The 288,358-nt window shown below is 37.6% G+C and overlaps 4 protein-coding genes across 5 annotated transcripts; 3 read left to right on the top strand and 1 right to left on the bottom strand.

The window, feature by feature from the left end:
* The first annotated feature begins 40,853 nt into the window (after window positions 1-40,853).
* On the top strand, window positions 40,854-54,248 carry pskh1 (protein serine kinase H1). The gene is made up of 4 exons (XM_028449682.1): window positions 40,854-41,178; window positions 42,783-43,525; window positions 45,925-46,854; window positions 52,505-54,248. The coding sequence occupies exons 2-4, from the start codon at window positions 43,457-43,459 to the stop codon at window positions 52,820-52,822; spliced, it is 1,317 nt and encodes a 438-aa protein (XP_028305483.1). The 5' UTR covers window positions 40,854-41,178; window positions 42,783-43,456; the 3' UTR covers window positions 52,823-54,248.
* Window positions 54,249-61,535: 7,287 nt separating this feature from the next.
* mbtps1 (membrane-bound transcription factor peptidase, site 1) lies at window positions 61,536-104,539 on the top strand. The gene is made up of 23 exons (XM_028450638.1): window positions 61,536-61,744; window positions 68,750-69,293; window positions 73,268-73,534; window positions 74,892-75,107; window positions 80,019-80,129; window positions 80,332-80,441; window positions 80,521-80,637; window positions 81,873-81,940; window positions 82,610-82,712; window positions 84,482-84,633; window positions 86,487-86,648; window positions 88,987-89,131; window positions 91,930-92,118; window positions 92,917-93,089; window positions 93,171-93,286; window positions 93,463-93,619; window positions 94,490-94,614; window positions 94,733-94,810; window positions 95,594-95,734; window positions 95,815-95,946; window positions 99,226-99,352; window positions 100,545-100,675; window positions 103,619-104,539. The coding sequence occupies exons 2-23, from the start codon at window positions 69,092-69,094 to the stop codon at window positions 103,828-103,830; spliced, it is 3,234 nt and encodes a 1,077-aa protein (XP_028306439.1). The 5' UTR covers window positions 61,536-61,744; window positions 68,750-69,091; the 3' UTR covers window positions 103,831-104,539.
* A 10,404-nt stretch (window positions 104,540-114,943) lies between these two features.
* Window positions 114,944-130,976, top strand: slc38a8a (solute carrier family 38 member 8a). The gene is made up of 10 exons (XM_028448837.1): window positions 114,944-115,291; window positions 119,211-119,409; window positions 122,050-122,206; window positions 123,116-123,220; window positions 124,355-124,412; window positions 125,600-125,714; window positions 126,180-126,327; window positions 128,129-128,331; window positions 129,557-129,608; window positions 130,426-130,976. Exons 1-10 carry the CDS (start codon window positions 115,094-115,096, stop codon window positions 130,526-130,528), a joined length of 1,338 nt encoding a protein of 445 aa, XP_028304638.1. The 5' UTR covers window positions 114,944-115,093; the 3' UTR covers window positions 130,529-130,976.
* A 5,428-nt stretch (window positions 130,977-136,404) lies between these two features.
* necab2 (N-terminal EF-hand calcium binding protein 2) lies at window positions 136,405-286,024 on the bottom strand. Of its 2 annotated transcripts, XM_028448835.1 has the most exons (13): window positions 285,439-286,023; window positions 279,212-279,236; window positions 230,105-230,213; window positions 224,982-225,007; window positions 224,712-224,809; window positions 200,767-200,903; window positions 199,240-199,364; window positions 191,102-191,181; window positions 177,420-177,476; window positions 151,768-151,880; window positions 142,713-142,790; window positions 140,793-140,884; window positions 136,405-138,107 (listed from the first exon to the last, which is right to left on the bottom strand). In XM_028448835.1, the coding sequence occupies exons 1-13, from the start codon at window positions 285,763-285,765 to the stop codon at window positions 138,079-138,081; spliced, it is 1,296 nt and encodes a 431-aa protein (XP_028304636.1). In that variant the 5' UTR covers window positions 285,766-286,023; the 3' UTR covers window positions 136,405-138,078. The 2 variants fall into 2 exon arrangements, with proteins under 2 accessions (XP_028304636.1, XP_028304637.1); XM_028448836.1 differs by lacking the exon at window positions 177,420-177,476 and having other exon boundaries at window positions 285,439-286,024.
* Between the last annotated feature and the right edge of the window lie 2,334 nt (window positions 286,025-288,358).

The raw sequence follows: 288,358 nt of genomic DNA, 5'->3' as shown, positions 1-288,358 counted from the left end.
TTGAAAAAAGTCACTTACTTTCTTCCTTCTCTGGTCAAGAAACACAAGAATTCACTGCAAGAATAAATTAAATACTCTTCTTAAAGAAACTTTTTCTACTTTGGTGACATGTTTTCATTCTTCTACAGAGTTCCCAATCCCACAATGCAATGCCTGAAACCTTTCCAAAGTTTTCAGTCACATGACTTTTGTCAGCAAACCGATTGTTTATGATAGAGATCAAAACAACCTTTCGAGTGGCAATTTCTACCATCTATGAGGCCTACATTGTGGCTGCGTCCGAATATTCCCTCCTATCTCCTTTCCTATCCACTGTTCCTTTACCCCCGGAAGTGTTTAAGTGCTGGCCATGATAAAGAGCGTCCAAGTTCTCTTTAAGCTCAGAAAATGAGGCTCAATGATTCCTTTACAACCTCCTTTAGCCTAGGAAACACTGATGCAACCTTTACCAAAGGAGACAAGATCATTTTGACCCACAATTCCTTGCGGCGACAACGTTTAAAGGGAAAAGCACACCCAAACGCAGACAAGTAGCGTATCATGTAAGTTCAATATAATAATATGGTTTGAACAACTTTAAATAATCTAAATCTTATTATATGTAAGACATTATCAGATTATAACTGACATAAAACAGACACTATGTGGTTCCAGAAAAAGAGACATTTTTAGCCACATTACGTTTTATTCAACATAATTCATATTAGTGAGTGGAAGGTGAGTGTGAGCAATTATTCTCAATGTAATGTTCCACTTTTGTTCCTCATAGCCTGGTAGCCTCTCTTTCTTTGATTTACATTCAAACCATATGATCTTTGAGATTATTTCAGCGGAAAGTGTTATAAATGTACTTTTTGTTCATTTTCAGAAATTTGTAGTTTTTTCGCCACAACAGACGTCACTAACCTTCGCAGCCGTCAGATTATTACGTCACCTAGTGAAAGTGCGTCTGATTGTCAAAACAAACATGATGTTCGTTTCCTAACTCCTCTCCTATCTCCTGAATAGGAAAGGAGATAGGTGAGAACATTCGGACGCAGCCTATGTCTTTATCTGTTGAAAAATGTCCGTTGCCAGCAGCTTTAATAGTTCACTGTCAATGTTTGTTCCTTCTGTTTCCTTCATATTAAAAAAATCATCTGTTTGTATAAAATTGTATATGTTACTTGTGTTATTACTAAGCTGAGCTGTGCTGAGGGGAAACATTATTCTAAATCCATCTATTGAGCCTATTAATACAGCACTGTATGTTAGCTGTATGTTGTACACGCTAGGAGCCAATTCACCATCACTGCAAGTGTGTGGAAAAAAAGGTCAAACAAAATGTTTGCAAATATTTCACAAGAAAACAACACTGCCCACTATGATGATTGCTGACTGGTAAAAATACACAGGTTGTTTGCTTTATTTTCAATGTTCGTCTTGAATAAACTTTTCTAAACTGTAATTTTGCTTTGGAGAACCAGAAAACATTCCATGTATTCATTTAGCCTTTGTTATATATGCAGTTAATCATAGAAGAGAGGGGTTGCATGTGTTAGAGTGTCATTGTTTGTTAAGAGAATGTGTACCTGAATTAAAGACCAGTGATGATGAATACGAGCTATTGATCCATTGTTGTCAGAACCAGGTTTGTCTGTGCTGTGTTTCCATCATTCTAAAATCTAAACTGATAAAAGCAGAAAACGAACTGGTCAATGTTGATCATTCAGTGAAGCATACATTTTCAGAAATATTTATAAATCCTATTCAATCTCTATATTTGGTAAAGTATAAGATAGAGCCTCTTTGAGAAACATGGGCAATAGTTAAAAACTTGAACTGTGATGTTCTCGGCTCCAGAGCGTAAACAACACTACTTTATATACTTTATGTCTTTAAAACTGTCAGAAGAAGAAGAACTACCTGTTAACTGCAATAATGATGTTTGCAAAATGACATGTTATTATTGGGTACTTTGCATTCAATAATTTTCTAAGATGAGACACAATAAATTCAGAAACAAATCCACCTTTTATTGTCATTCTGTTATTTGCACATAGTAATAATCTGGGGACTGAACACACTAATTTACACACAACTATTATGTGCTTTAGTAAAAGTGTAGAAGTAGCGAGTCCTTAAATAAATAATGACAGCGACAGGGTTCCTCAATCATGCTGCGTTCGATTGCACTCGGGGCGTCAACTTCGACCTCTGAGGTAAATACGTGTCATTCAGTGACCTCTTAAAACATGACTGGCCACAGTGAGCTGATGTTTGGTCTTGTACTTTTCGAGGAGCTTTTTAAGGGTAAGAGAGAGAGAGAAACTTCATATACTGTAAGTACGACTTGAACGCACCATCGAGGTGAATCCTGCATGCGTCATTGAACCATAGACTGTAGAAAAAATGCATTGATCTATAGGGGCATCACTACTTATGCAGAGAGACGTTCAAATGAACAGAGTGGGAATGGAAATACTGAAGAGTGTCAAAGAATTTAGCATCTTGATATTAAAACGTTGATACTCTTTTGAACAAAGGTTAATTGTTTCGAATACATCACAGCGTAGTGCTTAGAGGCCTTCATTTTTGAGTCAGTGTACCATTGAGATATAATGAAATTTCAGCAGTCGAGACAACAAGCTCCCCGTTTCACTGATTGATAGGTTGTCTTTTTCTCCATCTATTTCTTGAGCAAGGTGATTCCATATATTGATGAGCTAAGGTTAGAGATATGACCCTGTAGGATGACCTTTCTCTGTCCATGTTTGAATTGTCCATGTTTGGGGTGTCTCAGTTAGTTGGGGCAATTAGAATCACCATTTCAAACTTGCTCTGGAAGGTAAAAAATACGAGTTATTCTACACTTTTGAAAACAAAAATGCCTGATTAAATGACACAAAAGTAAAAGTTGAGCAAAAATGACTATTTGCATCTAACGTAGTGCGCTGCCATTCTACTAAAACGTCATTCCGACCCTTGTGCTCGGGTGCTCGGAATTTGAGTAGGATCCAAGCAGCCCGTGTCGGGGTCTCGAGCTCAAGGGTAGTTTTATTTCACTTTTCTGTTTCGTTCTGTCGAATTTATCTGGGTTTCGAGTGCAATCAAATGCAGCATCACTTCACCTTGTAGTCAGAGATGAAAAACATCTCAGGTAGTCACATCCCTGATTTAGGCCAATAAATACTAGTGATAGAGACAAACCTCGGAAGAAACATAATTTCCTTTCTCAGCTTTATTTACTCAATACAAGGTTATGGAGCGACAGGGTAAGGCCAAGCAAATTTGGCAAAACTATGTGAGGGGACGCATTGATCAATAAGCCTTTGAAGCAGGGCTGTCCAAGCATGGTCCTAGAGGGCTGCAATTCTGGAGGTTTTAGATCTGTCCTCGGTGATCAACCCACCTGCTGTTGTTAATCTGTAATCAGCTCCTCACCCTTGAAGACCTCTGCTGACCTGGGATCTGGTGCCACGTGATTTGCGCCCTCATCAGTGGTAGATCGGCCATGTCTTTAGATAATTATGAGAATTATTCTTCAGATGACTCTTCTTTGTATTTTTCTCCTGCCTCTCACTGTCCAACTTCACCTCACTCTTTGTTCACAGTGAGACTAGGCTGTGTTTGAAATCGCATACTAACGTACTACTCACATTAAGTCTGACATCAAAATTAGTATGTAGTGTGTTCACTGAGATATTTAGCCTCAGTGTGCTTTCGGTTTTAGCCATTGTAGGTTTGAAATGCATCTTGGGAAACTTGGAAGTATACTTTAGTGGAAACAGTCATCTTCCTAATCATACTTAGTATACAGTTGACAGTATATACACATTGAGTTTATAGTGTATAGTACAGTGTGCCATGTCAGTTGGACTTATACTTAAAGGGGGGACAGGTTTGGATATTTTGTCCGTCTCCTTTTGATCAGTGCTGTTGACTGTATTTGCACGTGTACAGTTATTTTAATCAACTTGTTGGTTAATTTCATATTCATGCAACACTTTATTGTTATTGGTTAATTTGCTGTTCTCAGCTGCTTTCCAGACTCATAGTAAAGGTGGCCATACCAGCCTGTCATTGCCCGATCTCGTTAGCTCTCAGAAGCTAAGCAGGTCTGAGCCTGGTTAGTAGTTGGATGGGAGATCACTGAGAATTCCACAGTGGGGGACAGTCGCTCCAGTGGCATCTGTCATTGGCACTTTACCCACATTGCCTAGTATGAATGTAGTGTGTGGTGGTCGGAAGGGCCAATAGCACTACAATAGTAGCTTACCACCAATAATGCTTTAATTCTGTAAAGCGCATTGAGTGTATGTGATAAAGCACTATATAAAATAAATCCAATGCATTATTATCATTACTGTATGTATGGTTCTATGATGTATGATTCATGTAGGTGTGTGAATAAAAAAAAACATTGGAAATGCTTTAAAGAGGCTTCAGCTGCTTGTAGGCATCAAACAGCATGGACGTCCAAACATCTGGGATCATGGGCAAGGATGGGCTTTTCAAGGGATGAAAGCTGGAATCTCCACAACAAAAGCCGTGCATTGTGCATAATTCTCTTTAGGTGATACTGACATCACTTCCTCTGCTTTCTCACTCTTTAGGATTTAGTTTCAGTAAGTTATTTTCCTAGCGTTGCTGCTTTTACAGGTGACTACTCTAATCATGTCCTTATGTTTATTTTATGATGGAACAATCAAGATTTTGTATTTTTAAAATGATTTTGTAATTCTCTAATATCTTAAACATAGACATGTTTTCAGGTCCTGCACGCTTAAGAGCCAAAAAACAATGTTTGTGAGCTCTGAGGTACAATTGTTTCCTCCCCGTATCTGTTTGAATTAGTCCTTCCTTGTGTTTGGCACCCCCTGTCCTGTATGTGAGTAAATGCACAGTGCATGTGTTTATCTCTATTCCTCTGCACTTATTCCCCTAATGACCTTGCTTTGCTAAAAAAAACAAAAACCTTTTCTTTTTATTTATCAGAGCATAATAAGTTTTGATTAAGACTATAATTTTCGTATTTTCATATTTAGTTTTTGGGCTAATCTACGCCTACAAACAATAAAGCTGCAGTATGTACCTTTTTTATGGGCCATTTGGTTAAAGATCCATAATAACCTTTCAGTATTTTGTAATTTAAAGTGTTCTGAGAGGACACTGGACCTCTGCTCCTTCTCTTGGCTCTATATTCAAGCTTCAGAAACAAGGAGCTGGATGATCTTTCTCAGCCAATCAAAGATCTTTTTACAAACCTAGTGGTCCATAAACTGTTTTGGGTCATTACTTATTGGCGGCTCAACAAAAGTTGAAGCACTTTCACGTCCTGTAGATTGAAGGTGCAATAGTGGCTTGTTCCAACAGTAAAAGTGACTATCACAGCGTTAGGCACAACTTATTTACATCTTACATGGCAATGCACGCTAAAAAAAAACTGACTTGCAAGTTCACAAAGATACTGGTGAACAACAGGGAAACACGATGTAAGTCATGTTTGAAACAGGAAAGGGAGGGGGAAGTGTGGTTGTTTCCATACCAGTCTCACAAATTCTACAACATACTGCTTTAAAGCTGATATCCGGAGTTTCTGAGAAATCTATGTTATGTATAATTCTTTTGAAATGCGAAAAAATACCTAACTAGACTTTTACTATGGTCTACTGCCGGTGGTCATTTATATACATTAATGTATATAAGTCCCTCCTTCGTCCTATAGACCCTGATACAAATGGAAACAATTGTCGAGTGCGCCCAGCCAATAGGCTTCGACTTTGTGTTTTTGAGACTGTCCATCAAAGTGAATGTGGAACTGTGCAAGGAAACAAGGCAGCGCTTCACAACAGCAAACAGGTAAATATGATTTTGGCTCTTATCTGACCCTTAGACCTATATCAATGCGACCCGATGTGACCTTGTTCTGTTCCGCGATGCATGTGCAGAAAAGTAGAGGCGTGGCTTAGGTAGATTGCAGAGGCAGGGGGAGGAAGTGGAGCTGTTGAGGGCGGGACATCGAGATGTTTCTCAGAAACTCTGGATAGCAGCTTGTGTTTTAAGTCAGAAACCAAACCCTGACACTTGTGATAGTTCCAGTGAGATGAATTTAGTCTTCTTTTCTAACAGTATGCTAAGATGAAGTTTTGTTGATTCAGACAAGGTTTTTCAGGAAATAAAAAAAAAAAAATCCTGAAAAACCTTGTCTGAATAAACGAAACCTCAACTTAACATATTGAGACTTGTGGCTGCTATAGGCACTCAGTTTTCTTATTACTTTACAATATCATAACTTACTAAATGCACCAGTTGTAGGTGAATAGTTTACTGTTGTTTGCAAAGATCTTTTTACTGTGGACCTGTTCTGCATAGACACACACACCAAAATGTGCCATACATTGAACAAAACACTGCATTAGGAAGACATTAGTTACTCAAGCGCACTGCTTAAGTAACTAATGTACACACTGCTGATGCTTGTCCATACATTTATTTCTCTGAGGTATTTAAATTAGATGTAACTTTCCTTAAGCTTTGTTTCACAATTTTTATCTCCCGAGTTTGTTTTGATCAGGATTAGACACACTTGTTTACTTCAGTCACACTTTTTCCAATTTGTGCGTGTTTGTGGCTGATTATTCATTTATATCTGTTTTGTTTGTAATACTATTTTTTAGAGGTAGAATACAGAGGTATATCTCATATTCATATCCCATTTTTTTTTTTGCCACAGACAGAAAGTTTCGACAAAATCAGTTTGAAAAGAAAGAAATTAGGTTAAATCCCAGTGAGTGGCTAACAATAATTAGAGTGCTTAAAACACAAGAGGCAAAATCTGACCATGACGATATGATCATCATTTGACGGTGCTTCAGAGTGTTTCAAAGAAATATTTTTGTGTTGCTCTGAATTCCAGGAAGGTTATTTTTACTCATCATGTTCCATTAGGTGAAATTCGACACAGGTTTCTACACACAGTCTCCACCACAGGGATAGTTTTACCTTCTATGCCTCCTGTAGTAGAAATGCATATTGTCTGCAAGGTGTTCAGTTCCTGTGATGACCTCTTAATACTATTAGCACTAAAAAAAAAACAAGATGATGTATGACTTGAAAAAATGTATCCATAATTTTTAATGAAAAAATGATGTCACAATTGCGTATTTTCTCATCATACTTATGTCCCATTTCCAGTTCCTCTCCTCCTATTTATCACGTATTTTGCAGTTATTGCAAACCATTGTGTTTTATGAGTCTCATTGTGTTATTTTGTGACTTTACTGTTGTGCGTTGTCTTTTGTCCTCCATGTATTACCTACATACTAGGTTCCCAAAGTGGGGTATGGGTAAATTGTCATGGGGGTATGTGAATGAAAATTAAAAACACTGACAACATTGGAAGCTAGATTATAAATAAAGCAGCTAATGCTAGGTTAATGCTAATACTAGGCTAATGTTATTGCTAGGTTAAAGCTAATCCTAGGTTGATGCTACTGCTACCCAGATAGCACGCATACGTCTTGCCGATGTCGGCCTCAGATCGTGCGTCGGCATACTACTCCTAATGCATCATTTTGTGTGTTTTTCTCCCCAAATTGGTGATACCACTTATAAAATACATTGATGATCATGAACTGTGTCTCTCTTCATGTCGCTCTCCATAATACGTCTCGCCAATGCAATTTTATTCCTTATGCCGACGTCAGCGAGACGTATGTGTGCTTTCAGGATAGGTTATTGCTATTGCTAGGTTAATGCTAATGCTAGGCTAATGCTATTGCTAGGCTAATAATAATGTTATGTTAAAGCTAAGGCTAGGTTGATGCTACTGCTAGGTTATTGCTATTGCTAGGTTAATGGTAATGCTCGGCTAATGCTATTGCTAGGCTTATGTTAATGCTAGGTTAAAGCAAATGCTGGGTTGATGCTATTGCTAGGTTATTGCTAATGCTAGGCTAATGTTATCGCTAGGTTATTGTTAATGCTAGGTTAAAGCTAATACTAGGCCAATGTTAATTCTAGGCTAATGCTGGATAATGCTAATTACTGTTAATGCTATCTAATGCTAATGCTATTGCTAGGCTAATAATAATGTTAGGTTAAAGCTAAGGCTAGGTTGATGCTATTACTAGGTTATTGCTATTGCTGGGTTAATGCTAATGCTCAGCTAATGCTATTGCTAGGCTTATGTTAATGCCAGGTTAAAGCTAATGCTGGATTGATGCTATTGCTAGGTTATTTTCCAGAACAAGTTCTGATGAACGACAGGCATGTACCACGTTCCTGAGAATTCAGTGAAATGACTCGTAATCTTGAATTGCCTTTGAAACTATATATGACAATGTTCCGCTAATTTTAGAAATTACCGGAAAAGGGGGTGGGCCCCCGTCCCCACCCTTTCAAAAAGGTCTCCGAGAGGCTCTTGACATCCGCTCATAGAATATGTCAAATTACAGCCTGATTCAATGAGGATTAAAGAAGTCATTTGAAAAATGGGGCCCCCATGGCACGTATGGACTAATGGGCCCCATTCATAGATTGGCATGGTATTGGTTTCACCAACTGTCGCAATATTTGACACACAAATAAATGAGAAAATAACTTTAATGGAAATTGCCGAAAAAGTGGGGTAGGCCCCTCGAGCCCCTAATCAAATTGTGCAAGGCATAATTGTAATTTACATTGAATTACTTTTGAAACTATATATCACACGACTATGTTAATACATTTCAAAAAGGTCTCCAAGAGAGTCTCTTGACGTCTGCTCATAGGATATCCATGTCAAATTACTGCCTGATTCACGTACGAGGGTAATGCGCCAATGATTCGGTACCGCCAACCGTCGCAAATAAATGAGAAATGAACTTTTTTTTTCTTTTGAGGTCCCCCTGGGCCCCAAATCAAAAATCAGGCTCTGACCGTCAATGCATACACATCCATAGATTATACCTACCAAATTTCAGCCCGATCAGTTCACTAATAACAGAGGAGTAGTGATTTTAACTAGTGTACACAACACCAACAAGAACAAGATCAAAGTCAGCTGCGTTTTGAGTATGGCAGCCCGGCCTAAAAATACAAGGCCATATTTATCAAAAATCCTTTAATGGATAATGTTTATTAGATGTTCAGCAAAAGCATGCAAATTCAAACATGGGAAACGTAAAACATCTTCACCCTAACTCTGCTTCGCCACACTTGCACACTGCCTGAATATGAGCATGAGAGAGAGTCTCGTGTGAAAGCCATGTATGTTATGCTGGAGCTGCTCCCAGTTATTTGGATGCCTTTTTCCCTCTTCCACAATGAATATTTCATCACTCCCGGATGTCTCAGTAAACAGTGAAGCAGCAGCAGTTTATGAAGTTAAGAGAATGTCCTTCTGCTCCTGGGGTTCACATAGTAGGAGCCAAAGCATATTTAAACACACACTGCAATGTTTAAGGGCAGTAACACACCAATACGCACAAATGAGTCTGCCTCAAAGGTCATTTTATAACCTACTGTCTCCAAGCTGCAAACCTTTAGCTCCCTTCGCCTCAGCTGGAGAAAACATCTCCCATAAGTCTGCACTCCAAAATAATATGATAGGAGAATGTAATTGCACTTTTGTTTTTCATTTGTGGGTAAAATGCATCACATGTTCATGACAAATGTGATTTTCATTATATAAAGAAAGCTTATGTAATGGTCAAACAAGGAAAGATGGCGTGCACTTAAAGCTGCTGGGACATTACCTGTTCACTGAAGCACATGAGCTTTAAGTAGATGAGATAGCTAGTTAGGATGAGCAACAAAAAAAAAAAAAAAATTATTACAGCACAGCAATTTCAGTTAATCATTGCAACTTTCTTGAATATTCAACCTGTTACTAATGATTTCATTTGGAGCCAAACAAAGAGTGATTCTACTAGTTTCTCCTCTCCACTATATCTAACTTTACTGATCATTATTAACATCTATGTTTATTTATTTGTTTGTTTGTGTGTCTGTTAATAGGATCACATCAAAGGTATTTAACGGATTCTGACAAAAATATGAACCAAAGTTTGCGCCATGGAAGATTCCATTAAATTTTGGAGGGGGTCCAGATCATTATTCTGATTCTGGTCTGATCAAAAAATAAAAAAAATCTATATCTCAGTTCATAATTGACCATTGATCATTTTGAAGGTTGACCCAGTCACGTTGGGTCGTTCCTCAACTACTTGATGGAGTTTTATCCAGATCTGATCTGGATTGCACATTTCATCACGATTTTCTTAAATTGTGGGGTACCCCATACATTTGGAGCTACTGTATTGTTATTAATGGGGATATAAATCTTGTCCAAGTGTTCAAAGTGTGAATGATCATGGTACCATAAACAGGATCACTGATCCAGATCACTGCCAGTGATTTGTAGAAAACCAGCAGCTGTATTTCTTGCAGGCAGGATGCCATATTTATATTTATTTACATGTGGAAATCTCCAACTTCAGACCTAACATTGTCTAAGAATATTTGACCTGACATCAAACCATAATTCCAGCACAACAATAAAAGAAAAATATTAGTGCAATAAAATGCTTAAAAGCATTAATAGTAGGGATGACTTCGAAACTTTAGACTATGGCAGCATTCAACCAAATTGATGTTTTTCCTGTTGGTGGGTTTGTTTCTATTACTCGGTCTTTGGGGTTTATTGATGAATTATTGGTTTGATCTACTGGCTCTGAATTTACAGGATCACTGGTTTGTGTTCCACATGGACTTGTTTGATAGTTCTACCCAGAAACCCAAAACTGCGGGGGGCCCAAAAACACCAAAATCTGCGCACCAACATTTAAAATAGATAAATAAAACACCATTCAACATTTAAACATGATCCTACTACACCAAACAGCATATAGTATGATCGTATGAAGGCATACAACTTTTCTGAGCGGGTGGGTACACAACCTCCTCGGCAGTAACAGTTATAATATTAACAAACTTGCTAAACATCTTAACGACGATGTTAGTCAAGGATACCTGAGGTTTGTTTGTCACATACATATATACTACTACTGAATAGTACTTTATGACATGCAGTGAAATAGCATTAGGGTGTTCAACTTTATGTGCACAGTGTGCAGCAGGGGTGAAAGAAAGAAGGTAAATAATTGTAAATGAGCATTTAACGGCAACCTAATGCTATATAAACACAGCCACAAAAACGAAGTTAGCTCGCTAACATACCTCTGATGAAGTGGTCGCTACAGACACGGACATCAGCAGACTCTGCTCCTCCCCACCGCAGATGTAGGTTTAAAATCCATTTTTTTACAGTGTTGTTCTGTGAGCTTTTTACATTTCTCACCTTTGTGAACGACAATTTTCGGTACTGTATAAAATCTCTTTTTCTTTTCTCGATTAGAACAATTGGAGCAGACATAAACTACACATAACATGGGCATTTTGATTATTTCAGATGGCAGATTCTCAAGCTTCACTTCCTGCCCTCCATCTGAATTTAGCGCTCTCGCTTTGTTGCGATGCAGCAATGTGAGTGACATCACGTGAATCAACAGAGCAGGCCATAGACATACACACATTCTATTGGCTGATCCTAACAACAGCTCGAGGGTTCGTTCAATAGCACAAATGTAAAACAATTACACCACAGTATATTATATCTATGGAGCAGACTCCTGTCCGCTGTCAGTGAATGGACATATGCAATGTCAGATATCTTTGATTAACAAAAAGCTCCCCCTGTAGTGAGAAGAGTGTGTGTGTGTGGGGGGGGGCACAGTAGGTCAGCTGGAGGGGCACTGCCCGGGAATGCCCCCCCATGATGCCGACACTAGTTCTACCTTAAGTCTTTACGTCCTGTGTTGTATTCATTTCTCTGATCAATCTGTCCTTGTTAGTTTCTGTTCTGTTAGTTTGATTCCTTTTTTTTGTCTCGTTTTGTGGCTCTGAGGTTGTGCATGCTTCAAATAGTCCCAGTTTTATCATCCTAAGTGTGTATTGGATGAGGTTGCCTATCCTCCCTCTTGTTACCCACTTAGGTGTTCCTCATTCCCCAATGGCCAAACTTCCACGTTATCACAGACGATGAATACAGTCTTTTGTGTATATTTCTAGTTTTACATCAACAATAAAGTGTATTCTATATTACTGTGATAGTCATCTGCTTTTCTCAATACTTTTTAGTTAGTGTAGTTTTTAGGAATTCTGGACTTTTAGGACTTCAGAGCAAGACTAAGTTTTTTTTTGTTTTTAATCCTTGACCAAATGACAACTTTCAGAAATGTAAAAGACTTGAAAACTGTTACCTCCTGCTTCTTATTGTTGTGTGTCTCACATTGACTGAATGACAAAGTAAGAACTTTATGTGAAGAATGGCAAAATTGAAAAAAATCAGGCTGGCCTTGAATCAGTTTCCTTGTCAAAAAGTCCAATGGAGACTGATTTGTTCACAAAATAATTAGTGCCAGTTTTTTGTATGCCTTGTATAAAAAACCTTGAAGTTTGTGATTTATTCTTTCATTCGTCCTCCGTATCTGCTTTTGTCCTTACACAATGGTGGTGAGGCTTTAGACTGACTTTAGAATATCAGGAATATGAAAAAAAAAAAACGAGAATAATTCTTAATTTAAAAAAAGAAAAAGATCACTAATAGGGATAGGGTAACGATTCACTCAACCCCGATACGATTTGATTCACGATACTGGGTTCACGATCCGATTCTCTCACGATTTATTTTACAAAATGGGACTGTAGACAAATGATGACTGAAAAGTATTCCTTTATTTTTTTTTGGAAAAAAACTAGAAAATACTGTACTATTTTCATTTTATTTTTAATTGTCAAAAGAATCCCTTGATAAACTATTCAAAAAATGCAATTTAACTAAAAATATATCTTGAATGAAATAAATAAAGGAATAATACAAATGAAGAAGAAGCCTATTAATTTAAATTCTGGTCTATAGTAAACAATGCAAAACTGCATAATAGTTCTTTTTCTTTTTAAAAGTGCAACTGAAAATGTATTTTGTGCCTTAACAATTGGACTTTAAAAAAAAAAACAGTCATTGCTCTGTATTTACTTCAGATATTTGTTTGGACCAGCAGAGGGCGCTGGTAACCCAGTGGTCGGTTGGCATGCAGATATTCTTGCAATGAAGAAGAGATGCTACACGCTAGCACACAGAGCTAATTGAAAAACCTGACTTTTACAGATATTCACGTAATATTACCAATTCTTTCGGTGCTAAAGGGGTAAGGAATCATTTATGAACATGTTTAATAGTAGTAGACGGCCAGAAAGAAAGTAGGAGATTCCGCCCGCCGCCTATGCTTCTCTATTTGTCCTTCAAGAGAAGAATATATAGATAGCACCCTCTGCTGTTTAAAAAAAAAGTACAGCGATTCAATTTTCAGGGTATCAATATGAACCTTGATACCTATGAATCGATTTTTAACTGCCTTACAATTAATCGTTACATCCCTACAAATCCATCACAACATAATATTCTGCTATAATGCAACAATACATTGTAGCAAATCCACGGCCTGTAGACACTCAGTGACCTGGCAGAGTCCAACCTTGTTCATAAATTATATTACAGAGAAGAATTGTCTGTGATTGGAAAGGCAAAGTAAGGCACATTTATTTGTAGAGCACATTTCATACACAAGGTACTTCAATTTGGCTTAAATTATTGAAGATACACACCAGCAGACCCTCATGACCCTAAACAGGAACAGTCGGGTCAGACCATGACCGATGAATTTTTCAAATAGAAGAACAAATCTTTAAATATAGAACATAATACACATGGGTTCTATTTAATGACTAAGTCCAGTTGCTTTCTTTAACAGGGGAATTTTCCATTTGCACGCATCATTTGAAGTTGCTGCTGCAGCAATGGCAGATGTGGTCAAAGAGGACCAGGGTGCCAAGCTGCCCTCATCAATGCCGGGTAGCTTTTATTTACGTTGTTGTACAACTGTTTAAAGTGTTAATATGTGATTGTGTTTGCAGCTCTGTGTGTGGACGCTTCACATGTATAACACCGGACTTCTCGGTGCAAAGTGGACTCACCGCAGCTGCTGTAAACAGGAAGTTACGTGTCTCGCACTTCTTCAACCCTATGTGTTTTTATTGTATTTTTACAAAATCTACAGTCTGTATGAAGTGACGAAACAATAAAACAATGAACACGTACTGTATATGATCTTTGAGTCGCTTCCACTGGGAATTGATCCTGCGTCAATGATAAAAACTAAATTCATGCATCGGCTGCATTAACCACTCGGCCACTGATCAGCTGTCAACTCATTGTTTTAATCTCTAATAGCGTACATACTGGAGGTCGCAGGGGAAACGCTTTCCATGTGACCTCGTTTACCTGAATTTACACACAGAGAAGCTATCTCCATGATTTTTTTCTTCACAAGTGACTCTAAGAGACGTATTTAAACAATCTGTAGAGCCAAACTTCAAACTATGACTTGATTTTGGTTTAACTGGCGACCTACTTCCGGCAGTCAACAACAAAACAAAACAAACATACCACAGGTTACATCTGGTCACAGGTAGTGTATAGACAAGAATAAAACACAAGCCTTTTTACTGTCACTGTAGTGTGAATAACACGTATATCTGACTAAACATGATTATGAGATGTGATTTCATTTGTTTGTACATCGACTTGAATGTGTCGGTGGTAAAAGTTAAGCAAATGAAATGACATAAACATCATGCAGAAGATGTCTTACACATAGAGATTTATACTGCACACTTTCATTGACCTATTATGTGTCCCACGAAGGTCCAACACCTCATAAATTCAGCTATCAGATCACAGGTTTAATCACAGGAACATGTATGCGTTGTATTTAGCAAAACACACGCTATGAGCTCATATTAACTTACAACCGAATAATTGTAAAGCCACACAAATATAGTGATGTTGTGAGAAGAGTTTCATAGTTTCATATATACTGTGTGTGTATATATATATATATGTATATATATATATATATATATATGTATATATATATATATATATATATATATATATATATATATATATATATATATATATATATATATATATATATTCATTACCTGAACGAAGCATTATTTTGTGTCAATGTCAACTGATGACATTCAAGTTTTCCCACATTTTACCATTTAAAAAATAAAAAATAAATTATCGAGGGGTATACTGACACAAAAAAGGCTCAGTCGCCCACACCAAAAATATTAAAGCCAATATTTTCATTGATTAAGAAGCCTAACAATGAAACCAATAGATAGGAATAAAATTAAATGATAGATATTTGTTTTTTAATGTATTTTACAGCTGATATAGAACCCTTGCTGACAGGAAGCTAATATAGCAGGAAGGCTAACTTTTATTAGGTTATTTATTTCAGACTCAGTAATTGTGATTAATTGTAATTGAAATTTAGTAATTAGGAACATAATTGTACTTCAATTGTAATTGGAAAAAAATGCTGGTCACTGTAATCGTAATTGAATTGTAATTGAACAAGTGAAAACGTAATTGGAACTGAAAAATGTAATTGGCCCCAAGCCTGGTTGACACTGATGTCAGAATCTTTGGAGAGATACTGTAGCACAGAGGCTTCAAAGCAGGAGATCTAGTGTTTTGTGATTTCAGCAAATATACTTTGACAGAAAATCATCCCGAAGTAATTCAAGTTAACAAATCAAAAGTTAAAGAAATCTGTCTTGGGAAATATGTCTTATTGTTCTGAATGAGAAATTAATATGAAAGTGAAAAAATCTTCCTTTTTAATACCTTCTCTAAAATACTTGCTTCAAAAACATAATTGAAACTGAAATATAAGTTAAAGTCAATGTTAGGTGGAGAGAAGGATAAAAAGTATAGTCTTAACAGATATGTAATGTGGACCTAAAATATAATTGTAACTGTGAACACTATGAGAGGAGAAGTACAGGAAGTGGGTAAAGGTTATACTGATGAATAAGAAAGAGCAGATAGAAAGAAGAATGGTGGAGGTAAAGAAGTAAATGAAAGGGCATCAGATGAAAGCTTTGTGTTTGCGGTGAGGAGAAAACCATCTTTCTCCCTTGCTCTCTCTGTATATGTTTGACCTTGAGCAGTTACTTGAAATACTTAACATTAAACGCATTATCATTTGGTAATGTAATATGTATATACTGTGACGTGCAGTCAGGGTCGGCAAGGTAGACAGTGCCTAGGGTGAATTGATATTCTGATGATTTGTTTTAATTAAAATATAATTATAAATTATTTATTTTTCCATTTCCAATAGCCTACAGTACCTATAAGTTTGAAAGTGTCCGTATTTTGTGTGTTTCATAGCCCAAATTACTAAACAGGGCTATTTCCTGGAACGGCTGCCGTCTCGGTCGTAGTCAGTTCCCCAAGATGACAACCATTTACGTAAAAAGGCAGCGTAGAGAGCTGCCTTTGGACGTATCCGTGCTAAATGCTATACGTAAGTTCACAGTGCATTAGTGAATTGATCCCATGTGACCGCTGCTGCTACGTTCTCTCTCGCCCTAGCTAGTGGGTGGAATAACACTACAGTCAGGATGACAGCGCTAGAGACGATAGAGAAACTTTTTTTTGAGGAAAAACGACAGCTTTTAAAAGATGGGAGACCAACACCTGAGCTACCAGACCTTCAGTAAAGGTAAGGTCAGAAAATGTTTCATACTTTTCACAATGAATGGTGGTTGTATCATTTTCTGAAATTGTCATTGGTGGTCTCGATTTGCAACGTGCCTACCCAAACCTAGTGGTCACGGCACGTCACTGTGTATATAGCACCTGATGCTTCACATCAGGGGTCTCAATGTCATTTTAGTTCTGAGGACAAATTTGATTGTTATTATTACAGGAGGTAAAACAAGCATTAAAGTGTCCTAGTTTACACTTCTACATATAACTGATATGTAACATTTATATGGCACTGACAATATCCAAGCAACATGTATTATTATGGATGGTGCTGTTAGGGTTAGTGCTGTTTATTGTAGGTGTTAAGGTGCTGTTAAAATGTTTCCACTTTATGGTTGTGGTACCGCATCAAAAGAACAGGTCGGCACTCTCACACACACTCATGCGCATCAGCCGTGCTCCAAAATAACGGATGCACACACTTGGGGTATGTGGAAGCCGTTGACAAAGTTTCAGCTCAAACAGACACCGCTTCGAAGAGTTATTTGCAACAAAAACTGCACACGCACACACACAGAACTTTCTTGCTTTAGGGTTAGAGATTAGAAATGACAGCCATCAGGTAACATATGCAAGGGGATACTGTGAACTCTGGCAAATACTGTGGAGTTTCACTGAATTTGTGTATTTAGAGGGGCTGAGAATTAGATGGTCAATTATGAATTCATAGTATTGTAATGGTTTAGTTAACATGCTATATAATAGGGAAATATACCATTACATTAGACTGTGGCCAACAGTCCCATTCAGGTAACTATGCTATTCTGCAACACTTGTAAAGGCTTTTACAAAACTATGATGTGAATATAAGACAATATATCCATGCACACAAGTCATACTAACACAACTGACTATACTAACCACATTTGCAGGTACAAATTCCGGGAATTGAAGAAAGATAATTACAAACAACTTCTGCAGAGTATTGTTGATTTTGCGTTCAGTATACTGATTATCTTTCAGTTTCAGTTCATTTGTTTGTTTCAGTCTAACAAATAAATATTCAAACATAAATCACATTTTAAAAACATATAACAAAACAGAAACAGGCAGAAGCAAAACACAAATTTCTTCTGCTTTACATAACTATCAAAAATATATTGTGACATTTTCTTGTTGAAATTAAAATGTGTGTCACTCATTTTTGTTTCTTTATCAACATTATTCCACAAATGAACCCCTAGAACAGACAGACATCTTTGTTTTACTTCTGATCTTCTGTGACTGGTGATTGTAGGAGACTGATCCTAATAGTCGTATTTAGATCAACATAAGGAGCTTGTGTTTGTATTTTAACATTGGCTTTAATAAATGAGTGTGTCATCAACATGGAAACATTCTGTTGAACGTTTATTTCTGTGTGTGCGCGCGTGTGTGTGTGTTTCCCTGCACTTAGAACAGTGACAGTAACCACTGCCCCAGCTGTGGCCTAACCTTTTCTCTGATTGACTCTAATCAATTGAACTCAGTCCCATTTATGCGACTGCTGTGAACTAGAATGGTTCTACATCTCACTTGCTGCATGTTTCAGTCAAGCATTTAGCCTCTTCTGGCTGAGAGTTATCATTTCAATCACTACATAGAAGCAGTACCACTTCCGCTGTGGAGAAAAGTGGACGGCTTCAAATCAGTCGTCTGCAGAGGTGTAAAGAGTACTTGATATGTGATTACAGAATCTCTCATGGTCAGTTTTGGTCAAACTGCCCTAAGCAGGCTAGATACTATTGTACTGATGACATTTGCCAAGGTCTCTTCTCAGAGACTTGTCACTGTTATGCTTAGTGCTATCAGCAGCATACAAAACTCTGAGAGCACAGAGCAACTACAGATTCATTGGACACACACAGAAACCTTTGTATTGTAGACTGGTTTGCCCCCCCAAAAAAAACCCTTTGACCAAATAAACCCTGTGTATGCATTTGACCTGTGACCCTTCAACTTGACTCCCTCTCATTTCATTCAAAATCGCCACAACAGTACTGATATAGTATATCCTACTCAAGTAGAAGTACTGTTACTTGATTGAAATTGTACTCAATTCCAAGTACAAGCAAGTCATACATAAAGTAGCAAAAAGTAGCTCAATTAAATAGTACTCATAGTAAAAGTTACTAATTACTTTCAACCCCCATGTTTACTTTTGGTAATAAATCTGGCCACGATTCCCTTGCATACAGTAAACATCACTTGCATACAGTAAATATCATGCTTAAACTGAAAAAGGAAGAGACAAAATCTTGCACAATTGGAAGTTTTTTTTTTTTCCACAAAGACATCTGTATAAAAAAAAAAAAAAAATTGTCATAATGTACAATTCTTTTTAAAATAAAATAACGCCAATGAATTCATTTCAAACAGCAGACATTCAATGCTGTTTTGGTGTGGTGCATCACATTTAATCTGATTGGTCGGCTGTGACATGATGCATTTGATTGTTATTTGGTCATTTAATTTTTTGTAGTTTCATAATGTCGGATGTCATTTTAAAACAAAAAAAATTATAATTTACTCAGTAACGGTTGGATGGATACATGTAATGAATTACTAGAAGTAAAGAAGTAAAATAATTGATTTAGAAATATACTCAAAAAAGTACAAGTACCCATAAAAGCAACTCAGTTACAGTAATGTGAGTACTTGTAATTAGTTACTTTCACCTGTGGTCATATGATATGTTAGTCTGAGGGTAGAAATGTTTTTATTATTCTGTCTTTATGATCCTGTAAAGCACAGGGACAAAGAGATTCCTTCATGTACTTTTGTTTTCTTCATTTCTCAATCTTTAAAACCAACTGCATGAAACAATATGCTAATAATGTGAAAATATTATCATTAGGTATCAAACGACTTCCATTAGCTTTAAATCACACAATCCATCAGAAAGTAATTGCAGTGTTTATTACAGGGATTGTCATTAACTTTCTTCTATGACAAAGTGCTGTTTAAATGCTACAGTAAAATAAATTGCAGGTTAGGGTTAAGGTTATGGCTGGCTTTTGAGATACTTAAACACTTATTAAACAGTCATTCTAATGCAATCATTTACTTTTAAACTGTGACCAATTTACAAATATTTTCACATCTTAAGAAATTAAACTCTATTTATATTATTCTCATTTATTTTATCAAGATACAGCTATGAGCTTTTCAGCATCAATTAATTGTGTCGTGAACTTTGAACTGTTTTCTCACTAGGCTGTGTGTAAAACACAACATTTCTTTCTCAGAAAGAAACAAAGAAACCTTCACTCATAACTGTTTATCATTCATTCATGTCAACAGACAGCAGATAATTCTACTTGAGTGAAACAAACAAAACAAACCATTTTGTTGTCCCCACATTCAAATTAAGATGGTAAAATACAATGCTCAAATACATTTCCCAGCTCTTAAATAGTTCGTTTTAAATAAATTCCTTAAAAGTATTGAAAAAAAACAACTCTCCAGATAAAGACAGGAAAGATGGTTAAAATAATAAATGTTACAATATTTAATAAATAATTGTTTTGTATCAGTTTTCTTTCAATCCATTGGAAGTTGTTTAAATTACATTCTTATGTGCATTGCAACAACTTTAATTTAAAACATAATCCTACACACTTCTTTCCATCTTCTTTATTGGCTTATAGAGCATAAAGATATTTAGACCCAGTTCATCACAGTCTTTTACAATCTCCTATAAGGAGTCATACTGTACGTTACATTCCTGCTTTGGGACCGTCGAGGGAAACCAGAGTCAAAGTGCATTCTCAGCCAGAACAAGCAAACGCTGCATTTTCAAATCCATATATCAAAGTGCAAGCCCGAGACACCTTAACAGCCAACTAACCAACGAACAAACATCCTCATCGCAAAAAAGGAAAAAAAAAAAAAAAAACCAAAAAATCTTCTGGTTGAAAATAATTTGTTACGATAAAGAAACATTAAAGATTAATGAAACCAGTCTGAATGCCAGAGTAATTCATTACAAAATCCTTGATGAGTGTTAAATATAGCAGATAACAGCCTCTGTATACAATGTAATATGAGCAAATGTCTTCACGCTGTAGCAAAGTGTGGATTTGCTCTGCTCTTAATACGACATCCACTGAGCTCCCTAACCCGGGTCCACATCTCACACTGGGGGCCACTCGATCTCTGATCAATACTCTGCCATTCCCATTTACACACACACACACACACACACACACAGTCCCAGCTGCTTTAAGCTGTAATTATGTTGGTCCAGAAGCTTGTCTAAAATCTGTTCTCCTATCTCAAAACATTTCTTCTATTTCTTGTATCTTTGTCACATTCACAACACTTATAAATACAAGACAAAAGTAATGGTTTATTCTCCTTCTTTTTTATTTACAGCAATACAATTTCTGATTAGTGTTTATCAGGTGTTGATATTTAGTGTAATACGTAGACCTATTCTATACTGCATGTGTTTATACTCAATTCTAGTGTTTTAGTACTCAAGACCGGTCTTGGTCTCGAGACCACATTGTAAAGGTCTTGGTCTTGTCTTGGTCTCAGACTTCCCAGACTTGGGATTTTCTGTCAAGACCGGTCAAGACCAGCACTAATTCCTGCTATTTTTAAACTTGTTTTAATGTGATAACAAGGAGAAGAACTGGATAAAACAATAATTATCCTTAATTCATGCGTTAATCCACCCCGTATAATGACCGTATGAGACCTCACCGTGCACGTTTGGCTCACAAAATGCTGCAGTCTCTGTTTTAAAAAAATGCAACCAAGCTCTTTTTTGAATCATAATTTCTCATGGCATAAAATTCTGATGTAGCTGGCTATGATTTACAGTCCGCATAAACAGGACTGAATCATAACATAACCTAACCGCTAGAGCGGATATGACTCGTCTGTGAACGGTCGCATTTACAGACCTTGGAGTCGCTGTTAGCTTACCAATAAACAGGAAGAGATTCGTCACCTTTATAATAAGTATTGACTAGGCCACTGGGAGTGAGGCCCAAGGCCAAGACAGGCTGACTTGATAATAATGTATCATGTTTTTTCTGCAGTCAGTGCCTTCTCCTCTTCCTTCTCTCTCTTCTCTGTTTCAGGTGTGGTGAAGCTGATGATGGCAGTTCCTGATCTGTGGTTCACGGCTCATCTAGTCTGAGACACTCTGATGTTCTATCTCTCCATCCTGTTCTGTTGGTCCTTCTGTCCACTAACCCCAACCAGTCAAAGCAGATGGTTGCCTCCTCTGAACCTGGTTCTGCTGGAGATGTCTTCTTGTTAAAAAGGAGTTGTTTCTTCCCACTGTCACTAAATGCTTGTTCATGTGGATCTTGTTGGGTTTTTTCTTTCTTATTATGAATTTTATATTTTGACAAGTACATTGAGATGACTTTGTTGTAATTTTCTCTATACAAATAAAGTTGAATTGAATTGAATTGAACTGTTTTGAGACATGTTTATCTTTAGCTACCACACCTGTTTCATCTTTATGTGAGCTTGATTTTTTAGTTGTTTTTTATATTTTGGTACAGAACTTGTTCAGGCTGGGCATTTGATGTCATTTTTACAGTTGAACTGTTACAGAATAGTTGGTGTTGAAGGTCAAAAAGAACCATTTCCCATTGGCTCACTGATTGTTCTTCCTTCTTCGAAATCTTTTAAGCTGCTTTATGTGACGCCTGCAAAAACTGTGACTAGCCATATTATTTCTTGGCAGAAATACTTTTAAACACGTGCTGTACATTCACCTGACAAAAAAACAACAACATTGTTTTCAGATATTTAGAATAATTGTGAATTTATCAATAGCAGTAGTAGTTTTATTACATACAGTATGAGTTTATTTATTTTTCCCAAGAATTCAGCTACACAATTTTTTTTGTGTAGAAAAGTACATAGTTGGCAAGTGTCTGCATGAAAATACTCCTTATTTTATATGTTTACCCAGTTTAATGAAAAGTATGGAAAGTGAGTGAATGAAGAAGTTCCTGTGTTTCACTTTACATGTGTGTACAGGTGAGTGTGAGGTGGATGTCAGTAATTTACCTATGTAGCCACGGCTGGAATTCCTGGTTGAGGTGGGATTGGTCCCTGGTAGTCCCAGTGGAAATCACAAGAGGCAGGTATAGGCAAACAACACCACTGAGAAACACTGATGAATTATCCATAGAAAAAGGATAGGGACATTCAGGAGAAGAGGTGTCAAAAAGAAGGAGTGTACAATACAGCAAGGAGAGGAGTTAAGGGGAAGAGGAAAATGAGATGGGAATATCACCTAATAGGGAGGAATGAGGATGGGATACAATGAGGGACAAGTCCTCAGTGTGTTTCGTGACAAACAGTCAAGTGGGGGGGGGAAGTGTTTTCTCTCTTGGAAAATTCAGTATTTATCTGCTACTGTCCTTTCCTGTTCCTAGCAGAAACATTTTTGAGTTTTTTTAATTCTAATTTATTAAATTTAGTCACCAAATTCATACTTTAATTTGAGCTTTAACTGGTACCACAAAGAATGTTCACTCAATAAAAATAACTCACGGCACTTCTTGCGCATTTAGCCTGTGTTATGTCAATGCTATAGCCAACATCCTGGTTCTAAAAACACCATGTTTATGAGCCATATTAATCAAAACATCATATTTTTTATATTTAAGAAGTAACTAAACACCAAAACCAAACCAAAACCCTGCTGAAAACAAATATATTTGGGTATGAAGAAGTGTTGTTGACTGACATCAAAATCTTGACATTTTAATCAAAGTATTTCAATTTGGCATATTTTGTTGTAAAAAAAGTGTGTTTGCTATCTATGGGTTGAAATCTGCTATTACAATAGAATGTTGCTTTTGTGGTTTGTGACGTTTTGGTGGCTTCTTACATTACTGTTGGCCCTGCCACTCATATGAAAATAATGTATTGACGTGACTCAAGCCGTTATCAAAGGTTAATCTGCCTTTAATGGAAGTCGTTACTACCCGACTACTGTAGGCCGTAGTCGACGGCAAAATAAACAATTAAGACACAAACAGAAGGTTCTCCTCATTCTCAGCTTGGCTTAAGCAGATCTTTTTGGGACGAGAGCTGCTTCCAAAGATGAACTCCAACCATTGTTGACTATTTGTTTCATCCAAAGGAAGGCTGTTTTCTTCACATTCAAAAATATTTTTTTTCGCTGAAGGCATTATTAAAAACTAAAGGCAGGTAGCTACTACAATGAGCAGAGTAAACCGATCGACACGCAGTTATCTCTCTGCTGTTTGCTGTGACTGCAGCTGTTTTGAAGGAGCTGGTCTTCTTCTTGCTTCTCTCGACGAGGTCAGTCGCACTCTCTGTTTCTCCCTCCCTTCCGTCTTATCTCTCTCCCAGCTGCTGCTTTGTCAGGTCTTGTGAAACTAACAAGAGCCTCTCTCTGCAACTCATCCAAAACCGGAATAATGGAATTAATTAGTTGGTCTCTCAGTGCTATCGATCAGATTTTTTCGACGCAAAGAACCAGGGGTGGTGACCCCGCATGTCCAAGCGGGACGTTTGCGGCTGGATACACACTTGACCCTTGGAACAAGTGGCGAGTTGTGTGTCTGTCCATCCTTTCCGTGGAAGACGTGGAGGACATCTACATGATTGGAATAATGATAGTAGGCATGCTGCTGATCGGAGCTTGGTGGCTTCCTAATCTATCGAAAAGTCCGTACTACGCTGGCGACTGTTTTGGAAAAGCTGCCAGTGATTTCTGAAGGATGTAGCAGGGCTCTGAACACTCAGACTCATGTGTTGATCGATATCAAAAGCAAACAAGAGCTGCTTTTGGATCGTCTACGCGTTATGGATAACAACTGGGAGAAGTTCGAGACCCGGCTTGGAAGTGGAAACTAGGCCACTCATTGGATTACAGCAGAGAGACCCAGGACAGAAGGCTATTGGAAATTAACATAGCCTGTATCAAATCACATTGCTTATCTCCCTTTCGGCTCCCCAGCCAGCCAAGGCTAAAGCCAAGGTTGTCTCAACTCTTATCACCAGGAAGTTTCTGCAGACGGCGGCTCTTACCCCCCACTCCCTCCCCCCGCTCCTTCCCTACATTCCTCCTGGAACTGTTGATGCTGAACTTTTCCACACGTCATCTGGTTGTCAGTAACGCAGCTACAGGTCTTCAACTTCAAATGCCTCGTCGGCCATCTTTCCCCACCTCCCAACCGCAGCTGCATGGAGGCGTGGTTGCAGCGCCGACTGGCAGCACGCCCATGTCCCCAAACGGCTGGACTCCTGTTGTTCTTCCCACCTGACCCCCTCCCCCAGCCAACCTCCCACCCAACCCTTCCTACATGCCTTGTCTCGAGTTGTTTGACTGTGTCATGCTTACATTTATGTTTGCAGAGGCGGTTTTTTTTCCTGGTTTCACACTGCTTTCTCTGTTTAGGGAAATCAGTTTCAAACTGGCAGTTTTTTTTCCCCTCACCCCTCCTCTCCTCCTGTTATTGATCCCTTTTTTCACCTAAATATGTGGGCGCCGCAAATGGCTGCTCCGGTGTGTTGATGTGTCTCCTTTCACTGCAACTACCTAGTCAAATTCCTCGTAATGTTCTAAACTGTACCTGGTCAATAAAGATTCTGATTCTGATTCTGATTCTGAAGAGGGTGAGGGGTGCGAGTTCAATTTTTATTTTATTTTATTTTTTTAATGCGTACATTAATGAGTACAGACAACATAAGCCATGGGTTTCTTACAAAAGTATTTTGGCGGGTGCTGTGGGCTGAACTAAGGAAGAGAACATAGGAGGAGGAGGGGCCTCGTCCCCAAGGCGGAGCCTCGTCCCCTCGAGCAAAACAGCAGGAAAATGGCTGCTAACAGAAGATTGAAAGATTACTCAAAAGTATGTGAATCAATTTGAGAAACACTCTAGGTATGTTTTTCAGGAGGGAATGACACACTAACATGATATAAAGCTTAAAAAAGTGATTTTTACATGATACCCCCCCTTTAAGGGGAAGTCTTTTTGTTGCAATATGAAATGAAATGATCTCAATGTATGGTGAAAGGTAACAGCTAAATTTCATCACACGTATTTCTATAACTGTGAAGACGTCGTTCTTGTGCCCTGTAATTCTCAAAACATAATTATTATAATTATTGGTATTTTCATTTTTATTTATTCATTTATTTTTTGTGCCATTGAAAAAACTATCATTGTATTAATTGGGCCAATTATGAGTTGCAGCCTCTCTGATCAATTTCCTTATTGATCCAAAACTAAAAGATCCAATAAGGAGGAAAAGAAGCTTTACATTATTGCAGTCATCATGTGACTTCTTTATACTGCAGGAAAAAAACTGTATTGTAAAGTAATGTCAATTTTATTAAAAATATCATGTGCATTTAAATTGTATGTGTTGTGTATTCACATTCTATCATTGCATTTTTACATCACATGATCATCAATCCCTATGATGTAGGTAGATTTTAACATGTAAAATCAGTTGTAAGGGACTGTGCACCTTGTTTGTGTGTCTAATATGGATTTCACGTCACTCCAAACAGTCATTAAATGGACATTATGTGAAGTTATGCAATGTAATTAAACCTCATCGTTGACCTGCGAGTCAGAATCATTTCAAGTGTGTTTGACCAAGTAATGGACGTTAATGGCTCTCTGGGAATTTCTCAATGACCTGGAGTCCTTGGTTCATTTTTGAACCATTACAATTATTACATTTGAAAGTAGCAAACAATCTGTTATCACATAATACTTCAGGGATCTGTAATGACTTTGTTATGATTCTGTTACCCACATAGTTCCTTCTTAATATACTCAGCTTTAAACTTTCATACGTTGACCAAATTACAGAGAAGATTGTTGTTTCATGATAGCTTTGTCCATCATGAACTAGTAAATTTGTTCGAATGCAGATTGATGACTTCACGCAGCAGAAAGAAGGGCACTTTTAAATGAGAAATATGCAAATTAGAAATATTGTTGTCTGACTAAATGAATAGAAGAGAATGATTTGAGACCATGTGTTTTAGTGACATAAGGTTTTAGCATTGTATTCAACAAATCAACATAAGCTTGCAATTTAGTAAATAGTATGTGTTTATTACTGCGATATGTTTTAATGTCTGGACAGCTCTTTTGCAAATTGTTGCAATCTGTCATGGTCATTCCTGTCTTGTTGGATGAGTGCTAACTTCTCCTCCTTATAGCACAGATTTCAGTCTTCCTGGTGTGTATTTAAGTGAAGTCCAGAGTGACTTAGGTCCTATAGGTACTGTTGAGGTGGATACAAAATAGTAAACAAACCATATTACCTTGGTAACAGTATTTTCCTTTGATTATTACTCTCTTGAATTCTTTGCTCCATTGATTTGCTCTTACCATTAGAGAACAGCTGGTTTCTCCTATGAGCGACTTATTTACAGCAGCTCTTCCTACAACACAGCCAATGCGACATTCGCTAGAATCCATCTGTTGAGAGTGAAGTTGCCAGAACCTGTGCCCCGCTTTGCACTTTCATGTGTAGGAAATATTGTAATAAAAAACAAATAAAAAGGGAAGCATTTTGGATTTACACTTTGGACACATTATCCCCTGAAGGACTTTGCTTTTTTTTCTGTCTCTCACGTTTAATAGTATGTTTAAAAAAAACATTTTCAATATTTTCAACTCTCTGAGAGAGGTATTTATGTTAAGAAACACATTGTGGTATATATTTAGATTTTTCTGAAATTCTCTGGCTTTGTTTGACATGGGTTTCCTTCCTTTTGTTTATTTGTCATGGTCGTGTGTGTGACTAAATGAATATCGTTATTGTTGCTTTGGGATTTAAAATTCATACTTTATTTCATTTCTTATTTTTTTGTAATCTTGCGGTTTTTATATGTATTACATTAATTTAATGGTATGAATTATATATCATGTTTTGCAATGTGTTTATTGTTGTCACATGACCACACAGGTGTTTTAGATCATGTTACCCATTGTTTGTGCTCTGTCTGAAGAAGGACGTGAGCCCGAAATGTTACACTTTTCATTAAGCTTGTGTGTGGACTGGCTTTCCTTACTTTAAGAAATATTGTAAATCACTAACAATATCCCAAATTACTTGAATTTGTAGCCTATTATCTCAAAATTTGCGATGTAATGCCAGATTTATGTGTGATCATTTGCGAGAATTTTCAGGGTTTTAGAGAAAAAAAAGATTCAACATTACTGCAAATAAGGAATTAATAACACCGTAAGCCCCATTGTATTTTGGAGTTTTGTTGATTGTGGGAATCTGGAGGGAGTGAGATACAGTATCTACAACTTTTATGGTAATTGACATAGAGTGATGTTTTTGCTGTAATTTTTACTTTGAACAAAATCTTCCTGCGGGGCTGGACCGGATACTCTGGTGGGCTGAATTTGGCCTGCAAGCCTTGAATTTGACACGTGTTATAACTAGTTTTATATTGCTTTAAATTGAGTTAAATTATCTTGGACACGTCCGTACAACACAAACACGCACACGCACACACTCTCACTCACTTTTCAGTCGTCGACTCTAATGCGTCTGCTTTCCTTTTAGATGCAACAATGATTAAGTTGTGTTGTCTTGTCAGGCCTCTTTCCAAGGCTCCCTAAATCCATCAGAAAAGAATGATTTTTGCATACTGATGCGGTACACGGATTGCGTGGGACCTCAGCTGCTGTTTGCCGGCTCCATTCCAAGGCTTTCCTCACCAAAGAGCTAAGAGTGTTACTGATTAAAGCAGATCAAGAAATGTTTAGATGCGATGGGAAATATGCATATTTGCTTCCCTATTAGGAAATAATTAAGAAGATGGGACTCAACTCCAATCATGTCTGTTAAAGGGGATGCTAAATTAAAGGAGCGTATATGAAGATTATAGACAAGAGGAATCATGATTAGAAACAAACACTTAATTTTATTGAATAGTTATCATCGCTCTCTCAATATAACGTTTTTTATGCCTATACTAGAAATATATACAGTATGACCTGAAATAAGGGGACCACTATATACTGCATGACAGAAATGTAACTTCATCCAAAAGCAAATGCTTAAAAAATAAAACAACTGACATGGCTATAATACACATAAAACAGTTATAATGTAGATAATGTTTCATTGTCTAAAAACCTGCTACTGTATATGTGAAAATAAACAATATCCAGACCTTTACTGTGGAATCAAAGGCAATAATTTGTTGCTGACAGGTCAGAGTTTTTTCTTGCTAGATAAAACGGTGCATCCATTGTTTTCTTGTTTAACATTCCAAAAAAGTACGTCCAGGTGACCAATATGCCATTAAAGGTGTGAAGCAAATATTCATCCCAGTCTCTTTTTCTACTTCAGTCCTTTACTGATTATGTTGCTCCGTATTTTTGACCGTTTCCTGCACGTTTGTTCATTCTGCTGATGATCCATTTTGGTTCCTTGGTTTTGGGAATTTGGGTATGACTGTTTTATACAGTTTTGTCCATTTGGCTTCAAAAACTTTAAGATATAGCCAATGGTGCTGCACTGGAGTAATTTGGAATTGGGAATAATTCATTCCAACTTTTTCTAAATGTAGAAGTTACCCAGCTTGCAGATGTACACATTTTATCCAAATCATGTTTTATTTATTCTGGGTATTTTCCCTGTTGTCTTTATTCTATCTATTCCTTCAACGTGACCTCACAGGGAAACGTGACACTGTCATTAAAAAGGAACGTTCCTATTTACGTGCGTGCCAACACGGAGGTCATAAATCCCATTGACACACATCAGTTTTCAGCGTTTGCACACAAACTCGGGCCGCGCACCATAAAAAGATTTTGTGTCCCTCAGCAGGACAACATTTTGTGCTAAGCAGTATGAAAAAGAAAGTTGTTCCCATGAACAAAAGTCATTTTCGTGACACGGCTGGAAAATCTGGGAAATGTATGAATGTAAGATTGTGTGTTTTATTATTCTAGTCAAGCATGCCAACAGGAGGTGACTCATGTAGACCCATGTACTGTAGATATCTGAAATATCAGAAGTGAAAATATTTCCCTTATCTATACCCATCTTTTTTTGTTTTTAATATATATGTATATTTTATATTATGTATGTGTATTGCTATCCAGCCTGCTTTCCCAAAATTGCTCAATCCTTTGCTCCCTGTATTGATTGCACAACGGCTTGTTTGGGATTTGTAATGTTTTCCCGATAAAGGTCAGTGTTGTCTTGCAGCAGGTAGGCTGCGTGCTGACTGGTCTCCATCCAACATTAGATTTACATTCATGAATTAGATTATTCATCCCTTACGCCATCCTGCATCTCCTGTGGGATCAAATCCTATCACATCTCAGCAAATCCAAAGTTATCTATTCAGCAAAAGCAGGAGTAACAGCCGAAATGATGAACTTTTAACCTTTTTTAACCTAACTTTCCTTTTACACTGCACCGCAGTCCATCCATCCATCCATCCATCCATCCATCCATCCATCCATTGTTGTTAATTACAGATGTTCAAAAGGAACATTGCAAGAAGAAATTAGGCTAAACAGGAAGGAAATAGAAATATTGATAAAACACGTTTCAATCACCGTGATGACATTCTTAAGTTTTGAAGTTACATGTTCTTTTTCATAGCGTTTGTGTATTCCTACTTTTTTCTTCTTTGGTCCATCTGGGATTTATTTGTTGTATTTTGGGGTGAATAAATATGATCCTGATGGTATTTTCAAGTGAAATGATCTCTCTGGTTGAATTTCCTGTCAATAACACACATTTTTGATCCAAACTAAAGACGTGAGACTTTGTGCTTTTTATCATAATTAGGCACCATCGTGAGAATTTGCCCATCAGCTTTGTTTAAGGCAGCTTTAAAGTGTAATAAATGCACCTGAGCCAAAAGCAACCCTGCAACACATCTGTGCCAGGGGCTCCTAAAGCGTGTCTGATCAATCTCTGTCTTCCAATGGATCCATTTGTGCCTGCCTTTCTACTTCTGTCTTTAAAGTGGAATGCTAATAAATCAACATTGACCTGCAACTCTTTGCCTCTGGACTCCTTACTGTAAGTACTTAATTATCAGAATTGTTGTGACTGCCCTCTGTTAAAGGGGATGTATCAGGAATCTAGCTCACTTTATTGTAAAGATGTCTAAATCATCTCTTGTGACATGGTTTTTTAAAACAACCCTGAAAAAGGTGCAAGTGGGTCAGATAATGGATGGATGGTTTTTGACTTTGAATATTAATCAAGCTAAACTTGACAACATTTGGTCTTATGTCTGCTCATCTTTGCTGAGTCACATTGAGTATGTCTGATTCTGCTAGAAAAGGCCTTCATATTTGCCATTTTTTTTCTCAAGTAGGCTTAATCATAAAAATCATTTCAACAATCCTATAAAACACCAATTTTTGAAAGACTGTTTGAATATTTATAACCAGAATCTAAAACCTGAAAAACATTGAAAAAACAAAGTTGATGACCAAAAAACAACAACAGCATCTGCTCAGTCTAGTTTTAAATACCTCTGAGCAATGGTGGCCGATGGTGGATGCAAACAGGAAATCCTTCCCAGAACAGCATAAAGTAACTGCTGCTGTAACACAACTCTAGCCCAGGGGTCCGCAACCTTTAGACACTCAAAGAACTTTACAGAATTAAGGCATTATTCTTTCACTCCACACTTAGTGGTGGTAAGCTACTAATGTAGCCACAGCTGCCAATAATAGCTATAGGGAGCCATTACAAAAGAGTCAAAGAGCCAAATGACGATCCAGAGCCGCAGGTTGTAGACCCCCTCTCTAGCCAAAGGAGCCACTTTATCTAATCTCACCTAGTTTAAAATCTGAGATTATAATCCTAACCCTAACCCAATCTAATAAACAAATAAAACATGTCCATTCACTTTGAAAACAAAACTAAACATATATAAAAAAAATTTTTTTCCAGCAAAAATTCATTTGCCGACAGTGCGCATGTGCATATATGCACACATACAATCTCAGTACGATGCGAACTCAGTACATGACACCGGCATGTTGGCAGTTAAATACAACTTTCTACACACAAAGAAAATCTCTTCTTTCTTCCACAATTGTATTTTTGTTCGTGTAGTTATGTTACAAGAGATTTAAAACTTAATGTTAGCCACAGCCAGGTGCAAGAAGAGTTGATGGTCTGTAGAAGTTGCAGGAGATGGAGTAGGAAGGTGGCAGTTATTGTACAATGTGATTTATTTTTAGGTTGACAAACTGTTATATCATAATTTTATTTGGTGTCATTGTTATTAATCATTAATACCATCTGTAAGAAAATAACAAATCTTTGTATCTGTAATATTTCTTTGAGCTATAGGGAGCCATTGCTAAAGAGTCTGAGAGCCACATGAGGCTCCAGAGCCGCAGGTTGTCGGCCCCCCACTCTAGCCAAAGGAGCCACTTTGTCTAATCTCACCTAGATTAAAATCCTTCCGGAGCCAAAAAAATTACCTTCTCAATGAAGACAATAGTGTGTAAAATTCTATACAGTTAAGATTATATCAAATAATGTTACGTAAACAACACGTCGGACAACACAAGCGTGTTGCTAAATTCTTGCAACATGTGATCATGCATATAAAGCCGGCATGTTGGCAGTTTAATAAAACTTTCCACCCACAAATAAAATTTCCTTTTTCTTCCAGAATTGTTTTTTTTTTGTTCGTGTAGTTATCTTACAAGAGATTTAAAACTTAATGTTAGCCACAGCCAGGTGCAAAAAGAGTTGATAATCTGTAGATGTTGCAGGAGGTGGAGTTTGAAGGTGGAAGTTATTTACTTTAAAAAGATAAATAACCTCAGACTGGGATCACAAGTGAGACTACGACGCTCAACATCTCAATCTTCTTATGCTTGTAAAACACGGGAAAAATCAACACTTAATCATCAAAACTCCTTCAAATATAATTGAAAAAGATACTATGTGTATTACATATGAACCCAGTGGATTCATAGGTCATTTATATTCTACACAGCAGTGTTTACATCTCACAGGTGAATCTATAGACCAGGGATAACCAAGCTTTCAGAAACTATGAGCTACTTGAAAGGTAATGAATCATCCAAATGGCTGCCAGTTTGATAAACAATACTTCAATATGAAATGTTCACGATTGCACTTAAATTACAGTACGATAATGAAGGAAGATTAACAAAAATTAAAAAGGTAGGAAATGTTTGAGTTTCAAAATGTTCCAATTGTTTCATTTTCATGAAATTTCATTGGAAATCATCATGTTCCTATTTTACTACAGGCACTAACAGCTTTTAACTTATCGTAAAACATGTAACATGTTTGTACAAACGTAATTTTTTACAAAAATCCAATTTGCATTTAAAAACAAACAACAACACCTAAACTGAATCCTGAATATTGAAATCTGCTATCACCATTCAGTCCACCGTTCTATTTCATCTTTCTTTGGTTAAACTATAATTCAAGTTATATTCAGCACAAAAAAATTCACTTGAAGTTTTTCAAAGTCTCTGACGGCTTTACATCTACAGATAGATCCATCTCAGATTATAATTGGGGTATTTTCCAAGTGTTGAAAAACAGATTTTCTATGAACAGTAAAAAAAAAAAAAAACTGTAAAATAAATAAAGCAGGTGTTACAGTCCGTACGGTACAACCCAATGGGAGCAAATAAAAATAAAAAACCTACGTGATACCTGCTGCAGTGTCTGTGTTCCTCCTTCCGGACAAGGATGGAAAAACACACAATCCCTGTAATCTGCACAGAATATTCCCCAGGAAACAAATATCTTAGCTGCCTATGATACTCCTACAAGGTGTAAGATGTACTTTATGATATTTTTATCTCTCGGGTTGTCAGTGTGGGGCTTATTCAATATTCCTTCGGGGAGTAATGTACCTGTGGTGATCAATAGTGGGTTGACCTGTTTGTAATGATGCTACAAATAAATAATGGGGGTGATGTGAGAGGGAGAGGGCACAAAAATAGTTATTTGTTGAACAAGTAGGCGTGTTCCAGTAGCCGGGCTGTAAATGCTCACTGTAAACCTAAAACCTTATTATTAGTCATCCTCTGCAGTAGCATTATGGAAAACACCAGAGGTGTATAGACTACTGTTATATTCTACTCAAGTAGAAGTACTGTTACTTGATTTAAATTCTACTCAAGTACGAGTACAAGTAAGTCATACATAAAATACTTCAGTACAAGAAAAAAGTAGCTCAATTAAATAATCCTTAAAGTAAAAGTTACTATAGTTACTTTCACCCCCCATGTTTATTTTTGTTAATAAATCTTACCATGGTTCCCTTGCATACAGTAAACATCTCATGTATAAACTAAATATTGTGCAACTGGAACTATAATATTCTCAAATATTATTATTATTATTATTATTATTATTATTATTATTATTATTATTATTATTATTATTATTATTAATAATAATAATAATAATAATAATAATAATAATAATTAACACATTTTATCCTTGGGGTAAATCTGACCCCATATTTGCCTCCAGAAAATGATGACAAAAATAAATAAATAAATCATCATGTTAATTTATGCTATCAAATTGTATCCATCAAATTAAGAAAAGTCACGAAATATGAAGCAAAAGAAACCTAGTTTTTTTAATAATAAACATTGAATGGGGTAAAATTGACCCCAAGGATAATAGGAGGGTTCTTTTTTTTTTTTCCACAAAAGCATCTGTATAAAATAACATGTACATTTCTTTTAAAAAATAATAATAATAACACCAATAACAGATGCTTTGTCATCATGGGTTACATAGTGAATGTAGAATCTTCTGGTGACGCTCTGAGAAAATAACCAACATTCAATGCTGTTTTGACGCTGAATCTGATTGGTCAACTATAATGTGATGTTGTCTGGTCATTTCATTTTTTTGTAGTTTCACAATGTCCGTTGATCATTTTAAAACAGAAAATAATAATTTACTCTTTCAGTTTTGGTTGTCAAATTGGAACTAATTACTTCTTTTAAAACATACTTAAGTATAAGTAAAATTACTGATTTAGAAATATACTAAAAAAAAAAGTACAAGTACCTATAAAAGCAACTCAGTTACAGTAACGTTAGTACTTATAATCTGTTACTTTAACCATCAAGTGGATATTCATGGAGACAGAAACTCAGTTTGAGTCAATTGAGCTTTTAATAGAGAGCCTCCTCTTCCTCTTTGTGGATTAATAACACAGCAGTCAGCAAATCTAGATTTAATGGATGATAGTGACCTTTGTGGGTGGGAGGGAAAGAGAGTGAACAACGGGACAGCGGGAGGCAGAAATTGAGAGATAGTAGTGTGGAGGAGAGAATAAGAGGAGGCGAGAGAGTCTTAATGCAGAGGGATTCACACAAGTGTCAATATGAGCTCAGACAAAGCATCCTAATCACACTGCGACAAAGCAGCGATCAATCACCTCCATGACCACGTAGCTGAGAGGTGGCGATCCAGGGAAGGCCTCTGACCTCAGTCACACTGCAGATAAAGCAGGAAGAACCTGGACGGCCCCTTCTAATGATAAATGGTTGAGATATTATGGGCCGAACAAACATATACGAGTTTATGAAAAGAGGAAAATATCTTCTTTTGGGGAAAACCTTGATTGGGCGAAGGCTTAGACATTGCAGCACATATTTTGTGTTAACAACAGGATTAAATAAAAATCATATTAAAATCCTACACAATATTTATCCAACCAATTTGTATTTCTCCAAATTTAATTAATGCCGTTTTTGCAATAACGGATCAGAATCCCTCAGACATTTATTTTATTATGGTATTCCCTCAATTGGTTTCCGGGCTCAAATGGAAAATAAGTTAAAATGCAAGATTAATATTGTTCAGTTCCAATTGTAAATGCATCATTATGTACTTCTCATAAACCAGTTCATGGTAAACCTGTTCATTTTACATGTTAAATTCTACATTCACAAATGTAAATTCAACAAACTTCGCCCCTCTATGTAAGCTTTCTGTGTGAATTTAAAGACTATATCAAGACTTTACACCTTATTCATACAAAAAAAAGCATCAAAACCGTGACAATATACAATAATATTTTTGAAGTGGGATGATGACTGATTTACTCCTATTGTATAATATACTGTAATACTAGAAAAGCACTCAGAGAGCGCAGACCTCTGCCAAGCAGCTGAAGCTCAGCTAACACGCTCCGTTCATGGTAACATGGTAAACTCAGGATTACCATGACTACCTCTCCACATTTGAGCTGTGTTACCATGACTACCTGTCAACATTGAGCTGTTGACTCTGAGGCAACATATGACATCAACAAGAAGTTCCACAGTGTGGATGGGATGGGAAAATGAATAGGATAATATATATATATATATATATATATATATATATATATATATATATATATATATATATATATATTTATATATAATTTTGGTAGCTAGAACATCACCAAAATTTAATCACCTGTTCCTTGTCCAATTTATCAATGTTCCTGAATATTTCATTTAAATTTGTTATTAACTTTTTGTGTTATCTTGCTAACGGACAGACAGACGGACAAACGAAGGGTAAAACATAACCTTACCGCTCTGCGTAAAAGCGCTTCGCGTGAAGCTCGTGCTTGGCAGAAATAATAATATAATATAATTGATTCTTGCCTGCTTGTCCCCATTCTGTATCTTTGTATAATGTACACTTCTGACTTGTCAATTTGTCTTGTCTTTTCTTTCTCTTTTCGTCTTTCACTTTAGATTACTCCTCCCTGCTGCTCCATCCCCCCCCCCCCCCCCCTCTCTCTCTCTCTCTCTCTCTCTCTCTCTCTCTCTCTCTCTACCCCCTTTTTCATATATTTCTAGCTTGTATCACCATCTGTCATTCCTACTCTTCCTTTGTCGTCCCTCCATTGCCATCCCACTTGTTTTCATTCTCTCAATCTAATTTGGGGGGGGGGGGGGGGTGCGTTTCACTCACATCCCAAGATACATTTTAACCATTTTCCTCTCTAGTTTTCTGAAACACTAACCTTCCTTTCACTGAATCTTTACCTTTACCACAGCACAGAGACATGGACACGTCCTGCTGAATGATGTTAAGCATCTGTTTAAGAATGACCTCTGACCTCTACTTTCATAAAAGTCTGCAACATCATCCACGGTCAGTCACAAGACAAGGGCGTGTAGAGCCATTCTCTATCTGCTTACACAGGAAACAAAGAGTCAAAGCAGTTCAATGCTGCGCTGTGGAGTTAAGTAAGAAAGTCAGAATTTACTTTGTGTAACAAAACACACAGTGGCTTTTCTGTTTTTAAGTGACTTCAATGCAAATAGTGACACCAAGTGGAAATGTTGTGTATATACATGGGCAGCTACATGAGACATAGTGCTTCTTGCTCTATTGATAAGACATGCTAAGATAAGATAAGCTAAGTTAAGTAAGTTTAGTTCATTCAGGATGAGATAGGATAACATAAGTATGGGGTGCCGATTGTAAAGTTGTTCATGTTAAAATAAACAGCAACTTCTTCCAACATTTAGCAACAAACCACATTTTAAAATGTGTATGTGAATTTTGACCAGATTAACAGGAATTTTTGTCAAATTTGTCTCGTAAAAATATGTCAATGTTAAATCTAATTCTAAATGTTAAACATTAAATCTAAATCTAGATGTTAAACTTCAATCTTAAATGTTACTTCTAAATCTAAATGTTAAATGATTAAATTAATCTAAATGTTAAAGGATTAATCTAGATCTAGATGTTAAATTTAAATCTTAAATGTTAAATCTAAATCTAAATGGCATATGTTGAATCCAAATGTCACGGATGAAACTAAATATTTAGCAAATATGCAAATTCACCGTTTATAATTAGCATTCAACATTTAGATTTAGATTCAACATATAGCATCTAGATTTAGATTTAACATTTATATTTAAATGTAACATTTAGATTTAACATTTAGAATTAGATTTAACATTGACATTTATACGAGAAAAAAAGCACAAATTTCAAAAATATTGGTGTAAATCTGGTCAAATTTTAAAAAAATGTGGCAAAACGTTGATATTTCTTTTAGCATGTGCGACTTTGCAATACAATACAATAAGATCAGATAAGAAAGTATAAGATAAGATAAGATAAGATCTGTTGTGACCGCAAACCAGAAATTAGAAATGCAGAAACAACTAATAAAAATGCGTTTAAAAAAAAACAAAAAAACAAAAAAAAAAACAATAATTACAAATGAGCGAAAATAATTAGACACATCTATAAACATTCATATAAATACTTAAGTACACACATACATATTATTGTTATGAATTCTTATTGTAATGATTGGACATTTATCATTTTTGGTTAAACATTCAACACTGTCAATATAACCCTAATGATATGTAGATGTTTTGTGAAAGAAACAAAGAAGGAAAATCAACAGCAGGTATTTTTATAGTGTTTATACCTCCAGTATAAGGGTTTATAAATAAGGGTTTATATTAGCTGCCCAAGGACAGCTGTCTGTCTGTCTGTCTGTCTGTCTGTCTGTCTGTCTGTATCCAGGAAGTGACGTTAAAGGCTTAACGGGGTCGACACAAGCTGAGGGAGGTCGTCCTTTACTTCTCCTAAAGAAGAAAAAAAAAAAGGAAAAACAAGTTGGGTGGAAGAGGAAACATGTGTTCAGTTAGACACCGACAGATAGAGGCATACAGGAAACAGAAAGACTAGGACTTCAAAATAAGAAACATTCGTTTTACTTCAACAGTGATTATGTATTATTATTCTCCTCTTTGTGAACTATGGGTTAGTTGCTTAAATGGGAATTAAATTACAGAATTAATTACACAAAAATCTGATTCAGTTTTCCACCATTTTTCTCATAAACTGCAACATCTGTAATTATGTTATTGTTGCTGCAGATCTGGGCCTCGTTGTGCCAGATAGCAATAGTGTTTTATTCCATGTTGTCTTTTTTTTTTTTTTAGTTTCCCATGTGGTTGTTGTACAATCTGTTGTTGATTTGCTTTTGTATGATTCCTGCAGGTTAGGTCTTATTGCCTATTGTTTGCACTTTTTTTTAGTAATTTCATGCTCTTTAATGGTGAATACGTGGGTATTTAGCTTTAACTAATATGTTCTCCAGCATACAAACAAAGACAATTATGTAGTAAAGTTCCAAGCCTGTTAAATATAATCACTGGCTGTCATAAATGCAAACATTTAGGAAGACAATATCAAACCACTTTTTTAAAAAAAAAAACTACTTTTAAAATATAGAATTAATGTTAAATTGCTTGAATATACTCATAAACCTTATGTTGGACAAAACTGATGTAAAATGTATACTTGATATACACTTGTTTTACAGTTTCCTTGTCATTTCAGAAAATGTATGTATGATTTATCTCATTTAGAAAGATAAGCTTTCTTTCCCTAAATAAATGAAAGAAAAATTACTAACATTTGTTAAAGATAAATAGATGTTAAACTGCTTGGATATACTCATAAGTCTTAAGTCAGACAAAACTAAAGTATATTATATACTCGATATATACTTGCTTTACAGTTACCTTGTCATTTCAGAAAATGTATGTATAATGTAATTCATTTAAAAAATATATTTATGCTTTCTTTTCCTAAATAAATTTAAGTAAAATTATTAATATTATTTTGTACTTAAAATTATTGCTGGCAGCGGCTATCCGTACGGTTGCCGTATCAATATATCGACTAACCCTAACCCTAACCCTAATTGGCCAGTTTAGGTCACGTGATAGATCAGGGTTACCTGACCCTAACCCTAACCCTAAGACTAAACCTTAACGTAAACCCAACCTTAGCCCGAAAAGTTTGTTGCAATATTGGGTTATACTGGCAACATCTAAAGTCCAAACCAACCAAAAAAGAATTAAAAATATTTACTTTCTTATTTCCGCCTTTTGCTTCTCATCTTTTTTATAAAGTAAATAATTTTCTTATGCTGGGCTGTCTAGTTAATAAAAGGACTATGTGGTTAAATAACTAAAGTAAAAATGATTAAAAGTAAGTCTTTAGTTAAAGATAAAGAAAAGTTCCAGGTGATGTCATAAGTTGAAAATTATTATAGTTGGTTTAAAGTGATTGATATTAATACTTAACACTTAGTGAAATGTGTGTTTACAGTTTAATTAATAAATTAACAATGAATAAATAAATAAATACATTAAATAAATAAATAAATAAATAAATAAATAAATAAATAAATAAATAAATGCAATGCAATTTGAGAAAATGTAATTGAGAATTCAAATATTTCATAGATCAAGTAAATTTCAAATTAAGGATTTATAATAGCTATTTATAAATTAAGTACATTTTAGGTTTGATTTTTAGTTGTGTATTGCTTTATTAGGTGAGTATAATTTGAGCATACTGTTTAATATTACAAAAACATTTACTTTAAATCAGGAAAATGGATCAAGTTAACTAAAAATAACAGTGCTGGTAGACTTAGATTCTTTAATTTAATTGCAAATATCACATCCTAGCATGAGAAAATTGTTTATGCTTTGATTCTAACTTTCCCTCTTCTTCCTTTGTCCAGGTTAACAACCTGCTTAAACCTGCTTAAACCTGCTTAACCAAGGAATAGTTAATATAAACTCAACCAAGCACAGAGTTGTTCTCAGCGTCCTCTGTCTTCATCTCTGGCCCTTCAAGTTGGGCAGTGGTGTTACAAACACATACAAACTTGACATTTGGGGGATCAATAAAGTTTTATCTTAATTTAACCCTAATCCTAATCCTAATCCTAATCCTAATCCTAACCCTAATCCTAATCCTAACCCTAATCCTAATCCTAACCCTAATCCTAATCCTAATCCTAACCCCTAATTCTAACCTTAACTCTAATCCTAAAACGCTACATACAAATAGCACTGCGGGTTGTCCGTACAGCAACCGTACAAATGTACACTTTCATTAAAGTTTGACATCAGAAATTAGGACCAAAACTATTGTCTGAAAATGAATCTGGATGACATCGAAAAATATAATAAAAATAATTATATATATATGTTCCTCCCATTCATTTTACGTTAGCGGCAGCCGATTTTATTTTGAAGGTAACAGCCGGATGCCACTTGTTCCCTCAGGTGACTTGTTTCTTCCTCGGTGGTGAGAACTGAGAAGTTTGTCCAGCTCGAATTCACCGCTTGGAAAAATAACCCCCCTAAAAAAAGATAACTTATCATGTTTTTGTTTCATTCTGCTAACACGGGTTAAAACATCTACACACCAAAGTCACCATAAACAACGGATTGTGACACTAAACGTCATTTTACCGGCAGAACTAGTCGTGTGGAGGTGGACTTGTTTGTCCTCGGGGGTGAAGTTGGGAAAGTACGAGGTGAAAATGGAGAGCTCAGCTGAGTGAGAGTGGCCTGAGGAGGCTGGCTTTGGCTTTAGCATTAGCTTTAGCTTTAGCTGGGACTGACACCAAGCTGGAGGTGAGATTTAAAGTGTCATCCAACTGTGACTTTGTTTTGTTCAAGCTTCTTTTAAAGTTTCCCATTGTTGTCGCTAAAAACGTCCATTCTGTATTGTTCTGTCTATCCTACACAGGCATTATTAGCATGGCCAACACTGTGTACAGCTTCTTTTAACTTGTGTCTTACGTGTTGTCACTTTATTTAACATTTAAACTACTGAGGTGTGACTTTTTAAATCGTCTGTTTTAGTTGTGTGTCAGTGTGTACAGCCTCTCTGTGTTTATTGTCCATTTCTTTGATCACTTTATGCTTGAAAAAGTCTGTGACATCCATTAAGCAATAGAGGTGGGACGGTACACAAAGTTAACGACATTCGATATTGGCGATATTGGGGATGTGGGACGATATTTTTGGAAAGGAAAAAAAGACAATGAAAAGCCTTTTTTTCTTTCTTTTTTTTTTTTTGTTTTTAACAAATAATAATGCCTTTATTTGACTTTAACTCAGGGCTTACTTACATATAATCTGGGTAGAACATTTTCAACTGAAATAGATATAAAATATAATAAATAAACAAGATAATTCCTCTCTAGACTTTGCATAACAACTTAAAAAAAAAAAAAAAAAAACCTTAAACGAGAACATTTATGGATATGGACATTAGGGCTGGGCGATATGGTTCAAAACTCATATCTCGATATATTTTTCTCAAAATGGCGATATACGATATAAATCCTGATAATTTTAATTCAAATGAAGTCTTACCAGAAAGAATATTCAGGGTTAAAATTGCTGATACAAAATGCCACACAAACACATTAATTAACAAACAGCTGCACGATATGTACCACTTTAAAGTTTTTGTGCTGTTCTAAGAAGAAGAGAAAACAGCGACTCCTAAAACAAGTATTTTGATACAAAATAAGTTTTATATATATATATATAATTTATACATTGATATTAGGGGTGTCCCAATCCGATAATGATATCGGATATTGGTCCGATATCAGCCAGAAAACGAATATAGAATTTTATCCGACTGCATCTAAAATTTCCAATATATATTGTATTATATTTATTCAATTGTAAAATACTGTAGATATTATGTTAAAGGTTAAAATGTATGTCACTAATTAGTTAATAAATGGGTCAGTTTTTCTTATACCTACTGTTACTGACTATTGTTTTCTGTTTGAGTAACATCACTTGATCAAGTCTTTTCTGACATTTCACACAAAATAAGTAATAAAAGTATGTATGATTCGTGCTGATATCGGATCGGTATCAGCCAATACCCAAGGCTGCAATATCGGTATCGGAAGTGAAAAAGTTGAATCAGGTTATCTCTATACATCGATATAGGCGACATTGAAATAGAAAACTCAATATTGTGATAAATCTTGCATCTTCGATTAAATATATCATGACGTTTTAAAATCGTGAATCGTGATAACCCCACCTGTCCCACCTTTATAAACCAACCGTTCAACCCTTCGTGCTGCCTGTGTCTGCTCAGTGAGTGCATCACGTCAACATGTAAATAACCTGCTCCTCTACTGTCTGCCTTCAATATATAGTCAGACTTGGATCCATATTTTATTTCATTGTTTTACATTTCACAGATTTCTTCAGCTGTTTCCAAATCTGCAAGTCTCCAGGAAAGGGGGAGGGGCATTGCAGTATCTGTGGCAAGACCGCTGCTATCGTTGCAGCTTTCCCCAATGGATCCAAGTGTTCTCCATGATCTTGTTTTGTAGGAAAGTTCTGCAGGAGTCCCGGGCATAAGTTTGTATTTTCCATACTTAAAGTTGGATGCTCTAGGCGAGGCCTTCCCCTCCCCCTCCTTGATCATTTATTGCAAACATCCATTATGACTGGACTTCTGCTTCTTCCGTTGTTTCATATGGGCCCGCCCTAAGCTCCAAGGGGCTGTAGGTAGCCCCTGCTAGCTGACTCAGCAGCCGGGCCAATGTGAGACCCTCTGATAGAAGCTGTTTAAAGAACATTACCAAAACAAATAAACAGCCAGTGCTTGCAGAAGAAGTCTGGCTCGCTCATAATGTATTCATGAACTTTTGGGATCCTATTAAACCAAATTCAATTGTATTCATGAACCCGGCTGTGCAGATACCAGCTCAGTGCTACTGGAGTGGATGTAATCAGCTTTATTCATGAACCACTGGCTTTGTGTGAGAAAGGATACAGCTTTGAATGGGCTGTAGCAGCGATGAGGCAGGGAACCTGGGGGCCTGCGTGGCTGGCTGGGCAGCAGCCCAACGTCATGTGATGTGATGTGATGGGGTGCAGGAACAGTAAGGTCCTCCCTGAGCCTCCAGGGGACGTTCAGTTGGATCTGGTTAAAAAGGTCAGTGAATAACAACAAACATCACAGTATTCTATGTAAATGAACCAGGGTTGGGGTCAATTATAATTGTAATTGCGTAATTGGTATTTAATTACAATTATGATGTAATTATAAATGAAATTGTAATTGGAAAAAACATTTTGCTATTGTAATCGAGTTCAGATAATTGACTTTGTAATTGTAATTGACATGAACACTTTATAGAAACTGTCTTACAATGTAATTAAACACAAAACTGGGAAACCATGTTACAGTTCTAGGGCTTACACACGTAAAGTTAACAATGATTCAAATATGTTTCATATCAAATTTACCTGTCAGTTCTTTTGAGGACAGTTTCAACGAGGGATGTCCCGATACAACTTTTTCACCTCAGATACAATACCGATGTTACAGCCTTGAGTATTGGCCGTTACCGATATTGATCCAATACAATATCAGCACGAATCGCACTTTTATTACTCATTTTGTATTGTAGAATGTTAGAAAAGGCTAGATAATTAAAAAAAAAAAAAAAAACAGATCAATTTATTATAAACCAATGGATTACATATAATTAACTTTTTAGAATAAGAATATTCTATGAAATAAGATAAGATATTGTAAAAAATAAATCCAAAAAAACAATATATATTTAATTGGAGATTTTGGATGCAGACCGATAAAATCCAATATTTGTTTTTTTCCTGATATCGGACCAATATCAATATAGGATCGGGACACCACTTATTTCAACATTTAAAAGAAAATATAAATCTTGGCATATACAGACATAAAAAAGGCTCACATCAAAAGTATTAATACCAATATTTTCATTGATTAGGAATCATAACAAGGAAACCAAGAGATGAGAAACAAATGATAAACAATATATATTTTTTAGTGTATTTTACAGTTGATTTAAATATGGGTCAAACTGACCGGTTATCATAAGAGATGCTAACAGTTAACACAAGAGGAAGGTTACGCTATTTATTAAAGGCTCAGTAATTGTGGTTGCGATTAATTGAGAAGGTAATTGTAATTGATTTCAGGCTGGGAAATAGTTGGTTTAATTGTAATTAGAAAGAAGGCAGGTCAACGTAATTGAGTTGTAATCTGACATGGATAACTGAAGATTTACTGTAATTGAAAAATGTAATTGACCCCAACCCTGAAATAAACCACCTTCATGACTCTATGCTTCATCGCCAAAGTTATTCTACTGTAACAATTATACAATTTCAAAAGCACATCAATGCATTATTAACATGTCAATATATCAGTTAAAGGTATAAGTTTCCAAGTGAATACATGCACTTCATTAATTCAAGAACAAATTAATAATAATATACATTTAATTTATAATGCATTTTTCATTTGTAAAAATGTTAAAGTCAAAGTGTTGCATTAGTGCTTCATGTTTAACCCAAGCTGCTTAATAACTTTCACCAATTAGTAACAAATACTGTAGAGAGACAGATATGGGATTAAGAATAGTAAATGCAGAAGATAATGTTTATTTTTATTTAGTTGAGATTGTGGCTTTAATTTTTAAGTTTAATCTGTTGCTACAGACGTTTTTTATTATATTTGGTCTCAATTAAAAAGTGATGCACAATTTGTGATGGTGATTTGTGATTGTAATGGATATGAAAAAGAAGCTTTTAATGTGTTATTGATCTCAATTATGTTATTATTGATGTCTCGATTTAAATGTGAAGAAATGAACAACCTGAATTTTCAATTCTTTTCCAATTTTAAATGTTATAATGCAAATAGTTACTAAGACACATTTTTAAGAACAATTGCCTTGGAAAGAACAATGCAAGTAAAATTATCATTAATTTGTGGCTTATCAATTAAAAAATGTCTCTAAATAAACGGTGGATGAACCTTAAATTTTGAAAACTTCCTGTTAATTCCCATTACATGGAAAGTTCCCAACTTTGAAAATTCCTAGAATTTTGCAACCTTTAAGAATGTCATGTTTTTAAATTGTATTATTTTGAATGTTTGCTAATATTTATGTTTAGATGTTAAATTACTCCCAATTTCCAGTTATTCCGATAAATAAATCTTATTAAAAGTTTAGATTTGTGAATATTCCTAAAATTCCTGAGCTTTAGTTCCCATGGAAATTTAGCAGTAGTTCTCTGCCCTTTGTAATCCTAAATAAGAGCTGAAGGGACACAACAGTCCTTTTTGCAGCTTGTATATTTATCTTTATATGTATAGTAGACTGTATGTTTTTATGTTGCCAAAGTAGATAATTTAGTCAACAAATGATTGAATCCAAACTTGTTCAGGGACTTATTCAGAAACAACTTTGCACAGATAGTCCTAGATTAAACAAAATGCATTGTTTGCTTTAGTCTCAGGTTTACCATGATTAACAGTGTTTCTGTTATTTTTCTTAGGTTGATCCTCCCCCGCCACTTCAGACAGATATCTATAAGCACTTCATTCGAGGAGATGGCACTGCAAGCAAGTCGGGTATGGCTGGGAGAGGGACAGGAACTGGAGGCAAGGCGGATTTTCCCTCCCCTTGTCAAGCCCAGGCACAGGCAGCCACACCCACAGCTTCAGCCCAGCCACCTAAAGACCCGTCCGAGCTGTCCGACCCTCAGCGGAAGAAGGTAGCAAAATATCGAGCCAAATTTGACCCACGCGTCACTGCCAAATACGACATCAAAGCTCTGATCGGGCGTGGAAGTTTTAGTCGGGTGGTCCGTGTGGAGCACAAAAGCACACGGCAGCCTTATGCCATAAAGATGATCGAGACCCGTTACAGGGAGGGGAGAGAGGTGTGTGAATCTGAGCTGTGCGTCCTACGTCGTGTTCGCCACACCAACATAATCCAACTGATGGAGGTGTTTGAGACGGCAGAGCGTGTCTACATGGTGATGGAGCTGGCTACCGGGGGAGAGCTCTTCGACCGGATCATCGCTCGTGGATCCTTTACCGAGCGGGACGCCACACGGGTGCTGCAGATGGTCCTGGATGGAGTCAAATATCTCCACACTTTAGGGATCACGCACCGAGACCTGAAGCCCGAGAACCTGCTCTACTATCACCCCGGGGCCGACTCCAAGATCATCATCACCGACTTTGGTTTAGCCAACAGCAGGAAAAAGGGCGACGAGTGTCTGATGAAGACTACCTGCGGCACATCGGAGTACATCGCTCCAGAGATTCTGGTCAGGAAGCCCTACACGAATGCTGTGGACATGTGGGCGCTGGGGGTGATTTCATACATCCTGCTCAGTGGAACCATGCCCTTTGAAGACGACAACCGCATGAGGCTCTACCGTCAGATCCTCAAGGGAAAGTACAGCTTCTCAGGAGAGGTAAGGACTCCTATCTGTCAAACCTGAAAAAAACACTCTTTATCCTGCATAAGGGCAAGTCAACAGATTACCAAGGTGTTAAGCTAATTTCATGTGAATAATTTGGATGTGAAATGACAGATAACAATCCTTTCTTAACTCGCTGACTACCATTGATGTCTAAAGACGTCTTTTGGTTTAGTAACGTTGACTGCCAATGACGTCTATAGACGTCAGTTGTGTTTTTTGGCTGGGGTTGCTAAGAGACAGTGTGACAAAGCTCTTCCATGAATATCGAGCTTTTACAATGATGTAGTGACCAAATGGTGGCAACAGCGCACCTTTGGATAAGAGATCACCCCTGATGGACAGAGCTCAGAGGAAGAGGAAAAGAGTTAATAAGACAGAAAATGGCTGGACGACAGTTGATGCTGAAGTTCTCAGCAGCCCACACTCGACCAGAGCATGTGTAGAACTAAGTGGACTATTGAGTGTGTCGCGATGGTGAGATTAAACGATAAAAAAAACGGGCAAGCGGTGACACTCGGCGTGTCCGGGAGAGGGAGGAAGTTGCGTGTGTGGAGAATGATGCGGGAGAGACTTGGATAAAGGCCATAATACAGTAAGAAAACCATACAACTCTGACCTAGGTAGCAAAATAATAATAATTTTGTCATCAAAAGCCCGGTCTCAGTGTTGTTTCTGTAGTTTTATAGAAGGAAACCAATGTTGGTGTCCCTAAAGCAAAAAAAAAATTACTACTGTAGAAGCAGTACCTCTTGTTTTTATTTGATTTATTGAGGTTATTTTTTGGGGACTTCTATTTTACAATATTTTTATGTTTAATTTTAAAATGTGTGTAACCTGTTAGTTATTAATAAGTGAGTCAATTTTCTTCATACCTACTGTTTTTAATGATTGTTCTCTGTTTGGTTAATATCACTTGATCAAGCCTTTTCCAATCAATATCGGTAGCGGCAAAAACTCAAGGCCACAGCACCGGTATCGTATCGGAAGTGAAAAAGTTGTATTGAGACACCCCTATTTGTTCATGCTTGTCCACATATAGCAACTTAACTACTAATTAATATCTAAGTGCAGTTGTCCTCGGGGTATTGGCTAAGATTTAAAGTCGTCAAATGTTAACTTACAGTTAATAAATGAAACATCCAGGAAGCCAGTGTTTAGGTCAAATATGAAAAAAACTGTTGAGCAGATTTGAGTAGTTCAATAAACAGCACATTAGGAAGCACTGATCATTAGAGGCAGCAAGTTTGTTGAGGATGCTGAGGTTTATTGCCATCAGTTGACCTAAGGCTGGGTTTTTATTGGCAATTTAAAAATTAGCTTTCATCGCTGTATGCCTCAAGTTTTGACTGGCGGCAGCAGCATATATGATGTACTGTTGGTGAGATCTACTAGTGACAGTTGCACCAGAAGTCACTTGATTCCTGGACAGAGGAGTCTTAAGCACTCTTCATTTATGCAATAGGTTATTAGATTCACACCAACCAGTTACAGCACTGTCAGCAGTGTTAACCCTGAAATCTACCTGTGCATTACAGCTTGGTTTCTGGTATAGAGGTGCAACATAGCTTGGTTCTGCTAAGATGCATTCATTGCCTGTACACATGCTGAATTGGTATCTAGTCGCCACAATAACTCTGTTACACATGTAAGTGAGGACCACATTACAGCAAGACAATGGGACTGATTGGATGTTTAAGCTGTACAGAATTGTAACTTTTTCACTTTTTTTATTTTTATTTTATTTTTTTTAAATTTTTTGAATGCAGCTTCTTATGATTTTAAAAAATGGGTTTTAACAATCAAGACACTGAAAATTAAGGGTGGGGGGAAAAAAATGATTTGACGATTTATTGCAAAAATTTTTTGGGGCCGGTTTTAAAAATCGATTCTCCTTCCCAGAATTGATATGTTTTTTAATTGTATTTTTTTTACATTTTTGTGGGTGACCACTAGGTGGTGGTAATACACCAACAAGTTAGTGCAAACTTGCAGCAGTGTGTGATTCCCCTTTGGCAGACAAGCCAACAACCGTGATTAAACCTGCATGTGTGCGATTTAAATCAAAAGTATGGACATAGTTTTGATCGATTCCATGGCAAACAGATTTAGACATGACCAAAGCTGTATTAAACTCTGCTCCCGATGAGTAGCGTATTGTGTAATATAACGGACATTACTGCTCATCTTGTTCGTCACCATCTGGACATAAATCTAGAGCAAGATAAGACACCCGGCAGCAGACCAACGGACTCTGGATGGGATAATGAATAAACTTATCCAGGTAATGAAGCCAGTCAAGGTATCTACGTGCATTATGTCAGATGAGACGGATCCAACCCACACGCACGCCAAAAGATTAACCATCAGCATTTCTAATATTTACCAGTTTTAGACGGGACAAAATGTGTTACATTTAATTATATTTTTAGCGTGCCATTCACTGCTTTTGCTGCTGCAGCTCGTTAAAATGAAACTGTGACAGACCTTAGACCTGTGTCCAGACTTCTGCTCACACTGATGTCCAACTATTTTAACACTGTGTACAACATAAAGCCACAAGTTTGATCACACTACAGAGTAAATAACAAGTGAAACATTGATAACATTGACTATTATGGTTATGATGATGATTGATGTGCGCTGATAATTTCTGAATGTAGAAATATAAGTTAAAAAAATCAGGTTTTCCACACAAACAATCGTTAATCTATCGTTAGTATGAGGGGAAAAAGAGATATTTTAACTGTGGCTCAGACAGAAAAATGAGGCAGCCTAACTACCAGCATGTTTAGCAGCTCCTGTTCCTACACAAAAACCTAGACATTCCAAAGCACTAGCTTGATGAACATTAAAAGTTTCAGTTGACTAACTTCAAAAGGTTCTGTACAAGTTTGTTGTTTTGGACAAATTTACCTCCTTTCTGATGGAGGTTTTATTTTGTTGTTTTTTTCAGTCTAAATATTAATAAAGAAGTGAATGACTGAATGTGATGTGATGTGCATTGTTATTAGAACTGTGACATATTTCTCGAAGTTTAGGAATCAACTTATGTATTTGGATAGGGAAAAAATTGTGATAATCGACACTGTAAAATCGCAATACTTGTAAAAATCAGAGTCGCAATTTAAATCAAATCGGCACCCAACAATAGGGATTAAAATCAAATCGGCACACAAGCGCATCCTCCCAGCCCTACTGAAAATACAATCCCATTTTATTACTAGGAATAATAATAATAATGATAATAGTAATAATAATCAGGTTGTAATCAATAAGGCAAATACAATAGATTTTAGACAGGCATGGGTGGGGAACCTTTTCAGCTTGTACCAGCTTGGCTTGGCCCCAGGGCGATTTGTTAAGTTTGTTGTTGTTTTTTTCATGTGCCACTACAAGAGAAATGTACATTTCCAGCAGCTTGACAAAGTTTACAGAAAAATATTAAAATAATAATAATGATGAAGTAGTCAAATCAAAATTATTAATGCTCAATACTACTGTGTTCGAACATATGCTTTTTATTGCCCTCAGCACATAATGTTCATAGTTACTTATTGTGTTTCTGGGAAATACATCTTAGTCCAGTCATTTAATCAGATTTTAAAATGTGAGTCTGGGTGCGCCCCCGAATTTTTTAGGAGAAACATGGCATTCTTGAGTTTGGGAATGATTGCTCGCAGAATTTTTTATTTATTTTTTTGCCAAGTCTTTCTTTATTTTAAATAAAAGTACAATGTATTTGTGTTTATTGACAAAATAATCCAAAAAAAGCACCAGATATGAGTTTAGTGTTGTTTATTGGGACTGTTGGAGTTTCAAAATAGCTTCAATCAAATGTGGAAGTGATCGATTTTTTCCACTCTCACTCCTTTTTCCTTTTTTTTATATATTAACCAAAGACATATACATATGAACAAATCAGTATTTTGAAGCCCATTTGACCAGACTTGGATGCATTTTCACTGGATCATGAGTATTTACAGATGTGATCAATATTGCTGCAGTAAGTGAAGTCATCCCATGCCAGCCATTGTTATAGGTCTGTGTATGCTTCCATGTTGAATGGACACGTATTATTAATAGTTCTGTATGTAGCTTGTATAATTATAGCCAACACTGGTAGCTTACTAGCTTACCTGCTCTTGAAGAACAAGGGATGAGGTTTATTTTCTGCTGAGAGACTGAAAACACATCTGTTTGCCATGCAGGACACCATGTACAAACTGTTTGATCTGTGTGTGTGTAAGGAAGGAAGGAGTTGTGTAGCGTTAATGCTATAAATTCTTGTCTTAGTGGGTGGTAGAGCTCGACTTAGTACCAGTCACTTGCCCTAAATAGAGGCCATGTCTGTCTGCAGCGCTTCTTTCTTAAGAGAATGCTGGTTTTGTTTCAACATCTTGTTGGAAACGTTGGAATTGGCCTAAGGTGATGTGTTAAAAACTTAAAGCAAAGATTAATTAGATTTTCCAAACACATTTGTTACTGATTCAGGCTGCATCAAAGGATCAAAGCCTGGGCAAAAGAAACAAAGTTCTTCTTCAGAACTCTGAGCGCTGTCTTTGCTGATACAAACAAGTCCACAGCTTTAAGCATCTGCTGCCATCTAGTGTGCACTTAGTGATACGACTACTGTATATTGTGCAATAGATGTAAACAAAGCCATTCATTAGTAATTGATCAACTTAGCCTTTTTCTTTAGAAGTGATAAATCCCCCCCTGCATTATTTATATAATAATAATTCCTTTTATTTATAACCACCTTTCAAAAACTCAGACTCTTTACAGTTGAAGCAATTGCACACAGCTCACAAAAGAAACTAAGAACAAGAAAGGTAAATACATAACAATCATAAGTTTAAATCTTGTTTAAAAAGATGAGTTTTGATATGTGATTTGAAAGTTGGAGGGTCGGTACAGTGTTGAATGTGTTCCAGGGGGAGGGGAGGGGGCAGCTACTGTATGGAGAAGGCTCTGTACTGTATATATCTATATATAATAATTTACATTGGGCCATATCATTTCAATTCATTTTTCTTTTGGCATTCATAAAAGTCCAGTTTAAAGCATTGTTTTGTGCTGAATTGAAGTTGCTACTGGAAGTGGGAAAAAATATAGATTTACGATATATGACAATTGTCCCCATAATCATATTTATTTATTGATTCCATTATTTCTTATTGTTATTATAGTTTTTTTGAGTAGTACACTTTCATATGCAGTATATAGTGCTCGGATATGTGCATCATTCCCAGGTAGAGTCCAAATTCCGCCCACTGGAGACCCAGGTAGTGCACCAGGGGTCACCTGTGTGGAAGTGAGGGGACTGCCCTTGCTTCGATACTGCTGCTGAGCTGCTTCCATCGGTTTTTAAAAGTGCTCGGATCGACCGAAATCGGCATCAGCGGAAAACCCTGGTCACCTCCTTGAGTCCAAATATGTGTAATATTAATAATATAAACACTATTAAAACATTAAAGATCTTTGGAATAAAATTACAAATGCTGTTTTGTTGGAAATATCAACAGAGTGAATCAGCTTGTTGATGTTTTTATACCCCTCAACCTTATTTTAAATATTTGTCATCTGATTATAGAATTCCATGGTTTCTCTTTTAATATAAACTTGTGTTTCTTTTCCACAGCCTTGGCCGAGTGTGTCCAACCTGGCGAAAGACTTTGTGGAGCGTAATTTGACGGTGGACCCTAGTGAGCGTCTGACGGCCGGCCAAGCCCTCAAACACCCGTGGATCATCAGCATGGCGGCCTCCTCCTCCATGAAGAACCTGCAGCGCTGTATTTCTCAGAACCTCCTCAAGCGCGCTTCCTCGCGCTGCCACAGCACCAAGTCGGCTCAGTCCACACATTCCAGCCGCTCGACAAAATCCAACAAAGCTCGACGTGTGCGAGAAAAGGAACTGCGGGAGCTGAACCGGCGCTACCAGCAGCAGTACAACGGCTAACATAAGAAATGGTGAAACAACGTAACGCTCCTGAAGGGAAAAACCTCATGTTTGAGCCTACCTTTCACAATCATTTTTACATTTCTGGCTGTGTTGCAGATTCAAAGACCTGAAAGTTTCATATTATTGCTTGAAAAACAGAGAGACACTTTGACTCCAGGCAAGAGTAAAGTTGAGGTTGAAGCGAGACTGGTGAACAGAAAACTGAACCACAAAGACGGCGTGATGTGCCGATGGGAACCAAGTACTGAGCTGCAACAGTTACATCATCTCTCCTTCCATTCTTTCACAGTGTTTTTAGTGAAATGCCCTCTTCTAGTCTGTGTTTTTTTTCTTCTCATCCTTGTGTTATTTTGATCCCTGTGTCTTTACTATTTATTTATTATTGTGATGTGATTCCAAGTTTTCACTCAAACGGTCGCTGGATAATGACCTTCTACAAGGATCTGTTGAACAGAGTTCTGGATGCTGACATTTCTGTGTAGAACTTTGATCCTCTAGGTCAGGGCTGTCAAACTAATTTTACCTCAGGGGCCACACACAATGCCATTATTCAATTTATTTACTTTATATAGCGCAAATTACAACAAAGTACTCTCAATAAAATATAAAGTTCATAGTAAGAAAGAAAGAACCCAACAATTATGGGCCGGACCCCTAAAATGATGGTCCATTAATATATAGTAGGGCTGGGCGATATATCGTGATTCAAGATGTATCGAGTTTTCCTTTGTTTTTACAACACCTAAAATCATACATTTTTAATAGAATAACAGCAGTTTCAACTGTAATCTGCAAGCAGTTATGAAAGGGGGCCAAGCCTCGGCCCCCCAGGTTTTGCAGAGCTCATGGAAGTACGTCACAAAGGATGATGGGCTTGGGGCGAGTGTCAGGACACGGGACAACGTGCCATTTGCAGTGAACAGGTGGACATAAGGTTTATGAAGATGTTATTTAGAATGTGAAAGTTACAGGCCAAAATGTGTTTGCACCCATTATGGCGCCACCTAGTGGCACACTTTTTGGTATGGGTGGTCTGTGTGCTCTTCTATAGTTACCCTGTAAATTTCACAGCCCTCAACATAATACTTCAGCTGAAATAAATGTTTTTTGTTTTTGTTGTAATAAGCCACACCCACTTTGATCAATCGAGACTAACTTTGAGATACGGCCCCAGGAGCGACCCAAGGGCATATCCACCAAATTTGGTAAAACCCGGTCGTGCCATTTAAGAGATATAAATTTCCTATATTTGCAGCGCCCCCTAGAGACGTACATATTCACATTTTGCTTGCACCCCCGCAGTCACATGCCAACCAAAGATCTCAGATTTGGTGTTGTTAGCATTTATTTTGACTGAGATATGCAACAGTTTGCGTTTTTATAGCTAGCTAGAAAATTTTATTTGTTAATTTGTGCAATTTTGTGACCGAAGAAAATTATTTTATCAACTTTAGATCAAGTCCAACTGAAGACTCTACGTGCCAAGTTTCACGCTGATTGGACAAAACCCCAAAGAGGAGTTTCGATTATAGGTGGAAATGGGCGTGGCCCAGCCGCGGTGATTCAGTGCTATTCAGGGAATCTGTGGTAAAAATAGGTCTTGCCATTTAAGAGATACACATTTCCCATTCTTGCAGTGCCCCCTAAATATTTGCGGGCTTGGCCCCCTAATTACAGAAGTAGTTTAGTAACATTAAAAAAAACCGTTTTTCACTAAAAGAAATGCAGCTGGACAGAATATATAGGGATCAAGTCATGGACCCACATTTATTTCGTGTCATAAAAATGTTGTAAAAAGCTTGATCAAGTGATAGATATGAGAGAACAATAGATATGTGAAAAACTGTTTATGATCACAATCTTAGGGTATTCTATCATTGAAGGAAATAAATCCATTAGAAGACCCTGAAAATTAACCTCAGTTACTCCAATGATAATAAATGCTACTCTTACACTGCGCCCCTGGTGGTCAAATATATACATTCCAAATATTTTATGACTTTCTCATATTTGGTCAATTTATCCGGCGGGCCCGTTTTTGCCCACGGGCCGCATGTTTGACACCCCTGTTCTAGAGGTTGGGGACCCAAAAGTCTCGCATTCTCACTTCTGATTGCTGTGAATCTGATCGTGTACTAATTCTTTAAACCTCATTTTAGAATATTGTTACACACTGCATCATAATCGCACTATTGACGACCAAAATGAGGGCGACTTTTTAAAGTGTACGTCCTCCACTTGCCATTGTTGCTATTAGTTTTCAGGAAGTTGAAATCACTCTTTCATTAGTTGTGTTTGAGAATATAAGTATAAAATATAATCTGGCCTGTTGTGTAGCAGTCTGTCGCCCTTTAGTTTGCTGTAGTTTACAGCAGTAAAAGCACAGATACAGAATTTGCTGAAAGTTTACAGAAGGATGGATTCAAACTTGCACAATAGATGTTTTTTTTTCCGAACTGGCAGTATTAATTATGTCACTCTTCTTCAAACAGGATACTTAAACATTGACAACTTTTTTTGACTTTTATGTTTCAACTCAATACTACAGTAAATATCAGTTCCCCCTTTGTTTAACTCTGCGTCCTACATTACATGCACTGATTAAATAGCTTTGGCTAAATGTGCTGCAAATTCTATTAGATGAGCTTTAAAACAAAAATGAAAAAAAAATATCCATACTGAAGCAAAAATCCATTAAATACTTCAAACAATTGTTATAATTTACATTCCATTCACATTTCTACAATTATCGTAATAACATTGATAGTTTGTCTACACTTTACTGACTGATCGAGGGTTCATGCTTGCACTGTAAAATACTTCAATACATTTGAAATGCAAAGTAAACTTCACTAATAATGAAAGGACTGTGAGACTTACTAACCCTCTTTACTGTAGGAAAAGCTTAAACTTATGATTTTTTTTGTAATTACATAATTTACACATGGTCTCTTTTCTATGAAATTTTTTTTTTTTTGATACTTTAGCTACAAACTTTGAGTTTTCTTTTTCCAGTATCATTTCTATACAGGGTCCTCAACTGTCATGAAATTCCTGGAAAAGTTATGGAATTTGAAAAACTGATTTTTCTCATCTTGAAGAGTCATGGAATATTTTAACTGTTTTTGGAAATATAGCCTCTTTTATTTTAATGTTTAAATATGTGAAACTCCCAAAGATGTTAAGCGTTATCTCAAAGTGAAAGTGCTGCATAATTGAGTGGGAACAGCAAGATTTTTCAAATTCACTAGACTCCACCTCATTTATAAAGCTGTGCGTAAGTAAGATCAGTTCAGCTGGCATACGCTAAAAACCAATAAATGCATACGCAACAAAAAAAAAAAAAAAAAAAGATCTTCGTGCTTCAGAACTAAGTCGTGGAAATTTGGTAAAATGTTTTGGAAAAGTTTTGAAAAATCATGTGGGAACCCAGCCTGTAAGTGCAATGCCATCCAGAAAATGTATTATTTATCATATAAATGAACAAAAAGTATTTTCTTGTGCACTTTCAAATGTAGTGTATATTACAATGCAAAAAATATATATAAATTACAAAAAAAAAAATGTCTGCCATAAGTATTAGTAAAGCTCCCCAAACTAAAGGAAAAGTTGACAGTCGTCACTGACAATCTTTACCTCTTTCTCCATGTTTTCTGTGTTGTTTGCAATGCTTGCATATGTCTCACTTTTCAAGTTTGGTTTTAAATCAAATGTTCATTTTTCTTGCACAAGTTACAACACATAGACACAGAGACATGATTATCTTGAAATATTCAAGAACAGAATAATTCACTTTGTTTTTATCTTTAAATAGCAAACACTACACTTTGAATATGATGAGGTACGGCTGCTTAAGACGACAGTATTATAAAGAGCAATGATTAGAAAGTGATGAACATATGACCTGTTGTGGATTACTCTTTGGAGTAATGATAGTTTTTTTTTTTTTATGTATCCAAGAGTTGTCGACACTTAAATGAATTCACATTATGTATCCAATGTGTGTGTTGACCCTTAAATGTCTGTCATGTTCTCTACTGATGTGTGTTATTAGACTCATAGAAGAGAGTCAAGAGTAGGAATGGACTCTGGTTTGTGAACAAAGGATTGTGTCATAGCTGATAAATAGTGCATCACATGATTGTTGTCATTGACAACGATGGCCTTTCAACTTTATACAAGAATGATCTTTTTCCTTCAGGCGTAGGCAGGGTTGGGGTCCATTATAATGGTAATCGCATAATTGATCATCATTTTAATTGCAATTTCAAAATTCTGTTGCTGTCATACTCATAATTAAATTGTAATGGAGTTTAGATAATTGACTTTGTAATTGTAATTACCTTGAAAATTTGAAGAAAAAAAATCAATTAAAGTCAATTAAAATTTAAGGCAAAACTGGGGAACCATGTTGCAGTTCTGTAAACAGTTCTACACATACTGTATGTAGCTAACAGTTATTACAATATGTTTCATATCAAGCTTTATTGAAACCCAGGCATATGCTGACACAAAAAAAGGCTCAGACGCCCACATCAAAAATATTAAAACCTATATTTTCATTGATTAGGAAGCCTAATAATGTAAAATAGGTGGTAGATATTAGTGCTGAATGAATTTGGAAAATAATCTAATTGCGATTTTTTTTTTTCCTCAATATTGCGATTGCGATTTAATATGCGATTGTTTTTTCAAGGGCCTCTTGTCATGTATTTTTCGATGAACACAAGCAATAAATCAATCTGTTTCATAATAAACAATTTCAGATTTATTTAAACTTTAAATAAATATGAAATATACATTTTAAAGCACAGATTACAACAATAAAGCAAACAAATCTGTGTCTTTACCTCTTCAACATATATTCAAAAAGATGAGACAGGACAAGAAAAAAAAATTTTCAGCTTTTGCGATTAGAAATTCATATTTTATGATATTGCGATAATATTGCAAATGCAATTAATCGTCCAGCTCTAGTAAATAATTGTTTTTATTGTATTTTACAGCTGATTTAGGACCCGTTATCATTAGAGATGCTAGCAGAAAGCTAACACAAGAGGAAGGTTAACTTTTATTAGGTTATTTATTTTAGGCTCAGCAATTGTGATTCATTGTAATTGAACTCTAGTAATTGATAATGTAATTGTAATCGACATTAAGGATAAAAAATACTGGTCATTGTAATTGTGGTTTAATTGTAATTGAACATGGATAATCCAAACATCCATTTTCTGACCTGCTTGTTCCTGTTTTTCAGGGTCGAACGGATTATTTAAAATGTAATTGCAACTGTAAAATGTAATTGACCCCAACCCTGGGCGTAGGCGTGCCACTGAGTCCTGGCCTGAGCTTCTCTGTTCTTCCATGATTTAGAGAACAAGCTGTTTAGAGTTTAATTTGAGATGTTTTATGTCCTATGAAGAAAAAGATGCTACAGTTTTCATTAAAAAGGCACAGTGCAGGACACACTTCTTTACCAAAACTCTCAGTTTGCACGTTTCCCATTTCTGATTCCAGTCATTCCCACATGTTATAACATGATTGTGAGACAAATATTCATATATTTGAACAAAAAAAAAAAAAAAGTGTTAATACGTCTTTCTATTTTTATTTTATTTTATTTTTTGTACTGGAATCCATCTCGAGCCATGTTTGACCTCCTCCTCCTGTTTTCACCTCCTTTACTTTCTTAAAAATACTGTCTTATGTACTGTTAATTACTCTTCAATGTTTTTTTTTTTTTTTTTTTGTCCATTCTTGTCCTGCTGCTGTTTCTGTGAAAAAACTTTTGTCAATACGATCAAAAATGAATCTTACATTCCGACCGGTGTCAGAGTGATCATATCTGTACTGATTTTGATCCGAAATGCAGAATGCAAAGTACATTGTTTGAAGTTTTATTTTTATTTTTTAAAGTTGCTGTTGTATCTGTTTTGGTGACGAATGTCAAAAAATAAGGAAAAACAGCTTGTTTTACAGTTTTGAAGAAGAAAAAAAAAACCCTCCACTGTCACAAATGATTGATTTGGATCCAGGGAACATCCTGACACAAGACTCGTTGTTTAGAGCCTCGTGGTTTATTTTTGCAGAATATCAGATGTCCGTTCCAGTTTCTTAGCTTCTGTTTACATTTATACATTTGATTTTCATATCCGTGTCTTAAATGAAGTAGCCAAGTTAACATTGATCCTTGAAAACACTTGTCGATCTTGTGTTATTGTGTATTAAATTGAATGATACCACTTTGATTCATCGTACATTAACTTCTCTTGTGTTTGTTTTTATTTCAGTTACATGTGCCAATAAAGCACTCAAACCTGACTCGCTGATTGAATTCAATTCTGACTATAACTTGTGTTCTCTTCATCTGTTGTAAGGCCAAATTATGTATGTTTACGTACATTAGAGAATATTTGGTGTAGCAGGTTTTTTGTGGCATTTGTCTCAGTTTCTATAAAAAAAAAAAAAATCTTGTTTAAAATATTTCCTATACAAAGCAGTTGATTTTTTTTTTTTTTCATCTGAAAAAGGAAATGACAAAAAATGTATGTTATTAAAAGCTCAGAGATGAAGCTAAAAGGTTTTTGTGATTCCAGGAAAAAATGCTAATTTTAATAAAATGTAACAACGGTATTTAGAGTAATCCTTATAGCCAAGAAAAGAAATGTACTATTACAGCAGAACAAGCGGTTTCTGATGGTCAGTGTCAGCACCCAGAGTTGGTCATTTATAATTGTAATTGATAATTAATGACAGTTATGATGTAATTGTATTTGAAAAAATCTGTTTCTGTTGTAATCATATTTTAGTTATAATTGAGTTCAGATAATTGATTTATATATTGACTTGTAATTGTCATGGAAATTCTATAAAAACTGTCAGTGCCAAGGCATAAAAAGTGGAAAAGGTTTGGATTTATTTATTTATTTTTTTTCTGAGATAAGGCATTAAATTGGAAAAATATTGGAATATATGTGTTTTTAGATTAGTCTATCATAAGACCCTAAAAACTAGTTAAGACATTATGAGATGAGATTTTTTTTTTTTTTTTTTTAGATAAGGCTATCATAAAACCCTAAAAACTTTTTATGGCATTATTTATTTCAGGCTCAGTAATTATGATTACTTGTAATTGAAATTTAGTAATTGAGACATTCCGTAATAATAATTGAGTCACCTGCAGGTGGATCACAGACTTCCTGTCTGACAGGAAGCAGCACGTGAAGCTGGGAAAAACCATCTCTGCTCCCCGGACCATCAGCACTGGATCTCCTCAGGGCTGTGTTCTTTCTCCTCTGCTCTTCTCCCTGTACACCAACAGCTGCACCTCCTCTCACCAGTCGGTCAAACTCCTGAAGTTCGCAGACGACACGACCATCATCGGTCTCATCGCTGATGGAGACGAGTCCGACTACAGGTGGGAGACAGACCGGCTGGTGTCCTGGTGCAGCCAGAACAACCTGGAGCTCAATGCTTTAAAGACAGTGGAGATGATAGCAGACTTCAGGAAGAACCCAGCCCCCCTCACCCCCCTCACCCTGGGAGACTCTACAGTGAGCTCTGTAGAGTACTTCTGCTTCCTGGGGACCATCATCACTCAGGACCTCAAGTGGGAGCTGAACATCAGCTCCCTTATCAAAAAAGCTCAGCAGAGGATGTACTTTCTGCGGCAGCTGAAGAAGTTCAGTCTGCCAACAAAGATGATGGTGAACTTCTACAGCTCCATCATCCAGTCCATCCTCTGCTCCTCCATCACCATTTGGTACGCTGCAGCTACGGCCAAGGACAAGGCCAGACTGCAGCGTATCATCCACTCTGCAGAGAAGGTCATCGGCTGCAATCTGCCCTCCCTCCAGGACCTGTACGCCTCCAGGATTTTGAGGCGTGCAGGAAAGATTGTGGCCGACCCCTCCCACCCCGGTCATAAACTGTTTCAATCTCTCCCTTCTGGTAGGAGGTTTCGGTCCATCAGGACCAGAACCTCCAGACACAAAAACAGCTTCTTTCCCTCTGCCACCATCCACATGAACACACCCCAAGTCACCCACTGAACCCCCCCCACCCGATCACCACCTCCACCAGCTTGATACCTGCTGCACTGTATATATATATTTATATTTATCCTATTTACCCTTTATTCTCTATCTATCCTTTATTTATCCCTCATCCTTTATATTTATCATTATTATTATTATTATTGTTGCTGGGTTGTTCTTTGTTGTGTTGTTTTTATTTCTTTTATTTCTTTTTGTTGCTTGTTTTGTGCACCAACCACCAAGTCAAATTCCTTGTACTGTCCTCAAAACTGTACATGGCAAATAAAACATTTCTGATTCTGATTCTGATTCTGATTCTAATTTAACATATTTAAAATGTATTATATTCATGTGTACATCATTCTGTCACACTTGCTTTGGAAATGTAAATTGTTTCTTATGCAAATAAAGCTGTTTTGAATTGAATTGAATTGTAGTTGAACCTGACAGAAAACAGCACCCACTGGTGGTAGAAACGCACTACTACATAGAAAGCAGTGGAAAAGCAGTTTCGACAGGCCCGATGGGTTGCCAAATGTTACAAATATTGTGGTAATATTTTTTTTTACATAAAAAGAAAATATTATTTTCAAAAGGCGATTACTTCTGATAACTTACAGGCATAATAGTTTTTTGTCGTCTAAAAGCTGTACAAGAGCTTTTTTTAAACTCACAGAGAAGGCGGAATGACTACACCATCTGGCGCCCCGTCTTAGCCAGACGTCAGAGGTCTGCGGCTGTAGCCTCCACTGAGTTAGCAGAGTTAGCTTTTGTTTAGAGGAGCATCAAAACAGCCCCCGGAGAGCCTTGAGCACAGGATAACACGGACGGTACATTACACAGCTAATGGCTAGGCTCAAAGTCCGGGACCAGGCTTAGCTCGGTGAGTATATTTAATGCACAGAATGCTAGCAAACGCTTTTAAAATGCTACTGAAGCTAGCAGGCTAAAGGTGTACATGTGATTTACATCTGGGGAATTACAATTTCTATTAGTTTGTTGACAAAAACAACTGTATAAGTCAATACTGAGCTTCAAAGATAGTTTTCTGCTTATAAAGGTATTTTACTACATGTGTAGCTCAGACTTGTGTTTGTTATTCAACGACCTGCATTGCTTTGCTGTGTTTATCCAGATATACAGTGTGTGAATCTGATCTATTTTGTTTTGGTCGGTTGATATAACTCTCACTGAGATACAATTTTATATTTAACAATCAGGACTTCCTAGGTATAATTAGCTTTTTTTCCTAATCAAATATTTACTCAACAAATAAAAAAAATAAAAAAAGAAAGAAAAAATGCGTGTATCAGATGCCAAGGCATGGAAAAGACAAAAACAACCGGTCAGGAATACTAGAGGAAGTCAGTGGTCCCAAACTGCCTCTTTCCCCTCTTTTTTGCGTAAACATCTACTTATTTTCACTTATTACCTGTTGTAAATCAAAAATCCATGTTTGTATTTCAACAAATTGTCTATTAAAAGGTAATTGACAGTCGTTACAAACTGAAAAATGTATATTTACCACACACACACACACACACACACAAAGGAAACAACAAAAGAAACGTACTAATAAGTGATACACCCCCTTACTGGATGTAATCCACACTTTTCGGAATCACTGTTTTTATAAACTTTTGTTCAGGCTTCTTGTTTGTTAAATCATACCACTATATTTTTTCACTTAAAAATTGGCTGTATGTTTAAAAAAAAAAAAAAAAAAAAAATCACAATTTTTATTAGGTAACCTTAAAAAATGGTTTGATCTTAACTCTCTATCCCATCTGACTTGCAGTTTGATACAGGGTGCACGTTAAAGAAAGGAAGTGTCAATATACGCATCAATAGCCCCAAGACTATGGGTACGTTTTCCGGATCTTGTAAGCGTAATGTCCGTGTCGAAGGCGCCTGACTGAAAAACTCTTCTTCGCGCTGCCGTGGGTTTGAAACCTGCTTTTGTCATATATTTTTTCATTTTAACATATTTAACATGGCAAATTCCACCTTTTAAAAATACATATACGAAAAAAAGAAACATTTTAGGGTTTTCTTGGGATAGGGATAGGGTTACTGTTATGGATAGGGTTAGGGTGAGGGCTAAAATAAAAGGGTTCGCGGGGTAGCTAAAAATAAATATTAGCTAAAATAAAACTGACGGAACTTTAGGTCACGTGGTGCACCTATCACGTCACCTAAACTGGCCAATGAGGGGGATTCCGTTTCAATAGACTGGCAGTTTATGGATACGTTTCCGTAGCAATAGTAGAGTCAATATCAGGATTTTTTTTTTTGCAAATTGTTAAGGCAGATGCTTACAGACTATGTGCCTTCTAAGGTTGCAAAGGCCCAGGACAACTCTCAATTTCTGGTTAATTCCAATAAATCATTTACATGAAAAGTTTATATTTTGGGATATTCCCAAGCTTTAAGGTAGATCATAATGCAGCTTTGTCTGGGTCAAGGAACAATGAATCCAAACTCTGTATATAAATAAAACTAAGATACCAACTGAAGTGTGATAAATGGTAAATGGACTTGCTTTATCCGGTACTTTTATCACTACTTAGGTTGTCCCAAATCACTTGATGCTTAATTAGCCACATTTACTCATTCATGCAAGAACAGAAACAGACCTGCCCTAGATGGTGCTAATCTTCCATTAGAAGCTACTTAGGTTTCAGTGACTTGCTCAAGGTAAAATGACATCAAATCATGCGTCCTGTTTGCGTTTTAAACTCTAGATTTTACTCTTCAGTAAAACCCAGTCATGGCACAATATAATTGTGCAGTTTAAATGATAATGTCCAGTAGAGGAAGTTGATCCAACTGAGCTTTAACTGTTTTATTCTTTTTTAAAAACTCAGATTTTCACCAGAACTCTCACTTTGATAAAACAGCTTCAGGGTTCATTTCTGTTGTGATTTGAGGGTGGGAGTCTTCTCTAGGTTCTAATTCTTTGTCTTTTTGCTTTCATGCCAATTCTTGTGGTTGGGTGTTGTGTTGACACAAGTGATCCCAGCCTTTTTACAACCCAGCCCTAACAAGGCTGGTCTATTTTTACTGCCCTGGGTTTGAAACAAGCAGTCATTTTGAGCTGCATTGTTTCCTACAGATCCTGTCTGGGCCTGAACTAGTGATTGATCCCCTCTTCTATGACTAGATCAAGATAGTAATCATACGCCTACACCTCAATCACTGTCGCATAGTCACATGTGAAGTGGTTATCTAATCTATCATTATGACTAAATCGAGGTGTTGGGTTCTAGCTTGTGACCACACACACAGACAAACATTCTGATTGTGAATGAGTGTTTAGATCTGATTAATCCAAGTGTCTTCCATACATAGGTGATATTTAATAGTTTGATAACAATTTTATGTGCTTGGGGCTTCTGTTAAACACATGTATCAGTTGTGACTCAGAGTGAAAAGTGTATTTGTTGAACCTTGGTGTTTTTACAATCTAAACAAACGTTTTTGTCTGTGGTACTCCACATCAGTCAGACTCCTGGGATAGTGTTTATGAATTCTCTTCAAGCTACAATATTCTCTACTTTTGAACTGTAGGTATCAACACAAAGAACTCAACAATCAAACTATAATCAAGTCTTCATTATGTTGGCGTCGGCATCATTTAGGTGCTATTAAGATTATGTTTTTTTTTTTTTACCCATTGCATTATGAACCAAACCTTAATCACTCCTGTCAGTTTGCATGTGTGAGGTGTCTTAACTCAATGACAAAGGAGAAGGATAGGCTATAGCTGTACACACAATGGTCAGAGAATGAGTGGAGTTACAATGGGATTGAATCTTGACGGTAGAGCCAAACACATATGGGTTTTTGGGGCGGATGCAGATACCAGTATTGAGGTTTTTAAAGAGATCCTTCACTGTACAAATGTGGCATTAGAAGATCTATGCCTAACAAAATGCATTATTTTGCACCATATTTGTTTTATTAACTTTTAAAACTGGGACTACTTTACCCTGTGCGCCGCCATGTTGAAATTACATCATTGGTGACATAAATCGCCCCTTTCAGTCTATTGAGTTCTACAGTGGGTGAAGCATTCAGGATCATTTAGCAGCGTTTTCAGTCAAAATGACAACTTGTGCGGCTTTGCATTGCTCTAAAAATCAGTAAAAGTTAAATCGAATATGGTGCAAAATAATGCGTTTTGTTAGGCATCGATCTTCTAATGAGGAAAATTTCAAAGGTTAGTGTGGAGTTACAGAGTCTCAACAACTCTGTCTCCACCCATTCCTCTGCACACACCCAACACAGCATAACGTGGATGGCTGTTCATCATAGGAATGGGATCCACACAAGGTTCCTGCTGCTTAACAGAAGGTTTTCCTTGCCGCCATGATGAATTCATGTTGGGTGTGGGATACATATGTATGTGCATATACGTATATATATGCATATGTGTGTATCCATAAAATGAAGAGTCCGTCCTTAAGACTGCTCTACTGTAAAGTGTCTTGAGATACCATTGGTTATGATTTGGCGCTATACAAATAAAAGATTGATTGATTGATTGATTGATTGAGGCCACATTTGTAAAAACAGTGGAGGAGCTAAAAACACTGATCTACACAGGATACAGGGTTCTCACCAGGAATTTTTAACAGCGTATGGGGATTGCGTCGCGAGCACCATTGGCGTGGAAAATTTTGAAATTTATAACTCTCTGAGGGCGAAATTTAGTGAAGTAAAGCTAAAGTTTTTTTTTGTTGTTGTTTTATCTTTGTTCCAGCCTTACTTTAAAGCCAAAAGTTATTTGTTGAATTGGTGAACGGTCATGATGAATAGAGTTAGAGATACTCATGCTTATAGGTCCTCCACTAATAAATACTCACAGACACTGTATAGACAAGAAATAACATTTTATTCAAAAGACTGATTCCAAGTGCCGCTTTTCAAATTTAATTATGTGGAACTCGCAGTAAAAACACGCAACCCTCAGGTAAAGACGAGCGCATCTGAGCAAATCACCTGTATTGAATAGATTGTGCGGCTGATGTATGCGTTTCTGGGTTACGCAGATTAAAAATAGAGTTAAAACCACACGTGCACGCTTGGAAGTCCCACTTGTGTCCAAGTGTGCAACAATTATTACAACGGTACCGATTAAAAAAGGAAAAAACAAAATAAAATCCCCCCAACGTTGGTGAAAACACACTGTAGGCACGACATTGCACTGTAGGGGATCAAAACACACCATCGGGGGGCCCCTATGCTCAACAGCGCTGGCGAGTACCCTGGAATATATACTGGACAGAAAAATAAATTCTTATGATATCTAGGGGTGTCCTGATCCAATATTGATATCGGTCCGATATCAGCCATAAAACGAATATTGGATTTTATTGGACTGCATCTAAAATCTCCGATATAAGCGCTCCGATAAGTTTTTGTTGTTTTTGTCTCCGCCCTCAGTTGTTCCCACCATATACTGACAGTAAAAAATAACTGAAGTGAACTTGAATTGGTGACTATTGTTCTCTGTTTAAGTAACATCACTTGATCAAGCCTTTTCTAACATTCCACACTACAAAATAAGGAATAAAAGTATGTGTGATTTGTGCTGATATCGGATCGATGTTGGTATCAGTCAATATTCAAGCATGCGATATCGGTATCGTATCTGAAGTGAAAAAGTTGTATCGATGCATTTCTAATGATATCCAAAATATGAGTCAAGATAAAGAAGCAGGAGTGTAAAACCACTGATCAATAAAAAAGGTACACTTTATTTCCAGAATACAATAATATATTTAAAAATGATGACAAACAGTACGCATGGATAAACGTGCCAAAAAGGCAAATCTAACTGTAAATGATGAACTAGTGCACCTATCCCAATTATAATATGTAACTAATGACATCAGACAGTTAAAAAACACATCATAATATGTAACTGATCATGATATCGTTGAATAATCATCAGTGGTAGCAGCTACAGTATATTCGGTCCGATTAATCGGTGTCGGGCGCTGGCGCACGATCATTGAAATATTTTCTCAAAATGAACATGTCATGTTAAACAAAGAAATGAAATAAATGGTTCATTGTTGTGCGCATACTAGGGATGTAACGATTAATCGTAAGGCAGTTAAAAATCGATTCATAGGTACCACGGTTCACATCGATGCTCTGAAAATTGAATCGCAGTACTTTTTTTAAACAGCAGAGGGCGCTATATATTAATCCTTCCAGAAGCGGACGTGACGGGCGGAATCTGCTACTATTTTCTTTCTGGCCGCCATTTACTGTTAAACATGCTAATAAATGATTCATTACCCCTTTAGCACCGAAAGAATATCTGTAATATTACGTGAATATCTGTAAAAGTCAGGTTTTTCTATTAACTCTGTCTGCTAGCATAGCTTCTCTTCTTCACTGGTGGAATAACTGCATGCCAACCGACCACTGGGTTACTAGCGCCCTCTGCTGGTCTAAACAAATATCTGACGTAAATACAGTAAAATGACTGTTTTTTTAAAGTCCAATTGTTAAGGCACAAAATACATTTTCAGTTGCACTTTTAAAAAGAAAAAGAACTATTATGCAGTTTTGAGTTGTTTGCTATAGAACCAGAATTTAAATTAATAGGTTTCTTCTTCATTTGTATTATTCCTTTATTTATTTCATTCAAGATTTATTTTTAGTTAAATTGCATCATTTTGAATAGTTTATCAAAGGATTCTTTTGACAATGAAAAATAAAAGGAAAATAGTATAGTATTTTCCCCAAAAAAATAAAGGAATATTTTTCAGTCATTTGTCTACAGTCCCATTTTGTAAAATAAATCGTGAGAAAATCGTATCGTGAACCCAGCATCGTGAATCGAATCGTATCGGGAGTTGAGTGAATCGTTACATCCCTAGCGCATACACACACTCACACACACAGTTCAGTTAGGTTTTGTGAGGAATTTTCTGCATGTATGTAATGTGTGCTACTGTGAAGCAAAAGAAGGGTGGGATTTGTTGTAGCATTGAGGCTTTGTGGTTTCAGACTCGCAGCTTACAGCGTGTCTAACTGTCATATGTCAATACACTACTGTGATTGCTGCTCCTGTGAAGCTCAGTGTCACCCTGAGGTGCGACACGGTAGCAGCTTTGTGTGTTAATGCACACGGTTTGTTCAGGAACACAGCTGTTCACTAACGCTCCACAGACCCGAGTGGCTGGTAGAGAAAGAGAAGCTAATGGCGCATTGTGGGTTTTGTTCTATTCAACAACACCTCCCTTCCTTTCTTTGGCACCTCATAGGAAACCCTTTTTATGTAACATGATGGCACAAAAACAACAGTGTAAGCTAGACTGGGCTGCCTTTCCTTTCTCTTTATGTAATCTGTATTTATATATTGTATTGTGTTGTTATTGGATGTGAGTAGCATTGGTGAAATATATTCTTAAAATTGTTTATTTGTGATGACCTCAAAAGAGCTTAAATTAAACACATAGGGAACATCATTCATACCAGCACCGTGTTTTGCGTATCAAGCCGTCACAATAAAAATATTAACATAAGCATTCATGTTTTCACTATGTGGTTTTTGATCAGCCTGCCTTGAGCACTGTTGTGGAGAATTGCATTGTCTTACCTTTAAGTATTTTGAATGTATTTTCATAGGGTGTTTTTTTTCTGTCTGAATAAAACTGAATGAAGTTAATACCTCTTTTGGATTTCTGCTTAGACTCACCCATTTCTGCAGCTACAGAATTGTATTAGTCCATATCTCAAGGTCTGTAATTGAGTTTGAAGTGGTGACAGTTTTAAAATTGCCCCAGTGCTGCTCAAACTCATTTTTTTTTCGCCTCTATTAATCCAAGATGCACTAATTGGTTTTTTTGTTGTGTTTTCTTTACAGATTTAATAAAAAACATTCTCAGAACAACAGACTTCTCACAAACCTCATCACTGACCTCCTCAAGAATCCTTCAACTTTCATCCGTGTTCGCCTTATTGCTTCCTTCCTATTGTCAGAATGGCTAATTTGGTTCTTCTGTGGCAGCACCGCTGAACTGCCAACCTGGGCTACCATCATGGAGAGGAAACGCAGAAAGAAATGCATCTAGCTGCTCAGGCCATTTGCATTATCGGCGCCTCTTCCAGGCTGTGGACCTGAAATGCTCCGTTCCAACCCTTGACCACAAAGCCTTACTTTTTTCTGAATGGTTTCAAAACTGTTTGCATGAGTTCATGACCCAAAATGCATCTGTATTTTGTGTGGACGTCCATGCTTTTGGGGTTCTTAGCCGGCTCCTGGCCCGCCGTGGGAATGGAGCCAAAGAACATGGTCCAATTAGATCCAGGCCACGCCCCCAAAGCAGAGCTCCTCTCCTCATCGCCTGACTCCAATTGTTCACAATTGACCCTCAAGTTGGAGTTTTCAACTGAGGTGGTGGAACATGGTAAGAACACCAAAAAAAGTGCAAATGACATGAATGCTAGGAACATGAATTTTAAATTTTTGATCGGAAACCAAAAAATGGGTCCGAGATGAATATTTAGTGAGGATGCATTTCTGTTTTTTCTTCCGTCGTCGCTAACTCCTCCTACACATTTGACAATGAAGCTATCAAAAAATGTAGAAAGTTCCAGAGATTTATGTTTATTCTTTTATAATTTGTAACTTTTAAATTTTTTTTGTTTATTACATTTTTTCTTTCCCATTCATTTCTATTGGAGCCCTTCATCCACAGCCATTCTTCAGCCTATTTTGACCATTCAACGTTTAGCATGTTCAACTAGTGCAGGGGTCTGCAACCCATTGGTCTGGAGTCTCTTGTGCCTCTCTTGCAGTGGCTCCCTATAGCTTTAACAATATTGAAATAAAGAATTGTTTTTTTTTTTTCTTACAGAGGGTATTAATGATTATTGACATTGACACCAAATAAAATCGAGATATAACAATTTGTCAACCTAAAAATAAATCACATTGTGCAATAACACTGCCACCTTCCTACTTCACCTCCTGCAACATCTACAGACCACCAACTTTCCTTGCACCTGTTGTTAACCTTAAGTTTTAAATCCCAAATAAGATGACTAAACCAACTAAAAGACTATTCTGAAAGAAATTAATTAATTGTGTGGGGGATAGATTAATATGGCTAAATATGCATGCTTGATATGTAGCAAGAAATTAGCAATTACCATGTTTTGACCGACATGATCTTGTATTATAAAATTCAAGTTATTTCTTGTAGCCCTTCAAATACATCAACTAAAAAAAAATCTTCTTTACATAACATTATTTGATATAATTGTATCTGTATATAATTCTATACACTGTATTGTCTTCATTGAGAAGGCTTTTTTGGCTCTGGAGGGGCTTTAATCTCGGTGAGATGAGGCAAAATGGCTCCTTGCAGAGTAAAGGTGGCAGATAATAGTGTCGTCAACCCATTTCAACTTTTTAAAACTTTTTAACCCATTTCAACCTTTTTCAACCTTATTGCTTATGTTCAGTTAATGCTAGGTTAATGCTAATGCTTGGCTAATTCCATTGCTAGGTTAATGCTAATGCTTGGCTAATTCCATTGCTAGGTTAATGCTAAGGCTTGGCTAATTCCATTGCTAGTTTAATGCTAATGTTAGGGTAATGCCAACGTTAAACTAATGTTAATGCTATGCTAATGCTAATGCAGTGTGTCGCGGGCCAGCACCTGCATCCCTACTTGCATTTTCTTCAGGAAATGCAAATATTCTAGTTTTAATCGGATTTATTTATGAAACTACAAGAAGAGAACAATTTTTAAATTTTTTTGTCATTGTCATTTGTCTCTCTCAAGCATTCCCATCTGCTAGTCAGTCTACTTTTAACTCCAAACATGCCCTAAGGTGAAAGGCTTGGTTTACACTGGACAGGAAGCCAGGCTGTGAGAGAGCCAACATAGAGACAAACAACCATTCACACATTCACTTCGACAGGCAGTTTCTGAAAATCCAATCAGCCTAAAATGTGTGTTTTTGGATTGTAGGAGGAATCCAGAGAAAACCCACACAATCAGAGGGAGAACATGCAAACAGACACAATCCCAGAGAAAGAAGCTGGAAAAGATTTTCACCCTCAACTTGGGTTGTTAGGTTGATGAAACAAAAGTAATTGTAGCAATCTGACGAGAGAGATTGTTTACTATTGGGAGATGGGTTTGTTTATTTTTTGCACAGATACAAAGAATATATATATATTTTTTTGTGGTTAATATTAATATCCTTGATACATTTTAGAGAACTAAATGTGTTAATTTTGAGACAGAAATGATAAAATCAATTTTAATTTTTTTTTTTTTTAATTGACTACCTTCACTAGACATCAATCAATCAATCTTTTATTTGTATAGCGCCAAATCATAACCAATGGTATCTCAAGACACTTTACAGTAGAGCAGTCTTACGGACGGACTCTTCATTTTATGGATACACACATATGCATATATACGTATATACACATACATATGTATCCCACACCCAACATGAATTCATCATGGCGGCAAGGAAAACCTTCTGTTAAGCAGCAGGAACCTTGTGTGGACCCCATTCCTATGATGAACATCCATCCACGTTATGCTGCATCTAAGTTTCTAGCTGTCATAACCTTTGCTGTCACCTGTAACTGTCTACAAGCAGTGGCTTATTATCCCTGTCACAAAGTGTGGAAGGGGGATATAGGTTTTAGCTCCGTGCGTTCGTCCATCCGAGTTAAAGGGGACAGCTTTTCTCAGAAACTGTTTTAGATAAGATAACCAAATTCGGTCTGTGGCTTCAAGGTATCAATACCTTGATGGAGTTAAAAAATGAGAAGTGCACAATTATGTTTTCCGTAGTTATTGCCCTTGTTTCGTTTTTCTTTGAATGTATTCCAAAGAGGCAGCTTTTCTTACAAATCGTTTAAAATCGTAATTTTATATTCTGATATGATTATTATTTCTTATGTATAAATCTATATTTTTAGGACATTTAGGAAAAGATTGTGTGTTATAATGACAACCAATCTGGTGGGGGATATTGATGACTGTCTTCTTGTGATGAATGTTTTCATAGATTTACTTGACGATTGCAAGGAATTCATGCTTTATTAAGTAACAGGGACAGTGCAACTGTTTTTACTCTCTACTATTTGCAATTAATCCATGAATCAACTCTGTGTGCCAAACCACGGGGGATTATGTGTCTGGATCATGGATCAACTGCCATTTGTTACGTCATTAATCCTATATAAAGAAAAAGGGACTGTTTTTTATAATGTAAGGCCTGCACAGCTCATGACTTCTGTTGCCTTAACATTTCCAAATTTTCCAGTCTTGAAAAGTCACGGAATAATTTAACTGTTTTGAAAATATAGCCTATTTTATTTTATTGTTTAAAATACATTAAACCCCAAAGATGTTAACCGTTATGGATAAAAGTGTCTGCTAATTGAAACTGTACTCTTATAATCTTATAATTAAACATGGTAGCACTTAGTTGTTGTTTAATGTTACATTCAATAGCTGACGCGTCGTTATCTAAAAACATATTGCAAAATGGGCGTCAAAAATATTTTGGAAAAGTTTTGAAAAATTATTGTGAAAAAAGTGTGGGAACCCTGGTTTTATCATGAGAATAAATGTTTGATATTGGTTACACAAAAAACAATAATGTACTTTATTACCATATCACTGGGATGTCTTCTTTTACACAAACACCCCATTTAAATTCACCCTTTACAATGAATTTGTTGTCTGTTGACCAATCTTTGAGTTATCACAGCTACAGCCCCTCTAGAATGGTTTTCCTCATGTGAAAAGGGAGTTGTCTAAAGTGGCTTGATTTGCTAAACCATTGAGAACTACTTTCACTGTAAAAGCTCGTCCTAAAAGCACGTCCAATATCCATAATCCCACCCTCCTAAAATAGCCATCGAACAATGCAGTCCGACAAGTACTTTAGATGTGAGAGAATATGCCAAACCCAGACTTGTTTGTCAGATAGTCTGACTGGAACATTATATTTGCCACTTTAATAAACATTCTCCTCTTTTCCAGAGGGGTGACAAGCTTTATATTATTTCATCATAGATATTGTACTTTTACTTCATGATGTAATTCTCACTCACTGACACACTCTGCTCGCTGCTGATGATTGTGGGTTGTCATTTCATGGCTTAGTTTGTTTTGGATGTTGTTTAACAACCTCACCACATATTAATCAACCACTATCTTCTACAAAGCTGTTTGTATGTTTGATCCAGTAATATTTTTCCTTAAGGTTGTGACACTGGGAGGCACTGCTGGGGTTCATGAGACATGACTATACTTATATTTACTGTACATAAACATCCTGTATTTATTTGTGCATCCACCGTCTTGGTTATAATCCTCTCCACCCTTTGTGTCCTCAGAGTACATCGTGACGTTTACAGGATATTTCTCAGCCAAAGCTCGAAGTCTTTACATAAGCAGCGCTTTGCGAAGTGCCAGAGACAACGACACATTGGTGTGGCACATAGTCCCCAGGGAAAACCCCGCCTCGGACTTTCCCAGTGACTTTGAGCTGGTTCACATCCGTCTAGCATCACCCAGCAGCATACTGACGTTGGAGGATCACCCTTACATCAAGAGAGTGACGCCGCAACGCAAAGTTTTTCGTTCACTCAAATACATTCCCTGTAAGTGTAGCGGGTGGGGGTGGGGGGGCTTTGGGAGAATTCACAGAAAAGCCTGTGTTTATTCAACATCGGAGAGGTGAGTCAGTGTTAGAGGATCACACCTTGTGTCCAGGATTGGATGAAAGACCCGAGTGTGTTCTCAGCCTGTGTACACACCCACATTGTACCCTGTTTGTGTGCAACAAATCTTATTTTTGTTAAAGTTTTTATTCATACATATTGTCATTATCAGGAAACAAATACTTTCCTTAAAGTGAAGTTTTTCATTCTCATACTAGAACGAGCAAAACACAGATTTTATTTACTTTATTTATTTTTTGGTTTATTTAACAGTGACAGTGTACATTAATATCAATAAAGATTTAGCCAGAAGGCTATATATTCTGCACTGATAACTTTGAGCCACACATTGGATATAAGTATTTAAATAAATAATAATTATTTATTTTTTCATATATATTGCACACATTTGTTTCTTGTAGTTATTGTGATTTTAAATTGTTTTTTTTTTTAGTTTTTCCTCTTTTTACTTGCACTTTGTCATTTATCCAGTATTTCTCAATCCATAGCACCATTAAAAAAAGGAAAATATATAATAAAGGAAAACAGACATAAAGCAAAAGAATCTTGCACACGGACATGTATAAACGTTTGCCCACACAGGGACTAAACACTCCCCCTTACTCTCTCTCATACCCACACAAACTCACACACACACACACACATTGATATTTAAGTATTTAATGTGTTTAAATGTCATTGTATAAGTCTGCCGCTATAACAGCCATTTAATTTGCATGAAGGAGGTGAAATGCCAAATGACATTGAGACTTTCTACTTGAACCTAATCCTAACATACTGGTTCATATTGGTTAAGCTACCTGGTGTGTCTGAGGAATTCAGTGCATATAATGCTAAGTAAGCTGTGCTATCTTTGGCTTAATAGTGAACACAATGGACTGAAGGATTACTTTGAATTTATTCATGGTATTGAGTAAATCCATTGCCTAGTGATGAGATTGGTTAGATCAGAGTCGAGAGAGTTCACATGATGTATTCTTTAAATGTGTAGAAGAATCCCATAAACATTGTTGTGTGTTTGCTAATCACCACATTATCACTTGTTCAGTCTAAGGAATTAATTCCGTGCAAAGAGGGTTTTAAATTAGGGAGGAGATCTGCTTGACCTCGAAGGTTATATGAGGAGAAAATATGGAGAACAGATGGAAAAACAAGATTTTATTACCCAATACATTGTTGTTATAAGGAGGAAAACAAATGGCAGTTATCATTCAGCAGCCCTACAGGAGGAACAGAAGCACACTAACAGTTTAATCTGCTGTGGTTGTCTCTGCAGCAGCAGAACCAGCATCACCTTGTAACACCACCCACGGCTCTCAGAAATGGCAGTCATGGCAGTCGTCCCGTCCCTTCAGACGGACCAGTCTGTCTCTGGGCTCAGGCTTCTGGCACGCTACAGGTCGGCACTCCAGCAGACGTTTGCTGCGAGCTATTCCCCGACACGTCGCTCAGATCCTCCAGGCAGATGTGCTTTGGCAGATGGGACACACTGGTGAGAAAGTGATCCATGTCATATGTGCTTTAAAGATTCATCAACCTTAAGTCCTAATAATCAACGTAATATACAATTACTTAGGTATATTGTGCGCATGGCCATGAATCTGACGACATTTCCATGTCACAGCACAATATATCCCGCTACTAAACAATACGATATACATCGCAATATATCGCAAATTCAATTACAAATTTCACCTTTACAAGTACAAAATGGTTTAAATACATTTGATTACATTTTTTCTAAACTTGCGAGAACAGATAAATGGTAACTAACTGTAATTCAAGTACCAATATCAAAAACAAGTGCTATGTTTATTAAACTGTCAAATTAAATTGACTTGTGCTTCTAAAACAGATTCTGATTCTGTTAAATTCTTTATAAAAAGAAAAGAAGTAACCACATGCATCTATATACAGTAAGTGCTCATATATGTTTTATGAAAATAAAGTGCAACAACTTCCAAGCTAAAATGCATTGAGGAGTGAGGTAGTTTAACAAGGTCTGATGTGCTTCACTGCCACCTAGTGACTGGGCGTTTATGTGCAATACATGTTAGCGCAATACTTGAAATGATTAAGGACATGATTAAGGACATGAGACAGGATTTCACGTCCTTAGGAGAGGAACTATCTACGAAGATGGAGATGAAGATGGAGAACATGACGAATGCCTTGGAGAAATCATTGAAAATACTGGAGAATGATGTCAAGGTACTGAAAGAAGAAAATGCAAAGAACGTTGAAAAGATAAAAACGCTGGATGCGAGGGTTGAAGATTTGGAAAGAAAAGAAAGAGAAAAGGATGTCATCATCACGGGCCTAAAGATAAGGCCAAGGAGCTACGCCAGTGCAACAAGACAAACAGAGGATCCGACCATCGAAGACGAAAAATCGATTGAAGAACAGGTGATTGATTACCTGGACTCGAAAGGTATTGAAGTGAACCCAGACAACATCAACTACTGCCAGCTGCTGCCAAAACGCAAAGACACCAGAGATGTGAAAATTACATTCACCAACGTGAAATATAAAGCTGAAATAATGAAACAAGGAAGAAAACTGGCGGGAACGATGGTGTTTATGAACGAGAACCTGACGAAGCAGAATGCAAGTATCGCATGGAAAGCACGCCAACTGAAGAAAGGAGGGAAAATTGTGAAAACTTGGACCAGAGGCTGCAGGATTTACATTACACCCCTAGGAGGAGAAAATGGAAAACCCGTTCTACTCCAAAGGATGGAAGACCTGGAAAAATACGAATGAGGTACCTAAAAGCCAAGAACACTGATAAAAATCATGGATATGGACAGAACCACTAAAAATCATCCACAACATCATCAACATCAACAACGGGAGATTAATCAAGTAGACGAAGTGGACCCAAATAACTTTTCACATTGGAAACAATACACGAACTGCCATTACTACACAGAGAATGACTTCAAAGTGGAAAATAAGAAGGAAAAAGGTCTGTCACTTGTTCACTGTAATTGTCGCAGTATGTATGCAAATTTTGAAGACATTAAGGATTACATCTCTACTTTGTATAGGTTTGATATAATAGCACTATCAGAAACTTGGATGACAGAAAAAAAAGGCATGGATTTTATGATAAAAGGATATAAATTTGTCTATAAGAACAGATTATATAAGCCAGGAGGAGGGGTAGCACTATTCATAAAAGAAAATATTGAGATGGAGATTATAGAGTCTTTGAGTTTAACTGTGGAAGAAGTAATGGAATGTATAACAGTGAAAATTACAAGTCCAGAGGGACGTAAGATAATAATCTGTTGTTTATATCGTGCACCTGACTGTAAAATAGACATATTTAATGAGAAATTAACTAAAATGATAGAAGAAATTAAAAATAAGAGATTACTGGTATGTGGAGACTTCAATATAAACATTTTAAATCCTTTAAAAAATACACACATTGAAGACTTCACCAATTGCATGTACACAAATGGATTAAAACCTCTCATAACGCAACCAACCAGAATTAATAAACACAGCTCAACACTGATAGATAACATCTTCACAAACATACAAAACACAGATGTAAAGAGTGGTATATTAATAAATGACATTTCAGATCATTTACCAATATTTATGATACTAAACACAAAAGAGAAGAAGAACCGTGAAAATCATAACACACAGACATACAGGAGACTGGAAGGAGAAAAACAACTAGAAAACTTTAAACAACAGATAAAAAGAGAGACGTGGGAGAGTGTCTTCAAGGAAGAAGACGTGAACGTAGCATATGACACATTTACAGACACAATAACGACAATATACGATAAATGCTGCCCTTTGAAACACATAACAACCAAAAGTAAAATAAACAATGTACCATGGATTAATAAAAAAATAGCCAACGTATGCAAAAAGAAAAACATATTATATAAAAAATATATAACAGAAAAAACATTAAAAGCAGAACTACGTTACAAAAAATACAGAAACAAAGTTAATAATTTACTAAGAGAAAAAAAAAGAGAATATTATGAAAAACAATTAAAAGAGAATAAAAACAAAAACAAAAAATTGTGGGAAATAATAAACAATATAACCATGCGCAAATGCAAAGAAAAAAATGCAGACCATTTTATAATAAACAATGTAAAAGAATACAATAAAAACATAATAGCACAAGAACTCAACAGTTTTTTCATAAATACTGGAAAAAACACAGAGAAAGGAATAAATAAACACCCAACACTTAAATGGAACCATTATGACAATGAGAAGAAAGACATTGATAAGTACCTTGTACTTGAAGAAGTAACAGAAGCAGAGGTGGACAGAATAATCACTACCTGTACCTCAAAAAAATCCAGAGACGTTAATAATCTAACTATGAGTCTAATAAAAACCATAACAGCTGAAATAACCCCGCCATTAACACATATAAGTAATCTCTCATTCAAGAATGGTGTTTTCCCAGAAAAGATGAAAATTGCAAAAATCAAACCGATTTACAAGGGTGGAGAAAAATGGAATTTTACTAATTATCGACCTATATCAATATTACCACAATTATCAAAAATTCTGGAAAAACTGTTCATGAACAGACTCGACAAATTTATAGAAGACAATAATATACTACATGAAGGACAATATAGGTTTAGAAAAGGACGTTCAACAGCAATGGCTATAATTGACATCACGGAGAATATAAGAGAAGCATTAGAAAAAAAACTATTTGTATTCGGAATTTTTCTGGACCTAAAAAAAGCCTTTGACACAATTAATCACGATATTCTTGAACAAAAACTTCAAAATTACGGAATAAAGTACAACGCCTTAAAATGGATTAAAGGCTATATGACAAATAGGAAACAATATGTTGACTTTGAAGAACACATATCAAAATGCCAAACTATACAATGTGGTGTTCCACAGGGTTCAATTTTAGGGCCAAAACTGTTCATTCTATACATAAACGACATTTTCAAAGTCTCAAATTGCTTCAAACTAACGTTGTTTGCAGATGACACAACCATTCTATGCACAGGCAAAGACATTAACACTCTAATAGAGTCAACAAATGAGGAACTATTAAAAATTCAAACTTGGTTAGATGTAAACAAATTAGCCCTAAACGTCAGTAAAACAAAATTCATTAATTTCGAAAAGAGAAATAAAATGGTAGATATAAGACTGAAACTAAACATGGAAATAATAGAACAAGTAAAAGAATATAGGGCACTAGGAGTGTGGATGGACGACAAGCTGACCTGGAAAAAACATATACAAATAGTTAAAAACAAAGTTGCCAAAAGCAGTTACATCCTATGGAAGCTTCAACAAATCCTACATACCAAATCACTTAAAACAATCTATTCTTCACTCATAGCATCGCACTTAAACTACTGCTCCGAAATATGGGGTAATAACTACAAAACGTATCTTGAACCACTATTTAAACAACAAAAAAAAGCTATAAGAATTTTACATAAAGTACCATACAACACACACACAAACGATTTATTTGAGAAGTCAAAATACCTAAAACTGCAAGAAATAATACACTACAACACACAAATACACGCATTTAGGGCTGCATCAAAAAAACTACCACATCGAATACAAAAACGTTTCACATACAATCAAAATCCCTATGAATTCAGACATAATAATGTGTTTAGACCAAATAGGGTCATATCAAACATTGGCAAACATAGTACTGTGCATAGAGCCATGAACCTCTGGAACAGCCTTGACGAAGAGACACAACAGTCAGATAATCTGAAACAATTTAAGGACAAAACGAGGAGTACATTTTTACACACATACAGATCTCAAGTCAACTCTTCATTGAACGCTACAGCCCGAGGAAATACGGAAGAAAAAGACTGTGAGGAGGAGTAACAACAGGAACAATGACTGCAGACGAGAACACATCACAAAAAAAAAAAAAGGGAAGAAACGAGGTTGGATGTAAAATTATCTGTGTTCAAATTAGGGGACGGATCTGGATAAGCATAATGCTTTTTTCCGTCGCCCTTTCCGGCATGAAAAAGGACAAAAAAAAGGACAAAACAAAAAAACAATGATGTGATTTTGCTCTGAATGTCAAATGAATTTCTGTGAATGCGACCATGTCGGAAATGAACTGAATAAATAAATAAAAATAAAAAAACTTTTTTTAAAATTGAAAAAACATGATTAAAAAAAAATTGATTTGAACATTTTCTGGATCGATAGGGTAATTGTGTGGTGAAATATTGCGATATATCGCCTTATCAATTTTTAGAGTTACACAGGAGCCATCACTAAATACAGACTGGAGCACATTGACAGATGCAACACATTTTCTGACTTGTTTTTTGTCATTGTTGCGATTTGTTTTAATGAAATTCCTCAATGAAACAATAAATTTGTCTGTGTGCAGGTTCCGGCGTGAAGGTGGCTGTGTTCGATACGGGCCTGAGTGAGAAGCACCCACATTTTAAGAATGTAAAGGAGAGAACCAACTGGACCAATGAGAAGACACTGGATGATGGTAAGGAAGAAGAACAGGCTCATCCTGGGATTAATTTCATTGTTGGTAGAAAAGCTAATTTTATTCTATGAATTATCCATTATTAGTTGTTCTATAGAATTCTAATACCAGTAACGAATCAACCCACACTTGAGACTCCCATGTGAGTGTGAGAGAGGAAAAGGAAGGGTGATAATCACTGACTGCTTATCCTGTTTTTCAGGGCTGGGCCATGGTACCTTTGTTGCAGGAGTAATAGCAAGTATGAGGGAGTGTCAGGGCTTCGCTCCTGACTCAGAGCTGCATATCTTTAGAGTATTCACAAATAACCAGGTACTTAATTCCCTCTCAGTAAAACAATGGGTATCTGAGTCCAAATACATGTTTATTTAGTCTGTTGTTGTCTTAACAGGTGTCGTACACGTCATGGTTCTTGGATGCTTTTAATTATGCCATCCTCAAGAAAATCGATGTTCTTAACCTCAGCATCGGGGGGCCCGACTTCATGGACCATCCTTTTGTTGATAAGGTGATACACCCATATTTAGGAGTACTTATAAATGTTACAAATGCCACATAAGGTCACAGGTGTCTACTTATTATTATCCCCCACCACAAAGTGTGAAGGGGGATATAGGTTTGAGCTCAGTCCATTTGTGCATCTGTCCGTCCAAGTTAAAGGGGACAGCTTTTCTCAGAAACCGTTTAAGATACAATAACCAAATTCCATGTGTGGCTTCAGGGTACCAATACCTTGATGGAGTTTGAAAATGAGAAGTGCGCAATTATTTTTTTAGGAGTTACTGCCAGTGTTCAGTTTTTTGGACTCTGTTTGACGGATCTTCAAAGGGGACAGCTTTTCTTAGAAACCGTTAAGATCATTACTAATTCTATATTCTAATGTAATAATATTTTATTATGTATACATCTAAGTTCTTAGATTTAGGACATTTAGGAAAAGGTTGTGAGTTATAATGACAACCAATCTGGCGGGGGATGTTGATCACGTCTTTTCGTTACTGTTGTCCTAATGAACTTATTTTACTTGTGTTGGCCATAACACACATGTACACTGATCATTCTGCTGATCTGTGTAGCACAGGGTTAAAGGCTCCTGGTTTCAAAAACAAAGAATATAATAATTTCTTAACAGACACACAAATGCACACATGTATACACAAATACATACACACTCATACATGATATCACTATTTTTCAATTGAGACACTTGAGTTTGTTTATTACAAACATTTTTAGGCTCAGACGGGGAACCAGACTACAAGGAAAGGACACAGTGAGGAGAACATGCAAATTAAAAATGTATTTCAATCAACTGCCAAGAGATTTTGGATGATTTTTATTAAAGAAAATAGAATACGGTGAAATACATGTGCGTGGCAATGTTTAAATCCTGCTTTTTTAAGTATTTGATCCTCTAAGATGTGCATTAAAACAACATGTCACCGACACACAATGATGGATTGATGGGAAACAAAAGACTAGCTTTTGTTTTTGTATTGTATTCAGGCCAAGAGGCCTTTACTTTGTCATTGGGTGGGACTTTGTGTCTTTCACCACCGCCTTAAAGACTATTAGACTCAATTTAAACTGTACCGTTGTCTCTTCATGGGTTTAGGGCGTATTTTTTCTGACATAAAACTTGTTGTAATTAGCTATACTTAGTCACCTATTGGGAGGAATTATCATTTTCATCACAATGGGTCAACCTCATTTTTTTGTATCCATCTTATGCTTCACTGACAGGTGTGGGAGCTGACCGCCAACAAAGTGATCATGGTTTCTGCCATCGGCAATGATGGCCCTCTCTATGGGTACGCCAATACTTCCAGGTTTAAACTGACAAAGAGGAACTTTTGCATGAATGTCATAATTTATTAGAATTAATATTATTATAGAATTATTTAAACTGTAAAACAAAGGGAGATTTTATTTTCCTTACATATGTATCTTTTTACAATATAATATTGTTAAAAAAACGACCTAATTTGTGTTACGGTCTCTTATAAATTACAAAACATTTTGGATTGATGTTTTTTTTAAGTTTATGTGTTTTATTCAGTTGGTACACTTTTATTATTCAAATGATCTGCCATCAGAGCAGGTTTAATCATTCAGTAAAAGACAAAAAAAAAAACAGATGTTTGTTTTAAAAAGTTGTTCTCATTTTTCTCCTTTACAGTGGATTTTTACAGAACATTGAAACTTCTGCCAATAGTAAAGATAACTTCATACATCAATATATTGTGAAATAATCAAATTAAATGACAGAAAACTAAGAAAAGATCAAGCTATGCTCACAGCACTATTGCAAACTTCTATCCAATCTGTTACTGTTCGTTCCTTTCTGCTCTTATGTGGATAACATCATAAATAAAACTGCTCACACAGACTATAACTGTCAACATTATTCAAAAGTGTGGCCATGTTAATAGATTTTAATCAAGTAAGCTGAAATAAATCCATTTTTTTTTCTCCTTTAGCACCCTGAACAACCCGGCAGATCAGATGGATGTAATCGGAGTAGGCGGGATTGACTTTGAGGACAACATTGCCAGGTTTTCCTCTAGAGGAATGACCACCTGGGTGAGTTAGTACAGCAACACACACACACACAGACTGAGATTATGCACGCATCAGAAATCTAGTCCCAGGATCTGTCCTCTGCTCTTGGAGCAGTCGACCATAATGTGAGCCTCCTATCTCTCTTCCACATCCCTTTTTTATTAGTTGCGGAGGACTGCCCTGGGATCTGATTTGGACTTGATTTTCTAATATAGTCAGTTTCTCTGGCTCCTCTAGCACTGTTATTCAGCCATGACGGAGCACTCACTCACCTATCCCTCCTCAAAAACACTTTAAATCAGCTTTTTAAAATTCTGCTCAGCTTTTCCCAACTGCCTTTTCCTTAATTTTTTGACTTTTTTCCCTCCACCATTTTTTTTTCAACATATCTTCATGCGTTGCAGCAGAGTCCGAGTGGCTATAAATTGGTGATGTGTCCATAATTTGACTTTATTCTAGTTGCAGCTACATTGTCATGTCATGTATAACCATGACTCCTGTTTGCCTTTTAATGTGTAAGCAGCATCTCATTTTATGTCTGTGACGTTGGCGTATTCCAAATTGAAAGGAGCAGGGGAAATCAGTTGTTGAATTTATGCATCACTGGTTGCATTATCAATTAAATACCCACAGGTAATTCTGAGTGCTAGCTCATCGTTTATTCGATCTTCTGTTCATGCAGCACATGGAAAAAATAGAACATTTGGAGTGTCAGTAAATGTTGGGGGTCTGTAACATTGTACACGTGCCCACAGGGCTGTGTGAATCCTGTCCTACAAGGATAGAAGGGAACGAGGAGCGGTTAATAGCTCTGTTTGGAAAACCACGTTAGCAAAAATAAAACAGAGATCCTAACGTCAGCGTAATCCTCTAACACAGGGGTGTCAAACTCATTTTAGTTCAAGAACAAATTACGGACCAGTTCCATCACAAGTGGGCTGTTGGTTTTAGGCTGGAAAACAAATTTCAACAATAATTTGCCCATGTTTGCACTTCCAGTTATAAATTGGACATAAAGTATGGAATGCAAGAACAATGTCCTTTGATTCATTTATTTTTTGACCAATTTTTTATTTAATTTGGTGAGATTTTGTGGAATAATTTGAAAGAAATTGCAAGTTTTTGGAATAATTTAGAGTTCTTTCAACATCAATTTAGAACTGAATGATTTTGAATAATTGAAATATTTACACAATGTTTCATGTCATTTTCACTTTTTCCAACGGGCCGAATCAGATGATCTGAAGAGCCGGATTTGGCCCCCGGGCCTTGAGTTTGACTCGTGTTCTAACACAATTAGCACAGCCAATGTTTTTACCACTTGACACTGTTAAATTACTAGTTAACCACACAGCACTGACTGTACACAGGAGTTTAGGTGTAGATCATGTTTTGTTAAACAGATTTCATATGAACTAAGGAGACGGCTTGTTTATTGTTATACATTAAACAAGCTGTCTTGTTTATCACAATTAATATTTATTTTTCATGGTATCGAGAACTAAGTTATAAGGTAAGAGGAATATGTGTTTCCTGGGTGAATGACTTTAAATAATTCAAGATTAAGAATAGAGCAGAGATTAGTCTGCACTTTGTATTGATGGTGTGTCTTTGTCACAAACATCATAATCATAATAGAATCAAGTCTGAAGAGCAGTGACCACCCAAATAAGTTCATGATATAAAAAAAAAAGTGTTGCCTAGCAATCTGCCTTCATCCAGCAGTTTTTTCCTGGCTTTTCAAATTATTTTTGAGCATCCCTATTATTATGTATCTTCTCTGTGCTCAGGAGCTGCCAGGGGGTTACGGCCGAGTGAAGCCTGATATCGTGACCTACGGTTCTGGCGTTCGAGGCTCAGGAATGAAGGAGGGATGCCGTTCTCTGTCTGGCACTAGTGTGGCTTCTCCCGTGGTGGCTGGTGCTGTCACACTCTTGGCCAGGTTAGTAAAGAAAAGAGATTCACCAAGACAAATTCCTCGTGTGTATTCAATACATTACTTGGTCAATAAAGTTGATTCTGATTCTGAGATGGATATTAATCTCATTGTTTCTTTGTTTTTCCACTTCATCCATCTAACCCTTTAACTGTGTCAGGGAATAAATGATGGGTCCAGGAGACTTGAACACTTTGTACACTGTGTGTACTATACATATTAAACATTTTTATTAGTTTGGTGCTCAGGGGAGCACCTACAGCTGTTGCTTGACCCTCACTTTTGAAAAATGTTTTTGCTTTAATTAAACTGAAAATTATTACAAAAAGCACAACTAATTTTCTGTTCTTTAAAGCTTCATGAAATATGAAGCTTTCTAATGAAATGACTGAAGACAAAAAGTAGAAATATCTGAAAACCAAATGAAATGACAGCTTTTTGCACTTACAACAGTTACTATTTTGAAGCACTGAACAAATTGTTAACTTACAGAATGTCATAATCATTATATTCCTTCTGCCTGTATACTTCTTGTTAAAGAAAAACAGTGGGTGTGCATGTACAAGGCCGACTTCAGTCTCCTTGGTTCAGTCTGTGATTAGCTGTTTCAATGGCTTGCATTACTTTCTGAAGCTTTCTGGCATTACTTTGGAGGTGGAAATGCCAAAGTAATGTTTGATGGAGCTTTTTTGACATTTTCATGACTTTCTAAAAACTGTAAAATAGAGTACTTTATTAATAAAGTGTAAAATACTAAATGTCACACATGTATGGGCTGTTCTCGTATGTCTGTGCAGGTTTGGTATGAAACATTTAAATGGCTCAGTCTTCACTCTTGAACTGTCCATGACATCAAAATCTGTTTTTACTTCGTTTTCTTTCACTCATTTCCCTCACCTCCACCGTGAAGTCTCTGTCTGAAGAACTTGCTCGTCTCTCCCTCCAGTTTGGTGCACAGTGCTGCTTTTTGTCTGTAGCCCCTCCTCTCTCCACTCCTCATTAGACACAACCAGAAGGAGCCACACATTATGACCAATCAGGTGTGGCTGGAAAACTAAAACAAATTGGCTCCCAATCAGAAGACAAACCCTGAGTTTAGTCATTTTTCTCCCCAAATCCTTTTTTTCTATCCCAAATAACAGGTACAACATTTGAACTGGTGTGTATTGTTTATTTTGGGAGCACCTACACATCAGTTATGTCAACTTCTGGTTATAGACCCATTTTCATGTATTTCACTCATAAAAGTTACATACATAAAGTCAATTGATTGGTTGTTTCTTTGCTGTCAGGGTTAAATATTCTGGTAACAGAGGAATATTACAAACACTGTTAGATGCCTAGAAGGATAATATGGATATGGCATATCATATTTTCTCCAGTCATTCAAACATGTTACCTTTATACTTGAAGAGAAAATGGACACTGTGTAAGGTTTTTATGGAGAAGTGCACAGCTATCTTAAACTCTCCTCTTGTTGCACACTGAGCTATTGTTTGGGGTTATGCCATGTTGCATAATACTGAAGTATGATGTGGTTTTATCTACCTAAGGTCGTGTAATCCTACACATGCACGCAGTGAGTGTGTCCCAGAGGAAAATAGTGCATCCGCCTAGTTTTCGGTGTTGTTCTCACTCTCTTGTTGCAATGCTGTAGCTGAGCCAATTTCAGAGCTCATATTGCTGGGTTAAACAGCATAACGCCCTTACTGACTACAGGCGTCTTGCCTCAATCCCAGGAGAACACCAACTTACACACATACCCACCCGAATGTCCCAACAGGTTTCTGTGAATTAGACACTGCAGAAAGGTTGAAGCAGTTACAAAAAACACTCTGTCCTTTTTTTTCTTCTTCCAGTACTGTGTTAAACCGTGAGTTGGTGAACCCAGCCTCGATGAAGCAGGCTCTGATTGCCTCGGCCCGCAGGCTGCCTGGAGTCAACATGTTTGAGCAGGGACATGGAAAGCTAGACCTGATCAGAGCATACCAGATCCTGAACAGCTACAGACCTCAGGCCAGGTAACCCAGTGTAGATGAGTGACCTGTACTGGAACTCTCAATGATTGTACTGAACTACTCATGGAACGGCAGACACACATGTAGGCAAAATGAGAAATGTCCTAATAGTAGTTTTTTGTTTTTGTTTTTGGTCTGTTTTTTTTGTTTCTTATTTATTTTTTCTCCTATTATGTGACAGTCATCTGGGTTTACCACCAATTGAAGGCTCTGTCATGCATTGTTATATACAGCAGGTGCACATGAAATATTCTACAGTAGACGGCAGTGGGCATCATAAAGCTGCCGTGTGTAAATCGAATGTGTACCATTAAAGGGATCCTCCGCTGTTTTTACAAATGTGGCCTAAAACCTTTGAAATGTACTTATTAGAAGATCTATACACCTTTTCCCGTGACATCAGCACTTGACTTAGCCATGCGCGCCGCCATTTTAAGAGTGGTAAACATTTGCCTAGCAACCGCTATTTACCGCTGATTTTGCAGTCTGGCTGATTTGCGTAGTATTTGGCTGTCATAACCACGCCTGGCTGAAGGAAAAGATAGCCTTTTACAGAATACCGACAGAAAAAGCCCGGAAACGGAAATTATGGATCCCCAAGCACTGAGGCGAACAAACGTAGGTGGAACTACATGGAGCCCAAAATCAAAGTGGTTGTATGTTTGCAGTAGACATTTTGTTAATGGTAGGTTGTGTATTTTGGGGATCTAATTTCTTCCTGACTGATTTTATGACATTGATTATGAATTAGCCTACATTTAAATTGTAATTTATTCAGTTATGACTGAAATTTTTATGGCTATTTGTCTAACTTGAAGACAAGCAACATGAAGTTAACAGTAAATATGCGATGTGTTGACTTGTATATGAACTGTAAGTATAGTGAATAAACAAATGTGCTTCATATACACATTTATGTTTTAATTTCGGCTGTATTATTATTAATATTATTATTATTATTATTATTATTAGCGGTGCTAGCCTAGCATAGCCACATCGCATAATGAGCCAATTATCATGATGACACAGGCCTATATAGACACAAAAACACATACATAAGCTCACCTTAAAGAAAATATATGCATCCAAGCTTTTGTAAGTCCTCACCTTCTCCATTGTGTAGACGCCAGGGCTGTTAATGAGCTACTCGTAAATTCCATGTCATCGGAGGTCTGGCCATGTTTTCGGGTCGTTTTTTCATGAACCTTGAGGCGCGTCGTATGGACATGATTCCAAATCAACCATATGTAACTTCCCTTCACATCGGTGCTTGGCCTTTGGCTCTAATCTGCTGAAATATTCGTACAACATTGAGTAAAACCTTTGTGTTGTCCACGATAAATAGTGTAAATAGCAGTTTTCAGGCAAATGTAAACCCCTCTCAAGATGGCAAAGGCCGTTGCTAAGGCAAATGTCAGATGTCGGATGATGATGTCACCGCGAAAAGATGTATCCCTAACAAAATGCATAATTTTGCACCATATTCATCACATATCACATCACACGGCCCCATTTGCCTGTAAACATCCCATTGTTTCCTATTGGAGTAAAGCATTCAGCCTGCTTTTTAGATAATTTAGTAGCTTTTTCAATCAAAATGCCAATTTGTGCTGCTTTCGGTTGCTCTAAGTAGTCAGGAAAAGTTAAAGATATTGATGTAACTCTCTTTTGTTTACCAAAAAAGAATAAAAACAGTTGTGACCGGAGAAAATCTGTGATAACTCACTAACTTCAGCCACCAGAGCATCAGCCGTGCACTGTGTAAGGGGGAGTTAAGGCTCCTTAGGAGAGCTCTTGTTCTCTGCTTCATTGTCTACTACGAAACTGCAGAGTTGGAACTGTCACTTCCGTGCAGTCACAGATTTGTTTTTATCCTCTATTGGTGAACAAAATAAGGTTTACATTGGCATCTTTAACTCTTCAAGATTATTAGAGCAACCAAAAGTAGTACACTGGCATTTTGACCGAAAAAGCTGCTAAATAATTGAAAAATCAGACTGAATACTTCACTCTAATAGGAAAAGGCAAATGAGTGTGTGTAACATCATCAATCACGTGATTTAAAAATGGTGGAACACAGTCTCTAATATGGTAAAGTAGTCCCATTTTAAAAAGTTAATAGAACAAATATGGGGCAAAATAAGGTGTTTTGTTAGGCATAGATCTTCTAATAAGGACATTTCAAAGGTTTTAGGCCACATTTGTAAAAACAGTGGAGGATCCCTTTTAACCTTTTTGTATACATAACAGGCAGACTGAGAGTAGTATTTAGATATGTTGGCTCTGTTTTAGTTGCTCTACTTGTTTTGTTTTAGCCTAACTTCTTATTGTTTCCTAACAGTTTATCTCCAAGCTACATTGATCTGACAGAGTGTCCCTACATGTGGCCTTACTGCTCCCAGCCTATCTATTATGGAGGAATGCCCACCATCGTCAACGTGACCATCCTAAACGGAATGGGTGTCACCGGTCGCATTGTTGACAAGGTGAACTATCAAAATAAAACCAGTCAGGATTTGTGTTTTTTGTAATTAGGTAGTTAATTCATTATATTCTGGAGAATTCATGGATGAGTTTGCTGAACTGCTGTCAGTTGTATGCACTGAATACAACTTTTTAATAATAACAGGTGACTTAAATATTCATGTAGACAATAACATGGACAATACTGCCAAAGAACTGTATGCTTTAATGGATACTTTTGGTCTTACACAACATGTGACTGGTCCGACACACACTCAAGGTCACACTTTGGATCTGGTTATCTCTAAAGGTGTTGATATCTCTGCTGTTGATGTAAGAGACTTAGCTCTATCTGATCATTTCTGTGTCTTTTTTGACCTAGAGACTGTAACATCTGTTCCCCCTAGTTATGTGTGTTTAAAGAAAAGGTACATAAATGAGAACACAAGTGCACAGTTTATGGAAGCCATAGCAATGACACCAACATTGAGTGCTGAGACAGTTGATGATCTTCTGGATGAGTATAATAGAAACGTCTGTAATGTCATAGATGTGGTGGCTCCAATCAAAACTAAGAGAAAACCAAACACACAGAAAACACCTTGGAGGAGGACTGAGATAATGCAGAATTTGAAATCTGACTGTAGAAGAGCTGAGCGTAAATGGAGATCAACAAAACTCCAAATTCATCTAGAACTGTACAAAATAAGTCTGCGAAAATTCAATGATGGCTTGTTCAAAGCAAGGCAGCAATACTTTTCTGAAATTATTGCCAAAAATGTCAACAACTCTCGCACGTTGTTTTCTGTAATTGAAAAGCTCACAACCCCCCCAGATCAGATAGCCCCTGAATTACTGTCAGCTGGAAAATGCAATGAATTTGCTGTATATTTCAATGAAAAAATACAATCAATAAGGTCAAACATCAGAACAAACCAGCAAAATCACAAAAAGCTTGAACAGCTTCAACCACTGAGGGATGAGTCAACTACAATGTTAGAGTTTATTACAGTGAACCCAAAAACAATAGAGGAGACTGTTCAGCAGCTGAATCCATCAACGTGTTGCCTTGACACAATACCCTCAAACTTCTTTAAAACTGTTGTAAAGTCAATTGTCGCTGATTTGTGTCAGATAATTAACTGCTCATTCCAATCAGGCACCGTACCAAAATCCCTGAAAGTAGCTGCTGTGAAACCGCTGTTAAAAAAGAGAACACTGGATGCCTCTATACTGGCTAACTATAGACCAATCAGCAACCTTCCATTCATGGCCAAGATCATTGAGAAGGTGGTCTTCAACCAACTGAGTCAATTCTTAACATTCAACAAAATATTTGATAAATTTCAGTCAGGTTTTCGTTCTCATCACAGCACTGAAACTGCTCTTATCAAAGTGATCAATGACATAAGGTTGAACACTGATTCAGGAAAAGTATCTGTTCTCATTCTATTGGATCTAAGTGCTGCATTTGACACTGTAGATCATACAATTTTGTTGCACAGATTGCAAACATGGGTTGGACTAAATGGAAAAGTAATGCAATGGTTTAAGTCATACTTGGAGGAGCGAAGCTATTTTGTAAGCATTGGAAACTTTGAATCTGACAGATTACCAATGTCCTGTGGGGTTCCTCAGGGATCTGTTCTTGGACCCCTTCTGTTTAACCTTTACATGCTTCCTTTAGGACAAATTTTACAGAACTGTAAGGTTGATTATCAGAGCTATGCAGATGACACACAACTATATCTATCACTGAACCCAGATGACCATGGTCCCATTGAGGTGTTGTGTGACTGTTTAGAAAAAGTAAACTGCTGGATGAGTGAAAACTTCCTTCAACTAAACCATGACAAGACGGAGGTGATTGTCTTTGGTAACAAGGAAAAGAGGACTGCTGTCAGCAATTATCTTGAGTCTCGATCTTTAAAAGCTAAAGACCAAGTCAAAAACCTTGGTGTTCTGATTGACTCAGATCTTACATTCTGCAGTCAGATCAAATCTATCACAAAAACAGCCTTCTACCACCTAAAGAACATCTCCAGAGTGAAAGGTTTAATGGCTCAGAAAGACCAGGAGAAACTGGTCCATGCTTTTATCTCCAGCAGACTGGACTATTGTAATGGTCTTCTGACAGGAATCCCCCAAAAGAGCATCAAACAGCTACAGCTGGTTCAGAACGCTGCAGCTCGGGTCTTAACCAGAACAAAGAGGTCAGAGCACATTACTCCAGTTTTAAAGTCTTTACACTGGCTCCCAGTCAGCCTCAGAATAGACTTTAAAGTTCTGCTGCTGGTGTATAAATCTGTGAATGGGTTTGGTCCAGAATACATCAGTGACATGTTAGTCAGGTATGAACCCAGCAGGTCTCTCAGATCTATGGACACAGATCAGATAGTGGAGCCCAGAGTTCACAGTAAACATGGTGATGCTGCTTTTAGTTGTTATGCTGCAAAGAAGTGGAACAAACTGCCAGCGGAGCTGAAGTCAGTATCTAATGTGAACATTTTTAAATCAAAGTTAAAGGCACTTTTTTTCTCTACTGCATATGATTGAGAGAGAGATTTTTTGTCATGTTGTTGATGTAATGATGATTTTACTGATGATTTTAATTGATTTTACTGATGATTTTAAATGTTCTTATTGATTTAAATGTTCTTATTGATTGTAAACAATTGAATGTTTTATCATGTAAAGCACATTGAGTTGCCTTGAGTATGAAATGCGCTATATAAATAAATTTGCCTTGCCTTGCCATTATAGTTAAAGGACAAGCAAAGTCAGTATGACTAAACTGACTACACATGTGACTCCTCTGCAGCCCATCTGGCAGCCTTACCTTCCCCAGAATGGAGACCACATCGACGTGGCCGTGTCCTACTCTCCTGTGCTGTGGCCCTGGGCCGGTTACTTGGCTGTGTCCATCTCTGTGGCCAAGAAAGCAGCATCATGGGAAGGGATCGCTCAAGGTCACGTGATGGTTACAGTGGCATCACCTGCAGAGAACGACGTAAGTCAGTGGAGCCGAGCTTTCTTTGTTTAGTGATTTCCTACAGCTTTATCAGATCAGCAAAAGTAAGATCACAAACAATGTGTGCTTTCTTCCACTAATAAGTTTGTTTGCTACAAAATGGCGAAAATGCCTAAAAGCTTTGTTTTCAGTGTGATGTGAAGTTTTTATTAAGTATAAAAAGTTTATTTTCCATTCTGTGTTGATAAAACCCCTTGGTTATTTAATTTTCTTTTTGAATGACTCTGCAACGGGATTTCTTGGTTTGAGAAAAGGAATGGGTGCTTAGTTTTAACATTTCATTTTCAGTTTATTTGTTTGTTTTCAGTCTAACAAAAAATATTCAAAAATAAATCACAATTTAAAAACATATAACAAGACTGAAACAGGCAGAAGCATAAATGCTTTTAGGCCCAACATATAATAACATTCAAGTTACCTTTTCTTATTTTCTGGTTTCCTCTATCAAGAAAAGCGATAAAAAGGTGATCACTTGAATTATTTATTAGTACATAGAAACGTACTTTTTGTCTTTATTTTTAAATACATTGTCTTTACTCTGTTTTACAGCTGATAAAGGGATTGAATGTTTTTTTTTACAATCGATCAAAGCCTGCTTAAACACTATTATTACTGTTTCTACACTTATTATAATCACCTTTCTAGGTATTAGGTGCAGATACCGAGAAAATGCACCTTTACTATACTTAGCACAGACATTTGTTTCTGAGTGGCTCAAAGTATTTTCCATAAGACAACCTTTCCTCAAACGTGACATGTCTGTTTCTTTCTTTGTAGTCGGAAGTGGGAGGAGAGCTGACCTCAACTGTCAAGCTTCCCATTAAGGTGAAGATTGTACCGACCCCACCACGAAGTAAGAGGGTGCTTTGGGACCAGTATCACAACTTACGTTACCCACCTGGCTACTTTCCCAGAGACAACCTGCGAATGAAAAATGACCCACTAGACTGGTGGGTGAACATTTTTTTGACGTCTTTTGAAGTCTCTCATTTCAGGAATTTTAATATTTTGGATTTCCCTTCCTTTTGCAGGAATGGCGACCATATTCACACTAACTTCAGAGACATGTACCAGCACTTAAGAAGCATGGGCTACTTTGTGGAAGTCCTGGGGGCTCCCATCACATGCTTTGATGCCAGCCAGTATGGTACGAACAGAGAGGCAGACGTCACACAGCAACACATAATGAAAGCCACTTCTTGAAAACGAGTGGTGTGGCTGCTGCAGGCTATTGATGAAGCCTGTTCCTGCAGAGCGCTGCTTGGTTATGACTTGGTAGAAAATAAGCAAGTAATGAACGGTTTGCCTTCACATTCCCCATAGGTACACTGTTGATGGTGGATAGCGAGGAGGAATATTTCCCTGAAGAGATCACCAAGCTGAGGAGAGATATTGACAACGGCCTGTCGCTCATTATCTTCAGTGATTGGTACAACACGTCGGTCATGAGAAAGGTCAAGTTCTATGATGAAAACACCAGGTACTCACAAAGCTCCCCTGCTGCACACAATACCACTGATGGCTTTTATAGGACAGAAAACGTATCATGTTTTACCCTTTAATCAAGAAAAAAAACTTATCATTATGACCACGGTTTAAAGTTAAAGTAGAACGTGTTCTCTTCCCTTTTCTTTTTTTTGGCTTAAAACATTTTCTGTTTTTTGTGTCAGATTTCTTTATAGTTTATGCTGCTGCTGTGATACCCTGACAATTGCTTGTGTATACTTGTGTTTTTCTGTTTTATTTACATATTATAAAAGGGCTTAACAGGAGACTTGGGTACAGCATTTCATTCTGTACATGTTCACATGAGCGCGAAGTACACAGACATTTAGCTTCAACTGCTAATGAATCCTGACTTTAAATATTTGGAACAATTATTTTCTCCGTTTGATGTATTATTACGTTATCACATACTGTTACAGCAGTTAATAAGCAGCTGTTGATGTTTTTTTTACTCAATTTTTTTTTTGTAATTCAAAACCTTTAGTTGATTTATTTCAAGTTTTAAATTTGTCAAATTTTTTTACTGTGAGTGTTTGAGTGATAGGAAAGGATCTCAAATATATTATAGGAAGACAAACTGTTCAGAACACGCTCTGCATCTTTGATCTGTACTATACAACCTCTCTGGTTCACAGCTTTCTGTGTAGACTACAGATAATCATCACTGTTCACTGCTCCGTTCATAAGCAGTTCCAGCTATCGCACAGAATGTAAATCTGTCTTCCATTTTAATATAGTCTCAAAGACTCTACTCTGTCACTTTTGGTTTTTTTAGGCAACACAAAAAATCTTGGAAGCACTGGAGAGGTTTTCAAATTAGCTATTTTTTTTATGTGCTCTGCAGGCAGTGGTGGATGCCCGACACAGGGGGTGCTAACGTACCAGCTCTGAACGACCTGATCTCAGTGTGGGGGATGGCTTTTAGTGATGGGCTCTATGAGGGAGAGTTCACCCTGGCAGATCATGACAGTAAGGCTTCTAAGCATGCTACATTACATCTTTTTCCATTAGTCAGTGCTGATCCCTGATGGGCCATTTACTGAATTTTAAGGACATAATGGTTTTTTTTTTTCACATTTTCTCTCAGTGTATTACGCCTCAGGCTGCAGTATTGCCCGTTTCCCAGAGGAAGGAATAGTGATCGCCAAGAACCTGAAGGACCAAGGTACCAGCAGCTCTCCTCATGCACCCACTGTATAGCACATAGCTAACAGGCTGCTTCCTAATTACTCTGCCATTAGTTTAGTTCCAACGCATCTGTTCTGAATATGTTGAAGGGACTTTAATGTCACGTGTTGCCCTGTGTTTGTCTCTGGCTGGAGTTCAGGGTTCTCGCCAGCGCTGTTGAGCGTAGGCCGTAGGGCCCCCCGACGTTGTAATTTTGTTCCCCTACAGAGTAATGGCGCCTCCTACGCTTCGTTTTCAGCAACGTATGGGGGATTATCTGTTGTTTTTCCCTTTTTTAATCAGTACCGTTGTAATAATTGTTGCACACTTGCACACCAAAGGGACTTCCAGGTGTGCACGGGTTGTTTGAACTCTTTTCTTTAAGCACTTTGTGTCTATGATAAAGCGCTATATAAATCCAATGCTTTTTTTTCTGTCAATCTGCATAACCGAGAAACATATACATTTGTCACACTTTCTCTTTACTACAGGCGATAATGCTCCTATCTTTACCTGAGAACCCCTGCCCCCAATGCTGCCTAACTACATTCATCATCACCCTTCACAAATTCAACTAATCACTTTTAGATTTAAAGGCTGGAACAAAGATAAAAAAAAAAAAACAACAAAAAAATTCAACTTTAGCTTTACTTCACTTAATTTGGCCCTCAGAGAATTATACATTTCAAAATTTTGCACATCACGTGATCCCCCTATGTTGTGAAAACTTCCTGGTGAGAACCCTGGGGTTTCTCATTGGGGTTTCGATTTGTTTTCCCAGGTTTGGAAGTTTTAAAGCAGGAGACCGCTGTGGTGGAGGGGGTTCCTGTCCTGGGCTTGTATCAAACACCGTCTGACGGTGGGGGTCGTATCGCTCTGTACGGAGACTCCAACTGTATAGACGACAGCCACAGACAGAAAGGTAACACGTCAGGCTCAGAACACTCAGCTGTTCCTTCTGATTTACTTATGTGTCATTTTTTTGTCTATTTTTCCCCCCAGACTGTTTTTGGCTTTTAGACGCTCTTCTTCAGTATACCTCCTACAGTATGACTCCTCCAAGCCTCAGCCACTCCCACAGCAGAGTGGCCCCTCCCACAGGTGCTGAGCGTCCGATGCCGCAGAGACTGGAAGGTGAGAAACAACTCATTCGCATTTCATCGAAATTAACATTTAAAAAAAACTCAAACTTGGCTACAACTTAGTTTCATGCATTTTTTTGTCCCCATCCTGAATCTTTTGGGCAAGTGTATTTTATTACACATAAAAAATTTGACTAAAACACACACAAAAAAACAGAAAATCCTCAAAATACATGCATACAGTGAAGGAAGATTTTATTTAAGTACTGTGACATAATTTGTACAAGTAGAAAACTGAGCTCTGCAAATATTGTGGATTTTAATTGTTTCATGGTTTTTTTTCTTTATTGAGCAAATTTGATGCTCTAAAGGGCCTTGAGTTTGACACATGTGGCGTGAGTGAAGGTACGCTCTCCATGTAATACGTCTACATTGCTGTGTGCACTTTAGGAAATGATGTGGCAGACTTCTCCTTGTAACGTTATCAGCTCTGTGAGCCTTGATTCATGATTCTGTTTAATCGATGATTGATCGTTACAGAATATGGAAAGACTGCAGCGGGAAGACATTCTGCACAGTGGCAGCCTTTTATAAGTCATGTCAAGGAGTGTGTCTGTTCAATTTAGAGAAGTGTCAGTTCTTCTATTGGAAGGCAGCAGAAAGGATTTGAAGGAGTACCAAACTGATGTTGGATGTTATACAGGGTTTAGAAGGCTGGAACCATATGTTTTATATTCCTTTTTCTTTCAACTACAGTGGGGAAAAAAAGTGTTTAGTCAGCACCAATTGTGCAAGTTCTCCCACTTAAAAAGATGAGAGAGGCCTGTAATTTTCATCATAGCTATACCTCAACTATGAGAGACAAAATGAGAAAAGAAAATCCAGAAAATCACATTGTAGGATTTTTAATGAATTTATTTGCAAATTATGGTGGAAAATTAGAATTTGGTCAATAACAAAAGTTAATCTCAATACTTTGTAATGTACCCTTTGTTGGCAATGACAGAGGTTAAATGTTTTCTCTAAGTCTTCACAAGGTTTTCACACACTGTTGCTGGTATTTTGGCCATTCCTCCATGCAGATCTCCTCTAGAGCAGTGATGTTTTGGGGCTGTCGCTGGGCAACACAGACTTTCAACTCCCTCCAAAGATTTTCTATGGGGTGGAGATATGGAGACTGGCTAGGCCACTCCAGGGCCTTGAAATGCTTCTTAAGCCACTCCTTCGTTACCCGGGTGGTGTGTTTGGGATCCTTGTCGTGCTGAAAGACCCAGCCACGTTTCATATTCAATGCCCTTGCTGATGGAAGGAGGTTTTCACTCAAAATCTCACAATACATGGCCCTATTCATTCTTTTCTTTACAAAAATCAGTCATCCTGGTCCCTTAGCAGAGAAACAGCCCCAAAGCATGATGTTTCCACCCCCATGCTTTACAGTAGGTATGGTGTTCTTTCTCCAGGTGCTCTCCAAGAATAGAAAAAAAGGATTGACATATGACACACTTAAATAAAATATTGGAAAAATAAATATACTGTAAAAGTATAATACTAAAATTATGCTACTCGGCACCCTATACAGGGTCCCTATGGTCATGACATTTCTGGAAAAGTTACGGATTTGAAAAAACTATTTTTCATTCTTGAAAAGTCAAGTTTTGGAAATATAGCCTATTTTTTTAAAAATGTTTAAAATCCAACAATCGCTATTACTATGGAACGATAGCAAGTTCCTTAACCCAAACACCTTGCGTTGTACATCGCTTTTAATAAATGATGCTCTGCAAAAACTTGCATTCCCTGTGCCACATGTTTTTCTACTAACAGTGGCACACTGTTAGTAGACTAGTGTACACTAGTACACTGGAAAGGCCCGCTCATTTTTGCTCTCTAATGGTCTTGAATAGATCTTAGTGGTTCAGAACTATATCATGGAAATTTGGTAAAATATTTTGGAAAAGTTTTGAAAAATCATTGTGGAAAAAAGTGTAGGAACCCTGACTATATACATTACCATAACCCGCAATATAAAAATATAAAATGACCTTTTGGCCAAATGAATAAATATGGCACAGATAGTGGATTACACTATTACACATTTTTGGCACTCAATTAACAAAGATGTCCACATTTGGTAAATGAATTACGTACATTTAAAAAAAACAAAACAATAACGATAGGGTCAAGGATAATCCACAAAAGTCAATAATAACAATAGCAATGATAGTAATAGTGGGAATATTAGCAACAGTAATGTTAAAAAAATAGTCAAGCAGAGCAATAGGTATTAGACACCGATTAAATTAAATAGAAGAAAATTAGAATGTATGCATATATATGTATATAAACACCCACATACCCATAGATATATGTATGTATACACGTATAAATAAACAAAATTTACAAAATAAATTAAAAGTAAAGAAAATACACAGAAAAATATTTTAAACACACAGCATGCTGATATTTAAAATCAAAATAAGGAGACAAAATTAACATTATATAATAATAAAAAAAAAACCTAAATAAACTAAATCAAAATTTTATTTTTAAAAATAAATAAGCAAATTTTGCAATTAAGTATTTGTTTATATAAATAAAGAAAATGGGATTATAGTTTGTTATAATCAAACCTAACCATCAGAGTGTGGACAGGCTATAGGCTGTTATTCACACTTTAAGGTAAAACTAAAAGCTTAAAGGATTCTGTGCTGGCTGTTAATTCAAAAATAAAAATGTAGAACCTTTTTAAGTTGGAAGAATTAAAAGGATCCATTACGTGTTTCCCAATCCATGGTTACATGATGCCAGTTTTAGAAAATGTAATAACAGTCAAAGCGTTATGGCATTAATCTAAATATTTCCTATGACCTCTTCTTCTGTTTCTCTTTTTTAATGTTGCTAAATGGGCAGGTTCAATCCTTGCAATGTAGGATTATCTACCACTTAGAATTTAACTTTTTAGTATTTATGTATTTTACAGTAGATTGAAGCTTCTTGGCCAGTTATATTTTACCTCAGAGATGATTTGAAAGAAATGTGCCTTGATTCTTTCCATTTTTTTAAATCACTTTCAAAGACAAACTATTATGTTTGTCTCTAATGTGTATTTTTGCTTTGTCCTCTTGTAATGACAAGTCTCCTATAAGATATGTGGTGTGGAATTTGCTGTATCTGAAGCATGTCAACAGGTTTTTGGAGCTCTAATGGTACCTAAAGGGGAAGATGAACTTATAATTCAGAAAACAGAGTTTCATGTTACACTGTTTAATGTATTACTTCCCTATGAGAGCTGTTGTGGTGAATAATAAGTATTCCTGGTTTGTTTCTCCAGGTAACCATCTTTATCGCTACTCTAAGGTTCTAGAGGCTCACCTGGGAGACCCTAAACCACGCCCCCTACCAGCGTGTCCCCACCTCTCTTGGGCAAAGCCACAGCCTGTCAATGAGACAGCGCCCAGGTAGTGTCCTCATTGGTTTAAAGGGGTGGGCAACAGCGGGGGCCACACAAATGTGTTTGTTTGATCAAATATCCACATTATCAACATTCATGTCAGCATTTAGAATAATGACCAATATGAGTATTAACACAGGAAAGAACAATGGGATTTTATAGTCATTTTGTGTGTTTGTTGTTGTCTTGCTTGTTATGGTTGCATTTTGTGAATTTTTCCTGTAAAATGTATGTTTTTTGGTATTTTATTGTGTACTTTTGTGTTTTTTGGAGTTATTTGGAGTAATTTTGTGTATTACTGTTGTCATTTTGTTCATTTTTGTAGTAGTTTGTGTGTTTTTGAAGTATTTTCTGTGTTTTTCTTGAAATGTTGTCATTTTTTGTATTTTTTAATGTATTCTTGCTTTTGTTTAGTGTATTTTTCTGTCTGTAATTTTTGTCCATATAAAATAAGAACGAGCTGCCAGTTGCCCATTTCTAGTTTAAACTGTAGCATTGCAAAGTGTTCAAATGTCATTTATTTCCCAGGAAATATCAGTGATTGGTTCACGTCAGGCCTGCTGTTACTTTTATTCCCTACATGATTTATATTTTATTAAGTGGCTTTGTTTTTTTTTTAATGTTTGTTGAATTAATCTCTCAAACAACACATGGTTGACCCACAATAAACTACCTTTTGGGAAGAATCCTAAAGCTTGTTTCGCAGTTATTATCCTAAAGAATTTAGGTTAAATGGGCTTTCTTATGAGCCGTATTAAATGACTAAAGTTGGTGAGAGTAACAGTGGACCATTGACGAATGCCAATGTGAAGCAATGGCAGGTGCTTTGTAAACAACACTTGACCACACGTTTGTTTTTTTTTTTCTGTCCCTTGGATGATGAAGTTTTAGTATTTTGGGTTTTATTGATGCAGATAAATTCAGACATGAAGTGTTTCTCAGAAATAATCTCAGTACATTCGCACACAGCGCTGTTGCAAACATTTTCATCATTTTCCTCCGTCAGTAGAGGAAGTGCGGTGTGACCTAGATGGAGTGCAGCGTGACACTGTGACACTTTGAAGCCGTTGTTTCTGCTCTTTGTTTTTCATCGTTGTCGACTTCTCGGTCTTGTTTCTTTTTATGACCCGTCACCTGTAAAGCAGTAGAAAATCACTGACTGAAACAAACTAAGCCTCCAGTGTCTCTTATGCTTTCAGTAACCTGTGGAAGCACCAGAAGCTTCTCTCTGTGGATCTGGACAAGGTGGCTCTGCCCAACGTGAGGCCGTACCGTCCCCAGGTCAGGCCTCTGTCTCCTGGGGAGAGCAGTGCCTGGGACATCCCTGGAGGTAACCCCCCCCTAAATCATTTATTATTACATATAATTTTATTTGATTTGCCGTAATTTCCGGGCTACAAAGCGCACTGTTACATTGGCCGCATTACAATATTTTAGCAATTTTCTAAGAAAAATCCACACAAATGCCGCAGCCTAACTTAGGCCGCACTCTATTGGCTGATGTGGGTGCCCTTCAGACAACTCGGCCAATCAGAACGGGCAGGTAGGCAGGCTGCTGTACTCAAGTTAGGTTTCACGGACATTTCCATGTTTCAACTGATAAGTTTCCTTTATTACATGAAGTCTCCTCATCACTGCCCCACGTCTACATATCAGTCCATTTACAGCTTTTTGTGGTCACTTTTTACTGGAACCAGACTGATACACCACTTCATCTGCTCTTCTTACCGTGAAGTACCGCGGAGCGATCACAGCGAGTCGGACTCTGAGTCAGAATAAGGACGTGATCGTTTCTGAACAAATCCAACGTGGTGATTTGGCAACTTCATGATCTCTGCTTTTACTTCATTCTCTCTCTCTCTCTCTCTCTCTCTCTCTCTCTCTCTCTCTCTCTCTCTGACAACATTTCTCCGTGTCGTTGCTATAATGAGGCAGTGTGCATCATGACAAAATGACTGATCAGAATGATTCAGTGCGAGCAACGATTTAATGTTAACAATTTCATTGTTCCACCTGGTCTAATGTGACAAAAAAGTCCACAATTTAGCCACGTCATTGTTTAAGTCGCAGGGTTCAGAGCGTGAGAAAAAAAGTATAAAAGTTATAGTCCGGAAATTACGGTAGATATTTTTGAACGTGTTGAAACAAAAACAATACACATCACATAAAAGGAATGTCACAAACAAGTTAATTTCCAAAACAAGTCAAAAACACAAAGAAGATTTAAAAAAAACAAAACATTTATGGGACTCTACATCCCACAATGCAATGTGCAAAAAATGTCAACAAATGGAATGTTTACAGTGAATATGAAAACAAACTTTCTAGTGGCAATTTCAACCTTTGTCCTTATTTTTTGGAATATCTGATGTTCGATTCATTAGTCTATGAGGCCTACACTAGGACACGTGTCAAACTCAAGGCCCTGGGGCCAAATCCGGTCCTTCAGAGCATCCAGTTTGGCCCTCAGGAGAAGGTGAAAATGACAGAGAAAACATGAATCATTGTGTAAATCACCAAATAATTCAGGTGTAAATTGTTGTTGAAAGAACTCTAAATTCTTCCAAAATCCTGCAATTTTTCTCAAAAACTTCCACAAAATCTTTCCAAATTAAATAAATAAAAATGGTCAAAAAATGAATAAATTTAGATACATAAAGACATTTAAGTATCTTATTGCTAAGATATTGTTGATGCCTTAAAAACTCTGTCTGATTTATAACTGGAAATGCAAACTTGGGCACATTAATGTTGAAATAGTTTGTTTTATTGCCTAAAGCCTGCGGACCATTTGACCTCAAACTCTCTATTTGGCCCCTGAGCTACATGAGTTTGACATCTCTGCACTAGAATTTGATCAAAGTAAAAGTTATCGGGGTAGCAGCTTTAAAGGAACGACGATAAAACAAGCAGGAAAAAAAGGTTTTTTGTTTATCTTTTGCTTTGTGTGTTTAAACTTGGACATGACTGTAACCAAATGATTCCATTTTTTTTTCATCATTTTGCTTGTTTGGTTGTGTGCTCATGGGGTAAGGCATCAATCAATATACTACAGTCACTATGTATAGACATTTTTTTTGGCTTTTTTTTTTTTCTTTTCTGTGTAAAGCCTTGTTTTAATGACTGAACAAAGATCAAACTACCTAATTAAATATTATCCTTAATAAATATAAAAGAAAGTGTCTATTTGTACGGTTGCCATACGGACAACTCCCGGTGCTGTTGGTACGGTTACAGAAGTACAAGTACATAGCGTCTTAGGGTTAGGGTTAGTTTATAATCCAATATCGCAACAATTTTTCAGGTTAGGTTTAGACTTGGTCTGTACAGAACCAATAAAGTGCTTCATACATTGGTGTATCAAACAGCCTGGATCAGGGTTGGGGAAAATGAGAAACACACGTATATATATATACACACACACACCAGGGTTGGGGTTAGTTATTATTGTAATTGTGTAATTGATAATTACAATTATAATTATGGCATAATTATAATTATATCTTTAAAAATCTGTTGCTGTCGTAATTGTAATTACATTTTTAATTAAGTTTAGATAATTAACTTTGTCATTGTAATTGCCATGAAACTCAAGAAAAATTGTCTATTATAATTTAACGCTGTAACATGTTACAGTTTTATGCATATGTAGTTAACAATTATTAAAATATGTTCTGTATCGAGCTTTTCCACATTTTACCATTTAAAAAAAAAAAAAAAAAAGTCAATAAAAATCGAGGGGTATACTGACGCAAAAAAGACTCAGACGCCCACACCATAAATATTAAAACCTATATTTGAATTTATTAGGAAGCCTAACAAGGTAATCAATAGATAGGAGTGAAATTAGATGATAGATATTTGTTTTTAGTGTATTTTACAGCTGATTTAGGAGCCGTTATCTAATTTCCCTAATTTGAATTTACCTGTTCAGCTAATACAAGAGGAAGGTTAACTTTTATTAGGTTATTTATTTCATTCTCAGTAATTATGATTCATTGTAACTGAAAATTAGTATTATAGAACATAACTGTAATTCACCTTCTGAGGATAACACATCATTGTAATGGGAAGAAATGTGTAATTGAAAATGTAATTGTAACTGACAAATGAAATTGACCCCAACCCTGGTCTGCATTTTAAAAAAAACAGTCAAATCAGGTTCTACATGCAACTCACTGGATTGGCAATTATTGTAAGGGAGGAACTTTGTTTAAAGATTATGGTGATTGATTTTGTCAAGCTCATTGAGATGTTCCATCTTCCATTTTAGGGATCATGCCTGGTCGCTACAACCAAGAAGTGGGTCAAACCATCCCAGTGTTTGCCTTCCTGGGGGCCATGGTGGTCCTCTCATTCTTTGTAGTCCAGCTCACAAAAGCCAGGAGCAAACCCAAGAGGAGGAAACCCCGCATCAAGCGTCCCACGTACCTCCAACAGCAGCAGCAGCAGCAAACCACGACAATGAAAAATCCCACGGTTTGACCCCATTTTTGAACTGCTCCAGTCCTGCTGGGATTTACCTCCCAAAGCTGCTGACGCGACAGCTTGTGTCAGAGCTTTTTAACTCACGTGGACCGCTAATGAACTGCTGAGTCAGGCGTCACGTATGTATGAATATGTTATGGGCGTCACTCGGACGGGCACTCACACCATTTCTGTGCCTCCGGTCTGCCCCAAGCCATGGTGGGTGTCGTTGTGTGTTTGTGGACCAATGAACAGTATTAGACTTTTTTTTACACACACAATGAATGAACCCATCATTTGTCCTTCTCAGATAGACTTGGTGTCCACAGTCATCTTTTGCTTCTTTCTTCTTTTATGACCAAACGGTTTTGTTATGAATGTTATGACTTTCTATTTATTGAATTTGTTTCGGACCCTAACCAAACGCTCTGAGGTACAAGCAGTTACACATTTACACACACACACACAAACTCACACTTTTCTGACAAAACTCTGTAAAATGAACAACCCACACACTCATGCATATATTTCCAGCACGGGAACAGAAGGTAATGGAGTCGTGTATTTGTAAATCCCGCCCCTCACTGTTAAAACTCTCTTGTCTCCGCCTGGTTTTTTATTTTTGATATGATGAATAAACTCTGTTGTCCTTCATGATCCTACACAGTAGCATTGACAGACTTGATCAAATGTTTCTCATCAATTAAAAAGCATTTTGAAAGTGAAATGATTGGTGCATTCTAGTCCTCTGTGTGATTAGAAAGACTTGATTCTGTAGTTTCCTTTTTTAATTCAGCATTTCTCTGAAACTCCCTAACTCAATAAAAAACCAGACCGCTTACTTTGATATAATTGATGGCTTACACTACCCATAATTCCATTGATCACTAGGTAATGTGGGCTCACAGGAAAATATTCTGACCACCTGGTGAAACAAAAAAATGTTTAATGACATATTCACACCATCTGTGAACTTCAGAACTTTTTTAGATCTTCCCTCAACACGTTTGAATGATTCTGAATGAACATCTGATTCTGGTGTGTTAGAGATTTGTTGCATCTAGGGTTGGGCAATACGTCACAAAACTCATCACTCAATATTTTTGCTCAAAATGGCGATATACAATATAAAACATGATAATTTGAATTCAAATGAAGTCTTACCAGACAATTCGGAGTTAAATTTGCTGATGCAAAATGCCACACAGGCCCATTTATTAACAAACAGATGCACAATGTGTGCCACTTTTGGCTTTTTCTCCTCTAAGAGACAGCATGTGTGAGTGAGGTCTGTGCTTTTCATGCTGTTTTGAGAAGTAGAGAAAGCAGCGACTCCTAAAACAAGTATTTTGATACAAAATAAGTTATCAAAATATAAATATTGATATAGGCGACATTGTAATTTTCTATATCGCCAAAATAGAAAACTTAATATATCTTGAATCTCGATATATCACCCAGCCCTAGTTGCATCCAATATTTTCACCAGCGTTTGTTTGTTAGCAGGATTACGTTGTAAATATTTCATGGATTTTGACCAAAAACTTTGGAGAGGATCTGGATCAATATACTGATTCTGGATCAGTTTCAAAGATAAAAAAAAAATCTCTTAATTGGTGATGTTTAAAAAAAAAAGAAAATCACATATTGGTTTATAATTGACCAATCTTTGGTTCCTCAATTATCCCACTCAGTTTCACTCAGATCAGATTTGGATTGTCAATTTCATTCCAATTTCTTTTTGAGGGTGCCCATACATTTGGGCCGGCTGTACCATTAATAATGGGGATAGAAATGTCTTCCAAGCCTTTAAAGTGTGAATGATGATGGTACCATGATCAGGATCACTGATCCAGATAACTGCCAATATCTGGGAAAGAGGAGATTTGGCACTTGGTGAAGGTTTGCACTCTCTGAGGGCTCTTTATTTACCTCAGTGGGTTTATTGAGTTCAGATTTACTAAGCCGATTAAAAACAACTAGAGCAACAACAATGGAAAACGTTTAAAACAATCACCACATCAGATCCAGTAAAAAACAGTCATGCAAATCCTAAGAGAAAGTAAGTGTTCCATCAATACTAGGACCATAATCCATGAGCACGTGGGTTTGCTTTTAGGCTCTACTAATAGTTATTTACTGACAGTCTGTGTATGCAAGCCTTGCAGAGAACTCGCAACCATTCACAGTTGTATCCTGACTTGGAGCCTACAATGGCCTGCTGCTCTCATCAAGATAAGACGGTTAAAAAGGCACAGTGGTTGTTGGTCATTTTTTACATTTCAAAACGTTTGTCAAGCCTAGAATTATAGCTGCCGTCCAGGCGACAATTCCTATCACCTTTTTAACACGGATAAACGCATGGGCCCTCATCAATCAACCATTAGTACGTTCAGAACTGAGCGTACGACATGCATTCGACCAAACTAACGCAAGCTTAGGTATTTTTTGATAGCGACATGATCATACGCTATGATCAGATCTTACGTCAGGTCTGACCTCGCGTACGCAAACCTGAGGGTGTGGATTTATGGTGCAGAACAGCAAAATCGGACGGAATCTGAAAATAACGTATTAAACAAGCCTCAACTGCCATTTCAGCATAAGCAGACACATTCAGAACAGTTCAAAACATATTCTTGAAACAAAATAAAATGAGAAATGAGTGTGAAAACCCCCACGTTATCACTGATACCTGCACTTTTTTTGGTTTTCGCACTCGTCAGCCTGACTCGCCCACTTTTTCTTGACCAAAATGTAAAGAATTGTCTTGATCAAGTAGCAAAGATTTACACTTTTAGGCTGTGGGTGAGAACATTGTCATTTAAACCATCGTTAGACATTGGTTAAGTTAGTATTGAAAATGTAATTCAAACCTCGGCCTGAGTCTGTTCCAATACAGAAACGTTGTTCACTTCCTCCGTTATTCTTTTCCATAGAACGTTTATGAGCTCCTTAAATTCCAGTTTTCACATCTTTGGGTTTCTTCACCTCAGATGTGAGGATGCTGATTTTCACCTCCCAAACGTTTATTTAATTCCCTGCCATTGTTTGTTTGACCTCAGTGGGCGGGGCCTCAGAGCCAGGAATATTTGAGGGCGTAACATGATAATGACAATCGAATGCAGCCACCGCATTTATCAACAGCCGATCATTTTAGGCTTGGATTGGTCACATGCAAATGTTTCATGTTTTGGTCCTGTCGTCAATGTTCACTCAGATTTGCACCCGTTTTCATGCAAGGTTGATAAATGGCGGCCATGGTGTAGGCCTCATAGATCAATAAATCAAAGGCATTTGATTATAACAGGAGAATTTAAACAAATGTAGAAGGTTGAAATTGCTGCAAACAAGATTTTTATAATTTTTTTACTTCATCACAAACATGGCTTTTGTTGATAAATAGTCATTTGACTTGAACTTCGAAAAAGTTCATGGCATTGCATTGGATTGGTAATCCCGTAAAAGTTATATTTCTGATATTTAAAAAGTGTTTTTATTTCATTCTTACCATGATTTCTTAATGAGTTTCATTTCAAGGCACAGAACATAGTGACCTTGTTCTGGTTTGTTCATGGTGTTTTCCGTGATTTGGCTATTTTTGTGGAAGCCACAAATTCAACAACCGTCATGATTTTGGAGCAACTTTCAATCTGTGAAAACACCAGAATTGTCATGCAAACATATTTTTGCATGAAATACATGTAAGGCTTTAACACTTTTAGGAATTGTCACTGGCAGCTCTTGTGTTTGAAGAAGATGTTTAAAACCTGCCAATGTAAGCCATTCAGAGTAAAACTGTAAAGTTAAACTGGTGACATTTCACTCTGCAGGTTACCAGGACACATTTTGTCTTTGGCCGTCGGTTGAGAAGAAGTAATTGCATTCCTGTCTGAGGAGTAATTCAACTTTGAATAGACTAATTCCATCCTACTCATGGGTTTAGTATTGGCTGTGGGCTGAATTCACTGATGCACGTTGATTTCATCAGAGGTGATGTGCGCCGGTGTGTTCGAGGGTCTGAGCTTTGGCTCTTTATCCAAGTCTAGTGGGTCAGATCAGCCTGTGAATCTGTCACCTGTCCACATGGATGACGCGCACGTCGTGGAGTTTTACTAATCTCCTTCGGATCCTTGGGAAACTGGGGAAATGACCCCAGAACAAGCTCGCTGTGGTAACAAGATTTGGGAAAGCTGGTGTTGAGTGGAGGTCACATGCCCTTGTTCCCTGCACTGTTCCCAGATGCCAAGACTTCCTAGTGGACCAATCAGGTGGCCAGTTCATTTCCTGGACGGGCAGTTGAAAGAGACTTTGTGGCGGCTTTGGGTTGAACTCTCAACTCTCAGAATGGCTGATCGGGGCCTCCCTCATCTTGTTTCCATGTGGTACAGCTCAGTCTGACACTCCTGCTTCCCGCCATCAGCTCACGTCTGCTTCTGTCTCTTTACACAGCAGTAATTAAAGTAAGAGTAATAATGATAAAACATTGGATTTTATATACAGTAATGCTTTTTCATAGACACTCAAAGAGCTTTACATTGATGTGCATTATTTTTTGACTTGACACAGTGGTGGTAAGCTACTATTGTAGCCACAGCTGCTCTGGGGCAGACTGACAGAAGCAAGGCTGCAACAATGTATCATCACTCCCTGTGACCACCATTAACACTCACTCACACACTACATTCATAATAGGCAATGTGAGTAAAGTGCCTTGCCCAAGGACACAACGACAATGACTTGGCTAGAGCAGGATTCAAACCCCCAACCCTTTGGTTATTGGACGACCCACTCTACTACAACTTTTACAATATGCAACCGTGGCTCAGTGGTAGAGTGGGTCGTCCATAAACCGAAGGGTTGGGGGTTTGAATCCCGCTCTATCCAAGTCATTGTCGTTGTGTCTTTGGGCAAGGCACTTTACCCACATTGCCTCATATGAATGGGTATGAACTGCACATGAGTGATGGTGGTGGTCAGAGGGGCCGTAGGCGTGAAATGGCAGCCACGCTTCTGTCAGTCTGCCCCAGGGCAACTGTGGCTACAACAGTAGCTTACCACCACTGGTATGACTGATGTGAGTGACTGGTGTGAATGAATAATGGTTTCTGTATGAGCTTTGGGTCTCCGAGATAAAAAGTGCTATATAAATCTAAACCATTATTATTATTAATTCATGTAACAATAGGTCAAACAGTAATCTGAACTTGACAAGGTTTGAAAGTTGAGTCTAAATTTGTTGTTTTCAAAGTTTAACTTCACTAATCTGACACTGGATTTTCCTGAGCCCCTAAAGTCACATGCATTTTCTCCTTTATAAAATATTATTTTTTATAAAGGATTTAAACATCAGCAGAAAACAACTGCCATTTAACTCTTTTTATGTATTTACGCTTGCACTAATACGTTTACGTGCGCACATAAACTTTAATGTAAGCAAGTAAAGATTTTTTATAGTGATGCACCAAAATTCCTCAAGAAATTGTGCACGGTGTGATCAAAGCACATAGAGATGTAAACATTTAATTTTTATTTTATATTGTGCATTGTTAGAATGTCAGTGCTAAAAAAATATCTTTTCATATTTTAAATTGATTTGTTCTTTGAAGCATTACATTCATTTATACAATTGCATTTTTTATTTTTTTTATTTTAGTGAAGTTAGTACAAATTTATACCCATAAATGCAATGGAAATAATTTCTATAATTAATTTATGTTTCTGCAAAAATTTTGATTTTTGTGCATCCCTAGTTTTTTTTTTTTTTTTTAGATACTTTATATTCAAGAAACTCCATATATTCTTACACCTTAGATATCATTCAAAAGATTAGGTTGTCCTCTATAAAATCTATCTGGAATGAGTTTACTAGCTTAAAGGAGTGAAAATATATACAGACGAAAAAATAACAACCACTACAGTAAACAGAAATTAATAAGCTCGTGCTCAGGAGGACATGCCTTTGATTACACCTACTGGTAATTCATTCTCATTTGAAAAATTGGCAATATCAAATGCTGGAATTAAACATGCTAACAACATGGGAAGGTCAGCATGGTGGTACAACCAGCAATTTTTCCTTACTCTGCTTACAGAGACATGGCAGTGGCACCTTCGTACAGTACGTAGAAATTGCATGTTCTCCTTATGCACGCTTGGGCTTTCCGTGGCACACTGATTTCCTCCCACTGTCCCAAACCTAACGATTAAAGTTAATTATTGTCATTGGATTGCCCATAGCAGTAAAAAAAAAAAAAAAAAAAAAACATGTTTGACTTCAGCTGTGTGTAATTGTTGGCCTCAGTAACAAGAAATATATTGTCGTCATAATTTAAATGTTGCAAGTCTAACTGGAAAGTAAGGGGAAAAAAACATCAGCAAATGCAAGAAAATGAGGCTTATGCCAAATTACAATTACTCAATACAAGTGGGGCTGTTGAATCGTAATAAAGGAGATATGTGTGAAATGTTGCCCAAAGAAAGAAAGGCTTATTTAGCTTGGTTAAGGTCGCATTAAAGAAGAAGTGAAAACCATGCTTGATGTAACTTTTACTGCCTTTAAATAAAGGCCAGTGCAGCAAATGTGTGTCTGATGTCGTTTGTTGCACATTATTTCAATGTGTTTCTACTTTCTAACGGCTCTCCTGCAGATTGGTCAGCAAACCCAGGCTCAATAAGATTTCCATTTATGCAACGTTGATGGATTCGCTCATAATCCAAATGAGTTTGTGACATTGACCTGCTTTTGCTTTTCATAAATTGCAAACTAAATGTGCGTGCAAAATAACAGCAACCTACTTCCATCCCGTTGCCCTTTATCTCATCTGTTTTTTTAAAAGCTGTCTTTAACCTGTGCATCCTTTTACTCTTCAACTTTCTGTCAGATAAATGGATTTAAGAAGCTTTGTCATTTGCATCCTCGGAATTAAAATGTCAGAAACCTAATTTCATTAAAAAAAAAACTCATGTTTAGATGCTTTTAGAGAGGAAAGGTCACCATTTCTGGCTTTGGAACCACTGCATCAATTCTGTGCATGCTGGTGTCATGTCTGCTAAAGACAACAAGAGCGTTCCATACCATTATATTTACTTTTCCATTCAAGGCTGGCCAAGCATTAAGGAATGAGGAAGCTTTTAGGAGAGATTATTGATAAACAAGTTCTGATGAACTATGGCCGGGCTACGTCTCCGCGCCAAGTAGCACATTCCACGTTCACAGAATTCAGTCAAATGACTAGGTTGCAGCGAGTAAAACAAATCAAATTGTGTGATGTAAAATTGCAATCTACGTTGAATTGCCGTTGAAACGATATATCATACAACTATGTTCAGAAAAATTTAGAAATTACCGGAAAAGGGGGGGTGGGCCGCCCCCTTTCAAAAAGGTCTCCGAGATGCTCTTGAGATCCGCTCATAGGATATCCATGTCAAATTACAGCCCAATTCAACAAGCATTAACAGAGGATTCATATATTGGTATGCGTCAATGATTCAGTACCACCAACCGTCGTAATATTTGACTCACAAATAAATGAGAAATCGACTTTTGTTTTTTTTTTCTTTTGGGGCCCGAAATTAAAAATCGGGCTCTGAGAGTCGATGCATACATATCCATAAATTATACCTACTGATTTTTTTCCAAAACGTGATGTGTCATCAGATTGGTTCCTGGGGTGGACTGGCCTTCTGGCATACTGGGCATTGTGGGCCTGTCTGGTCCACTTCATGTTCTTTGGGGGGGGGGGGGTAACAGGTGGCCAAAAATGGTCCAAAAGTGGCCAAAACATGGCAAGAAAAGAGTGAAAAGTGAATAAAATGGGCCAAAAGCAGTCAAGAGTGGCCAAAAAATGGGGAATTAAAGAGCAACCAGGTGGTATGTAATGGCAAAGGGTAACGTCAATGGGCAAAATGTGGAACACAAAGAGGCAAAATGTTAGAAAAAATGAAACAAGTGGTATTTATTGGGCAAAAGTGAGCTTATTTGGATGAAAAGTGGCCAAAAAAATTAAAGAAAGGACAAAATTTGGACATTAGTGTAAAAGAGAATTTGCAAAAATGGACAAAAAATTGGAAAAAAAAGGATATTTATTAGCAAACGGTAGCTAAAGTTTGAAAAAAGGGCCAAAAATGGCACAAATTAAGTTGCAAAATGGCCAAAGGAAATAGGTAAAAAGGGGTTAAAGTTTTCTGGGGGAATAATAATACAAATTAATACATAAAGAGCCACATGTTGAGAATCACTGGCTTAATCCCAGTTTCTATATGGTGCCACTGATAATGTAGTGGGCTGGTCTGGACAGAAAATGCCAGGAATTAATTTTGGTCCCAGTCCATTCCTGGTTTCATCCCACATCTCCTAATTTCATGTGTGTGGCTCTTTCTCACTTCCTGCCTTGCTAATGCTAACCTTTCTGGGACTTTCCTTTAATATAGTGGCCTTAACAGCAGAGACACAAATCCTTCTGGGTCCACTCCTTTTCTAACCCCGCCCCCAACTCTGAAGTGCTTTTCATACCTCTTCCTCACTGAAGAACATCATTAGATCTGACAGCAAGTTGGGGGACCCGTTCACACCCCCGACCATACACAAGGTTTCTCTTTGGCTCCAACTTTCGCTCTCAGTTAACAAAAGCCCGATCAGACGGAGACATTTCACTGACGCTACAAACATGTTACGATGCTTGACTGTGTTCATACAATGTGTTCACGCACAATCTCAGCTCCTCTCAAGAGATTTGATGAGGTGATTAAATCAGACATTTGTTGAATTTAAAATGTTAACTGAAGGATGTCCACGTACAAAATAGGTAAATATCTTTACAAACCCTTTTTAATTTTTAATAACTGATTTACATCCATTTAAAATCTATTTACACATACAATCTAATTATTTTAGTTTTTTAATTTATTGTGTGGTTATTTGAGGCAGATTTTTGTATTTTAGCTTTATTATGAATATCTAAATAGAAAGGTTTTAACTAAATAGAACAGTCACCCATAAAACAGAGTAATTAATATGTAAAGTAACTGAAATAATGATAGAAGATAACACTTCCATGGTTACCTTGATTATTTTGTTTAATGAAATTTACTGTCCATGTCAGAGGAAGACTGATTTTACTGTCGTTAGTCAAATAATACTAGAGCAAATGACCTAGTCACTGTTTGTTACAATGCTAATATATTAGCTTTTACTTCAGAATGCAGGGATTTATCCATTGCTCACCATTCAGACGTGAAGATTCAGTCTGAGAAACAAAATCATTGTTAAGGTATTGGTGATTTCAATGTAATTGTTGCTGATTTTAAATGTTTTTGCTTCAGATTTTAATGTTCTTTTTGCACTTTTTGATCATTTAAAGCACATTGAGTGGCCTTGTGTATAAAATGCGCCATACAAATAAATTTGCCTTGCCTTTAAAAAGAAGTTCTGATGAACGTCTCTGCGCTGAATAGCACATACCATGTTCCCGACAATTCAGTGAAATGACTCGGTTCCACCGAGTTAAAAAAAAAGGTCTCCGAGAGGCTCTTGACATCGCCTCATAGAATTTCCATGTCAAATTACAGCCCAATTCAAAGAGCATTAACAGAGGAGTAGTCATTTGAAAAATGGGGCCCCCGGGGGCCCCCGTCGCACATATGGAATAAGCGGCACCATTCATATATTACTATGTGTCAATGATTTGGTACCACCAACTGTCGCAATATTTGACTCACAAATAAATGAGAAAATGACTTTAATAGAAATTGCCGAAAAAAGGGGGTGGGTCCCTCGGGCCCCGAATTGAATTGTGCAAACCATAATCGTAATCTACGTTGAATTACCATTAAAACGATATATCACATGACAATGTTGCCATAAATTTGGAAATTACCGGAAATGCCGAGCGTCTCATATTCATTCATAGAGTATTCATACCAAACTGTATTCCAATCTAACAAGAACTAACGAAGGAGTAGTCATTTGAAAAATGGGGACCCCGAGGGCCTAACTAGAGTACACATCGACAAGAACAAAGTGAGTGGCGTTTTGAGTCCGGTAGCCCGGCTTAAAAATGACGGTTAATCTACCATCAGGAACCAGTTCAATACCTATTGAGTATAGGTTTGAAATTATTATTATTTTTTTAAAACTATTCAAATTTAAATTAAAACAAGAGCGCTCAGAGAGCGAAATCCTTTTTTGCATATGAGGTATGATAATTCATACTTTAAAGGTTTGGAAGAAACTTCTCTTGCCATTAATAAATATACAGTAGGTGAGAAACCAACCCATGACTGAGTCAAATTTCATAAAGATTGGTCAGTTAAGAACCAAGATGTGATTAGAGATTAAAAAAATAAATCAGTATTGTATCCATAGTTTCAGAAGGTCTATCTATGCCAGGGGTCACCCACATGGTGCCCACGGGCAGCCGGTAGCCCGAACGGACCATAAGAGGTGCCCTCAGGTCTCTTCTATCAATAGCACTATTAACCAATGAGCTTTATCTAAAATCTGATTTACTTGCCAGGCTTGAAACTCACAGAGATAAATACAGATGACAGATGTCGTCAGAGCTTTAATAGTGTACAACATGCTGCACTTGATATGTTTTTGTATAAAATTAAACATCTTTAAATGTTTATTTTCACTGAGACAAATTGGTTCAAGTGTTGCAGATGAAATTTTGTCAATGAAGCTGCAGATTGTATTGTGATAAAATGTGTGTTAGAAAAAAAAAAATGCAAAGTGGATTTTTCTGAAATCTAAAAATCGTTACATTTTACAAATTTTACAATTAGTCGAAAACAGTTGTTAGTTAGTGGCTAGTTCATAGGAACATAAAGATTTTCCATGAAATGTAATAAAAAAAATAAACAATGGCATTAATTTAAAAAAAAAGTGTTGCATGTAGAAACATTTCTTACCTTCTTATAAAGCCACGCCCCCTTGTAATAATATCAAGGTGCACGTGTGTTGATTGACAGCCTTGTTATTCAATCTAATCTCCGATTATAAACTGCTGGCGACATCAGAGATTATTATCTGATAATCGATTACAAAGTGGTTCAGGATATTTTTACAATGTTATAACGTAGGGTTTTAAACAGAAAGATCGTTACTTTACTTTTAGATACGCTTTAAATTGAGTAGTTTCCCGCCCTCGGACCCACCCACCTCTCAGTCCCTCCCTCTGCGGCTCACCTTGCCCTGCGGGCGGTAGCAGCAGCTTCTGCTGGACCGTTACTGGTTACTGGGCGTAAGTGTGTGTGAGAGCAAGACACCGGTCGAAGCATGGAGGAGTTGGCCAGAGAGAGCATCAGTATGCTGGCCTCAGCCTCGGCCAAGCCGGCGCTGGACGCTGGGCCTCGGCTCGGCTCCATGGGGGCCATTTTCATCATGCTGAAGTCCGCACTGGGCGCCGGGCTCCTCAACTTTCCCTGGGCCTTCGAGAGAGCCGGGGGCGTCCGCAGCGCAGTCACCGTGGAGCTGGTAGGCATTTAAACGATATTTATTTATTTGTGTATTAAAGGAGAAGTGGCTTCAGCTGAGATTTACACTTTTTACTGGTGTTCCTGGAGTTGAAAATGTAGTTTTATATATATGTGGCCAGAGGTGAGTTGTGATATTCAATGAGAGCTTGGTTCAATTAAGCTGATTGTGATTAGTTTCACCTGATAAAGGCCATGTCAGAGCTGACCTCCATTATCTCTAACTCATCACTTTTACGTCTTAGTTTTCCTTCTCTGACACTCAATTTACTGCAAATCTGAAGAATTCCAGACTGTTTTTTTTTTTTTTTTTTTTTGTTATATAAAAAACACTGCCTTCTATGATGGAGTGTTCATTTTGATTTAAAAAAAAAAAAAAAAAAATCAAATATTTGAATATGAGGATTGAAATTGTTTTTATAAATCTGTAAAGTTTTAAATGGTTGGCCATGGCTATTGATATAGAAACGTATGAATAGACATGAATTATATTCTTACGCTGCGCCCCTCATTGGCCAGTTTAGGTGACGTAATGGGTGCACTACTTGACTTAAAGTTCCGTCAGTTTTATTTTAGCTCATTATTCATTTTTTTTTTTTTTTTTTTTATTTAAAATGTTTATTTTTTTCCTATATTTATTTTTAAAGGTGGAATTTGCTGTGTTAAATATACTTTAACTATAGTCCTGGGGGCTATGGATACGTTTCCGTATCAATAGACACTTCCTAGATCCACTGCTTCTCTCTGATTCTTTTTTAAAACATTGTTTTCCAACCTTGGGTACATGCATCCCTATAGGACTACTTGAGCATGTTGTAGGGGGTACTTGGAAATATCTGATGGTTTTTTTTTTTTTTTTTTTAAACTTTAGAGCACCTACTGACATCAACTGTCATCAATGGAAAATAAAATAATGGCGCCTTATTTTTCTTAATATCATGACTGTTATCAAACTATTACACATTATCCTAATATATAATATGTTTGAATGCACACTAGGGCAAAATTCATTACTTGGTTTTACAAGTGGCATTTCTAAAGATACTCACTGGAAAAGGCAAAAAATAAAAAAATTAAGAGTTCAGAAGCCAACGTGTAAATAACACAGGGGGTACTGTTCATTTGAAGAGAGGCTGAGGTTACCTAAACACATCAGAAAAGGTTGGGACAATTTTTTTCTTTTTGCTCTGTAACATTGTAATCTGTATTTAACACATCTCCTGTGTATCTCTTTTCACTGACTTTATACAGAGCTCTTTGTTTATTAGTGATGTCTGAAATCACAGGTGTCCATTCAGGTGTCCAATAATTATATTAGGGCCTCTTGCTTGCTGTCCTGGCTTAAATATGGCAGAAATAGTGTATTTTTGACACTGTGATGGGCAAGGATGGGGTACAGCGAGATAAAGCTCTGAAAAAGGCCACAGCTAGGAAAGAGGATTCATCTTCGTTTCAAAAATACTGAGTCAGAGCTGTTTTGTATTTCTCTGAGAGCTTCCTCAAATGTATTGGTCATAAAAGAAAATGCTGCGTTTGCCCGCCTATTTCTGGTTACATTAATATGATCAGTGCCACCTGGATGGTTCATAAGACTATATTATGGGCTGATAAAGTCCGGTTCCTCTGCAATTTTCAGGACTGAAGCATCATCTGTACTTTTTAGCTGGGCCAGTAATGAACTGGAGAGATGGAGAAAATCATTCATTCTAATAATATAATTCAGGTGATTATAAGTAGGCTTTACACGATCAGGATTTTTGGGCCGATCAGTGAGTTAGAAAAAAAATTGTTTTAAATTTTTTTTTAAAAATTTTTATTAGGTACGACCTGATGCAGATCACGGAAAATCAAATGGTACCATGTTTTGGGACCTAAACACAGTCTTGTGACTAAGGATGTCCCGATGCAACTTTTTCGTTTTCGATATATTGATAATTAGGGATATAACGATTGATTGTAAGAGAGTTAAAAATCGATTCATAGGTACCACGGTCTACTTTGATGCACTGAAAATTGAATTGCAGTACTTTTTTTTTTTTTTTTTTTTTTTTTTTTTTAAATATATATATATATATATTTATCCTCTTGTCCAGAAGTGGAGGCGGCGGGCGGAATCTTCTACTACTTTCTTTCTGGCCGCCTCCTACTCTTAAACATGTTCAGAAATGATTCCTTACCCCTTTAGCACTGAAAGAATATCTGTAATATGTGAATATCTGTAAAAGTCATGTTTTTCTATTAGCTCTGTCTGCTAGCGCATAGCACCTCTTCTTCACTGCAAGAATATCTGCATGCCAACCAACCACTGGGTTACCACCGCCCTCTGCTGGTTCAAACAAATATTCAACATAAATACAGTGCAATTAATGTGGCGATCTGATATAGCCGTTCAGATCACTGTAAAGCCTAATTGCAAACTCTTTGAAATGGTTAATGTTCAGACCTGGGTCAGAATGAGTGCAGATTAAAGGTGAGCACAAACTACTTAAGTTGGATATTATTTTGGGCCTCGTTTCCAAATATGCAAGACTAAACAAGGTTTTTTTTTTTTTTTTTTTTTTTTTTTTTTTTGGGGGGGGGGGGAAACCACCATGTTTCTGAAAGCCACAGTTCAAAGGTTTAACATAAGTTCAGATTCAAAATCCTCTAAAATGAAATCTAAAGTTCTTTTGCTTAAGTAAAGTTTAATTTTACAATGTAAAATAAGATCAACCCCTAATAATATGTAGTTTTGTTCATAGTATGTTTCCCACATTTCCAAATGCTCCAGGAAATTTGTCTCTCGATAAATTTTTGCAACCTATCCCTACTCTCAAAGGTGCCATCTCTATTGCGAATAATCAGATTACCTTAGTTTATCCTCAGGCCACTGATAAAATTCAAGTCTGCTGAGAAGAAGATTCTGGGGAAGTTGTATCAGAGGAGCTTTGGTCACACATTTTATTGTTGGTGCATAAATCCCAGTACAAATATATATAACAATATATTACACCAATCAAGTTTTGGTTAAAATGTGCTCAAACGTTTTACCTTCATGCGACAGATGCCAACATCCAAATGCAAATTTAATACATACTTTTTGGCTCTGTCTACAACTGTCAAATTACTGGACTAAAGTTTTGAAATCGTGCCAGTTGTAGTTGGTAAAACAGTTTATCTAAATCCACTTACTGCCTTATTGGGTATTACACCTTCTCAAATACCTCTCTCAGCTCCTCAGAAATCATCACTGGCTTTCATGACTCTTCTGGCACGTCGGGCTATACTAACACCATATTTTTGTTTTGTTGTTTTTTTTTATATATAGATCGTTAATAGATTATTTTGTGACAAATGCAGTGTTTTTGTTTTTCTTTTTTTTAATGTGTATCTTGGTATAATTTTTTTGAATATTGGGTTTTTGTATTTATGTGCCTTCAAAATTTAAAATAAAGTTGGGAAAATAAAAGGATTTTTAAATAAACAAGGCTTTGAGGCAGAGAAAGTTAATAGCAAGGCAAATTTATTTGTATAGCGAAGTTCATACACAAGGCAACTCGATGTGCTTTGCATGATAAAACATTCAACAGCTTAAAATCATCAGTAAACTCAATTAACATAATCAAACACATTACATCAACAACATGAGAAAAAATCTCCCTCTCAATCATACACAGCAAAGAAAAAAGTGCCTTTAACTTTGATTTAAAAATGTTCACATTAGATGCTGACTTCAGCTCTGCTGGCAGTTTGTTCCACTTCTTTGCAGCATCACCATGTTTACTGTGGTGATGCTTGTTTGTATTTGAGGAATCGTTGCAGCCCTATTTGTTTTATACTGGATTAACTTTTTTGTTCTGCCACCAGTATACAAGTGTTGTGATAATAATATATAGAAACAAGAGATTAATGAAATGTAAATCTGTTACTGACTTCCTCAGATCTCCCTGGTGTTCCTAATCAGCGGGCTGATTATTCTGGGTTACTCCTCCTCCATCAGTGGGCAGTGCACCTACCAAGCAGTTGTAAAGGAAGTGTGTGGGCCGGCTATTGGTCAGCTTTGTGAGATCTGCTTTGTTTTTAACCTCTTCATGATCTCTGTGGCCTTCCTGGTCATAGTGGATGATCAGCTTGAAAAATGTAAGTTTTCATATTTAAAGGATCTTTTTGGTTACGCAATCTGTTTTGGGCTGGAACACAACGTTGTATTGGTGCATGTTTCTGTATAGAAACTGTTGAAATATGGGATGTGTTTTACAGCCTGCATCATTGGTACCAGAGTCTGGTCCTTGAGTCCCTATCCAGCATGTTTTGGATGCTTCCGTTGTTACTATGGGATCCAACTTCTTGACTTCTGATACAATACTAATATTGCAGCAGAAATCATACTTACTTTAATACTTATTTTTTAGTGTGGAATATTAGAAAAGGCTCCAAGCGATATGACTCAATAGTCAGCAACACTAGGTATGTGAAAAACTGACCCATGTATTATTAACCAGTGGGTTACATGAATACAATTTTTACCCTTTAACATAGGAATATTCTACAATTGAATTAAATAAAAAAAACAACAAATTAGAAGACCCTGAAAAATAACATTAATTAAAAACAAAAATATATATTTGTAAAACAGTCACTAGTTTAATCTTAACGTAATATTCAACCATCGAATAGAATAAAGACAAATACCCTCACAAATCAATAAAAACAATTCATAGTTTTAAAGTGCAAAATAGTAATTGAAGTTCACTGTAGTAATTTTTAACTCTCAGTATTAACTTCCATCAGCTCTTGGATGGAAGTACTGGAGCGGAGTCTGGAATGGACTGTTTGTGTCAGATTTTGGATGCAGATTTGTTAAATTCAATCTGCCTGATTTCTGATGTCAATATCGGATTGAGACACCTCTAGTGGTTACCGGTGTGGTTGTAAAAGTAAACTCATAATTAAGGTTTCTGTAGAGCTGCATGATTATATTCAGGTGTGCAGAATAGGGGCTCTTGAGGACAGCACCTCTGTCCTACTTTCTACAATAATCACTAAATCCTTGGTCATAAATAAAAAGTTGAGATAGCGGAAAGAATCGATTCTTCCAGAGTTAAAACTGGATTTATACTTATGACATGCTGAGGAGTTCAGACACGTGCAAGGAACTCAACACCAGAAACTAGGGATGTAACGATTCGATTCACGATACTGGGTTCACAATACGATTCTCACGATTTATTTTACAAAATGGGACTGTAGACAAATGATGATTGAAAAATATTCCTATATTTTTTTGGGGGAAAAAAAATACTGTACTATTTTCCTTTTATTTTTCATTGTCAAAAGAATCCCTTGATAAACTATTCAAAACAATGCAATTTAACTAAAAATAAATCTTGAATGATGAATAATATAAATGAAGAAGCCTATCAATTTAAATTCTGGTTCTATAGTAAACAATGCAAAACTGCATAAGTTATTTTTCTTTTTAAAAGTGCAACTGAAAATGTGTTTTGTGCCTTAACAATTGGACTTTTAAAATAAAAAAAAAAAAAAGTCATTGCCCTGTATTTACGTCAGATTTGTTTGGACCAGCAGAGGGCGCTGGTAACCCAGTGGTCGGTTGGCATGCAGATATTCTGTGCAGTGAAGAAGAGATGCTATGCTAGTAGACAGAGCTAATAGAAAAACGTGACTTTTAGATATTCACGTAATATTACAGATTCTTTTAGAGCTAAAGGGGTAACGAATCATTTATGAACATGTTTAAGAGTAGAAGGCGGCCAGAAAGAAAATAGTAGCAGATTGCCGCCTCAGCATTTGGACAAGAGAAGGATAAATAGATGGTGCCCTCTGCTGTTTAAAAAAAGTACTGCGATTCAATTTTCAGAAAATCGATATCAACTGTGATACCTATGAATCAATTTTTAACTGCCTTACGATTAATCGTTACATCCCTACCAGAGACTCAAGTTGTAAAGCTTCAGGAATTAGCATTTGATGCTCAGTGGTTGCTCCACTGTAGATGCTAACCAGGCATGGTCAGCTAAGGACTGGTTTATGCGTCGCAAAATGTCCGTACATCCAGATTACATACAAAGTCGATGCGTCCCAGATGTGAAATCTTTCCTGTGCTGTGGTGCGGTCCGAGCGTTGGCCGTGCGAGCGCGCTCCCGATTTTACGCATATCTGCACATTCGCAGGGGTTGAAAATATTCACCTTCTGCGACTGTTTGGCACGATGAAAGCCAATCAGTCTTTGTTGAAGATGACGTCAGGTCGTGAACACAAACACAGCCTTTATAACGGGACCGGCCTAGGAAGGATTTGGCGTGGAGGTGGTAGTAGTAAATAAAAGTTCTCTCTGTAGTTTTCATCTTTGAAAGATTTTTCTTAAAGGTTTTTGTATTTTTGTTTTCATCTTGTGTTTTTTGAGTGATTTTGATTATTTGCTTATGTGTATTTTTGTGCTTTTACTATGGGGGTCGCCAGTTGCACGTCTCCACTAGAAATGAGAAAAAAATTGCCCTAACCCTTTGTAATTGATGTGGAGTTTTTCCCCAATAATGTTTACTGTGAAGTTGGTTTTAAATTTAATTTCAAATGATAATAAAAAGCTGTGGATTTAATTTGACTAAAGCTGTAGGAACCCTGTAATTTCTTTGTTTTAAGCAATCTAATCACTGTATTCAGATAACTTTACATTTTTTTTAGCTTCCTTTTTTGCACGTATACAATAACCCATGTGTAATAACTGAGTGTTTTGTTTTCCTGTCATGTGGGCACCAGTGTGTGACTCTTTGTACGAGCTGGTAACGGGTTTGCCTCAGTCGGAGATGCCGTACCACTTCTACACGGACCAGCGCTTTGCCCTCCTGCTGCTTTGTATCGTCTTAATCCTGCCGCTGTCAATCTCCAAAGAAATCAGCATTCAGAAATACATCAGGTCAGCAGTCACAAACACAGTATGTTTATTTTAAGAAAGGATCCTGGATTTTCCTACACAGATGCAGGAAACACTGAGCAGATTGTTTTATTTACTGACCTCTGCAGTGTTGTATTTTGACTAATGACCTTTTGTTTTAGCTCACTAAGGAAGCTAAAAAAAATTCCATTCACTCTCCATTTGATACCTATCACAAGTGTAGTCGGTGTTCTTTACACTATGTATACCCTAAACTGAAAGACTACATTCAATCTGCCATCAGTTTAAATGGTGCCTTCCAGGAATGGAGATGTTTTCTCCATAATAAATGTTTGGTTATTTAAAGGCTTTAAAATAAACTACATGGTTAAATGTGGATTGGATTGGGATAGTCTAAGTGATAGGCCACTGACTGGTCTGGGATGTACAGACCCTTTCCAAAAAATTAGAATATCATGGAAAAGTTATTTAATTTCCATAATTCCATTCAAAAAAGTTAAACTTTCATAGATTGTAGATTCAAAGTATTTATTTGTTTATTTTTTTACATAATTTGAGCTTCCAGCTCAAAAAACCACAAAAACAGGATTTCAAAAAATTAGAATACTGTAAAGAAATCACCATTTACTTTTCAGTTTTTGCAGAAAAAAGAGTAGAAGGACTGGACTGGCCAACAATAATAACATTGGAGCTAAAAATGAGAAATCTTTTTATAAACTGTATTATAAACCTTTTTTGACAGCCCATACTAATCTGTTTTATTGAGTAGTGTTTCACTTCTGTTCAAAGACAATTAGTTGATGTGAAAAAGAATCTGCTTGTAGCTGCTATGCTGACTCTACAGACCTCTGCTGCCTCCGTCTTGTGTTTTTCTCACTTTGACTGAAACATCCCTCTCTGATTTAAGTGGCTTTGTCTCCATCCTCTCAGTGTTCTGGGCACTTTGGCAGCTACCTACCTGACAGTGGCCATCATCATTAAATATCACACCATGCCATCCGTCCTGGTTCGCAACAGCCCTCTTTATGCTAGTGGGTATGTACATATTTATAGGTCTGTGTGTGAGTAGTAGACACATTTCAACTTTAAATGCCGCCATTGGAACAAAAAGCTATTTGTAATTCTGTCTTTTAGTGAGAGGTGTCCACATGGAGTCCTGTAGGGTTTAGTTTACTTCCTGCTTTAACTCTGTGGAGCTGCAGGATGATTGCCACATTGGATACATTTTTATTAAACGAGAAGACATTTAAAACTGGACCAGGTTTGGAAACACCTGCTAAAGCTAAAAAAAAACTAAGTTGCAAGTAATGCTTCTAGGCTGCAAAAGTTGAGGAGTGGTCATTACGATTTCAGTTATTGTATTAATTAACAAATGGCATAATTTATACAGCCTATCCAATGAGCCATAAACCACTCATTCAACAGGAGAAAAGCAGTGTTTATAGCCCACATATCAACAGGGCACCACACTGGAGTGATTAGCAGCTTGAGAGCTTCTCCACAGGGAAGTTATTTAGCTCTTTCATCTTGAGGGTGATTATAACTCACTCAAAAAACACTTGACATGCTTAAAAACATGTTCAGCAGTTTAGCAATTCTTGTTTCCTGCTGAAACAAATGTCACAAAAAACCTGTTTTGACAGCTGCAAAAAAGCCTTTTTTAAAATACATTTTATTTGTACAAATGGGGAGTTGTTATCCCAATATCACAATCTGCTGTGTCACAATCAATACACATTTGTTATGCAAAAATATTAGTTTCTTAAACAAAGCCTTTGAAACCATATAAACTGGATGAATTCCCTGATCAAAAATTACAATGCCAATCTTTTTTATAATTTGCTTTGATTCAGAGAAATCAAATCTATTCAACCTTCTTTTAAAAGCTTTTTAATAACCTAATTTTAGCATTTGGATTTTTTTTTTTTTAAAGAACAGTTTTAACCCAAGCTGGTCAGTTAAGAGTTTGCTCTCTTCTTGAATTTTAATCGATTGAAGGTTACTTGCACTGAAACTCGATCTACTCTCTGGTTCTTCCCACTGTTGAGCTTCTTTAATTGACAGATAAACTCTGTGCTTAAGTGATGACCCGTGTCCTGAGACGGCCTGGTATTTTCTTCTTGTATTGCCAACACCACAAAGTGACTCTGTCTTCTCCGTTGTATGCAGAATCGGCTCATGGGCCTCCATGTTCAGCGTCATCCCAACCATCTGCTTTGGTTTCCAAGTGAGTGCCATGATTTAGAAATCTATCCGTGTGGAAGTGTTTGTGACCTGATTGATGCGTGTTTGCAGCAACGTGGTCGTGTAAGTCTGCAGGCTGTCAGTAGAGGGTGGATTCATGCATGTATGTATGTATGTACCTTGTGGTTCTGAAAGGAGAAGCTTTGTCTCTCACAACCAGTATGTGTGTATACATTAAACTGCTTCCGAGTTGATGTTACATAACGTTTGATATCTCGACATATTTTGAGAGTAGAGTTGTTTCTACTCTGTAAATAGATATGTTGCATGTTTTATGTAGATGTCATTATCGTTTTGAAACTTGTACTAAAAACTGGAATTGTATTATATGCTTACTGCAAATGTCAAACATGAAACATGTTTATTGGATAAAATGTTAGTCTTAATAACTTGAAGAAAATGTGATGTTTTTTAAATTACAGAAAAATGAACAGTCCTCTCCACTTTAGATTTTTTCCAATCAGCAGAAAAATAATAAACATGACTGGTTGTTTAAGGTGATGTTTTGAGCAATGGCAAATGATAGAATCTTCAGCGCTTTGGAGTGAGTGTGTTTTACTGTAGTGTAAAGGTCATGAAGCTGGCTCCTACTGTGCTCTATGAAAGCCCCATAGAGGGAGCTTTTCATATTTAATAGGTGGGTAGAGCACAGAGGGGGAAAAAAAAAAGATCACCCTGTCAATGTTTGGCAGGTTAGATAGATGTGTAACTTTCCACGTTGCCAAGGTAACTCCTGTTGGCTGAGAGAGATCAAACGATAAAAAGAACGGAGAGTGCTAAAGGATTCATGAATCAGACAATGGCAAGTGTGTGCTCCCTCACTCAGAGTGATTGCCGTATGAAACGTTTCATAAAGGGTTTTGATGAGAATCTGGGAGAAGGGCAGGCATAGGAATGTCAGATTTAAAACCAGGTGATGGGAGAAGTTTTTTGTATCCACAAAAAGATCACTGCCCACTTTAATTTCCCTCATCAGATCTCAGAGGACTGAGTTAATGCTACGTTGGGATTATAAGGCTCCTCTTGGGAAACCAGAGGAATAAGAACAATCGATTGATGGAGGGGGGAGTCCCCGATTCAGCCTCTGTTATCCGTCTAAGGGATCTATGGATTATCCAACAAAAAGTGTCAGCAGAGTCCTTCAGACTGAGCTTCTTCTGCTTGTTTCAGTGTCATGAAGCGTCTGTCACCATCTACAGCAGCATGGAGAACCAGCGACTCTCCCACTGGGTCTTCATCTCTGTGGTCTCCATGTTTTTCTGCCTTATCATTTACTCCCTCACAGGTGAGACGACACATAATCCAGATTGTCATTTAAAAATTATTCAGATATTAGATAACACTTATTAAGTATTGTCGTTTGGCTGGAATTTTCTGATTATTTACTAAAATGACAAATTATACTCTCCTAGCGTCCAATGACAGCTGGAGATACAACCATGTAAAGGAGCAAACGGGTCAGAAAATGCATGGATACTCAAATTGTTATTAAGACTTTAGGAATCTGTAAAGAAAATGTTGTGTTCTAAGCCTCACATGCGTATTTATACCTTAAACAAACGGGTTTAGTTTATTTACAAGAAATATTTGAGTACTTTCAAGCATAAAACCAGATTAATCAAACCAAAATGTTTTCGTAGTTTTTCTGATCCTCTTGCTGCATTTCTTGTTCTTTCAGTCTGTCATCGTTTCTCGAAAGAAGCTGCGTATTTGTCTGTGAAAGGTGGGAATTATTTCTTTTTTTACCCAGGGGTCTACGGTTACCTGACGTTTGGAAAGGATGTGAAGGCTGACATTTTGATGTCTTACACTGGTGATGACATTCTGATGCTCATCGCTAGACTGCTCTTCGGCATCTCCATCATCACCATCTATCCTATCATCCTGTTGCTGGGGAGGTCAGTTCAGATAGTTTCAAGACCCTGGAAAAACTCTTTTTACTTCTAAAGATGTTTTAAACGGAAACCTCTGCTTTAAGAAGCTAACTGAGCTCCAAAAAAACAAACATCATTAACTCATTCAATGCCAGCCATTTTCAGTTTTTGAGCATTTTGACTGATTTTAAAGACCCACAGAATATTTTCTACTATGGCTATCTGAAATCTGACACCATCTTCACGATTCTGAAAGATTGAAGCCTCTACTTTCATAAAAAAAATAATTTGTTGCTGGCTTTGTTTCATTCTTTTTTAATCAGCCGTTGAATAGAGCAAGTTTTACACAAATCTTCAGTTTCAGAGCAAATAGTGATAATAAAAGATATTCATCTTATTATTACAGTAGTGTATAACTATATATAGGGACCAGTGTTGCACTTAACATGTACCACATTGATATGTGATGGCTGTCTCACTGGTTAAAATATTGTGCAAAAAACTACTTTAATATTTTTTTTTCCAAATAAGTGCACATATTTTGTTTATTGGTAATACATTGCATACATTTTCTTATAAGACTAGTACAGCTACTTAAAACTAATTTCTACTATAGAGATCTTAAATATTTGTGTAAAAAGAATAGATCATTCCTATGGCAGTAAATAGTTTAATTGATGTGACAATTATGATAAGATCCTAAGAAATGTTCTCCTTTTGTAAGGGATTCCTGGATCCCAAAAAATTGGTAACCCCTGCTTTAGAGTGATGACAGTTTTTGAAAGACAAGGTGGTGCAATGTGTTTTCTGATGTTAGCCACGGAAGCCATGAAACGTTTGGTTTTTGATGGTGTGCTCCCATTGCAACAGCAGGTAGCCTGATGGGTAAGTCAGGCAGACTGTTTGGGTCTCCGTTTTAGATGAAAGTAAGTATACTGTAACTTAGCACAGACTGAAAAAATAAATAAATAATGAAGGATATGTTCACCTTTGTGATGTTACTGATGTTTAAACTTTAGTTTCAGTTTGTTTCAATCTAACAAAAAATATCCAAACATAAATCACAATTTAAAATATAACAAGACTAAAAAAGGCAGAAGCAAAATGCTTATGCTCAACATAAATCATAACATTCAAGTTACCTTTCTCAATAATACACACAAAAGAAATGCAAGTATTCAACAAGTACATTTGAGTTGCCTTTTTTCAAATATATATATACTTTGCTTTATATACCATGTCACGGCAAATTTGCGGTTGACCTCATTTGGAGACACGATTTGCGCTCTGGTTGAATGATTAAGTCCAGTCAAAGCATGATGGATTTTCTAAAAAAGGATTTATTATAAACTAAATGAAAAAGAGTACAAATAAGCTTCCATTCTGTAGGAAGGGCAAGCAACTAACTGGGAAAGTCCCACAGTTTAAAGTTTATACAGATAAAAAAATGTCCCACCCTGATGAGAGGAAAAGGAAGGGGTCAGATGCTCCCAACAGTGGAGACGGAGCGTGCGCGCGCGCCCGTCATTAGATGTAGCTTATCTGTGTGTGAATGTGATAGAATGTGAGTTTTTGGTATGAGGCCTTCAGCAGAGACTGTTTGTTGCTGGCACTGTGGATACACTCTGTACTGCAGATAATCTAATCTAACATGACTCAGCAAAGGAGCAACATCTCTGTTCAAAAGCACAATGATATAATGCATTCATTGTGTATAGACACATGACAAATTGTACACACGAACACACATTTGATGATATGATGATTAATATAATAATTGCCATAACTACATTTAACAAAGAACACAACAATATGTGTGTGATAGATCAGTGATTCAGGAGCCCCTGCTGTGCTGGCGGCGTCGAAGCGTTGGCTTGGTGACGGTGGAGTACGAGAGCCGCAGCCGTTATTTGCTGACAGTCCTGTGGATCGCTGTGACGTTGCTCATCGCTGTGTTTGTGCCAGACATCAGCAAGGTCATCGGTGTCATCGGCGGGATCAGTGCTTTCTTCATCTTTATATTCCCAGGTACAGTGGATATGAAAAGTCTACACACCCCTGTTCAAATGCAGGTTTTTGTGATGTAAAAAAATGACAGACAAATAATTTTACAACTTTTCTACCTTTAATGTGACCTATAACCTGTACAATACAATTTTAAAACAACTGAAACCTTTAAAGGGGGAAAAAAAAAATGCACACCCTTAAACTAATACGTTGTTGCAGCACCTTTGGCTTTTATTACAGCACTCTGTCTTTTTGAGTCAGAGTATTAGTGTGGCACATCATGATGAGGCAATATTTTTCCACTCTTCTTTACAAAACCGCTCCAAATCTGACAGATTGTGAAGGCATCTCCTGTGCACTGCCCTCTTCAGATCACCCCACAGATGTTCAATCGGATTCAGGTCTGGACTCTGGCTGGGCCACTCCAAAACCTCAATCTTATTCTGGTGAAGCCATTCTTTTGTTGATTCGGCTGTGTGCTTAAGATCATGGTTGTGTTTTGTGCCAACGCTGCCTGGTATTTGGAACTGTTCATAATTCCCTCCACCCTGACTGGAGGGAATTCAGTTCCAGCTTCAGTTCCAGCTGAAGAAAAACAGCCCCAAAGCATGATACTGCCACCACCATGCTTCACTGTAGGTATGGTGTTCTTTTGGTGATGAGCAGTGTTGTTTTTTTCACCAAATATGCCTTTTGGAATTATGGCCAAAAATTTCAACCTTGGTTTCATTGGACCATAACACATGCATTTGGGAGACTTCAAATGTGTTTTTGCAAAATGAAGTTGGGCTTGGACATTTTTCTTTGTAAGATAAGGCTTCAGTCTTGCCACCCTACCCCATAGCCCAGACAGATGAAGAAGATGGGAGGTTGACACATGTATTACACAGCCAGAAATGCCTGAAACTCCTTCAATGTGGCTGTCAGCCTCTTGGCAGCCTCCCTGACCAGTTTTTTAACCAGTTATAAGAAAACCTCATTCTTTCAGTTTTTTTTTTTTTTTAATTTTTGCTTCAACTCCTTGAAAGGTTTCAGTTTGTTTTTTCAATTGCATTGTACAGGTTATAGGTCACATTGAAGGTGGAAAAAGTTGTGACATTATTTATCTTGGTGTCATTTTTTTTACATCACAAAAACCAGGCATTTAAACAGGTGTGTAGACCTTTTATATCCACTGTAATTCTCTAAGTGATGTCACTGTGCAGAGTTGCTCACATCCCACTGAAGCTTGTATTTGTCTGGACAGGACTCTGCCTGATGTTTGCTATGCAGTCTGAGCCAGTATCCTGTAAGACCAGGTGAGGGCAAATCTAATTTAAATGCTAATAATGTCAACACACAGCGGGAAGAGGGTACATGGAAACTATCTAAGTGATTACTAAACTCTGTGCCAGCTTTTGTTTCTCATTGGATCAAATGCTTGGTTCATGTGGTGGTAACACTACTTTTGATTTTTTAGTAAAACCATGACCTATGAGAACTTCCCCTAAAACATCTGTAAGCAAAAACCCAGATGTGCTGGTCATTTTTAATGGCCTAGATTGGACATCATTAACATGTCCGTCTACATTTCATGAATCAAAGGTTAATCTTTAACATTTTATTTATTCTCTGCTGTGGTCAGTATGGACTGCAATGCTGCATTAAAGTAACAGTCTTGCGTTAGCACCATGATAAACAGATGCATGAATACATTTAAATCCATTTGCAAGTGTAATCAACAAATTAATAATTTTCCTGATGCTCATTTTACAATCCTTATCCTCTGAACATCAGTTGGCATTTAGTTTGCTATAAAACAGATGCCAGAAACAACTGGTCGCCAGCATTAGCATTGTGTTTTGTATGTATGTATTTCCTGTTTTGACTCTTACTATAGTGGCTAAAACACAAAAATAACCCAATTCATATTAAAAGAGAAATGTTTTTCAACAAGATTTACACAACCCAAAAGGTTCTCATGAATGTTAAATCTTTATCTTAGTCAACAGTAATCTCTGCAGCTGTCAGCTGAGCTGTTCACCCCCACTGGTTCCCTGTACTCCTCCATCTGGAGGTATACTGGATCTCAGCAGATGTTATCAGCGCTTTGGCTTTTTACGGTTTTTCCTCCAGAGTCTTCCTCACAGGTTGGGGGATGGTGACCCTGATCTGCGGTGCTTTTATCTTCGGCCAGAGCACCACCATCGCAGTGATGCAGCTCCTCGGGAGGATCTGACCCAGATGCACGTAGCCCACGTCTTCATCAAAACACACGACGAGCTGTGAACTCTGACGTGTTCTTTTCTGAGAATGAGCTTGGACTTGTTTCCTTTGGGCAGTAAATGTGAGGGGTCTCTGTAAACACACAGCTCGTGGCCCTCCAAAAGAATAGACCCACTGACCCTTCCTTATTTTTCAAGGAACATTTAATTTGCTCTGAAGCAGTGAAATGTCGGGCGCTGCTGTGGGAAATTCTCAGGTACTTTTTTTTAGTTTGTTGTTCTTCAGCCTTCATGTTGAATGCATTACATTATATTACAGGCTGTTGGTACGATAAGGAGTTTTAAACTCAAATACAATAATGGTGGGACTGACGGGAACAGTTTTAGGACTCAATTAATAATGTAATGTTAAAAAAAACACAAATGTTTGGATGTTAAGTTTACAAAGAAGTATTCATTGAAAATAAAGTTGCCACAAATGGTTGTGCTAAAGGGTTATTAAATGTGACTGAGCATTTCAGTGTGTGTACATGTGTATTTTGTATGTTGAAATGTACTCTGGAATGTTGAACTTGTAATGATGGTAAAGAAAAAAACTAAATAAATTGTTTTAGTGTTTGAATTCCAGTCACTTTGATCTTTTCTGCAATATTTTTCACTGAGTTTGTTTCAGTGAAAAATAAAGAAAAGTAGAAACAAAAGCTAAGAGTGAAACTTAAAGGCATGCTTCGGCCTTATGAATGAATGTTACCTTTTTCCACGTTGACTTTCAGCCTAGAGCACAAAAAGAATGTTATTGAGGATGGCCTCCCTGAGGTGGTTACATGGCTGAGCAGCTCCATCAAAGAAAACCTCTGGTCTCTTGAAGTTGGATTGTTTTCTTCACTAGGTTTTGTTTTTGCCAGGAAAGCAATACCAGTATGTGGCAAAATGCATCCATTGGGTGTGCAGTTGTTTCAGAACTTGGGCTTAAAACCTCAGTTACTGTGAGAAATTTTAGCATGAGGTGTTTAGACAATGTCTTGCTCCTTACTTTGTCCCAAAATGAATTTATGCCTGTACAGTAACGCATGGATAATCTTTAATTATCGCGCTGACGTTCTTAAGATGACAAGAATGCATTTGTTGTCTGGAGCTCTAAAGTTGTGACTTAAACATGTCCATTGTCCTAGTCCAATCAAATGGTTTGTAAATGGATTACTTGTGTATTAAACCAAAGTCTCTTCAGTCAAAGCAATGAAACCTCGATTTGGTTCCACAGGAGTTTGGATCGTGCTTCAATCCAACCTCACACTTCTTTTTTTTTTTCATAATTAAATGGCAATGCATTCTTTCCTGAATATACTTTAAATACATTTAGCATTTGAGGATACAAAAGTTAATATTTAAAACGTTCCTTCTGGGCAGTGCTGCTGTGAATGTTGTTATAGGTACAATGTTTTCTTTCAAATGAAGGAACAAAAAGTTTACTCAGTTTCTTTATAGGGTCTTTTAAAAAAAAAAACTAAAATACATTTAACCTGAAGTCATGTACTCTACTCCTGCACATTTAAAAACAGGTCATATAAAGTAGCCTTAGACTGAAGTTTGTCTACATGATGGCAAAGGGCGTTAATATCTTTGATGCAAACAATGTAGCTCCTGCCATATTTGCACTTTTTTTGATCGTTTCTCAGTCACCACTAAAGGGTAGTCTAACTGAGGTCAATTGATAATTTGTGGCAATGCACGGAGGCCCCTGACTGCTGCTCTATTTACGTTCTAGTTTCCAATGCTCATGTTTTTTTAATTTTTTATTGAGATACCTTCTATGACAATTTGTGTACCTCACTTTGGGAACCTAAGGTATACAGGATTTGAACTTATCTGTGTATTGTAAATGCAGAAAGCAGTGGTTAAACTTGAAGGTTTTTTCTTTTACAATTCCCTACTCTCACTGGAAGCAGCATCCATGACCATGAAAAGTAAGCAGTGGCCTCAAGAACAGTGAGTTCATAGTGATGCCTCTGGTTGTTGTTTGACTTGTTTATTTTCTTTCATTTTGTCACCTATCTAAGGGTGATTTGTAGAGATTGTAACTCTCTGCATTTGACATTTGAGAGTTTAGAGAACTTGGAGCCATAATTTCAAAGTACAAATGACACCAACACACACTGTTCAATTTTATTGTTTTATTGAATTGCATCACTCTACATCATCTAGAATTTCAACGAGATATTCTTTAAAGAACAAATAGTACTTGCATCCCTGCAATAAGTCTCTACACTTAAGAGAAAGCAGTTTTACTGAAACATACATTAAGAATTAATATCTCAATAAACATTGCCATAAGTGTTCATTCTTGTATGCTTTTTCTAATATATATTTTTCATATAATAGATTTTATTCTCTTCATATAGGACTAGAAAAGAAAGAAGGTAAGAAATGCACAAATCCCATTAAAGGCATGACCTAATAATACTACAGCAAAGAAGTTACTGGACATTCAGTAGACATGCACTCAGTTGAAGGATTCAAGAGAAACAGCCATAGATGGGAAGAGTTATGACTTTGGCTGGTTTTGGCTACTTCCTGATTGGCTTATTACATCACTTCATGAAATGAACTTGTGGACAAAATTCCTGCCTGATCGGGTTTTGACCACTTAATCCTGGGAATTTAAGTGCATTTCAAAGCCATAACTCTTCTTTCTCTCTGTGATAAAATCACAGGCCCCAGAGTTTGAGGGACGTTCAGGAATGTATCAACAGCAAACAGTGTTTAATTTTCTCACAGTTTATCCACAAGCAGCCGCGTTTACAGAACCAAACTGATGCAGGTTCCGTGCAGAAAGGAACTCTGAATGCAGCAGATGGGAAAGTACTGAGCTGAGTTCGAACGCTGTGATTTATCTCGATTACGACACAAAAGCATCATCTAAGTCACTTAGAAATGCTTTCTATTGAGAAGGTGGTTTACTGTGAAAGCGCTTTCACAGGATGGGTTAACATTCTTTTACCAAATTGCCATTAGGTTGTAAGAAGGCTGTCGTGTCATTTTCAGCTTATGTTTCTTGCTATTTTCTATTTATAATCTTCAACTTCAGATTTAAAAGCTGTATGCAAAACATGACTGCAATGCAATTACGACAGCCAAGGTAAATGTATCAGTTACGCTCCCTTTGTGAGTCCAAGTATTGGTGCAGAATGAGACAAATTGTAAATAAGCAAGTCATATGTAATCTGAACCATGTAAACAACATTCTTGCTTCTTTTAAAATATAAAATAATCTCAAGGGAGTTTACAAATCCAAAATCTCTTTTCAGATCTTATTTTTGCAGATAGATACCGTACATTCCTCTGTTATTGATGACTCAGATTTTTTTCTAGCCGAGTATTTTTGATAACCAAATTTAATTTTAAATAAAATTTCACTTAAACCTGAAATTTCAATCTGTGTGTAATACATGTTGCAGTGTTCCTCCATCAGCTCAGTGCGTCCCACTGCTCTAAAAACAAGGTAACCTTCCTGGATTGAAACCCACCCACCACCACCACAACATCATTACTGACACATCACAGCTGTTCTGTCATCCACTGATAGAAGTAGAGAAAAACAGTGATGGCACCATGAAAAGTAGTCTTATCTAAGGAGTGAATCATCAATGTGTTTTCAAACAGGTAATATACAACTAAACATGTATTTATCCCTAAATACTATCATCGCACCACCTCTAATAGTGTATATTAAAGTCACAACATTTACTCCTTTTTACATTGTGCTTTCTGATTGTTTACCTGTTGTGGGTTTACAGTGTGGGTGGAGTAGATTTAACTGGTGGGAATAAGTTACTTTAAACCAATGTTTGGCCAAAAGTTAAACTGCAGATAAAGTCAAAAACTGTCTTTCTGAATCTAAGAAAAAGGAAACTTAATTTTACAATTAACATGTGCACATTCTGAGTTCAATTGTAAATAAATCAACTTGGTGACGGTCAGATGAGCAGCTATGCTTCTGTCAGATGGTCCCCACGATAGATGTGACTACAGATTTAGTTTACCCCCACTAGTATAACGGTGGTATAAATGACTCAGTCATGGTGTCTTTAAAGCGCTCCCAGTGTTACATGTAATGTTCTATAAATCTAAGCCTCTATATTTAACTGAAAGTGTCTATTTGTACAGTTGCCGTACAGACAACCCCTGGTGCTACTGGTATGGTTACCGAAGTACACGTACGTAGCGTCTTAGGGTTAGGGTATAACCCAATATTGCAACAATTTTTAGGGTAAGGTTTAGTCTTAGTCACACAACCTAAACTGGCCAATGATTGACCTATAAAGTGACCTAAACTGGCCAAATACGGGTGCTGCGTATGGATAGAATGTCAGTATATTGATACGTCAACCGTACGGATAGCCACTGCCTATTTAATATTAGCCAGTGGAACATGGTAACAGTGTATGTGTACTCAGTGTTATTTTAAAATGTTTTATATTTTAAACTCTGGTAGCATCCCTCACACTGGGATAAAGCACCCTAGAGGAGTGATGAGGACTGAAAAGCTTAGTGTTAAACTCCCAAACAGTTTAACACTGGTTTGGGAGTTTAAAATAGTAACTTTAAATGTTGACCGCCTGCACATCTTCATGTGGTTTTTGACTCTGTAATGCGTAAGCAGTGAAAAATCTCAGATATATCATTATCACTCTATGGTAGTTGTAATTATTGTGGACTTTCTGCTTTTTCATGGACAATACATTTTATAACAAACTATTGTGCAGATTAGGCAGGGTTTCACTTTCAAAGCTTCACTTTTTTGCAACTTTGTTGTTGTACCCTATTTGATTTGGATAGTGGTTGTCTGCATGTAAATGCAACAGAAAGTAGTGGTAAAATCTGAGTTAAGTTAGTTAACAAATGATTGTTGTGTAAATCTTTCAAGTGTCAATGATTGTGACTGAGTGTATGCTTAAGGCTTTGTTTTCAGTTCTATCCAGATTAAGTGTATGTGTTTTGAATGAAGGAAGGAAACAGTCTGTTCAAATATGCAGTGCTCATCAAAGTGGCAGCTTTGATGGACGAACATGTCACCATTGCACGAAAGATGTCAATAAATACAAATCAGAACATTTTTTTTTTTTTTCATATGTACACTCTTCACCAGACGCACACAGCTAATGTAAGCTACCTATCACCATTCCATACTATAGTGATACACAAAAAGAAGGCAACAATCCAACCCGGGTTAGCTGCAGTGAGACCACTATGGTGTCTTTTTTTTCCCCATCAACCAGCACTCCAATATTCTTTGTTCATCTGAAGCTTAAGTGTTGCTCAAAAACACAAGAGAATCCAAAGTATGCATTCTTTGGACTCAAAGGTAATCCTATGGGCCTGGTCATCTCACCACCTTGATATGTTGCATGCAATTAGGTTTGATCTCAAGCCTCACAAAGATTTGGGTTTTGTTGCACCGTAAACATTTTATAGACATTACTCTCACAGCAGCCATTGTTTTAAAAAAAAAAAACATATGAGGGTGGGTGGGTGGGGTAAAGGGGACATAAAGAAGCATACGATATAGAAAAATAAATATATAATAAATGTTGAGAGTGAATGTGGTTATCTAGAACATCACAGAAAATCTTGAAAGCAAAAGAAACATTTCTACCTTTTGGCTATTGACGCAGCTTTAGCAAGAAAAGATACTATTGACCACAAAACTGTGTAATCATGGCTACCATAGTAAACAAGGCCTAAGTGTATGTTTGTCTAGCCTTTAAAAATCTACATCTAAAATTAATAAATAAACGATTTACAAAGTGCCATAAAATAAAATTGAATTCTTAATCGTGAGTTATTCATATATTTTTTTTTTTATTATTTAAAGTTAAGTAAGTACACCCCAAACCAACTTTTTTCTGCTGAATATATGTGTATTTGGGTATTAAGTAGTGTTGTTGATTAATCCTAGTCCCACGCTTCACATTTTAGTAAAAGTATTTGAATTTTGCGTATTTAGCTGTAAAATGTCAAGTATACTGTCCACTAGGAGTTGAACACTGGCTATTACAACTGAGTTTTGCTATTGGTTGAACGGTAAGCTCTTGAAACTTTAACTGTTGGCCCCGCCTCTCCTATAAATAAGTGTGCGGGGACAGAGGTGAGGGGGCGTTTACTGAAAGGCGTGTCTTACTTCTACAGCAGTAACGCCCATAATCAAGGCTTTTTTAAAAAAAATTCCCTCCTAGTGGCAGCTCAGCAGAAGGCAGGGGTGTACTTACCCTTTAATGATTTTTACTTGCTCACGTACAAGTTCTGTCAGTTCGATGACAGGTATATGCAAGCAATAAATGTAAATATTGTGTTATACCAAAATCTGAGACCCATCAGATTCTGTGACCACATGGAACATTATTTTACCATGTAAATGCATACATGCTTATGAAAATTAAAAAAATTGTAAAAAGTAATCTCACTTTATGGCTTCCGTGTTATTGCCAATTTCATTGTCTATACATAAGACATAGGGAAATTGGGGACATTACTGCATGTCAGATTTATATGTTCTTGATTACATTGTTTTAAATTTCATGTCCCTAAGCAATCAGAAATGAGTTCTCTATAGTAATATTTAAAAAAAAAAAAAAAAAATCCAAAATTCGGACTGGCTTTAGTAATCATCTGAAGTTAAATTTGTAACATTTTAGGTCATTAGGTGCTCATAAGGTGTCTTTAGGTGACTCATGGCCATACTTATGTAACTAAGGCTCTAATATTAATATTTTCAAGTTAGGACGTTATGAAATAAGTTTGACTTCTGTTTAAAAGGTGATTGCTTGTCTTGGTATTCACAACAAAGCAATACACTTCATTTTTGCTAGCTTTAGCATGCTTATCTAGCCAGTGCTAGCAAACCCCTAAAACCTTAAACTCCACATCTTATACTCAATTGTAACGTTACGGGCAAATGCTACAGCCTCAAGTTCAACTGAACAGAGATCACTAAGCTAGCTTGTTAGCTGTCAGAATCTTACTTTTCTGTTTTCCTGAGATCGCAAGGTAATCTGACCGCTAGTTAGAACAGGTTTGTTTTGTTAGAATGGCTGGTGTGAGAGTCATGTGGTCGAATCTCCCTGCTTTATTAGATATTAGGTAAACTGCTGTGCAGATAAGCATCTAGCGAAAAGAAAAGTCTAAAAATGCTGCATTTCCCAAACAAACAACCCAGATGATAACTGCTACATGAATAACTCAACCTTGGGCTCATTGCTACATGACTAACTCCACCCAACATGGCTCAAAGCTACCAAAAACATGAAGATAATCTTGAACCAGCAATCACATTATGGAGGAGATGCAAATTTGTCTTTGAATCTCACGCTGTAAATTGCACTGTGAACTCATTTTCACCAGTAACACTATTCATTTTCACTATGTAAACATGTACTTCCAAAAACAGTAGAGGGTAAGAGGGGAGGAGAAGGTGAGAGCAGGTGATGGGGGAAGGAAAGCAAGGTTTAGAGGAAGGAAAATGAAAGAAGTGTCCAGGAGTCTTGGCGTGTGTCGAATGTCTTCCCGCTCAGTCTCTGCTCACACTGCACCAGGCGGCTGCAACAAAAGGGACGACAAGTCAGTAAGAGGTTTAAATGAGCCTCAAAGGAAAATGAAGGGCTGAAGACTTTTACAGAGATATGGTTTAAAAAGATTGAGTAGAGATGAGGAGAAAGTTGGCACATGGAAGACAGTGTGACAGCAAGGGGAAGCTGAGGTGGATAACCACCTCAAATCACTGCTTATCAGATCTTTTTAAATGATGCAGTTTCCAGTGGAAAGTCTTCTTCAGTTTTTGGTAACAAGTTAGAACTCTAGCTGATTATTCAGCAGGTCAAATTGACCTTTTTCACACTTCCGCATTTTAAACCGGAAGTGGTGTGCATCAACTTCCTGTGGCTATAGCTTTAGCATTAGACAGTGCCAAAAATGCTCATTCTCGGCGTGGTTGCTCTTGTTCTGTTCCTGGTTTTTCTTGTGGGGCAAGAAAACAGCCGTACCTGTCTAAACACGCTTTTCCTACAGACCAAGACCAAAGGAGGTGGTGGATCTAAGCAGTTAGGAGGGATGAGGGTCCAGAATCTGTATTCTACACTACACCGGCACTTCACTCAAGATGATTTTGTCAGCGGATCCAGTCACCATCAGATGCCTTAACAATGGAGTTGTTCCATTTCTTTGTTACAATGTTTGTACTTCATATGTTGTAGATAACAGTTAGTTCACGAAGCTACTTCTTTTCTTATCTTCCTAGCTGTGGATATATTCTTCATGGAAGAACTTATACCCCTTATCAAGTTTATTTGTTTGGGTATTCTCCGCTGTGATTGCCTTCGCATCAACGAACAAAAAAGCTGGCACGTTGAGCAACGCTGTTGAAAAAATAAGAGCCATTTTCCCTTAGACCTGCAATAACAGGAAGTTACTCGGCACCAGGAGGTGCTACTTCCGGTTGTTGTGAAAAAAGTCTATTAACCACTCATGGCTTGGTCAAGAATTTTCCAAGAGACTGCACTTCATTTTTTACACGCACACTTCATTTGTGATAGAATTAGTGTTGTTTCTATACTCTTTTTTTTTTTGTTGGTCCAGATGCCAATACCAATACCCAGTTGAATAGCATTGGCCCATACGGATAGGTGCCGATACCGCAGTGTTTAAAAAAGATATGACCTGTTTTTCTTCCAATGTTTTTCATCAAATGTTTAATCAGGTTTGTGGTATTGAAACTGCCCATTTTACTTCAGTCCAGAAACAGTACACGTGGCTGTTACACTTGCTGGAGTTTCTATATTGAAATATTTCTAAATTTTCTCTCGTGTGTAGGGACGTTTATTTGTTTGTTTGTTTTTCCGCAACAGGAAAACGTGGCCACGTGATTGGCTCAGAGCGGCAGCTAAGGGGCCAATAGCGATAGCTTGCCTCGGCATGCACTTAACACGTAACCATACGTGTTTCTGTGATCAGGAGTCAGGGAGAGAGAAAAACACAAGGAGCTGTGTTTGAAGAAGAGTTTGATGCTGTAAATTGCATTGGGATGTTAATAATTAGTACTTAGCGATACCGATGCCAGCCTTTTAGTGCCGAATCGGGGCCCTCCCAATACTAGTATCGGTATCGGCACAGCATTAGTTAGAATATTCATTCAGTTGTTTAAATGGGGCAGTAAGTGTATTTTTAGTCATACGGGTAAAAGGTTGTGAGTTCAAGCCCTAAGTGGGCCCTCTGTTGGTTTGTCACGACTTTTAATCATTCTTGTTAATAATAAAGCTGCTGGACACAAACATTTTTCATTAGATAAATCCATAGATCCATATGCAAAAGTTTGTTTTCATCTCCACCGTAAACACTGTTGTCATTATCGTGCATTCCATTGTGGGATGTGGAGTCCCATAATAGGATGAATAGAAGTGTTTTTATTTCATTCTTTACGTGATTTCTTGTTTCTTCGCCAGACAAGGGTGACAATAATCAGCTTGACGCCATTTTTGTTCTAGTGGGTTCCTCGTATTCCCCGTGATATTGGAATTAAATAACTGTATGTATCCATCTCTGCGACTCCCCATCCCACAATGTGAATGTCAAACATTGGATCTGAAAACAAACTTTTGAGCAACAATTTCATCGTTTTACATCTATTTTAGAGCAAATGATCTTAATAATACTCTTTAGTTGAACATCGGCGCCTTTCAGGTCACCCAAGGTCACTTAATAGTACATAATAAAACCCCAACAGCATAGTATAAAACCACAATAAAATTTAGGCTAAAATAGTATAAAAACAACAGTAAAAGTGAAGCTATAACACAGAGATAGAGCAGGGGGGTCCGGTGGAATTTCAAACAAGTGGGTTTTGAGTCCAGCTTTGAATTGTGAGAATGAGTTAATGTTCCTGAGATCCAGGATGGTGGTAAGGCGGGCTGGTGGAGTGTTCCTGTGGACATTTTAATATCTTCTTTAGTCCTCACAACACCTCACCCTTCCTGACCAGATAACTTTGTTCTTCAGATGGCAATACATACAAGTGCAGAACACCTGTTACCCACTGACACACATCACGCCCACGACCTGAACGATGAGGGAAGCACAACAACCCTGAAAACAGCTGTTTTTCCATCCGTAATCAAACACTGCCTCTAAAACCAAAGCATTGCAGTAAAGAATCAGAGACAAATGTGGACAATTGTGGCTTCAAGGTGCTGCTAATGAATGAAATAGAAGTCTCTATATGCTGTTACTGACCTGGCACAGCTACAGAAGACACGGCCTCCGGCTGGCACAGAGTATCTACCTTCACATGCTGAAAAGCTTTGTTGGGAGCAGACTGGAGATGCCTGAAACAGAGAGGAGAGGGTGAGAAATGCACACATATATACGTATATATATATATGTATATATATATATATATATATATACATAAAACCACACCAGGGTTAAGGTGAATTATAATTGCAATCTCATAGTTGATCATTAATTAGAATTATGTAATCTACCTATAAAAGCAAGGACGGTCTGTGTGCGTGCATGCGTGCGTGTGGAGCAAATATCTCCCCGACGCGGTGCAGGTTCAACCTGAAATTTGGTCAACAGGTTCCAAATACCCCAAGTGTGTGTATCTGTTATTTTGGAGTAATTTGGTCATTTCAAAATGTTTATTTTAATTTTATTTCACTTCTGGACGGCACCGAAATGAAACCTATTCAACTTTTGACCTCAGGGTGTGAGGGGGCGCTAGCGAACCATCTATATCTATTTCACCGCACAGCTCCTCACGCGAGCAAGAGTCACGTGTGTGGCCACTCCTCCTCCACTTCCTCCTGTGCCATGCTATCGTTAGCTTCTCAAACACGGGAGCTCTCTGAATAGATCATTTGAAACCGTCAGCAACTGGTGAGTCTTTTGCAGACACATTTCCCATTGTTTAAACTATAAAACTGTTGCTCAATAACGCGCTGTTTCACTAGAGTCGGTTTTGACCTCGACCCCTTCAATACTCCATCTGGAAAACTGCAGATTCTCTGTGGTGCCGTGCATGGAAGCTAAGCTCTGACCACTCGGTTCGAAGGTACAAAACGATTTTTGTTTTTTTTAAAAAGACAGCCGAATTGTACATAATACTTTAATTTACTTACTCACTCATGTAGTTTGGAGTTTTACGTTCTGTTTTGCGCAGTTTTGTTGTTTTTCTGATTGGCGCTACAATGTCTATGGAGTTTGGCTATCAGCGTCTCAAACATTTCACGGAGCGCATACACACGGTATTTATTTATTTATAATAAAAATATACTAAATGAGTAAAATAAAACAAAAAACTAAACATTATTTATAAAAAGGTACACACAATTACAACAGAAATGCATAAAAATACAGAAAATTAAATATTTATACAAAAAATACACAAAATGACAAAAGAATCACACTACAATGGCAACAAAAAAACTAATTACACAAAAACACAACAGAAAGATACACAAATACACATAATGACTCCAAAAAACATACATTACAGAAAAATACACCAAACAAAAAAAATATAACAGTGAGTTAAAAAAAAAAACACATTTATCATGTTCATATACATTACAGAAAAATACAATGCGGGTGCACGGAGGAGATGGATGTACACACACACACACACACACACACACACACACACTCGCACACACGCGCATTGATAAACATCTGTGGTACATCTACATGAAGCACACATGGTCTCTCACTGCTTAGCACAAGCCTTTACTGTATGAGCTGAAATATTAATGGAAGTGAGATGCTGTGAGCGAGCAGTGGAGCAGAAACTCAGATCATCAGCAGCAGCTACCTCAGCATCTTCTCCTCAGGACCAGCACCATCACTAAATCATGACCAAATAAATTCCAGCGCTTTAGCAACTCTGCTGCAAGAGAATGGCTGAATGATGCTAATCAGAAACATGAATATTCACTGTATTTGGTAAAAATCAATATGAATTAATCCTGTTAAAGTGGATCAGCACTTAAACAGACTTTTTGTGACATGTGGCACATCTCTGAATAGGAGCTTTATGCTTTGGGTCAATAGTTTTATAATGATGTTTCCAGCTCAAAGTGAAGTTAGAGCTTTTAATTCAGGCTGGAATGAGTAAAATGTTTAAGATGGTGCTGAGTCAGCACCACAACTCACCTCTTCCACTCTTCTTCTCCATCCCAAAACTCATAGACCACGAAGGATAAACCATCTGGCAGACGTACCGCAGTCACACTGTAGCAGAAGAAGAGGATGTAAAAGAGCAGAAGAAGAAGAAAAGAGATGCACTTATTTCACCACTTCAGGTAATTACAAAACAACACTCAGCAAATGACAAAACAAAAAAAAGACCTAATTACTTAACCTTTGATTTACAGCATCCGTGTGAAACAAAACATTTTACATCACCAGTTCAGTATGAGCTCACCAGTTTCACCTGCACAGCCCAAACTCCACAGAAAGTGTGCACATCATTCATTATTTCATAGTAATTATGTTCCATTATTCTTGCATTGAGTAAACCTTTGAAGACAGGAAAAAATTCAATACTGCCTCTGAGCAAAGCCTTATTTTTCCTTGTTTTCCATATCGCTAATTTTGCAGCACAGCAATGCAGTTTAACAGTGTTTAGGTGTTTTTCTTTTTTACCTTATATTTTGGCCCAAAGATGAACAAACCAAGAGAGAAAGATTCTCCAAGGCCCTCAAACCACTCCTTGAGTAAAACAAACAGTGATGCCAACCGGGGACATTGGGCAAACAGGTGCTCTGAAGTTTCAGATTGGAAACAAAAAAGACAACCCTCCCCCAGCTCGGGATCAAGGTGCGCTCTATACCTGTTTGTAGGTATCACCCCATGTACAATCCTCCACTGGAGGTCTGCCATCCTTTTCTCTATTGGAGACTTGTATAGGCCCCGCCAGCTGCCTTTAGGGGAAGAGCCTGGGTCAAAAAACCCAGTCCACTTCGACTCGCCAAGCTCTGCTAAAGGTCCTATGTTTATCACCTTGACGCAATGTGGAAAGAATACACTGTTTCCCATCGCCTCCAAGCTGTTCATACAGCAACCTCCCACTTTCCTTAGCAACAGGCCAGTCGTGTTGTAGCAACTTGGACCCAAGTCGTACAACAGTCTTTGAGCAGTCTTGAATCGGAAAGAAGCAACTTTGGATTGTAGATCCACCAAATTTTAACATACCTCTGCCAGCGGCAGGTTAAGAACAGAGGAGTGAATCCAGTGCCTGCCAGACCAGAAAAAGTTAACAATGTCTCTTTGTATTTCCTCAAGCAAGCCTTTTGGTGGTGTCAGGGCAATAAGCCTGCGCCATAGAGTCAAAGCAACCAGAGCTCTCAACCTATATGACAACTGGGGCATCAACCATTTCCATTTAGATAACCGAGCATACACCTTGTCCCTTACTCAATCCCAATTCTTTTTTTCAAAACCTTCAGTGCCAAGAAAAACTCCAAGCACTTTCAACCCTTATTTGCCCCATTGGAGACGACCAGGTAACATGGGCACCACTTGATACTCCCATTGCCCCACAAGCAAAGCGTCACTTTTGTCCCAGTTTACTTTTGCAGATGAGGCCCTCTCGTACATACAGAGGGTCTCCTACAGGCATTCAACATCACTTTGACTCTTAACAAAAATATTTACGTCATCTGCATAGGCCAAATTTGAAGGCAGAACAAAAGAAGCATTAATCGTAGCAGAGATGAAGGGAGCAGAAAGTTTATCTCTTAATTTGCATAAAAAGGGTTCAATGGCCAGGCTAAAAAGTTGCCCTGAAATGGGACAGCCCTGCCTTTTACCAAGACAGGCCAACTTAAGCCTGTTCCTACTTTAACCATAAAAACTGCATAAAGGGTAGACAATACGGGAAGGATGACAGATAAATAAAGAGGATAGGAAATGCTCAAGCATGATTTAAAAAGGAAAAAGGAGAAGAAGGAAAAACCAGTAGTCTTGTGACAGTGCTGTGCCTTATTGATGGAAATGCACTTACCCATGAAACGAGGCAAGTGAAATTACAGCCATAAAGGACAGACAGGAAGAGCCTGTGACCAGGTCAGGGTAAATGTCAGCTGTTATTGAGGTGTTTTATTAGGGGCTCGGTGCAGTAATAAACAAAGGTTTCACCTTATTGCCTGTAAAGGAGCATTAATGTGCCGAGGTTTGTTTGAAAAAAATGAGGTCCTGGAAATAACCTGCAGAGGCTATTTGTTCACACGTCTAATGATGTCATGGGTGGATCTGTAACCCAGATATGTTGGGATAGCACTTCCATTGTTGAAGGTCAAAATACAAGCAAGACCATCATGAGTAGATAAAACTTTGCTCAATCAATTTTTTTAGTGCAAAATTACCAATTTTAATGTGTTTTTCTGTACCGCACAAAGATCAGCATTTAGAAACTGTTGATCTACTATGACTTTAAAGCACAACCATCACTAACACAAAAAAAGTAATGGTCTTCAATAGAGAAAATATCCAGGACATTAAAAAAACTTCATTTCTTTACAAAAGTCCCGTAAGAGTAGCCAGGTTATGAGTTCTCGGACATCACAGTCACATAGTTATTATTACTGTATTATTAGTTAGGGGAACTGGACTCTCTCATTCACAAGGATGCCTATTGCAACACTAGCAATGTCTAACAATTGTCTAATATCAGTGGTAAACAAAAGATGTTTCTTAGATGAGAGACCATCAAGTATTGATTAGAAATTTTAAAACAAACACTCTTTACCATCAAATCAGCAGATCACCTGATCTGACCACACAACATAAACCTTAGCATTAACAACAGCAGCAGAAGATCAAAACAAGGAATTGGGCATTTAGAGGTTAGAAAAATATTGCCTTTGACCAAAGACTCTTAAATTTGGCTGTCAGTCAAGTAAATTGCATTGCCAGAGCAGGTTGGTGGTGTAATGGTGCAGTAGTTCTTTTTAATGGCTCATTAGTATCAACTCAGCACTATATTGTCTTAAAGAGCATCGTGTACACATCTTCTGAATGCTACTTGCAGCAGTTTAAATCATCTCAATGTGGCTTCTTGAACATGACAAAGATATTCCTCCAATAAACTAAATCTGAGATGAACAATGGGTGCATCTAAGATTATTGTCTTAATACATCTAAAGTAGGAAAATGGATGGAAAAAACAGAATATATTTTCTGAAACAAAAAGGATCTTTATTTTAAATTGGGCCGCAACATGATACAGAAATGCCTCACAAGCATGTTTTGGAACAACATCAGGCATTTACACGTTATTTTCATAAACAAGTGGGTTCAGATTATTTTGACCGTTCAAATCAAATGAGGCGCTGGTACAAAGACAGGTATTGCCTGTTGGTGTGTTAGTTGAACTGGTGATGAGTTCACCTGGTGACACGTCACAGCAGAAGAATCTACAGTCACGTGAGGTTGATTCACAGGTTGATGATAATTAAAGGTTTCACAAATAATGTTTTAGGATGATCCTAACTTTGTAAATCATCAGAAGCATATAAAATATAAAATTAAAGGTATTGTGGAGGAAATTATTTTGGCTTCTGGATACTATTAGTCCTCCTAATTGTCAATCATTCTGACGTAAGGCCGTCGTATGTGCTCGTCCCCAGCGACCTAGTCGCTCAAAGTTGAAAAAATTGAATTTTTTAAGCGACTTCAAGTGACAACTCCCCCGTCCTTTACTGTCTGTAGAGCCGAGGCAGCAGCCCCTCCCACCCACTACAGTGAGAAGGCTGCAGACCTCCGCTGCAGCCAGGACCTCTTGAATTAAAGCAGTTAACACACACACACACACACCCCAACACTGGAGTGATTAAGTGATGCAGTGAACAAAAAGCACCATTGTGTTCAAGCGACTCATCACGGGTGATTGAAGGGACTGCAGTCGCTACAGTTGCGTTTGGAGTGAACGCACCTTTACAAGTGTTTATGTGTCTCGTGAGCTACGGTTTCAGTCATTTATTGAAGCTCGCCTGTGCACGCCTGTGCACGCCTGTGCACGAGGAAAACTGGGCTTGTGCACGCTCTCTCGCACTCCTTTAATTGGCGTTCCCTCTTGGAAGTAGGTAGGGTGTTGCGCATGTGCATTGGAGAGGGCATTTAATTTGTAAACTTTGGGAAAATCCCCCTCTATACCTTTAATAACAGTAGTTTACTAAACATATTTAGCATTTTTGGTTCAATTTCAGGAAGTTTAATAACCAGTAAAGTGTTCTAAACAGGGAAAGATGATGAAATGGAAACCAAATGGAAAAATGTAACCTGAAATGGAAATGGGTTAACCCTGAAATAGGATTCGGGAAATTTAGACACGAGAAATGATTCATGTGTAAATTAATTTTTTTATTCAAGCACAATTAATCTTTCCATTAGATTGATTTTTATTTTATTTATCTCACTCTGTTTTACCTGGTTAATGAGTGATAATAAATAAATAATTTACCCCACAATTGACCTCCATAACGCTGACCGCTTGTACATGTACCGTCCTACATAGTGGTGATAGTAGGGGCAGTTAAAGTCAGGGACACCACGTTTATTACATGTGAGCTTTGCAGGAAGATAGAATAACCTTTAAATGATTGTAACCACCATTAACCCTGAATAAACCAACCAGATGTTATAGAGCAAACAACAGTAAAAGAGTGAACCGTACAGATGTAAAACTGAGCAGCAATAGGAGGAATGTGGCACTGCATCAACCAACTGTCAATTATTCATGTCAAATTATGAACAAGGACTATGCTGCCACTGCAATTATGATTACGTCGCACAGATATTAACAAGTGGAAGTTCATGCCAGAAACAAAGAGTGGCAGACTGATTGGTAGACTCAAAAAACGCAGGGTGTACCCCCGCCTAGCGCCCAATGAGAACCGAAGATTGGCACCGGCAGACCCCCGCGACCCTGAACAGGAATAAGTGGGTCTGAAAATGAATTAATGAATGAATACTGGGCACTTTTATAGATGCATGTGGTTCCTTTTCAGAATTTCACAACTTAAAACGATCAGAATCTGTTGTAGAAGCAAAAGTTAAACTTTTTTGAAAAATGTAATCAGACATTAGACCAATAGTGATACTTTAATTACAGTTAGTTATCATTTACTTGTTCTCGCAAGTCTAAAAACAATGTACTTCACATAATTGTATACTTGTAAAGGTGAAATTTGTAATTATTAATATCATGATATATCACGATGTATATTGTATTTTGTTTAGTATCGAGACATATAGCATCGTGACACGCAAATCGTGACTGGTATTGTCAGATTCATGGCAATGTACACCACTATTAGATAAGCCTTGAGGTGACAGTGTTAAATCTGATTATTTACTTTGCACAATACCAGTAATTAAAGGCACTTATCCATCCATCAAGCTATGAATTAAAACACACTTATTATTTTCACACAGAAGCAAAAAATACTGAACAATGAAAACATCTTCTACACCACTGTCAATGAGATGTTGGTGAACAATAGATGCATTAGAGTAGAACAAAAAGCCACAGAATTAAACATTAACTAAGAGACAAACATTAAAAGAAGAAAAAAAAAAAAACTAGGAAACTTTGAAGTACCCAAAGCAGAATAAAATACTGAGTAAACAGCTTTTATACAGCAATGGAAGAGCAAAAGAAAATAAAAACTGTATTAAACCGTCTGGTAGATAAAGTATGTCTAAGAAAGCTGGGCAATTACAGGAAATAGGTACAAAAACAGAAAAAGGAGCAGATTTCTTAAAAAATAAAAATGAAACAAAGGTTGCAAGGTGCTGAATATAAACAATCTAAGCTTTTCTGTCATTATTTCACACATGGATTATAATATTAAAACTGCTATTTCAATAGGCGACTTCAGTCTTGCTTCAATATTTGTTAAAGGTGCAGTCTGCAACTCTTATAAGAGTGACTTTTTGTCATATTTGCTAAAACAGTCACTATGTAAGGACAGCTTTACATCAAACTAGTAGTTTGTGTGAAACTACTGCTCCTGCAGCCTTTGGCAGATTGCCAGAATGCACCGTGACTGAGCAAAAAGAACCAATCAGAGCCAGGATTGTGTTTGATGGACTCTCTGACAGCTGTTGCTCACAGGCCCCGCCCCTTTCCAGGGGCTGTAGCGCCTTCTTTTTTTACAGTGTATGGTCTGGAGTAGTAGAAGATGGAATTAGCAACTTTTCTGCTTGCAAAGTAATTACTGCTGCTTGATTTACGTTATGTTTGATTTGTAGTTGTTACACTAGAACTCTGTAGTGCATGTGTTGTTCGTGTGTGCGCAGCAGCCTCCGTGTGAGCTGCTGTAAGTGACACTGTGTTGTTGCTGCTTCTACTGAGGTTTGTGCACATTGAGAGAGAGAAGCGCTGCAGTAATATGCTTTTAACATAGCATGTTATATTACTGTGATGTTGATGTTGGGCTAACGTTAGCTTGTTAGCGCATCTGAGGGAGGGACTTTTGAAAGTTTGGAGGCAGGGCAAGAGAGCAGCGGGGAGGGAGGGGGAGAGAGGGATCTGAGAGTTGCGGACTGCACCTTTAATGATTCAGTTGAAACTGACTGTTCCTAAAGGTTTATACAGACATAAGAAAGCCAAAGAAGAACAAAGGGACACCTTATAATGTCAACACTTTCAAACCAATGACCTTGAATGAGATGAATCATTTTATTCATCATTAGACCTGAAAGATTACCATTAGCATTCAAAAGGGAATATTCTATAGCTTATTTAGAGATCATGTCCAGTTTGTGCAGGTTCAGAGTCAGATGAACCTGTACATATCATTTAATGACACTGCAGATGAGCATTCGCCTAAGTGATGTGGATTTAATTTTAGTGTTATTATGTTGTTCAAATCTGAATTGTTTGCTGCACTTTTCACACTATTCCTCAGCAGTAGAGGAAGGTAGTCTTTAATTGTTCCTCCAGGTACGATAGAGGTGGAGTTTCTTTCTCTCTATCGAAGCTTATTGTTTTTATTGTTTTCTATAACCACTAACCTTCTGTGTGGTGGCCACAAATCCATTAAGTGATTACAAGTGTATTATCTATATTCAGAACTGTTGTTGTGAAAGGTCAGAGCAGTTTCATTCTTTGTATTTCATGTAATGCATATTTCTGCTACAGAAAGCAGTAACTATAATCAGGGTGCAGTGAAAAAAAGTAGGAAACAATAATCACTTTACTACAATAAAAGCCAGGACAACAACTTTGTTGTATTTTGTCCTCTATCAATAATGAATTCAAATTTAATACAAAATGAAATTCAAAAGTATTACACTTTGTAAACCATTGCAGATTTTAGTCTTTATTGTATACCTGGCTTTATTCTTGGATGTAAAATGTTAAAAATACATTTGCAGACTTGGTTTTAAATTAGTGCACTGTTGCCAACATTTCAGGTTTGTCTTGTGTAGCACAATGTTACTTTGGTTCTACAAAGATCGATAACTCTACACAGATGCAATGACTTCCTGAGGCCTAAACGTCTAAGTTAAATTAAAACGTGGTGACAGAAGTTACAAAAGGAGGATCGATATCACCCAGCACTGCAGGCGCATTTAAGGGCTTTCATTCTTATGTTTTCCTTTAAAGCAAGAGGTTATTGCGATTATAAAACAGCAAAGCAAGGGAAATTTAAGCCTGGGAATTGAATCTGAGTACAACCCTGGTTTCTTACAGGTCAGGTAGTGAAGTGAGTCTTTTTAAACACCAGTCTATTTACAATTGTGCAAGAACAGGATGTCACTGGTAAAAGGAATAGGTAAAGAAGAATAGATTAGAAAGTCAGTGAAGGAGTGTTGGATGAACTGCTCGATAGAGTGACAAAGAACCAGAGAGGTGGGCAATTCAATAAAATCAAGAACAAACGGGTGATTAAAAGAACAATAACCATTGATAAGGTGGCTAACTGAACAGACCATTCAACAAATATCTCAACAAGAGCCCTCAGACAGTGCAGACCTCTGCTGAGTGACAAATATCCTCTTTTCCAGATATTGACAGTTACAGTATCTAGAACAGAGATCTTCACATCATAATTATTCACATTTTAAAGGCTTGGAATACATTTATATCTCCATTAATAACAATACAGCAGGTTCACTGTGCATTTCAATTCCAATTTGGATCAAACTCTCAGGGGTAATTGAGGAACAAACCTGACATAACTGAGTCCAACTGCATTAAGATTGGCCAATTACAAACCAAGATTTATAGATTTTTGAAACTGATCTAGAATCAGTATGTTGATCTGGAAGCCCTAAAATTTTATGGAATTTTCCATCTATCTTTTGTTGGAACTTAGTCAAAATCCGTTAAGTACTCTTGATACAGTATAATCTGGCTAACAGACAAACAATTACAAAATGAATGAACAGCGGTGATGATGTAAACTACAATAGTAGCTTACCACCACTAAGTGTGGGGTGAAAGAATAATGCCTTAATCCTGTAAAGCACTTTGAGTGTCTATGAAAAAGAGCTACAGTATATAAAATCCAATCCATTTTTAAACCCGATATAGCTGAGGCAAATTTTATTTCGACCAAAATTTACATTTTTGAAAATGTTGCCAATTATGAGAGATAATGATTTTTCGATTTTTGAAATTGAATCAGAATCAGTATGTTGGTGTGATGTGGATCCCCTCTTAAATTTAATGGAATCTTCTATGGCACAAGGTCTATCAAAAGACTGACTTTGTCCAGTTCACTGACTGACTGCCAAACTTCAAAAATTCTAATCTACATGTGAGGGATTACTAACTCTGCTGCCAGTGCCACATGCCTCTTCAGATATTAAACCCCCCAAGCCTTTAAGTGTGAGCACGAATATCAGCTATTGCATATGTAACCAGCAAGAATGAAACTCCAATATAATGTGCCCAGAATATACAGCAGCGCGGTGTTTATCTGTGATCCAAACCACACTGGGAGACAAAGATGTGTTTTTTGTTCACACTGTGGGGATAATGAGGAAATACCCCCTCAAAGCAGAGCTTACCCTGTAATTTCAGTTCACAAACAACTAGTCTGTGAAATTGCAGAGACAAGCTGAGACCGTAGGAAGGAGAGGTTGAGGTGGTTGTTAACAATGTGTGAAAGCAGCTGTGTGTGTTAGAAAATAGTATATAAAGTGATGAAGGTGGAGGTGGTGCAGACTGTGCAGATAGAGAGAAGTAGCTTACTGGAAGCAGTCTCTCTGAGCAGAGACATTCTTCAGGTACTGCTTCAGAGCCTCGCAGAAGTCGCCGAGCTTCTTCTGGGTGACGACCATCTCCTGACGAATCAGCAACAAGGACTGCAAAGAACAGAAAGGTCAGCAAGGTGTGGTTGCAACTTACAGTTCACGTGTTGTGCTCAACATTGACTTTTTTAATGGACTTTCTGTGTTTCTTTTGTAGTGGCAGCTTTTGCACAGAGCACTTCCTCCTACACAGCACAGCAGCGCGTATACAGTAACTCGGACTGCAGCACAGCAACACAACTACTACTCCTGGTGAATGTGGATGCGGCACAATTATAGCATGCAAAATTGCGAGGGACAACATGTCACCCAGTGGACTCTTGTTTTAGAGCCACGGTATTTGATGTGAAATTGAATTCATTTGTGCACATTTGGAGGAATATGAAAACAGCCTCAGATATAAGAAGCTGTATATTAGGGGAAGTCCTTGATCCCTCATTGAGCTTAATTGTGATGCATGTCCTGTGGCTTCAAGCATTGTCTGCTGCAGCTAAACTGCAGCAGAAGGACAAAACGCAGTATTCAACTACTTCTCCAGTAATAAACAGCCAAAAAGATGAGGATTCATAATCACACAGACAGCCTACATATATACATTAGGATGGGGGCCTGCTGGCAATACTGCAGTGTCTGTATGTGTGTGTGTGTCTGCAGGCGAGTGCAGGAATAACTGATCTTTCCTGTTGAAAATTAAATTAAATTTTCTTCCATCCCAGTGGGCTCTTAACAGAGGTGTGTGATAAATCTGCGAATCTTGATTCTTGCGCAGGGGATTACAATAATGTGACCAAACATGACTATTGAAAATGACCTATTTTTAACCCCTGTGTTGATGGAATGCGATTAGCTGCAGCTGTCCTTACTGTATCTCACCAGAGCCCCATTAAAAATGTATTCAATTCGACCCACATAACTCCTGCAGCGCCTACTGTTTGCATTTGTATGCATACAGCACACGTGCATGGAAAGATGCCGACTTCCACATGGGACATTACACATATACACGCACGCACATTCATACAACCCCCAAATGAATCCACACACGGGGCAAAACAAGCACACACATACGCAGCGTTTTCATTCAGTCATAGTTCAGCTGTCAGAATCCCAATGTAATGAGTGTATAATAGAATAATTTTCAGTGGATAATCTTGATACACAGATTGAATGGGGGAATGATAAAAAAAAAAAAAAAATGTTTAAGATTTAGTTTAAGGAACATTGCGTGACTGTTACGGAATTGAATTGAATTAAAACCAGCGTTCTATAATGTTCAATTAAAGAAAGGGTGATTTGTTTTTGAGACGTTTGACAGGAGGAGTTTTTCAGGACAATACTTCATTCTTATTAGTATGTGCATGCATATGAAAAACAACTGGAACAAGAACACAAACCTCCACCAAGCACCAAATATCCTCTTTGCCAGATATTGGCAGTTATCTGGATCACTAACCCTGATCATGGTACCATGATCATTCACACTTTAAAGGCCTGGAAGAAATATATATATAGGGCCATTAATAATTCTACAGTAGGTCAAAATGTATGGGTAGCCAAATTTTGTTTTGCTTAATCTGGATCTGATCTGGATGAAACTCAATGAGGTAATGAAGTTTATAAAGGTTGGTCAATCGTGATCCGAGATATGAATTCTTCAAATTTCGCCAATTATAATTTTTTTAAAAACTGGTCCAAAATCAGTGTATTTATCTGGATTCCCTCCAAAATTCTATGGAATCTTCAAGGGCATAAGGTCCATCTTTGATTAAAAAAATTATCAAAATTCATTACAAACAAATAAAAAAACACCAGTGAAAATATGACCTCTTTGATGGAAGATATAACTTTGCCGTTCTATGAATGAAACTAAGAGAGCGACTAGACAGCTCAACGATCAGAACGACTATTTTAGAGTTGTGTAAGAGTCTATTATAGTATGTCACTGTGTATTAACCCAGTGTTTGATAGAATCACAGCTGATAATGGCTGTGGTCCAGTATTTTTATTGATTTTATTTTTATTTAAATATAAAAACATTTGTTTTCTTAATTTCTACCTTCACATCAACAACTGATTTTCATTCAACAACTTAAATTGCGCTGCTTCTTTTCATATTCCATACCAAACAGTCTGTGCTGCTCCACATTCTGTCTTCTTTAGAAGGAAAACATTAGATCCTTTTTCACTCTGCATAGTAAAACTGAGCTAAGTTGTTTTCATAATTTCCGACTTCTCAGTGTAATAAAAACCAAATTAAGCTATTTAAGCCTAATAACATCACATGTTTTAAATGAGCACATTGTAGCTACAGCTCATGTAGAGATCGTATTTGTACAGCTTTGAATCACATCTGCATCTACTTGTGTGTTGGCATCACTTTGATTGTCTGTTGTATTGGCAAGTAATGGCTCTTTAGTTCTTGACATCACTGTTTATGGCTGGCTATTAACTATAACTACAGCCAGGAGACAACAGCACGGCTGCATCATTGAGTTGTATGAATGAGCACCTGGCTTGTTCACCAAGTCAGCGTGTGTGTGTGTGATTTATAAGGCAATGATGATTGCATGGGCATGAAGCACAAGCACGTTCACCAAAACACACACTAAACCTCCTACCCACTCAATTAGAAACGGTGCATTGGCCAGCACTGAGCCTCTGTTAATTGACTCACCAACCAAATCACTACCATTACATCTGGTCCCCTGTGACACTGTGGCCCTGCACATGTGATAAATCTAGGCCTGAAACCATTCATCGGGTTACTCGATTAACTCGATTCCAAAAATTCCTCGAGGCAAAAATTGTGCCTCGAAGCATCGTTACATTCCTATGACGCGCACTATATGCGCAGGCACTGCACATCACTAGCGCATCATCAATGTGCGACAAACATTCTGCAATTAGTTGGCGCCATGGCGGACAGTAAGCGACAGATAACGTCTAAAGTCTAGGATCATTACATCCTCAAAAATGAAGAAAACACCTGGCAAACCACAGCAGTACGACTTCAATGATGCAGTATCTGAACCAAAAGCATTCACATGCTGTTTCAACAGCTGAAACAAGGTAATGTAGTGTTGTAATAAATAAATTAAATAAATGAAAATGAACGCGGAAGTTTTCCAGCCTCGATATATTGACATATGCATGTGTATTTGGCTGCGTGGCTGTTGGCTGCAGAGGTTAGCGTTAGCAACGGATATAAAACAGCAGATAACTCAGTCAGTTCTAATAATTTCTCAGTGAACCTGTAGCGTAATTACTCTAAAATAGTACACGACCGCCAGTCAATCTTAGATTTAGGTAAATTAAACAGGTATAGTCCGGTAGATGCAGCAGCTTATAGCTTCAGATTGCTACAGTGGCTACACCCAGCGGCCTGTGTAGCTGCGGAGCCTCGTACCAGTGGTGTCCGCCAGCGGAGGAGACGTAAGCGGTGTGATCGGAAGCACGCACGGCACGCGTGTACACACAAACCAGGGTAGACGGTCTTTAAATCCTTGAAAAAGTAAGGTATTAAATTTGATGTAGCCAGATTTAAGGCCTTAAAGCTTTACATTTGAGAAAAAGGGCATTAAATTCGAGAAATTGTAACATTAAATATTGTGGTACGCCTCAGTGCCTGTGCTCTGAAGTGTTGTGGATTTTAAACACTCTGATCATTACTGGGACAATTCTAATAATGTCATCAGCACAATATTCTGATAATAGAAATACTTTATTAAGCCTGAGGTAAATTAATTTTCTCATGTGCTAAAAACATAATTCCAGTGTTTGTCAAATACACACAGGTTTCTAGGTTACCATAGCAAATAGGCTCACCCCAGAAATGATATATTATTTGTTAGTAGTTAGTTAGTTAACTTAACTGTGTTGTTATTTAATTGTTGGCACTAACACTTATTAACACTACATGGTTAAATTGCAATAAATGGGCTTAGTTTTGGAGCCAAATGTTTTTTAGAAATAAAAGCCAAACCCCTAAATGCTCTTATAGATGACCCTGTCTCCACATGACTGTTCTTCCATGTTCATGTCTGTGTTCAGCCATCTTCAGACACGGGGGGTCTCCCCGTTCTATGGAACCTTTATTTAGGGAGTCACGGGCTGAAAAGGTTGAGAACCACTGGCCTAAGGGACAGACACACACATACAGTGATTCGCTACAAATACTCCGCTAACTTTTATTTATAACAGTAAAATGTTAAGTCAGTTGTTGGGACTATCAAGTCAGGTTATGTTTTATTTTTTACCTCTGCTAAAGAGGTCATATTTACCGCCGTTTATTATTCATTTAATTATTTGTCTGTTAGCAGGACGATGTCAAAAGTAACAGATTGTGACAAAGTTTTATCCAAAGACAGACCTTACGCCATGGAAGATCGATCCAAAATCAAATACATAATATATAATTACTGCGTGAATAGCCTAAACAAATATATTGATCAAGCTTTTCTTTATTAACACTTATATAGCCTTGTGAATGTTAATATAAACATTTATTAAGGCCTTAATAAAGAAGCTCATTACGATACCGTATAATTACTGCTTATTACAAGCAGCTTCAGTGTATTAATAACATTAAATAATATGTTAATGAATCTTTTTTATTTACAGTTATATAGCCTTATTGATGGTGAAAAGAACATTTAATAAGGTCCTAATAAGAGGCCTTTTAACTTGTATTTACTGCTTACTAAGGCTTATAACAAGCACCACAATACAACGTCTTACCAAAAATCTCTAGCTTGGTTTCCATTACAGATTTGCGCAAAATAAAAGCGATATTTCTAAATGTCGACAAAGTATAACTGCGCTTTGATCGTGTTTCCAATGAAGGTTGTTTTGGGGCGGAGCCTCGTAACTACCGTGAAATCTCATCTTGCGAGACAAAGAGCAGTGGTCATGTGACGATGTACGTCACGATCTGTGACGTGTGTTTGCGAAAAAAGCCTTTTTTTACGACACATTTCAATATTGAAACGACTGAAATTCCTTCTCATGAAAGCGTAAAAACGTTTTAGCAATATTTATTTTCGAAATTCAGGTGTTTCCATTACCAGTTTTTATTGCGCTATTTAGATTTTGCACATTTCCAAGGGTAATGGAAACACAGCTTCTGTCTGTCTGTTTGTCTGTCTGTCTGTCTGTCTGTCTGTCTGTCTGTCTGTGTGTCTGTGTATTCCTCAAGTATCTCTGCGAATCAGGCTCAGATTGACATGAGACTTTCAACATGGTTGCTGCTTGGTTCAAAGGTGTGCAACGTCAGATTTGTTTGCACTGCAATGATACCGTTCATAAATTATTTTAGAACTGATGACATCATCACTGTGGATCGAGCCTTCGCTGGCTTTGATCAGGCAGCACAATTTGACCGGGGGCGGCCTTTCCCGCAGCGGCCCGGGGCTGGGGCCCCGTCCATCCATCCGTGTGTTTGTGTGTGTAATTCAGAATTAAATTTGCATTAGGAATTAAGCGTTTGCAAAATCAGTTTAAAGAGGATTTAACTTTTATTCTGAATTAAAGAGGAATTAAAGCTCCCATGTAAACCGTCCATGAAAAAGCTACTTAACCTCCCACTTTTCTATAGCAGGACATACTTCCTATGGGCACTGCACTAGTAGATATAAAACATAGATACAGATTTCTAATTTTCATTTTGAAGCACTTTGACTAATTCAGACTTCATCTCCTGTCATTTCACAACCTCGTAGATGACCATTGGATAGTTTTACCCTGTAATCATTCACTAGTGCCACATAATTAGCTCTGCTGACAAAAACAAAGGGAAATACTATGCAAATGTTTAATGCAAGAAAATAATGTTTCAATGCCTTTCACTGTAACATGTTTTAGAATTTACCATCCCCGGTGGCAGGTTTTGGTCTGTGTGAGAGAGTGTGTGTCCTCTCATCACTCAGTTGCAGTTCTTCCTTTTGCCTCTCCCTCCTGCTGTGGTGCCACTCCTTGCTGTTTTTTTGTCTGTATTTGCCCTTCACCAGCTCTCTGTAAGTCCATCTTCACAGTCATAATCAGGTGTACCTAGTGAACCGAGGAGGACCTATTTTTGTATTTGTCCGTGGAATAATCTTGTTTTTTTGCCATGTCATAGACTCTGCAGAAAGCCAAGCACCTAACCTTGTATCTTTTTCCATTAAAATGAGCTTCTGTGAGTTCTGTATCTGAGACATCAGCTCAGCCAAACACACGTTTTATATATATAGTATATGAAAATGAAATTGAACTAAGATTGACACTTTGGACATCAAACAGCAAAGACATGCAGCGCGTACTGTGCTTGGCAAGTAAACATTAAGTATGTGACTGTCTGTCACGATGAGGGGTGGGTGGGAAAATCAAAGCAGTAATAAATGTGTTTTCTGTCAAAGTGCGTATTGGGTTACCATGGGAATTGGAAAGTAGCATTACACAGGTCGAGGTCGAACCAATCCGCCCACACACTCAACGCTCGTCTTTGTCCTCAGGCTTTGTTGCCCCAGTTTATGTATGGCAGATTTTACTGGTTTATCTTTTCAGCTTCACCTCCTACAGACTCCAAACACACTCTTCTCCCAACATCAACATTCTAGATTTAGTCTGAATTTTCCTCCCCCTTCTACATCCTGTTGTCCTTGAGTCTTGTTCTGAGCTCAAGGAATATCTCTTTTATTTAAATGAGGAAGGAGGAAGAAACAGACTTCTTCGTTAGTCTAGAACTCATTTGCATGTCTCCTTGGGCTGCAGTAATAGATGGAATAGATGGAGGAACATGTGAGGCTCACACTGACTGACCTGCTGGCGGCAGGAGCAAAAGAATAAATACCACACAGAGAGCAGTAAGACTTGGCATCATATTTAAAGGTCCCATGTCCATTTGTTCTAACATAGTATTTGAGGTTTATTTTCCCAAACTTGCCTGTTTTCCAGAGTTTTAGCCTCTGAAACATCACTTTCTGAGCAATTATGCACAAACGGGCTGATTTGCGGCCTACTAATGCATATTCATGAGTGGGCGTGTCTATAGACGGGACACTGACTTCGGCCCGCCCTCCTCCCACCCACTCCGTAGCCGGGCTGATGCTCAATGCGCACATTCGTGGGCGTGTCTGTTTAGAGAGCTTCCTGGAGGCGAGGCTTCTCCAGCTCAGTACCGCGTCAAATTCGTCATCAAAGTGGGAATGTGTCATCAAAGCGAGGTGTTTGGGCTCACCCTGCAGTAAGAAATGAGCAAATCACCCTCTAACGATTGAGGGAAACAATGAATAAAACACTTTGGGCATGTGTATGAAGCCCTAATAGCACTTTTATGATGTTCAAAGCACAGAAATGTCCATTTAGCTTAACAATGGCCCTTTAAGCGTGTTACACACATCATTCAACCCTCTACTTAAAAATGTGACTTACTCACACACCAAGGAGTTCTGGTCATGAATATTGAACAGGTTTAATATTTATGACTGTCGATCCCTAACCCGTTTAAGAGACGATTATCGGGGCAAATTCACTCCCAACATGCCTCAGACCAAAGGATAAGTTGAAACCTATGTACTGTATTTATTAATCAAACAATATGTTGACATATCTTAATTTTTAAAAAATAAAAGGAAAGAAAGGCTTTTCAACTTACTTCATCATGTGTACTTCCGGTTCCTTCAAAATAAAACACCATGTCTTGTTTTAAGGCCTGAGGCCGTCGAGTCTGATAACTTTTATTTTGAAGCCTGAGGCCGTGGAGGTTTTGCTGAGTCATGACTCCGTTTGGGCTGATAAATGACAGAGGTTTTGCTGAAACCTGAGGATGCCCTAAAATGTACACCGTACAAGAGATATAACTCACACCTTACATGACATACTTCCAAAAGACCTTTTCACATTTTTATTTCCTCTGCTTTCAATTAATTTCCTGCTTTTGATATATGTATATATATAGTCTTTGTTCCTGGGCTTTGATTTTAAACTGGTTCAAGTTTCATCATATTGTTCTCCCTGATTATGAATGGGTTTCCTCTATTCCAATTATGGTCATGTATTAATTTACATCCAAAGCAAAAGTCACTTCAAGTAATTTAGTTTAAATAATAATACAGTTTGACAGATTTACTGTACTCTTCTGCTTCCCTAGCTCTCTCTATTGTTTACTGGTGCTCCCAATAACCCAACTGGTCCAGTCTTTCTCTATTGTCGGTCAGAGAGCCGTCGTTAGCCTGATATTGTGATTCATGTTTATCGAGCGGCTCACTCATGTGAAAGAAGACTATGCTGACTAACTATTCCAGAGAAAAGCTGACACTGTACTGTGTGCACACCAGCATTTAAAGACTTCAATACTTGAGGCTTATGATGTCTTAGTCTGCTATTATTGTTTGTTTATCCCCCTAACCTTGAATTACAGTTTTCACAGTATTTTCATCTTTATTTCCTGTTTGCTTGGCGACCACACCATATATCCTTGTACTTATTCGTTTACTCAGTAGTAGTGGGTAATAATCAAATATAGGGTATAATGTTTTAGAGCTGCAGGATTATGACCAAAATGATTATCATTCACAATTATTTATCATGTTAGGGGAAAGAAAATCTGTTTTTATTACAATACTTTTAAACAAACAATAATTGTACCGTTTACTGTCCAAAATGAAGCTTTAAATGAGAATTATACTAAAAAAATAATTTGAAAAAAATTAACCCAAGAATTTAAATTGTATCAAAGGCTAGTGAAATAAATACATTACTACAGAGTGCAGAGCCCATATTTTAAATGTAAATATTGCAGATGATCAGATGTGCTTAAAGGTCCCATGTCATGCTATTTTTCACCCGTCTCCATTTGTTCTAAGAACCCCAAAAACATAGAATTAGAGGTTTATTTTCCCAAACTCGCCTGTTTTCGAGAGTTTTAGCCTCTGAAAAGTCACTTTCTGAGCAACTCTACACAAACAGGCTGATTTACGTCCTACTTATGCATATTCATGAGTGGGCGTGTCTATAGACGGGACACTGACTTCCTCCTCCCCGCATGATGACGAAGGGCCAGAGGACGGCCCGCCCTCCTCCCACCCACTCCGTAGCCGAGCTCATGCTGCTTTATAAACACGAGACAGAGCGTGGGGGCGGGGCGTTCACCGGTACATACATAGACTGTAGAAAATACATAGATAGCACGAAGGACGCTGAAATGCTCACCGTCGTAAGCGTGTCTGTTTACATGTCAATCATGGCAGAGAGCTTCCTGGAGGCGCGGCTTCTCCAGCTCAGTGCCTCGTCAAATTTGTCATCAAAGTGGGAATGCGTCATCAAATTGGAGCGAGGTGTTTGGGCTCACCCTGCAGTAAGAAAGGAGCAAATCACCCTCTAACTAACGATTGAGGGAATCAATGAATAAAACACTTTGAGCATGTGTATGAAGCCCTAATAGCACTTTATGATGTTTAAAGCACAGAAAAGTTAATATAGCTTAACATGGGCCCTTTAGAGTAACTAAACTCCAAAAACATATGAATACAAATGTATTTGGGTATAAAGTAGTGCTATTGATTGATCCTGGTTCAACTCTCAACATTTTAGTCACAGTATTTAAATTTAATTGACAAACAAGCTCAGTTAGCCCCGCCCCTTTTATAAAAACTATCACCTGTGGGCTCTACAATCTGTGGTGAGTAGGTTGGATTGAGAGAAGAGTGGATAGAGAGGTACACTGAGTAATGAGTAGCCAGTTAACATAGCACAGATTGTTCATTGAAGATTTTATAGTATAGACTGGGTGTGTCTTAACTGCTGTAGAATCAAGGCATTTTTTTTAATTTTCCCTCCTCGTGGCAGGTCAGGAGAAAGCAGGGGTTTAGTTACTCTTTAATCAAATCTTCGCATCCAAAATCATGATCATGATTGATTCTGCTGCCCTATAATGTTTGTTATTGTTGCATAAAAAAGAAAAACTTAGCGTGGCTTATCTAGATATGAAGGTATTTGACTAAAGTTGGGGAAATAAAAAGGTCTCAATAAAAACATCCAACTAAACAGTCCATGCACACAGATACCGAGCACGAGCCGTCAGGTTTGCAGACTGAGACTAAATTGTTTCACAGCACAGACAGGAAAATGTAGAGGCAGCACGGGCTACAGTTGAATAATGTGCAGAGGAGCAGTTATTGAATTTACACAGAAAACCTCCAGTGCCTGAAGCACAGCAACCAGAGGATTAGACCCATCCAGGGAACAAGTGCCACCATCCATACATCAAAACTGGGCGAGTGAAAACATTCAGATGCCATAAAAACCCAAACAAACCAACAAACCCAGCATAACAAATTACTCTCGGGTTCATCGCTCCAAATAAACTGGATCATCCTCGGTGGTGATTTCATGATTAGAGTTTTCTCATTATATTTGGACAGCAAAATGTGTGATGAATAAATGAGATTGGATGTGGTTGGTTACTGTTGGATTTGTTTTAGATGTTTTTAAACATGCCTGCGTGGGTGGGTGGTTGTCTGAAAATGAGGGGTTGTTCGAGGCTATTTTTGGTGCTAGTGCAATTTCGCTAACTAGACCAGCTAAGAGGAGGTTTTAGGTAAAGAATCTCAGTACAAAGCTACTATGATGGTGCATGATGCAGAAGCATGATATACAGAGGCACCTTCACAAAGCACGATTGGCATCTCATCTCCACATTTTGTTGGTCTAGACCAACTGATGGGTCGGGACTCAAAAGTGGGTCACGGACCTGTACTGGGTGGGTCATGGACAGCTGGTCAAAAAAAAAAAAAAAATGCTCATGTTGTATTTTATTTTGAAAAAAACTTTTCTTTTGATAGGCATGCTGTGAAATGCATGTTACACAGGAAAATATGTAGATTTATGTTGGAAAAAATATTACATATGCGTGTTTTCAATTTTTGAAAAACAAAATTTTGTTGACTGAATTCTAAAAAAAAAAAAAGAAAAGTGGATCACGATTTAATGTCCGTGGCAAAATGTGGGTCCCAGAGTGGGACCAGTTGAGAACCACTGGTCTAGACCAGTGGTCACCAACTGGTGAATAGTGTTCTGAGATCCAGCTCAACCAATGTGGTTTGTGCATTGCCCTCGGTAATCATCGCAAATCAAACTATGAGGACTGTATAACGGAGAAAAATGAAAAGAAAGATTCAGACAAAAGTTGAGAAAGTTGAAAAATAAAGAACAAATGGCTCAAAGCAAAACAACAAAACTTGGACACCAAAAAAAGAACATTTAATCCAGAAATTGGACAGTGTAAAAGGAGCATTTAATCCAGCATTTTATTTTGGGATTGTTCTATGCATTTTAACTCTTGAGGACAATCACAGCAATAAAGTGGCACTTTTGACAATATATCTGATGTCTGCAGTCATTTTTAAGTGTATTGAAAGAAAAAAAAAATCGAAAATCGAATCAAAACTCAAATTTTTCTTTAAAAAATCAGAGATTTTTTTTAGGCAAAATTGCCCAGCGTAGAAAACTGTAGTGTTGACAAGCTAATCTATTATTAAACATGATCACATTCTTTGTACTCATTCAAAGGAAAACAACAAAACTTGGACACCAAAAAAAGAACATTTAATCCAGAAATTGGACAGTGGAAAAGGAGCATTTAATCCAGAAAGGACAGACTCATTTCTGTTTCTGCTTCCCACGGGTAGCACTGAACCAGTCCGTAATCTGTTCACAAACTGTTGCACTTATTAAAAGTGCGGATGGGAAACGTTATTATGAGACAAACATAAAGGTTTTGAACAAACATAACCACTCGAATCTGAAGCTAGATCTTAGAATTTAAGCTGTCCCAGTATGACCAGTCCACCATGATCCAAAGCACACATTTACAGTTCAACATGTCCATGAGTTTATTGGATTTTAAATAATTTTAGTTTTTTAAATGTCTTTAATTTTTTTCCACACATTATATTAGGGATGTAACAATTCACTCAACTCCCGATATGTTTCAATTCACGATACTGGGTTCACGATACGATTCTCTCACGATTTATTTTACAAAATGGGACTGTAGTCAAAAGAATCCCTTGATGAACTATTCAAAACAATGCAATTTAACTAAAAATAAATCTTGAATGAAATAAATAAAGGAATAATACAAATTAAAATGAAGCCTATTAATCTAAATTCTGGTTCTATAATAAACAATGCAAAACTGCATAATAGTTATTTTTCTTTTTAAAAGTGCAACTGAAAATGTATTTTGTGCCTTAACAATTGGACTTTTTTACGTCATATTTGTTTGGACCAGCAGAGGGCGCTGGTAACAAAGTGGTCGGTTGGCATGCAGATATCTAGCAGTGAAGAAGAGAAGCTATGCTAGCAGACAGAGCTACTCGAAAAACGTGACTTTTACAGATATTCAAGTAATATTACAGATATTCTTTCGGTGCTAAAGGGGAAAGGAATCATTTATTAACATATTTATAAGTAGAAGGCAGCCAGAAAGAAAGTAGTAGCAGACTCCGCCCGCCGCCTACACTTGTGGATAGCGCCCTCTGCTGGTTAAAAAAAGTACTGCGATTCAATTTTCAGAAAATCGATATCAACCGTGATACCTATGAATCGATTTTTAACTGCCTTACGATTAATCGTTACATCCCTACATTATATATATATATGTAAATTTAGATTTGGATCTAGACAAGAGCTTAGTTCTCGCTTGTCAAAAAAGTGACAGAGTTGAGAATAAAAGGGAAAAAAGTGAGCCTCTGAAACACTTTGATTAAGATATGTTAATTATGTGTGAAATGAGCTCAGACTGTTAAGAAGCATAACCAATTGTTATTTTGTAAATGACAGAACATTGTGTCTATTTACATGTATATGTTCAGTCATAGTATGTGGCAATAAATATATATATATTAAAAAAAAATTGCATTGTAAAGAATTGATTTCATTTGGTGCCCATTTATTGATAACGTTTAAATTTTTATATAATTACAAAGCTACTTAAATGATTAGGCATTCTGATTTTCCAGACTTTTGCTTCAAATTCCCTTGAGTTTAAGAAGAAGCTACCAAAATATAAATATTTTTTACTAATGCTTTAGAATAAAAAGAAGAAACATTTTTCTGTCACAGACAAAATCATGTGTATTGTAAATCAATAAGTAATAGAAGCTGTGGCCATCAAATATTAACGTGTAGAAATGTGCATGTAGTCCATATTTGCACTTCTGCAGCCGACATATTATGAAGGTGAAGTCAATATGAGACCCCCGTGACCCTGAAAAGAAGCATGGAGGATGGATTTATAGTAAATGTAAGTTTAAATATATTCGAGTTCATGTGCTTGGTATGGGACAACTTTTAAAAATGTATCAAGTAATACATGTTCCTTGTGAAAAAGGCTACACCAGACATACGTAATTGGCGGCCTGGGGGCCACATGTGGCCCTGATTTTGTGCGGCCCCCAAAACAAATCCCCACAAATTGTATTTCAAGAAGTTGGAAGGAATATAAAGTCCAACATAATACACAAAAACTCCCAAAACACACAAATCGACAGACAAAAAAAATTCCTAAAATACACAAAATGACTCATAAAACACAAAACAACCACTTAAACAAACAAAATGATATACAAAAACAGAAAAAACAACAACACATTCAAGAAAAGCTCCAAAAAAAAATTACACAAAATGATAGGCAAATACTGAAACAACAAAAATACAGAGAGTGACCCCAAAAACGCACAAATCAACAACATTAATGAAGAAAATGACAGAAAAGTAAACAAAATTACAAGAACAAAAAAAAACATGACTTCAAAAACACACAAACTAAAAACTGACAAAACAACAAAATCACAGACAAAGACAAAACCCTTTCTGCCCCCGTAATGCTCCGATCAATCATTATTCTAATGCTGACATAAATGTTGAGATCAGATACAATCACATTTTTGTGGCCCCTGCTGTGATAGAGTTACACATGTCTGGGCTCCGTAGTAACACCAATGAAAACTGGTAAACGACCTTCGTTTTTAACAAAAAGGTTTATAATAGAGGTACTGCCATGTATTAAGACTAATAAAGATTTGTGCTTGTAAAACAGCTGCCATTGTGCAGCCACAGTTTGGAGCTTATGGGCCTCCAGTAAAGCGTACAGTTCAAAAGTTATGACTCGTTGAACTTTGCAAACTGTAGGCCGAGAAAATCAATCCGCATATTAAGACGAGGGTTGTTTTTGTTTTGTGCAGCATTTGCTCACAGCTAAAATAAAGAGGCATAAACTATAGTGCTTGGACCAAACCGAACCCATCTGTTTTAGTGCCGTGTTGTTTAGGGAACACAACAAATATACATACATCACACACAGACATTTTAATAACAGTGACACAAAAAGATCCACAGTTACAATCTGTGAATAAACTGGAGGTGGAAGGCAATAAATAGTAGCGTATTGCTAAGATATATTATTTAAACACAGAGGCAAGTGGAAACGTCCTTACATATAGAACCTGACTTACACTTTGTAATGTGCAATGATGAAACACAGCCACACACAGTCATACTGATATTAAAACACTATTTGGGATAAACTATAGCTTGATAATAATTTAATAGGATTGAAATGGGACGGACTCCAGCTGTCAACCATCCTCATTAACATCCTCATTAACACAAGTGCCTATAGAAGACGAATAAATGGATTTTCTACAGTAAGATGTCACATGTCAAGGGTTTTCACAACCAGAAGGAAGAAAAGGTCATGCTGCTAATCACTGATTGGACAAAGGCTACTGCTGGTAGGGTGTCCACTTGCTTAAGGGCACTTCAGCAGGATTCAGATTCTGAAAACTTTATTTATTAATCCCCGAGGGGCAATTCAGTTTCATTCAGGAGAACAAACAAAAAGCCTGCAGCGCAGCTCTGTAATGATGTCACTTTGTCTTCTACACAATGATCTATTTGAGTCACATGGTTTCTCGTTCTTAATAATGTTGCTTAGTGTAAGTAGAAAATAGTGCTGGGCAAAAAATAGATTCAATCGATTCATTCAAGTTAAAAAATAAAAATTAAAAAAAAAGATACATTTTTTGCATTCTGTCTGCGATGTGAGCCAGCCCCCTCTTTGTTTACATGTGTTTACCCTTTGAGTAGGCTATATGTGTTCCACAGGCATGTTTACATTTTTATTCGCAATATGCTGAGATGCCAAGGGAAGAGTTTATTATTTTTTTAATTGTAATATTATATGTTATGAAATATGTAATTATCTGATTGAAGTTACTGTGAAGTTGCTGTTCCTCTTTTACTTAAACCTGGTTAAAGCTTGAAATTGTTGAATGACAGAGAATCATTTACTTTTTATTTTGGGATTGTTCTATGCATTTTAACTCTAGAGGACAATCACAGCAATAAAGTTGCAGTTTTGACAATATATCTGATGTCTGCAGTCATTTTTAAGTGCATTGAAAAAAAATAATCGAAAGTCGAAAATCGAATCAAAACTCAAATTTTTCTTTAAAAAATATGATGCCAAATATTGACAGAACAAACACCACAGGAACGGAATAAAAGATATTATGTACGAGCTTGTTTCTCACTTCACTCCCAGTTCCACCCTGTGCAACAGTAGAAGGGTTTCCATTACAGATTTTCACAAAATAAAAGCGATATGTCTAAGTGTCGACAAAGTATAATTGTGCTTTGAACGTGTTTCCAATGAAGGTTGTTTTGGGCGGAGCCTCGTAACTACCGTGAAATCTCATCCTGCGAGACTTTGCTGCAGAAAGATGGACGTGCCATAGTGCTTCTGCGACACATTTCAAAATGTAAACGTTTAAATTTCCTCCTCATGAAAAACTTTTCAGCGATATTTGAGTGTTTTTTTGAAATTCAGGTGTTTAAATGACCAGTTTTTGCGCTATTTAGATTTTGCGCATTTCCAAGGGTAATGGAAACACAGCTAATGTGGCTACTGTTCACTGTATGCATGATAATATTTTTCAAGTGGGAGGCATTGTCAATGTATTTATGCTAAATAAAGACATGTAGTAGGCTGCACTCTAAGCCTCTGTAGCAACTTCCTGTCAAAGCATAAACCAAACAAATGGATCAAAGTCACCACTTTTAACTAACATATATATCTACATATTCATTGGTAAGGTGAAAATCAGTCAACTTGTATTAATACAGCCCACAGAGAAAGTTGCATTGATCTTATTTGTCTTTTGATGATGACTGGTGCCAATTTTCAGATTGATCTGAATTTTCAGGTTTTCTTTATCACTAAAAGCTGTGATTTGTATCTGTTTGTTGAGTTTGCTAACTGCTAAAGCTGGCTCTCAGAAAATAATCTTTTGTTTCTTCTATGATGAAAATTTTTTTTTGTTTTTTTGCAGTTTTTATGTCTGTCACAAGTTACAATTAGTAATAACCAGATTAAAGGCTGACTTAACAAAAAAATAGCGTTATTTACCACCTAATTCAAGTGAGCCAATCAGTTTGAAATGCTGATACTTTTTATAAGTGTACATGTGATCTTTCATTCAAAACTACCGTAATTTAGTTTGCCAAACAAAAATGTGTCCAGTGTATAGTATAATGGAAACTGTGTATTATTTCTGCATCATACCTGCCCTGGGTGTGGCCATCCTGATGCACTCCCTCTCCATTAGAAAAAATTCAATCTTGTTTTAAAATGTATTCTCTCATAAAGTGTGTTTTTTTAAATGGTCATCTTTTTTTTTTTTTACTGCCTTTAAAAGATAACTTTAATGTTCTTATCAAAAAGCATGGCTGAATTACTCAGCAGTCAGAAAGATTCACTTTTAATATTCTTGTAATCTCAAATCTAGAAGACCCACATCATAATCTATATGTTACAGTGGTTCCAAAACTTTCTCTGTTGTGCCCCACTTTGAAGAATGAAACATTTTCAGGCCCCCACCAACACTGCACAATTTCAACATAATTAGTAAAAAAATTAAGAATTTTTAATGGAAAAGATAGAAATTGTGACTATTCTTCAAAACTTGTAAAAAAATAAAATAAAATGTGCACTCATTTTAGAAGAGTAATTATAAGGCTATTTGAGTGCAAATAATTGTAATAAAAAAATATTTATTATTAATAATAATAATAATAATAATAATAATAATAATAATAATAATACATTTTATTTGTATTGTACTTTACATTAAAGGGGACATATCATGGTTTTAAATCCTTCCTTTTTACATATAAATCATACAGTTGTGGTCTATATAAAGCGGAACTGCAATGCTTGGGTCTGAATTCCTCATTATTATAGCTCCACCCCTTTTCTACCCCTTTTCTGATGTGCTTCTAAGAGCAACTGGTTTTGGTGCTGTCTCTTTAAATGCAAATGAGACACTTCATACCCCGCCCCCTCTCCAGGTTCAACTCCACCCTGCTCAGCCATTTTTGTAGTTTGATAGAAGAGATATGGCTATGTAGCGGCGCAGAAAAAGTTTATTCACACGTTATTTACACTACTTCTGGTTATCAGCATGATATGTCCCCTTTAAATACTGTAACTATCCAAGTGCTACAAAGAAAGCATAAGACCTACAATGAACATAACTAGCAAAACAGTATGCAGTATATCACTGTATTTATGCAAAATGTTTAGCAAGCCGTTCCCATCCGCGCCCCTGTCATGACGTCACGTATGTTTCATTTATCTAAACATAAGTTAAGAAGGAACAGGAATGAATAAAAAAATGGTGGTGGCCAAGTTTAAAAAGCACCTCAGGCTCAATTAAAAATAATTGTTGAAAACAGAAACCTGTGTGTGGCCCTATATGCTCGGGTTTTTTCTCCTTGTCTCTAAAAATTATTATATCTTTATTTTATTTTTTATGTATGTATTTTCTAAAGTCTATGCATGTACCGGTGAACGCCCCGCCCCGATGCTCTGTCTTGTGTTTATAAAGCAGCATGAGATTGGCTACAGTGTGGGTGGGAGGAGGATGGGCCGTCCTCTGGCCCTACGTCACCCTGTGGGGAGTGTCCCATCTATAGACACGCCCACTCATGAATATGCATAAGTAGGACGCAAATCAGCCTGTTTGTGTAGAGTTGCTCAGAAAGTGACTTTTCAGAGGCTAAAACTCTGGAAAACAGGTAAGATTGGGAAAATAAACCTCAAATACTATGTTTTGGGGGTTCTTAGAACAAATGGAGATAGCATGATATGGGACCTTTAAGGAACAAATGGAATGCATGCATGTAAACACGCCAAAGGCTAATTTCCATCTGTACTCTCTTTCTTTTATTGCTTTATAATTTGCTCCTCCACCATACTTTCCTTTCACATCTTCCTTTTTATTGCTTCTGGTTATCAGACATGCTTCTCGGATAAATTGACGGGCAGGAGAAAGTGCACTTCATATACGGCCAGCTAAGACCCTCACTGCTCACAAGGATCCACCGTGAGTGCAACGTGCATGCTAATGCAGCCTCGCCAGTACAATATATGATATCACAAGCGTCCCATGTGATTAAACTGCTCATAGTGCAGAGAGCAGAAGGGATGATTGCTTTTACTGAGGACTGAGAAGCGTAGAAAGGATGATATAGGTAATCACATCTGAGCTTTTGTTTCTGATGGTGGAGAAAGAGTGGCTGACCCTGCAGGGGTTGGAGGGTGGATATCATGCAACGGTGAAACTAAGCATGACCTTAATCACAGGAAAGTGTTTGTGGGCAGGACTGGGGGAGTTACTGAGGATCAGAGGGCTCTAGGGGTGTTGCTATGCTTATGGATAGAGTGAAAGGGTGAATGAGAAGAGGAGAGAAAATGAAGGGGGAAGACAGAAATACTTCTTCCTTCCTCGGATTGTTTAGATTCAAGTCTGAGCTCAAGAGGTCCCGTTTATTGTTACCTTGTTTTGGAAGATGTGTGTATATGAGACGGTAAAAATAATGATGCACTACTCAGTGAGAGAAAAATGTACTTATGTACTGACAAGCTTCTGTTCAAAAGTCTTTGTTCCTGTCACCTGGAAACACAGGTTTCGCAATCATAACGGACAAATGTGTGTTGTTGGTTCCAATCATCTGTTTGAAGTTAAAATGCAGACTTAAGATATTTCCCACTGTTCAGAAATGTCATTTTATTTCAATCTGGATGGGCATGGGTTCGTGTTGCAGCTTTTCACATGTTCATCCTACAGCAGGGCTGTCAAACTCATTTTAGTTCAGGTGGGAAAAAGAACAATTTTAACATCAACTGTGCCCTACTTTTTAATATCAGTCCCTGCCGGATCTTCACTTCACGATTTTGTTACCAATTTTTGTGTCATTTTGATCAATTTTGTGGAATTGTTTGTAAGAAATTGCAAGATTTGTGGAAAAATGCTTGAGTTCTTTCCACAATTTGCAATTAGAAAATGAATGCATTCATGTGATATAAACAAATAAAAACTGCAAGCCCCTAAATATATTGCAGAGTTTCATTAAATTGGTGAATTTGAGATACTGTATCTACAACTGGATTATTAGGTAATTTACACAATAATTGATCCGAATTTGACACGTGTCCTACATGTTTAGGTTTAATCTACATCCTATCGTGTTATGCAACCTGTACACTGCACAGAATAATTATAGCCAATGTTTAAATAGGTTATTTTCTGACTTTGACCTAGTATTAGTTTATTCAGTGTCAACAATAGCACACAGAGAGCACAAACCTCCGCCAAGTGCCAAATCTCCTCTTTGGCCAGATATTGGCAGTTATCTGGATCAGTGAATCTGATCATACTACCATGTTCATTCAAACTTTAAAGGCTTAGAAGAAATGTATATCCCCATTAATAACTACAGGTATGGGTCAATATGTACAGTATGTGCACGCCCGCCCCTTTTCTTTTTGTGCAGAAAAATCACAATAAAAGACGCCGTGGCGACTCCAGCTTGTCTCTGCTGTTTGATCAACACTTATGGTGAGTTCTTTGTAGGACATTATCCCCGTTTTCTCATTAGATATACATTAGATATACCGTAGCTTACTTTGTTTTGTAAAGAAGATAGCCAAACATCCTAAATAGGCCTCGGGAGGCAAAGCATTAGCTAATAGCTATTTCTGTTTGCCTGTGTAGATTTAAGGGCCAGAGCAAGATTTTACTTAGAAAATTTTACATTTGTTGCAGCTTTTAAAATATACTTTTTAGTGCCAAGTCTTCCATTCTTTTGTCATGGTAATTGTACCTCAGTGGGTGTTTCTTGGTGCGACTGCTTCTTTGAGACGCCTTTAAATGAGAAATCGGCACTCTCGGTGGATGTGATTTGTCTTTGATACTAACCTTTTTTTTTTTTTTCTATCTGTGTCCATGACAACAGAACAATTTATTCAGGCCTCTCACAGTTCCCAGCAGTTAATAGGGGAAGCCTGAGTGCTTTGACTGCTGTGGGCTAAAGTGCAGCAGGTGATTATTGCTCTGGTTCCCCGCAGACAGAGGCTCTGCTGTTTAACCCCAGATCTTCATCTCAGGAAAGGCAAGAAGAACTTAAGATATTCTTCAATTTCTGGCTCACGCTGCATAACACTATTATAGGAAACACACACTTTTACTTAGAAAATTATGGCTGAAACCATCCATCCATCCATCCATCCATCCATCCATGGACCAAGCATAGAGTCAAATCCTTAGCTACGCAGATTCTTCGGTTTCATCCAACATGCCAAAGTAAGGATAGAATGGGCTTTTTTTTTGGAGCAATGTGCACAAGGAACCTCTAATCAGCAGTAATGGAAAATACATGCTGCATTTGATGACAAAATAAACTACTTTTTGGTTTTCCCTTGTTATAGAAGGTAATAATGCAGGATAAAAAAGAAAATGGAATTGTCTAGTTCAATCTGCAGGGCCACAAAAATAGGAAATAATTTAAATTTTGTACCCTCAGCTATAGATACAGTAAAGGCTTTCAAAAGTGGGAATCCAAAGGACTTGTCCATATTGGGCAGTTCTTCGAGGGGGAAATATGAATTCATTTCAGCAGCTTGAAGATTAATTCAACCCATCAACACATGATTTTTTTTTTTTTTTTTAATTTTTACACATTAGAAACCATCTTATAAACCACAAAGAATTGGATTATATTTGTAAACAAGAAAATGAAATAGTGAAATTATTGATGACCAAGTTAGAGAACAAGAAGCTAATTTCAAAGTTCTACAAAGCCCTGCAGGCTGAACAAGACAATAATATGGACATTAAATATAAATGGGAAACAGATATATTATAATTTCAGATGAAAATTGGGAGGAATCATTCAAAGGAGGACATAAAATTTTTAGTCGTATGATATGGAAAGAGTTTGAATGGAAAGCAAAAATGCAATATTTTCTGGTACTGTTGCATATTTCAAAATATCATAAAACGTCTGACAAGTGCTGGAGGGGTTGTGGCCAAGTATGAGAATATAGATATATTCTGGGACTGCCATAAACTAACATAAAAAAAACAGATAGAATTGCTAATGTAAAAATTGATTTAGATGTACCATTGTTTTACTGTGTATTATCCCAAAAAATGTCCCAATAAAGATAAGGAAAATTATTAAAATCTTAATTACAATAGCAAAAAAAAAAAAAAAAAGATTAGAGTTTGATGGCTTGAACCACAACCACCCTGTGCAAAGCAATGGTTGGACAAAATGAAAGACGTGTTGTATATGGAAAAAGTAACCGCAAGGTTTCAGAACAAAATGCTAGAGACAATGGAAATCTAACCACCCCACAAAAGGTATTATTTATAATATTGTAATAACAATTATTTATCATATTTGGTAAAAAAAAATTAAATTAAAAAAAAAAAAAAAAAAAAAATATATATATATATATATTTTTTTTTTTTCTTTTTTTAATGTTTAACCTTTGTTGTTTTTGGTTTATTTTGTTTTATTTTTTATTTTTCTTACACTTGTAAGTTATTTGTATGTTGTAAATTGCAAAAAAAAAGGTAATAATGCATACCATCACCTCTACAGCTAACTATTGACTTACATTAGGCGACATCCATTGTTGCATAATAAATCAGATAGCATAGTACATTTAGTATTACAAATTTATTGTATTTAATTCATAACTTTCAACAAACTATTGGTGCTTAGGAGATAAAGCTTGGTTCTCGCATCACCAGTCAGATCCAGTTTGTAGTAATCAAGTTATTAATATTTTTAACAGTTTCTGAAAGTGTAAATAAAATGTGATATGAATAAAAACTAGTATTTAAAGGGTTCAACATTAAAGACACATTTCTATTCTACACCAGAGCAAGAACTGATATTAAGAAGAGTTTCATGAAGTCATAAACTAAGCTGCGGTAACAACAAACCTTCACACCACAGTGTGCACTCGTGTGCCATCAGTAATGTTCTGTGGGTGAAAACACAGGCAAACACTCATAATAAAGCAAAGTCAGCCGTAAAGCGTGAGGACAGAGAAATGGTCTGTGGTCACCACCTGCTGAACCATTGTCTTACTAATTGCAGCTCATTTTCACCTGTTGTCTGCCTCATTTGCACAACAGCAGGTGACATTGATTAACAATCAGTGTTGCTGATTGGACAGGTTGATTTCCCAGACGTGTGGTTGACTTTGAGTTACATTTTGTTGTTTAAATCTTTCCTTTATTTATTCATTAGTTGTGTATTAGACGTGTTTTCCCAGGTCATTTTTTGAACTCGACAAGACGGCAGAGGTGAAAGTAGCTGATTACAAGTACTCACGTTACTGTAACTGAGCTGCTTTTATGAGTACTTGTACTTTTTTGAGTTTATTTCTAAATCAATAATTTTACTGAAGTACATTTTAAAACAAGTGATTGCTAATTCTAATTCTAACATTAAGACAGGAGGCTAATTATGAAGTCGGAGTCCAGAGTGATATATATATATATATATACAGTATATATGTACAAAGGTTACACAGTGATCCCAGAAGGCCTTCCTAGGACTCACTGGTGTGCTGCAACAAATCGAACCAGTAGCCTGAAGGTCTGCTATTCCATTTCCCCACACTGACAGATAATTAAATATAAAAGTCATGGCTTCACAGCTTTATCAACCATATAACAAGACTGTGCAAGGATCTATCTATCCATGCAAAATGTTTTTGAGATGATTCTACAGTATGTAAAGCTTGATAGATTAGGTATTACAGTATAGTTATAAATAACACCAGCACAGGATAGATGGGCTCATCTTTTCATTGCTGGGTCTGTGCTGTAACTTTACACCAGAGCCAGTTTCCTGAGTTATATACGATGATCAATTTGATAGAAAAGTCTCACATCTGCTTACTACAACAATCATTTCTTATCTCACGTGTTCTTCTATGAGAGCTATTATTGTTTTGAAACTATAAATCAACACTAAATCACAGAGATCGCATTTTTAAGCACAACCTAGCTGTAGATATTTACATGCTTCTCCTGACAGCAGCTATAGGTACAGATGGACTGGGACAAAAATTCAGCCATGTGTGTTTGTCCAGACCAGCCCACCACATTATCAGAGGACACCACATAGAAGCTCTTATTAAGTCAGCGATGCTTAAAGGTGCAGTCCGCAACTCTCAGATCCCGCTCTCCCCCTCCCTCCCCGCTGCTCTCTTGCCCTGCCTCCAAACTTCCAACCTCCAAAGTCCCTCACTCAAAGGAGCTAACAAGCTAACGTCAGTCCGACAGCAACATCACAGTAATATAACAATGCTCTGTTAAAAGCATATTACTGCAGCGCTTCTCTCTCTCTATGTGCACAAACCTCAGCAGCAGCAACAACACAGTGTCACTTACAGCAGCTCACACAGAGGCTGCTGTGCACACACGAACAACATGTGCACTACAGAGTTCTAGTGTAACAATTACAAATTAAACATAATGTAAATCAAGCAGCAGTAATTACCTTTCAAGCAGAAAAGTCGCTAATTCCATCTTCTACTCCTCCACACCATACACTGTAAAAAAGACGGCGCCACAGCCCCAGGAAAGGGGCGGGGCCTGTGAGCAACAGCTGTCAGACAGTCCATCAAACACAATCCTGGCTCTGATTGGTTCTTTTTGCTCAGTCACGGTGCATTCTGGCAATCTGCCAAAGGCAGCAGGAGCAGCAGGAGGGACTCAATGAGCCTTTTTATTTCACACAAACTACTAGTTTGATGTAAAGCTGTCCATACATAGTGACAGCTTTAGCAAATATGACAAAAAGTCACTTTTATAAGAGTTGCAAACTGCACCTTTAAAGGTATTGCAAACTTCCGGGGGGATCATCTTAACTATTGGTCCTCCTAATTGTCAATCATTCTGACGATATGTTGCGCATCGGGTCCTTTGACAATGGATTTTCACTTACCGGTGGTGAGTCTGACATAATGGGAAAAGTGCAAGGTAAGCTGAACCAGAGCGATGCCGACTCCAAACAGAGCTGTGCACGAGGAAAACTGGGCTCGTGCACGCTCTCTCGCACACGTAGGGGTTCCCTCTTGGAAGCAGGTAGTGTTGCACATGTACAGAGGGCGTTTCTTTTCTAAACTTTGAGAAAATCATCCTCTATACCAGGGGTTCTCAACTGGTCTCACCCTGGGACCCACATTTTGCCATGTTCATTAAATTGCGACCCACCTTTTTAGAATTCAACCAAACTAAGTTTTTCAAAAATAGCCGTTGAAAACACACTTACACATGCATTTCACAGCATGCCTGTCAAAATAAAAGTTTCTTTCAAAATAAGACAAATCCAACTTTAGAGACATTAAAAAAATTGTATTATCCTTTTATGTTGCTGTTCCTATGATGTACAGTATATGCACCCATGTTTTATTATGGTAATATGATGTTGCACTTGTATTAATTTATCCACTGCTCTGTACAGCACTTTGTGGTTTTATCTGGGAAAAGCGCTTTAAGAATAAATTACTTACTATTTTTGCAACTTCTTTTGTCGCATTTTGGCCATTTAAGCTTACTTTTTGCCATTACATACCAGCTGGTTCCTCTTTATTTGCCAATTTTTTTTTGCCACTTTTGACTACTTTTTGCCCATTTTAGTCACTTTACACTCTTTTCTTGCCACGTTTTTGCCACTTTTGGGCCATTTTTGGCCAGCTGTTATCATGGCTGCCTCCACTTGCTCGTCAACAACAACAACAAAAAATAAATTATAAAATGCATTTTTGTGCATCTAAAGACGTCTGGTTTTAAGATTTGAGCCAAAGGTAGTTTGAAAGGGTGACTGTACGTCGGGGTTCTTAATAGAAATCAATGAGCATAACAATGTAACACACCCTGAAAATGATGCAAATGTCCTGAACTGGTGAAACTCTGAGATAAAATGTAATAAATTGTTACAGAGAATGCTCCTTTTTTTTTTTTTTTTTATAAATTATTCAGTGCAAGACAGCAAAACAAATCTTTTTCATTTCTTGGGAAATAATGGAGACCATGTTCATGACGAGAAAAACAGCAAACCTTCTCCCGTAGGCTCCTTTTGACACTTATAATATTACACTGGTGATTTTTCTTTCATGCTACGCAACAGGCAGCGATGTTGGTCATTTACAGCCGTCATTCATTTAGTGCTCCGTCTACTTACTGCGCTGGTGGTGCCATCTGTGTCTGTTAGCCTCTGGTGCAGATCAAACCAGACAGTCTGCAAGAAGGGACACAACGGGAGAAAAAAAAAAAAACACACACACACACACACACAACGCAAAGGGTCAATCAACAAGACAAAACGACAGCAACTATCACAAGAGCAGCATGGAGACAACCCTAATCACAAAAAAGGGATCTTAATAGAAGGAGATTTTACAGTTTTACAGCCATGTGTGAGGTGAGCAATGGACTAAAAGAAGAATGATGCATGGCAATAAAGGAAAACAATGTAAAAGCAGTCTAGCATTAAAGACGAAACATACATAAACACTGAAGAACTAAATCTTACTAAACATTATGACGAGAGCGCAAAAGGTGGCAGAAATATGGAGAAATGCAGTACAAAATATAGTTGGATAGGTTTATCTTACAAAGTTTTCTATTGAGCCGCTAAACACTGTAATTACAAGGAAGTTTAGCACCAAAGTGTGTGAGGGCATATTTCTCCTTTGGGGAAAATATATATTATAATAAGTGTTATTATTGTCATTGAATAGCAAACTAAAAGTAACACTTAAAGAGTATACCTGAGGTGTAAGCAGACCATTTAAATATGCCTTGATTATGAGCAGGGCTCCTAGAGCAGTTAAGACACACATATTGTAAAATCTCCAAAGAATAAGCTATGCTATGCTAACTAGCAACTCAATACTGAATATACCTCTCTATTCACAATTCTCTCAATCAAACCTACCCAGTCGACAGGTGCCAGTTTTTACAGGAGGGGCGGGGCCAACAGTGATCACTCGAGACAAAAATCCACCAAAACATTACTAACCACCATTTTCAGCCAGTAGTAGAATTTAAATATTAATAGCCAGGTTTCCACCCATGGAAGGCAGTCACTCTTACTAATTAAAATACTTTGATTTTAATGTCAGGAGTTGAACCAGAGTCAATCAACAACAACAACGGTGGTTTTGGGCTTAGTTACTCTTTAAAGCTGCAGTATGTAGGATCATGAGACTTGTATTGAAACATCCACATCCAGACTGCAATGTGAATTGCGTCTGTTCTCTCCACTTTGGATATGTTTCTCTTAAGTTTGAATGTGATTTATCCCATCTGTTCTCACTCTCCCTCTGAAACCAGTATGTGGAGCAGGCCCTGCGCAGTCTCGGTGATCCGCGAGGACACAAAGCAGACCTCCGTAAGTCCAGTCTGCCAACATATGTTTGTGCCTTTAGACTGTTGCTTCACCACGTCAGTCTGCCTTTCTCTATTTGCTTTGCCTTGTAACCATTGTGTCTAATGCTGCAATGGGGAGTGCTCCTGGTGGAATGTCTGCCATTGTACTTTACTACACGCGCGTTGATTTTAGTCGGGCAGCCAATAGTAACACCCCAAAACAGCTCATGGAGTACTCTGTTTGTAAAAAGATATCTGATTGGCCAAAAGGTAGCGTCACGCTCCTGGATTTCTAAATCTCATCTTTAGAGCCCAGAGAAGATGCAAAAGTACACTTTCCAACTGTAGTAGCAAGATGAATAATGATTAAAATTTCCCAACTTGCAGTTATAGTCATAAACCTCTGTAAATGACCTACTTTTCTTTGCAGGATGGCAGGTCTGACTGCGTAAGCAGAGCAGCCGCCCAAGAGGTACTCAACCGTAATGCTACAATTTCAACAAATTACGTTATTTGGCATGTGGTCATGATGCTTCTATAAATGCATTGTTTTATAGATGCTAATCAGACCAGGTACAAGCAACACATTTCTCTGGTTTTTCTCCTTAAATACTTGCTTTGAATCATGAACAGTTTCCATAGAGAGAAAAAAAGCTCTTTTGTTATCAAAGACAAATCTATTAAAATCCATATACCGCTGTGCTATTGATTGCCCTTGTCACAAAAAACAAAAACACAACTAATAAAAACTCATTGATTAAATATATGTAAATGTTCTATCAGTTACTCTCTGGCCTGATAACAGCCTGACCTGCAGAATAAAAATAAGCTGTCAGATAAGCTATACCTCCCTCTGGTTCCTTCCTGTGACTTAAGAGTTATACAAACCTGTGATAAGGCTCCAGATCTACTGTTGCATGCTTGTCACCAAGGTGACTGATGTGCTTCACTGCTTGAGTGGTGTTTGCAAGGCTCTAAGGGCAACTAAGACTTTCACCAAGCTCAGCAGGGGAGGGCGAGGCAGCAGCGTCTGGCTCAGTGGGCAAGAGACACGTGTTTATTATCCACGTCCACACAAACACACAATCCATGGATGAATGGTTTCAGGTGAATGTAACACAGTGTTGTCACAGCTGGACAGAAAGGCTAAATAACGGTGCTGTGTGTTGCTTTTTCACTTCCTGTACTGCAAAAACCACTGAAACAAAGTAAAAGGAAGGACGCTTTTGTGAAGATATAGAACCGACAAATCTGGTTAATTTTGGTTAAAAGCAACTTACGGCAACATGCAACATGCAGACAATGCCTGTTCTTTATTTTATTTTATTTTATTGTAATTTTTTTCCCAAAGTATTTTTATTGGGTTTTTATTGTTATTTTTCAAACACAAAAACCTCACACACACACACAAATGAGAATACAAAAAATAACTGTATACATATATAAACACATAATTACACAAATAATAATAATAATAATAATAATAATAATAAATATAAAAATAAAATTTACAAAACAACAAAATTATATCAGACAAACAGGTAAACAACCCATTAAGATAAACAATCTCTTATACTGAATTTAATTTTCTCTAGATCTTAGAAGGTGGAGGTTTTTGATGTGTGTTCTTTATTTGTATCTTGTTCTTTATTTAAGTCATATTGTGATAAATCTGTGAACTTCAACGACATCCAAAGTTTAAAGGTTTCTCTTTATTTATAGTTTAGTGTTCAACAACTCAGGTTTGTCCTTTTATTTCTACGCACATCCAACTTTGTTTTGACTGCATCAAGCTTTTCACTCAAAATAACGAAGAACAGCGTAAAAACTAAAATAAAGAAATCTAAGACATACTCCGATGCGATATCTAACCTTAACGTTGCCTCTATCGAATGTGCAGCTACTCTCAATTCCTATCAACACCCTGATTTCCCTTGAAGAGCAAGGTTTCTTCAAAGTTCCAGCTCAGACAGACAGCAATGAAAGAAAGAAAAAGAATGTAGGCACACGAGGAGAGAAACAGCAGGATAAAATGAAAGTGAGGGACAGCAACAGAGGCACCGTGAATGTGTCTCATTAAGGAGGGTTTTTGAAGGGAACTTGCTTTTCCAATGTGACACAGGGCAGTTCTTTCTGAACACACAGACACTTGCTTTCATCTGGTTAAGCGCAACATTATTAAAAGTGTAACTGGCTTCTTGTATACTGAATTAATTATGAAATCTGGATTTTCCTCTTTCAGACACCTGTGCTGTTCTAAAGCTGAGACTTGTGAAGGTCAAAGGACAGAGAACCTGCACAGACACCACATGCTTGGGTCATTTATTATGGGTACATAGGATTCCATAGCATTATTCTTAAGAATTAAACATGTATTTTAGATTCACTGGAGTCTCTAACTGTCCTTAGGAGCAGGTGAGTGTTTGAGGGAGAAGTGAGTGGAGTGCGTGAATCTGCAGTAATCATCTTATAATAGTTACTTATATAATTTTATTTCTAATAGTCATCAAAATGGTATTCTGTTTTGCTCAAGTTTGAGTCAATTCAATTCCAACATATCTATTCCACCAAACATTTAGACTAAATTTGCCTGCGATTGGCAAATGGAAATTAAAGCTGGTATCCGGCGTTTCTGAGAAATGTATGTTAATGTATGATTCTTTTGAAATCCGGTCTACTACCGGTGGTCATTCTTATACGTTAATGTATATAAGTCCCACCTTCGTCCTATAGACCCCTATACAAATGGAAACGATCGCAGAGTGTGCCCAGCCAATAGGCTTCAACTTCCTGTTTTTGAGTCTGTCAATCAAAGTGAACGCGGAACTGTGCACGTAAACAAGGCCGCGTGTCACAACAGCAAACAGGTCAATGTGATTTTGGCTCTTACCTGACCCATAGACCTATATCAATGTGACCTTGTTACGTTCCGCGATGCGCATGCAGAAAAATAGAGGCGTGGCTTCTGGTAGGTTGGGTGAGGCAGGGGGAGGAAGTGACGCAGTTTAGGGCGGGATATCGAGACGTTTCTCAGAAACTCCGAATATCAGCTTTAAGGCTGGACGATTTTATCTCAAAACAAAATCCTAATTTTTTTACTTTGAAAACTCAATTTTCGATTCTGATTTCAATTTTTTTTTTATCCTAAAAAAAAAAATAATTAATTACTGCAAGTATTTTCTTTTAATTGAAAAAGTGACAACACATTTTAGTATTGGGATTAAAGTGAAATTGTAAAGCTTTAACAAAGAATGTTAAATACCCTGTGGGTTTGACGCACACAAAATTCACTTTTAAAAAAGAGTTCGTGTTTAAAACATGTTTTTCAACAGTTTGTAAAAGCCAGAGAGACTCTTGCCATGATTACACAAGATTAAACGGGAAAATCGATTTTACGATTTTGAATTTTTTTTAAATCTCCCTCAATAAATAATCCAATTTTGATTTTATATCAATTAATCAGGCAGCCTTAATGGAGATAACTTTTGAATGGCTTATCTAACATGGTGTCCCAGCCCACTGGCCCCTACATTAAAACTGGCCACTGATTCGACAAAACTAACAAGTTTCAATATTCATTTAAATTAGGCCTTTTAATAGGGCTTATGTTTTCAAGTGAAAATATGATGCATTTTTTTCCTCCCGGCTTTTATTTAAAACCAACTGTCACAAAATCATCAAAGAATGAATGAATGAATGAATGAATGAAACACTGCTGTGAGTATGATCCTTTCTCTGTAATAGATTCTAAAATGTCCTGTATGTTGTGCACCCTGCCTTGGGAGCCATGTGAACCGGTAAAGGTATCAAGAGACCTCCAATATATGAAATCCACCCAGCATTGATCCATGAATAGCTTAACTCTCTCCCTAGAGTCCAGAAAACCGAGCACAACTGCTTTTATGACTGTTCAGAAGGGTTGGAGAGAAAACCTGCTGAATGCATCTCGTCTTTAGCCTGTCTTCACGTCTCCTATATGAGGAACATATTCAGTACAACCTTGCATGTTACTTTGTTGGTTTGAATGATTTTGAATCAGTTTTGTTCTTGAAAAAATATTTTAACAGTGCACTTTAATATTTATTGATAAAAGTACAGATGTGTGATTAATGTACTACTACACTAATGCTTCTACAATTACTGCTATTATGATAATTACAAAAAATAAGAGCTGATTAGTCTCAAATATTGAAAAATACCTATCTCTTATCATTGGCGAAATTTAAAAAAAATGAATATCTTGATATGCAATTGACCAATGTTGATGAAATTTGACTCAGTGATGTTGAGTTTCATCCGAATCTGATCTGGATTGAAAAAAATGGGGGTGTGGTATGATTAATAATGGGATAAAAATGTCTTCTAAGCCTTTAAAGTGTGAATGATCATAGTACCATGATCAGGATCACTGATCAATATCTGTTAAAGAGGATATTTGGAATTTAGCAGAGGTTTGATTTGAACGATTCTGATTCCGATTTTCAATTTCGATTCCTGTTCTAAACGATTCTTGATTCCGATTCTTAGAGTTGTGCGGGTAAAAAAAAGATCACAGATTCACAGGATGATTATTTCATTTGAAAAAGCCTCTACACAGGCCATTTTTATTAGTTCACTTAGTTAATACAGTTTAATTTGGTTGCTGTACTGTAACTAGGGTATTCAATTACAAAGGTCCCCAACGGTAACTGTAAAACTGAAACTTGCTGAAATGCCACTACAAACAAGTTGTCAGCAGTCTAAAAAACAAAGAGTTGCAGCCCAGGTAGATGTGAAACAAAATGAAACAAACTCAAACCCTGGAACAGTCATGTGACAAATCAATCAATAGTTCTTTTTGAGAAAGATTAAGTTCATTTTGGTCGTTCTGCGCTTGTGGGACTTGAGGCGATGACGCGCTGGTGACGACATAATCCAAGATGGCGGAGGCCCGGACTACAGCCGACACTATTTAATTAGAGCCTTAAAAGACATGGATATAATGAAAAGAGTGGATGGACATAGGCATAAACATGCAGACTTTCACACGGACACACACAGACTTATTAAACACACACAAACCTCGGTAAATGCGGTAAACGGAACAGGCTTCACCGGACGGCTGGCGCTAGGACCCGGAGTAAATGCGTTCCCGTATTGCATGTACAGGCTGTAATATCACCAGTTTATTATTTTACCTGTTGTTAGAGCTACTATCTTTAGCAGGGAGCAACTATTTATTCCTGGTGATTGTTATCCGAAGTTTTACAGGGCTTTTTACTGGTGATTAGCTCATATCTCCCTTACGCTCTGCGGTTCAAACTGAAACCGTAGCGAGACACACACACGCACACACACACACACACGCACACACAGACTGCAGTCGCTACAGTCGCGTTCTGAACGCACCTCATACAAACCATGCGTAAACAAACAGAGAAAGCTGCGGAAACAAACTAGTGCGGGCATTTAGGAATCAAAAAGCAAACATCTTCGTAACGGTTCCGGAACCGGACGTTAGGAACCGGTTCCAAACAGTTATAACTGCTTTCGTCTTGTACTTTGTCTGGTTTTGTTGTTGTTGTTGTTTTGTTTTGTGTTCCTACTTGTATTGTTTGACCTGCAATAAAAAAAATGAAAATAAAAAAGTGTGCTGTCACAATGTATTAAGTATCCATATTAATGATAAAATAAATGTCTAAAAAAACCAATGATTGCGTGGTTTTAAGAGCATGAATCATTTTTGTGCAGTTTTTGCAGCAGTCCAAATAAATAAAAGAAAATCAACCTTGACCCACAGTTCACTCCACAGTAAAAAAGATGACCACAGTAGCTGTTAGCAGTGCAGACACTCTAACATGCTGCTGCCTCTGCAAATGCTTCGGGGTTCCAGGTGATTGCTGACCACTTTCTCTGTGATTGGCATTTCAAACCTTAAAGTCAATCCGTTTGTTTAAACCTTGAACGTTTGTTCAAAGTAGATTAAATCACAGTCCAGTTGAGGGTTAAAGGCAGGTTCCAAAGAGTGAACCAAAGAAATCAATAGGATTTGGCTCCTTTTCACGCCACGCTACGTCTTAAGGTAATTCCCTCCTCTTTCAGCGTTCAGCTAGTTCTTCTGTGTGCCACTGCATTGTGTTTTAATATTTGCAGCTTTTCCCACTGTGGTAGCATAGCGCTCATTCCCCAGACAGCTGAGTCTGCTGGTTATCTATTAGCCCTAATATAAGGACAGAAACTAAGCAATGCATCGAAAGAGGGAGGTGATGGATGTGTGAATGATGGTGATGGAGGATGATGAGAAAGATGAAGAAAATGAGGAGGAAGACATGATCCAACTATTGGAAAGTCTCTTCTTTCACTCTCTGTTTTTCTTTTTTACCCCCTATTCATCAATCGCTGTAATTAACTCTTCAGCTCCCCACCACCAGCTCATCATTAACCCAGAGCGCTGCGCTTCCTGCTCCACTTCCCTTATTCCTTCGTCCTCTGCCAACCTCTGGCTTCCTTCTGCTGCTCTGGGCCTCCCAATTTGACCAATATGTCATCGATCAAACTACAAAGCGCTCCCCATGGGGACACCTCGACAGGAGTTTGACAAAGAGATGACAGGCTTTGTTCTGTTTGTCGCAGATAAAATGTCTTTTTTTTTTTGTTAAAGAAAATGACTTATGAAGTATGTTTCGTTCGTTTCACAAAACAGCAGTAGATATGGTAGTTATTTTTTTCAGATATTTAATAAAATACAATACTTTATTGAAACTCTCTGTTTAAACTAAAGTTAAATTGACGAAATTTGATCTCAAATTGGCATTAATCTTCTAACAGTATAACAATACTACTATCTGTATAAAATTGAATAAATCTTTTTTGCTCTTAAAAGTCTTCTCTACATTTTGAAAATCTCTCCCTTTTATTTTTTTCCCAGTCTTAAATAAAAACTTAGCGCTTGCATACACTACTTGATTAAAAAAACATTTAATCATTGTAATTACCTACATATATCGGTTGTTACTAAAATTAAATTACATTAAGAAACTTAATCTCTAAGCTTGTGTGACTTCACTTATGTATTTACCTTCCATTCCCTGATTCACTATAGATTAAATGTATATAGCAAAGGTAAATATATATTCACTTTAATGACAGTGATAGATGACTCCCAGAGGTGATTAAAAGATAAACAAATGACATTAAATCTCTCTTCAGGGCATCTGCACATTATTTAAATCAGGCAGCTGCTTTAAAGCTGCTGGAAACAAACATTATTTTTTCCAATCAGATAAAGACATAGAAAGGCCTCATGGATCAATAACTCAAAAAAAGATTAAAAAGTATGTAACTGCAGCTCAAAACGTTTTTGTCCTCTCCACTGTAAAAACTCTCTTATTGACAATGTCAAAAAAGTTTCGCGCACTGCATTGTGGGATGTGGAGTCCTGTTAACGGATGCGTAGATGTGTTTTTTGCTTAATTCTTGTTGTGATTTCACATGTTTGTGTTTCATTTGACACCATGTTTGTTATGGTGTCTCTGTGATATCACCTCACTCTGCGAGATATCAGTTTTTGTCTGTATTCGGATCTTTCTATGTAAACCCTAAACATTCATCATCTCAGTCTGAAAACAACGTGAAATGTGTTGGAAAGTCACTTTGGCAGATATCCATGAACCAAAGTGTTTGCAGTGGAGATCAAAACAAACTTTCGAGGGGCAATTTCAACCCTTTAGTTTTTCGGAGAGAATAACATTTGATTTATTGATCTATGAGGCCTATACTACATCTTCATCTAATAACAAATATTGCCTGTATCAGCTTTTGGCTCCCGAATACGTTACCCTGTGAAAGATTGTGCTTGTGCTCTCATTTAAGGGTCAGAATGCTGGTCATAGACTTTAGCTCAGCATTCAATATTATTGTACTACAACAGCTAATGGAGAAACTGAACCAACTGGGCCTCAACTCATCCCTCTTATTGGTTGCTGGAGGCCACAAACAGTATGGGTCGGCAACAACATCTCAAGCACCATCACACTAAGTCTAGCCCCCCCCCCAAGGATATTTTCTCAGCCCCCTGCTCTTCACCCTGCTGACCCATGACTGAACACCAACCTTCAGCACCAATCACATTGTAAAGTTTGCAAACAATACAACTGTTGTGGGTCTCATTTCTAACAACGAGACAAACTACAGAAAGGAAGTCAGCCATCTAACCATGTGGTGCAAAGACAACAATCTGCTTCTAAACGTGGGCAAAACCAAGGAGATTGTTGTTGACTTCTGGAAAGGCCACACACAGCACCCACCGCTCACCATCAACGGCTCTGCTGTGGAGAGAGTGAGCAGCACTACATTTCTGGGGGTGCACATCAGCGAGGACCTCCCCTGGTCAAAAAACACTGCAGCACTGGCCAAACAAGGACAGCAGCAACTCTACTTCCGCTGCAAGCTGAAGAAGGCGAGAGCTTCCCCACCCCTCAATAACACCTTCTACAGGGGCGCCATCGAGAGTGTCCGGACCAGCTGCATCACTATGTGTTGCAGAAATTGCACCGCCCACCACTTCCTGCTTGCACTCTAAGGAGAGGACATTTTCTTCCTTCTTTTTCCTGCTTTGCTGTTCTTTTGTCTTGTTTTAATCGAACAGGAGCCTCTATCTGCATTCCAATCCTGAATCTGATCATAGAATTGATTATCTGGTCTTTTTTCACTTTTCGTCAAATCTCTCAACAAGGGCAATATGAGAGTCCGTAAGTCCTGAGGACGTGAAAGACGTCCACCAGACCAGTTTGGAATTTATGATGACAGGTCTTCTGCTGATTGGATCTGTCTTTTTCCTGATTTATCGCAAATATTGGATTACGTTGGCTGCATTTTGGCCGCCAGTCACCGATGAAAGGAGTCGAATGACTCAGAACTCACAGATGGATTCCACCGTGTGAACTTGAGAAGAGTGGAGAGTTAGTTTCAAGGAATGGCCACATTATTGGAATTGATTGGAATTGACCAGGAACATTAGGGCTAGCAGTGATGTTATGTCTAGCCTCTTATCTCATTCAGCTCACTGCGATGAACAGTCTGTCAAGGTCTGCTTCTTTCTCCACACTCTTCCAAGGATTGAATGCTGTTAATTTGACGCTCCGACCCTTCCCTTACTTTCATGAACACCTGGGCGAGCTTGGCTATTGAACTCCCGAGGTCATCTCTACGGCAACGCCGGCCCATATCATCGTGAGTCTGCACCTGAGTCCCAGCAAACCAGGGTTATCTCAATCAAACAAACACTTTCACTCCTACATTCGCATACACAACCTATTTTTTCCACCTCTCCTCTGGCTCCAATCCTCTCTCCTTCCCAGCAGATTGTGGCAGGAGGTGAGCCCTAAGGGCAGCGCCATCCTGTGGCTGACCTGTAAACTACCCATCCTAAGACCCTTCCCTTGTGCTAACGTGCTGTTGTATTGTATTGAATGTTGAATGTTGTGTTTGTTGGTTTTGTTGCTGAAGAGTTTTTTCATGATCCCAAACTCTGCCCTTCTCTACAAGGGCCCAGTTTGGTTTTTGCCTTTTTTTTTTTACCTCTTCTTCTCACCCATTGTTTCATATTTCTGATCTAAGAAACGGAGCGCCGCTCTTGTGGCTGCTCCCCAGTACTCCCGTACCTGTCCCCCATGTGATATGTTATTGTCTTTCATGTTTCTTGGTGGGGATGTATCTGAAACTGAACTGCCCCTCGGGGACAAATCAAATCAACCTTTCTCAATCTAAGTCTAAAACCACAACCGCACCCTGCAACGCATAGTGAACACAGCATGGAAATCATTGGCATCCCTCCCTCATTGACATCTACAACACCCGCCTCACTCGCAAAGCATCCAGCATTGTGTGTGACTGTGACCCCACCCACCCATCACACGGATTCTTCAGCCTCCTGCCTTCTGGGTGATGGTACTGGAGCCTCCGAGCCAAATCCACCACATTAACGAACAGTTTTGTCCCCCAGGCCATCAGGAAGCTGAACTCACTCCCCTCTCTCCCCTGTCTCACTCCCACAGCTCTGAACATTGAACCTCACCACCCATCCTGGACACTTTTACAGGAATGTCACTTTATATAGACTGTTCCTCTTCAGCAACACGGAAGCATCAGTCGCTTTAAAAACAAAACAAAAGGAGTCTTAAAATACAAAACAAATATCTATTTTCATTCTCTAAGTTAGTGCATTATATTCATTTACTTGCGGTTAATAAGTCCATGCACATTTGTTGCTGTTTTTTTGAAATGCACATCTTTGCACAGTGTCTGAACATTTTTGAAAATCTCTCAGAGAGAAACCTTTTTTTTTTAATTTTCTGTATGTCCAGCATATGTTGAAAAATTTACAATAAAGATGACTTTGACTTTAGAAGACCCAATAGTTACACAATAGATATGCTTTTTCTTCTAACCTGTCCATTTTGATGGATTATACCCAATGAGGATGATGACGTTTATTGTAATGTATGAAAAACACCAAAATATTTGGAGAGAATGGCCCTCATTTATCAACCTGGTGTGAAAAACGGGTGCAAATCTGAGTGCACATTGTAGGGTACGACAGGACCAACGTGGGATTCGATCGTCATGAACATGTTACGCCCTCAAATATTCCTGGTTCTGAGGCTCTGACCAGTGAGGTCAAACAAACATGGGCACGGAAATAAACGTTTCCGAGTTATAGATCAGCATCCTCGCAGCTGAGGTGGAACAAAACAAACATGCTTTTCGGTAGCGTGAAAACTGGAATTTAAGGAGCTCAATTTAAACGCTCTGTGAAAGAAACGTGTCCGTTTTGGAACGGACTTGGAATGGGGTTTGAATGAAATTTTTACTCATCGACAGCCTAAAAGTGTAAATTCCTGCTATTTGATCAAGACAATTCTTTACATTCTGGTCAAGAAAATGTGAAGGCTGGTGTGCGCACCTAAAAAAAAAAGCCTCAGTGGAGACTGTGCTGCCACTACTTCAGCTTTGGCTCCTCACGCTGCACTGGTACATCAACCAACCCTCCATTCACCAATAGAATTTTGTGCAAAACAGATTAAAATAATGTCACACACTTCCTCTGGGGTATGCAACAGCGTTCCCACGTGATTCTGGTGTGTGGCGCTTTGTTAACGTCCTGCCCAGTAGCAGGGTTTGTCAGTGGGTTTATCAAGTATTCCGTTGAAGAAAAGCGAAAAAAGCGGTATCAGAAATAATGGCCATAATGGTTACATGATGTTTTTCAATTCCGAATTATGTATTCCGAATTAAATCGTTCGGAATTAAAGTGTTCTGCTTCGTGTTTACATGGAAATGGTAATTCCCAAATGAGGTTTAAATGGAAAACTGGTTTATTCCACTTTAGATAATTCCGCTTTAGGTCTGGGGGTTGGGAAGGCTCTGATTGGACAGGGGGCGAACGTGGCGTATGACGTCTATCAGGAAAAACACACAACAAACCTTTTATTGTCGGCCATAACACAGACAACCACACATGAGAACTGTTTTAACTTTTATTTTGATTGTAGTTTTGAAGCAGCAGCTCCACAAGAACACACGGTTTCAGTTTAGACCGTGGAGCGGAAGGGAGATAGGAACTAACCACTGGTAAAAAGCTCAGTAAAACTCTGGAAAACAATCACCAGGAATAAATATTAGCTCTTTGGCAAAGATAGTAACTCTAACAACTGGTAAAATTATAAACTTGTGATATTACAGCCTGTACATGCAGTACGAGGACACATTTATTCCGCCTCCGGGTCGTAGTGCCAGCCGTTCAGAGAAGCCTGTTCCGTTTACCAAGGTCTGTGTGTGTTTAATAAGTCCATACGTGTCCGTGTGAAAGTCTGCATGTTAATGCTTCGTCCATCCACTCGTTTCATTATATCCATGTCTTTTAAGGCTTTTATTAAATAGTTTATGCTGGAGTCATCTTAGATTATGTCGTCACCCACGCGTCATCGCCGAGTCATCGCGCAAGTGCAAATCGATCCGAATTAACGTAATTTGGAATTAGGCAAGTGAAGTGTTTACAAGAAAGAGGAATTATCTAATTCGGAATTAAAAATGGAATAAACCAGCCACATAATTCGGAATTAACTTTAATTCAGAATTAAATTAGCATTAGGCATTATGTGTTTACAAGGTCAGGTTAAAGAGGAATTAACTTTTATTCTGCGTTAAAGAGGAATTAAAGCTCCCATGTAAACGTGGTCATTTTGTTTTTATAATCCATTTTGATCTGTTCTAAAAATGTGCCTGCTAATGCTAAAATAAGAGCTGAAGTTTGTTTAACGCGTTATTTTCAGACTCAGATTTTGCCGTGCTGCAACACAAATCCACACTCAGGTTTGCGTACGCTCATGTCAGAATTGACAAATACCAAAGCTTGCGTGAATTTGGTCGAACGCACGTCGTACACTCAGATCTGAACGTACGAACGATTGATAAATGAAGGCCATTGTGTGTTCCTGCATTTGTTTCCATTACCTTGTTTTCCAGGCGTCCGATCAGTTCAGCCAGGCGGCTGATTTGAGCGTCCAGGCCTCCTTTCCTCACCTCCACTGCACCTGCGCCACACACATGGACAGTAGGAATATTCACTGTCGTGCATCCCCTTTTCTCTGATTTATTACCAGACTGGGGATGCATCCTGATTACACTAAGCCAAATATATCATACACGGGAATCAAATTGTCAGATCCGAATGGAACTGTCATCATACAGATTATTGCAATATTCATGTCACACCTGAGAATAAATACCTTGTCCGTGCCAATTCTTTAAAGCGATCACGCTGAGCCAGTTAAATCATTTACATTATTCTCAATAATAAAGCAGCCGCAGGGAGCCGTTGAGGTGCCACAGGTGATGTATGCAGCCATGTTATAGCTGCTGCTGCTTCATGTATGACTGATTTAATTCACTGTGTTCAATAACAGCACACAAAAGAAGCACTGCATGGTGCTTAAAGACCTTTGCCAACCAGCGTTCATGGTCTTAGGTTCATCTCTCCTATTTATCTTTTCGCATGTAATTGCCATTGTTTCATCCTGAACATTATATGCAAAGCTGCAGAGGGAAAGATACTGATAATTAGGTAATTATATCTGTTTACTGGGAATACAAGTTCTCAGAGGACAGTAGAACACAAAAGTCCTGTTTCTTTGAGTCTCACTGTTTCTGTGACCGTACCTTTCAAAATAAAACTATGGTAACCCTTTCCAGTGGAAGGTTCAACAACATTTCTTCGGCACATAATTTGTTGAACTCTCTAAGTCCTCTTTGATTGCTGCTTTTAATGTTTTCAATGTTATTGGGTCTCTTCTAATTATTATTTCTATTCTCCACAATGTGTTTTCGCACCTTTGTTTTTCAGTGAGCTTTCAGTTTTCTAAAAGCTACCCCCTCAAACACGCACACGCACACACAGAGCTGCGAGCATCCTTCCATCCTCTAAAGACTTCCTCCCAGTTAATTGGAGAGCAGGCTTCCTACTCTTCATTAAAAGCTTTAGCGGCCAGTCAATTAGAAGCTGCTCCCCTTGCCCAAAAGTTACTCACCCACACACTCACACAGGAGCCATAGAGACAAAGATGAAAGCCTGCTGGTCATTTGCATAGGCACATAGAAAATCAGTAACACGGTCAATTATAGAAGTGGAAGTAGAATTAGCGTCCTCAAACCTGGCAGCGGGGTAATGGGTGGAAAGTGGGGGTCTGTGCTGACTTTAATTAAATGTATATATGTTCTCCTCATTCACACACAGTGAACCTCCCCACACAGTGTCCCTAATATGCTGACGTATGTTGAGAAAAATGGTCACCTGCTGTTTTTATTCCTCTACGTGGAGCTGAAATCAAATCTAAACGTTGATTTTGTCTCGGCACTTCATTTGGAGGTTCAAGGGGACCTCAACTCATGATAATATGCACTGGGAATCACTCAGGGTTGATAAGTGCCCATAGGCAACACTTTAATAATTTCACTACTATTTAATGATATCACTTCTATGCGTAAAGACTCAGATGTTTGTCATTCTTCAGTTCAAACGGTCAAAATCAGTAATAATAGTTTGTTCATTGGAGAAAACAAAAAAAAGAACAGAAAGGCTGCCCTACACAAAAAAAATACAATAATACAATATAATACATTTCCTTTTGCATAGTTCCCTTTTGTTTACCAATTTGTTTACCAATTCCAATCCACTTTATTTACATAGCACATTTAAACAACAAAACGTTTCCATAAAAACAGTAGAACCAAAACAATACAAATGAGCTTCACCACTAAATGAGTATAAAACAATAAATAGAAATAAATTAAAAAAAAAAAAACACTAAAAACTATAGCTCATCAGGGGATCAACCCCCATACTGGAAAACCAAGGATTCAAAATGGTAAATTGAAATAAGTGGTAAAATGTATTTTAAATAGGAAAAAAAAATTTGGGGGGGGGAAACTTTGTGAATTAATTTGCAGTCGTAAATTTACAAGGTTAAAGGTTATTTTCTGTGTCTTAAAACCAGAAAAAAAAGTGAGTCATAAAGAACTATACAACCAATCAGGACGTTGCAATCAAGCACTGCTCCATTCCCTCTATTGTGTAGTTGAATAGCTGTTAATGATACGACGGCTTGTACTCAAAGCTAACCTGATGAAGTCCACAGTTGCCTGAAGCTGTCACATGCAAATGATCTGAATAAATGGCACAAAAATAACTGTATGTGCCATTTTACTGCCCTGTGCAGATTTATGTCAGTAAAGATGATGTGGGACTCAATCATCTACAATGTGACTCAATTAGAAACACTCTTTGGTTAGTGCCGTCTGCCCTGAGGAAAGGTACTGAACACCCTTCATTCCTTCAGATGTCTAGAACTGTGGGTTTTAGGGGAACAAATTATGGTAAGTTAAGCACATTTCTAACCTCGTCGTGTACTTAGGCGAACCCCATTACAATGTAATAAACGTACAGTAAATATCAGCTGCACCGTCTACACTCTAAAAGTTGTATTTCAGCAGTTGTTGGAAAAATTTAATGATCTAAGTAAGTTTTATTCATATTTCTGCTTTAGTGAAGGAAGTCTACAACCTGCTATTCTCAACTGTGTGAACCTGCATTAATTAGGTTTAACTTGATGCTTTGTGTAAGCCTGGATTCCACTGGATGCGTATCTGTTTGGAAACTGCTCCGCTGCATAACTGCAGTGCAATTTACAGACCGGCAATCCCCACCGCCTCTGGTTTTGCTGTGTATCTGTTGCAGCAAGGACTCAGAAGATCCCGCTAATTCACCTGTAGTCGTGCAATACATGTACATATATATATATATACTGTATATATATATATATATATATATATCTGTGTGAATCAACCATGGATAAGTGCAATATTTGTTTGTTTTTTTTTGTTTTTTTCTTAACTTGTCTGCACATGCTGTCAAAGGTCAACAGCACAAGAAGTTCATTCATTATGAGACAGCAATGCATGTTTTGTTATTGCAATAAAATAAATTAATTTATTTTATTACTTAATTGGGACCATCAACCATCATTACCAAGGGTAAGAAATCTTTTATTATAGTGATGATATAAAAAGGGAGAGCAGTGTCACACCTAGGTGGAGGGGGGGGGGGACTCAAATATTAAGGGTGGGGAAGAATAGACTATCCTACAGTGAGGGTGAGATGTGAAGTTGTAGAACATATTGTGCTTATTATGTTGTGCAATCAAGCCAGTATAGTGACAAGTGTGAAGCCGAGCTATAAAGTTGGTGGCTGTGGACAGAGGGAATGAGTGAGTGGAAATACCTAAAGCAGGTATTTGGGATTAACGTGTCTAACGTTAAGCCCAGAATGAGTTTTATCCCACATTCCAAGGCACCCATAAGTGCAATATTTAAATTTGAAAATGTGCAGTACAAAAATATATATTTTTGTATTTTGAATATATATATATATAAATATACGTGAAATATGATTTTAAAAGTGCTCAGATTGTGGCATCAATGGAAAGGTCTAGTCCTCCTCAATATGTGCTTGGTTTTTGAGTAGAGTCCAAATGACGCTCGCTAGTGCAAAACTCACAATTTTGGGGCCAAAAAAAGAGCTAAATTTGTAAAAAATGTAGTATCAGCGAACATGTTTTATTCCCCTGAGTCCGAATATGTGCTCGGTTTTCGACTAAAGTCCGAAATGGGCCCGTTAGAGGCCTCAGCTGTGATGCGGTTCCACGGAGCAGTTTCGGATGCGGTGGAAATTGGGAGCATGACTTAATGACGGGATGAATTGTAATTTTCCAGCAAACAAAAATGTTATTTATGTTACGAAAAAAAGCAATTTTCATTAAACAAAAGTATCAGCATTTTACTTTTCAGATATACAAATTATTGAGTTGGAAAAACTTTAAGTTGCCTTGCCTTTGTCTGAATTTGGATTAACACTGATTTGAAAACAATTCAATTATTAAGTCCGTGGCAAATAAATTGATTGAGGTAATCTAATTTCTATCAATCCATCCGTGGGGGTCTGCTGGTGCCTATCTCCTGCTTTCTTCGGGCGTTAGGCGAGGGTACACTCTGGACAGGGCGCCAGTCCATCACAGGGCAACATATACACAGTAGACAACCGGTAATCTAACTAGTTATTAAACTAATTTCAAAGAACTCGATTAGGTGTTACGAATTGAAACAATTAAATTAATTTTGTCCAACTATTTTCCTTTTAAAGCTTTTGCATGATAATAATCAATCAATCAATCAATCTTTATTTATATAGCGCAGATTAAGAAGGTCATCTCACAGCAATATCAAAATATAAAATGTATGATAATAAGGAAAAAAACAAGCATTTAGCGACAGTGGAAAGAAAAAAAACTTCATTTTAACAGACAGAAGACTCCAGCAGAACCAGGGCAACAGAAGAAGATGCTTAAAATAAAGTCTTCATTCACTAAGAATTCACTTAATATTAGATGTTTTCATGTTTTCCAATAAAGAGCATCTAATTCACTACATTGTGTAATATGAATATCAATGAATGATACTAAAGTTCATTGTTCCATGATTTACGAAGAAAAGAGATTTTGCAGATTCGATTTATTTACAATCTTATCTATCTTTCTGAAAAAAAAGTAGCACCACCTTGCAATTTAATTAAGGGTTAGGGTTAGGGTTAGGGTTAACTGGCTATCATTCTAACAGTGTAATAATAAGGCATTGACAAACCTGAAGGTGGTAAAAATGAGTTAAAGTGCAAAAACACCTTAAAAATACTGTCAGAAAGTTAATACTACAAGACAATAAATAAGTATATTAAAAATAATAACAACAAAAATAGCGTTTCATAAAATAGAAATATATATTTTCACATCACAAAAACCCCTAACTTGAACAATAGCTACAGTATTAGCGGACCTTTGTAACATCCTTGTAAGTATGCTCGATAGAATAGTTCTTCTTTATGTTATTTAGTAAATAACATAATAGCAAGGTACCACCCTGTCAACAGACCCACCTATTAGAGATAATAGAATTGCACTGTGATGGATTTATCAAACAAAGACAACAATACAAAAACATAATTATGAGACAGAACACGACTCATTGACCAACATCTGAGCTGGGATCGAGGAGGGTTTGTTGCATTCTCTCTACCTTTTCCAATCCAACATGTATCACATAAATCTGGTGCTTGTATCTAGTAATTCTATATCTGTCCGACCTTTGATGTGTCGTTTCTTTACTCTGCAATGAACTTGAGGAGTGGAATGTGTCAGGTTGAACATAATGTGAACTAACAGCTGCTGAGGTGATGAAAGAATGTGAAAGGAATAAAGGTTATGATAAAAATGACCAGGAGTCCAAACGTAAAGTTGTGTATCTGACAGAAATAATTAGCATGCCAGGTTAAAAAAAAAGGATGGTGTTGACATTAAAAGCTAAAGGCTAAATCCCATTTTTAGCTATACCATTTGCATCTCATTTCAATGTAATTATGAAGCCACGTCATTAGTACTTTTTTCAATAATGGCATTAGTGTCAGGGTCTCTTTGTACATGTTGGTGCTTTAAGGGCGATTAAATATGAAAAGGTTATACATAGTTACTCACACCTTCTACTTGGTCTCAGTAGCCATGATAAAGGAAACAAAAACAAACAGTGCTAATCTTTCATCTTAAAATAATGTACTTTGAAACAAACATGTCAAGACCTGCTAATCAAAGATGAAAATATTTATTCATGGAAATGAAATACTGTATAATAATAAAAAGTTCTGATGAACTAGGTCCAGGCCTGCGGAACGTCTCCGCACCGAATAGCACGTTCCCGAGAATTCAGTGAAATTTCTCAATTTCACAGAGTAAAATAAATGAACTTGTGCTACACAAAATGGTAATCTACTTTGAATTACCATTGAAACGCTATATCACATGACTATGTTTCGATAAATGTAGAAATTACTGGAAATAAGGGGTGGGCCCACGGGCCCCATTTTAAAAAACAAGGGCTCTGAGCATCTCATCATATTCATACCAAACTGTATTTCGATCTAACAAGAACTAACAGATGAGTAGTCATTTGAAAAATGGGGCCCCCAGGCGCCCCGGTGACACATACGGGGTAATGGGCCCCATCTATATATTGGTATGTGTCAATGATTAGGTACCACTAACGTCGTAATATTTGACTTGCAAATAAATGGGTAATCGACTTTCTTTTTTTCTTTTGGGGCCCCCCTGGGCCTCAAATAAAAAATCAGGCGTCGATGCGTACACATCCATAGATTATAGCTACCAAATTTCAGCCCAATCCGTTCACGAATAACAGAGGAGTAGTGATTTAAACTAGAGTACACAACAACAACAACAAGAAAAAGAATAACAACAAAGTGAGTGGCGTTTTAAATCCGGTAGCCTGGCCTAAATCTACACTTATTGTTAGAAATTGAAACAGTGATCCTTCTTCTGTGTGAACTGGAAGATTCTCATACCACTAAATGCAGGGTTTCCACACTTTTTTCACAATAATTTTTCAAAACTTTTCCAAAATATTTGACCAAATTTCCATCACTTAGTTTTGAACCGTAAAGATCTATTAAAAATCAGAGGTCTGACAGTGTGCCGTGGTTAGTAGAAAAAACGTGGCCCAGGGAATGCAAGTTGTGTCCATCATTTATCTATTACTGTATATAGCATCGTACAAAGGCACAATTGCATCTGGCACACATTTTGCAATATTGTTTACATAACAATGCATCAGCTATTGAATGTAACATTAAAGAACAATGGAATGAGCGCTACCATGTTTAATTATAAGAATACAATAATAATTTGATAACACATTTATTAAAAGCAATGTACACAACAAGGTGTTAGTCCCATAGTAAAGTTTTAAACATTGAAATAAAATAGGCTATATTTCCAAAACTTTTCCAAAGTAGTTAAATTATTCCATGACTTTTCAAGACTGGAAAATAGTTTTTTCAACTTTTTCAGGAACTTCATGACCATGGGGGCCAGGGTTGGGGTCATTTATAATTGTAATCACGTAATTGATGATTGATTATAATTATGGCGTAATTATAATTGTTATTGTAATTTTAAAAAATATGTTGCTGTTGTAATCATAAATTGTAACTGAGTTCAGATAATTGACTTTGTAATTGTAATCGCCATGAAAAATAAGATAAAATACAAATTGTCAATTAGAATTTAATGCAAAACTGGGGAACCATGTTACACTTCTATGTAGAGTTCTACACATATGTAGTTAACGATTATTAAAATATGTTTTATATCAAGCTTTCCCACATTTTACCACTTAAAAAAGATTTAAATCTAGGGGTATACAGACATAAAAAAGGCTCACATGCCCACACCAAAAATATGAATACCAATATTTTCATTGATTAGGAAACCTAACAAGGTAAGCAATAGAAAGAAATTAGATGATATATGTTGACTATTATTTAGTTATGTATTTCAGGCTCGATAATTGTAAATGTTTATTCTTCCAAAAGCAAGATTAGTAGTTAAACGAAGATGTCTGTCTGTTCTTGGGGTTAATTTGTGGAATTCTGTTGATAAAGAAATAAAAATGAGTGACACATTATTCAATTTCAAAAAGAAAATATCACAATATATTTTAGAGGGTTATGTGAAGCAGTAGATTCATGTTGGTGTTTTTTGGCATTAGTTAAATGTTGTATATGAAAGAAGGTACATGTGTATGTATTTATATATTCTGCATTATTCCAAAAAAGGCTGCTCAAATGTAATTGTTGAATGCTTGCATTTCTCTTGTATGTTTTGTATTTAACTTATTTGAATATTGTTTATTGGGCATATGAGCTTTTTGCTTCTGCCAGTTTCAGTCTTGTTATATAGATTTTTAAATTGTGAGACTGAAACAAACAATTGTGATTAATTGTAATTGAACTTTAGTAATTGAGAACATAGTTGTAATTGACTTTCTGAGGATAGAAAATGATTGTAATTTAATTGTAATTGGGAAAAAAAATGCTGGTCACTGTAATTGTAATTTAATTGTAATTGAACAGGGGACCCAAACGGACAACTCAGCCTTTAAAGCGTTAGTTGTACAGTGCGTGTGTGTTCATTTGTCACCTGAAGCTGTGTTGATGGTCCTGACGGCCTCTCTGGTGGTGACTCTGTTGTTGGGGGGGTAATCAGGGACAGCGTTTTCGTGGCGTCTCTCTGGCACCTTTGGACTCACTTTGGCAGGAACGTGACTGAAAGGAAAAGCGACAAAGATGGTCGTGGGTTAAAATCAATAGACAATGACAAAGTTATACAACCACTGAATTTGATAAATGAAACAAAAGAGGGGGAAGTTTTTTTTTTTTTTTTTTAACAACACAAATACTCCCTTACATGTGTCACAATCACTTCAGACAAAGAAAAGAAAAAATGGCAGTAAAACAATATTAGTACATTAATTGAAGTAAATAAACATATATTCTCTTCAGTCAGTGACACACGACTTATTAGCCAAAAAGGACATAATTCTCCATGTCTACCCCTAATCATATATAATAATTTCTCCAGCCCAAGGCCGCTCATTGACTCTTTCTTCCACACTCCAAACAATGGTGCTTCTGGATTTTTCCATCTTAGTGCAATCATTCTCCTTTCATAGAGAAGACTAAAGTCAATCATTCTCATTTCCTTTGCATTCAAGTAAGTGAGTAAGTAAGTATTTATAGAGCGCTTTTCACAGGTAAAAACCACAAAGTGCTTTTAACAAATTTCAGTATCATCTCGTCTAAAGAGAACATGGAAGAACAGTAAAAAATAACATGGGAGACAAGAACGTTAGAACTGTTGGTCGCCAAGAGCATGAGGCGCCCTGTATTTAGATGAAAAAATGGAAAACAATATAAAAAGAGCTGAGGGGAAAAAAACAGATTATGAACTGAATTTTCAAAAAGAGAAACAAAAACACAGATACAGTAAGATAGCACACAGTCACAGTATGGCACGTGGGATGGTGGGGGTTGGACGTGGGTCGGGGGCGAGGGGTAGGGGACGGGGGCTGGGCGAAGAGGGGGAGAGGATATCCAGCCGCTGGGGGGGGCGCAGCGTGCTGCCAGAAGTAGGCGCTTCAGGGGGGTAGATGCCCGCCGAAAACCAAAGCAGAGGAGGCGAAGACTCAATAAACTTTGCTCTCCTCTGATACAGTCAGATGTTATGGTTCAGAGCAGAGAGTTCAGCTGGTAGTAGGGATACACATCTGTAAACATCACGGTGACATTAGACACATCATTCACTGTTCTTGTAAAACCTTTGGGGTATTTCCCAAGTATACAAATGCTTGGTTTCAGTGGAATTACTTCCAATCATGCATGATAAACATTGAAGTACTTTTCCCCAGGAAATATGAATCCTAGGACACTGCTATAAAAAGAGGGGAAAGTTTTGAGATAAAAGGTGAGAATAATAGATTTCTGTTCAAGAGCGACAGATTCTTTAACCAAAGACGACCTGCAAGTGAAACACTGCCTGGTTTTCATTAGAGCATCTGACAATCAGAGTTTGACTCATGTGGAAATGATGCAACAGCGCACGCAACACGTCCGCATGCACACATTTATAATTTCACGCATAAAAGCCAGTGATAACCTACTGACTCACCCTGATTGGCTGTGCTGTTCATCAATCGCATCCACGGCGCTTTCAACAGAACTCAGGAGAGACTGGATCTGATTGGCTGACTCCTTCAGGAGGAACCGAGTCACAAACTGCTCGACATTGGTTCCTCTCTCGTACACCTGGGGCAGAAAACAAAAGAACAGAAACAGCATATTGGTTATAAAGGGCCGTCATGCTTTGATGTTGGATTTGGCTTTAATTGAAATGTAAATTAAAATATGTCATCACACTGAAATAACTTGCTTTTGAAGGAAAAACACAAAAGCAGGCAGTTGCTTTTATGGGTACTTGTACTTTTTGACTATATTTCTAAATCAGTTATTTAGTATAAAGAAGTAAAGTAACAATTATAAAGCAACGTTTCTACACCCAACAGTTACTGAGTAAATTATTATTTTTTGTTTTAAAATGATCAACAGACATTGTGAAACTACGAAAAAATTAAATGACCAGACAATAATCAAATGCATCACATCACAGCCGACCAATCAGATTAAACGTAATGCGCTGCACCAAAACAGCATTGAATGGAGGTTATTTTACGACTTTTTTTGGTTTAGTTTGTGGTTTCTACCTATTATGTTGTAACCAACATGGCACTGTTTTAGAATTCATAAAGTTATCTATACTTAGAGTTTGATAATATATATATATATATATATATATATATATATATATACATATATTGAATTGAATTCATTCATTTTTGTTAATTTATTAATTTATTTTTTCAAAAAATTGTACATTCTGACAAACCTTTGTGGAAAATAAATTCAGTTCCAACAGTGCCAGATTTGGTCTCTTCCTTTATAAGTTCTACATGAGATTAGTTTACTGTATGCAAGGGAACCGTGGCAAGATTTATTAACCAAAAATACAATTTAATTGAGATACATTTTACTTATACTTGAGTATTTTATGTAAGACGTACTTGTACTTGTACTTGAGTACACATTCAATCAAGTAATGGTACTTCTATTTGAGTAGGATATATCAGTACTCTTTTACACCTCTGGTGAAATGCAGCACAGCACTATGACAACATTCCTGGAATCAATACCATCTTCAGATGTCAGCATTATTCACTGCTCGACAACAATAATAAAGAAAAGCTTATTGATCGATTGTTGATCAATGTCACATGTTCGTTTTTTTTCAAATGTCTTTACTCTTTTACAAGTGGCATGTGATAGGGGAGACAAAAATCATTGAAATAAATTCATTAAAAGAGTCAGACAGGCAAATTTGAGTGATTTTTGTGACTTTTTTCAAAGTCAGAGCAGAAAATTTGGCTACAGCATCCGAGCAGAGTGGGGTTAAATATTTCACATGAGACTTCTGTAACTCTGAGCATTTTTTACTGAGTCCATATAAAATATTTAGGGGTTTAAGTGCTTGAGCACAACAGGACTAGACCCTTTTCAAAGACACTGTCTATAGACTTTGGAGGAGGGTGTTTAAGTACCCATCGGTATTGGTTAATGTTGGAAATCGTAAATGTATTGTTGGACGATATCGGCACATCGAATATTAGCACAAAACCAATACCGAATATCACTATTATTAATTATGATAAATCATCAAGTCCAACAATGTCAATGTGAAGCAGGGGTGGGTGAGCACTACGTGGGGTCCCGTATTCAACACGCCAATGGAAGTAGCTCCACAGAAATGTCTTATGAAGAAGGGAATCAGTGGCTTGCCTCTCCAGTATGTTAAAAAAAACACAATACAAAGTAGCAGCGGCAAGCAAGACTGAAGGTCCGAGGCACTCGGACGTGTAAAAAGTCCTTTATTGAAACAGCGATGTCATGTTGACGCATTTCAACTCAAAGAGTCTTCATCAAGACGTGCAAGAAAGATCAAGTGACAATAATGTGACAAAAAGACATCAAAAAAACATACACAGACAGGCAAGCATTTAAAAGATAGGTATCTATTTTATAACACTAATATATCATTGTATAAAGATTATACTGTTATTTTGTTAAAAGCTATTTAAAAGATAGGTGTCTTTTTCATAACATTAATATATATATAATGTTGTCGTCTTGGGTGTGTTTTGAGTTAATTTGTGATTTTAGTGTGTTGTTTTTTCATATTTTCTGTAATTTGTGTGTATTTTTCTCAGATTATGATGATTAAACACTCGTTATCAATGAATCCAATAGTGTATATACTGTAAAATCAATGTAGGACTACAACATAGGGTGGAAATCACAATATCTGGGAAATGAGCTGCTTGGCGGAGGTCTGCACTCTCCAAGTGCTTTTCTAGTTATCTGTTATATTTATCATTATGATTTTTTCAAAATATAAATCATTGTAGATTAAGTAGCTCATCAAATAAAAAGTTAAAAATCAAAAGTTTTAGAACACCAAACTTTTTCTAGTTTTTTACTGAAAATGATTCAGTTTATTGTGTCATTGCACTCTGAAAGGAAAGCATAGAACAAATAAGCAATTTGAGGAGTTGAAAAAGAAATGATGGCATCACGAACAATACTGTCCACCTGATGCCCATGAGGGTCTGGTGCCACAGTGTGTTCCAACACTGCTTTTATGCAGACGGGGGGGTTAGAAGTAACCAAGACACGTTGGAACACCTGTAGGAATTAGTAGTACCAGCTTTCAAGGCTGATTCAACCTGAAATGTACATTATTTTTCAGTTTTGGTAACCAAACCTCTGGCTGTTCACTACATTTCAAGCTATTCTTTGGACTTGCACGACGAATTGTAATAAATAACTAAAAATTAGGGTGTTCTAAAACTTTTGATTTGTAGTATAGTTCATATCAATATATTCTATTTATCACTATAAATAATGTAATAATAATAATAATAATAATACATTTATTTAAAAGTGCTTTTCGAGACCCTCAAAGATACTATAGCATAAAAACAACAAGTACATTGATTGAAGAAAATACGACTCAGAGAAAAGAAATGAGGGAATGGGTGGTTAAACGTTAAAAGCTGAGTGAAACAGGTGAGTTTTGAGAAGTGATTTGAAAGATGGGAGGTCGGTGCAGTTGTCGATGTGGCTTGGGAGGGAGTTCTAGAGGGTGGGAGCAGCGACAGAGAAAGCTCTGTCCCCCCAGGTTCTGTGCTTGGTCCTGGGGACAGTGAGGAGGTTTTCATGTGAGAAACAGAGGCTGTGGGAGGGAGTGTAGGGGTGGAGCAGATCTGTGAGGTAGGAGGGGGCCTGATTATTAAGGGCTTTATGGGTGAGAAGGAGGAGTTTGAATTGAGGAACGGGGAGCCAGTGGATGTTTTGGAGGACAGGGTTGATGTGGTCATGGGAGCGGGTGTGGGTGAGGAGTCGGGCAGCTGCGTTTTGGATTTATTTATTTATATATTTATTTAGGAGTGTGGAGGTTGTACCAAAGAGGATGCTATTACAGTCGTCAAGGCGGGGTGTGATAAAGGCGTGAATTAGAGTTACGGCGGTGCGGAAGGAAGGAAAGTGAAGGGCGGAGACGAGAGATGTTTTTGAGGTGAAAAAAAGCGATTTTCATGATTTGTTTGATGTGGTTATCATCAAAGATTATACCAAGGTTACGGCACATCATTGTGGACTAAAAAGCTCATATTAGTTATATTATATGAATCATTATAGAACAATTGTTATATATCATTGTAAGTTAATCCATCACAAGGAGACCTGAGGAGAAACGGAAAAACAACACATCAGAAGAACGGCTATAATGATGAGAATGTAAACTTGATAGTGTTTAAGGCAGCAGCACTAAAGATATGTATAAGACTCATTGGGATGGAGGATAGAGAAGGTCCTTATCAAGGATCCTATAAACGCCTGTCAACATTCAGACAACTGAAAGACGTACTATGGTGTTTGCGTTGTCTTTCTGTCAATTAAAAGTAGTTTGACAACAAACAAGGAAGTTCACGACTTTGTCCTTGTTGACTTTTTTATGACTTCATGTAACACAACCATCCACTTCTCTCCACTGCTGAAGACGCATTACATACCAAAGACCAACGACATAATGCATAACAACCGCCGCTATCGAACTTGGGCCATAATTGACTGAGCACATACTCCGGAGAGCAGAGTCAGTCGGTCATGTCAGCTTTACTGTCAGAAGTCACACTGCAGTGATTCACAGAGACAATTAAGGTTCTTGTGCACTCAGCCTTTCTCCGCTGCTTTCCAATCAAAGACAAACGTTCCTGCGAGACACAAGATCGCACACACCATATTGATGTGCATTATCGCAGTCGATGGCCTCCAAACAAACATAAACTGTATAAACCCAATAGTCAAGGAGCAAAGGGGAGACTCTATGGTTATAGAGGTTCATCTTCAGAGTATATTTCATTTTTACACCAAAACTCGAAAATTCCTGAAACAAAAAAAGCTCAATGGCAGGTTTGTCTTGAATGGTGTTGAGATGTCAAAGTGTTCGTCATTTTTACCCAATATCAAGATCATTTTAACTATTTTGTTAAAATTGTCTGTACAAACCTAAACTTAAACTCTAGCACTACATAGGTCCATTGTAAACAAATAAAGCTAAAAGGAGTGGTGGGTGAAATAAAAAAAATATTTGTGATTGAGAATTTCTTAAAAAAAAATTGAAGCCCTGCTTTTCTCCTGACCTGCCATGAGAGGGAAATTCAAAAAAATGTTTTGAATACGGACGGGGCTCCTGGAGTTGGTAAGTCACGCCCAATCTATATTATAAAATATCTGAAGCACAAGCTATGCTAACTAGCTAATCATTACTCAACATACCTCTCTATTCACATTTCTCTCAATCCAATCGACTCGCCACAGAATTCAGAGTCCATGGGGCTAACAGTGACGTGAGAAACCACTAAAACTCAGCCAATAGCACATATAATTGTAATAGCCAGGTTTCATCCCATAGAGGGCTGTCACTCATACATTTTTACAACAAAATACATCAAATTGAAATACTTTGACTAAGATTTGAATTTAAATCCAATGCATTATTGTTATTAGTTACTATAAAATGTCATGAATTGGACTAGGATCAATCAACAGCCAAACAGCAGAGTGGTTTTTAGGTTTAGTTTCTCTTAAACAACAAATATGAGTAATTATTCAGTCAAGGACCGATGTCACTTCATTTGAATGGAAGGTAAGAGACGTCCAGTGACGTGCCGTCAGGGTAGGCAAGGTAGGCAGTGCCTACCCAAGGGTGAATTGATATTTTGATTATTTAATTATAATTTATTTATTTATTTTTAATTATAAATTATTTATTTTTCCATTTCCAATAGCCTACAGTACCTATAAGTTTGAAAGTGTCCCCATTTTGTGCGTTTCATAGCCCAAATTACTAAACAGCGCTATTTCCTGGAACAGCTGTCTTTTTTTTTTTTTTCGCTCCGCTGTAAGGCAGAGGGAGGCCACGCCCCCTCCCAAAGTCACGTCGCTCTTCTGCCTCCGTTCTCATTGCGTGTTTTTACGTGTTTGCGCATGCGCAGTCAGGCCCCCAATGTGACATAAATTTACACGTAAAGGCAGCGTAGAGAGCTGCCTGTGCACGTAACAGCACATTAGTGAATAGATGACACGTGACTGCTGCTGCTACGTTCTTTAACTAGTGGGCGGGTGACAGCGCTAGAGATGATAGAGAAACTTTGTTTTGAGGAAAAACGACAGCTTTTGAAAGATGGAGACCAACACCTGAGTTACCAGACCTTCAGCAAAAGTAAGGTCAGAACATGTTTCATACTTTTCACAGTGAATGGAACAAAAGGAAGGATTGACTTTGTGGATGCTCCTCACTGAGGCTGTTCTAAGTTGTTGTTGTCATTTTCTCCGTGTTTCCAACACAAACAATGGATGTGCTGCCTTGTCATGAGATATATCTTGTTGGGAGAGAATGGAGGATATATTAAATTATTGTTTATGTTTCTTTAAAGGTGTTTATGATGTTGATTTTGTTAGATGGCTAAACACTTGTTCATGTGGATCTTATTGGGTTTTTTCTTTCTTATTATGAATTTTATATTTTGATAAGCGCACTGAGATGACTTTGTTGGAAAATGCTTTATACAAATAACATTTATTTGAAATCAATTAACACTTGACAGCAGAAACATATGAAATTGTCATTGGTGGTCTCGATTTGCAACGTGCCTACCCAGCCCTAGTGGTCACGGCACGTCACTGGAGACGTCCATCAATAACACAATAACATACCAACACCTGTAATATTGCCATGATTTTTATATATCTGGGATGTACAGTACAGTATATGCTAAGAAGGCAAATGTCAAGTTTAAAACTCTCTTCAAACCATTCTGAAGTTAGAAATGTAAATAATGAAACGCTGAATATGAAGTCTAATTTAACCTACAATCACATTATTCTGGGTCAATTCATGATAGCAAAGTGCTTACAGTAAAATAATATGTTGGCAGTGTTGGACTGAAGCAAACTCAGCCTCTATTTAAGGAATGCTGAAAGATGGATGGAAGAGTTTGCATAAATCAATCAATTAGTCCATATATCCTACAGCTTAATGTAATGAAGTTTCATAGTTCTCAAAAGCACAATATTGAGCCAGAGTTAAACATGTTAGAAAGAAGCATGCTGGTATAGTACATTTAATGGTTTCACTTGCAAAAAAATGTCTAAAATCAGTATTAAACTTATAAAGCATTTTTTTTTATTTTTGTGATTAGTGCATTTGTTAACAGAGACGGGACTGGGGGAGGTGATTCAGGGTGGGCCTCTGTGGGTGATTATTTGGTTTAATGTGTAGTGTATGTGATCAATCACACCTGTTTCATATGTTCTAGGGAGCAGCTGGAACAAAATAGCTACAGCACATGTGTCAAACTCATGGCCCGGGGGCCAAATCCGGCCCTTTGGAGCATCCAATTTGGCCCGTAGGAGAAAGTAAAAATTACAAAGAATACATGAATCATTGCGTAAATGAAATTCAACACTCCTGGTGCTTATATTGCATGACTGCAGTCATTTTTAATGTTAAACTTTTGAAAAAAACTCAAAATTATTATAAAATCCTTAAATTACATTTTCCTCAAAATATTACATATAATTTTCCTAAATTAAATAGAAATTGGTAACAAAATCTAGTAAACTTAAAGTGAAGATCCTGCTGGGACTGATATTTATCACTTATTGCTTGGATTGTTGCTTTCTTACATATTTGGTATTTTATGGATGCTCCGTAATTGGCCCATGAACTAAAGTGAGTTTGACACCCCTGATCTACAGTATCTATCTATCTATCTATCTATCTATCTATCTATCTATCTATCTATCTATCTATCCATCCATCCATTCAACCATCCATCCATCTATCCATCCATCCATCTATTTAACTAACAACATCTCAATTAAAAGAAAATCATAATTTTACTAATAACTCAATAAAACCAGATTATCAGAGTATTTCAACCGATCCGATATGCACAGTGCTAATCATAAAGAAAAGAAACTTTCTACTGTCTTCATGTCTGAAAAGAGCTTAGTCAAGCCTTCAGATACAAAAACACGTGCACCACAAAGACATTTTGTGGTGATACAGAAAGTGCGGAGTAAACCACACTTTGTTATTGCATTGCTTGTGAGCCATATCTTGTTCTTTCAACTGGTTTCCAAACAGCATCAGAGTCTGTAATTGCCTGTCTCTCAGCATATCAACATTTGCCCTGGAAAATCCAGAGCGTCCTATTTTTCAAGATTTATTCATTTATTTATTTATTTCCTTTATTGTTTCCTCTTCCTTTAATCTTGCTCTCCATGGTAACCATTTTATTTATTTTTCAGAAGTCCAAATACTTAATTCACATGTTGAGAAAATAAATCACATTTTCTTTCCTGACAGTAGGATCTTTATCTGCCAACATAAAAGAGTTTAATGAATTGTGAAGCACGAGCAAAGCTGTCTACCTGATCTGTTACAACTGAAGTCCTCCTAGCTCCCTCTCACTTTCACTCATGGGCCAATTAAATGGTATCCTAGCAACTCCAGTCAATATGTTTCTAAGCAACTCCACAGTAGCAGTATGAAAATGACACCCAGGTAACCGTAACCCAGATCACATCAGAAACTTTGTCAAAAAGCATGTATGAGCTTCCAGGAAGACACACAGATCACACACACAATATTTTTGTGCACCTTAACACCCTTCAGCGAGGAAGACATCCCAGCTGCAGAGTTCAACCACAGAGTGCACACTGTGTGGATGGAAGTAGGACACTAAGTGCTAATGGTGCACCAGGAAAGCTGACCACCTACTGTTCCTCCTCTGGAGACATCTGATGGGCCATTAGCGTGACACAAGCATCAACGTAGGCTGGGATTTTGTTCTGTCCCCATTTTCTTCTGCCTGTCTTATATACTTAACTTCGGTCCAACAACAAATATGACAAACTAAACACTCAAAGCTAGGGATGTAACGATTAATCGTAAGGCAGTTAAAAATCGATTCATAGGTATCACGGTTGATATCGATTTTCTGACAATTGAATCGCAGTACTTTTTTTAACCAGCAGAGGGCGCTATCCGAAAGTGTTGGCGGCGGGCGGAGTCTGCTAATACTTTCTTTCTGGCTGCCTTCTACTCTTAAATATGTTAATAAATGATTAATTATCCCTTTAGCACCGAAAGAATATCTGTAATATTACTTGAATATCTGTAAAAGTCACATTTTTCTATTAGCTCTGTCTGCTAGCATAGCTTCTCTTCTTCACTGCTAGAATATCTGCATGCCAACCGACCACTGTGTTACCAGCGCCCTCTGCTGGTCCAAACAAATATGACGTAAATCAGTGTAATGACGTTTTGTTTTTTTTTAAAGTCCAATTGTTAAGGCACAAAATACATTTAAAAGAAAAACTATTATGCAGTTTTGCATTGTTTATTACAGAACCAAAATTTAAATTAATAGGCTTCATTTTCATTTGTATTATTCCTTTATTTATTTAATTCAAGATTTATTTTTAGTTAAATTGCATTGTTTTGAATAGTTTATCAAGGAATTCTTTTGACAATGAAAAATAAAAGGAAAATAATACAGTATTTTCTAATTTTTTCCCAAAAATTTGTCTACAGTCCCATTTTGTAAATGAAAAAATCGTGAGAGAATCGTATCGTGAACCCAGTATCGTGAATCGAATCGTATCGGGAGTTGAGTGAATCGTTACATCCCTACTCAAAGCTGATGCAAATATAATATTGGCACGATTGTGTAACATGCCTCGAATTGAAACGCTTTGAGACAATTGACAGTTTGGGAATGTGACGTCATGACTGTCTTGTGCTCAATGTTAAAAAGACGACATTACGAGCATGACATTCACAAAAAGACCAATATCAGAAAAACATCTATAGATGGAGCGCTACTCGATCTGGTGTCTCAGTTACTTGTACTTGGGAATCATACTGGACTCTAATCTAACCTTCAAGAAACATATAAAAAAGGTTGTTAACACAATAAAATGTAATCTTTAAAACTTTAAACAAATTAGACCCTTTATTTCCACTACTGCTGCTAAATCATACCTTCACTGTATGATCCTTTCTCACACTGAGTACTGTTTTACTGTTTGTAGGGGTGTTCAGATCTGATATTGATATCAGATATCGGTCCGATATTAGCCTAAATATCGGATTCAAATTTTCCGATTTTCCGACTGAAGGTTAAAAATCATGTCACCAATTGGTTAATAATAAATGGGTCAGTTTGTCTCATACCTACTGTTGCTGACCATTGTTCTCTGTTTGAGTAACATCACTAGATCAAGCCTTTTCTAACATTCCACACTACAAAATAAGTCATTATTATTTTTTATTAAAAAATATTCATGCCGATATCGAATCAATATCGGTATCGGCCGATATGCAAGGCTGCAATATCGGTTCATATCGGAAATGAAAAAGTTGTATCGGGACATCCCTAACTGTTTGGTAATTTGCTAACAACACTGCAATAAAACCTGTAGAACAGTTGTATAAACAAGTCACCAAAGTATTTGCAAAAAAAACTTTTTGATCACCTTTGTCCAATTTTAGCGTAAACATATTCGAGTTTTAACAACGTTAACATGTTTAACCATGCCTGCCTCATCTATAAATCTCTTCACGGGAATTTATTCGACAAAAAGATGCTAATCAGAGAACTAGATCAGCCACTAGAGGGGACTTTGAAGTAACATTCAGACTCACCACCACTGGACAAAACACTATTTCTGTAGACAGATGCACAAGTTGGAATTGTCTTCCAATCACTGTTTGAGACTGTTCCACCTTTACAGCTTTTAAAGAAGAGCTGAAAATGGTTAAAAGCAATTCAATCATGTGATCATTTATAGTAAATTTTTTTCAATAAAAATTAGCTTTGGTTGGTGTAAGTAATGTATATATTATGCTAATGTCCGTGTGTATACTATGTCCATGTCTATCTTTTATTGCCTGTAGGAAGTATGTCTTGCTGTAGAAAAGTGGGAGGTTGAGTCGCTTTTTTCATGGATGATTTACATGGGAGCTTTAATTCCTCTTTAATTCAGAATAAAAGTTAAATCCTAACTGACCTTGTAAACATTTAATTCAAAATGCTAATTTAATTCTGAATTACACACACACAGGACAGGCTGCCCTCAGGCGTACACCTTCTGCCCTCTGGCCCATTGAAGTGATTGGCTCTGATGCGCCCACAGGCTGGATCTAACCCGGCCAACCGCTCCGCATGATCAAAGCCAGCAAAGGCTCAATCCACAGTGATAATGTCATCAGTTCTAAAATTTGATGAAATAGTCCGCTCCCGGTGGACAATTTTATGAAATAATTGAGTAACGGTATCATTGCAGTCCAAACAAATCCACCTTTCAACACCTTTCAACCAAGCAGCAGCCATGTTGAAAGTCTCAGGTCAATCTGAGACTGATTCGCAGATATTTGAGCCACACACACACAGACGGAGATTCCTTGTTTTATAGATAGATAGATAGATAGATAGATAGATAGATAGATAGATAGATAGATAGATAAAGCTCATGGCTAAATCTGGCACATTTACACAAAGTATTGAACTGGTGTTGATTGTTGTGCACTGTCCTCTCCAAATAAACAAATAAATAAATGACAATTTTGTTGAAATTTTGCTGCGATGGGTGTTGCCCTGAAAATTGTAAATTTCTAAAAGGGGGCGGAACAGACAGTGACTAACAAAAATGCAAAACATTTAGAAAAACTGTTTTGTTTTTTAATTGAGGAATATACTTTGGTCAATTGTCTGTATATGTTTATGTTTCATGTGCACTACAGTCACTGAATACTTCTCCAAAAGAACCCATGCATAAGGTGCTGAAGTTCATTACACTAACTAACACTATAGCACAAACACAAGACAGCTTGTTTTGAAATGAGAGAAGTAATTATCACCATATCTCTGATACTCTTACATATCTCCTCTGTTATTTACTAATGCTGTGGGTAAAGCTGTTTTCTTCAGCCTATATTTTTGTGTGACAGCATGTTCAATCCAGCCTTTTATGCACCTATATATAGACTTGATTATATATAGATCGTTCGAATGTCATGTTTACCATCATTTAACCAAAAAACAGGCTCGTATTTTAAGTCAGCATTTAAAACAAAAAATAAAAAACACAAAAGGTTGCAGATTAACCACGACCAAGCATTTGGTTCGCTATAGAGATTTCTCAGGAGGAAATCTGGGAATGTGGAGGTGGGGAACAGCAGGCAACATGACTGGGTTTGTTTCTAAACAGAAGGCAGACTCTGGAAACAGACATTTGTCAGTTAGCGCGCCAGATTTGTTTTTTTTTAATTCTCTTTCACTAAGTTTCTTTCTTCTTTCTATTCAGCTCTGTTTTATTCATGCTTTGGTAGAACCTCACCAGTCAGACGTATCTTTAAATGTGCGCAGATTTAAGCTTCAATTTACAGTATTTTGTGTCTCTTTAAAATTCTTGCGTTTCCTGCACATCCTGCATTAAACCGGTAACCAGGAGAGTATTTTCCCAACTGGAGCTAGGATTACCCATGGGGTTAAATGTGTAACTCTCAGATCCCTCTCTCCCCCTCCCTCCCCGCTGCTCTCTTGCCCTGCCTCCAAACTTTCCGAAGCCCCTCCCTCAGAGGCGCTAACAAGCTAACGCTAGCCCGACAGCAACATCACAGTAATATAACATGCTCTGTCAAAAGCATATTACTGCAGCACTTCTCTCTCTCTATGTGCACAAACCTCAGCAGCAGCAGCAGCAACAACACAGTGTCACTTACTGCAGCCCATACCCAGGCTGCTGTGTACACACAAACAACACGTGCACCACAGAGTTCTAGTGTAACAATTACAAATCAAACATAATGTAAATCAAGCAGCAGTAATTACCTTTCAAGCAGAAAAGTTGCTAATTCCAACTTCTACTCCTTCAGACCATACACTGTAAAAAAAAGGTGCTCCGGACTTGGGAAAGGGGCAGGGACTATCCATCAAACACAATTCTGGCTCTGATTGGTTCATTTTGCTCAGTCGCGCTGCATTCTGGCAATCTGCCAAAGGCCGCAGGAGCAGCAGGGGGGACTCAATGAGCCTTTTTATTTTACACAAACTACTAGTTTCAGCAAATATGACAAAAAGTCACTTTTATAAGAGTTGCAGACTGCACCTTTAAGTAAGCCCATTGATAGGATAAGTGGAAACATTTGTCAATTTATTCTTAAGTCAATTTTTTTTTTTTTACCTTTCATGTTTTGGGCTGTTTTGCAGCGCAGCAAACGAGCCTGTATAAAATGATAGAAATGATGACTTTTGGGCTCAGACAAAAATCTTCAGCCCTGCTGTTTTCATCCATTGTTGTTCTCTAATAAATGCATGCCATTATAAAACGTTAACTTTAAATCCTTAATCATCAATAAGTATGCAGGCTTCTGCCACTCCTCCTGACATAAATTGTGCCTTCCCTCTCGTAAAATAGTTCCGACAACATGAGTCTAAGAAAGTCAATATTCCCTCATTTTTTTCAAATGGTAAAAAGATCCTCAAGATTGACTGACAGGTAGTGGGAAAAGTTGATATGAAACATATTTTAATAAATGGTGAATATATATGTAAATGTAAGCCATAGAACTGTATCATGGTTCCCCAGTTTTGTGTTTAATTATATCTTAATTTAATTTTTTTTATTTCCATACCAATTACAATTACAAAGTCAATTATCTGAACACAATTACAATTCAATTCCGATTACAAGAGCAACAGATTTTTTCAATTACAAACACAATTATAATTATGTCATAATTGAAATGAATTATCAATTATGTGATTATAATTATAATTTCCTCCAACCCTGCTAGCGTGACTACCACAATCCAAAGTCTATTGATACTCATTGTCTTTTACTTATTGTGGGTAATGTTTCTTAAGGTTGGCCATGTTGTCTTTTAGCTCTAAAACTGAGGTCCCACTCTCTAATAGCTTCAGCTCTCTGACACTAAGTGAGTTTTTACCAAGTCCTGTTGTGGTTAAGTCGTTTCCATTGACTGTCTAGACTGCCTGCATGTGTCTGTTTCTCTGCCTTAATAATGTCTTTTTCCCTGAGTATGATCCAACACCCAGCAGCCCTCTTAAGATAAGTATAGTGGATGGATGGATGGATGGATGGATGGATGATTGGATGTAGAGTTCAAAAGTTTCATTGGCAAGTCTTCCAATGTTCCCTTCCAAAAGCCGTACATGTCTTCATTATTCCATTAAATTACAATGAATATGAACACTGCATACTGGGAAACCGGTCCTTTAATAATCACGTCTAACTATTGAGGAGTCAGTTTTTCTATGGTCTTTTGTCTTTGCCACCTTCTTACTGGTCCAACACTCCTCAACCATTCTCATCATCCATTTTCTTCTTCTCCTTTCTTTCCTGCTGTTCCTTCTTCTCTCCCACATCCATCTCTTACTCATATCATTCCTGTTCAGGCATTATAACGTGGACACAAACTCTACCGCTCCATCATGATCTGCTTCACCTTAATCTTCAGGAAGAAAGGAGAGGAAAATGTGAGTGAGCTGAGGGATGATGTGATGGCTCTGTCCTGTGAGAACACAATAGTGCATATATGAAAGAGAAGAGAGAGGTGAGAGGTGACAGAAATAAGAAGGTCCAGATGAGATGAGAGTTATATAAGATATCCAGGAATCGTGGGGTTATTTACCTGCATAAAAGATTTCCTTTTTTTTACCACAAGTTCAACAATAAATTATTAAACCTAGAATTGAAAGCACAGTCAGAGTAGGGCATTGGCTTAATGTGCAGAAGAGATTATCTAAAAAAAAAAAAATCAAATATTTACGGAAAAAAAAATAGTGTGGTGGCAAAATTGATTAATTATGTATACTCATATATTTGCTTTTTGATCTCATTCAACTTAATACCCCAATTTGTAACTTTCCACTCCTGTCTGATGTCTTTTCCTCTTCCTGCAAAGTCAGTGGACCCATACTCCCATGATACAGCTTCTCTAAAGGAATGTCAGTTGGCCTCAGTTTAATCTCCAAGGCCAGAGCACGTCCAAACCCACCCCGTCATCGGAGGTGTCACCTCCGGCAGACTGACCTTCCCCCCATGGTCTCTTCTTTGTTGTCAGTGGAAGGGGGGAGGTGGGACAGTGGGGTATAAATGTGTGTGAAAGGAACTTTTGGTCCCTTCTTCTTCGCGTCTCTCCTCTGGCCAGAGGAGACCACTTCTTTGTCTATCCCGCTTTGTACCTTTTTTATTTAGTTTAGATTAAATCATTTTTTATTACTTCATCATCTCTCCTGTCTGGTCTTCATCATTTATCACCACAGAGTGTGTTTTCAAGTCAAAGACGAGGTAACCGTAAATTTCACCGTAACAATAGCTACATACATTTTTTTTAAATCCTATTTAAAGGCACACCGTGAACTTATTGACCTAAAGAATTGACCCATATGAGTTATTTTACATGATTCCTCAGGCCAATATACAGCACTTGACGGTATCAATGCTTCGAGCGGGGCTTCCCTCTTCAAGTCAAGTAAACTGGAGAATGCTTCACTTTATGGCAGTCACGTGACCACAGGCTCAGATATATATAGTTCCCACGTCACAACATACGGGCATTTCCCAACCCGGCGCCATTGCTGTGGGCAGCCGAAACGAGTTTAGCCTTTACTACGTTTACAACCAAAAGAGCACAACATGGTAGTTTCGTGCCCACAGGTGCTAGATTTTATAAAAGAGGAGGGGCTAACAGAGCTTGTTTGTGACACAAGATGGTCCCAAAACATCACATGATCTTGTTCTCAGCCAATAGCAAAAATCAATTGTAATAGCCAGGTTTCAACCCATAGAGGGCAGTCACTGACATCTTACAACTAAATATGCCAAATTGAATTACTTTGACTAAAATGGTGAGAGTTGGTCCAAAATTAATCAACAACACTACTTAATAGCCTAATACTTTTGTATTAAGCTAAAAAAGTGTTTTTGGGATTTAGTTACTCTTTAAATATCAGTTTCAACTCATCATTACTTTGCATACACATGATTTACACACACCCATTTCACATTAGAGAGGTGGATAGATAAACTTCTCCGCCTCCAGAAAAGTCAATTAATATGGCTTTCTGGGAGCCTGTCTGACCCAGATAAAGCCATAAAAGCTGGAACACAAAAGAAAAAAAACTGTTAAAAAGTTGATTTCAAACTTTACGACTCATTTAATCTTTCCCAGTGGATTTCATATTTGTTAGTCCAAGTATTCAGCGATGACATCTGGGATTAAGAAGATGTAGTTAATAGCAGATGTGCAAAGGGAAATGGGTGTTTGGTATTTCTTGTATTTACTAAAGAAAATTCACGAGTTGTTTTTTTTGTTTGCTTTTTTTTCGATTAATGTTTTTAAATTCTACTATAATGTGGACAGGATTAAATTACTGTAATTCCATCATAGCCTAAAATGACTGTTTTCTCACTCTTAATGGGAAAGAAAGTGAAAGTATGAAAGACACCATTGGTCCTGATTCTGAAAATGTTTGATAAATAAAATGTGCTCCATCTGTGGGAAAATGGCAAAAACTCCAAACTTTGCATGGTGATCTTTTGGCATCAACAAGCTGGCTTATGTACAGTGAACCCGACTCGTATCTATGACAACCGTCCCTAAAGTATCCCGCCTCCCTAGCAACTGTCACCATGGTAACTTCAAGAAACTCTGGAGGTGAAACCATGCTGACATGAGTTGCAGTGGGGATACATTCTTAATTGCGGACATTTTAATTATGCAAAGGGTGAGCAAAAAATGAGCCTGGTGCATGGTTTATTGGCTGGTTTGCAGTTGAACTTTCTCTGATCAAACTAGCAAATGTGCCCAATCTCTATGTTGGCAAGGACTTAAACATGAAGTGTAGTCATGTATGTGCAAAGATGCCAAAATATTCAAGTGCAAAGATAATTAGTTTGCACAGAGAGCATAATTCACTTCCAGATTGCCGGAATACCAACACATCTATTGTGTGTAGTTTGGTCCTAAGTGTGTGGAGGCAGGATGAGTTATACACTGAAATGCAAGGGTTGAGCTAGTCCAGGGGTCTGCAACCTTTACTAGTCTCAAAGGAGCCATTTTGCCTCATCTTACCTGGATTAAAGTCTTTCTGGAGCCAAAAAAAAAACCTTCTCAATGAAGACAATACAGTGAATTACAATCTACACAGTTAAAATTATATAGAATAATGTTTGATTTAATTTGATTTGATCTGATTTATATTGATCATGTAAATAGCAACTTCAGTTGCTATTTACAGTTTAGAATAAAATGAAATAAATGAACAAAACAAAACAGTTTCTTGCGTTTTCAAATTCTTATTCTTAACACAATGTTATATAAATTTTTTTTTTTTAGTTAATGTATTTGAAAGGCTACAAAAAGTAACTTGAATTTGAAAACGCATGATCATGTCGGTCAACACATGCTAATTGCTCATTTCTTGCCACACATAAAGCATGCATATTTAACCGGCATGTTGGCGGTTCTGTAAGAAAATAACTGTGTATTTCAATATTTTTTTAAAGCTATAGGGAGCCATTACAAAAGAGTCAGTGAGCCACATGAGGCTCCAGAGCCGCAGGTTGCAGACCCCTGAGCTAGTCTATGAAAAAAAGAGAAAAGTCAGGAGCAGGGCCGGCCTTCGGTCATTCGGTGGCCTCGGCAAGAGTGGACTTTGCCAACACAAAAAAAAAACAACCTATTTTAAATATTAGAACAAGAATTATTACATATACAAAAAGGAAAGACAATGTTGCGGCTGCAAATACCTTCTCATTCCATCTGGATAATTGTAAATGATATACATTAATCTATTTGGATAATAAGTTACTTTTTTTATTTTTATGCTGCTCCCATCTTCTCTCTCTCTCTCTCTCTCTCTCTCTCTCTCTCTCTCTCTCAGATTTTAATATTAATATTTAATAAAGAGAAGGCATGCACATTGCATTTAGAGAAACCCCATATAATGAACCTGAATAATTTCCTCAAAGATGTTGAAACATATTGTTTACCTAGTTTGTGTCATCAACCCACAATGCTTTGCGTTATTGACAGGAGGGTTTATTATGTTGATAGCCGTTTGGGATAATAATGTCAATGAGGCTAAAACTAATGGCTTACTACATGTAATAACATTTGTTTGTTTTTGTTTTTCCTCCTCAACCATTTTTATATTGGTATTAACCAGGGTTGGGGTCAATTACATTTTTCAGTAACAATTACACATGTTCAATTACAGTTCAATTACAATTTCTAGAGGTGTGCCAAAATATCGATACAACGATATATCGCAAGGTTTCGTCTCGCGATATATTACCATTTCACTGGCGCCAAATATCGATTTTTTAATTGAATGTATTTATTTGTGTGTGTGTGTGTGTGTGTGTGTGTGTATATATATATATATATATATATATATATACTGTATATATAATTGTGTGTGTGTGTGTGTGTGTGTGTATATATAATTGTGTCTGAATTTATTCAGTGACACAAATATCGTGGTGTATCGTGGATGAAATTTCCTGCGATATATTGATTATCGCAGCATCGCGGTAATATCGTTATTGTGGGGGGAAAAAAATAAATATTGTGACATATTGTATTGCAAGGTACCTGGCAATACCCAGCCCTAACGAATACAGTGACCAGCAATTTTTTTTCCAATTCTAATTAAATTAAAATTATTCATTTTCTCCTCAGAAAGTAAAATACAATAACATTCTCAATTACTAAATACAATTAATCACAATTACTGAGCTTGAAATAAATAACCTTAATAAAATCAGCTGTAAAATACATTAAAAACAAATATCTATCATCTCATTTTTTTCCTATCCTTGTTAGGCCTCCTATTCAATAAAAATATAGTTGTTTTTTTTAATGGTAAAATGTAGGGAAACTTTATATGAAACATATTTCAAAAAATGTTAATTACATATGTGTACAACTGTAAACTGAACTGTAACATGGTTCCCCAGTTTTGACAATATTTATAGAATTTTCATGGCAATTACAATTACAAAGTCAATTATCTGAACTTAATTACAATTTAATTACGACTAAGCAACAGATATTTTAAACTACAACTCCACATTATAATTACGCCATAATTGTATTTAATTATATATTACGCGATTACAATTATAATTGACCCCAACCCTGGTATTAACAATAAAAAGATTGAAAATCAATAAGATGATTAATTCCTTTTCCGATCTGAAGGCGTCTACAGCTCTGGTCATGCTCCCACGCTTTTGTTTCCGAAGAGGCAGAACAGTCTTAATTAAATATCGGAACTAATCCGTTGTGAGGTCAGTGGTGATAACTGTCTATTGATCTTAACTAATTACTTTAAAAACAGCTGGTTCACTGAAACTTGCATGCGGCATTCCTGCAGGCTTCCTGCTTAATGATACCAGAACAGTTCTGATAATGAAGACTGCATGGTGTGTTAAAGATCACATTTGCATGAGGTTCTAGTTTGATGGCTGTCCCTTAGGGAGCAGGAATGAGAGGATAATGACTAATAGTGACACATAATCAACCCTCATACTCAACTTTCTCTTAAGGAATGCACAAATAAACTAAGGCTTGAAAGACTACACACTTGCACCTGTTACTGCGACACATTTTATAGTGAGATATAGCAAATCATTTTAATGTTTCCATACGTAGCTGATGTCATATAGACACTTGATGAATGTTATGGCGACCTCTCTGGGTCACTAACCACAGATTTTGAATAAAGAGGCATACTCGCTCCATTTGCACATGCTTTTTTCTGCCCATCGATTGTAGCAGATAGAGATGTAATCAACTCTCACAGGGCTCAAAAGGTCACGGTTAGGTCAAGCTGTTGGTTTTTTCCCCCCTCGCAAACTGGTGTCACACTGCGTACACCAAACGTGGGAAACTGGCGTATGTGGCCCTCGATCTAATTATGTTTAACCAAAGGAAATGCAAAAAAAAATGAAAGAAAAAAACATAAGATACATTGATACACACAAAATGACAACAACAGAAGAATATGTAAAATGATCACTAAAAGAACACAAAAACACAAAAATCACCCAAAAAACTCACAAAACAACTAAAAAATCCACAAAGATGACAGAGAAACTTACAGAATGACAACAACATTACAGATAAATACAAAATGTCAACATATCTACAAAAAGAAAACAGAAAATTGCACAAGATGATTAAAAATACAAAAAACAAAAAAACTGAAACATTTACAAAATGTCAACAAAAATACACAAAATGACTCAAAAGACATAGAAAAGAAAGTATAGAAATATACACGTGAGCAACAAAAATACACAATAACATAAAAATATATAAAACAACAAAACAATATAGAAAATGACTTAAAAACAAACAAAACAACAAAACAACAAAAATACACACGCTGTTTGTTCTTTCCTGTGTTAATGTTCAGATTGTTCATTATTCTAAATGCTGACATGGATGTTGATAAGTTGACCCTTAATTCAGAAAATTCCATCTTTCAGAACACAAAAATCCACAAATACAAAATATTTACAAACTCTTACAACCAAAACATAAAAAAATAAAAATAAATAAAATAACAAAACATAAGGCCATAACACCTCTACTGAATCAGCATCACAGCGGAAAATGAAAATAAAATGCGTGCTTACCTTTTATTTGTCAAAACAGCTAGAAAACAAAAAAAACAGCCATGGAGAACTTTGTATCCTCACAACTTTTTAACATCTTTCACAGCCGAGGCCTGCCTTGAGTAGCAGCTCATGTTGAGTCCACCCTGAGTCCTCCTCATGTCCCTGAATAGTTCTCCTCCTGTTGGAGGCATGTTCTCCTACATTAGCATCGTAGCTACAGGTGCTCCTACTCGCTTACTGTGCTGCTGCTGCTGCTGCTCCACGATTTCCACAAAAACCAGCTTGAACTTCTAAACCTCAGGCTTAGCTTCACTTATTGGCTTAAAAAAGCTCTTTAAATCCAATCCATTTTCTACTGTCTTCCAAGCTGACAGAAACATTTTTTTTGCGCAAAATCAGACTTTAGACGTAGCTTGGGGGCGTGGCTTGACTTTTCCCTCTCTTCCTCACTCGCGCTGTGTGTCTACATTCAATTTTGTGTTTACAATGAAATGTCCAGTGATTTCAACTCAATAAAAGACAGCTGTCGAAATAAAATGCTTAACAAGTTTGGTTGAACTACGACCGAGCCTGCGGAACGTCACTGCGCCGAATAGCACATGCCATGTTTCCAAGAATTCAGTCAAACAACTCGGTTCCACCGAGTAAAACGAGCATTAACGGAGGAGTGGTCATTTGAAAAATAGGGACACTGAGGGCCCCCTGTTACGTGTCAATGATTCGGTACCACCAACTGTCGCAATATTTGACTCACAAATAAATGAGAAAACAACTTTAATGGAATTGCCAAAAAAAGGGGGGTGGGCCGCCAGGCCCCTAATCGAATTGTGCGAGACATAATCGTAATCTAAGTTGAATTAGCTTTGAAACGATATATCACACAACTATGTTCCTATAAATTTTGAAATTACCGGAAATGGGGGGTGGGCCCCCGGGCGCCATTTCCAAAAAGGGCTCAGAGCGTCTCATTATAATCACTTTTAGAGTATTCATGCCAAACTGCATTCCAATCTAACGAGAACTAACGGAGAAGTAGTCTTTTGAAATATGGGGCCCCATGACATGTACAAGGTAATTTATATATTGGTATGTGCTAATGATTCAGTACCACCAACTGATGTAATATTTGACTCGCATATAAATGAGAAATCAACTTTCTTGTTCTTTTGGGGCCCCAAATCGAAAATCGGGCTAAGAGCGTCGATGCGTACACATCCATAGATTATACCTACCAAATTTCAGCTCGATCCGTTCACAAATAACAGAGGAGTAGTGATTTTAGCTAGTGTACACAACAACAACAACAACAACAACAACAACAACAACAACAAAGTGAGTGGCGTGTTGAGTCCGGTAGCCCGGCCTAAAAATGTAATCAAAACACCTATAAGCAAAAAAGTTGGAAAATTATAGTTTTTATAAATGAAGTGCTGGATCCAATCAAATAAGTGCCGGTCAAAATTTGGGAGGTGCCGGATCTTGTTCTGGCCAAATTAAGCTCTGAGCATATCATTATACTGCACATGGCAATTCCTTGTAAAGTGAGCACAACAGAGAACTACCGTATGTGTTAAGAATCAAAAGAGACAGGGAATGCTGCAAATGTTGCAAAAAGTATTTCATTTTGTAAAAGGATTTTGGCAGCGTCGTCTAATGTCAGGACAACACGAGCCCTCTCTCTTTGTAGCTTGTTAGCTCGTTCTGAGGAGTGAGTTTAACAGTTGTGTTAATAAGTTTCCTTTGTCTTCTTTGGAAAATGAAAAAAAAAAAAAAGAGAGAGAGACATTCGACCAAATAAAAAAAGGCTGCTCGTTAGAAAGGAAGTGGCCTCAGGCTGTGTGTGTGTGTGTATGTGTGTGTTTAATGCTGAATAGCCTGCAGCAGAAACAAAGATAAGGATGTGGAAGGACATATAGACACACAAATACACACAGGTACACACACACACACACACAGTATCATGGAAATGTGTGCAAACCAGTTACTATATATAGCACTGAGGAAAAACCAGGGCAACACATCACTGGTAACTAACCCCCCCAACACACACACTCACACACACACACACACACACGCACACTAGATCCATGGAACCAGACTGAACATATAACGCGTATAGAACAATATAGACTGTGCTGTGAACTTATAGATTATGTTGGGAACACACACACACACACACACACACACACACATACACACACACTGCTTGGGACAGGTACAGGGTTTGCACACTGAGAAACAATAACAGGACTGTCACTTCGCTGCTGCCATGTGTGTCGTGTGCTGCTGCCTGAAAAAATATACAACCCACACTCTTCACCGCCTAAAAATAAAAGCCCTACCCTGGAAGAGCATAATGTACAAAGCCTAATATTAGGTCAGTAAAAACTGTTATAATGTGAGTTCTCTTTAACTATTTACGAAATAAACTGATGTTAACATACTTTTCTTTTTCAAACCAGATGTCATTTGGGAAGCAGGAAGAAGTGGTTTTTGCACTAGTGAATAAAACATGTACGTATGGGAAGCGGCTTTGGGAAAAACAGGACAAGCTAAAAACAAGGGTTATAGGTGCAATGCCAAATATTGCTCCATGTATCTTTAATTTCATTTGTGAGCAATCCCACAATAGAGCGACTCAAACTGCCACAAGTGATCATTCAACGCTTTTTCAAGAGTAACTAAACCCCAAACCCACTTTTTTTCTGCTGAATACATTTGTATTTGGATGTTAAGTAGTGCTGTTTATTAATCCTAGTCCTCACATTTTAGTAAAAGTATTGAAATGTTGCATATTCAGTTGTAAAATGTCAGATACACTGGCCACAAAGGGTTGAATGCTGCTATTACAACTGAATTTTGCGATCGGCTGAAATGGATTATTTAGTTCCCCTGCATCATCAACTTTCACTGTTGGCCCCGCCCCTTCTATAAAAGCTGAGAGGAGGGAGGAGGGGTTCCTTCAATCCCAGCCCTCAGTGAGTATTGATTGACTCTGTGTTTCTATAGAGGGTTTTCACGGCACGTCATCAACCCGGAAGTCGCCATTTTGGAGGTAAGCAGCCGGTTTACAAACAGCACACAAACAAGCAAATCCCAAATTGTGAGAGGAAATGGTGAACTATTGCCGTGTTTTTGGCTGTACTAATCGGTCATTAATTTTAGACCGGCATAAATTGTCATTTTGCATTCTATTTGTACTTTAAGTAGGAAAATTTGGTCCTATTTATCTTGTTTATTTCATTTATTTTTACATTTCTATTGAGTTGAAAAGGTCATACCCAGAGTATGGATCCAGAGTTAAACATGGCATAACAGAGTTCATTAAAACAGACTCTTTTGTCAGATGCATTAACATTGCAGGAGGTGGAAGACAGCACAGCTGCATTCACTGAACTTTAAAAAAAAAAAAAGAGACAGAGAGAGAGAGAGAGAGGTCGAGTTAAATGTCAAGGTTCATTTTTACTGAAGCTCAAGTTTTAAGAAAATAGGACAAAAAAAGATAAAAAGTATTTTGGGGGAAAAAGAAACCCTGTTCAATGTCTGTACAGATTTAAGATGAGCTATTAGCCCATGTGACAGTGGATTGATGGAAAAAAAACGTGAAAAAGGTCAAATAAATACAATTGAAGATTGAAAAACATGAATTGTGAGGGTTTCACGGAGATCTGAGGAAAGTCACACACAACACAAATGTGCACACACACACCCTACCTTTTTAGTGAAGTCCATGGCTTTCAGGATGGAGAGGTTGAGGGTTTCCAATGAGGCCAGAACCCCTTCATAGTCACCCATGTGCTTGGCAAAGTAGTCTGTCACACACACACATACAAAAGATAAATGCATTAGCATCCATTAAAACATCTATATATACGATTTTTAGGTATAAAACTGATGCACAGGAAAAATGTTAAATTTCAACTGAGAAATGTGAGGGATATTGAGTTTGTGACGTGTGCACGTTCGTAAGTGTGTTTAACTTACCACACAGTTCCTTAGTGTCAACATTACTATCACAGCACAGCAGGTGAGCAGCAGAGGGGAGAGATGGGTGGAGTTAGTGGAGGACAGGACGGAGGGAAGCAAAAGGAAGGAGAAAAGCAGGGTCAGAAAAGAAGGTCAAGTCTATTTGGAATGCACACACACGCACATACAATTATTTACTATTTTTCAGAGTAAAAGAGACCGCTATTAAAAAGTAGGGAAAAAAAATAGTCAAAAGCAAGGAAAAAGAGCTAAGTCCATGTCAGGGAAATCATTGTCATCTATGACAGGGGTTCTCATCTGGTCTCACCCTGGGACCCACATTTTTCCACGGTCATTAAATCACGACCCACTTTTTTTTTCTTTTTTTTTTTTTTTAGAATTCAAACAATTAAATTTAGTTTTTCCAAAAATAGCTGTTGAAAGCATATACATATATATATAATATTTTGTAAAACATAAATGTATAAATGTTTTCTTGCAACATGCATTTTAAAGCATGCTTGTCAAAAGAAAGTCCAACATGAAAGACATTAAATATTCCTTCATTTTTGACCATCTGTCCACGACCCACCCAGTACAGGTCTGCGACCCACTTCTGGGTCCCGACCCACCAGTTGAGGCTCACTGATCTATGATATGTGAAGATGTGAGGATGCACGTGTGTTTAAATCTTTTAAAAACCATTTAAATCTAAATTAGAGGTGTTGATCACTGAAGACAGTTTGAAAAAAGGAACAATTTATTGGTATCAAACTCCTCAGATAACTCAACTATTAAACTAGAGGCATGGAGAAAGGACCGAGAAATGAATCTGTCTATTGATGAATGGCGTTCTGTTTGTATAAAAGAAAAAAAAAAAAAACTATGAACTCAAGGTTAAGGATATTACAATGTAAGTGGTTGATGAGAGTTTACATCACTCCAGTTAAATTGAATAAATACAACGCTGACATTCCAGATACTTGTAATGAAGAAAAGGGTACACTGTTCCACTGCATTTGGGAATGTAGAGTCATTAAGTCATTTTGGGAGGCAGTGACTAAAACTTTAAAAGACATCATCCCAAAAAGCTTAACTCAGGAACCTGCTTTTTTATTTTGGGAATCTATCCCAATGATCCCAAATACACTAAATATGAACATTGCTTATAGACACATAGGTAAACTACAAGCCAAACGTCTGATTGCACTGAACTGGAAATGCTGTAGGGCTCCAAGTATGGGACAATGGGTTAAACAGATGTTGACATTTCTACCACTGGAACAGATTACTTATCTCCTGAAAGGACAAAATGACTTGTTTGAATCTATATGGAAGCCATTTATCACATATGTGGAACGTTTGGATCTATCCGAGGTCCGTAATGAGAAGGATTCTTCACACTGTACCTTGCCTAATTTTTTTTTTATTTATTTATTTTTATTTACATGTTTGTCTCTTCTTTCTTGGAATTATGGAAGTCTCTGTACACTTTTGTAAGTTGTCACTTTTCGTGAAGAAACAGAAGCACGGATCTGTGTCTGAGAGGTTGTACAGTCGTTGTGTGTCGTAAAAGCTAAAAATAATTAAAAAAAATATTGTTGGAAAAAAAAAAGTTATGTCATACACAAAGTAGTCCTACAGTGAAATTTGGCCCTAAATTTTACGTATCCTGTTCAGTAACAATATATAATAAAAAAAAAGAGTAATAATCTGTAAGAACACAATAAAACATGTTATTCAGAATTATCAGATTCATTTAAATAATTAGCCTACTGGCATTTTCAGTGTTGAGCCTCAACAAGTATTAAATCATTCTTCATGCAAAGTTTTGTTCTGTATTTCTTTTCATGTTTGTCAAAGCTGAAAATCCACTTCCACACCAGTACGTGGTGGCAAAGAGCAGCATGTTAGCCTAGCGCAAAGCAATGTAGCGCTCCTTGGATTTGCGTTTTTTTAAATGAGATTGTGTCATTTGTGACAATGCATTGAAGCTCCTGACTACTGGTCTATTCACTGTATATTCCAGTTTCCAATGTTGTTGCACTGTTGTAAAATTTAGCCCTGGGGGTACCCGTACCCCACTTTGTGAACCAACAGTAGGTCTTAAAGCAAAGCCAGTAAATTCTGAAACAGTCCTAAAGTGTGAATATTATGGGTTTATCTGCATCTATCTGATAAATACATGAGGTTTGAGACACTAATCATTGTGTTTAAACAACACCGTTGCTACACTAAATGTACATTTCAAACTAGCAAACAGAAGCAGGAATTTCTACTGTCAAAAGTTTTAATTTCAAAATAAAAGCCAGAAGTGAATAATTTCTCTGTGACCAAACCAAATACCAAAAGTCTAATGGCCTAATGATTGGGAACCACCCGAAAGTTGATACAATTTCCTAATCATACTTAGACTTTCTTTGTCATTCAAAATTCAACTTTACAGTACAGATAAGAACAAAATTTTGATGAAATGGCTTGTATTGCAGGATTAAAAAAACAGTATTACAGTATTTGCATAACGTAAATAGTATTTAAAAAAAAAAAGTGCAGATATAAATAAATATCAGTGTGTAAGATATCCTTACAGATAAGTACACTTCTTTTTTATTTAATTTTTTTATTTTAAACATCATCAACATGATTAATCTGGTATCTAATTTTCAAAGTGAATACCAATTTTATATATCTGTGTGTATCTAAAGAAGGAGCAGCAGTTGTAGAAAGTAGAAGCATTTATGTCAGGATGGAAAAGGAATGACGTGGGAGGGACAGTGAGCAGACATATGGAGCAATCAAAGCATGGAGAAATGTATCAAATAGAGCTGCAAAAGAAAACCAAGCACGACGGACGAGAGTGAGAGGAGCCAGAACAGCACTCCATCTCTGCCACATCCGTCCTCTTTCTTCATGCATCAACATCGAGCCTCAAATAGGAACGCTTAGGTTTTTGTTTCTGCTCTTACTCGGAACAATCTGTAAATTTATCTGCAGAGGCCGGGCATGTGGCTGCCAAGCTTACTTAACTTAAATGGGTTAAAAAAAACTGCTGCAGTGATCAGATTCTATTAAGGCACAAAACCATTTGCATCACAACAACTAACCCCACTTTTAACAGAAGATTTCTGTCCAAACATAATGTAGATTTGTAAGAACAAAGGACTTCTATCTAACGTTTGATTTTTGAAGTATACTGTACATGCCAAAACGTTGTTAATCTGAATTAACACAATATTATTTAGTTTATATTGTTGTTATCCTTGCATTTGACAGTTTAAGGTACGTGAGAACTGGTTTTACAATTTACCATTTAACAAGGATTAGGCAATACTAATGCTAAAAATTAGATAAAATATTACAACATCATTTTAAAACAGATATTAAGCCACATGAATGATGGTCCATTTTTGAGTTTCTGGTTTGGAAGCTGATTGATACTGTTGTTGTTGTTAAATTATTATTATTATTATTATTGTTCAATTCAAAACTTGCCTGTGTGTAATAGATTAGGTCAGCCATTCCAAAAGTGGGAGGGTGTGACAACGTGACGTCATGTTGAACATTAGCATGAATTTTTAACTATTATTATTACTGTTCTAAAATATGTGATTTAAAATGTTATGTTATTTTTACGAGTTTTGGAGGATCATTTTTTACCTTCCTCAATAATCGTTACATTTTGTTGAAATAGATGGGTGGAAGGGTCATAGGTTTGATCTTCCCCAAGCTCTGGCTATTGTAAGATGAGTTTGCATGTTCTCCCTGGATGTAAGAAGGTTTTTCCAACCATCCTTCTGAAAAAAAATTATGTGATTGGTGCGATTTTCCTCGTCCGTTGGCCTTCTAGAGAACCAGCAAACTGTATGCAGAGGTCTTTTTATCTCAGCTGAGCAGGTCTAACCAACCTAAGCAGGATAAGTGTGTGCAGAGAAGTCCTTTTTCTAAACAAGTTCTGGTGAACTATGGCAGAATGTCTCTGCGCCGTATAGCACGTACCACATTCCCAAACATTCAGTTAAAATGACTCGCTTCCAGCGAGTAAAACAAATGAAATTGCGCAACGAAAATCGTAATCGACATTGAATTGCCTTTGAAACGATATATCACACGACTATGTTCAGATAAATTTAGAAATTACCAGAAAAGGGCGTGGGCCCCCAGGCCTCCGTCCCACCCCCCTTTCAAAAAGGTCTCCGTGAGGCTCTTGACATCCGCTCATAGAAATATCCATGTCAATTTACAGCCCGAGCATGAACGGAGGAGTAGTCATTTGAAAAATGGGGCCCCTGGGGGTCCCCGGCACCCCCGTGGTACATACGGAGTAATGGGCCTCATTTATATATTGGTATATGTAAATTATTTGGTACCACCAACTGTCACAATATTTGATTCACAAATAAATGAGAGAACTACTTGGAAATTGCCAAAAAAAGGTGGGGTGGGCCCCTAATCGAATTGTGCGAAACATAATCGTATTCTACGTTTAATTACCATTTGAAATGATATATCACACAACTATGTGCCCATCAATTTGGAAATTACAGGAAATGGGGGGTGGTCCGTGAGCGACTCCTGGAGGTCTCTGAAGTAACATGGGTACCCATGTATGTTTTTATAACATGTTGTTTTCCATACTAAATCAACCACAATGAACAATCCTAACATATCTGTCACGTTCAACTGAGTTAAATGATGAGTTGAATGGAGTCTATGAAAGTTTGAAGGTCCCTGGTCTTAGAAATGTGAGATCCACTGGTGCACAGGATTAAATGATGGATGGATGTCACAAAAAATTGGAAAAGTGATGAAAAATAAAGCATAGAAAGAAGTTTGATGGTGAAAGATGACAATGACTTCACAAAACGTTCGATATTCATCCGTCTTCAGTTCATCACCTGCTTTTGCTTTTGATATTTTTACTTTGCAAAGTGCTTCTTATTTAACATTTGTTATAACATAAACTGGAGAGAAAAAGGATTTCATGAAATAAAAAATAAAAAACCTCTAAAACAGCATTGACCCAAAGGGAAAACTAAATTGAATTAATTTATTATAAGAGGTGTCAGACACACACACACACACACACACACACACACACACACACACACACACACACACACACACGCAGTGGAAGTGCTGACCTGGTGTTATCGGAGTCAATGGTGTGAAACAGCTTCTCCAGCTCCTCTTCGTTCAACGTGCCATCAGAGAAGAACGCCTGAAACTCATCCAGAGACAGCTTTCCGTCGTCTGCGGGAAACACACACATTCATATCACTGCAAATTCACTTTACTGTAAATGTACCATCTGTGATACACACCAGGGTTGGGGTCAATTATAACTGTAATTGCGTGACTGACAATTAATCCCGATTATGGCGTAATTATAATTGTAATCTTAAAATTCTGTTGCTGTCATAATCGCAATTAAATCATAACGGAGTTCAGATAATTGACTTTTTGATTGTAATTTTATAATTTAACACACAAATGGGGAACCGTGTTACAGTTCTATGTACAGTTGTACACATATGTAGTTAAAAAAATATGTTTCATATCAAGCTTTCCCACATTTCACCATTCAAAAAAAATGTAATCGACTGGTATGCTGACACAAAAAAGGCTCAGACGCCCACACCAAAAATATTAAAACCTATATATTCATTGATTACTAAACCTAACAAGGTAGCCAATTGATAGGAAAGAAATCAGATGATAGATATTTATTTTTTGTGCATTTTACAGCTGATTAAGGACCCGTTATTATGATCCCAACAGAAAGCTAACACAAGAGGAAGGTTCACTTTTATTAGGTTATTTATTTCAGGCTCAGGAATTGTGATTAATTGTAATTGAACGTAGTTGTATTTGTCTTTCTGAGGATAAAAAAATAATCGTAATGGACTTGTAATTGGAAAAAATGTTGGTCACTGTAATCGTAGCTGAATTGTAATCGAACATGGGTAATTGAAAACGTAATTGTAACTGAAAAATGAAATTGACACCAACCCTGATGCACACATTACAACTGGGAATTTTCTCCCTATCGGGCTTTGTCTTAAAAATGTTTTCATTATTAATAACACATGCTTTTGTGCCAACTTTCTGTCAGTTTACACCACTAGCAGTAAAAAATGACACAAACATGGCTGTGTCCCTGAGTGCTGAGCATGGCGAGGGGAAGAGAAAGGACAAATGCCAATAAGAGCTATTCAGCACAGTGTTGGCCACAGAGATGACAGCGCTGCATTTGTACATGCTGACTAAACAGAAAAAAAAAAAAAAACAAGTTAAAAACTAATTGAACTATGAGTGCACCAATCAGTGGCAGTGGGTGAGATTTGCTCCCATTTAAAGTGACACCCACCCGTTCTTATAGTCTATGACAGTGGTTCTCAAACTTTTTTGGCTGAAGTACCACCTTTCTCTTATTTATGAATCAAAGTACCCTCTTTGTTCAACGACAACATTTTGCTCAGAATAATTTGAAAAACCTTAGAGCAGAATGATGGAATGAATCAGTAATAACGCATATTTTAAAGAATCTCGTTTCCATCATCATCTGTTATGAACTAAGCATCACGTTAGTTCAGGCAGGCACGGACGTCAAGCTAGCCAGCCCCATCAGCTGTCAATAGCCATCCCCTAATTAAGTCAACCATCCAGTAGACCATGTTCCATGCTTCCCATTGGTTAGAGTTAGTTACGGCGCTGTATTTAAAGCACTGCAAACACGTCCGCATGTTTCGTCCGCAAACGCCGCGCAAAGTCCCCCCCCAGCTCCTCCTTTTCTGTCTAATTAAACAGTGTCCCCTGTTTCCATTTAAACATCTGTGCTTCTGTTCCATGGGGTTCTGCTGACCGCTCTCTCTGCTTATACCTCTCCATGTAGCTCATTATAAGAGCGAGAGAGAGGGAGCTCGCTTCAATTCGGGCTTTCCACGCAGCTGCTGGAATGGCAGAGAGGTCCCAGAACAGAGCCTCTAAAATGCAGGCTAATAAACAATTTGACTAAAGTAATCTTGCCTGAATTACAAATGTTAATTAAACTTTCACTTGTCAATTTTCCTCTCTCTCTCTCTCTCTCTCTCTCTCTTTCTCTCTCTTTCTCTCTCTCTCCCCCAACTGTAGTGTCATGGTATACCTCTAAGGGTACACGTACCCCCATTTGAGAAACTCTGCTCTAGAATGTCACATCACATCGTGGAAGAAGCAGATTCTCTTGCTGCATCATCAAACAACATTACAGCTGAGCTCTATGTAAATACCAAAATATTAACATATTCAAGTTGATCTAAAGGCTGTATATGTAAAAATTTTGTTCAAAATCCAACTTCTTAACCATACACTATGATCTTCTCTGCTTAGCAAACATGCACATAAACACACACACGCACACACACACACACACACACACTCGTTCAATGCCTCCAGTGGCTTCCCAAGCTGCTGTGAAACCGATTCACCATGCATGTCAGTCTGCTACAAATCTTTAGCTGAATCCCTGCTGTTTGTCAGTGTTGCACTTTGGTAAACACACAATGCCGATTAGGTTTAAACATGTTGAGGCTTTTACAAAAGCAATGATTACAAACACGACTGTATCACCTTCTTGTTCTATTGAAGCTATTAGTTACATTTTAATGCCATGCTGTTTGACTTTCTTACTGTCTATTGGGGAAGTTGAATCTGGGAACTGAATGCATAGACCATGACTATCAAGTAGGCTGATTATATATGATTTACAACAAAGAAAAGGAACATAACAAAGAAAGCATTTATGAATTAAAGAAAAAATCTTGTTTTTTAGCCCAGAGAACCTAAAAAATTTGAATGAAAAAGCTGGGATTCCTTTAATGTCGAGCAGTAGAACTCATGTTCACCACTTGGTCGTCATATTCATCTTGATTACGTCCTTTATATAAGGTGTTTGCTGTGATAATGACAGTAATGCACATGCACCTAGAAAAGGATGTACCAGCTATATTTGTACGTTATCAATTGATGTCTCAAAGGAAAAACAGACAGCACAATTATCTTTAATGCTGCAAACAAAATGGTGCCTAGAGAAAAGCTCGCCCACTGCTCGACTTTCACTCTAAAGGGTCGACCCCTTGATTACAATCAATACATAATGCAAAGGTTTCTAATTATAGCATCCTAAAATATATTTACTTTCACCTCTCATCCATGAAGCTTCTTATGGATTTGATTAACCTATTGAGTGAGTCAAGCTAAAAAACAGCACTCAGAGAGCACAAACCTCCTCCAAATGACAAATATCCTTTTTGCCATTGGATCAGAGATCCTGATCATTGTACCATCATTCTCACTTTAAAGGCTTGGAAGACATTTCTATCCCCATTAATAACCCTACAGTCGGTCCAAATGTACTGTATACTATGTGCAGCCCTATTTTTTGGAAAAATTGTGATGAAATGTGGATCCGGATCCAATCCAGATGAAACTCAGTGGAGGAATTGTGAAACCGACCCGACATAACTGAGTCAAATTTAAAAAATCCGACAATTAAAAAATTTAGCGATGAGAGATGTTTTGGATTATTCAGTCTGATCCAGAATAAGTGTATTGATTCAGATGCTTTCCACAATCTAATAGAATCTTCCATGGTGGTCCATCTTTGGTAAAAATGTTATTGAAATCTGTTAAGTATATTACCTACTTAGCAGAGTGATGGTCCCTGGTGTCAGGTCGATTGTTGTTGAGTCATCCGGGGAACAAAGAGATAATGGGGTTATAGATATTAGAGAGATTGTGTTCATTGATGGCTCTTCCTAACCCTTACCCTAAAATGGTCTCCTTCATAACTCTCTCAATGTCTTTCTGTCCGTCTTTTCTCACCAGGATTTGTACATGACTCTCCTCAAAAGGCATGTCTTGTTCTCTTCAACGACTGAGTCCTAACCTGAGCTTAGCTCTCTTGTGTTGGCCCATGCGTTTTGTCGTATGTACACGTCCTTGCACAGACTACATTGCTTTGTTTGTGTTACACCAGTTTTGGTCCCTGGTTGTTACAGAGTTTGAAGCATATAGCAATATGATGTTTTGGAAATATTTCTTGGGCCTTTTCTATCATAGAGGAAGTGGTGTACATAAACCTTACTACAGTAGCACCTACAGGGATAGGAATGATAAGCTGTCCAGTCATCCATTTATGTTTCTGTGTGCTCTGCTGCACCTGTGACTAGTTATGAGTGGCTCTGTCCAGCTAGAAGTACAATCTGACATGACTGCAGTGAGGAAAGAGGTCACCTCTACCAAATGTAACTATAAACTTGCTGTCTGCTGTTATTATTTGTCTGTGTAGCATCTTTTATAATATCCCTGCTTTTCATGCATTGGTTGAATCTCCAGAAAATTGTGCGCACATACAATATTGGACCACTTTCATTACCGTCATTGATCACTGGTAGACTTCTCTCTCTTAAATCCCCTGTCAATAAGCTCTGCAAACTCATTTTTAATCAACCCCAAAATCTCTCCGTTTACTGTGTAATAGTACCCTCTCTGGTGGGATGCTTGTTTCACTGCTGCAAAGTGTGTTCCACTCTTCTATTAGTCTGCTGTAGTGCACGCCTAACTATTCTTCTCACCACATGATGCAGAAGTGGATATCAAATATTAACTGCCTTGCCCCTTAAAGTGTGTTTGTCCTTGAGTGGAGCTGGCTGAAGGCAGCAGGTTGAGCTAAGGGACACATGCAAAACAGTAGGAAACCTGAGGGACTGGAGAGCTAAAGCCATTCATTAAATTCATTTATCAAATATTGGTCTTGGTTTTATCTCATTAGTTTCCTGAACACAAAATTAAAAACCTGTGTTTCAAATTCCTAGTTTCAGATTGAAAAATGTGTTTCATTTAATGGTATAACTATTCATGATTCTTTCTGCTACTTACACTGGTGTTCATTACCTCACCCAAGATATTACTTTCACCTCCAGCATTTATTACCTCCGCTAAGGAGGTAATATTCTTATTTGTTTGATTGTTTGTCTGGCATTTAGCAGGATTATTTCAAAACTACTAAACAGATTTTGTCAAAGTTTGAACCAAAGATAGACCTCACATTTGTGGTGGGCAACTATTATCACAGAGGGGCCACAAAAAAGTGATTGTCTGATCCAAGGGCCACATTATCAACATTCATGTCAGCATTTAGAATAATGACCAATCTGAGCATTATGACAAGGACAGAAAAAACAAGTTTGTGTTGTCATTTCATGTGTTTTTGGTGCAATTTATTGTTATGTTTTGATATTTGTAGTTGTTTTGTGTAATTTCTTTCTCATTTTGAGCTTTCTGTTATTGTCTTGTGTGTCGTTTTATGTGTTTTTTTAAGTCATTCAACATATGTATGGGGTGCCCATAAATTTGGATCTACTACATCATTATTAATGGAGAGCCAAGTCTTTAATGGAGCCATGATCAAGATCACTGAGTGCTCTTGTGCTCTTTTACTGTGTTTTGTTAAAGAAAGTGTTTATTTGTACGGCTGCCGTACGGACAACCGCCGGTGCTATTGGTACGGTTACCAAAGTACACATACGTAGCGTCTTAGGGTTAGGGTTAGGGTTAGGTTATAACCCAATATCGCAACAATTTTTAGGTTTAGGGTTAGGATTAGGGTAAGTTTTAGTCTTAGTCACGCGACCTAAACTGGCCAATGACTGATTTTTCACATGACCTAAACTGGTCAAATAGGGGCGCTGCGTACGGATAGAATGTCAGTATATTGATCCGGCAACCGTACGGATAGCCACTGCCTTTGTTAAAATGCATCAAATAGGTGTGCTCAATAGATTTGGTTCAAGTTTGCCCAATTAATAAACAGATCTTTCATTACCCACCTGAGAACCCTGATCCTATTGAGGGTCAGCTTTCTTTTAGCTTCATGTTAGTGAAGTGAAACCCTCTTGTTGCAACGCTATGTAAGCTGTTAAATTACACTGTCGATTAAATGGATTTCTCAGCTTTAGTTAAACGTGGAACTGTCTTTCCACATGGTTTGTTGAAGAACTTTGCTCTCAGTGGCATACAGTATATGGCTATTCCTTACTGCAGCAGTGAAGCAGCACTGAAAGCACTGGTGTTTAATTCAGTACTGACCCAGTTTACAACATGCAGCTAGTAACCCTGGTTAGATTCACTTAGGAATAGAAATGGTAGCAAGCCAACCATTGTACACCACTTTCAGACACTCCCTTCTTCTCTATCAGCTCTCGCGCATGGGCTTCTTTGCTCTTCAGTGATTTTGTATTTTCCAGTACTGCCACACAGTTTTTAAGGATCATTTCAGCAGCTTCTGGTTGTTTAAGTTCCAGTGATGCAGCCACCAGTTCACACTCCATAAATAATTCACAACAACAATAACATCCACTGTGTGTTGTCAGTGGCCAAGATGGTTCGATAACAGTACAGCAGCAAATATGTTGGTGTTGTTTTGGCTGTTCATTTAACTTAACAAAAATAGCCACGAGCAGGAAATGACTCGCACGGAATTATAAGCTCAAACATCAGATAGGAGATGAGGTTGGCCTACAGTATAGACACAACTGAAGTAGAGTAAAGTACACACACTCTCACACACAGATACACACTCTCACACACCCAAATATACACAAACTTTTAATTATATTATATTATGTTATGTTCTCACACATATTTAAATGAGGATCATCTTTAGTTCGGACTTGCTTACATCAGCTCCATAAGGCATTAAACAATTTAAATTTAAAACTAGGGCTGGGCAAAAAAAATCGATTTAATAAATTTGTAGATAAAATCAATTTTTATTGAGCAAATTTTATTTTAGTAAAAAAAAATATATATATATATATAATTTTTATTTTTATTTTTTTCTGACTTTTTCGCGTTCCGTCCTTGTGTGTTACCGTAGCGTGATGTGAGCCAGCCCCCTCTTTGTTTACATGTGTTTACCCTTTGAGTAGGCTATATGTGTTCCACAGGCATGTTTAATGTTTTATTCGCACCATATGCTAAGATGCTAAGGGAAGAGTTTTTTTTTTATTGTAATGTTAGATGTTATAAAATATGTAGTTATCTGATTTCTTAATCAGAAAATTTAAGCTACTGTGAAGTTGCTGTTGCGCTTTTGCATAAACCTGGTTTAAAGCTTGAAATTGTTGAATGACAGAGAATCATTTACTTGTTATTTTGGGATCGTTCTATGCATTTTAACTCTAGAGGACAATCACAGCAATAAAGTTGTACTTTTGACAATATATCTGATGTCTGCAGTCATTTTTAAGTGCATTGGAAAAAAAAAAAAATCAAAAATCGAATCGAAACTCAAACTCAAATCGCCCAGCCCTATTTAAAACTGCATATTATGTAGGGAGCCAATGGTTCTGATTCACTGCAAACATCTCTGTCTCATCTGGAATAAAGCAGGACGCTCTGCGGGGGTTATTTCCTCAAACCTGCAGCGCATCACACTCGGTCACGCTTTAGAGTAGGTACCGTATTGATGACAGATGATGACGATACGCTGATCATTTCTGAATGCAGGAATGTGGGAAGTTATTCAAATCAGGCTTTCCACACAAACAAACGTTCATCTGTTGTTAATATGAGGGGAAAAAACAGAGATTTTAACTGCAGCTTGGACAGAAGAATGTGGCCAATCCTCACACTGCAATAATCTGATCAATAATCTTATCAAATCAACCTGCTACAATATTTATCAACAAAGGTGTTTCAAATAAAAATTGTGTTTTGTCATTTTCACAGATTTCAATAACATTTACAAGCGTTGGGAAAACTCCATGTTCCGTGATTTCTAGACAGCCCCAAAAAAAATGACATCATGGCCCAGTCCGCCTCCTTTGCTTCAGACCGCCTTCATTCACAGACGACATGCTTTTGGTCTACTTACGTTCCAGTCAGGAAAATGGACTGGAGAAAACACGCAGAAGAGAAGCGTGGAACTTCAGGGGGAGAATGAGTGCACAGTGGGGTAAATCCTGGACAAGAAGCAAGTGCATTATTTAGGAAAATGGTGCAGAGTAACCTGTGAAATGGCTAAGCCTAGACCAGTAGGGTATAGGTAGTTGGTATGACCCAGATCTTACAATAGCGCTAAAACTGTGCATCGTGGGTTGAATCATGCCTCTTGAATTGGGGTCATCTTTATGTGTTTATCAATGTTGTCAGCACACACAATCTCTGCGTCCATGTTGACTGTTGAAACAATTGAACAATGGTTCTATTGTTCTCTGAGTAACATTACTTGATCAACACTTTTCTAAGATTCCACACTACAAATACAGTAAAAGTAGGTATGATCCATGCTGATATCCTATCAGATCAATATCGGCTAATACCCAAGGAGGCAATATCTCTATTGTATTGGAAGTGAAAATGCTGTATCGGGACGTCCCTAGTTCTTGGATTACTGGTTGTAAAAACTGTCACAAAAGGCAAACATATGAAATCCAAAGTTAGAAAACAATCTGTGAAGTTTTAAACCAAACCTCTTGGTGTGTGCAGATTTGATTCAGTCCACAGCAGACGTTACCCAGACACTGTGGGAGTTGGTGTGTCTGCAGGTGTGTTTATTGGGAAGCTTTCCTTAATTCAATCAGCTTCTGTTTTTGAGCAATGAAAGACATTGTGTTTCTAAATATAGCGGTGCCAACAAGGACTGTTTCCAATGCTTTGAGTTTGCTCAGGGGAAAATATGCCCAAATATATCAGCACAACAAAACAAAGGCACAACTCAGCAGGGGTTTGATAGGCAGTGTTAAAAACATATTTCATAGATTACCAACAAATCAAATTCTTACTCTGAAACATACTGTAACACTCCAGAGCTGAGCTCCCCTTTGCCATGGTATTGCTTAAAGTGCCTAAATGCAGGTTGCCCTGGAGCTCCAGCATCTGTATTTGCATTCGAGGCTTTCCTCAATCAATCGCTTTGATTTCTGATGAGTCAGATTTATTTTTCAACTGCAGGAAAAATAAAAAAAGTGGTTAGCCTGAAGCCTGAAGTGCACTTGGCTCATAAAATAAAATAAATACATAATATATTGCAATAGATGAATGCTTTGATATAAAGAGGCTTTGACCAAATAAACAAATAATCATATACATTATTTGGTTTGTTTGTATGCAAATATCTTTAAGTAATATTTTTGAGGAGGCATCAACATGCAAAAGGTTCAGCTAATAGTTTTACTTTTAGCCAATACTAAAACTCTATTCAGTGTATAATTTGACTATCAACTATTTCACTATCTACTCCTTCTGTAGCAGATGTGTTTAAAGACAGTTCAGTATACCAAGGTCTGTCGTCTCAAGCTGCCTTGTGCAAGTTTGAAAATGCTACTCAATCCATTTAACACCTGTAAAGGCCAACAAAGTGATGCTTCAACGATAAATACTGTAAAATTATAGCAAGTGAATCTTTTGTGTTGGAGCCTGTTGTCTTTGTTTCATAAGACATTGATCTGATCTCTGCCACATCATGTCCACAGACTGAATGTGTCTTTGAACAGGATAGAGGACACAAAGCCCTGAGGGTCCTGTAATGGCTGTCAGTCACTAGTAATGTGTGAATGCGTAGGGACCAAAAACATTTAGCATCTTTAGACTTTTAGACCACTGAAGTGAAAATGTGTTTTAAGAAGTGTCCAGTGACCCTGTGAAGGAACAAGGGTTATACTGTGTAAAGATAAGGAGGAGGAAAACATTTTGAATAAGTCTTTAGTTTATGATTTTGGCAAAATTTTTATCATGTTAATAAAAAACAATGTTATCCTAAAATTAGAGTTAATGTACCTGAAAGCTATAGTCTGCAATTCAGTTCAGACACAGTTTTTGTTATACTGGGTGAAATGTTCCTGCCATCCAGAGAGAAGTCATTACATTATGTATTCAGAAGAAGCAACGACAATAATCAGACCTCTATAGCAACTGCAGTCCTGTAAAAACTCTGACCAATCCCTGCCATTAGGTCTGAATGGAAAGAACCAATCAGATGCCTTCATGTCTCATCCTGGATCACTTTGTAGAATTTCCAGCAGTATGAGATGAGAAAAATCTTTCCTTGTTATTTTTAGTGGTTGAAAGAATAAAAATAATTTAAAAACTGTCAGGGAATTTTAAGACTCACCAGTTTATTCATACATGTTTTTAAAGCTCTTTTATACTATGATAACAGACACATTTTGGTTTGTTATAAAGTCCAAAATTAGGCACTAAGGCCAAAGTTTAGTAAGGTGGGATACAAACTAATGATTTAAATTAAATGTACTAAATATATTATTGTCTTGCCCCATCAAATTAACTGTGCTCTTCATTGGGCTACATTTATTTTTGCAGCCTTTTGGGACCCAAATGGACCTGCAGCAATTAGAAATAATGAAAACAGGTCAAAAATATGGATTATACTGACGTCATTCCTAAAATATAACACGTTGTTTTATTGGTTCATTTTATTTATTTAATTATTTATTTTTAGTGCAATCTGTCTGTGAAGAAGACGTGAAACATAAATGTGAAAAATCTAAATATTTGAAATATAAAAGTCTGATGGTTAGGGAGTGATCATTCTCAAAATGAAGAACTAGAACAGGTTTATTTTACAGGACAAGCTGCTATTACATCTTCTTTTAACAGCACGTGAAGCTAACTTTGTGGAATAGAAAATGTAATTTTGTTCTCGTTTTTTCCGCTTTAATGCTTTGTTTCCAAGTTAAGTTGTATAGTGAATAAAGAGGAACTTCTGCGCTGCTGCTGTGAAGGTTAGTTGAGGAATATGCAGCATGGAAGGAGGCTACTTAATCAGAACAAAAGCCAGCGGTGATAAAGAGCAGAGCAGCATGACTGTGATTAAGAGGTTGTGGTTTAAATCCCATTACCTGGCTCTGGCCCCATATTTGCTTTTTGGTATACTTTAAACAAATAAATGGGTTATTTGCATGCCTCTCCTGAGGTACAAAAAAATTCAGTTTTCACTTTCCTTTCTACAAGGGGACAATCTTTGCTGCTTGGAAAATGGATTTAGTCATTTTTATTAAAATAAATAAATACATAAATAAAAACCCTGACATGTTTTTTTTTTATGTAGGGCCTCCGATTTTCTGTTTCAAAATGACCAGATTTTGTTTTCAATGTTTACTCATCTCTACGCCATTTTACACTTTTCCGTGTCATTTCTGTAGCGTCTTCTTTCCCTGTTTGGATGATGGCTATTAAACCTTCCGTAATTGAACCAAACCGACTAAACAGGGTTAATAGAGTCAACTGCTATTATTCATTTTACATGCTTCAGATGATTTACAAAATCGGGTTGGTTACGCTGAAATACGTTAGCCACACTGCTAGACCCTCACTAGCCCATTTAAGGGGGAAATGCCATGCAAATGTGTAATAGGGTCCCAAAATATTATTTGTGAAACCTTTTATTACCGCTAACCGGCAAATCACCCTCATGTTTTGCATAAAATCTCGTGCTGCCGTGTGATTGGAGGTGCAATGGTGTCATTTTCAGATTTGAATTCAGTAATAATAATCTGGACCGCTTGTTGATTCATTTTCAGTGACAGGATAACATAATAATCACTACTCAAATCGTAACACATAGCAAGAGATTTTGAACGGGTTTACCACTTTCTAGACATTTCATCAGGTCAGGTGGATTTTTTTGTCGGGTAAATTTTTCCGTTTCAGAATTCAAATTCCAAATCTTTATTTGGCCATTTCTCAAGTTGTAGAGGAGATTGTTTTTCAATCAAATTATATGATCCTCTCTATTGTTTCCAAGTTGACACTGACCTGCTGGAGATTCTGACCAGATGGAACAGTTCACAGTTCCTCAGGGTGATCTGTCTGTAACTATCAGGGATGTCAAGTTAATCATACTCTCCGAAGTGCTTCCATGTCCCATGTGAATTATGTGAATGTTAAGATTGACAGATTCATGACCTTAATGTCAATCTGGATAACAGTGGGTGTCACACAATAAGAGTGATGTAAAAAAGACAAATAGAGTGTACGGAGAGCAAGATGTGGCTGCACTTGTTTGTATTGTGACAGTTGCATCACTGTTGCACTGAGGAGAGCGCATTAACACAAACGACTTCTTTTTTCAAGAATATTCACAAGAAAACAACTACTAAAGGAATCATCTTTGTTCAGACGAGAGAAGGCCCATAAATACCACAACTTTGGAATCTGAAATGAATCTTTTTAGAAGCGTCACAGTTACAGACATGAGATCATCAACACAGAACCCATTCTAAGAAGTCGAGGTCTGCATCTGTTTGTTTGTTCCAGGATAAATTATTATGCTTTAACAATGATTACCCAAAAAGTATGTAAGACTCAGGTGCCTGTGAAAGCTATTATGAGAAGATTGTGTTTAAAATCATTAATGATTTAATGGCACACAGGCATATTGCAGTCAAATTTTAATCTGATGTGATGGGCCAAATGTGATCATTACAAAAAAGGACAATCGGTCCATCTCTTCAAACACGACAAAATGTGACTCATGCACAGCACAGCTAACATGGTTTCCCTCACTGTCTGAAAACGTATTTTTGAGAGAAACTGGAAAGTTGCTTCCTTTCCTATTGATAGCTAATGAGCATCATCCGCTCCCTTAATGGTTTGTCTGTCTGAATGTTGTTTTTGATTCATGGAGCATTTGTTTATGAGTGAAGCTAATGTGAACCTCAAGTTTGAAGAAAAGTTTGCTTTAAAGCCCTAAACAGCCTCACTTCCTCCCACTGCCACTGCCAATCTACCAGTAGCCACGCCTCTACTTTTCCACACGCGCATCGCGGAACATGACAAGGTCACATCGGGTCGCATTGATAAAGGTCTATGGTAGGAGGCCTTGTTTCTGTGCACAGTTCCACATTCACTTTAATTGACAGTCTCGAAAACAGGAAGTTAAAGCCTGATCAAGGCGCTCAATTCCATTTGTATAGAGGTCTACAAGATGAAGGAGGGACTTATATACATTAATGTACTGTATATGAATGACCACCAGCAGTAGACCATAGTAAAAGACTAGTTAAGTATTTTTTAGCATTTCAAAAGAATTAAACATAAACATAGGTTTCTCAGAAACTCCGGATATCAGCTTTGACTCATTTCTAGCTCAAACAGTTTTTGAACTTTCGAGAATTAACAAAATAAAACAAACCATCTTAATCACATTTGGATACACGTTCATATTCTACTAAATTAAGTGTATGTATAACTAAGGCCAAGCTGGTGACAAATGATACCATTAAGCAGGTGTGAAAAGGAAGAGACTTCCCAACACTAACAACTCATTATTGGTCTAAATGTGCAGATGAGTGATAACAAAGGCATCAACAATGTGGTGTTGTGCCTGAATGGCTTGCCCAGATAATTATACCCATGTGGAGCTTGGATTGGTTGTTTGGCCTTTCTTTTCTCTTGGTTTTTTATATTCTCCAATTAGTACATTTTCTAATTAGTACATACATGAATTGGCAACATCTCTTACCAAAGTCTTGCATAGGCTGGCAGTAGCTTGTAGTAACCCAACCCAAACATTGACCAAAATACTGAGTGCCTGGGCCAGAGATTCATCCCTTATGTCCTGTATGGGTTATTAAATGTGGTCGTAGTTGGTGATGCGTGGCTTCTTCTCATCTGAAAGACCTCATTGGGATAGCTTTGGCTACTGATAAAGCTTACCTTCATGAATTTGCAATGTGAATAAAGAATATTTTCTACTAGGAACATGATATGCTTTATAAATCCAAACTGGGCATGTTTTGCTACAAATCTGACCTGTGGTAGGTCCCCATTGAAGATTTCTTTTACAGTCTTTCACAGTACATAACCCAAGGGTGAAGACCTCAAGATATTCCAACGGGACACATGCACTGCTGCAGAAAGGAAGTGTGCATATTGCAGGAGAAAAGAACGCAAAAAGAAAGGAGAGCCGAACCTGCCAAAACCGACACTTTTTTTGTCCTTTGCATGTGCTGATGAAAAAAAAAAATGTTAATTAGCACTTCCTTCTTCCGGCTGGGTTCCAGATCCTAGAGCACTACAGTGGAGAAGAGGGGATCTTGTGCATTTATGGCTTTTTCTTTCTCTCTAAAGATCTGAAGCACACACAGAGCATGTTTTAACTCTAATTGCTTCCTTCTACAGTGCCCCCACTCTCCAATGCTTCTCCTGCTCATCTTTATTTTTGGGGAAGGGGTGCTTCATGCTTGGTTGTCATAGCAACAGAGAAGAGAGTAAATGACCCTCCTTTTACATTTAGCGATATTACTAATGCTTTCTCTATCTGTACACCATTAATCCACATAAATTCAAAATACTTGCATGTTCCTATATCTAATATACACAGTCTATAACTTAATATTTCATCTTTTTTCCAGATTCTTTACAAAGTTTGATTACATGAAAGAGCACCTATATAGTTTACAACAGGGATTCTTAACTAGTCTCACCCTGGGACCCACATTTTGCCACAGTCATTAAATCATGACCCACTTTTTTTAGAATTCAACCAACCAAATTTAGTTTTTCAAAAACAGCTGATGAAAACACACAATCTTTTTAAAAACATAAATCTATATTTTTTCCTGTGCAACATGCTTTTCACAGCAGCATGCCTGTTGAAAGAAACGTTTCTCTCGAATCAAAAGACAAGTCCAACACGAGAGACATTAAGTATTTATTTATTCATTTATTTTTTTGACCAGCTGTCCGCGACCCAACCAGTACAGGTTCGCGACCCACTTTTGGGTCCTGACCCACCAGTTGAGAATAGCTGGTTTACAACATCAATTGGGTTGTACGGATTTCCAAATAAAGAACTTAAAAGTACTTTTTAGATGATTGTTAAAGATCATACTGCAGTCCACAAGTGAGCAGGAGCGGGACCGGACGTAATTAAAGTTCCCTACAGGTACCCTATAAGTAGAGGAGATTTTGGAATGGATCATTTGATAAATTATCTTTATTGAGTTATCGAACCCTTATGGACTTGATTTTATATAGCGCTTTATCACCACACTGAAGCAGTCTCAAAGCGCTTTACATATCAGCTCATTCACCCAAACACTCTCACATTCACACACCAGTGGGACAGGACTGCCATGCAAGGCACTAGTCGACCACTGGGAGCAACTTAGGGTTTAGTGTCTTGCCCAAGGACACTTTGACACATAGTCAGGTACTGGGATCGAACCCCCAACCTCTCGATCAGAAGACGACCCACTACCACCTGAGCCACGGTCGCCAGGGACTAAATGAGCCACTTATCAGCTATTGGCCGAGTTTCCCAAATTTGATCGTTCCTAAGGACGAAAGAAGGCTCTTAAGAAGGGTTCGGCTAATAAGGAGAGCTAAGATACAGGTGTTCCCCAGACGCATTCTTAACTGCCTTCTTAGGAGAACCTTAAGATCAAGCCCAAGAAGGTTCTTAAGAAGCTCTTAGAGGGAGCTGTCCACCGCTGTGGTGCTGAAACTGAATCAATCAATGCCAGGCAAATCAATCACCCACTTTTTTTTATCAGCGCATAAGTCACACACAGCGCCCCGTGGTCCCCCCACACCGGTGCAATTAGGCTACACATGTATCATGTGTGTGTATGGGGGTGTGGGTGCAAGTGTATGTGTGGGTGCGCTATTTAGATTTTGTGCATTTCAAAGACTAATGGAAACACAGCTATTGATGACAGGTAATTCCCCAGCAAAAAATTTTTACTAGCCTCAAATACTTTGTAGAATTGTGGTCAATATGAATGCAAACAGTTTTTGTCCAAACAAAACTTAAAAACAGCTCTTAACACAGTAAGGAAGTAGGGAACTTGGTCTCCTCGTGCGTGCGTGTGTGCGTGCGTGTCGTTGTTGTCAGTAAGCCACTACATTTGATAAATGAGGGACGGGGTTGATTTTCAGTGAGCTGTCACTTCCTCTTCTCTCTCATATTTCATCATTGATGCACATGAACACAAACAGATATTCAAAGCGTTCTCTTTTTTCATTCCTCACATTCCTTCTGAAAATCAGCCTTCTCTCTTGAACCTACTGTAGATCAGCACTTCCAAGATACAGTGGTTCAAAGTATTTGCTGTCTGTACAAAATAGATGTTATAGTTCAGAATAACTCAAGGCAGTTCAATAGAGCAACACAAACTCATCAAAGCCAGTTAACTAAATACATTGGGTACACTGGAAGAAACCAGTGTCTTCTGTGCAGGGAATCTTCTTATTTTTTGGTCAGAGAAAATCCCACACCTTATGGCATGGATAAAAGGTCACCATACCCTCGCTTTGAAAAGTAGGCCGTGCTTAACATAGATCTGATCATGTGATATATTTAATAATAATAATGCTTCTTTTGAGCAATGATCAAAATAAGTACTTAGTAATACAAAAATCTGGGAGAAAAAAATCGCTTCACTAAAATGTGCCTTTCTTTTATGCATTTAAAGGTAAAATGTCTTGACATGTGAGAAACTTTGCCAAAAAGCACCAAGATTTTTAGATTCCGGATAAAAACCTTTGCCCAAACCAAAACTATTGTAGTCTGTAAAAACAACAATAAAAAAAAAATACCATAATGGTCAGTTTAGAGACTCCGCTGCATATTTTTAGACATGGGCCAAAACCTAAAACAGATTGTGTAATAACCCAGTACGGGCTTTGACATGAACTCTACTGCTGTTAAGGTAAAGATGCTGTCACTATGGTGTGAGGTGTATGAGTTACAGAGGAAAGATGGGGCTGAAGTACATTTAGATAGAAATCCATTTAATAATCAAAATCAAGATCAACAAAGTACAAAATAAAGATGGTAAAAGCAACACCAAAACGACCACCTTACCAACTGAAGATACAAAGGTGACAATTGGGAGATGAGGAACACCTGAGTGCAGACAGGTGTGGGCCCCAGGGGTGAGTTACCTACTCAACACACACAAAAACAAGGCTGAAAGTGGTTAAACACAAGGGACTAAAAATAGGAGTTGGGCGATATGAAAAGAATTTCATGGCACAATTACATTTTTTGCAAAAATACGATCATGATTTTATTAGGGTTTTTTAATTTAAATTATTCAGGCTCTTTTGCAAGCTATTTACCAGTAAAACCAACCAATTTACCGTTTTAAAATCATAGCCCTTCACAAGCCCTTAATTAAAACCACACACAGACTGAGTGGGAGAAAATGACACATACCAACTGACAAAATAATAACCAAAATACCAAAACAAGACCACCTACACAAATAGAATATGTTGAGGTTTAACTTATTCAGACAACTATCTTTCAGGATATTTACTTTGATCTCTTTACATGTTTTGACTGTCAACTGCCAGTTTTCCTTAGAGGCATCTGCGGACACAAATACAGGTCCAACTGAATAAGAACCCTGCTGGGAACTGAACTCGAGACCTTCTGTTTTGAAAACTGAAATCAAACTGATGTGCCACAAGCACAAAACGTATCCTCACAACACTAGACCAACAACATGCTACCAAGCAGTCATGTTGCACTTATTCAGAATAAATGCATTAGTTTATTTTTTCTGAAAACGGATTTTAATGGGCCTAAAGTATACAAAAGCCAGAATAAATCACTATAACATCTTGACAACCTTAATGTCACATTGTGAGCCTTTTATTCTGTAGGATAATGTGAGCTCTACTGCGGTCTAAGATTGTTAAAAGAACATCATGCACCACTCCATATCTACTTAAGCCTACTTGTTTGTTCCAAAAAACAGAAAAGTGGGTCACAGTTTCTCCAAATGAGAAGGTGATGGTCTCACCGATATATATCTCCCCAGTGACAGATGGTTCAGATGGTGACAACAATGTGTTGTGCATCTGTCTGAATAGAGAGATGAGCCATAATGGATGTTCATCAGTCATTCCTATCTACTTTCTGTCTCAGTGGAGAGTGGGATGATTTGTAATCATCATCAATTTGCTTGCTGAACATAATAATGTTATTATTAGGGTAGAGCCGCTTACGCACACTACAGTGGGTGTAGCATTGAGGGAGGAATGGATGTAGGTGGATGTACATGCTGATCTAGACTGGCAGTGTGTGCGGGTCTATCCTAATGACATGTATTCCCAAGTGATGAGGGATAATAGCGGAATGGCTGAGGATGATGCATTCATGTGATGTAAAGCTCACTGGCAGCAAATCCAGCTCCCTTCAGCACTTTGGGGAGGCCTCATTCGCAACGATAGTGCATTTTGTTATGCAGCACAACATCCTCGTCCGTCCTGCGTAATGGAAGACCACTGCCCACAAAGGTGTGTGTTAATGCAGCATGATGGTGATTGCGACAAAAGCTCAAGTGAGCAAAGCATTTCTTGCACAATTTGCATACATCTGGGCTTTTATTTTCCCGCCTGTGTTTTTATAAGTCAAAATGAATGCCAACAAAACTGAGAAGCTCCGCAGTCTCCCTTCTAGTTATCGTAGTCTGTGCATCAGTATTATGGGTACACCAGGAACTCTTGAAATGAGAAAGGTTCCAAACTATTTGGAGTGCTAAAAAAAAAGCGAATAACTGCTGAATTTGTTTCAGCGCGTTATTTTTCCTGTAATTAATTCATCGCAATTAACGCATTAAAGTGACAGCCCTAAATGGTAAATGGTAAATGGACTTGATTTATATAGCGCTTTATAACCACACTGAAGCAGTCCCAAAGCGCTTTACATATCAGCTCATTCACCCAAACACTCTCACATTCACACACCAGTGGGACAGGACTGCCATGCAAGGCGCTAGTTGACCACTGGGAGCAACTTAGGGTTCAGTGTCTTGCCCAAGGACACTTCGACACATGGTCAGGTACTGGGATCGAACCCCCAACCTCTCGATCAAAAGACGACCCTCTACCACCTGAGCCACGGTCGCCCATAACCATAATTAATCAAATAATTGAAATAAACACAAAAAGCTTTCCCAGCTACGTTCAATTTCTTTTTCTTATTATTGTCAAAGTGTTTCGTTATTTGGCCGTACTTTTGTTTCGTTTTTTAACCTTTACAGTGACTTGTCTTTGAAGTCAGATTTATCTACATTTGTTTTTAACACTTTTGTCAATTTGAAGCTAATCACGCCACCATGAATTTGTGAAAGAAAATTCTACGGGCATTCTTATTGGTCAAAATGAATCATCGATCCGTTGACAAAAGCCTGTTGTTCGTTGAGTAGACAGTACGAGATTGATTAGACACAAGATGATTTTGATTAGAATAAAATCAGTGAAAATCTGTGGATCAGCGGAAAATTCCCATCTATGCATCACTTATGGCAGTTACGCACTCTCTCCTATGCGTGTTCTACGGTCCAGGCTGCTGACACACCCACCGCGCTTAAGGTAGACAAAAAGCGCGTATGTGCGAATGAAGGCGGGTTGAAGGAAAGGAGGCGGTGATGTCATTTTTTTTGGGCTGTCTGGAAATCACGGAACCTGGAGTTTTCCCGACGCTTGTAAATGTCATTGAAATCCATGAAAACTATCAAGTTCACCTTTAATATGAAACTGGTTGATTTGATCAGATCATTGATCAGATTATTGCAGTGTGACTGAGTCACAGTTCATCATCATCATCATCATCATCATCATCGCTGTAAAGCATGACCGAGTTAGATGCTGGTGATATGAGGAAATAACCTGGCCTCAGAGTGTCCTGCTTTAATACAGAGAAATGTTTGCAGTGAAACAGAACTATTGGCTTCCATAATACACAGTTTTAAATATAAATAGTTTAAATTGACCTGAGTTGAGCCTCATTAAAATATGTGTGGGAACAGTTTCTGCTCCATCCTCATCCGCATATGACAGCTTGTTTCACTCTGTAGTGGATCAAACTGTGACTTTACGTTGGACAAAGTATAAAAATAGCTGAATCACTGTGACCAATGTGGACAGAAGTCTGCGTCTGTCAGTGTTTTAATTAACACAAGTCCGTGTGGCTTCAAATGTAACTAAGTCCATATTTCTAGTGCAATATAATGTTTCACCTTACCGGGGCACTGCACTTATTTCAGGAAAAGAAGCGCATAGGAGGAAAAGGACTTATGCACACCGGAGAATGAGTGTAAAGCTAGATTTAAATGGGAACACCCACATTTCAGGGCTGCTCCACCCACAGTGCGCAACTGGGATGAAGGTGCGCAGCGACTGACTTAAGTACAGGAGGATTATAGCACGCAGCGCGGCTTTTTGGACTTACGCACAATGGAGAATAGAGCCCTTAGTGAACAGTTCACCAAATAAAATTTGATTCTTCTTATAGAAGAGGAACATCGGTTGAACACAGGTGTGATTTTTATTCTCGGCTTATTCTCTGTTCACACACTTTATTTACCCGCCTTGTGTCCGTGTATGTTTTACTTCTTGTGCTAAAGTAACAGGCCAAAATATATCATCCATCCATCTAAATCCAATGAATAATGCCAGGGGCCTGCAAGCATTAAAGGTCTGCAGCGGACTTTCCAGTATTGTTGGTCTATTCTGGTCTATTCTCATAACATGTGCATACAATGTCTGGAACACAAAACGGAACATTTTTGAAAGCACCAGCCTGACAAGCTGCGCCTTGTCAACTTGGCCATCTTGGTTCAGATCTCACTCGGAGGGATTAGGAGGGAAAAATGTAGCGAAGCACCTTGAAGGGGGCTCCATATCTTTTATGATTGCACCTAACAGGCTGGAAAGAAAGCTGAGATAACAAAGAGTTTCACATGGCCAGAACACCTGCGGTCATGACCTCCACTGAGAAGTGATTAATAAAGCTGTAAGGATGCTTGACAGGGACGGCAGAAGGAAGGAGCTGCTGAGAAGGAGGGAGAACAAGAAGCTTATGATGTCCAATGTGAAACTAGAGTAAAATGGATGAAACAAACCACAAGGAAGCTCTAAGTGTGTGTGTGTGTGTGTTTAACCAAAAGTAGGCAACCCTTTGCCATCTAGGCAAGGCAAGGCAAGGCAAATTTATTTATATAGCGCATTTCATACTCAAGGCAACTCAATGTGCTTTACATGATAAAACATTCAATTGTTTAAAATCAATAAGAACATTTAAATCAATAAGAACAATTAAAATCATCAGTAAAATCAATTAAAATCATCAGTAAAATCATCATTACATCAACAACATGACCAAAAATCTCTCTCTCAATCATATGCAGTAGAGAAAAAAAGTGCCTTTAACTTTGATTTAAAAATGTTCACATTGGATGCTGACTTCAGCTCCGCTGGCAGTTTGTTCCACTTCTTTGCAGCATAACAACTAAAAGCAGCATCACCATGTTTACTGTGAACTCTGGGCTCCACTATCTGATCTGTGTCCATAGATCTGAGAGACCTGCTGGGTTCATACCTGACTAACATGTCACTGATGTATTCTGGACCAAACCCATTCACAGATTTATACACCAGCAGCAGAACTTTAAAGTCTATTCTGAGGCTGACTGGGAGCCAGTGTAAAGACTTTAAAACTGGAGTAATGTGCTCTGACCTCTTTGTTCTGGTTAAGACCCGAGCTGCAGCGTTCTGAACCAGCTGTAGCTGTTTGATGCTCTTTTGGGGGATTCCTGTCAGAAGACCATTACAATAGTCCAGTCTGCTGGAGATAAAAGCATGGACCAGTTTCTCCTGATCTTTCTGAGCCATTAAACCTTTCACTCTGGAGATGTTCTTTAAGTGGTAGAAGGCTGTTTTTGTGATAGATTTGATCTGACTGCTGAATGTAAGATCTGAGTCAATCAGAACACCAAGGTTTTTGACTTGGTCTTTAGCTTTTAAAGATCGAGACTCAAGATACTTGCTGACAGCAGTCCTCTTTTCCTTGTTACCAAAGACAATCACCTCCGTCTTGTCATGGTTTAGTTGAAGGAAGTTTTCACTCATCCAGCAGTTTACTTTTTCTAAGCAGTCACACAACACCTCAATGGGACCATGGTCATCTGGGTTCAGTGATAGATATAGTTGTGTGTCATCTGCATAGCTCTGATAATCAACCTTACAGTTCTGTAAAATTTGTCCTAAAGGAAGCATGTAAAGGTTAAACAGAAGGTGTCCAAGAACAGATCCCTGAGGAACCCCACAGGACATTGGTAATCTGTCAGATTCAAAGTTTCCAATGCTTACAAAATAGCTTCGCTCCTCCAAGTATGACTTAAACCATTGCATTACTTTTCCATTTAGTCCAACCCATGTTTGCAATCTGTGCAACAAAATTGTATGATCTACAGTGTCAAATGCAGCACTTAGATCCAACAGAATGAGAACAGATACTTTTCCTGAATCAGTGTTCAACCTTATGTCATTGATCACTTTGATAAGAGCAGTTTCAGTGCTGTGATGAGAACGAAAACCTGACTGAAATTTATCAAATATTTTGTTGAATGTTAAGAATTGACTCAGTTGGTTGAAGACCACCTTCTCAATGATCTTGGCCATGAATGGAAGGTTGCTGATTGGTCTATAGTTAGCCAGTATAGAGGCATCCAGTGTTCTCTTTTTTAACAGCGGTTTCACAGCAGCTACTTTCAGGGATTTTGGTACGGTGCCTGATTGGAATGAGCAGTTAATTATCTGACACAAATCAGTGACAATTGACTTTACAACAGTTTTAAAGAAGTTTGAGGGTATTGTGTCAAGGCAACACGTTGATGGATTCAGCTGCTGAACAGTCTCCTCTATTGTTTTTGGGTTCACTGTAATAAACTCTAACATTGTAATTGATTCATCCCTCAGTGGTTGAAGCTGTTCAAGCTTTTTGTGATTTTGCTGGTTTGTTCTGATGTTTGACCTTATTGATTGTATTTTTTCATTGAAATATACAGCAAATTCATTGCATTTTCCAGCTGACAGTAATTCAGGGGCTATCTGATCTGGGGGGGTTGTGAGCTTTTCAATTACAGAAAACAACGTGCGAGAGTTGTTGACATTTTTGGCAATAATTTCAGAAAAGTATTGCTGCCTTGCTTTGAACAAGCCATCATTGAATTTTCGCAGACTTATTTTGTACAGTTCTAGATGAATTTGGAGTTTTGTTGATCTCCATTTACGCTCAGCTCTTCTACAGTCAGATTTCAAATTCTGCATTATCTCAGTCCTCCTCCAAGGTGTTTTCTGTGTGTTTGGTTTTCTCTTAGTTTTGATTGGAGCCACCACATCTATGACATTACAGACGTTTCTATTATACTCATCCAGAAGATCATCAACTGTCTCAGCACTCAATGTTGGTGTCATTGCTATGGCTTCCATAAACTGTGCACTTGTGTTCTCATTTATGTACCTTTTCTTTAAACACACATAACTAGGGGGAACAGATGTTACAGTCTCTAGGTCAAAAAAGACACAGAAATGATCAGATAGAGCTAAGTCTCTTACATCAACAGCAGAGATATCAACACCTTTAGAGATAACCAGATCCAAAGTGTGACCTTGAGTGTGTGTCGGACCAGTCACATGTTGTGTAAGACCAAAAGTATCCATTAAAGCATACAGTTCTTTGGCAGTATTGTCCATGTTATTGTCTACATGAATATTTAAGTCACCTGTTATTATTAAAAAGTTGTATTCAGTGCATACAACTGACAGCAGTTCAGCGAACTCATCCATGAATTCTCCAGAATATTTTGGGGGTCTATAAATGACTAGAAACAGAACTCTTGAATCACCCTTCAGTAAGAATGACATATATTCAAAGGAGATAAAATCACCAAATGTTATTTCTTTGCACTGAAATATTGATTTAAAAATGGCAGCAACTCCACCACCTTTCCTGCAAGTACGACACTTATTTAAATAAATAAAGTCTTGTGGTGCACTTTCATTGAGAATAGTATTACTGATACCATCATTCAACCATGTTTCATTAAGAAATAAAAAGTCCAAGTGATGTGTCAAAATAAAATCATTAATTATTAGTGACTTGTTAACAAGAGATCTAACATTAAGAAGAGCTAATTTTAAAGACTTTACTGGAGACACTGGTGGACTTTTTGGATGACATGTTATAGGAGTCAAATTTTTATCTCTATAAAGCTTTTTGCTTTTCTTTAATTTCACAATTTTACCTGTGTTACCTGTCACCACAGGAATTAAAGAATCTGCATTAACTCCATAGGGCCCTGACTTTTTCTGGTTGTTCCTAAAAATAGAGCTATTGCAGTCTGGACCCAGCACACATCAGGCCTGTGTCGCTCTAAGTTGAACACAGCTGGCCTGAGGAGAAGAGTGATCCTGAGCCTGGTATCGTCGAGGAGGGATGGGTGGTGCAGATTGACCATGGTGGGGTAAAGGGTGGGGTGTTAGTCTTGTGCCAGCCAGAACCAGCTCGTTCATCTGGGCAGTTAAATCCAAGAAGGCAGGGGTAGGAGAGAAGCTGGATGAGGTGGAAGTAGGTGAATTTTGGGGTGAAGCAGGTGGGTCCTGAGATGCGGGGGTTGGGTTGACCTCTTCATTTTGGCGATTTTTATTTCTTGCTGGAAGCTCATTGACTCCATGTTCTTTCCTTGTTGTTTTGTTCTCCGATGGTACATGTTGTCCTCTGTCTTTATCAGAACTGATAGCAGTGTGACTGGTGAAGTAAAACAAGTTGGATGTGAAGAGTTTTACTCCAGCCTTGTTTAGACACAGTCCATCTGCTCTAAAAAGATGACGACGTTCCCAAAAAATAGGAAAATTTTCTATAAAATTTAGTGAAAGGGCAGCACAAGCCGAAGACAGAAATTTATTCAAAGAGTAAATCCTTGAGAATTTCAGATCTCCTTTGCGGACTGGAGGTATCGGGCCACTGATGAACACTTTAGGCTGTAAACAGCTCACAGTTTTTAGCAGATGGGTGAAATCCTGCTTTAACACCTCAGACTCCTCCTTGGCTAAATCATTTAACCCAAAATGAATCACAACATTTTTCAAATGTGGGTAATCTGCAACGATATGCAAGATTTTGTCAGCCAGGTCTGATACTGTGTCATTAGGTAAGCAGATCACTTTCACGTTGCTGCTAAACATCTTCTGAGCATCTTTAACAGAAACGTCTCCCACTATCAGTGTGTGAGGTTGTTGCTTTGGCCTACCATGTCGCTTTTGTTTTCCTGAAGCACTTTCAGTCTTCGCAGTTCCAGAAGGTTGTGTGTTGACCTCATTAGAGCCAGATCCTAGGTCATTCAGCAGTGGGGCGAATCGATTACCCAGTTCTACATGAAACTGGGTTTGTGACTTGGTGATACTCCTGCCTTTAGCAGATGTCCACTTTTGTGCCTGGGCAGACAAGGGAGTTGATGTTGAGGCTGCAGTCTGCGAAGCCAGTGCAGGCCAGTCCGTCTCATTATTGATATCAGGGCGCTTTGCTCGGCCCGTTAGCCTTTGAAGTGGATATGACTTTTTCTTAGGCTTAGCTCCCAGAGTATTCCAGGGAGGACTCGCACCTGTTGGCTTATCAACGGGAACAGGATCCTCCCTAGGCCTGATAGCTTTGTTAGCACGGGCTGGTAGCGAGTTAGCTTTATCCACTCCGCTGTTTTGAAATAGCGGCACAGTCGTATCATTATCATATCCACAGTGTCCATTAACCTCAATGTTTACTTGTATTCCTCGCACTGTAGTCTCCAGTTCAGTAATCTTTTGGAGGAGACTGCTGTATTCTGTTGTGGAAAGAGCCATTCTTCTGCTAGTTAGCTTGCTACTTGTAGCTAGCTAGCTTGCTACTTAGCTTTCCAGTTGAGCCAGCAAATAAAAAAGCAGTAGATGATTACCTCAGAGCCAGAGTCAGATGGTAAATGATAGAGTTTGATGTTGAGGTATCGTATCATTTCTCAGAAGAAAAAGTTCATGTTTAGTAAATAAATTCCTCTGTGAGCTCCGCTCTGCTCTTTTGCTGCTGTCAGCTCAGCTGCCGGAAGTAAACCATGAACCATCTACAAGCAGGTTCTTCAGCAACAGATCTCATTCTAGATCAGTTAATATGAAAAGAAGCCCATTAGATGGGTTGTTAAGAAGGCTGCCCAAAATGTTATAAATTTGTGCTCCAATTTGTCAGTGCTGATTTAACATATTCTCATCTAATCTAGTTTTCTAGGTGCTCCACTTTTAATTTTTCATACAAAAAATAAGTGATTTTAGGTTATTGGAGCATCTAAGAAGACCCAAGACATAAATATTTGAGGGTCTGAGATTGCAAAGGACTTTTATTCTTACCAATGAGCATTTATCAACAGAAGAAGAGCCTGATGGATTGATAGATGGATGTTCTTCTGCTTCACTAAGACATGTTGTTATTCTAGACTAGGATATAACTTTAAACTTGAGTAAAAAATGCCACTTTTATGTTTAACTGCTTTCTTTGGTATTTGCCTGTTATCTCTTTATTATTTGACTCTAGCAGGGATTTCCTTTGATTAAAACCTTGCTTTTTGTTAATCCATCTCAAATTGGAGATTTGAAAAGAGTCTAATCATAAAGAATATCATTAAATTATATGTTGTACTTTTTATGTATTTTCACTTTCATCCTTCATACGTTTTTGGTTCATTTCCTTTTTTTTCACGGCCTCGTGCACCTCTTTAAGCTTCTCTGGAACTTTATTATCCAAATCGTTTTTTATATATTTCTATAAGGCACAAGCATGTCTCAATTATCTCTCTACTCTCCCTGCCTTCCTCTCTGTCTTTGCCTCAGAGGGAGGAGGGTCACATCCTCATAAAAAAAAAAAAAAAAAAAGATAAGAGAAGCAGCGAGCGGAAAGGAAGGAGGGAAGTTTGCCTTTATTCATTTTCAGAAGGCGAGAGAAGCTGATGAGTTGAAGAAGGAAAGGTTTTCCAGGAAGACGGTTAACAAGGCTTCACACACTTACCATAGCGTGGCGACACACACACACACACACACACACACACACACACACACACTGCTAGGCTCCAATGAATTTCACAAGCTGCTTAAGCGGCAAAGTGACTTATGAAAGATGAATAATGTGAGTACACTCACTCACAGCTACTTTTCAATCATAAAAACTAATAAACACTAGAATCCCTGAAATGCTGCAAGCCAATTTAGACTATAACAGGAAAATCCATTAGGACGTAACCACAGAACCCCCTACAGCAAGGCCAAATACTGCTATCCCCATCAGGACTGGGGTGTAGTACCGTATATAATCACCCTTTGGTAAAAATCAGCTTATTCAGCTTGGTTCTTCCTCACAACGTTGATCTATTTCCTTTGGCTGTTGAATCAAGGCAAATGGTGGAGCAGAGGTGTAAAGAGTACTGATATATCATCCTCAAGTAGAAATCGTACTCAAGCACAAGTACAAGAAAGTCATACATAAAATACTCAAGTACAGGTAAAAAATAGCTCAAATAAACAGTACTCAAAGTAAAAGTTACTAGTTACTTTCAGCCCCCACATTTATTGTTGGTAATAAATCTTGCCACGGTTCCCTTGCATACAGTAAACATCTCGTGTATAAACTTAAAAAGAAAAAGACGAAATCTTGCACAATTGGAACTTCATTTATTTTTCTCAAAGGCATCTGTATAAAATAAAAGGTTTGTCAAAATGTACAATTTCAAAAATTAAACTGAAAAATAAAATGAATTCTCAAGTCTCTAAGTATAGCTACATTTATGAAGTTTAAAGCAGTGCCATTCCAAATGGGCCATGTGTGTAACAACATAATAGGTAGAACACCCAACCTGAACCATAGAACGTGGATGAACTTTGATCAGAAATGGTACAACTAAGAACAAATGGATTATGTTCAATGTGCTTCATAAACTGCTGACCTGAAATCAGTACAGTACTGTGGTTTAAAGGAGACATATCATGCCTTTAAGTCCTTCTTTTTTTACATATAAATCATACAGTTGTGGTCTCTATAAAGCGGAACTGCAATGCTTGGGTCTGAATTCCTCATTATTATAGCTCCACAGACCCCTTTTCTACCCCTTTTTCTGATGTGCTACTGAGAGCAACTCGTTTTGGTGCGGCCTCTTTAAATGCAAATGAGACAATTCATACCCCGCCCCCTCTTCAGGTTGCAGATGTGACGCTCGGTTTAACGCCACCCTGTTCGGCCATTTTTGTAGTTTGATAGAAGAGATACGATTATTTAGCGGTGCAGAAACTTTTTATTCACACATTATTTACAAAATGTCAACGGAAGACTTGTCCACCCAGCCTTACGTACATCTTCGAGCCAGAGTCGGACCCGGCGGAGCGAGGCCATATCGAGGATCTAAAACGAGAGCACAGCGCTAACATATGAAGACGGTGCACCTGCTAATGCTAATGCTAACAAAACAATGACAGGTACGTCTTATCATCACACTTTTTAGCGTTATTTACAGCTTCCGAAATGCCCTGTTCGTGCTCTGTTCTCCACAGATAGAAGGAATTGACCCCTTGACCCCCCCACTTCGAAAAGGTTCTGATGCTGGGAGACGGTGTAATGAAGCGTGTGGGTTACTACATCCAACAACAGAACATTTTGACTTGTCCTCTCGTAACTTCGGCATCCTTGAGCGGGGACTAAAAAATCACAGCGAAAAATAAAAATGGCAGATTGCTCAAAGTGTTGGGCCTGGAGTCGATGTCCTAATTTGGCAGTTCCGCTGCAAATACTGTGACGTAATAGTTCAAAAAACGTAATAGAGAATAGAAAAATCGAAACAGATTGAAAAATATGACCAAAAACAGAATATAAAGATATCTACGGAGCACCTGAAGAGACTAATTTGATTTTTTCTGTACTTCTAAACACTCTAAATATACAACAAAATGCATTTAAGGGCTTAAAAAAGTTGATTTAGCATATGTCCCCTTTAAGGTACCATTTTTTTTCAATGATTTACTCACTGGGTGTAGAAATGTAATCAATTACTTTGACTTCTTTGAAAACATACTTAAGTACAAGTAAAATTACTGATTTAGTAATATACTCAAAAAAGTACAAGTACCCATAAACGCAACTCAATTACAGTAACTTGAGTACTCAATTACTTTCACCTGTGGGGTTGAGCTAATGTGCTAATGCTAATGTGTGTCTGGTTTGACAACTCCCTTAGAAATAAAAAAGAACTCAATGGGGCATACTTTACAGTAAAGTAGTGTATGCTGTGTATTTTAATGTATCCGTGACCATGTAACAGTTACAGCATGTTACATATTTTGATTTCCAACAAATCAGGCACTTGACCCGTCCTCATAACACATAAATTGTACTCAAAGCTTAGTAAACAAGCTCTTATTTTGATAACGTATGAAAAGGAAAAGAGTTAAGAAAAATTAAATTAAATTCAAAATCTAACATGTCTTACGTTTGCCAAAAAGCATGAAACATAAAGAGAGAGATATGAATTCTTATGAACTCTTTATGGAGACAAAGATAAAGTTGAACATTTATTTAGAAAACACTTCATCCTCAGGGGCATGTGTTGTCTCGAACACACGGCTACTGAGGAAAGAAGATCAAAGAGTGTCAGAAATCAGAGTTATTACCTGTTTCAGGATTGCTGGTGTTACTTCATATGTTTCATTGCAATTCCTTCAACAAAAAATGGAGCTCAGCTTGACCCAAAGTAATGAACTGACCAAAGCCATGTGCTCGGAAGCTAGACAGGAGTCCTCAGGTGGTCTGTGCTCCTCAGTACAAATTAGGAACTCCAGGCTGTTAGAGAGTGTGTTATATGGACTGAAATAAAGAATTGATTCAAAAGGAGGAGTATCTTCAGCTTCAGTCAAACAGCAGATCATAGTGTCTTATAAGAGCAGTGGTATGCCGTAAGCATGGAAATATCAGGAGAATCCGTGTACCGTTTGTTCTTTGGTTATTCCATTTTAAAACCAAATCAAAATAACAAATAAATGTTGTGGTTATTTTGTTTTACTGACTTAAAACCAAAACAAAAATACAGAAACCATAAAAACCAGGAAAGCAGCATGATTCTTTTTTTTAATTGAAATATATTAATGGCAAAATCTTGCTCTGTTTGTGAGATATTTGGATATTTACGGGGAAATTAGAGCGAGACCTTAAGCACGTTGCATTCTGTCAGAGGGAACAAAACGGTCCAAATGGTATTCAAATAAACAGGTGACTGACTATCAACTGTGAGGCTGGTCCCAAAGCAACAACATATAAGTCAAATCATTACAAGTATTTATTCACAGTTCTTTAAAATGCCGTATTTTTCGGACTATAAGGCGCACTTAAAATCCTTTAATTTTCTCAAAAATCGACAGTGCGCCTTATAATCCGGTGCGCCTTATTTATGTATTAATATGCCAAAATGTTTTAGTACAACTTTGGTAAACTATGAAGCTGCACCGCTTGATGGATTTTTGGCGCTTCAGGGCTAATGTAGTCAGGCGCCTCGCGGAGTGATATGTACTATTATTATTGTATGTGTATAAGGACCAAAATGGCACCTGTTAAGAGACATGCTTACAAAGCAGATTTCAAACTCAAGGCTATCAGTCACGCTTTAGATCATGGGAATAGAGCAGCTGCGAGAGAATTCAACATTAATAATTTAATGGTGCGGAGGTGGAGGAAGCAAAGAAACAAGCTGCACTAAGTAAAAAAGACAGAATAAAAAACAAAGTTTTCGAGGGAACAAAGCAAGATGGCCACAGTTAGAGGACATCATTGAACAGTGGGTTATTGAACAGAGAACAGCAGGTAGAAGCATCTCTACAGTCTCTATTCAACTCAAGGCCGCAGTGGTAGCACTTGACATGAAGATCAACAACTACCGAGGAGGTCCTTCCAATTTATGAAAAGATGTAATCTCTCCATCTGCACCAGAACTACCATCTTGCAGCAACTGCCAAAGGATTACGAAGAAAAGTTGCCATCCCCCCGTGAACTGTACTGTCGACAAAACAAGGACCCGTACGGTATCTATATGCACCACAGGGAATGAGAACTCATCCTTCACTGTAATTCTTGGTTGCCACGCTAATGGTAAAAAAATACCACCCATGGTCATTTTCAAAAGGAAGATTTTGCCAAAAGAAACATTTCCGGCCACTGTCATCATCAAGGCTAACCCAAAGGGCTGGATGGACGAGGAGAAGATGAGTGAGTGGCTGAGAGAAGTTTAGGTCAAGAGACCAGATGGCTTTTTCCACAAAACTCCGTCAGCACTGATCAGCTGATTGGACACTGTTGAAAAGCCAGGAAAAACCAGAATTTTTAGCTTGCGTGCAGCATTAGCTTTAGCAGCTAACTCGTAATTTCTACCTTGGAGACCGATACCATGTTACCACAATATTTTTTTCAAAGAATCAAAGCTCCAACGGGGAAAAAATAATCTAAACATCTGTCAGACTCGCTGTTTACATCATCAGCTATGGCGAGTTTGTCCCTCTTGACCTTCAACCTTATGCACGAGAACTGAACAACTTTTTTTAAATACATTGATTTATTTTATTGCTTAATTGTGACCACCTCTGGTTCCTTTAATCACATATAATGTGCCATTTTTTGCTTTGATTTATTTATGTATTAATAATGTTTCAATTCACCAGTTCATCAGTAATGTTACTTTATGCGCTGCTCCTTTTTTTTGGTTTGGTGGTAAAAGTCCACCCCCGTCTGCGGGTCCCATCTGTGTGGTGAGCTTAATACATGAAGTTCTCATCCATAGTTTCCTTGAAATATCCAAATAGCACACAAATAAAACAAGATTTAATTTTATAACAGAAAATCATTGCTTGTTTCTGATTTTTTCTGTATTTCTGTATACTGTTCTGTTCATTTTCAGTCAGTAAAACAAATAACCACACTGTTTATTTGTTATTTTGACTTGGTTTTAAAACTCAATAACCAAAGAACAAAGGATTGGGGAGGTTACTAGTGTAGGATCCTCATTTATCACTGAAAGGCAGCAGGCTCTTTGTCCTAATGAGCAGTCAGGTTAAACTGGACTGTCACTGGACTCATTAATTAGCGAGATCACTTGGATTTAAAAGACATGAACTCGACGATTCTGAGCCGTGATAAAAAATAGAGAAAGAAGAACTTGTGCTTTACACACACACATGCACATGCACACACGCCGACAACCTTATGTAAATGTCATGTCTTTAGTGCCCCTGTGGTTTTAGTTCATAATTAAAGACTCTCACTCCTGTTATAACACAATACATGCAATGCTGAAGCTTTAGGAAAGGAAAACATTCAGCAGCTTGTCTCCTGATCATCAGCACTAGGACAGCCACTCATCCAACGGTATCTGTATTCACCGTGGTAACGCTCCTGCTTTTTGATGTTGAGGGCAAGTGTTACGGAGAGAGCATCTTATACTACCAGACAGAGCTTTCCATCTATCCCATACACAGTACTAGGAATGTGCAATATTTTATCGTTTATGATTTATCATCAAAAATATTCTCACCGGTAAGAATATGTCATCCCACGATATAAACGATAAATTCCCATGTTGGAAGTTAGCGAGGGTCACGGGCCATTTGTCCCTCAATTTAGCCAAGAATGCCCCTAAAAACCTTGTTCCACAGGCCAAAACTACCCATTTGTTGTCAACTTATTATTCTCTGGAGCGGAACGTTGTTTATGGCAGCTACTCAGCGAAGCCTCCCTCAACCCTCACGCACCCACAGACGGCGGTGCTCGTCACGGCTACCTGAAGCTGCCGAGCAGCGATACATCATGGACCGCTACTGGGTTAAGACCAGACAACCATCCAACAAAGTGAACCAGTCCAAGTTCCTCCGTCAAACCCACCCAAAGTTCAACAAACACAGGGACAGAGATGAACCTGTAGCAACGAATATGAACTGGAAACTCAACTAAAGCTAACTATGCTAAGCTAACACGCATCGGGTCGCATTGATATAGGTCTATGGATCAGGTAACAGCCAAAATCATATTTACCTGTTTGCTGTTGTGACGCGCGGCCTTGTTTCCGTGCACAGTTCCACATTCACTTTGATTGACAGTACTTATTAACATTAATTTATATGAATGACCACCAGCAGTAGCCCATAGTAAAAGCCTAGTTAGGTATTTTTTCGCATTTCAAAAGATTGATACATAGATTTCTCTTCAGAGATTTTTTTTAGGCAAAATCGCCCAGCCCTATGTCAGCCTTAAAACTTATATAAATAAATGACTAATGATTAATAATCCAGTGATCTCCAGAGGTTTCCCTTTCTACTTTGGTTTCAGTTTGAAAGACATAGCTTCTTAATACTTTAAACTCTACCCACTTGATACTTTGTCGGTTGAAAAGTACTCTATGTACCATCCACGCCCATGCAGTCAAAGCAAAGCACATTCAGTAATCAAGGGCTTTCTATTCAGGTGACAGGAGTAGTTCTGATCTACTTTTTGTTTGTTTGTTCCGACTCGGCGAGTGGGCGTGTGTGTGTTTGAGTGAGAGGTTGGTAGAAAAGGTCACATCAGTGAATCGATGATTGCCTCTCATACGATGCCGCTGCTGCTCCAGTGCAAAGTCTGCTTGGACTGATTAGAGGTTTTACCTCATTCCTGATTGCTTGTTTGGACTCATTATTTCCTCTGCCTTTGCTTTCTCTCTCTTATATCTGCTGTCTCAAAAAATCAATCAACAGTGCTTAAGACCTGCACACTGGTTCAGTCTGGTTTGTAGATAGGATTGAAAGGAAAGGGGGATGGAGACAGAAATGGGTTTATTCTGTATTGTACTGCCTGAAACTGATGAAATAAAGTCCTGGTATCTTCCCTTAAATCTTTAGTGTTCCTCACCAGGAAAGTTCCTTTGCTCCTTACCAATGAAAGAACCTTTACTTCAGCTGGTTACCAGGTGATTGATTACCAGTTAAACCAGTATAACAGAACTCACATAGAAGCCCCAGTGTTATGGTTCAACTAGTGACCATTATAACCAGTGAAAACACTGAGACATGATGCAGTAAATGTTGAAGTCCAAGTATTCCACACAAATATCAAGGTTTCTTTATTCAGGGTTCCTTTAGATTTAGATTAACGTAAGACTTTAAAACATTTTTAATACAACTTGAAATGAAATTGGCAAACGTGCAGCTAGCTTGCATGTAGCGTGCAGCTAGCTAGCGTGTAGCGTGCAGCTAGCTAGCATGTAGCGCATCTACAAAATCGCTATTTTGTTGGTACCGCTATCCCAATTTGTGACGTTATTCTGTAAACTGTTTCTCAAAATAAATCTTTTTGATATTTTAGACTAATTTTCATTTCAGAAAAAAATAATGACGTCTGGCCTTGTGTTAAGATTTTTGTTTTGTTTTTTGAAAGACTCAAGACATTTTAATCCCAATAAAGGTCTAAATTCATTGCCTTTTAAAGGTGTCATATCATGCTTTTAAATCCTTCCTTTTTACATATAAATCATACAGTTGTGGTCTATATAAAGCGGAACTGCAATGCTTGGGTCTGAATTCCTCATTATTATAGCTCCACAGGCTCCTTTTCTACCCCTTTTCTGATGAGCTTCTAAGAGCAACTCGTTTTGGTGCGGTCTCTTTATATGCAAATGAGACAATTCAAACCCCGCCCCCTCTCCAGGTTACAGAGGTGACACTCGGTTCAACTCCACCCTGTTCGGCCATTTTTGTAGTTTGATAGAAGAGATACGGTGATGTAGCGGCGCAGAAACTTTTTATTCAGAGGTTATTTACAAAATGTCAACAACAGAAGACTTGTCCATCCAGCTTTACATGTTGGAGCCAGAGTCGGAGCGAGATAAAAATGAAGATGATGAACCTGCAGAACCCTAACAAGTGAGCTAACACAAGCACCGAGCTAACGCTAGCGCCAAGCTAACGTCACAAAATGCACTTTAATACAGTCTTTTCGGAGACAAAAACGGCAAAATGAAATGACTAGTGAAAACTTTAGACTTAAATTAAATCACGTAGGCCATATCATCAAGGATCTAAAACGAGCACACAGCGCTAACATATGAAGACGGTGCAACAGCTAATGCTAACAAAACAATGACAGGGACGTCTTATCATCACACTTTTTAGCGTTATTTACAGCTTACCGAAGTGCTCTGTTTGTCGTCTCCAAAGATAGAAGGAATTGAACCCTCAATCAGACAAAGTCTTTCGGCAAATCCTTCTTTATACTGGTGGAGGTTGCTAAAGCAGTCATCCTTGAAGTGCTTCGCGCACACAAAAATGACCTTACCCACAGATGTGGGTACATTTCCGTGAAAAATAAAACTCAACCAGGCACTTTGAAAAGGTTCTGATGCTGGGAGACGGTGTAATGAAGCGTGTGGGTTACTACATCTAAACACCGAACATTTTGACTTATCCTCTCGTAACTTCGGCATCCTTCAGCTTGGACTACAAAATAAAAGCGAGAAATAAAAATGGCGGATTGCTCGAAGTGTTGGGCTTGGAGTCGATGTCCTAATTTGGCAGTTCCGCTGCAAATACTGTGATGTTATTGTTCAAAACACGTAATATAGAATAGAAAAATAGAAACAGATTGAAAAATATAACCAAAACAGAATATAAAGATATCAATGGAGCACCTGAAGAGACTAATTTGAACTTTTCTGTACTTCTAAACACTCTAAATATACATCAAAATGCATTTAAGGGCTAAAAAAAAGTGGATTTAGCATGATATGTCCCCTTTAAGCCTTTCTGAATCCTGTAATAGTCCTTGGTTGGAACATTCAAAGCCTACTTTTATCAAAGTTACAATGTTTGTGCGCCTCAAAGCATATTTAAAAAAAGTTAGATTTATGAACAAAAACTTTGAAGACTTGCAGCACGAGGCACTTTCCTTCCCTAAGTGTCATTGTGACAAAGCTTCCTTTCATTTTTCCACCCGTCTCCTTTTCTCCATTAACATAGGCTTCGTTAGCAAAAGTGTCAGTGATTAAAAGCTGCAGGTAATTAGATACACATCAGAGCTATTAGACTGACTGGGTGCATGACTGACTGACTGCATTAGGCACCAGTGGAAATGTTTTCCTTCCAAATCTATGCTGAGATGGATTGGGATGATGATGAGGATTGAAGTGTGGTGTATACATTTTAATTAAAAAATAATACATATTTTAATTATAATTTCCAGCTAAAGGGGGTTGGAGATTTGTTTGAAAACAATGTACAAAAAGCAGAAATAGAGATCAGAGTTCTGAATAAATCATGAAGTACGTGTTGAGCACATTGTTGGAAAAGTTACATTGTATAGCCTCCACTGTATGTGAGTTACAGTATATAGCATCTTAATCTCCAAACAGGCTAAATAATGATAACAATGTATTTCTAAAAGAATAATAATTCTACTCGTTCCAAATAAAAGGAAATGTGGTCTGGAGCAAAGTTCAAACACAAAGATTTATTTTTTACATTTTATTTTTAATTTCTTTCTAAATGTTGCCATTTTTTATGCTTAGGTTAAATACAACTCAATGAAGTAAGAATAGCTTACAGTTCCTGAAACAATCATTCCAGTTGCTTAGAAAAGTGCCAAAGAATGGCTGCGTTGTGTTTGAACACAAACAGCGTGAAATGAGGAAACTGTCAAGCGATTTGCCATTTTTATGCAAAATTACGGAAAGACCTGCAACAATGACTCCAGTAATAACATTTACACCTTGCTGTGCACTGACAATGATGGATATCAAAGCGCAAAATCTATCTAGTCGGCCAACAGAGAAAGGCTGGAAACAAAATGCTTAAAAACTGAGAAAGGAGAGCTTTTCCTTTGGAGAAAACGCCAATAAATACATTTCACAGCACCAACCCCTGTAATTATAACCTAAGTATTGACTATTGAGTAGAATCGTTAGGTAGAAGCAGTTAAATTGGTTGCACAGTTACTCCAATACACTCTAAAACTGTCCAGTGAAACATGTCTGTCTAAACCAAGTGCCATGTTACATTGTCAATAAAATACCCTGCAAAGCTTTGATTTTATTTCAGTACAACCACATGCTCCTGCAGTAAAATCCAGGCTAAGTATAATTTCACTCAGGCAAAGCATCTGCTGTTGTGCTGCCGTTGATTCATCGACTCATGAAGGAGTTTCCACTTAAATGGAGGCAAACAAGCAAAAGAGTCACAGCTTTTCCCATAAGTGCCTTTTTCTCCTTTATAACATAAATCCTGATCAATCCAAGCATGAGCTGTGGCAGCCACGCTGTCAAACATTAAGTGACCATACTGAAAATCTGTAACAGTTCGACGACAGGAAGTGAAGAGCGCAGCTGGGATCACTCCAGCAAACCTCCAGATAAAAATCCAACCCAAATGAGGAAGTGGCTTTAATTACTGTGGCTGAGTCGTGTTTTGGCCACACTGAGCAGAAGCAGCTGCACCCTTCAATTTCCTCAGAGCTGTAATGTGTACTGTGGAGTCTTGACAGCGTGGATAAACAGGCGTCCCTAAACGCTGTGCGCTCTGTCTTTGTGTCAAACAATGTGATGAAAATGAGCAGATAGGAGGAGTACTGAGGTAAGGAGTATACTTTGAAAACAACTTGGATTGGCTGTATAGTTTTGCTACTTATCTATTTTTACTTCAGCCAATTAGGTGATGAATTAACTTGAGTTTATTTAAAGGTCCCATGTCATTCTATTTTTCACCCATCTCCATTTGTTCTAAGAACCCCAAAACATAGTGTTTGAGGTTTATTTTTCCAAACTCGCCTGTTTTCCAGAGTTTTAGCCTCTGAAAAGTCACTTTCTGAGCAACTCTACAAACAGGCTGATTTGCGACCTACTTATGCATATTCATGAGTGGGCGTGTCTATAGAAGGCACACTGATTTCTGTCTCCCCGCACGGTGACGTAGGGCCAGAGGATGGACCGCCCTCCTCCCACCCACTCCGTAGCCGAGCTCATACTGCTTTATAAACACGAGACAGTGGGGGCGGGTCGTTCGCCGGTACATACATAGACTAGAAAAAACATACATAGCACTGTGCAAAGGATGCTGACATGCTCACCTTCGTGGGCGTATCTGTTTACATGTCAATCACGGCAAAGAGCTTCCTGGAGGCGCGGCTTCTCCAGCTCAGTGCCGCATCAAGTTCGTCATCAAAGTGGGAATGCGTCATCAAATTGGAGCGATGTGTTTGGGCTCGCCCTACAGTAAAAAAAAAAACACTTTGGGCGTGTGTATGAAGCTCTAATAGCACTTTTATGATGTTTAAAGCACAGAAAAGTCAATTTAGCGTAACATGGGCCCTTTAATACTTTGTCCGTCTGTTAGTAGGATTATGTCAAAAGTACAGTACTTAAAGGCACACCACAGACTTTTTGACCTAAAGAGTTGACCCATGTGAGTTATTTTACATGATTCCTCAGGCCCCTCTTGTAAGTTTGAAGAGATGGACCGTCTTTGGCCAGGTCATGTGACCTGGAGAATGCCTGGAGAACGTATCACTTTACGGCAGTCACGTGACCACAGGCTTGGGCGAAGGCTTTTGTTAGTGTTTTTCTGCCTGTTCGACTATTGGTCATGGCCGAGGCAAGCAAAAAGTTTAAAAGTGCTTCTGAGGAAGCTAAAAAGACGCCGCAAAGACCGGCAATGGGGGCCGATGACGGCGGCAAGGCCAGGGTGGAGTGGGGGAGCGCCACCGATGCGGTGAGGAGGGCCGAGCGCCGGACCTCCGGCGGCGGGAAGAGGAGCGCAGCGGCGGCAGCTGTACAAGCCCGGCCCAACCGACCCAGCCCATAGAGCCAATCCTTACCCCGAAGTTACAGTCAACTACTGCATACACAATCAAAAGACAAGGGAGGCTGGCCCAACTGACTGTTGATTTTTGCGACAGTGCTGCGGCGCTTGTGGCCACTAGGGACGCTTGACGTGAAAGTTACAGTGTGCCTTTAAGTATGTTTTTTGTTTTTTTTAGCATTGTTTTTACTAAACATTTTTACACAAAACAAACAACAAACAAGGATATAACAATAAGGATAGCAGACAGGGTCAATACAGGTTCAACGTGCATTATTCCTCAGTTTAATCTTTTTGAAAGTGTAAATCAGAAGCTGAGTGCCAGAAACACATTAATCTGTACATCATATTCATCAATATCCTCGGCAAGCGCAGAAAAAAAAGATATTAGTTCTACAAATTATAGAGTAATGCTGCGTTCACACCGGATGCGTCACAAAATGTCCGTACGTCCAGATTACATACAAAGTCAATGGATAGATGCGTCCCAGATGCGAAATCTTTCCAGTGCGGCAGTGCGGTCCGATCCGAACGTCAAGTGCGTTGGCCGTACGAGCGCGCTCCCGATTTTACGCATATTCGCACATCCGCAAGAGTTGAAAATATTGAACTCCTGCGACTGTTTCGCATGACGGAAGCCAATCAGACACCGGTCTGTTCACCCATTCAACCATGGAGTAGAAGCTGTGTGTGACCACCTGGAGCTGTATGACATAGCCTTTATAACCGGAACCAGACTAGGAAGGATTTGGCTCATTCCCTTCAGAGTGTCCCACTCTATCACAGGCGTAGAGGAGAATCAGCGAGGAGGTGTCGTAGCAGGTAAAAGTTCTCTCTGTAGTTTTCATCTTTGAAAGTCGGCACTGAGCTAGCATTGGCCGCTAATCACACCGGCTATTTTCACTGGTGGTTTATGTTTGTGAGAGGAGAAAAAGGAGCGCAGCTCCTCACTTCAGCAGGCAATGAAACTCACCGAGTTGAATGTGTCGCCGGTGGGCGGGGCTTTGCTTCTGATGTGCGTATGATGCATATTTGGGGGCTTTTTTTTTCACTTGTCTGCACATGCTGTCAAAGGTCAACACTACAAGAAGTGCAATCATTATGAGAAAGCAATGCATGTTTTGTTATTGCAATGAAATAAATTAATTTATTTTATTGCTTAATTGTGACCATCACCAGCCCTCCCTAAGGAAGGGTAAGAAACATTTTATTATAGGAAGGATATGAAAAGGGAGAGCAGTGTTACACCGAGGTGGAGGGGGAGGGGGAAGGAAGCAGGGAGGAGAGACTCAAGGTAGGAAATAGAAAGGGTGGGGACAAATAGATAATTTTACAGTGAGGGTGAGATGTGAAGTTGTAGTAGAACATATTGTGCTTATTATGTTGTGTAATCAAGCCAGTATGGTGACAAATGTGAAGCTTAGCTATAATGGTGGTGGCTGTGGACAGGGGGAAGGAGTGAGTGGTAGTACCTAAAGCAGGTATTTGGAATCAACGTGTCTAAAGTTAAGCCCAGTAAGAGTTTTATCCCACATCCGAAGGCGTGCCAGTGCATCGTAGACCAGTGTATGTGCAGAAACCGCTACTGCAAACCCAGGAGCCGCACCGGGCCCGCAGATGCAGCCAGGCCAGCAGAAAGAGTGGGGGCCAAGGAGCGCCAGGCCACCCCCCCACGGCCGAGCAGCCCCCCAGATGCCCCTGAGATCCCAGGCCGAGAAGCAGCCACCGCCCCCCACACTCACATCTGAGAAAGCCCCAAGGAGCCAATCACCCAGCGCATCCCGCCACCAACCCCATTGGGGACTGTTTTTGATCCTGTAGACCCTGATGTATGTTCCGTGCGGCAGATGCGTCCGTTGCTGCAGAAGACACATTCGGTGTGAACGCAGCATAAGACATTTGTACAGGACAGAACAAGCACTGTCACTGTTTCTGATTCATGTCAGATTTCCATGGTTCCCAGTACCGCTCAAACTTAGCACTGGCATATCAGAGAGAAGGTCAGACACTCCATAGCATAAATCTCCCCAATGATCTCTTTCCATTCTGAAATACATGGTGGCTCCTTACTGAGCCATTTTCTGGTTATTGCTTTTTAGCAACTTGCTAATAGGATTTGAATTGAATACCTATATTGTTTCTTTATTATTGTTGATAAATTCCCTAAACACATAAGACTGAAAGAGCAGTCTACAGTATATCTGAGCCTAGAATTAATCTAATTTCTCTTATCACATTTCCCCAAAACAGTGAACACTCCCAAAAAAAGTCTAGCAGACGTATTGCTACACAACCTGTTAGTCTGGAATTCTTTGATCTTTGGAGTGATAAAAAAATCTATGGATATTTTTCCATGCAAACTCTCTCCACAGACGCGAAGTTGAGGTAGATGACTGTGTTTTACAGATGTTGAGCCAGTCCCCCTCAGTTATCTTTACCTTAGCTTCCCGTTCCCATTTTGTCTTAACATATGTTGTGGAGTGACCTCTCTCTAGCTGCAAGGATGTGTACATTTTAGCAATCAATTCTTTGGTGACATTGCCTTTGTGTGCTTCCATAAATATTTTAATCATATTTAATCCTTTCTCTGTTGTCCATTTAATTATTATGTCATCGTAATATCTCATTTGGAGGTATCTGAAAAAATCTGATTTCTCTAGGTTAAAGGTGTTTCTAAGTTGTTGGAAGGTCATTAATCTTTTATTATTTGTTATTATTGAGAATGAAGTAATTCCTGAGTTTCTCCAGTAATTGAATCTACTGTCTAGTTTAGCAGGTATGAATTCTAAGTCATGTACTATCCAACGTAATATTTTTCCTTTTTTGTTCAAATTCTGTCCTTGAGTATTTTTCATCCAGATGTTCAGTGGAACTCTTACCCAGGGAGGGAGTTTGTTCAGATACAGTAGTTATTTAGAAGTTTTCTGTCACCTATTAATGAAGGGAGAGGTATTTTTATTAAGTTATGTTCTTTGGTCTATAATCATCTTCTAGACAGGGCAAACCCATCCCACCTCTGTCTTTCGGGAGTTGTAAAGTCTGAAATTTGATCCTTGTTTTTTTTCTTCTTCATTTCAGTATGTTTAAAAAAAAGTAAAGTAATTCATTACATTTCTAAACTCAACCGTTACTGAGTAAATTCTCATTTTCTTGTTTTAAAATGATAAACGAACATTGTGAAACTACAAAAAATGAAGTACCATACAACATTCAAATGCATCACACCATAGCCGACTAACGCGATTAAACGTTTTATTTTGAATTGAATTCATTGATGTTATTTCATTTTTCAAAAGAATTGTACATTTTGACAAATCTTTTATTTTAAACAGATGCCTTTGTGAAAAATAGGGATGAAAAAAAAAAATATTTCGATAATTTCTGGTATTAATCACGATAACGATAAAAATCACGATAAATAAAAACTATAAATAAAAAAATTCACAACTTAGTGTAAACAGGTTCTTTACAAACACAAATAAATGTGAATACACTAGACACATTAAAAAAAGGCTACAATTGCTGCTGACTCAAAGAGTTCATGAGCTGATATTTTATGGAATATATTTGTGCATGTGGATCACAAACAGTGGATCACTGTTATTTATTTATTTCCTCACTTGAAATAAAATTATTTAAAATTTAAAAAAAGCACATGAAAAGCACAAATCACTCCAATAGTGTTTTTACTGCTGATGAATCTTGTTTATTTCATATTTGATAATGACTTACATAAAGTTATGGTTGATAAATAACTCTGATTTCCTATAATTAAACCAGATCAAGCTGATGATTTAATCATTCAGTATATTTAGGTGTAATAATCTCAATAGTTACATTAGTCTAATGGGACCAACTTTGTCTGTGAACACGTGAAATATAATTAAAAAATATTGTGTTTCACAATTGGGACGAATGAAAAGTGACATTAGCGTTTATGCTAGTTTTATTTATTTCACATGTGTGACATGTTTAGCTTTTATCCTTCCATACAAGTGTTAAATCTGACCATAAACTAATCGATGACTCTCTGTGGTTTTATGACAGTAAGACGTGTTCTTTTTACTTGGTCTGTTCCTTATAAGGAGTGGTTAGCATTAGCTTTTAGCCCAGTCTGTGTGTCGGTGAGTTAGCTTAGCATAGTTAGCTTCGGTTGAGTTTCCAGTTCATAATCGTTGCTAAAGGTTCATCATTTGGGTGGATCTGAAGGAGGAACTTGAATTGGTTCCCTTTGATGAATGGTTGTCAGGTCTTAACCAAGTAGTGGTCCATGATGTACCGCAGCTTCAGGTAGCTGTGACGAGCACCTCACACACAGAAAGACGGCTGTGTGTGCGGGGGGCGGTGGCGGTGCACACCGTGCAGAGCTTCCGTAAACAGCTTTCCTCTCCAGAAAATAATAAGTTGTTGACAACAAATGGGGAATTTTGGTCCGTGGAACACGTTTTTTTTGTGGCATTCTTGGCTAAATTGAGGGACAAATTGCTCGTGGCCCTCGCTAATTTCCAACATGGGAATTTATCGTTTATATCGTGGGATGACATATTCTTACCGGTGAGAGTGTTTTTGGCGATAAATCATAAACGATAAAATATCGCACATATCTAGTGGAAAACAAATGAAGTTCGAATTGTGCAAGATTTTTGGTCTCTTCCTTTTTAAGTTCATACATGAGATGTTTTGCAAGGAAACAGTGGCAAGATTTATTACCAAAAATAAACGTGGGGGGTGAAAGTAACTAGTAACTTTTACTTTGAGTACTATTTAATTGAGCTACTTTTTACTAGTACTTGAGTATTTTATGTACAACTTACTTGTACTTGTACTTGAGTATTTTATGTACAACTTACTTGTACTTGTACTTGAGTATTTTATATACAACTTACTTGTACTTGTACTTGAGTATTTTATGTATGACTTACTTGTACTTGTACTTGAGTATTTTATGTATGACTTACTTGTACTTGTACTTGAGCAGAATTCTAATCAAGTAACGGTACTTCTACTTGAGTAGAATATATCTACACCTTTGGTTACATCCATCATCAAATTCAAACCAAGTTATTCTGCACACTTGGATACACCTTCAGTCAGCAGCGTTGGGACAGCAGGACCTGCCCTGAAACCCGCAGTGAGCATTTAGAGACAGAACGCGGCTAATTAAACCGCAATTACAGGACAAAAAATGTCAGCGCGATGATATTTTCACTTATTCCCTCGCTCCTCTTTCTCTACCCTCTCTTCTACTCTCCCACTCGTGGCCTTCTCTTCCTTTTAGGCTCCAACACCTTCTGCCTTTCCTTCTGTCAATCTCCTCCTTCCTTGCATCTTCTGTTCTCTTTAGGAAATCTCTCCTCTCCCTGTTGGCATCCCTCATCTCTCCTCTCTCACTCATTAAATCAGTTCCAGAGTCTGTTCCCAAGAGAGAGGAGGTTAAAAATAGCTCTTCTTTAGCTTTACGCTCAACGCTCTTTTTCTCTCCGGTTTGCATTACATACATCAAATAACAATGTTTCTCCATTAGAACCTACTATCTTTCGCTTCTATCTTGTGTTGCAGCGACTCGCCCAAATGCACTAATGGTTCATTAGAAACAGTTTTTAACTGGTTGAACTGCTGAACAAAGAGCTGTGAGAGAATTCAACAGTAGCTGGATTTTCATTACAGTTTTTCACAAAATAAAAGCAATATTTCTAAATGTCGACAAAGTATAGTTGCACTTTGAACGTGTTTCGAGCCTCCAAACTCCTGTGATATCTTCCAGACTTCGCTGCTGGAAGATATATGCTCCAAACCTCCTTAGAACACTCTGTATTCCTTTGTTGTTTGCTGTCTAATGTGTAATAATAATTTTTAAGTAAAACGCTAACAAATGACCATGTACGTCACACTTTGTTACGTGTATTTGTGGAAAAAGTGTTTCCATAGCGCTTTTGTCACACATTTTATTATCGAAACGTCTGAAATTCCTCCTCGTGAAACCGTAAAAAACTTTTTTGCAATATTTGAGTGTTTTTTTCAAAATTCAGGTGTTCCCATTACCAGTTTTTATTGCGCTATTTAGATTTTGCGCACTTCCAAGGGTAATGTAAACGCTGGTAGTGACGGGGAAAGAGCAGCGAGCTAAACTGAGCCATGCTTGGGATAAGATCGGCATGAAATGAAAATGTAAATTACACTCAACTGCTCTTTTGTATGAGAGCAGCTGGTAATTGGATAGGGGACACATTTTATTACGATGACAGCTGATGCCACATTGCACTAAGCAGCTACAATGAAGGCCAACCTGGAGCAAGTTGAATACCAGCTGGAGAATCTTCTGTCCAAACAATGCAAGAACAGCAGCACATCCAACCAGGCACCAAAAACTAAAATATACATTTCTATACAGAAATATAGTTCAGGCTATAGAAAGACTGAAGAGAAAGCAAAGGCAAACTCTTAGTAAACACACACTCACGCAGACACAGTTAGAGCAAATGACCATCTGGCAACCACGTAAGCAAAGCTCTTAATGTTGTTTCTTCTTGAGTTCTTTTGGTCTTTTTTCGTAATCGACACAGTGATGGAAAACTGGACAGGGAAGAAAGATGGATAGACCAAAAAAAGAAGAAGCAGGGATAAAGATGAAACTAAAATAGCAGTGCACACAGTGCCAGAAGGTGTAAACAAACTGCTCCATGGCACAACTATACACAGCAATAGAAGCGTTGCCATCATGAAACACTTGAGTGTCCCAACATGCTACGATTGCAGTTCACCACAGCAGCTCAGACAGCAGGTTTCTGCTTTACAGAGTCTGTGAGAGGTGGGAAATCTAAGACCTGGATTGTTACTATGTCTGTCAAAGCCCGAACAAATCAGTAGCAAGTATCTGGTACTTCCCCACTGATTTCTTTCATAAAAATACATTTAAAAACTGTATAAAATGAAAACCTGAACTTTAAATATCGATTTGATAATCCTCTGCTTTAAAGATAAGCTTTTTTTTTTTTAAGTTAGACCTCGAGTGAGGACAGACTGTACCCCGGGGAAACCATCCTGCCTGCAGGGTTTTCTACAGCTGACAAAGCACTAATGTTAGGATACCTTACAGCTCTGGCCACTGGGTAAAGAGTGCACAACCAAGATATAATATCACCTGCATGTTGGTTGCCCAATGTGAACAGGATCTACTTTTCAGTCTGTGTATGTTTTGGTCCTTGGATTTTCCCTTCAAAAATGAATATTTAAAAAACCAAAAATGAGTGGTTATTTGATTTTAGTTTTAAAGGAGCATAGGGCAGGATCTAGAAATCAGACTCCATAGTGACACCACGGTGGTTAGTGTAACTGCAGAAATCAGCCAAGCAACCCCCGGGGGCGCGCATCAACTGTTTGTTTATCACCAAAGCTGATACTGTGGATAGAGGATGGACACCCGACCGAACCCTGACGAGACCCTACGGCACCAGACAGGTCGGTTCAGACAGATATTTAGAACTGGTGGTCGGGTTCGGTCACAAAGTGTCGTTTGTGCGCAGTATTCTTCCTTTCCTGCTGCAGCAGCCACGCAGTGATGGATGGAGAATGGAGCAGAAGACAATTTTAAAGGAATACACCGTTGAAACATTCCTTTTACTGCACAATAACATAGATTATCTTTATCTTTGATACATGGATTATGTAAATAGATCCAATGGGTCTCTTGCGTGCACTACGCCCCCGTTTGTTTCACGTTCGCTTGTTACCTGTGCGCTGATCTGATGTTGACAACAGTTGTTTGTTAATTAAATCGGTGCTTATCGCTAAAACAAACGTACATATGACAGTTCTTTGAAAAAAGAAAATAGGTTTTTACTGTCGGGTCGGATGAGGGAATGTGGCCCGATCCGCACTCTAACTGTGACACACATCCTGAAACAGTGTTTGTCGGACTCACACTCACAATAGCCGCTTAAATAGCCATGTGTTTTACTGTAATGTGCAGTTTTTAATAACAAGAGTGTGTGGATAGCAAAAGAGAATTGTTCTGTGGAGTCAGCGTCTACAGACACGCCTACTCATGAATATGCGTAAGTAGGCCCCAAAACAGCCTGTTTTTAGAACTGCTCAGAAAAGCACTTTTCAGAGGGAAAAAACTATGGAAAACAGGCAAGTTTGGGAAAATAAACCTCAAAGACAATGTTGTTGGGGTTCTTGGAACAAATATAGATTGGTGAAAATAGCATAATACCGCCTCTTTAAATCTAAAAAAATAAGATTCAAATATCAGGTGTTTCTACTTTATCAGGGTCTAGAAGGGATAACCAAAACTTTAAAAACAAAAGTTGATTTTCATTTTTTGTGTTTCTAAAAACTAAAAAACTGTCATATGGTGCGATTGGAAGTTATTTTCAAAGTAAGAGCGTGTATGAGGTTGGAGTTGTGTTTCTGGCAAGAACATCAAAATATGACTTGTTCTCCCTGTAGCCCGGTCTGAAATGTCTTTGGAATCTTACTCTGATGTGATTTTTGACATGGGAAAAACAAAGCTTGTCATCTGCTGAAATCTCCGCATGCAAATCACACCAAAGTGGGGGTGCAATCATGCCCTATTCCTTGAGATACACTCTTTTATTGCTTCAAAAAACCACCTACTGATCTATGTCATCAGGTTGCCTAACACAGCATTGCTGAAATTTTCTCTACTAGACACTACTGCCCTCAAACGTGCTCTTACTTTGAAAAAAGATGTTGGTCTAAATCAGGGGTCTGCAACCTGCGGCTCTGAAGCCTAATGTGGCTCTTTGACTCTTATGCAATGGCTCCCTATAGCTTTAAAAAATGCTTTTTTACAGAGGAAATTAAGGATTAATGACAAATCAAGATATAACAATTTGTTAACCTAAAATAAATCACGTTGTGCAATGACTCAGCACCTTTCAGTTTCACCTCCTGCAACATCTACAGACCATCAACTTTCCCTCACATGTGGCAAACCTTAAGTTTTAAATCCCTGGTAAGATAACTAAACCAACAAAAACTCTATTCTGGAAGAAAATAGAGATTTTAATTGTGTGGGAACAGGTTAAATATGCTTTATGTGTGGCAAGAAATGAGCAATTAGCATGTGTTGACCGACATGATCACGTTATCAAATTCAAGTTACTTTTTCTAGCCTTTCAAATAGATGAACTAAAAAAAAAAATCTTCTTTATATAACATTGTGTTCATGTAAACTGAGATGCGTAAAAATGTGAAGATGCAGGATACTGTTTTATTTCTTGATGTCAATTTATTTTAAACTGTTTTTAAGTTGCCATTTACATGATGAATATTAGGGATGTAACGATTAATCGTACGGCAGTTAAAAATCGATTCATAGGTATCACGGTTGATATCGATTTTCTGAAAATTGAATCGCAGTACTTTTTTAACCAGCAGAGGGCGCTATCCACAAGTGTAGGCGGCGGGCGGAGTCTGCTAATACTTTCTTTCTGGCCGCCTTCTACTCTTAAATATGTTAATAAATGATTCATTTCCCCTTTAGCACCGAAAGAATATCTGTAATATTACTTGAATATCTGTAAAAGTTACGTTTTTCTATTAGCTCTGTCTGCTAGCATAGCTAAAGCATATAAAGTCGAATTGTTAAGGCACAAAATACATTTTCAGTTGCACTTTTAAAAGAAAAATAACTATTATGCAGTTTTGCATTGTTTATTATAGAACCAGAATTTAAATTAATAGGCTTCATTTTCATTTGTATTATTCCTTTATTTATTTCATTCAAGATTTATTTTTAGTTAAATTGCATTGTTTTGAATAGTTTATCAAAGAATTATTTTGACAATGAAAAATAAAAGGAAAAAAATACAGTATTTTCTAGTTGAGTGAATCGTTACATCCCTAATGAATATAAATCAAATCAAATTAAATGAAACATTATTCTATATCATTTTAACTGGATATAATTTAATACACTGTATTGTCTTCATTGAGAAGGTATTTTTTTTGGCTCCAGGATGACTTTAATCCAGGTGAGATGAGGCAAAATTGCTCCTTGTACAGTAAAGGTTGCAGACCCCTGGTCTAAATGCTTTTTCTTTATGTAATTATTTACCTTCTTCAGATCTAATGATGGTTCAGTTGATCAATCAGTTAAAAAACAGGACACTACAACCAATACCACACCAACCTGTCACGATATTCACTGATGCTCTTCTAGTGTTAACCTAGATAGAGATTTTTGAAAATACAGATATTGTTGAATTTTCCTTTACAAAAACACAGACAATTCTAAACCACGACTGCCATGGCATCGGTAGTTCATCTGCACTCACTCACTAACACAACATATGTGCTTGTAAAGTGTGAATTCTCTTCACACCAACGCAATCTTCCACAAACTAGCAGTTTAGTGCCGCACTATGCAACTGATTCAATGTGTTCATCCTATGCAATGAATATTTACATACAGACTATTGTACATGTATTATTTCCACGTGTGTTTTCTCATCAGGTCTGCAGAGACCAATTACAGTGAAAGGATTAATGTGTTTACTCACCATCTTTGTCAGCTCTTCTGAAAATCTGTGAAGAGAGAGAGAGAGAGAAAAAAAAGGTATAACAACATTAGCAAAGGTATTTCCATCAAGTCCAGGATCTTTGACTTGAAAGATGATGTCACTTTGTGATTTATAATTCCATAACTCAGACACAGCTGGGATATGATAGGAATAGCGCTAATGTAAATATCTTATGAAATCAATTGATTTAGTGCCAACATACATATGCACCATTATCTACGCTATCTATTATTTACTGTTACTGTACAAGCATGAAATAATGAATCTACACTACAGTGCGGATTAAACTCATCCATGCACAGACCAGGGCCGATATCTAACCCTGAGTAACACCATACTGAATATATAAGATGATGGAGGAAAACTAGCAATATGCAAAGAAGTGGAGACATTTTAATGAAAGCAAGTCATAAATGCAGTGCTTATAATTGATGATATAATGTAGTCGTCCCAGCATGCGGTGTTGGAACTGCTCTCTTTTAACCGCGCCGAACCTAACATTGAGAGCCTACAATGAGAGAGAATCATACACATGCATTTTGCAAATGACAGCCTGACACGGTGCAGTGATGTGAGACGGGGCGTGAGAGAACGTGGCGACGTTAGAAGTGTGTGCAACGAGATTTAAGAATAAACACAAAACAGTGTCTCAGATCTATGCGACGCATGGAAGCGCTACACTGTGAAAATGTATATAGCTTGACTGAAGCATTGATAGTGTCAGGACTGATACTTAGAAAACAACATAGGTAGGGCCCTATAAAACCTGTTTTATTTTTTTACAAATTCCGTTTTATTTTTTCCCAAATTTCATTTTTTCCACTTACATTTTTTAAATTCCGTTTTTTTTTTTTTTAAAGAAATATTTATCATTGTTTTAAAGAAAATATTAGTTTCCTGTGAGGGAACAAAATAAATACTAATAAATTAAAAAACTCATAATTAAAGAAAAATGTATGTCAAAAATAAAGTACATACAATTAAAAGGTAGATATAAGTTTTAATAATTTATATGTCATATAAAGATGTATGAGAACTGCATTAATGTCACCCAATTTCCTCTCAGGCATCAATGGTTTACTGAATCTGAGCAGGTTTATTGATTAAGTTTTGATCAACTTAGTTTAAATTAACCTAATTTAAATGATCCTATCTTCTGGAGCTCTGAAGAGATGTTGTTAGAATGTAACATTCTAATAATGTTGCTCCAACTGACTTTTATTTCGTAAACCAGAAGTTCCCACTGAAACGGTTGTACTTGAGGTAGGTTGCTGACTGTGAATGTGTACCTACGAGGCTGGAACAAAAAGAACTAAAAGACAACACAGACTGAGTTATTCTCAGTTAGCCAGGCACAACAGGTCGAACACTGAGCAGGTGAAGATGATTAAAGCTGATCACGTTTTCACGGAGCGCCGCTGCACTACACGAAAAACGGATGGGGCTTTACAGGCACAGCAAAGTTAAACGGGCACTGGCGGCTCTGTAGTTAGGAGTCAGTGATGATTTGCGTTGTTTTAGAGGGTGTTTGTGGTGGTTTAAGATGAGTAATGCAGCCAGGACAGGAGGAGGGAGGGTGGTGCACCTAATAAGCGGTCCCCGGAAACATTTCCCCATAAAAAAAAAAATGTTCTTTGCCCCACGGTGACGGCGTTTCATGCTGATGTTGTCCATTTCCACGTTTAATGGAATCGCGGACGGAATCACGGCATCAACCAATGAAAACGTCATTTGTCGATTCCTCGATTCCGTTAACGCAGATATTATAGGGCCCTATCGAGTTAGGAAAAGGGGAAAAGACAGGAAATCATAGGATGAAATTATCATCAGGATAATAAATGTGATGAACAAAATCATTTTTTCTGTATATCATGCAGCCCTAGCCAGGTACGCTTTAGCAAAGAGCTACGGTATTGATTTATGTGAATATGTGAATGGCTGGTGTGCGTCGAGGCTGGAAATGTAAAAATTGCCTTGATTATGGGCGGGGCTTCTGGAGCAGTTAGAACACGCTCTATACCAGTGGTTCCCAAACTTTTTGTGCCCAAGGTACACCAAAGGACAAGTAAAAAGCTGAATCCGCAACTATTGTGCAAAATAGCCTTTATTACACGTATCACTCATATCATGTACAATATCTGTAAATGTGCATAACTATCTACTAATGCCAAATAAAATGTGACAAAGACAACTATATTACTCATGAAATATTAATTAACAAATACTATTACAAAAAATTATGAAATGAGTGCATACAAAGCAGTAAATTTAAAAAAAATCATTATTTTTGTGTAGTTGAATTGTGCAAATATTGTATGGTTGACACAAAATCCCACGGCACACTCGGACTTGCCTCACTGCACACCGTTTGAGAACCATTGCTCTATACTATAAAATCTCCAAAGAACAATCTATGCTATGCTAACTACCCACTTAATATTAGTGACGTAAGAAGCCAAAACATCATTTTCAGCCAGTAGCTAATTTTGATTGTAATAGCCTATAGAGTGCAATCACTCTTACATTTTTACAACAAAACACACTTCCTGTAGGTGAGATTCATCACATTAATTAGGATGACTGTATGAATGGATGTGTGAGTAAAAGTGCCACACTTTTACTCACACGCTTCCAATTATAGTCAACTGTGTTGTCGTCATTTAAACCAAACTTTGTTTTTTTTTCATTACAGTTTTCCCGAATTAATTCGAAAAAATACAATTCTTAACAGTGATCCCATAAAACAGTATATATTACTGTTAGTTTCATGTCACAGGTGTTAGTCCTACCTCAGGTGTGTAGTATAAATTTTCTGTGAAATGGTCCCAAACTTTTGAGACTTTAGGTTGGTTCTTCTTCTGTTGCGTAATTCTTCTTCACAATGTAAACAGTGAAGCGACACTGCACTCAGCAGTTCATGTACGGTACTGCAGCAAAAAAATGACGCAGAAAGCTGATTTTATCACGAATTTACAACATTAAATGACGAGTTGACACAAATTTTTATTTTATTTTTATTTTACATTAACAAATTTGTTACTAATCACTTTGGCTATACTGTATATGTTACACACATTGTGGCCGGCGCGGATCTCTATATATTTAATTAGATTTTTTCTTTTGCACCCCCGGCAAGAATCTCAAACTCCACCTATGACAAATAGTAATAATGGTATGACCTAAACAACACGTTCCAATACACCACTCGCGACTTAATGGAAACCATTGTACATTTACATCCAATCATACTGGTCCAATGGAAGGGTGGCCTCTGATCTATTAAGGGGTGGTGTGTAGCTCAGTGGGTTGAGCGCCCGCCCCATGCACGGAGGCTGTAGTTCCTCACCTGCAGCCGGTCCAGGTTCGATTCCCAGCCTGGGACCCTTTGCTGCGTGTCATTCCCTGCTCTCTCTGATCCCTTTCCTGTCAAGCAACTGTCATATAAAGGCCACTAGAGCCCAAAAGATCCTTTAAAAAAATAAAAATAAAAAAAATAAACTATTAAAGGGAAATATCAAAATCTGTGAAAGAAAGGCACTATATACAGCCGCACCCTAAATTAATAAATAATTCATGTTAACAATTCACCCTTAATCGACAACTTAAAAGTTAACCTTTTATTTGGTTTTAAAACGTGCCTATTGTCTTACTAATGCCATAGTTGGTAACATCCATCACTTTAATACAATAAAATTTTTTCCACCTGCAACACAAACTATGGCCACGCATGGTTTACACACTGTCAAACTACTGTATAAGTAAGTGGTGCATTCAGGCAGTGACGGCAGCCATCTGCAGGCCGAAGTAAAAAACCATTAACCGCTGAGATGAGCAGCGTTCCAAATGACAAGCTGTTCTGCATTGTTCCCCCTTAACAGCTGCACCCTGGGGTGTGCTCAGCTCAGAGGGAAAAAAAGAGACAAACTCTGGGACTGCTGGAGACAGCCACAAAGTGTGGCAATGAGGAGGCGGTGTGTGTGTGTGTGTGTGTAACGTTGTAAATAGAAACAGAAGAGGAGAGAAACTGAAAGGAATAAACAAAACAGACACAGGGGCTAAGACAGAAGACAGACTGGTGCAATCCATCTCTTAACCATGTTAACCATGTTAAGAGATGGATGTTTCTGAGGAGAGAGGGAAGATGGACAAATAGAGTGGATGCAAGGAGAAGGAGAGACGAGAGAATAAAATGATCTAAAGCAGAGATGGGCAACTTATATCAGAGCTGTCCCCCAAAAAAACTGTCTATTCCGAGGGCCACGTGATCAACATTTAAGTTATAGCATTTAGAATAATGACCAATCTTAGTATTAATACAGGAAAGTCCTTTTGTATGGATTTTCTTTGTGCTTTTTTGAGTTTTTAGACATTTTGTGTTTTTTTTTTTCGGTTTCTTTTATTCATTTTGACTATTTTCTTGTCAATATGGCAACATTTTGTTTCCTTTTTGTGTGTTTTCTGAGTCATTGTGTTTTTTGTTATATTTTTGTGTTACTGTTGTCTTTTTGTGTATTTTTCTGTCATTTTATCGGCATTTTGTGTGTCTTTGAAGTCAATTCGTATATGTTGTTGTTTTTGTAGTCATCTTGTGTTCAAGCGGTTGTTTAGTGTGTCTTTGTTATCATTTTGTGTACTTTTGTTGACATTTTGCTGTCATTTTCTGCGTTTCTGGAGTTTTTCTGAGGGGGGCCCCATGTGGCCCCCCGGCCGCCAGTGGCCTATATCTGATCTAAAGAGTATCAAGACAAAGAGTTAGACAAAGCATCGATGTCTAATAAGGAACATGCTGCCTTTAGGCATAAACCATCACAGTCCTTTGGTGTGCCGTGCACTGCCTCACCATCATAATATATGTCAGGTCACAATCATTGAGAAACAGGAAAGTGATTAAAACTTCAAAGTTGGAGGCCACCCAAATCGTGAGCAACAATGAGTTTTGCCACTGATGTCAAAAAGACAGAATCGCCATGCCAATCACAGAGGCAGGATAAATATAGCTGCCACATGGCAAGTCAAGACTTTTAGCAGATGGCTGTGAGAACAAGAAATCAGGACAGGTTTGACACAGAGAATGTAGAATCCCTAAACAACAGGAGGTTAGTATTCCAGAGACGAAACATTGATGGAAACCAACAGGAAAAGAAGATTTCCAAGAAAAAGAAACCAAACACTCAGACAGAGGGTGGGAGATCAGGGTGATCGATTGGTGCTACTGGATACTAGGATAAGTCGGTCCTGTGAGCTACGATCAGAGCTTCTCAATTGATCTTGGTTCGGGACACACCAGCACCCTGTCATCAATGTTCATTCTGTTGTGGCTTCACACCAAAAGTTAAATACATAATTTGTCAAACATATTTTTTTTCTCTGCGTTAACCCTGTGATAGAAAAGATAATACAGAGCGTACCTTGTGCTTATTGTGAGGAGGATCAGACCACAATGAATGAACGAATGAATGAGGTCTCATGGGTAATATGTGCTTGAAAATGTTCTTTTACACTTAATTTAATAAATAAATTAAAAAAAAGGTAGATTATCTATTTCCGTTCGTAATTTTACAATTTGACAAATAATGAAAATATTCTGTTAAAATGCAAATTAGATCCTGAAATCCTGCCTCCAAATAATACAGGACAGAGACCCCCTCTTCTAGAATCTAGATCATAATCATAAAGTCTTTAAAACCAAACTTTGTCTTTTTTGAATGTTTTAGAAGTGATTTGATGTCATATTTGTTTTATTACCTATTTAAACAAGACTGAGGTGTGAAAAAATGCATTTATTGTTTATCGTGTTAACATTACCTCCACAAACATATACGATCACATACTGTACAGGTGTGTGAACAATGATTAGGTTTTAGTTCTGATAGGATGTTGAAACATGAAATTCCGAGAAAAAGGAGCCCGTGGTGTAACTGCAGAGGATTAAAATCAGAATCAGAAATACTTAAAAAAGTCCCACTAATAATAAAGTTAAAAGTATGGCCAAAGTATGGCGACTACACAAAATCACATTTACAGACAATCCACCCAGGAACAGGAGGCAGACACACACTGAAGTCAAGTGGCAGTGAGATGGGATCTGTATTTCACACAAACTCCGTGCGTAAGAGCGCTGCGCACCGGTCCGCACCTCACTGGATGTTTCCCCGGGCGCGCCCATCCTCCCATCCTCCCAGCCCCCGGTACACCTCCGTACTCACATCCAAGATCACGGAGATGCCTCTGCGTGGTTCCGGGGCGAAGAACTGCTCCTGGGCCACGGCCACCTCCTCCTTGCTGGAGGCGTACTCCCGGCTGGAGATGTTTTTGTTGTCGCTCATTTTGGTGACGATCCAGCGGACGAGCCCGTCGATTCCACCGGGCTGAGCGCCGCTGTTTCCGGACTGCGCTGCCGTCGCGGACTCGCTGTCCTGACCGGGCCCGGGATTCGGCTGCTCGCGGCTCTCCTGAGCTCGAAGTTTGGCTTGTTCTTTGTTGAGCAGTTTGTGGACTCCGTCCCGGCAGTAGCGCGCTGCCTGTTCACACATCCTTTTGCTGCGGAGCGCTCATGCTGCGCTCTATGGGGGAGAGAGAGGAGCCCCCACCCCCCTGATCCCCTCTGACATCATAGTAGCCACCCTAAAACACACCCACTGAGCCCCATAAACCTCACACATTCATTAAAGGCTTACTCACAGGTCTAAAGAGTACTAAGATATGTATATATAAGTTCCTAAATGTACATACATTTACAAGAACAAGTAAGTCATTCATATAAAATACTCAAGTACAAGTAAATAGCAGCTCAATTAAATAGTACTCAAAGTAAAAGTGACTAATTATTTTCACCCCCATGTTTATTTTTGGTTATAAATCTTGCCACGGTTCCATTTCATACAGTAAACATCTCATGTATAAACTTAAAAGACCAAATCTTGCACAATTAGAACTTCATTTATTTTCCACAAAGACATCTGTATAAAATAAAAGGTTTGTCAAGCTTTAGTTCTTTTTAAAATGAAATAACACTGATAACATATTATTTGTCATCATGGGTTACATAGTGATTGTAGAATCTCCCGGTGATGCTCTAAGGAAATAACCAACATTCAATTCTGTTTTGGCGAGGTGCATTATGTTTAATTTGATTGTTGTCTGCTCATTTCATTTTTTGCAGTTTCACAATATCTGTTGATGATTTTTAAAATAAAAAAAAATAATAATTTACTCAGTAAGGTTTAGGTGTAGAATTGTAACAAATTACTTCTTTTAAAATGTACTTAAGTACAAGTAAAATTAGTGATTTAGAAATGTACTGAAAAAAGTACAAGTACCCATAAAAGCAACTAAATTACAGTAACGTGAGTACTTGTAATCTGTAGTTTTACCTCTGGCTTTGTGTCTATGTGACTTTTTTTTAACACTTCAGGGACAGAGGTCACCAAACTTTGTGAACCTGTAAGTTACTTCAAAGATACAGAATAATCCGAAGAGCTAGTAGTTTAATAAACACTTAATAAATGGTGAGTTTTCGTGGTTAGCAGTATCTTAAAAAGACAGGAAATGTTTATGTTTCAACATGCAACACTTTGCTTTTTCTAATTTATGCAACTCTTTCTTCATCAGTCAATCATCATGTTTACTATAGCCAGCATAGCCACTATTTTACTCTTACTAACAACTTTTAACTAATTGTGCATGTAACAATGTTTGTGCAATTAACAATTTTATAATATTTTAGAAAAATACATCATAATCCAAACTAAACACCAAATCTAAAGCATCTTGAACACAATCAGCAACACTTTAACAAATGTGTCTCAAGTTTTCATTGAAAATAAACATTGAAAGATGGTTGATTTAATACAAAAACGCATCAATTGCAGCAGTATTCATTCATTAACATTGATTTAGTCAGACTTTAACTCTAGTAAGAGTTTGTAAATCAAATGACGGAGCTCATTGTTGATGACTCCTACTCTATACCTTCTTAAAGTTGGCCGATAACTTACTAGCTACACCCTAAACTGGAAAAAAATGCCTTGATAATGGGCGGGGATTCTGGAGTAGTTAAGACACGCCCAGTCTATAGTATAAAATCTCCAAAGAACAATCCATGCTACGATAACTACAAGCTAGTGGCGGGTTGTGCATTTCCCACCTGGGCCTTCAGTGAGGTCCTACACCAGTAAACCCAGCAGCCCCCGGGCCAGATCCGGTCCACACTGACCCTTACATTACATGGAAAAAAAGTGTGATAGATCGATTGTGTGCAATGCAGCTTTACTCAGAGCTGTCACCTGTTTCCTCCTATGGCACGTAAAAACAGCTGATCGGGCCAGAACTCTGTCAGTTCTCTGTCCTCGCACCACCAGTGCGGGGGTGGTGTCCCGAGTGTGTGGGAGACTCTGAGGGGACATACATGCTCTCACATGCCTGGGGCGCAGGGACAGAAGCAGCCACAGCTGGGTCGGAGACGTTTATTCTGAAAGTCCATTTTTAGTAGGTGTTATACTGTTTCCAAAAAGGGTGCGTTCTTCCTCCGGTGGCTCAATTCAGACTCTACCACCACAAGGGGCACATTTTCAGCCTCTGAAGGACCAGACCTATCCACTGATACCAGGCACGAAGTTATTGCGTAAACGTACTGCGCACGCTTGCTGGCTCCAGTGCTACACTGGTGCTACAGCAGGTCAAGCTAGAATAGCCAACTTAAAGCCAGAGTTTCATTTCCATTCATTTAATCTACAGGGACCCACACTGTTGATTCTGAAGGCCTGAGGGCAGATTTTAAACACTGGCAACACATGATGGCTGAAAATGATTGGATAAAATCTCTAACATAAAGGCCAGCCCTCCTAAACTTAACCTGAGGCTGGAAGCAGAGCAACCAAGAGGAAAAGTATGAAACAAAGAGTATGACTATGATGAATAATTTAATACATAGTTGTGTAAAAACATATTTAAAAAAAATTATATTCTGATTATGTTTATGCCAGCAGAGAAGGCCTTGCTGGCTCAGATGGCCCACCACTGCAATACACAGGCTGTCTTCAAAATGGCATACTTACTAACGTACTACTCATACTAAGTCTGATGTCAAAATTAGTGTGTAGCGTGTTCACATGAGATAGTATGGAA

The sequence above is a fragment of the Gouania willdenowi genome, chromosome 6 (assembly GCF_900634775.1).
Source record: "Gouania willdenowi chromosome 6, fGouWil2.1, whole genome shotgun sequence".
In the NCBI taxonomy this organism is placed as follows: domain Eukaryota; kingdom Metazoa; phylum Chordata; class Actinopteri; order Blenniiformes; family Gobiesocidae; genus Gouania; species Gouania willdenowi.
The sequence above is the reverse complement of the archived record's forward strand: the minus strand, read 5'-3'. Positions and strand labels throughout refer to the sequence as shown.

What these genes read in the sequence shown, in the direction of transcription:
- pskh1 (XM_028449682.1), top strand. Translation starts at nt 43,457, where the DNA reads ATGGGGTGCAGGAACAGTAAGGTCCTCCCTGAGCCTCCAGGGGACGTT. An exon ending in AGTTGGATCTGGTTAAAAAG is followed by an intron (nt 43,526 to 45,924) that starts GTCAGTGAATAA and finishes TATTTTTCTTAG; the next exon opens with GTTGATCCTCCCCCGCCACT. An exon ending in AGTACAGCTTCTCAGGAGAG is followed by an intron (nt 46,855 to 52,504) that starts GTAAGGACTCCT and finishes TCTTTTCCACAG; the next exon opens with CCTTGGCCGAGTGTGTCCAA.
- mbtps1 (XM_028450638.1), top strand. Translation starts at nt 69,092, where the DNA reads ATGCATCTGTATTTTGTGTGGACGTCCATGCTTTTGGGGTTCTTAGCC. An exon ending in CTTTGATGCCAGCCAGTATG is followed by an intron (nt 93,287 to 93,462) that starts GTACGAACAGAG and finishes CATTCCCCATAG; the next exon opens with GTACACTGTTGATGGTGGAT. An exon ending in TGCCTGGGACATCCCTGGAG is followed by an intron (nt 100,676 to 103,618) that starts GTAACCCCCCCC and finishes CTTCCATTTTAG; the next exon opens with GGATCATGCCTGGTCGCTAC.
- necab2 (XM_028448835.1), bottom strand. Translation starts at nt 285,765, where the DNA reads ATGTGTGAACAGGCAGCGCGCTACTGCCGGGACGGAGTCCACAAACTG. An exon ending in GAACAGCACAGCCAATCAGG is followed by an intron (nt 199,365 to 200,766) that starts GTGAGTCAGTAG and finishes TTTTCCTTTCAG; the next exon opens with TCACGTTCCTGCCAAAGTGA. An exon ending in GTCTTCTGTAGCTGTGCCAG is followed by an intron (nt 138,108 to 140,792) that starts GTCAGTAACAGC and finishes CTTTTGTTGCAG; the next exon opens with CCGCCTGGTGCAGTGTGAGC.
- slc38a8a (XM_028448837.1), top strand. Translation starts at nt 115,094, where the DNA reads ATGGAGGAGTTGGCCAGAGAGAGCATCAGTATGCTGGCCTCAGCCTCG. An exon ending in GCGCAGTCACCGTGGAGCTG is followed by an intron (nt 115,292 to 119,210) that starts GTAGGCATTTAA and finishes TGACTTCCTCAG; the next exon opens with ATCTCCCTGGTGTTCCTAAT. An exon ending in AGCCCTCTTTATGCTAGTGG is followed by an intron (nt 123,221 to 124,354) that starts GTATGTACATAT and finishes CGTTGTATGCAG; the next exon opens with AATCGGCTCATGGGCCTCCA.